Consider the following 288358-nt stretch of genomic DNA (forward strand, 5'->3'; position numbering starts at 1 on the left):
AAAGTGGGCAGAAGACCTAAATAGACATTTCTCCAAAGAAGATATACAGAGTGCCAACAAACACATGAAAGAATGCTCAACATCACTAATCATTAGAGAAATGCAAATCAAAACTACAATGAGATATCATCTCACACCAGTCAGACTGGCCATCATCAAAAAATCTAGAAACAATAAATGCTGGAGAGGGTGTGGAGAACAGGGAACCCTCTTACACTGTTGGTGGGAATGTAAATTGATATAGCCACTGTGGAGAACAGTATGGAGGTTCCTTAAAAAACTACAAATAGAACTACCATATGACTCAGCAATCCCACTACTGGGCATATACCCTGAGAAAACCATAATTCAAAAAGAGTCATGTACCAAAATGTTCATTGCAGCTCTATTTACAATAGCCCAGAGATGGAAACAACCTAAGTGTCCATCATCGGATGAATGGATAAAGAAGATGTGGCACATATATACAATGGAATATTACTCAGCCATAAAAAGAAACGAAATTGAGCTATTTGTAATGAGGTGGATAGACCTAGAGTCTGTCATACAGAGTGAAGTAAGTCAGAAAGAGAGAGACAAATACCGTATACTAACACATATATATGGAATTTAAGAAAAAAAATGTCATGAAAAACCTAGGCATGAAACAGGAATAAAGACACAGACTTACTAGAGAATGGACTTGAGGCTATGGGGAGGGGGAAGGGTAAACGGTGACAAAACGAGAGAGAGGCATGGACATATATACACTACCAAACGTTAGGTAGATAGCTAGTGGGAAGCAGCCGCATAGCACAGGGAGATCAGCTCGGTGCTTTGTGACCGCCTGGAGGGGTGGGATAGGGAGGGTGGGAGGGAGGGAGACGGAAGCGGGAAGAGATATGGGAACATATGTATATATATAACTGATTCATTTTGTTGTGAAGCTGAAACTAACATACCATTGTAAAGCAATTATACTCCAATAAAGATGTTAAAATGAAGAAAAAAAAAGAAAAAGCACCAAGAGGCAGTTTGTACTCTTTTGATACGGCAGAAGCCCCATGTGTCAACTCATACTAAAAAATGTATATACACACACACATATATATGTTTGTGTGTATTATATGTATATGTGACACACACACATAATTAATCCACAGTCTTAGGCTAATCACTCATTGTGGCAGAAACAAAAAAAAAAAAAAAAAAAAGAAGGGAGTGGTGGCAGGACATATTTAAAGTGATGAAAGGGAAAAACCTAGAACCAAGATTACTCTCCCCAGCAAGGATCTTATTCAGATTCGATGGAAAAATCAAAAGCTTTACAGACAAGCAAAAGCTATAAGAATTCAGCACCACCAAACCAGCTTTACAACAAGTGCTAAAGGAACTTCTCTAAGTGGGAAACACAAGAGTAGAAAAAGACCCACAAAAACAAACCCAAATCAATTAAGAAAATGGTAATAGGAACATACATATCGATAATCACCTTGAACATAAATGGATTAAATGCTCCAACCAAAAGACACAGACTGGCTGAATGGATACAAAAACAAGGCCTTTATATATGCTACAAGAAACCCACTTCAGACCTAGGCACACATACAGACTGAAAGTGAGGGGATGGAAAAAGCCATTCCATGCAAATGGAAATCACAAGAAAGTTGGAGTAGCAACACTCATATCAGATAAAATAGACTTAAAAATAAAGACTGTTACAAGAGATAAGGAAGGACACTACATATTGATCAAGGGATCAATCCAAGAAGAAAACATAACAATTGTAAATATTTATGCACCCAACATAGAAGCACCTCAACACATAAGGCAAATGCTAATAGCCATAAAAGGAGTAGACAGTAACACAGTAATAGTGGGGGACTCTAACACCCCACTTATACCAACAGACAGATAATCCATACAGAAAGTAAATAAGGAAACACAAGCTTTAAATGACACAATAGATCTGATAGACTTAATTGATATTTTTAGGACAATCCACCCAAAAGCGGAAAAATACGCTTTCTTCTCAAGTGCATAAGGAACTTTCTTGAGAATAGAGCACATCTTGGGTCACAGATCAAACCTTGGAAAATTTAAGAAAGTGAAATCGTATCAAGCATCTTTTCCAACCACAACGTTATGAGATTACAAATCAATTATAGGGAAAAAACCAGTAAAAATCACAAATACATAAAGGCTAAACAGTGCTCTGCTAAATAACCAAGAGACCACTGAAGAACTCAAAGAGGAAATTAAAAAATACTTAGAAACAAATGACAACAAAAGCACGATGATCCAAAACCTACAGGATGCAGCAAAAGCAGTTCTAAGAGGGACGTTCATAGCAATTCAAGCTCACCTCAAGAAACAAGAAAAATCTCAAATAAACAAACTAACCTTACACCTAAAGCAACTAGAAAAAGAACAAAGAAAACCCAAAATTAGTAGAAGGAAAGAAATAAAAAAGATCAGAGCAGAAATAAATGAAACAGAAACAAAGAAAACAATAGCAAAGATCAATAAAACTAAAAGCTGGTTCTTTGAGAAGATAAACAAAATTGATAAACCTTTAGCCAGATTCATCAAGAAAAAAAGGGAGAGGACTCATATCAATAAAATTAGCAATGAAAAAGGAGAGAATACAACTGACACCACAGAAATACAAAAGGCCATAAGAGACTACTACAAGCAACTGTATGCCAGTAAAATGGACAACCTGGAAGAAATGGACAAATTCTTGGAAAAGTACAAGTTTCCAAGATTAATCCAGGAAGAATTAGAAAATATAAACAAACAAATCACAGGTAATGAAATTGAAACTGTGATTAAAAATCTTCCAACATGGGACTTCCCTGGCAGCGCAGTGGTTGGGAATCCGCCTGCCAATGCAGGGAACACAGGTTTGAGCCCTGGTCCGGGAGGATCCCACATGCCACGGAGCGGCAGAGCCCATGTGACACAACTACTGAGCCCGCGAGCCACAGCTGCTGAGGCCCGTGCGCCTGGAGCCTGTGCTCAGCAGCGGGAGGCCACCGCGGTGAGAGGCCTGTGCACCACGGCAAAGGGTGGACCCCGCTCGCTGCAACTGGAGAAAGCCCATGCACACACAGCCACAAAGACCCAACACAGCCACAAATAAATAAAAAATAAGTAAATTTATAAAAAAAAAAAATCTTCCAACAAACAAAAGTCCAGGACCAGATGGCCTCACAGGCGAATTCTATCAAACATTTAGAGAAGAGTTAACACCTAACCTTCTCAAACTCTTCCAAAAAACTGTGGTTGGAGGAACACTCCCAAACTCGTTCTATGAGGCCACAATCACCCTGATACCAAAACCAGACAAAGATATCACAAAAAAAGAAAATTATAGACCAGTATCACTGATGAACATAGACACAAAAATCCTTACAAACTACTAGCAAACAGAATCCAACAACACATTAAAAGGATCATACACCATGATCAAGTGGGATTTATCCCAGGATGCAAGGATTCTTCAATATACACAAATCAATCAATGTGATACACCATATTAACAAATTTGTTATACAATTATTACACAATTAACAAAGTGAAGAATAAAAACCATATGATCATCTCACTAGATGCAGAAAAAGTTTTTGACAAAATTCAGCACCCATTTATGATAAGAACCTTCCAGCAAGTGGGCAGAGAGGGAAGCTACCTACCTAATAAAAGCCATATGTGACAAACCACAGCAAACAACATTCTCAATGGTGAAAAACTGAAAGCATTTCCTCTACGATCAGGAACAACAGAAGGATGTCCACTCTCACCACTATTATTCAACATAGTTTTGGAAGTCCTAGCCATAGCAATCAGAGAAGAAAAAGAAAGGGAATACAAATTGGAAAAGAAGAAGTAAAACTGTCACTGTTTGCAGATGATATGATATGATACATAGAAAATCCTAAAGATGCCACCAGAAAGCTACTAGAACTAATGAATGAATTTGGTAAGGTTGCAGGATACAAAATTAATGCACAGAAATCTCTTGCATTCTTATACACTAACAACTAAAGATCAGAAAGAGAAATTAAGGAAACACGCCCATTTACCAGTGCAACAAAAATAATAAAATACCTAGGAATAAACCTACCTAAGGAGGCAAAAGACCTGTATTCAGAAAACTATAAAACACTGATGAAAGAAATCAAAGGTAACATAAATAGATGGAGAGATATACCATGCTCCTGGATTGGAAGAATCAATATTGTGAAAATGACTATACTACCCAAAGCAATCTACAGGTTCAATGCAATCCCTATCAAATTACCAATGGAATTTTTCACAGAACTAGAACAATAAATTTTACAATTTGTATGGAAACACAAAAGATCCCGAATAGCCAAAGCAATCTTGAGAAAGAAAATTGGACCTGGAGGAATCAGACTCCCTGACTTCAGACTATACTACAAAGCTACAGTATGGTACTGGCACGAAAACAGAAATATAGATCAATGGAACAGGATAGAAAGCCCAGAGGTAAACTCACGCACCTATGGTCAACTAATGTATGACAAAGGAGGCAAGGATATACAATGGAGAAAGACAGTCTCTTCAATAAGTGGTGTGGGAAAAACTGGACAGCTACATGTAAAAGAATGAAATTAGAACACACCCTAACACCATACATAAAAATAAACTTAAAATGGATTAAAGACCTAAATGTAAGGCCAGACACTATAAAACTCTTAGAGGAAATCATAGTCAGGACACTCTATGACATAAATCACAGCAAGATCCTTTTTGACCCACCTCCTAGAGTAAGGGAAATAAAAACAAAAATAAACAAATGGAACCTAATGAAACTTAAAAGCTTTTGCACAGCAAAGGAAGCCATAAACAAGATGAAAAGAATGGGAGAAAATATTTGCAAATGAAGCAATGGACAAAGGATTAATCTCCAAAATATACAAGCAGCTCATGCATCTCAATATCACAAAAACAAACAACCCTAACCAAAAATGGGCAGAAGACCTAAATAGACATTTCTCCAAAGAAGATATACAGAGTGCCAACAAATGCATGAAAAGATGCTCAATATCACTATTTATTAGAGAAATGCAAATCAAAACCACAATGAGGTATCACCTCACACTGATCAGAATGGCCATCATCAAAAAATCTACAAACAATAAATGCTGGAGAGGGTGTGGAGAAAAGGGAACCCTCATGCACTGTTGGTGGGAATGTAAATTAATACAGCCACTATGGAGAACAGTATGGAGGTTCCTTAAAAAACTAAAAATAGAATTACCATATGATCCAGCAATCCCACTACTGGGAATATATCCTGAGAAAACCATAATTCAAAAAGAGTCATGTACCAAAATGTTCATTGCAGGTCTATTTACAATAGCCAGGAGATGAGTAACCTAAGTGTCCATCAACAGATGAAACAGATAAAGAAGATGTGGCACATGTATACAAGGGAATATTACTCAGCCATAAAAAGGAACGAAATTGAGTTATTTGTAGTGAGGTGGATGGACCTAGAATCTGTCACACAGAGTGAAGTAAGTCAGAAAGAGAAAAACAAATACTATATGCTAACGCATATATATGGAATTTTTAAAAGCGGTACTGATGAACCTAGTGGTGGGGCAAGAATAAAGACACAGACGTAGAGAACGGACTTGAAGGCATAGCGGGGAAGGGGAAGCTGGGATGAAGTGAGAAAGTAGCATTGATGTATATACACTACCAAATGTAAAACAGACAGCTAGTGGGAAGCTGCTGCATAGCACAGGGAGATCAGCTCGGTGCTTTGTGATGACCTAGAGGGATGGGATAGGGAGGGTGGGAGGGAGCCTAAAGAGGGAGGGGATATGGGGATATATGTATACATATAGCGGATTCACTTTGTTGTACAGTAGAAACTAACACAACATTTTAAGGCATTTATACTCCAATAAAGATGTGAAAAAAAAAAGAAAAAGAAAAACAGAGCCCTTACAAGTAATACAAGAGTGAGAGGTTCAATATATGAAACAAGGACTATACACGTGTGGGAAGACCTGGAGCAGTGAGGTGTGGAAGGCCATAGCTGGAGAACAAGAGGAATATCACTGCCTATGTTAGCCTGATGCACTATGAGTGGGGAAACCAGCACAAGATGCTGCACACATCTAACCGTCCCAAGTGGGACAAACATTGTGAGCTCATGGAGATTTCTGTGAAGCCATCACATCTGTAAAGTGAGAGTTTGTGAAGAGTTGCATGAAACTTTTGTGTCTGAGGAAGCTGCCATGTATGATACACACTTCTCAAGAATGACGGCCTTTTCTCCACTCCCACCTCCAAAATCTCAGATGAATTTTTTCACATTGGCAAACTATGACATGCTAACCCTCTCTGCAAAAGGGAAGCACAGAGTTCATTCCTTTTCCAGCTGAGTCATATTTTCCTTTGGTATCCTGTACAAGTTCACTCTTGCTATATAATAAACAATCACAAGATCTCAGTGACATAGGACAGCAAGCATTTGTTTAGGTCACGCATCTGCAGGTCAGCTGTGGGTAAGCTTCTGTGGGTTGCAGATGGCTGGGAAGCTTGGCTGGGAAGCTTGGTGACCAGAGGGCTAGTCCAGGCATGTTCTTGTGATGATGGCAGGAGTGAAAAAGAGCAAGCCAAATTGCACAAACCCTTCCCAAACCCTGAGCACATCATACCCACTAATATTCCACAGGTCAAAACAGTCACATGGCAAAGCTCAAAGTCAAGGGTCAAGGGAGTACATTTTGCCCACGGTGGTGGAACAGGATAGGGAGTAAATATTTCTGAACACTAATCTAATTGGCCACAACCTCTTAGGTACAGTCTCTTCTCTCAGCAGTAAGATTAGACACAAAGGAGAGTCTATTCCAATTTCAAAGAGGACATGACTCAGAACTAGAAATCAAAGAGTTTCTGGACATTCCTTAAAATGTTCTCTTCCAGCTCACTTTTCTTACTTTTTCTCATTTATCATGAGTTTATCCCCCCTTTTTCCAAAATCACAGGGTTGCTGAAACAGTGACAACTCTACCCCATCCTATCATTCACTCATTTGTTCATGAGCATTGAATGACTACTATATGCCAGGCACCATGCTGAGAGGTAAACAGCCCCTTCCCTCAAGGAGGTCACGTTCTTTTAAAGGAGACTGGCAGTAAAGAGACCACTATAACATAGCACGTGTGGTGGACAGACTCTAAGCTGGCCTGTCATGATCCCCACATTCTGCTGTTCACACCTTTGTGTAATCTCCTCCCTTTTGAGTATGGGTAGGACTTGCTACTTGCTTCTAATCAATCGAATATGACAAAGGTAATGGAACCTCACTCTCATGATTATGTTATATAAGTTTCTACCTTACTATCATACTTGTTCTAAAGAATTTCCTTGCTGGCTGGCTAAAGTAGGAGACTACGCTGGGAAAGCCCACAAGGCGATGAACTGCCGGAAGCCTTAAGAGCAGAGCGAGGCCTCCAGCATACAGCCGGCAAGAAGCTGGGCCCTCGGTCCTAAAGACAAAAGGAAGTGAATTTTGTCAGCAACTTCAGTGAGCTTACAGCAAGCAAATTCTTCCCTGTTCCAGCCGCCAGATGAGAATGCAGCCCAGCTGACGCCTTGATCACAGCCTTATGAGACCCCAAGCAGAGGATCCTGCTACATCGTGCCTTGACTGTGGGCACATATAAACTGTGAAATAACAAGTGTGTGCTGTTTTAAGCCATTAGTGTGTGGTAATTTATTACATAGCAATAGAAAACTAATAGAGCATGATAAGACATGATAGTGTGCTATGATGGCTTACAGGGAAAGTTTCCTAGAGAAGGTAATACCTGAGCTGAATCTCAGAATGAGTAGGTACTAGAAAGGAAGAAAAAGGAGGGAATGATGTTGGGAACTGGGGGGTGGGTATATGAGAAAACACAGAGCACCTCTCAAATTTTTTTGAAATGAAGGAGGGAATAAACAACCATGACCTACTAGGTCAGTGTGGTGTTTAGGGTGTAAGTAGGACAAATAATTTTAGATTCACTTAAAACATAAGCAGATTTGAGCTACAGAAAGCAGTCTGACAAAGCATGGACAGAAATTGTTGCAATCATCAACTTAACGAAATGATCTCTTCCACTGGTGAAGATGGGGGTGGGAGGATGTTGGAGGAGAGAGAGGAGTAGAGAATTCATGGAGGAGGCAGAGAGTAAGGCTGGAGAAAGCAACACTTCTTACCAATTCTTCCAGGCACCTTGAATCTGGAATAAGGCACAGTTGAATGGAGAAGACTGAGGCTGGTAATTTAGAGGATGAATCTGCATGACACACCAAAACAAGTAGGAGCAAGAGAAGTAGATACTGAGTGGGGAAAAGAAAGAGATGGGGGGCAGGACCTTGAACAATCACTGAATGAAGGTTGTTGCCTGTGTCTGGCGTTTGTAGGCTGTTGTGTTTCAAAGACAGGCAACAGCAAAAGCAGCAACGAATAGTTCAGAGGACTTCCCAGTTCACAAAGAATTTTTACCTCCATGGAGTCATTTAGTCACAAGAATCCTCTGACATAGGGAAGGATGTTAGAAACAAATATTTACTGAACATCTTCCATGTACCCAGTACTAGCTGAGGATGAAGAAACTGAAGCTCTGAGGTTAAGAGACTCTCCTATAATTACATAGATGTGGTATCTAAACCCAAGTTCTCTGACCCCGAATGTTTTGCTCTCCCTTCTATAGTAGCTGATTTCCATAAGTTACCAGCTCTCTCTTCCTGCTCAAGACCTACCCCCAATCTGTACCAAATGTTTCTTTGAAAAAATTTTAATTCTAAAAATAGTACCTGAAACATCTCAACTAATATTATTCCTTTCTTTTCAACCATGTTGCATGTATCTCTGAATTTAAAATGAGTTCTGGGAATCAGTTTATTTAGTGTTTTGCTTATTTTTGCTGCTTTTATACATTTGAAACTTAGCCTTAGATTTTCAAATTGTGTATTCACCTATCAAAGGCTACAAAACTTGAAAGTATAACTAATTCATTTTTTTCAAAGTTCCAATTCTTATGTAAGTAACTTACTGAATTTATTTTGTTAGAGAGAGTTAAAGCAGCTTTAAAAAGGGAACACAAGATTAGGCCTCACATATCTAAAACTTATTTGAACTGAATAAAAATTTAAATTTATTATTATGACTAGTATTTCACTTCTAAAAACAAAGTAAAACAAATAGATTGAACTCAGTTTACCCGGAGTTGTACAGAGATAACTTCTTTCAGTTGGATAACTGGTTTTGTGAGGCTTTTTATTTTCTCTAGCAATCCGAGCCATGGCAGCAGCATACCTAGAATAACAAAAAGAAGAAATTATCACCTATGGATATAAATGGAAATGCCAAACACAATTTTTAGAAAAATACTATAAAAAATCGCATCATTGTTAAGTTTTGATGTCAATGTGTTGAATGAGTTAGTGAGTTTTTCTCCCTGTTTTCTCAAAGAGTATGTATAAGGTTTGAAAGTTAGGTAGAAAACACCTATTAAAAACATTTGTACTTAGTAAAGAAGAAGAAGAAGAAGAACAAAAGGAAGAGGAAGAAGAAGGAGGAGAAGGAGAAGCGGAAGAAGAAGAATGAATTTTGGGAAGCGTATATTACTTTTGAGAAAAATAAGACAAATCAAACGAAACAGACAAGCAGAGCAATGGGCTTTGACAATGGTACCATGCTGAGTATTGACTAAGGCAATGGTAAACTGAAATGATTCCAGTATGTGTTTTCCAACAGACTAGTACTTAGAAAAGTAAACAAATATGGCGTTAGATTAATATTTTAAGAGTAATAAAAACACCATTTGGTAGAGCAAGGTATGTTAGCTTCCTGGGAGTGCCATAACCAATTACCACAAACATGGCGACTTAAAATAACAGAAATTTAATCTCTCCCAGTTTCGGAGGCTAAAGTCTAGACCCACGGTGTTGGCAGGACCATGCTTCCCCTGGAGGCTTTAGGAGAGAACCCTTCTTTGCCTCTTCCTGGCTTCTACTGGCTCCCAGCAACCCTTGGCTTGCAGCTTCGTCACTCGGATCTCGGCCTCCACTGCCACATGGCCTTCTTCCTGGTGTCTCCCTGCCCTCCTCTTCTTAGAAGGACACCAGTTACTGGACTTAGAGCCCAACTTAATCTGCTATAGATCATCTTAACTAATTACATCTCCAAAGATCCTATTTCAAAATAAGGTCATAATCTGAGGTTCTGGGTGGACACGAGTTTCGGGAGAACACTGCAACCCTTACACAAGGGAAAAATTCTACCAGAAAAATTCATGACATATCCTGGAAAAAACCCACCACCTGGTAGGAGATATCAAGGAGCCCAAGTCAAGCTACAACAGCATTTCCTTAGAGAAGGAGTTCATATATGGAAATGAAAATTTTTACAAAAATTTCTTTTGGGGCTGACTAAATTTTTTAATATATTATGACAAGAAAACTTTTGGTGAAAATATTGTTTATTGTAATTGAAATTAAAGTGGAATAGAAATGCTTTTGTCTCACAGGTGTACCTCACTTACACAATACTTTTGAAAAGTTCATTCATTTGAAAAATATTCATTGAGCACATACCTTGTGCCAGGCACTGTTCTAGGAGCTAATGATACAGGAAGAACAAGACAGACAAGGTCCCTGGCCCCATTGAGAGGAGAAAAAAAATAAGCAAATGTGAAAATCAAGATACATCAGCAGTGATATGTACTATGATGAAAATAAAACCTCCAATAACATGCTGTATGGAGGTGCTGAAAGCAGACGTCCTTGCATTGCTCCTGACATGAGGGTCAAAACATTCAGTATTTTACTATTACGCATGTTGGCTGTAGTATTTTCATAGATGTGCTTTAACAGGTTGAGGAAATTCTTTCCTATCTTAATTTACTGAGAGGTTTTTTTTTTTTAAAATCAGGATTTGGTGTTCAAATTTTCTTCACCAATTGAGATGATCATATGGTTCTTCTTTCTTATTCTATTTTACACTGTTTGAATTTTAAAAATATTAAACCAAGGTTACATTCCTAGCATAAACCTCACTTGGTCATGTATAATCATCATAAGTATTTATTATAATTAATTGTGACCAAGTGGGCTTACACCAGAAATGTAACCTTGATTTAACATTTTTAAAAAATCAATACTTAAAATGTTTAAACCATGTTTAAAATGTATATATTTACATTCAGTTTGCTAAACTGTTTTCATCTATGTATAGAGGGTGTACTGATTTGTAGTTTTCTTCATTTGTTTTTGCTTTTCTTATAGTGTCTTTGGTTTTGTTATTGAGGTAATGCTGACTTTATAACATGTATTGGGAAGTACTCCCTTCTCTTCCATTTTCTGAAACAGTTTGTGTACATTGGTATTATGTTTTCCTTAAATGTCTGGAAAATTCTCCAGTGAAGCCATCTGGCCTTGGACTTGTCTTTGTGTGAAGGCTTTTAGCTATCAATTCTATTTCCTTATTAGACATAGGATTAGTTAGGTTATCCATTTCTTTTTAAGTGAGCATTGGTAGATGTCAAGAAATTTGTTCATCTATGTGGTTGAATTTATTGGTATGAAAAAGTTTTTATCTTTGTTTTAGAGAGATTTTCACCGTGTATAAAACTCTAGGCTAACCATTTCTTTTATTTATTTATTTAACCATGGAAGAATGATGGCCTTTATTTTCTTCAGAAATAATTTCAAACTTACAAGCATGTTGCAAGAATACTACCAACTCCCATATACCCTACACCCAGATTCCCCAATTGTTCTTTCTTTTAAGCACTTTAAAGTTGCCATCCATTACCTCTTGGCTTCCAAGTTTTCTGACATGAAGCTATTGGTTGTTCTTATTTTTGTTCCTCTACATGTGTGCGTGTTTTTATCCTTTATTGCTTTTGAGATTTTTCTCTTTATCACTGAGTTACAGCAATTTGATTACAATGTGCCTTGGAATGGTTTCTTTGTACTTTTGCTTCTTGGGACTTATTGAGCTTCTTGGTCTCTGAGTTTACATTTTTTATCAAATTTGGAAAATTTTCAGCCATGATTATTTCTTCATATATTTTTTTCTGTCAGTTTCTTTGGAACACCAATTACATGTATCACACACCACTGAACTATGTCCCATAGCTCACTGAGGCTTTTTTTCTTAGTCTTTTTTCTCTCTACGCTTATTTTCAAGAGTTTATATTGCTACATTTTCAGGTTCATGAGTCATTTCTTCTTCAGTATCTAACTTGCTGTTCTTTCCATACACTGTGTATTTAAAACATTTTTTATTTATTTTATCTCTAGCTGTTCCATTGGTCTTTTGTATATCTTCCATTACTTTTCATCACATTCATGACTTTCTTTAGATCCTTGAGTATATTTTATAAGATGTATAAAAGATGCGTTAAGGTCCATATCTGCTAATTCTATCATCTCTATTATTTATGGATCTATTTATATTGATATATTTTCTTTTGGTTATAGATTATATTTTCCTGTTTTTTTGTATGACGTCATTTTTGATGGGGTGATGGACAATGTAAATTTTATGTTGCTGGGTGCTGAATTTTGTTATTTTCCTTTATATATAGTTGTCCATTGTTCTGGCATGAAGTTCAGTATCTTACAAATCAGTTTAGTACTGCAAGGTTTGTGTTTAGCCTTCCATATGGGTCTAAAATAGCCTTTATTTGGAGACAGATACAGCCCTACTCCCAAGGCATGACCCTTCTGAAGTCTCCATCCAACGCCCTTTGAATTAAGAGTTCTTGCCACTCTAACTAGCAGGAATGCAAACTATTTCTAGCCTCTGCGAGCCTTGTGTGAATTCCAAAACAAACAAAATCATTAGAATCTTATTTTCCTCGAGGCAAACATGACTTTAGTTAGGAAACAATATTACTTGATCTATATCTTTTCTCCAATGATAACTCTTTGTCCTCAAAACACTACATACTATTGATATTTCCTTTTTCATTCAAACATTTGTCTTTTTCTAACTGAAAACATAAATTATAAAAACAAAACTGTTTATTGTCACAATGTTTAAATTGCAATTAAAATGACTATAAGGGAAGGTGCCATAATTATTAAGTTAAAAGTAAAAGAGAAAACCCTAATGCTTGTTCATATTCAATTCTCATATCATTTTGGGGGCTCTGTAAACTGCTACACGTTCTTGAGAAGTCACTCTATGAACATAACAAGCATCATAAAACTTATTGCATCTAGTAACCAGACTTCTGGTAACATGTTCTAAGGGAACTTCTTGGCCTCCTTTTTATTCTTCCCTTCAGGTAAAATATAATCTAATATGCCTATAGGGAACCTTAGCTCTCCTCACTCTCAGCCCTGCTCAGACCAAGGCCTAAGCCCATCCATGTATCACATTTCTGTGGCCACGAGGAGTGGGAGGTGTCAGGGGAAATGGGGGGAATGGGGTAGGTTGTTGCAGGGGTGGGCAAAGGGGAGAGGGAGAGAGAGCAAGAGACAGAGAGACCCCTCCCTCAAAAGAGTATTCTACGTGGGAGCAGAGCCAAAGAAGAGATTCCCTTGGTGGGGGGAAGCCCAGTATGTGTTTTTGACTCAAAACCCCTCATTCTGAAGACAGATGTAAGCCTTAAGCCATGCTGTTGGTAATAAAGGAGGATCCAGCAGATTCTGTGCTACAACCAGAAATCCACGGTAAAATGTGAGGGCAACATTCTGAGAGAAAAATTGATTAAATGAATCATATCCATAAGAGGGAAACAGTAAAGAGTATTAAATTCATTGAAAAAAAATAGTTGAGAGAACTGGGTGTGTTTATTCTAAAAATAGAAAACTTAAGAGGAGGTGGGAGAAAGACATGATGGCTATTTTCTGAGACTTAAAGGGCAAGTCCACAAAACAGAAGAGCCTTATTTGTGTTGTTTCCCAGGACAAGAGGCAGTACTTTCTTTTCTGCCACAGCAGCACCCCTTGAATCATGTCTTCTACCCATATCCAAAGCCAAGCCTGGATCCTCAGTGTCTGAGCTGATTCTGGATCTAATCAAACAAAGCATTCACTGTAGCATCTGGTAGGCCTGGATTTGAATTTCAGCTCTGTCACTTACTGAGTGTGTGACCTTAGGGAGTTTGTTTTTTAATTTTTTCTGTTAAAATATTCTTTATCAAATGGAGGTAATTTCTCATTTTCTGGATGGTTTTGCAGACATCTGTAAAAGCACATGGTAGGTGTTCAAGAAAGTCTGTTAAATGAATGAAAGAAATGTGGAATGGTTGAATATCACAAGGTGCTGGATTTAAGCTAGAAATAAGGAAGATTAGAGCTATTTGAATGCTCCTGAAGTACTGAGCTTCCTGTCTCTAAAAACATCTAAGCAGAGATTAAGCAAAATTATTTTTTAAAAGGAATTTTCCTCTTTGTCTAATTTGTTCCATGTCTTTATTTTATTTAGTTATTTTTATTTTTTTAACATCTTTGAGTATAATTGCTTTACAATGGTGTGTTAGTTTCTGCTTTATAACAAAGTGAATCAGCTATACATATACATATATCCCCATATCCCCCTCCTCTTGCGTCTCCCTCCCACCCTCCCTATCCCGCCCCCCCTCAGGTAGTCACAAAGCACCGAGCTGATCTCCCTGTGCTCTGCGGCTGCTTCCCACTAGCTATCTATTTTACATTTGGTAGTGTATATACGTCCATGCCACTCTCACTTCATCCCAGCTTACCCTTCCCACTCCCCGTGTCCTCAATTCCATTCTCTACATCTGCGTCTTTATTCCTGTCCTGCCCCTAGGTTCTTCAGAACCATTTTTTTTTCTTAGATTCCATATATATGTGTTAGCATACGGTATTTGTTTTTCTCTTTCTGACTTCACTCTGTATGCATGTCTTTATTTTAAAAGGGACATTTCCCATGCTCATTCTAATGCCAATTCTCTCTTTAACCACTAGATGGCATTCAAGGTTTAATCTTTGGGGAATAAAAAACTAGCATTTCTCCTTAAAAATGCATTAACTATATAATTATGTAAACCTACAAAAACAATGTTTAACTTCAATAGCCCTGAAAGGATAGCATAAACATACATTAAGTTAATGTACTCATCATAAATATTTTCTATATAATTGGAGAAATTGGAATCAAACATAGCTATGCTAGAGGAAGATCACATATTTTTGTGAGTTAAAACACACACTGAAAAATCAGGCACTAAAAAAAAAAAAAGCAGACATTACAGGAACTTAGAAATAATATATATTAACTCCTTAATTTAAAACACAGTACAACTAAGAGTTTATTTTATAAATATAAAAATATTTTATGTTGGTATTTGATATAACACATGCTAATTATTTTATATAGAAGGAAAAGGGAAATAACATTGCTTAATAATAGAATTTAGGATTGAAAAACTGCAAAACTTTTCCACAAAAGCAGACTTTGTGCTAGCAACTGGGTGGGCAATATTTTTACATTTACCTGAAAAACTTAAGCTTTTAATAAGCACATATTAATGGCAGATAGGAAATAAAGTTTTAGTTTTCAAAAACAATATGTGTTTATCAATAACTGGGCAAGTTGGTTAATCTCTTTGTGCCTCATGTTTCTCTCATTAGTAAACTACAGATAGAGCTACCTCTAGTTTTCCACAATTTCTGTACAGAGACCTAGGGGTGACAATCCAGTTGAAAAGGGAGGCCAGGAACCTTCTCTTGAAGCTATGTCTGTATAATAAGGGAAGTGGTCTGACTTTGAGTGTAGGTTGATTTGTTGTGTCTTTGAAGGAGGCTGATAGATAGTCTCGTGGGTTACACTTAGAGGCGTGTGCTTACACTTAGAAGTACAACTGTCCACTCCACAGTGTGGCCAGTATTACGTTAGGAAATGAAGGGAGAATGCCTGGCACACAGTAGGTGCTTCGCCATATTAGTTCTGGTTTCCTTTGTATAGATACTTCAAAGTAGGGACAAGGGCAATATTCTTTCCTGAAGCTACATAGAATGTAAAACTTCTCCAGAATTGATAACTTTTATTTAGATAACTTGCTGCCTGACAAAGCTTGGACAACTGGCATAGTTCTTTCCACGACCATATTAGCAATCACTGGGTATACAGTATGATGTAAAAGTAGTGTTATATGTGCTTAAGTAAGGATAGTCAAAAGAATAGCCTCCACTGCTTTCTGACTTTGTATCTTTCACTTTCTCCTGAGAAAATAAATATGAACTATTGATTAGATTCTAGATTCATATTCTTTCCCATGTCTTGGTAGAAATAAAGTATTTGCATGAATAGCCAAAAGACCGGCAAGGCAATAGGAAAGAAAAAAAAGGCCTTAGAAATGAACGCCAAACCAAATGATCAGTCCATGAATATTTATGAGTTGCTTATAATGCCAATGAGTTCCTATTAATACTAACTAAAAACATGTGTAAAACTTAAGAATTTGCATAAAATATTCATGACAGTCATTTATATTTCCAGTTTTCAATCACTGTTCTATGACTATACCCAAAGTATAACCATAATCTCTACATTAAAATGGGCACCTTCATTTTACTGTTCCTAAAAGTAACTGCCTTCACATCTAGTCCTCCTATTAAGTGGGGAAACAGGGTAAGTATGCATCATTCAAGAAACACTAATTGAGTGCCAGGTACCAGGCTAAGTGCAGAGAATACAAAGCTAGAAGAACAGTCCTGCCCTGGTCACTCTGCATGAACAGATGAATCTCCCCACCACAGGCGCTAAAAGAGACAGGAACAGACTGCTACAGAAGGAGAGGATGGGGGGACATGGGAGCCCGAATCATGGACCATTCCACAAAACACAGTGGAGCTGGATCTTCATGCCCTCCTTGTGGAGCACTCTGCCTGGCTGAAAAGATGACAGGACGGAGAAGGGAAAAGAACCGAGGGCATAATGGGGCTAAAATAAATGTGGTTATGATAGGTGCTGTTTTCTAGACTGAGAAAATGTCACAATTGTTTACATTTCTATTTTTATTCTCTGAAAACATTGGGGGACATGGGCTTTTGTCACCCCCTCTCCTTGGGAAATAATATTTATTGAATGTCCATGCGCCAACACTATGTGGTTTTTATATATATATATATATATATATATATATATATATATATGATCTCATTCAAGAGATCCAATACAAAACAAGTTTGCAAGGTAGGTAATATCTCCTTTGAACAGATAAGGAGACAAGCTCAGAGAGGGTAAGAATTTCTCCAAGATCTATCTGACACTACAGCCCATGCTCTTTCCCATGCTGCCTCCAAAGAAAGATTTTCCATGTGAGAACTGAACTAGGGCCACAGTAGGAAAAGCATGAATAATAGTGAACCTCGAGTACTTCCTATGTACCAGATACTGTTTGAAGCAATTTATGTGTAGTGTAGTGTAATTATGTATAAAATAGTGTATTTAATTGTTACAATCTCCTTGGGAGGTGGGTAGAGTTATTACTGCCATTTAACAGATAAGGAAACTGAGGGACAAAGCAGTCAGATAACATGCCCGAGGTCACAGAGTTGGTAATTGGCAGAGCCAGGATTCAGATGCAAAGAGTCTTGCTCCTGTGTCCCTGCATTTAAGCGCCCCATGTTCCACCTTTTAACTCAGACTGAATCCTAACTTGAGACTCTGCTGGGAAAGATATCCCTGACAGAAAGCATAACGTGGTGAGAAGATCTTATGTTCCCAAACAATAGTGGGGGGAAAAAAAAGGAATTTAGGGTAGCTTAAGAATCGGGTCTTGATTGATGAGGGGATGGGAGGACAGTAGGAGGAGGGTTGTGAGGCAGGAGAGATATGTCTCTCTTTTTCCTGAAGGCTCTGCAGATGAAAGGCTCTCAATTTGCATTTTCTGGTTTTTTTTTAAAGGGGACATTTCAGCGCGAGGAAAGTTTTCTCTGTTTTCAAATATTAAAAACAGAGAGATGCAAAAGGTATTATATTGCATGTACACATAGACCAATTACTCACTTGCATAGATTCCCAAACATTTCCTACTTGAAACTCTGAATTGACCACTTTGCTATACCTCATGTATTTGATGAACATGAGACTTTTAATAATTATTTAAAAAGAAGTTGATTCCACCATACTTTATATTTTTGCATGCTCAAATATTTATGCTGTAATAAAATTATGTAGATAAATGTAATATCTTTTAGACACTTTATTTAAATAATGTTTAAATTAATGTTTTGTTATCATCTGATCTAAATATATTCTCATCAACCACCAGATGGCATAAGGTGTGAGAGTTTTAGTCTGACAGGGTCACCACGCACATGATAATTTGACCTATAACTTCAAAATAATGTATTTAGGAAAATGTTCTAGCATTCAAACAGTTCACAATTATTTCAGCCATATGGAGAAGTGGGTGGATAAGTTGAAAATGACATGGTCCTACTTTTTCTACATTTTGGGGTTCTGTGGGATGCTGGCCTTACATAATGAATCAATAATCAAACAAATAAAACAAAGCAGTTCTGTTAAAGGAAATCAAAAAGGAAGTCATGTCACAGCAAAATTAACCTTATATTCTAAGTAGGTTTCTTTAAATGAAACTTGAAACATGCCTTCAAGAAAAAACCATGCTGACACTTCAACTTCTGCTTCATAAAAACTTTTCTACTGCTTATAATTTACTCTGAAAGCAGAAAAGTTTCTAATGCAAAAGCTTTCCTCCCCTTTGGCTTGAAGGAAAGTTGCTGCAGAAATCAACTGAAAACAGAATATCTAACCAAAAAACCCAATCTGAACTATGATATTAAAGGATAGGAAAGTCTATTTTAAGAGCCTTGATTTCTACACAAATTCAAAATACAGCACATTGTTTTTATTAATCCTATTATTTTCACCTAGAAAAGAGGTCACAATGCTAACAAGGAGCTAATAAAAATGACGTAAATACAAAAAATAGGAACTTTAATTCCCCTAGCTTTGTGGTAGCACATTCACTGAATGCTTTGCAATAAGCCCTCCAGAATAAATGACGACTGCAACACAGCCAGTACCACAGAGCTGAGATGGAATCTGTGCTCTAACATGATGAAGCAGAAAAACTGCCTTTAGGAGTCAAGAGACTGAAGATGAGATTAAGGTCCCTTCCTTAATGTGGTCCAAGAGTCAATCATTCCAAAAGATATTGTAATAATTTACCTTTGTATCTAATTACAGACTTCCTCACTAGATTTAATATATTTGGTTCCTGAGTGAGAAATCCATCTGTGAAAAGAGGAAAAGGTGTTTGGAACCAGGAGAAGAAAGAAATACTAACTGGTGATATGTAAACAGGCTGGTTTTTCTTTTTTCCTGTTTCTAAGTTCTATTTTGATAAGGTTAAGAATGGAAATAAGAAGATTAATAGGAAAGGTATTGTGGGATTCCTTCACTGTGGCTCATGTTCTATCCCCACCTTTGGCAGCCGCGAGATAGCAAAGCTGTTTCCCACCTGGGTTCATGTGAAAGGACAAAATGATACCTCTTATTTTTGTTCTTATGTTTAAAAGAAATCCAATGGGTTTCTTCTGATAGTTCAGTTAGTAGAAAGTGAATAATAGATATTTCAAGTTCATAGGATAATATTCTAGACAGTTAAAATTACTTACTTTAAACCCCATTCTTTAGGTCGTCTTAGCTCATTTTTCTTCCATTTGTAATACTCTCCAATGAAATCTGGATCTTCAAGCACTGAAATTAGAATATTTTAAAAAGGAGCTATGCATACATTCTTTAATAATAGTTTAAAGTTTACAATAATTTATTTCTCCTTAAGTTAGTATGTGGCAATAACACATACTATTATCGTTCAAGTCACATTACGATCCTCAGACACTCTCCAAATTTCTTCTTTTAATTTAAACTTTGTGATACTGGATATTGTTTGAAACAAACAGATTGTGACTTTGTAACTTATCATGATATTTGTTTATATATCATTTATAGAAACGAGGATAGTTTTAAAATAACTCATACAGAAACTGATACCATAGTTTAACAAAATTCTAATGCAGCACTTCAAGGGAAAAAATAAAATCAGGGAGTTTGAAAGTGACATTACAGATCTTGATCTTCTACAAAGCAAGAATCTGCAACAGATGATCATCCAGCCTCTAAATGAATCCCTTGTCTTTTTTTTTTTTCTTTTTCTTTGCAGTACGCGGGCCTCTCACTGTTGTGGCCTCTTCTGTTGTGGAGCACAGGCTCCGGACCCGCAGGCCCAGTGGCCATGGCTCAGGGGCCCAGCCGCTCCGCGGCATGTGGGATCTTCCCGGACCGGGGCACGAACCCGTGTCCCCTGCATCGGCAGGCGGACTCTCAACCACTGTGCCACCAGGGAAGCCCCCTTGTCTCTTTGTTATTGGGAGACTGCCGGTTTCATTGACAGTTACCAAGGTCACAATGTCCTTCCTTAATCTGAGGGCTGAGTTTCCACTGCTCCTCCTTCTGACCTCCTCAGCAATTCTGAGTAAATTTATCCCTCCCCTATGGAAAGGATCCCTCTAATATTTGAAGATAGCTCTCAGGGCAGCCTCAGTTCCTTCAACTTTTTCTTAAGTCATGATTTTCTAGAGACCTAACCATCCTCATCCTGGTGGTGAACTTTGTTGATATTCCTATTAAAGTTTTCATCCCGAACTGGCTCAGAATCTTGATTTCATATCAATAGCAAGTTACAGGTGGGATTGCTACCTCCCTCGATCTGTGTGCTGGACTTCTCTCAATTTAGCTCAGATATGCATTAGTATTTTCTGGAAATCACATTATACCACCGGCTCATATGTTTGTGGTTAATTATAAGCCTTAGGCCTTCAATCAAATTCACATACAATTTACGGAAAACCTACTATGCTTAAGCACTGGTAGTTTTTACACAAAATGCTATTAATCCAGATCATTCACACAGGCACATCTATATCCTTCCTTTTCTCCCCGCTCCCTCCCCTGTTCACTTGTGTGCTTTCTCTCTCTCTTTCTCGCTCTCTCTTCTCCTTCTAATTGTCCTGGGTTTATAGTCCTGATCTATTTAACCAACCAGATGCTCCCCACCAGTCCTGTCTCTATCTGGAGCTTCTTTTTTTTTTTTTTTTGCGTTATGCGGGCCACAGGCTCCGGACGCGCAGGCCATGGCTCACGGGCCCAGCCGCTCCGTGGCATGTGGGATCTTCCCAGACCGGGGCACGAACCCGTGTCCCCTGCATCGGCAGGCGGACTCCCAATCACTGCGCCACCAGGGAAGCCCTGGAGCTTACTTCTTAACAATGATAAATTAACCCCTTCCAGCTTGGTGAAATTTGTCATTGATAGAGAAAACATTTAAACTGAATAATTCTCCTTTTCTTCTATTAATATTACATGATATTCACCAGCAATGTTCCAATCTATTCTTTACCTTCTTCAAACACACACAAACACACATACATACATATTCTTATAGACTTAATTAATACTCTTTATTATTATTTGGAATATATTCCTTCCTTCCTTTAAGGAAGCAAATCTTTACTCCCCAGAGTTCTTAGCAGGATTCATTATTTCCTTTAGATGATTATAATAATTAATATTAATAGAATTCTTACTATATATGGGGGTACTTGTAAAGTAGATATGCAGTGCTTACCATTATAATACCCACTTCACAGATGAACAGACAGACACAGAAAGGTTGAGTAATGTGTTCTCACATGTACTATTCATTACTACCTAAACAAAATTTAAAATTTATTTGATGTTAAGTTCCCTGACCAGGTATTGAACCCAGGCCATAGCAGTGAAAGAGCCAAATCCTAACCACTAGGCCACTAGGGAACTCCTGAAATTTACTCGATGTTTCTATTCAAGGATATTCCATGTCTTTCCTTAATTTTTTGGAATTGCTGTTCCTACATTTTCTATTTGAATAGGTATGGCAGTCTCTTCCTTATATATTATGAAACCCCAAATGGCATGATTATCTTTCCTGAATACAGTAAGTCCCCTACATACGAACCTTCAAGTTGGGAACTTTCAAAGATGCAAACATGCATTCCCATGTCCAATCATGTAAGTTAGTTCATGTGTCTGGTGTACACTGTCACATGCATGCATACTCTACAAGTGGTTGTGCTTTTGTGTACTTTTTTGTGTACTTTTGGCGTAGAGTACAGTAATACGGTATCTTTATTTCAAGCCCAGAATATCTGGAGGCAAGCATAAAAGCAGCAGTATGTAGCTGATTGTGTTAGTTGGGTACCTAGGCTAACTTTGTTGGACTTATGAACAAACTGGACTTACGAACACGCTCTTGGAACAGAACTCGTTTGTATGTAGGGGACTTACTGTATTCTCATTTCTTTTATATTATTGACTCATTTTCTCCAACGCTTCCTCTATTATCCAAGAGATGAAATATGCCACAGTATCTGTACAAACTTTTAACACTTCCTATTTTATCCCCATAATTTTTTCACTCGTCTCCTACTATCTGACTGTAAATGCCTCAAAAAGCTTATCATAATACTTACGTTCTTGTCTTCAACAAAGCCCACTGATAGACATAGAAGATGCTCAGTGGATGATGTTGATGGGAGGGAAATAATGAAGAAATGAGGACCAGTGAAATTTTGTCAGAACTTCTTGAAGTTAAAATCCCCCCCATCACTATCATACCTTGCCCTTGTGGCAGTTTTGTAATCTGTGTAGAAAAGCATCCTCTACTGCCTCCATAGTATATTTCTTCCTTCCTTTCCTTCTGAGGATGACTGGACATTGCCTCTACTCTGCTTTTTCTATGACACACCTATTGTCCAACATCTGTATAGGTTGATCTGAAAAATTTTCTTCCACTCTGGAACTGTCGTGTCCAAAGAAATATATAAGCACTAACTTACCTTGGCATGTTTTATTTTCACATATACTATCTTATGCTAACCATAGAGGAACTTAAAATAGAGTTGAATATTTTTGTCAATGAATAGAAATGAAAAATGAGGTACAAAGACTAAGCTAAATTAGGTTAAATGACTAACCTAAATTCACTTAACTGTGTCTGCAAAACTAGTATAAGGCTAGGAGTCTCTAATTTCTGATATCAGGTTCTTCCCACTAGGGCTTTTCCATTGGCTTGCACACTGTAACCACCTGGGCAGCCGTAAAAACTACTACCCCCTGGTCCTGCTCCCAAAGATCCTACCGTAATTGGTCTAGGGGTGCACCCTTTACACGGGGAATGTGCACGAGCTCCTCTGGTGGTTCTAAGGAGCAGTCAAGACTGAGACCACTGCATTAGAAGCCGATGATACTGCTTCTTGCATCTAAATGCATTTCTGGAGACATTTGCCCTCACTGCTGGCTCAAAGACTCAAGGAATGAAAGTATCCTAAGGTGAAAGCAAGCATTCCCATGATGCTTCAGGCTGGTTGGTCTGTCCTGATGACAGCAAAGAAACATCAGGAAGCCTCCGCTCACTATTACAGGGTACACTGGCCTGAAGGAATTCTTTTCGTATAACATAAACATTTCCTTATGGGGATCATATTCTGTCATTAAGGTGCTGTTGCCCCACAGCCAGATGTATTGGTTTGTTCTCTGCCAAACTTTTAATTTGCCATTCTGTAGTGATGGACAGAGAACAGTGGATCATCAGTACATTTTCCCATATGATTGTCTATGATTATGAGCAAATCATTGTAATTACTGAAAACGTACTGCACATACTTCAGAGTTTGAATTTAAATCTCAAGTTATACAGAAATTACAATTTTATATCATATTATGGAGGCAATATAATATAGAGGAAAGAACAAATATGGAGTCAGAGGACTTGGTTCAAGTCTTTGGGCCACAGCCCACTTGTACTAATAAATATTAGCCACACTTACTGAGCACTCACTATGCACTAGGCACCATTATAGCGCTTCAACGTTATGATGTACGTTCTGTGATTATTCTCATTTTACAGATGAGAGAACTGGGACATAGAGAGGTTAAGAAACTTATCCAAGGTCACACAGCTAGTAAATTGCAGAGCCAGGATTAAACCCTGGTAATATGTATCCAGAATTTACACTCTTACCAATATATGATATTCCATGTGTGACCTTAGGGTAAATTACTTAGCTTCCTTTGGTCTTGGTTTTCTCATGTGTAAAACAGAGTAATAACAATGCCGAGCTCATTGGGTTGATATACAACTCTGCATGACATATACTAGGTGTTCAATAAATATTGGTTGGTAAGTGAATGAAAGGACAATAATATTGGGATGATTTAAAAAATACAGATTAAGAGGTACAAACTACTATGCATAAAATAAATAAGCTACAAGGATATACTGTACAACACAGGGAATATAGCCAATATTTTATAATAACTATAAGCGGACCGTAACCTTTAAGAATTGTGAATCACTAAGTTGTATGCCTGAAACTTACATAAGATTGTACATCAACTATACCTCAATTAAAAATAAATAAGAAAAACAATACGGAGTATACTCTGTAAACTGTGTTATACAAGAATAAACTTACTAGTATTATGGCATACATGACTATGTACAGATTTGTGGCACAAAGATATGCAATAGAGTTAATACTCAAAAGCATAACATAGGGCTTCCCTGGTGGCGCAGTGGTTGAGAGTCCGCCTGCCGATGAAGGGGACACGGGTTTATGCCCCGGTCCGGGAAGATCCCACATGCCGCGGAGCGACTAGGCCCGTGAGCCATGGCCGCTGAGCCTGCGCATCCCGCAACGGGAGAGGCCACAACAGTGAAAGGCCCGCGTACCGAAAAAAAAAATCATAATATAACCTTACTCATCACTATTCGTAAAATAAAAAGCTTTTAAAAATATGCACAAGAGTTTAATAATCTTTCCAGTGATAAAAATATAACTGTAGAAAATGAAGTTATTAGAAGTTCCCCCTTTATTTTTGAGTAGTTAAAGAAGCATTCTATAATCTAACAGCTTCATCTTTCTTATTGCCAGGAAATTAAGCCATTAAAAAAGATAGTATTGGATCTCATCCAGTTGAACTATCCAAAGACAAAATTGGCCAGCAGCACATGTAAGGTTTACATTTAATTTTTTTTAATTAAGTGCTGGTTATTATTGAAGGAAAGCTTTTGAAATATTCTTACGACAAATCTCTGTAGGAAAGAGAGGCAGAGTGATTGTGAAATCTTGCACCAAGGGCTAGAATCAAAGTCTCTGAAATTCTTCTGGGCTAGAGGTAACCATTACCAGCTATTGCCTTCATAAAGAGAAATGAATTACATACTAGGTTAGTGACAGATGTAGAAACAAGAACCAACTTAAATATTTTGGTGTCAAACTCTTTTGAAGAAGAAACTGTAGCCAGTGATACTTCATTATTACTTCCATTTTAAAATTATTCTTTATTATAAGACAATCATTTTGGAATTTCTTTGTTTGGGCATGTGCTTCTGTTTTTTTCTTAGCAGTTTGGAGTTTCCAAGAGCCTTCATATATTTACACGTTATTCCATAAAGCACCAACCTATAACAATCTGTTTGCTTTTTGGTTGAAGGAGTTGGACGCTGAATCATTCCCTGCATGCCAACTGCCTCTTGACACCACATCTGTTAAGGGTTATCACCTCCTGGAACCCATCTGAGCTCCTCAGAGCCTCTTACATAGCAAGTACTCAAGATGTGTTTGCTGAATCGACTAAGAAGCGCTCAATCAAAATCTTTTAAATGAAGTAAACATCCATGTAATCTGGTATCAAAATCAATAAAACTCTTTTACACTGATAGTGTTGTTAAAGACTACTCCTTAAAGCACCTTGAACAAGTTATTTTTCTTAATCACTAATCTACGAGTCAGTGAGGAAGATAATATATAATCACAAAATAACTAATAACCAACATCCTGAAAGAACAAGTAATTTCTTAGAAATTATTGACCTCACATTTTTATATTTATTAAGCTTAGTACTCCTTTTTGCTCTAATTTGTGTCTTAAAACTAGATATGATTTTTTTTTTCTGGGTGATATTTTGTTCTCTTAAAACCAATTAGTAGACTATCACAATGATGAGATGAAACACAATGAGACCACAAATTAAGGCTGTGGTCATGGAGGTGGAGTAGAGGGGAAACATTGGTAATGTTGCAGGAGATAAAATCAATAAGGCTTAATAAGGGAGATAAAGAGGACTAGGAAGTGTCTATGATTCTGGCTTGGCAAGTAAATGCAAGAACGGTGACCTACCACTAACCAAGAGAGGTAATGAAGGAGGGAGAATAGGTTTTGGAGCAACATAATGAATTCACTTTGGGACATCTTGGGTATGAGGTGCCTTATTACACAACTGTAAATATGCATTCAGAATTCAGAAGAGAGCCTGGCTAGAGATGAGGCTTTAGGAATTACTGGCATGTGGGCTAACGAAAATCATAGTGATGGATGAGGTCTCTTTAAGAGAGCTGGGCAGAGAATACTGAATGAAGAAGTTATTGCTAAGGAAAGAGGCAGAGGAGCGCTTAGGAAGGTAAGAGGAAAACCATGGATACGTGGTGTCTTCTAACTCAAGGAGAGCATAGCCAATAGGATTTCAAGTAAGATAAAGACTAAAAAAATGTAATCACTGAATCTGGGAATTCGGAAGTCACTGATAACTTCAGAATGTACCATTTTGCAGGATAGCTGAAGCAAAGTCGTATTTCAGTAAATGTGTGCAGACTGGCTAACCTACTTTGATACAAATAATGAAACAGTACTCTAAAGATTAGATTAAATGGGACCAAAAAGTTGTCCAGCTCTCCTATTCCATCTTTCTAGTTATTAATGTACGATGGTAACAGATGATTTTTCCTTCGACTGATATAACTGAGCATCCCCAGGTTTTCTTGCTGTCTTTCTACTTAATAATATCTCTGGCTTTGGGGATAATTGTGTTTAGCACCAGAAAGTTTCCTCCTGCTATGAAGGTTTCCTTCTGGGGTAAAGGGCGTAAAGTAAAGCTCAAAAGACCGAGAACTTTGTCTTTTATTCGTCCAATTGCCTATCTTTCCTTTGGGCTTTTAATCAGACTTCAGTCCAGGACTCTTTACAAAAGAGGGACTAAATGAACAGTTGTTGAATGATTAGTATATAGAGCCAACAAAGAAGTTTATCACCCTCAGATTCCAAATATGTGTCAATTAGTCTTTGAAAGCAAGACAAGCTGAGAATGTTGAGATTAATATACCAACCCCCCTCCCCGCAAAAATAAGACAAGGTTAGATCACCTTACATGGAGTTCTGTAATATTCTGTGGCTTTTGATGTGGCTATTCTAGACCATGTCTTGTAGTAATCATAAAATGAGACTGATTTAATTGATCTGAAAATACAAAATAAGATCAGACAGTGAGTAGCATGAAAGTTTGCTTTTTAAAATTATTTTTATCAGAGCGGACTCTTTCAGATACCTTGTCACAAGACATTAGGCTGATCTGCAAATTCTCACATAGTTATTTCTAACAAATGAATCTAACATAATTTTCCACGAATACATGCAAATCACAAAAAAAGGTCCATCCAAACCAGTTTTCTATAATAAGTGTAAATGTGCATCCATGTATATATTATAAAAAGAAAAATATAGGTTTAAGATAACTGTGCCTTTCGTGACTAACATTGAAAAGAACTTTAAATAAAACATCATAGCTGTACATTTTCTCTTTCTACGATAAACAACTTTCTTAAATTTCTATGCCAAATTTTAGTAAAATCACCTTTATTTTCTTTTTATTATGATGAGAAATGAAACACCAGAATTGAGATTAGTTTAATCTTTACACAGAATCTGGCCACTTTCAATGAGGGAAAATAAACAACTCTTTTCTAATATTACTGCCAGCACATTTCCTTCCCAGTGCTAATATTACCAAATCCTAATGGGAGAGCAAAGACTGTTACAAAGTATTAAACGGGACCTATGAAACAGTCTCTTACTCTTAAATAACTGCATTTCCAATTTTTTTCTTACAATCTTCTTGAATGCAGAGATTCTCAACACTCCACAAACAAAACATTACTTTCAGATATTTTTCAGACATGTGAAATCATCTATTAACTGACTTAAACAGATGCTTAAACATCAAATATAAAAGACTTTATGTCTGTTTTAATTTTAAATTCCTAGCTCTTTGGAGGAAGAAGCAAATTTTCAGTTATAATAGGTTATTAGCATTAATTTTTATAGGTAAATCATAGGTACCTTAATATCTGACTCAATTTTGAAATTAATGGGGGCAATATCTAAATTTGTTAATGCATTCATTTATTTAAATGATAATTACGGACACCTAATTTTAAGACTAACATTTTTCAAGTGTGTTATTGCTTTTGTAATCACACTTAAGTAGAAATCTGAAACTTGGTAAAGATAAATTAATCACTACTATTATTGCTTCCAGAGCTACATGCGTGCTTTATACTACTAAATGATATACTAAACTAACATTAATTTGCCAATGAAATGTTTCAGCATTTGGCAACGGAGGTAACAAAATGAAAGGTTGCATTATATCTCCTGCATGAAAAAGCTTGTGATCAATTTGCTGTCACAGATCACTTAGCAGACAACAATGACCCAAGAGGAAGGAAACTGTCAACATACTGTCTCATGAAAAAAAAATACACCATCTTCAGGCACAATCGTCTCCATTGTTTTTTGTCTGTTTGACGATGACCCATGACCCTCTCCCTTCCCAATGGTGTCCTGTTCAATTTCAAGCTGTTAGCCTTCAGGGGCTTTCTTTTATTCCCCTAGAATAATTAAAAATATTACTCTAAAAGGTATAACTTTAGTATAGTTTGAATATACAAAACAGAATGCCTCAAACATTTGGGAGTATCTGCACTTTCAATTCTATAAAGGAAATAGCCTCTTAAAATAAGAGAACAGTAACTATTTACTATTATTCAGATAAAATATGAAGGGATGTGTACAGCATAAAAAAATACATGTGTTTATAGTTTCAACCAATAACAGGAATTTATTGAGTATTATTGTTGGCATTATGAATATGAAAAAGTAGAAGACATAATTTTAAACTGAACCTCACTGCTTATTATTATTCTGTTGGGAAAATAAGATATATATCTGAACTAGTAAATAGAATAGCTTTATATATTAACATAATAAACTGTTACATCATTTAACATAGACATTTGGAGACTACAATGACAGATACTTCTTTGGCAGTGGCAATAAGCAAAAAAAATTTGGAGGAGGGAGCTGTAACTTTGTTTTGGAGCCATTAGGGAAAGTGTCACCTGGATATGGACCTGGGACAAAGGAAGGAGGCATTTTAGGCCAGGGAATCAGTATTAGCAATAGCTTAGATGGCAAGGAGCATGGTGTGTGCATGCCTACGTACAGAGGATGTTGGGGGAAGAGGTGAGAGTAACAAGATAATTGACTAGAGTAGAGAGTTCCAATTTCAGGGGAATTGGAATTTGATAAAAATAGGTGAAACTAGGCAATGCTGGCTCTTCAAATTTAGGCAGAGAATGGATTAGACTCGATTCAGTAACCTTGATTTATTAGGTGATAGACAGTAATCAGAAGTTCTCAAATAAGGCAAGTAAACTATGAAATCAGTGATTGAGTAAGAGTTTTCTCTGGCATTAGCATGCAGAGAGGATTATGTGAGAGATTAAATGTAGGGGGACCAGTTAGGAAATAAATTCAGTAACGCAGGCAAGAGATTCTGAGAGCTAAAACTCGGGTGGGAGCAAAGATCAGGAAGGGGAGGAGATGAATCTACGAGAATGCTAAAGAATTGACTGAACCAGTTGCCTGATAGGGTGTGAAAAGTGAAGGAATTTGAGGGTCAAATATTCTCCTAAAACCCAGAAGACCACTTAGCTTTACTATTAATAGAAAGCGTCTAGAGAAACCGAAGTAAAATATGAGTTTAATTTTAAACATGGGTTGTAGGTGATGACCTTCAGGAGTGTGACTGAGAAATTGGGACTGGAAATAAGAAATGTAGGTCAAATCAACACAAAGGTTGATAGATGATGCCATTAGGGAAAACAAACTCCAAAAGAGTAAGTAAGTGTTTAGAAAAGAGTGAGCAGAAACCAATTCACAGTTTAGGGGGACCTGTGAAAGAAACCAAAAGGATCATTAAGGGAAGAAGAGAATCATGGCAGCGCTATTTCATGGAAGCAACATCCCAACCATCGCCAAAGCCTAATGACTAAATTCTTAAATATCTCTGGATATTTAGTCACGTATTCAACAGTATCATGACCAAGAGCACAGGCTCTGGAATCAGCTGGCCTGGGTTAAAACACTCTGGCACCATTTCTTATTAGCTGTGTAACTCCGGGCACGTAGCCTAACCTCTCCACGTTTCCAGAGATAGAACTTTCTCCAGTGGTGGTTGTGAACATGCATAAAAGCAGCCAAGTAAGGGTTTAGCATCCCTCAGCACTCAGTGTCAGCTGGTCTCCTCAACTGCCTTGGGTAAGTAGCTCATCATTTTTCTCCTGTAAATGCTAAACAGCTTCCTAATTGTTCATTTACCTCAGTCTCTCCCTATTCCAGGTTATCATGCCTCTGCTTGAAAGCCACAGTTGGTAAATAGTTCTATAGGATGACATATAAACAACTTTTAAATAGAACTTGAGGTTCTTCATCATCTGGCCATTTCCAGCCTTTTCTCCCGTCATTCATCTCCACATCCAGAGGCTCCGTCACATGGAACTTCCTGGTGATCCTGAGTGTACCAAAATATTACATTTCCATGTCTGTGCAAGCAGTTCTATTAGAGAGTCTTTTGCCCTCTGTGCCTGTCAAAGTCTTACTTATTAAAGTTCAGGTACAATAAAAATAATACAGACATGAAGATGGTCACAGTGGATATTGTGGTTGCCTCCCCGATAGCTGTTCCATTCTTCTCCCATTCTGTACATGCCCTGTGGTCTGATGGGACTGACCCCACCCCTGGCTCTAAGCCAGTTGAGTGATAACTAGTTTAGGGACAGGAACCTGACCTAAATAGCTCCAATCAGAGTGAAACTTATTCTAGCTTTCTAATACATCTTGATCTCTGAGAGTGTTGATCCCCTCTGTTCTTCTTCAAGATTGCCTTGTTATTCTAAACCCTTTGCATTTCTAGATACATTTTAGACCACTTGTCAGTTTTCAGAAAAAAATAAGGCTGCTGAGATTTTGACTGAGACTGAATTGAATCTATAATTTGGGAAGAGTTGACACTGTAAGAATATTGAGTCTTTCCCAAGCCATAAACTTTGTATATCTCTATTTCTTTATGTCTTTTAAAATTTCTCTCATATTTTGTGATTTTTCAGTATGGATACCTTATTCATCTTTTGTTACATTTTGATGCTGTTGTAATGGTATTTTTAAAATTTCATTTTCTATGTGTTGATTGCTAGTATATAAAAATATAGTTGATTTTTAAATATTCATCTTGTATCCAGGATCCCTGCTAAATTTACTGATTAATTTTCAAATTTTCAAGCTTTGTATATTTATTTGGATTTTACTATGTATATAGTTCTGTTGTCTGTGAATAAAGATGGTTTACTTTACCCTTTCCACATTTTATAACTTGTTTTTTTTTCCTTCCCTCATTGCACTGGCTAGGACTCCAGTACAATGTTGGATAGAAATGGTGATAATGGGCATATTTGCATTGTTCCTAAACTCAGGAGAAAAGCACTCAACATTTCACATTTAAGTGTGAAGTTAGCTGTTGGATTTCTGTAGACTCCTTTTATTGAAATAAGGAAATTCTCTTCTACTCTTAGTTTGCTGAGAATTTTTATCATGAATGGGTATTAAATGTGTCTCCTGGTTCACCTAGATAAGTCTATGGTTTTTTTCTCTTTATTTGGTTAACTAGGTGAGTTACAAGGATTGATTTTCAAATTTTAAACCAACCTGGCTTTCCTGAAATAAAGTCCACTTAGTCATGATGTACTATCCCTTTTTATATATCAGTGGGTTCAATTTGCTAATATTTTGGTTATGATTTATACATTTCAGATTTAAGAGGTATTGACCTATAATTTTCCTTTCTTGTAATGATCTCTGATTTTAGAATCAGAGTTTGGAAGTTTGGTAGCATACTCACTGTCTCTATTTATTGGAAGAGTTTGAATGCCTTTCTAAAAAAGATTTTATTTGAAGTAAATTTAGATTTCTAAAAGAGTTGTAAAGTTAGTTGAATACCTTCAAAATTCAACTTTATTAAAGTGTAATTTACATTCAATAAAATGCATAGGTTGAGTACAGATTGATGAGTTTTAATAAAAGCAGACCCCTGCATTACCATAAGCCCAAACAAGATATAGAATATTTTCATTAGTCCTGAAAGTTCCCTACTGCCCCTTCCCAGTCAATCTCCCTTGACACTTTGGGTAATCACTGATCCAATCTCTATCACCATAGATTAGTTTTGCCTGTCCTAGAACTTCATATACATTGAATTGTACAGCACGTACTCTTTTATAACTCTGTTTTTTTTTTTTTCTTAACATAATGTCTGCATTATTATTCCATGTTGTTGCATGTATCAACAGTTCTATTGCTGAGAGTATTCAATTCATAACTATAACACAATTTATTTATATATTCGACTGTTGAATATATAATGTTCAACTGTTGAATATATAATGTTGATTGTTGATGGACATTTTAGTTGTTTTCAGTTTGGGATATTACGAATAAAGCTCCTATGAACATTTGTGTGCAAGTCTTTTGGTGAATATATACTTTCATTTCTCTAAGATAAATACTTTAGGAGTGGGTTAGAGGGCAGGCGAATGTTTGACATTATAAGAAACTGCTAAACTGTTTTCCAGACTGTCTGTGGGCGTGTCAAATGGTACAACAATGTACACAGCAATGTAGGAGAGCTACAGTGCAATCACAGCCTCATCAATAACTGGGATTGTTAGTTTCAGCCAGTGGTGTGATCTTCCAATCTCTCCCATCTCAGTAAGTCACCGCAGTACCCATCCAGTTCAAACTACAATCTAGTAATAACCCTTGGTTCCACTTTCTCTCATTCCCCACATCAATCAAACTAAGTCTTGAATCCATCCAATTCATCCACTCATCTCCCTCTCCATATCTATGTCCTCAGCCCTAGCTCATACCACCCCACCTCTCCCCTGGTCTACTAAAATAACCCAATAATTCTTCTCCTTGCTTCCGCCTTAGATCCTTCACAATTGATTCCCCACATCGCAGTTAAAGTAGTCCTTTTAAAATGTAAATCTGATTATGTCTTTCCCCTTCTTAAAAGCTGTCCAGCTGTGTCCCAATTCCCACTGAAAGGTTAATGAAATGCAAATTCCTTACCTGGTTTATAAAGCTCTAGGTGATCTGGCCCTGTCTACATCTCTTACTCTATCTCCTACCCATCTCTTCTTTCCCCCTTGCTGTGTTCCAGCTGCATTGGCCTTCCTTCGGAGCCTCTAACACACCACTCTCACATCCAATTTAGAATCAATACCCTAGTTACTCCCTCTGCCCTGAATCTCACTGTACCTGTTAAAACATCACTCTCTCCCAACTTTTCACCCCCCTTTTTTTCCTTTCATTGTCACGAATCTCGATTTTTCAAGATAACACCATTTACAAGTTTATCTCACCATGGCTCTCGAGTTGTTTCTGACTAAAGTTATAGTTAAAGTCTTTCTCCCAGACCCTAGATTTTATAATCCTGTGATCAGTGCTGGATCCTTATGGTGCCGTATGGTTACCTTGCTGCCTGTCTGATGAGGGACTCATTGCCCCAGACAAAGAACCAAAGGGCCAAAGTTTTCTCCCTGTAATGGGATTTGCCCTTCCTCCTGCTCCTGCCTGAGACAGACCCCACCACTGCTACTGGCTGGTCTTCATCTGAGTGCTAGGGGACAGACAAGGTCAACGTTCTTCCTGTCAGGTCCCAATTAATCATTCTGTCGGTTTTTCTGGGTCTTCTAATTCTGAGCTTCTAACACGTCCAGGCACAGAGCCCCTTGACATAACATTGTCCCACATTCTGGGACAGAGCCCCGATCTGAGGGTTCCTTTTGATTTCAGTCCTTTGGGAACATTTTACTATTATTAATCCACTAAGAGGATCCTTGTTTTGGAGCATGTATAGTATAAAACCAAGATAGATCAAGTATTATGTCAACACTAGTAAGCTGGCTGTTTTCTGCATCTGATTAACTATCAAAATAAGGCTGATGGAAATGCTAGAGAAGCTGAATGCTGCAGAACCTACACCTTGTCCAGGTGTTCAAGGCTGAATTGATGTCACATTTTCAGGTGGTCTCCCAAGTGTACAATGGCTTTAGCCCTAACTCTCACCATTTTCCTCCAGGACTTTATTGTCTCCTAAATTGCTTGGATTTTTGTGATCTATAATGGTTGGATCTATAATGTAGACAACATTTTTTTTCCTTTTCAGAAATAAAAACTAAAAGAATAGGCAACTAACATAGTTACATCAAGTTTAATTCAATAGACTAGAAAGAATTCAAGATTCTCCATATTCTTCCTGAAAACATCATTTTTAAAAGGTATTGGGAGGGAAAATATATTTAAATGAAAAATAATTTTTCTAAGTTAAAAAAATGAAAATACAATTATGATAGAAAACACAGGTTAAATCAATAGTTCTTTTAGTGTATAAATTGGCCAAAAATTGTATAAAGAAAAACTTACCTGTTAAATTTATCTGGCTCTTTAGGTGACTCAGAACTGTCATCTTTTGCTGTAAAGAAAAATATGAAAAGATTCTGGTTTACTCAGAAGACTGAATATATGGCCTTATGTGCATTCTTTCCAAAGCCTCAATAAGATGGTAAGAAAGGAATAAAAATAAAGTATAAAACCTCAAGGAGTTCAAAAGAAAGATGGCAAGAAAAATTTTCAAGATGGAAAGCAGATGTCAAGTGGTAACTATCTTAACAGGCCATAGAAACTTGAAACCTAACGACCTGATGAGGGGAGGCCAATAAAAAGCAAGCAGATTTACACTTCGGAACTTGAGAAACACTCAGGAATTGGAGGTACCAGAGACCTCTGAAAACTGACAGGTATAGCATGAACCCCAAAGACATAGCCTTCATCCTATGCAACCAGAAGACCACCACTGCCCAGGCAGGAGGGAGTATGCCTAATTCTGGAGAAAGTGAACCAGAGAGATTCGGGAGATAGCAGAACAAGAGTATGGTAAGCGACTGAAGGCAGGGAATAAATCAAATAAATCGTATTGGATAAGAAAGGTTCCTTATTCTCACTCTCTGTCCAGCTCCTAGAGTGTAAGTAGTTAACACCTCTCTCTTCAGGCATAAGACTGGAGGATGTGTCTCAGAAAAAATAGTCAAGCCTAGCTAAAGGTAAGGTCAGGTCCCCACTGAATAACCCTATAATGAAACAAAACCATCAACAAGTCCAATCTGTATCCAAAATTTCCAACCTTTTCAATGAATGATTTTCATTCATCGTGTGTCCATCATACAGACACATAGTCAAAGATCAGTAGATATCTGAGTAAAGTCATTATCATGAAGGATGACAACCAAAACAAATAAGCAGGAAGAAAATAGGAACTAGGAACATACTTTTCTGGACATTTTCCAGAATACAGAACAGAAAAACAAAGAGATGGATAATAGGAGAAAATAGATTTTAAAAAATCAGAGTAACAGATCAGTAGATTCCACGTCTAAATCTTTGGAGATTTAGAAGAGAGAACAGGGAAACTGGAGGGGACAGGTATTATAAGAGAAATCATATAAGAAAAAAGTCCAGAACTAAAGAATTAGAGTTTGAGATTTAAACAGCCTATGAAATGCCCTACATGATGAATGAGGAGGAAAAACATTTTCAGACTAAAGTTTAACCAAATTATGAACATATGAGAGTGGAAAAAATACATTTTTAGGCATGTGAAGTAATAAAAGATTTAGCTTTCATGTACTTGGAAGCTCCTGGAGGAAGTGTTCCAACAAAATGAAGGAGCAAACCAACCAAGAGGAAAAGGAGGGATCAAGCAAGAGCTCCAATCCAAGAGGCAGACCAAAAGGTCACTCCAGGATCCCTACGAGAGAACTGCCAATTCAGAAAAGGAGGAGGCGCATGAGGGCCTCAGCAAAGACGTCTTCCAGGGGAAAAAATGAAACTGACTGAATACCTGGTGTGTGTGTTTTGTTTGTTTGTTTGTTTGTCTTTACAGCTCTGTCAGAAAGCTTAGGGGAAAAATAAATGGTAGATATTTTTAAAAAGAACAAATAAAAATCCAGAAAACACAAGCAAGGGAATGAAAAAACAGGCCATTTGTACAAGAAAAATAATCATTCGTGGCTCACCTATGACGAATATTTACTAAGTCATATCAATGTAAACGAACAATACTAGGAGAATGGGGGAGAGAAAACGTGAGTGGAAATGGCACATAAAAACTAAATCTTTATCTCTCAGAAGAAGCCCATAAGTAATATCTAAACTGAAAACCCCAGAAATTTAGTACAGAATAAATTTAGCAATATAGTGGTGAATTCCAAAAGAAACAGATAAACGTGTTGAAAGCTGTTGGTACCTTGTCGGGGTGGGGACGGCTCTCAGCCATGGAAGGTGTGGCTTCCAAGGTCTGCTGTATTTCCTTAAAAACCGATCGGTGTTACCTGTCCTTTAAAGCTATGCACAAATATTTCTTTGATAAAAAATAAATACTTAACATCTTTAGCAGAGACTTTGCTGAAAAGTTCCTGGAACATCTGGTGCAGTGAAATACAAAAAAGGACAAAAGAGGTCTGTAACTCCAGCAAACAGATCCATACAGGCCATCCTGTGAAAGTCAGGTTTTCCACATCTCCTGACATCTGTAGACAGCAGAATATCTGGAGTAATACTGTAATCATCAACAACAAAACTGGCTCTGAATGATGGTGCTAAAGCTCATGTTCTTTCATGAGAAGCTACTGGACTAAATTTCTCTTTCTCCTGACATCAAGAAAGAATCTTTTCCAAAGGAAAGGGTATTCCTACACCTAACAACCAGTACTCCCTTTAAGAGAAAAAAACCCAACACCTGAAATCCTACGAGACATCACCTGCTTCAATTGTAGAAACAAGTTCCTCTAAAATTGTTCTATTGTTAAGAGAATTTTAAAAAAAAAAGTGAACAAATTGAGAACTTAAATTGAAGAAGAATCAAATGCTTATCACAACATCTTCCTAACTGCAAGGAGGATGGGATGGATTTGCACAATCATCAGGGTTTTTTTAAAAGTACCCAATGTGAATTAGTTGTATAATCTCCCTAATATTTTTATAATTCTTCTCTATTCTTGTATTTTGACTGTCATAATATCTGTCAGTAATTATATTATAGTTGTTTTTTTTTTGCAGTACGCGGGCCTCTCACTGTTGTGGCCTCTCCCGTTGCAGAGCACAGGCTCCGGACGCTCAGGCTCAGCGGCCATGGCTCACGGGCCTAGCCTGTCCCAGGCAGTCTGGTATGTGTGAGCACCCAAACTATAAGTAAGGGAGTCAGGGTCCAGACCACAAGGAGAAGAGGCTTGCAGGACATGGGAAGGTCATCAGGACCTCCACCAATCGTTTTTTTTTTTTTTTTTTTTTGTCTGTGTCGGGTCTTCACTGCTGCACACAGGGTTCCTCTAGTTGTGGTGAGTGGGGGCTTATTCTTTTTTTTTTTTTTTTGGGGCTTATTCTTCATTGTGCTGCATGTGCTTCTCATTGCGATGGCTTCTCTTGTTGCGGAGCATGGGCTCTAGGAGTGTGGGCTTAAGTCGTTGTGGCACGTGGGCTCTAGAGCGCAGGCTCAGTAGTTGTGTCACATGGGCTTAGTTGCTCCGCCGCATGTGGGATCTTCCCGGACCAGGGATTGAACCCATGTCCCCTGCATTGGCTGGCGGATTCCTAACCACTGCGCCACCAGGGAAGTCCCCACCAATCGGGTTTGAACTCAGAGTTTGTGCATTCTTGTCAACACGCCAAGGAAAAGGCTGGTATTCCAGAGAAGGGCCCACCTAACCAGAGTCGGGCAAGTTATCATTTCGCACATGCTTGGTAGAAGGGCACTTGCTTTTCACATTAAGCTTGTGTTCAAATAGCTTCCTAAGAATTTTTCATAGACTAAAGGCCTGCTATGAAGTCAGGTCTCTTCTCTTCAGTACTTGGAAATTTTAATTCTTTGATCCCACATGAATGACTTTATGTTCACCTCATTAAATTGGAGGCACGGGGCGGAGGGTGGGGGGTGGGGAGGGCGGCAGGGGGAATGCCCAGGGTGGATCTCTGGCCCTGCAGCTTGCTGTGTGTGGCCTTGGGCTAATCCCTTCATCACCATCCTCAGCTGCCTCAGGGGAAGAGGCTAAGGATCAGATGAATAAATGTATGTGAAAGCATTCTGTAAACTATGAAGTAAAATCAGGATCTAAATTTATGGGGTTTTTTTTGCAGTAGGCGGGCCTCTCCCGCTGCGGAGCACAGGCTCCGGACACACAGGCTCAGCAGCCATGGCTCACGGGCCCAGCCGCTCCGCAGCATGTGGGATCCTCTCGGACCGGGGCACGAACCTGCGTCCCCTGCATCGGCAGGCGGACTCTCAACCACTGTGCCACCAGGGAAGCCCTTTATGTGTATTTTTTCATTCATTCAATCTACAAATTTTTATTCAATACTTATAGCCAGAGACTGCTACCTGGGCACTGAGGATATTGCTGTAGCCGAAAATTAATGCCTACGGATATGATACAATTACCTGCCTCTTGAGTTTCTCATGTATACAAGTAACTATCTGTTCCACTTTTGTGTTATCCAAAAATGGGATAATTTCTCCTCTGCATTTTCCAGACCTTCTTATTAATATATTAAACGTACATGAAAGCTGATTCTTGCAGCACTGTAGTGGAGACCTTTTCTTTTCAAAGTTGTTACAGGAAATTAATTCTCATTGGATGCAGTTTTTCACAGAAAACCACATGGTACTATGCTACCATCTAATTTAGAGTGAACGCATTTTTCTGCACTTCATTTCCCACCACAGCAGCTGCCTCTGCTGCATCACGGCACTCTTTCCCTATGAAGCACAGAAAATCATTTTCTTCCTGGCACTATAGGTACCACTCCAGTCCTGCTGTGATGGCAGGCAAGCTGAAAACGATTTGCTCTCTTGGATTCCCACATATTTCACCAACACAAATAAAGCATATAGTGAAAACCTACCAAAGCACTATTTGCTTTGTCACTCATTTGTTGGGTGATTTGGCAACGTGGACAGCTTTCCTGTCTGGTTTGTTGGCAAAGCAGGAGGACTGAAAGGAGTGAAGGGTGATGTCAGCCTGAGAGAAAAGAAGAAAAGGAAGGGCCAACTTGTCTTGCAGTTTCTTCTCATCCTTCCTCTGCAGGGCAAAACCAAAGTCATTTACCATAGAAAATTCTTTAAAACCAGTTTTAAAATTTGCATTCACTAGAATATGGACATAGATTTGTACAGAATATTTCTGGGTAATGACAGTATTGTAGTGCATGACAGAAGGGATACATGTCATTCATTTGCTCATTCCACAAACACTTCCTGAGTGCAGAGGACACAGGGGGGATGCTACAGTATTTTGGTTGGTCAGAAATATGATCAGAGTGAAGCGGTACCATTCCTCTGTGGACAAACCAGCCTCAAAACTGTGAGGAAATTTTGAGGAACTCCGCGACAATCATGACATATTTGAAGATACTGGAAAAGATGCCTGATCAATATTGCATCTGACCCAGATGCCCTGTGGAGGAGGACTTGAACTTAGCCACAAACTGTACAGACCTGACTAATGGGCTGGCAGGTCCTAGAAGAGGATGCAAGAAGAGATCGTGGACATCTAATGGAGAGAAAAAGCACAAGAGACATCAGTTTGGCAGAGTGAGTCTGAACAGTGAGTCCTGCTGATTGGGGAGCTAATAATGCCAGTTACTGTGTGAGGCTGCTGTGTACTGCTGAAAGGAGGGGCAGAATGTAAAGGAAAGAGCTATGTCACTAGGATCCCAACCTTCACGTGTGGCAAACACCCCTGGGCATAAGGAGCCAACAGCATTGCTCTGCTAACTCCAGAGAGAGCACAGGCGCAATAGAGGCGATGGAATTAAGAGTCAAGAAAAGGTTCCTGGCAGGATGAGAGGGAGCAGACCAACGGTATCAGGAAAACATTGGTCAATAGAGCAGAAAGGGGCTTCCCTGGTGGCGCAGTGGTTGGGAGTCCGCCTGCCGATGCAGGGGACACGAGTTCGTGCCCCGGTCCGGGAGGATCCCACATGCCGCGGAGTAGCTGGGCCCGTGAGCCATGGCCGCTGGGCCTGCGCGTCCGGAGCCTGTGCTCCGCAACGGGAGAGGCCACAGCAGTGAGAGGCCCACGTACCGCAAAAAAAAAAAAAAAAAATAGAGCAGAAAGACTGAAAAGGCTCAGATGTCATTTCCACATGGATTCTTTGAAGGAATACCTGGAGGAAGAACTCTCCAGAAAGAAAAATGCTGAAAGCTTTCCTAATCAAGGGGAAAGGAGTCCCAGATCAGTAAGATCTGGGGGGTGCTAAAGGTGAAGTCAGAAATATCCATTACAGATCAGAGAGTTAAAACTGATGTCATACCTTTATGATGGGTAGACTAGCTTTGATCAGCACCATTCACCCATATGACCATTACTTTTATTTATTTATTTATTTATTTATTTTTGCGGTACGCGGGCCTCTCACTGTTGTGGCCTTTCCCGTTGCGGAGCACAGGCTCCAGACGTGCAGGCTCAGCGGCCATGGCTCACGGGCCCAGCCGCTCCGCGGCATGTGGGATCCCCCACAGCACGAACCCGTGTCCCCCGCATTGGCAGGCAGACCCTCAACCATTGCACCACCAGGGAGGCCCGACCATTACTTTTAAAGATACTATGCCTATGATTTTTGGTAATCTTTTAAAAAGGACCACGCTAAACCAGCCAGAGAAAGACAAATATCTTATGATATTGCTTATATGTTGAATCTAAAAAAAATGATAGAAATGAACTTACATACAAAACAGAAATAGACCCACAGACATAGAAAATAAAACTTATGGTTACCAAAGGGGAAAGGGGGCGGGCAGGGGTAAATTAGGAGTTTGGGATTAATATGTACACACTACTATATATAAAACAGACAACAAGGACCTACTGTATAGCACAGGGAACTCTACTCAATATTTTGTAATAACCTATAAGGGAAAAGAATCTGAAAAAACAGATATATAAAATAGATATATATGTATGTATAACTGAATCACTTTGCTGTACACCTGAAACTAACACAACATTGTAAATCAACTATTCTTCAATTAGGAAAAAAAAGGGATCACACTAATGGATTTGAAAAAGAGGTACAGTAGGAGAGATCTTAGTATGACTTCATTACTGAAAATGGATACAGAAAATATTGCCGTATACAAGTTACTTGCTAGATCATTTACTTGGTATAATTAATAACTGGCAAATAACAATAAGTAGGCACTTCTTACATTGTAATGGCTGGTGGAAATGTCTTCGAATTATTTGCCTGTACAGAGTTTCATCTTTATTCAGTATATGGGCTGCTTCCAAATTCACTGGATTTTCTAGCACTGGATTAGAAAGCATAACCTATAGGAAAACATATAGAACATAGAGTTTTTAAAGTAACTTTTTTCTTAGAGCAAAAAGACAAACCAATACATACAACATTCAAGAAGCATTCATTAAATGCCTACAATGTATCCACCTGGAGATAGAGACAAAGACAAAAGAGACATGGTCCCTACTCTCAAGAAACACTTGATCTATCTTGGTTTTATACTGTACATTCATGAGCCAAACATTAGGATCAAAGCAAGTTACAAGTTCCTTCCTGTAACTTATTTCTTCCTATCACATAAATTTAAATTGATTTTTTTATGGAAAGGGAAGTAAACATTAGAAAACATTGAAACATTTCCATTAAAAATACATTACATTTTAACGAGATCATATTTAGATCGTGAATAAACAAACACATGTATTAAAAACTTGCATGCAATTCAATATCCCTCCAGATCACTGAATGCTTAACTTGGTATCTGTAGTAGTTTTCTATTGCTGCTATAACAAATTACCACAAATTTAGCAACTAAATCAACACAAATTTATTATCTCACATTTCTACAAGTAGGAAGTGAAGGTTGATTGGGCTGGTTTTTCTTTTCCAGACTGAACAAGACTGAAATCAAGTCGTCGATTGGCTGGGCTCTTACCAGAGGCTCTGGGAAGAACATGTCTCCCAACTCATTCAGGCTGTCTGTTAGCTGAATCCAGTTCCTGACTTCAGTATTTGTAAGACTGAGTTTCCCGTTTCTTTCCTGGTGATTAACTGGGGGCTACCCTCAACCCTGAGATGTCTCTCGCCAGTCCTTACACTTGGACCCCTACGTGTCAGAGGCAAAGGTGTGAAAAATCCTTCTCGTGTTTGCTCCCCTCCTGTCATATCCTTTCTCCGTCTTTACTGTATTTCTCTGAGTGACTCTTCTGTCTTCCTTTTCTGTTGTTAAGAGCTCATGGGATTACTTTGGGCCCCCTGCATATTTCAGGAATAACCTTTCTATTTTAAGGTGAGCTGATTAGTAACCATAGTTCCATCTGCAAAGTTCCTTCACACCTAGATTAGTGTTTGACTGAGTAACCAGAGAATGGGAGTCTTGGGGGACATCTTCAAAATTCTGCCTACAATAGTATTTGCACATCTGGATGAAATAGGTGACCAGTAGTAACTAAAACTTAATAGTTCTGCTAGACCATAATCTTGTTTATCTGGCATCTTAAAATTAATATTAGCCCAAATTTGAAAAATTTATTCAATAATTCAGTATACTGAATCTTACGTTATAACATACAAAATAGATAATAAAATATAGCCAAGAGAACAACTACCAGAATGTCTTAAGTGTAGCTACAGGTCAGAGTGGATTACTGTGGCTTAAGAGTCATGGAAATGATAGCAATCTTTCACTAATAAAAGCAGTAATCTGACATCTGATATTTCAAAACCAACAAGAATTTTCTGCTTTTTTTTTTTTTTTCTATTTGGAAAACACATTGGGCTATATTTCCCAGAATATTATAATTGCTTAAATAAGGATTGCACTATATCTTTCAAAGTGGGTGGGAAGCAGATGAAACTTTTCTTCAAGAGCGAGCTTTTGCTCTTTGGCTGGAGAGATAATCTTACTCAGAGAGGCACATCTGGTAAAGTTTATTCAATAGTCTTTGCATTGACCACTGTGCCTAAGACCTTTTCATATAATATATACACAAGCTATTAAGTATATTTAATGATTTTTTAAGAACTAGAATGTAAGGAATAATTAAAATATACAAATCAGACACCCTGCTAAAATAGTAAAAAAATAAAATAACAGTCCAACTTTTAAAGTCACCATGTGATTGTATGAAATAATATAAAAAGCCACCTGGAGGATAAATACAAACATCTGAAGCATCAATAAACAACTGTACCAGTGGGTGCATGTTGTAATATCCAATTAGTTATAGCCCATGAAACTGGAATTTCTTCTGTGGATGAGTGTTGGTACTTACTTTTTCATTGTATATGGAAGTACAAGTTTTCAAAGAAATCAAGATTATAAAAATTTTCGGAGGAGATGATTAGCATATTTAGACTTTAAAGTATTTTAAGCACCATTTCAAGTACCACCCCCTTGTATAACAATGTGATAATTATAAATGTGTCTCACCTGTTATTCAAAAGGTAGTAGTCAGAAAGCAATCTCAATTTAAATTACTTAAATAAAATGAAAAACTCAGTTCCTCAGTTACAGTGGCCACATTTCAAGTGCTCAGCAGAACATGAGACTAGAGGCTACTATATCGGACAGCACAGATATTGAACATTTCCGTAAGCACGGAAAGTTCTATTGGGCAGCACTGACCTTCAAAGTACTATTAAATAGCCATTAAAATATTAATTGTAGCAATCTGGAATTACTTGAGATAAAATGTGAAGTGAAAAAGAAATAGGCTATATAATTTGAACATATATACCATCATTGCAACGATGTAAAAATTCAGATTTGTTGCTTCAATCATGTTACTTAGTACCTATCACACAAATTAGACTTGTTTCCTGACCTCAGGGAGCTTACAGTCCAACAGGGGAAGACAGATAAGGAAACAGTATATGTATTAGAGCATTATAGCGCTCTCATAGAGATTTGCTTAGGGTACCACTTTGCAAAGAAAACCTCCTTCCCGCCAAAACCAAAGCCATCAATTTCACCTAGGAAAGGAAATCAGGAAAGGCATTGCAGAGGAGGGCTCTATTGACCCGACTCTTACAATGTGAGCAGCTGCTTGCTGAACAGACTGAGAAAGAGGGAATAAAATGGGCTGCTAGTCAGATGCGGAACTGGACTGAGCACTTTTTAAAGTGCAAGAATGACTTAGGTTTGTAACTTTAGAGTTTAGAACTCTATAAATGCTTTTTAACATGAATTGAACCAAGCACTGTGAGTGGGGAAAAAAAAAAAAAAGAAGATATCAATATATCAATAGGAGCGGGATCCCACAGTGTGTTTGGGAGAGTTAAGGCCGAGGTGTGAGAAGTAGATCATCGTTTGTCAGGCAACAGAATTTGGGCTTGACCCTGCAGGAAATGTGGAACTGAAGATTTAAAACCGAAACACAGGAGACAAAATTAGAAGAAAATGCTAATAACAATAGGGTAAGGAATTTTCTTTATGATTACCAGTGATTTTCTTTTCCTTTCCACTATCTTAAAAATCTTCTCTAATGTGGGCATATTTGTTTTATAAATCTATTTGAAAAATAAAAACAACTGTGTAATCTACTGGCTTTCCATGATGTATTTGGCAATACTTCGTTGTCATTTTGTATTACAGGTTAAAACTAAGAACAATCAAAATATTAACTAGATTTTATTGAATTCTTTGCTTGGACAACTCATGGTTCTAAGTACTTTACATGTTATTTATTCATTTAGTCCTCACAAGTTATATGAGGTAGCTACTAACAGCCCCATTTTACTGATGAAGAAACTGAGGCAATGAGAAGTGAAGAAACTTTTCCAACAGTGCAAAGGTATTAAGTGGCAGAACCAAGATGTGAAGCCAAGCTATCTAAACTTACAGCCCTCAATGTACCTTTTATTAAATTATTCTGCTATTCAAATTTTTCACCATTTCATTCTGGTTTGCCCTCACTCATTACATTCCTGAGAACATTCATTTTTACTATTTTTAAGGCCAATCCTATTTAGGTGGAAGAGACAGGATGACTCAGTTTGAAGGAATCCAGAAGATCAATCACAAATCTCTGCACAACACGCTCACTTACTTCCTCAAAGTTTTTGCTCCAATCTCTCTCCCAGAACATGGCCTGGCACTGCTATATATGCTCAACACGTATTTGTAGAATGAATGAATAAATAAATTGAACATTGAATTTTTAAAAATATTAAATTTTACTCAGCATACTAAGATGACTAGACAGAAAGTTAATGATTAGTTTTATTTTATTTTCAAAAACAAGAAATGGGAGAGATGAAATTTGTGTTATAATTCTATGTTACAGAGAAAATTCAATTAAGCCAGAATACTTTATTCTCCAGGTATTCCAGATGATCAAAATTTAATAGTTTATCTCCACATATTATCAATGATAAATAGATAGAATATCGTGGACAGACTCTAGCGGATAGAATCTCGCTGAGCCAGATGTAAGTGGTCAAAGCAAGTGCCACTCAAATCATTTATCTTAGCATTTCAGGATGAGAAGGGAGGCTCTTTGAGGGTGGGGAATAACGCAACACGGAGGCATACTTCTAAAGACCATGGATCTAGGAGGTGAAGGGTGCATTCTAGAAACAGGCATCTACTGAGGAGAGGAGGAAATTCCTGGTTTAATTGTTCACTGGGTTTGAAATGAAAGTTTATAAAAGCAGGTCTCTAGTACTGTCAGAAACAAAGGATAAAGCTGAACATTTTACGTTGTAGTCACTTGATTCACCTCTCGGAGGAAGGCAAGGTTCATGAATGTGGAAAGATCCAAAAGGCCTGTTCAACATTATAAAGTGAAGTTAGGAGCCAAAAGCAAACCTAAGACTGTATTTCCAGAGTTGAAACCATCCAAACAGTTCTTTTCTTCTTTTATAAAATACATATTCTTTGGCTGGGAAGGGCCTAATCTATCGATTTCACTTTAAAAATAATCGTCTTTATAATTCAAGTTCCATTTTACAGTCTTGACGTAGAAATGTTATTGATTTATATAAGCTTACTCAAATCCTTTAAACATTTAACTATGCATTGTACATTTTATTCGTTATATTTTTAGTAATTGGGGTAATTAAAAGTATTAAAGACAGCATTATATTAATCTGTTCTTACCTGGAGGGTAAGTAAGATGCTGCTCAATGTATAGCTTCTATTCCACTTATGAGTGTTGTCCAAAAAATCTATACAGGGACGGCCAGTATGTGGGTCTACTGTATTAAAATAATACATTAATATTAATACATAAAATTATTATTTAAAACTTATGAACATCAACAGGTCATAGCAAAGTTAGAAAGCAAATGACAAAGCAGGAAAATTATTTGCATTGCATGTGACAGACACTTAATACAGAGCAGCTGTTAGAGCATGGACTTTGGTGTCAGACACACAGATTTGACAGTTGACCCCTCCACTTATCAGCTGTGTGATGTTGAGCAATTAACTTTACCTCTCTAGGTCTCACTTGCTTAGTATATGAAATGGGGATATGATTGAAGTACCTACTTCCACTGAAAAGAATTTAAAAAATAAAGCCCTTAATAGAGTACCTGGCACATAGTGGATCCTCAAAAAATGATAGCTATCATTATTAATAATACTTTTATTAATGTATAAATAATTTTTGTAAATGAATAAGAAAAACATTTATATTCCAATAGAAAAATCTTGCAATAAAAAGGTAAGACCTGGGAAGAAAATTTTAAAAAGGTGAAAAGAGGGGTGTTTGATTTGGTACATTGTATTGTAAACTACAATAATAGTAACAGCGCAATGGACACAAGATTTGAGTGAACAATGCAATAAAAGAATTTAGAAACAAATCCTAGTTGGTATTAAAACTGTTGTAAGTTACAAGTGAAATTATGACTCAGTGGTGAAAGAAAAGATGATGGTATAGAAAGTTTTGTGCACACTATTCATGGTCCTCCAGTATTTGCTCTCCCTTTCCTCCATTTCTTCTCTCTATAATAAGAAACTTGATGCCTGCCCCATCCCCATTCCCCCATGCGGTTTTAGATGAATACACAGTTGCCCACATTTTCCCAGCCTTTCCTCTAACAAGATGTGGCCGTGTGACTAAGTCTTAATCATGAGACATTGGCAGAAGTAAAGTGTGCACCTTCTGGATCATATTTTCTTAAGGAAGTTGTTCTGCCCTCTTCTCTTTTTCTCTCCCTTTACCACTGGCTGGAAATAATGACAGAGTAAATGTCTTAGGTCCAGAAATTGAACACACACACTGAGGATGGCAAAACCTCCCTGCCAGCTTTGTTCCATTACATCAATATATAAATTGGAAAGATATATGAAAGGTTGGTCTATGCCCTAACACAGTTAATTAACTAAGTTAGTACTTGGAAAAAAATACACACACACACACACACACACACACGTGTGTGTGTAGTTTTTGGGTTTTTTAATTAAATAGAATTATATTTTACATTTTATTCTTCAAAGTATTTTTTCATTTAATAGTAAATTGTCAACATATTTCTGGACATGTTTATTCAAAAAATATTTGAGCACTAACAATATGCCAGGTAGTGAAGATTCCAGGGCACAAGAATGACCAAAGAGTAAAGTCTTCATATATCTTCCTTGCTATGTTTAAAAGCAATGTATATAGCTGTAAGATATTTTACTTAAAAATTCCTATATTAATGGACATTGGAGTTATTTCTCTTTTCCTTATTTCCAACATTGTTACTGGAAACAAAATCTTTATTAATTAAGTATTAATAAGAATATTAAGCATATTCTTTATACAGATCCCTAAAGTCTCCACCCCAAAACTATTAGAATTAGTAAATGAATTCGGCAAGGTTGCAGGATAAAAGATTAATATACAGAAATCTATTGCATTTCTATACACTGATGATGAAATATCAGAAAGAGAAAGTAAAAAAGAAAAAAAATCCCATTTAAAATAGCAGCAAGAAAAACCCTTAGAAATAAATTTAACCAAAGAGGTGAAGGACCAATACCCTGAAAACTATGAAACACTGATGAAGGAAAATGAAGATGATTCAAAGAAATGGAACAATATCCCATGCCCTTGGATTGGAAGAATTAATATTGTTAAAATGGCCATACTACCCAAAGCAATTTACAGATTTAATGCAATCCCTATCAAAATACCCTGGACATTTTTCACAGAACTAGAACAAATAATCATAAAATTCACATGGAGCCACAAAGCAATCTTGAGAAAAAAGAACAAAGCTGGAAGTATAACCCTCCCAGACTTTAGACTATACTAGAAAGCTACAGTAATCAAAACATCATGGTATTGACACAAAAACAGACACATAAATCAATGGAACAGAACAGAGAGCCCCAAAATAAATCCGTGCACTATGGTCAATTCATCTACAACAAAGGAGTCAAGAATATACAATGGAGAAAAGACAGTTTCTTCAACAAGTGGTGCTGGGAAAATTGGGTAGCCACATGCAAAACAATGAGATTAGAACATTCCCTCACACCACATACAAATTAAATTCAAGATGGTTTAAAGAGCTAAATGTAAGACCAGAAACCATAAAACTCCTAGAAGAGAACATAGGTGGAATACTCTTTGAAATAAATTATAGCAATATTTTCTTGGATCAGTCTCCTAAGGCAAAAGAAATAAGAGCAAAAATAAACAAATGGGACCTAATTAAACTTAAAAGCTTTTGCATAGCAAAGGAAACCACTGACAAAATGAAAAGACAACCTACGGAATCAGAGAAAGTATTTGCAAATGATGCTACCAACAAGGGGTTAACACCTACAATATACAAACAGTTCACACAGTTCAATATCAAAAACAAACAAACCAATCAAAAAATGGGCAGAAGACCTGAACAGACATCTTTTCAAAGAAGACATACAAATGGCTAACAGGCACATGAAAAGATGTTCAAATCACTAATTATTAGAGAAATGCAAATCAAAACAACGAGATATCACCTCACATCTGTCAGAATGGTTATCATCAAGTCTAAAAATCACAAATGTTGGCAAGGATGTGGAGAAAAGGGAACCCTTATACACTGTTGGTGGGAATGTAAATTGGTACAGCCACTATGGAAAACAGTATGAAGGCTCGTCACAAAACTAAAAGCAGAGCTACCATATGATCCAGCAATTCTACTCCTGGGTATATATCCAGAAAAAATGAAAACACTAATTTAAAAAGATACACGCACCCCAATATTCACAGCAGCACTATTTACAATAGCCAAGATACAGAAGCAATCCAAGTGTCCATCAACAGCCTCACCCACCAGGGAGTGGACACCAGAAACAAGAAAACAATGATCTGGCAGCCTGCGGAACTAAGTCCACAAATGCAAGTCAGAAACTACCCTGGGACCAGCTGGTCCCTGGCCCTTGGAAGACAAGAGGGGAGTGTACTTCTGGGACACAAAGGGCATCCCTTACAGAGGGCCACTTCTCCAAGGTTGAGAAACATAACCAACCTTCCACATACATAAAAATAGAAATAGAAATTTAGACAAAATGAGACAGCAGAGGAAGAGGTTCCAGATGAAAGCAAAAGATAAAACCCCAGAAGAAGAATTAAGTGACACGGAGATAGGCAATCTACACCAGGAAGAGTTCAGAGTAATGATCACAAAGACGATCCAAGAGCTCAGGAAAAGAATGGATGCACAGAGCGAGAAGTTACAGGAAGGTGTTAACAAAGAATTAGAAAATATAAAGAACAACCAAGAAGAATACAATATTGTATTGAAGAATACAATAACTGAAATGGAAAATACACTAGAAGGAGTCAATAGCAGAATAAATGAGGCAGAAGAACAGATAAGTGAGCTGGAAGACAGAGTGGTGGAAATCACTGCCGCAGAACAGAATAAAGAAAAAAGAATGAAAAGAAATGAGGACAGTTTAAGAGACCTCTAGGACAATGTCAAACGCACCAACATTCGCATTATAGGGGTCCCAGAAGAAGAGAGAGAATAAGGGACTGAGAAAATATTTGAAGAGGTAACAACTGAAAACTTCCCTAATATGGGAAAGGAAACAGCACCCAAGTCCAGGAAGCACAGAGGCCCATACAGGATTAACTCAAGGATAAATACACCAAAACACATAGTAATCAAACTGACCAAAATTAAAGATAAAGAGAAAATATTAAAAGCAACAAGGGAATCCCCATAAGGTTATGAGCTGACTTTTCAGCAGAAACTCTGCAGGCCAGAAGGGAGTGGCACAATACATTTAAAGTGATGAAAGGGGAAAACCTACAACCAAGAATACTCTACCCAGCAAGGCTCTTGTTCAGATTTGACTGAGAAATCAAAAGCTTTACAGACAAGCAAAAGCTAAAAGAATTCAGTACCACCAAACCAGGTTTAAAACAAATCCTAAAGAAACTTCTCTAGGTGGAAAAGAAAAGACCACAACTAGAAACAAGAAAATTACAAAATGGGAAAGCTCACCCATAAAGGCAAGCATACAGTAAAGATAGGAAATCATCCACACACACATATGATATCTAAACTAGTAATCATGAGAGAAGAAGAGTACAAATGCAAGACATTTGAATGCATTGAAATTAGGAGATCAGCAACTTAAAATAATCATGTATATGTATAGAATGCTATATCGAAACCTCATGGAACCACAAACCAAAAATCTATTTTATATATATATATATATATATATATATATATATACAAAAAATAAGATAACCAAACATAACACTAAAGATAATCAAATCACAAGAGAAGAGCACAAAAGAAGAATGAAAATAAAGAACAAGGTCCTATTGTATAGCACTGGGAACTATATTCAATATCCTGTGATAAACCATAATAGAAAACAGTAAGCAAAAGAATATATAAATGCATAACTGAATAACTTTGCTGTACAGCAGAAATTAACAACATTTAAATCAACTATATTTCAATAAAATATTAAAAAAAAAAGAGGAAAGGAAGAAAGAAGACCTATAAAAACAAATGCAAAACAATTAACAAAATGACAGTAAGAACATACATACTGATAATTACCTTAAATGTAAATAGATTAAATGCTCCAGCCAAAAGACACAGACTGGCTGAATGGGTACAAAAATTAAGACTCAAATATATGCTGTCTATAAGAGACTCACTTCAGATCTAGAGACGCATACAGACTGAAAATGAGGGGATGGAAAAAGGTATTCCATGCAAATGGAAATCAAAAGAAAGCTGGAGTTGCAATACTTATATCAGACAAAATACACTTTAAAATAAAGACTGTTATAAGAGACAAAGAAGGACAGTACCTAATGACCAAAGGAACAATCCAAGAAGAAGATATAACAATTGTATATATATATATATATATATATATATATGCATCCAACACAGGAGCACCTCAATATATAAGGCAAACGTTAACAGACATAAAAGGAGAACTTGACAGTAACATGATAATAGTGGGAGAGCTTAACACCCCACTTACATAAATGGACAGATCATCCAGATAGAAACTCAATAAGGAAACACAGGCCTTAAATGACAAATTAGACCGGATGGACTTAATTGATATTTATAGAGCATTCCATCTGAAAGCAGCAGAATACACAGTCTTTTCAAGTACACATGGAATCATCTCCAGGACAGATCACTTGCTGGGGCACAAATCAAGTCTCGGTAAATTTAAGAAAACTGGAATCATATCAAGCATCTTTTTCAACCACAAGACTATGAGATTAGAAATCAACTACAAGAAAATAACTTCAAAAAAACATAAACATGTGGAGGCTAAACAGTATTCTACTAAACAACCAATGGATCACTGAAGAAACCAAAGAGGAAATCAAAAAAGTACCTAGAGACAAATGAAAATGAAAACACAATGATCCAAAACCTATGGAATGTAGCAAAAACAGTTCTAAGAGGGAAATTTACAGTGATACAACCTGAGCTCAGGAAACAAGAAAAATCTCAAATAAACAACCTAACCTTACACCTAAAGCAACTAAAGAAAGAAGAACAAACAAAACCCGAAGTAGCAGAAGGAAAGAAATCATAAAGATCAGAGCAGAAATAAATGGAATAGTAACTAAGAAAACAATAGAAAATATCAATGAAGCTAAAATCTGCTTCTTTGAAAAGATAAACAAAATGGATAAACCTTTAGTCAGACTCATCAAGAAAAAAGGGAGAGGGCCCAAATCAGTAAAATCAGAAATGAAAAAGGAGAAGTTACAACCGACACCACAGCAATACAAAGGACCATAAGAGACTACTACAAGAAACACTACGCCAATAAAATGGACAACTTAGAAGAAATGAACAAACCTTAGAAAGGTACAATCTCCCAAGACTGAACCAGGAAGAAATAGAAAATATTAACAGACCAATTACAAGTACTGAAATTGAAACTGTGACTTAAAAACTCCCAACAAACAAGAGTCTAGGACCAGATGGCTTCACAGGCGAAGTCTATTAAACACTTACAGAAGAGATAACACCTTTCCTTTTGAAACTATTCCAAAAACTGCAGAGGAAGGAACACTTCCAAACTCATTCTATGAGGCCACCATCACTGTGACACCAAAACCAGGCAAAGATTTCACAAAAAAAGAAAATTACAGGCCGATATCACTGATGAACCTAGATGCAAAAATCCTTAATAAAATACTGGCAAATTGAATCCAACAATACTTTAAAAAGATCATACACCGGATCAAGTGGGATTTATCCCAGGGATGCAAGGATTTTTCAATATCCACAAATCATTCAGTGTGATACACCACATCAACAAATTGAAGAATAAAAACCATATAATCATATCAATAGATGCAGAAAAAGCTTTTGATAAAATTCCACATCGAATTGTGATAAAAACTCTCCATAAAGTGGGCATAGAGGGAACCTACCTCAACATAATAAAGGCCATATATAACAAACCCACAGCTAACAACATCATACTCAGCGGTGAAAAGCTGAAAGCATTTCCTCTAAGATCAGGAACAAGACAAGGATGTCCACTCTTGCCACTTTTAGTCAACGTAGTTTTGGAAGTTCTAGCCACGACAATCAGAGAAGAAAAAGAAATAAAAGGAATACAAATTGGATGGGCTTCCCTGGTGGCGCAGTGGTTGAGAGTCCGCCTGCCGATGCAGGGGACACGGGTTCGTGCCCCGGTCTAGGAAGATCCCACATGCCGCGGAGCAGCTGGGCCCATGAGCCATGGCCGCTGAGCCTGCGCTTCCGGAGCCTGTGCTCCGCAATGGGAGAGGCCACAACAGTGAGAGGCCCGCATACCGCAAAAAAAAAGGAATACAAATTGGAAAAGAAGAAGTAAAAGTTTCACTGTTTGCAGATGACATGATGCTATACATAAAAAGTTCTAAAGACACTACCAGAAAACTACTAGAGCTCATCAATGCATTCAGTAAAGTTGCAGGATACAAAATGTATACACAGAAATATGTTGCATTTCTATTCACTAACAATGAAAAATCAGAGAGAAACTGAGGAAATAATCCCATTTACCATCACATCAAAAAGGATAAAATACCTAGGAATAAACCTACCTAAGGAGGCAAAAGACCTGTACTCTGAAAACTATAAGACGCTGATGAAAGAAATTGAAGATGACACAAACAGATGTGTTCTTGGACTGGAAGAATCAATACTGTCAAAATGACTATAGTACCCAAGGCAGTCTACAGATTTAATGCAATCCCTATCAAATTACTAATGGCATTTTTCACAGAAGTAGAACAAAAAAATTTTTAAATTTGTATGGAAACACAAGAGACCCGAAATAGCCAAAGTAATCTTGAGAAAGAAAAACAGAGGTGGAGGAATCAGGCTCCCTGACTTCAGACTATACTACAAAGCTACAATCATCAAAACAGTATCAGACTGGCACAAAAACAGAAATACAGATCAGTGGAACAGGATAGAAAGCCCAGAAATAAACCCACACACATATGGTCAATTAATCTATGACAAAGGAGTCACGAATATACAATGGAGAAAAGATAGTCTCTTCGATAAGTGGTGCTTGGAAAACTGGACAGCTACATGTAAAAGAATCAGATTAGAACACTCTCTAACACCATACACAAAAATAAAGTCAAAATGGATTAAAGACCTAATGTAAAACTGGATACTCTTAAACTCCTAGAGGAAAACATAGGCGGAATACTCTGACATAAATCACAGCAATATCTTTTTGGATCTGTCTTCTAGAGTAATGGAAATAAAAACAAAAATAAACAAATGGGGGCTTCCCTGGTGGCGCAGTGGTTGAGAGTCCGCCTGCTGATGCAGGGGACATGGGTTCGTGCCCTGGTCTGGGAAGATCCCACATGCCACGGAGCGGCTAGGCCCATGAGCCATAGCCACTGAGCCTGCGCGTCCGGAGCCTGTGCTCCGCAACGGGAGAGGCCACAACAGTGAGAGGCCCGTGTACAGCAAAAAAAATAAAATAAAAAAAGTAAAAAAATGGGACCTAATTAAACTTAAAGGCAAAGGAAACCATAAGCAAAACAAAAAGAGAACCTACAGAATGGGAGAAAATTTTGCAAATGATGTGAGCAAAAAGGGATTAATCGTAAAAGTATACAAACAGCTATACAGTTCAACATCAAAAAAAAAAAAACAACCCAATCAAAAAATGGGCATGAGATCTAAATAGACAGTTCTCCAAAGAAGACTTATATATGGCCAACACGCACATGAAAACTGCTCCACATTGCTAATTATTAGAGAAATGCAAATCAAAGCTATGTTGAGGTATCACCTCACACCAGTCAGAATGATCATCATGAAAAAGTGTACAAACAATAAATGCTGGAGAAGGTGTGGAGAAAAAGGAACCCTCCTACACTGTTGTTGGGAATGTACATTGGTACAGCAACTATGGAGAAATGTATGCTGCTTCCTTTAAAAAACTAAAAATAGGGCTACCATATGATCCTGTAATCCCACTCCTGGGCATATACCCAGAGAAAACTATAATTCAAAAAGATACATGCACCCCAATGTTCACTGCAGCACTATTTACAATAGCCAAGACATGGAAGTAACTTAAATGTCCATCAAGAGATGAATGGATAGGGCTTCCCTGGTGGCGTAGTGGTTGAGAGTCCGCCTGCCGATGCAGGGGACACGGGTTCGTGGCCCGGTCCGGGAAGAACCCACATGCCGCGGAGCGGCTAGGCCCATGAGCAATGGCCGCTGAGCCTGCGCGTCCCGAGCCTGTGCTCTGCAACGGGAGAGGCCATAGCAGTGAGAGGCCCGTGTACCGCCAAAAAAAAAAAAAAAAGAGATGAATGGATAAAGAAGATGTGGCATACATATTCAATAGAATACTACTCAGCCATTAAAAAAGAATGAAATAATGCCATTTGCAGCAACATGGATGGACCTAGAGATTATCATACTAAGTGAAGTAAGCAAGACAGAGAAAGACAAATATCATATGATATCACTTATATGTGGAATCTTAAAAAAAAACAGTACAAATGAACTTATATTCAAAACAGAAATAGACCCATAGACATAGAAAACAAACTTACAGTTACCAAAAGGGAAAGCAGGGGGAGGGGCAAATTAGGCATTTGGGATTAACATATACACACTACTGTATATAAAACAGATAAGTAACAAGGACCTACCGTATAGTGCAGAGAACTATACTCGATATTTTGTAATAACATATAAGGGAAAAGAATCTTAAAAAGACTACATATATAACAGAATCACTTTATGGTACACCTGAAAATAACACAACATTGTAAATCAACTATACCTCAATATAAAACAAAAACACACTAAAAAAAAAAGCGCTTGTTTATAACCTTTGCCCATTTTTCTGTTGCTTTCTGTTTTTTCTTACTGATCCACAAGTGGTCTTTACATATTATAAATATTCTGTTTTATGCATTGCAAATATTTTCCCTCAGTTTGCAAAAGTCAGTGTATTTTTATCTCTGTTTATAATGTCGTTAGCTATAGAGAAGTCTTAAAAAGTTTATGTAGTTTAATGTGTTATGCTTTTCTCATGGTTTCTAGGATTTGTTGTTTTTAGAAAAGCCTTTCTCACCACACCCATAAAAGTTCTATTAGATTTTCTTTTTAGCATTAAAATTTTTTGCATTTGTAATCGATCAAGAATTTGCTTCGCATATGACTTGAGGTAGCAATCTAACTTACTTCTTTCTAAACTGTTAATTTGTCTGTGCATTATTTTTATAGTAAAAAATTAGGTCCAACTAAAATACTGAACAATACAGGAATTAAGTTTATCATTCAGTCATTAAAAATTATATTTTGAAGAATGTTTAATATTGCAGAAATAAATGTATTATGTCACTTTAAGTAAAAATATATAAAACTTTGTGTAATAACTCAACTATGTAGATAAAATGCATACATAGAAGAAGGAAATAAATTTGGTTAAATATAGAGAATAGTATCTCTCTGAATTAGGATTCAGGTGATAATTTTTTTCTGCCTTTTAATATTTTCCCCAATAAGCATGCTTACTTTTATAATCGTAACAAAGTGATTAAAAAGAAACATTATTAAACACTAACAAAGAACAAGGTTAATGGGGACAGAACTCGTGATGATAAAAATTTCATTTGTTCCTTACCATTTGGATGAAAAGGAATTGTTCTAAATTTCACAACTGGAGGGACAAAATTATACTCCGATGTAAAATTTATTCTCAGTTGGAAGAATGATCCTGTGATACAAAAAGAAACATTTTTACTAAAGTGTCATGTTGAACTGATTAACTGTAACCTAACACTGAAGTTTATTCCTACAGTTTAGCCTCCCCAAGGTCCCTAGAGTTTTATTATATTAATAAGTAAATTGGATTATAGGATGCCTAGACTCCTCTAGATGGTATAACAGACTCCTCACAATCTAATTCCATGTTTTCAGCCACATTCCCACTAGTCCTTTCTACCCACTGACCCTGTCCCCCTAACACCCGGCCCCTTCACTGTGTATCTCATCTTTACTGAACTCACTGCTCCAGAACCCTCTCTTGCCACCTCATGTCAGGCTGTTTACTCTGCCTGGATTTCCTTCTGATTCTAAACCTGGTGAATTCTCACACATTTTTTAGGACCCAACTCAAGGGTCACTTCCTTGGGAAGCCGTTCCTGACTCTCCAAGGCAAAATTAACTAATCACTGCCTCCTCGGTATTCCATTCAAAATCCATAATAGAACATGTTATATTTTATTGTAATTACCCACTTACATGCTTTTCTCCCCTACCTCACTAAACAAATGTATCTTGTTAATCCGCAACTGTAAGAGTGCGTGGTCATTAAAGCTTATAGTTGCCTAGTTTGCTTGAGAATTTGATTTATGGAAATTTATGGGAAAATCATAGAGGAAAAAAATGAGACATAATTGTGGGATTTTTCTGCCAACAGGCATTTTGTTAGCTATTCTCTGACTTCATAGAAGACTGTCAGATGATATTCTCAATTGATAATGCTTTCCTGTGTGTGCTTCTTAAAATCATGATAACATTAAGATTGGGCATAAAGAAAAATTCAAACCTGAAATTTCCATCCATGTTGACAAATGGCAAAAAATTAAATCATATAATAAAAAAATAACATGTAAATACTTTAAGAATTCTAGAAAATTTATACAATGCAACCTTAAAGAAAATAGGCTAATAATACAAAGACTTTTAAAAAAGTAAATTAGTTCTGAAAGCACAAACCATGCCAAACTGTATTCTGTAGACCTTCAATATCAGCTTCCCATTGCATCATATCTTCACTTACAGGAAAGCCAGTAATACCCTTTAATTAAGAAAAATTAAAGCAGAAAAAAGATTAAATATTTATTGCAGCTTGGAAAATCAGATATTAGATTACAATGAATTCCAAAAGCTCTACGTTTTCTTTTTCTGATAATTTTTTTTTGATTTTGGGAAGGTGTTATATATCGCCTTATTACAGAGAAGATAGATTCCAGAAAAACATGCGATAGCAAATTTTAAATAAATCAGTAGTGTAGTGTGCAAATCACAAGTGGGACAGTAAGGTCAAGACTAGAATGTGTGGCTTATGTAAGACAACAGACAATTTAAGACTCAAATTCAAAATGAAAGAAATAGTTGCAAAGCTTGCATTTCTTCAAAGATTTTAAAAACCATATGGATGCTATATAAGCCATGAAGTAAGAAAATTTTCATTAAGAAAAACACAACTCTAAAATTATGCTCATATATAAAAATAAAATTTTCCTACACTTGAGGCATTATTCCAATGGAGGGACAAGAATGTATTTCATAGAATAAGGTTATTGGTTATGCTGAGGAATACACTTAAATATAGTTGATAAATACTTCTGAGCAACCACATAGTTATTGGGTATGTTAAGTGCTGGTCTGGATAACCATTACATCTCTATTACCTACATTATCTATATTTACCTAACACTTCTCCCTTCAACAGATTTTCTTTCAACAGAAAGCCACAAAATTCAGGTGGAGCAGAAACAACATCAAATGTTACTTTCATACCTCTCGAATGTTTGTTGTTGAACTCAATAATTGTTCCCGACATCTCCTGTTAAGGCAATACTTCTATGGCAGGAGTGAAAAGAGAGCAATGCCATTGAACTACACCCTATGCAGCTGTTGGTAAGCATGCTACACCCTCTTTCTATGCACGGCTTTCTATTCTTTCTAAGTACACCCTCGCCCCTTCCATTTTTAAATTCTCCATATTGTATGTGATGAAACAGCCTATGGCAACCACTGAACAGCCTATGAACACTGAAACCTCATTGGTGGCATTCGGGGCAAAGTCTTGCTCTGTGTTAAAATTATACAGGAAAGGTGCTTCTGTATTATATGTGACAGAAGTTGGCAAAAAGTGCACTAGACAGGAAGTAGTAGAAAACCCTGTGATGGAATCCTGCGGCCAAATATTTACTGACCCTTTCTGAGGCTTAGGTTTCTGGTAGGTAAAACAAAATACTACGAACTTATTTTGTAGTATTGTAATTAATGAGTGCAACCCTGGACCTACTAGTCACTTACTACCTGATGGACCCTGATATTCAGGGCTTAAATGCCCATAAATTACTCAGCATAGTGTGCTCAATATTGTTAACTATTATCATGAAGTGCAAATTGTTGTTATTATTATGAAGTAGATAATTATACTGAAATAGGTTCATTAAACAAGTCTGTAGTGGCAAATTATGTTTAACTAAATTATGCCTTATAGAATAAACACAGATTAAACTGCTTTTAAAAATTGGTACTCCAATGAAACACACCCTCCAGGTCTCCAGTACTCACCTCATAATTGTTTTTCTTCAACTCTTGGAATTCTCTTTGCAGCAAGATGTAGGCTCTGCTGTACATGATAAGGCAGCAGAGTCTGGCACTTGTCCCCGCACTCCTAGGGTTCGCTCTGAGGCAGGTGTCTGAGGTTATGGGTCACCTTCCCGCACCTAGTTAACTGACATAAGTTACTCGCTTTCTCGACCGAGCCTCAGAACGCTGCGTGCTCCCAAGATAAGTGGCTCTAAGTTGGACATATAACAGTGACTTTTTTTCTCCTCTGACTCTTCCGAAGGAGGACTTCAGAAGGAAGACGTGAGCACTTTCTCAACTGCGGTGTGTCACTGCACGGCCAGCCCACAGCCCATCTGAAGGCAAACCTGGATGAGCTTCTGGGACCACCCGTGCTGCTTGTGCGTGAAGTGGGCGTGAAAGGCGTAAGCGTAGGGCGGTCGTAGCCGTTTGTTGTCTCCGCTTCACAGGTGTAACTAACTGGGTGCCGGCTCGGCCGGAGGATGCCAATCGGTTGCCAAGCAACTGGACCGAGGGGGATCTAGAGTGAAGGAGGTGGGAGCTTCTCCGCGCCTCATCCAATCAGCGACGTGGGACGGCCTCTGGAAACCTCCGCAGCCAATCGTCCAACCGGTTCAGTTTGAAAGGCCAATGAGAGCCGTTGTGAGGCCCCCTCCACCCCCGCTCCCCGTGCGCCAGAGAGCTCCACCAACTTTTTGACTCTACCCAGCTGGGGTAGGGGGAAGGAGGGGGAAGTTAGAGGATCTAGCATGTAAGTCTGTAAGTCAGAGAAGCGTCCACTCGAAGTCCTCCGAAATAATGTTTTCTTTTTCTTTGAATATCAGAAACCATCAGGTAATAAGTGACCAGTAGTACAGGTCTGCACTTATTTATAATAACTTATATGGCACGTTAGCGTTCACGATATGTTCGCATACCTTATTATGTCATCGAATCCTGCAGTTACTCTGGGAGAATGCTCCACAACAGGGAACTACTTAAAATTTCTCAGATTCCCATCTCTTGCCGGAGAGTTTTGCACCTGCTGTCCCTTCTGTCTAGACACTCACGACGTTCCTTCCATCCTTCCTTCCCACATTTTTCCTTCACTCATCGTTCACATTTACCTTTGCCTATGATTCCTTATGGAATCCCCTAAGACAAGATTAGGCTCCTTTCTTGTGATCCTAGAGGACCCTGTTAGTATTTATCAGGCTGTATCACAATTGCTCATGGCATTCTCCAGCCCACTGTGAGCTGCTTAAAGGCTTTAATCTGACGGTGTCAACTACAGAAACTGGCATCCTTGCTCAGAGTGCTTTTTTTCTTACTATTTATTTACTAATTTTATGGAAACAGGACATGAGTTCAATTAGTTCATTCATTCCACAAATATTTATTTAGCACTTCTCATATGCTATGGAACAATAAAGATGAAGTGACTGCCCTTTTGGCTCCACATTCAGTAAGTAAATACACAAAACCAAAACAAGTGTACAAAACAAAAATCATAATTTCAGATCACAAGTGTATATAGACAATAAAACAGTAATGTGATAGAGAGTAGGTAGTTAAGGGTTAGAAATGGTGGTCAGGGAAGGCCTTGGTCAGGAGTAGACTTTGAGATGATACATGAAAGGTAAGGTGAGAAGGAGCCAGCTATAAGAAATGTTGAGGGCAAAGAGTTCCGGGAAGAGGAAAACACAATTGTTCTCAGTCAAGAAAAAGCTAGGCTTCAAAAGGGAACCAGGGAGGGCCTGAGAGAACATGGCGGAGATGTGATTAGGATGGAGCCCTACACGGTGAGAAGTCTGGGTTTTATTTGAATAGAAATGGGAAACATTGAATGGCTTTAAGCATGAGAGTGTCATGCTCTGCTTTACATTTACAAAGTTACTCTGGCTGCCTTGTGGAGAATGGATTGTGCAGGAGACCATTTAGAAGGTTCCCATGGTCAATTTCATGTCCAGGTAGGGTAGCTTAGACATTCCCAACAACATCTTAACTTTACTGACATTTGGCACAATAAAATGATTTGATTCTGTGTTTCATAGAACTGAATACAAAGGGTTTTTTTCTATTAAAATATCAACTAGGACCTGAGATTGAATTTTGGGGGGCTCTCCTTCAGATGCCATCAGATTTTCACTTGGGTTTATGTAGGACTGGCAATGTATGGTGAAAGTGAAGAAAGGGCTGCTTCTGTGAGAAAGTAATGGACCCAATTTGGGGATATTGACTAGGTTTCTTGATGATACTGTGGTGGCCCTGTGGTCCCTCCTTCCCCTACTCTGATAGGGGAAAACTGTGATAATAAATGCAGACTCCTTTGTTTTTTTGTGTAAAATTTTACTCTAGGAGAAATTATGTTAAAGTAAGAGAGAAAGATAAAATTAAAGCATTCTTTGTTCTGAAGTTTTAGAAATTGTTATACATATGGTACTTTAGTGCAGTGAAAATCAAGCTGGTATATTCTCCTATGACCCCTCAAATCTATTGCTAGCCTTGCCCTCTCCTTGGGACTTCAGACTAGTATACCCAGCTGCCTGGTTCTCACCAGGCTGTCTCAAGGACATTTCAAACTCAAAATATCCAAAAATAAACTCATTACCTCCCATCCTCTCAAGCAGCCTTCTATCCTGTTTGTTTTACCCAGTTTCTCAAGCTGGAAACTTGGAGTTCGCTCTGACTCCTCCTCTTCCTTATGACTTACATTTAATCACTTACCAAGACCTGCTGCTTTTCTAGCTTCTTCTCACACCTTACCACCAGTGCCCAAGCGCACAGCCTTGCGATCTCTTGCTAGAACACAGAACATCTTTATACTATATTCCCTGTCTCCACACTTTCCTGTCATAAAACTTGACAGTAATTATTTAAACTAAACATGTGATCATGCAATTCTCTGCTTAAAATACTTCAAGGAATCCCCTTCATCTCTCCAGCTTATTCTGCCTCCATCTACAGAGTTTTAAATGTGGATTGACTTCTCAGGGTGTGGGTAGGGTGGCTGAAATTGTGGACAACTTTGTATGTGTCTGTATATCTATGTGTATGTGTGTGCACATAGACTTTTTTTTTTGGTAGAACAGGGGCCACGGAATTCATTCATTTTAATAATAGCCTGTGATGTAAAAAGCTTAAGAAACTATGCACTACAGTACAAAGGACTGAAAAGAGAAATGTTGCATTATATTTCTTATGGTAGGCAGAATTCTAAGATGACCTCCAAGAGCTCCACCCCCTGCATAATCCTCAGGACTGTGAATATGATAGATTTTTCTCCTGTGATTAAGTTGACTTATGTGGCATAGTTGACTTTAAGAAAGGGAGATTATCCTGGGTGAGCCTGACCTCATCTGGTGAGCCCTTAAATGGGACTGGGCTCTTCCTAAGGCGAGTAATTGAAAGCATGAGAGGGATTCCACGTGAGGGAGATCCTCTGTCGACACTTTTGAAAATGGAAGGGGCCAGGAGGCAAGGAATTTGGGCAGCCTCTAGGAGCTGAGAGTGGCTGCTGGCTGACAGCCAGCAAGAGAATCAGGGCCCCAGTCCTACAACCATAGCAACTGAATTGTGGGACAAACACATGAGCTTGGAAGAGGACCTGAACTTCAAATTAGAACATAACCTGGCCAATACTTGTGAGACCCTCAGTCATGCCATACCGAGGTCTGACCGAGAGAGTTGTGGGCTAATAAATGGTATTGTTTAAAGATATTAAGTCTGTGGTATTTTGTTATGCAGCAATAAGCTAACTTATACTACTTCTTACCCAGAGTGCACAGCTACTGACCAAGACAAGCTTTGTGGCACAAGGTCAGTCACTTACTGAGCTGGATTTACCTGATTCAGTGTGGAAAGAACTTGGGACCAGTTGATAGACATTAACATATGGCTTTAGACAGGGTTAGGGGATAACATGGGTATGGCATCCTGAAAAATGAAGTGAACCAAGGCTCATGCACAAGTTTTCATCATCCTCGGTGAGCAAGGCACCTGACAGTCTATTTTATTAAACATTTACAAAGTTACTGAGGCCATCTCCAGCTTTAACAACCAAGAATCCCCTCCCCCTCTTTTTAAAAACAATTCTTTCCCTCAGGAGTGGAACAGATGTTTTCGTTTTACTTAAACTAAAAGACTGTTTTTCTCATCCACCAGGAATATGTACCAGTACAAAGTGTTAACCTCATTTGGATTTGAACCCCCATCCTCAAGAGCAAAAGAAGGCTGAGGATCGCCAAATGTCAGCTCAGCTGTGAGAAGCGTTTTAAATCATATTTTGACGTATGTTACACTGTTAACTAGAAAATGAAGTGCAGCACACATGCTTCTAGTAACTCTGGTTTCAAATCATATGATCCCTTCTTTGTCTTGAAGACCTTTTGATGTGTGTTCCCAATATTGAGTTTCTCTGCTTTTAATAATCTTATATTCCTTCCTCAATATAAATGTCATGAAAAATACTGAATGCTAATCTTCAAAGATCAAACAGGAAGAAAGAGGTAGGCAGCATAGTTCAGTGACTTGAATTCCTGAAATTTCTCATTTAGAAATTTTATTTTAGCTTATAAAAGTCTAGGCTCAAAGAAACGCTTGGTTCCCCTTTGTAAAGTTGAAGTTGCAGGCTCCCCCAAACTACAGAATTCTGTTAGCTGTAAAATAATTTGGTCTCTCCCTGTCAGGTACCTGAGATGCAGGGGCCCATGGATCACTATTTATACCTATATTTGTGTCTACCTAACAGAGGGGGACACAAAATCAGTACATGCTGGCTTTTATTTCACCTTCTTTGCTTTAGCTAGGGCGACCCAGAGTCCAGGTTTGCCTGGGACTGGGGGAATTCGTAGGAAAAAGGACTTTCAGGGCTAAAACTGGCATAATCCCTGGTAAACTGGCACCCCTGGCTATCCTAGCTTGGGCTTCAAGAACCTTTTTAGGGTGGGAGTTGCATAGACAATTTGGTAACAGCTGTTCGTTTTTGGAGTTGGTGTTTAAAGGTTTGTGTCTGTTTGTTTTTCATGGCAGGCTGGTGCCCAGACCTCGTAATCATAGTTCTGAAACATCATGCCCAAAATTACATCAGGAGAGGATATTAGCAATGCCTATGATGAAGGAATGCAGTGCCTGCTTGGGTACTTTATTTGCGCTGAAGTGTTTTAGGAGAATCATGTCTCCTTTCACTTTGTTCCCAACATGGGAACACCAATCACTGAGAGATAATGCATTTCATAATATCTAAGTACGACTGTGACTGTTAAGTGTGTGTGTGTGTGTGTGTGTGTGTGTTGGGGGCAGGGGGACTAGTTAAAGGATATAATTATTCTAGGCTTCTTTCACATATATATCTACAAAGGCGGACCAAGCTTTTAATATACCTTTGCATAGCGCTCTCAGTTGCCCCCTGGGGAGTTCCAGAATTTCAACATGGGAGAAGCTTTGAGGTGGCAATCAGCTTGGAGGGGGTGTAAGGGATGACATATGGTTTACGGATAGCTTAGCGATGTGTCTTGAAGCTGTTTTTACTTAGTGTGTGTTTATTAGGGGTGGTTTGAAGGGAGATGATGAAACATTCATGGGTTAAGCCCACTCCCACTTCACTGGCACCAGTATGGAGTGTTCTACGTTATGGCATGTGCATGAATAATTAAGTAGGATATTTGTGCTCTAAATATTTTACCACATTAGAAAATAATGTATCGCTTTATAAAAATTGTTTAAAACACATTGAATAATGATAGCAACATTGTCACTTTTTGAGCACCTCCTATGTGGCAGATACTTCTCATATATTTGTATATGTTCTCATTAAATGCTTATATCAACTCTGAAAGACAGGTATTAGAGAAAACGGATAAAATTGTATATACTATGTTTTTGAGAACTTTTGTGTCAGGCAGTCTTCTCTGCAACTCATTTACGTTACTTAGCTTCAATCCTATGAAGTGGATACATTTTCAGATGAAGAAACAGCAGTTCAGTAACTTGTGTAAATTCACATGGTTACCAAAAGGTGAAGGGAAGATTTAAACCCAGGCTGTCTGACATTAGAACCTTTACTCTCAACCTCTGTGCTACATTTATACCATTTTACGGATAAGGAAGTAGAGATTGCTTTACTTACTCAAGGTCATCCGGATCACGGGCTGGAGCAGTTGAAAAGTACATGTGCCTGCGCCATTCTCCCCATCCAGGGTCCGTGAAGGGGGGGGCGGGCGGTGGACATATAGTGTCAGATGCTATGTCTGAGGAATTTATAGATTTTATGGTCACTTTTATGGCACATTCTGGGGTGGTCTTGAGAACTTAGCATTTTTAAAATCTCCCCAGACCATTGTGATAATGACCAGGTCTGGCAACTGTTGCCCTACTGTAGGGCTGGCTAATAAGTTTCATTCCTGGTGCCATTCTTGACTGATTAGTAGGTTATCTAGAGCGGTATGTTGAAACTCTTCAGGCTAAATCTGAGCTCAGCTGGGAAGAGCACCAGTGAGTGATTAGCCGCACACACAAGAGACAAGGGCGCTGGTGCCCTGGGTTTGCTATACTGACTCTATGTACTCAGGGCTTCAGCTGGGCTGGGGATTGTGTTATTGTTCCCAACTATTCACCCCCTTCCCTGGAAGAAGTTTCTGCCTCCTTGCCCCTGACTGTGACGGTGTGGCTTGCGGTGCCTCTCAGTAGGTCAAGATTCATCCATGTCCTACGGTCAGCTTTGGCCTCAGAATTTGTGTTGACCAAGAGAACGTGAGAAGTGGACGTGATATACAGCATGTCTGAGCGTGAGTTTTATGAGTGACTGTTTCAGTTCTGCCTCTTGCTCTTTTCCCTGTGCCATGAGAACAGTGTGTCCTGCAGGGACCTGGGAGCAGCTACAGCAGCTGACCCACCTCTGCTGACTGACATGAGTGAGAAATGAACATTGGCTCCTACAAGGCAAGCTGCTGAGATTTTGCAGTTATTATTGCAGCCAGGCTGACTAATACACTCCATTTCCAGAGTGAACTCTGGAAGTACAATTCAGTCCTAAACTGTCATTTGCCTTAATATTAGTTTTAGTCTTATCAGGTTGACTCTTAGTAAACTACCTAGATTATGCCATTGGGGAGTTGCAACTCCTTTCAAGAGATTCTAAGGGGCAGAGACTCAAAAGAAACCTTTCAGGGAACTGTGTTAGGATGGACCCCAATGATAACGAGTTACATCCCTAATGCCCAAGGGCTGCAATGGCTGAGGAGCACGTGTCATAGAATGGAGCCTGATCTCCACCTATTTCTGTTGCAAATTACATGTGCCTCTACGGCCATGGAGAGCTTGAGCATTAATCTATGTCTTTGTGCAGCCAGTTCTGTAGTTTCGTGTGTGTCTTTGAATTTACATTCAAGAACATAGGTCCATGAAGCTTGACCTTTAGAACCACTTTCCTGCAAATTGAATATCCCCTTATTTCAGCATGTTGAGCTCTTGAGATATTGACCTTTTAACAAGTGTAAGTACATGTAAGTACAGTAATGCCCTATCTGATCTTAGGAGTCATTCTCCTAATTTAACCATTTTGGGATAAGAACAGCTACTAACCTGGTCACTTGGGTGAGGATCAGTGTCATGTCGGGCCTGGTCAGCAAACGTCATATTCCTCGTGTGAATAACCAATTCATAGGTGCCTAGGATTCAAGTAGTCATAAATAGGTAAGCAGACCTTCTCCCTGTACGGCTCTGTTTTGAAGCGTTCCCAGCCTAATTTCCCAGAGGATTACGCTGACCTTGGGTGCTTTGATGGTTTGTAAGGCTCTCCTTCCTCTGTGTTAACAGCTTCCTAACACTCTTGGCATTTATGGTAACAAACTTCAGGTGCAGGCATCTTGTAGCAGCAAAACTTTTCCTCTTATGTGTGTGCTCCCTCGTTCCTTCTGCTCCTCTAATATAGCGTTTCCTCCTTAGCGTTTGAACTCTTGGTTGAAAAAAATGCTCTATAAATGAAGAGTCTGAGCTTCACCTCTCGTACCTCCCCCGGAGCTTTCCGCCTTCCAGAGGCAGAGGGGAGCACAGCGGAGCAGAGGAGTACTCAAGGCCAGCCAGTGGGGACTGACAGCCTGCAGCTGGCAAAGGAACACAGTGGGACCAGCCACAGGTGACTGCATGCAGCCAACTGGGTCAGGTTGTCACAGGAAGCTCAGGGGAGGCGGGCAGCCTCTGCAGCTGCTTCTGCTTGCTGTTTACTGGGAGCTGGGCCTTCCCCCCTCCCAAGAAGGACTAGCCTATCCTTGACCTCAAGTTGCAAAGCAGAGGAGAGTTCCTTTAGTTGTGTTAATCAGCAATGCAAGGAGTCAAAAAAAAAAAAAAGGTACACTAAGAGACCAACTCTTTTGTGCTTGTCCATATGAAAGAAAAAGCTTTTGGTCACCTTCCAAAAATGTGGTCTTGAGTGAACTAGACAAGGAGTATATTCTTGGCAAATCTAGGTGCTGTTACTCTTCTATCCAAGTGAACAACTACAGAAAATATAACCAATTGCCAAATGGTTAATGCAAAAGTTTTTAGTGTTGAATTTTTGATGAAGTAAAACCTGACTACCTTTAAGGGGACTAAAGTGGCTGAAATGTTCTTAAATGTTCATATAGACATTGCTAAGGATGTAAATGACCATCCTCCCACCTTCCACTCCCAGGCCTTTAGGCTGGCCTGTAATTCTCACTTATTGCTGGATCCCACCCCAGAATTTCTGATTCAGTACTTTGAAGTGAGAATCTGCATGTCTAACAAGTTCCAAATCTGCTGGTCTGAGGACCACACTTTGAGAACCCCTGAGATAGGTAACCGTCTTTGAAGGTGTGTAGATAGAGCCCGTCTTTAATCAGTATTGAGTGGTGTGTAGGAGGTATTATCGGAGGTGGTGCTGTGAGCCTGCAGATGTTGGTGATTAAGGAATTAAGGGTAAGGCCCCAATCACAGAGTTGAGTTAGGGATGGTGGGAGGGGAAGAGCCTGGAGACATAAGAAGGAAATGGGAGTGAAGGGCAGATTGAGGAATTCAAGTGAGAGGGAGAAACCCAGCCTGACACCGATCTCACTGCCATGTGAAGTGATTGCTTTATTGAGTTTGATCGCTGAGGCGGTGACAAGAGCTGTACCTAAAACAGATGGATAAGGCCCTGAAGGTTTTATTGTATCCCCTTCTGTATTAAATAGCAGAAATGGACAAGTTCTTTGAACTTTCATAATGATACTCATTTTCCTTGACAGTGTGTATTAATCGCCAGATGGGGAGCTCTTTCTTTTGGGCAAATAAGGTCATAAAGATAAGCTGTGACAATTAAATGGCCACATTTCTTTTATTTTATCAATATGGTTGGAGTCTAAGTTGAACATAAGATGTACACAGCTTTTTCTTCTTCAGAATTCTAAGATGATTTTTGATGTCTAAGTTCACATGGAAACATCAAGGCAGAAAAAGATGCAACTTTAAAAACCAATTTTCACATTACATTTGATTGTTAAGTAATTATTCAATATATTATTTTGATTTTAAAAATTAGAACCTTGCCATATATAGGTGGGTGATATATGGTCATAAAGTCACTGGGATTCTGCCTTCCACCTATGGTCACTAACAAAAGAATGTCCAAGTCTATTTTAAAAGCTTACTTAAAAATAATCATTTCAATGAAATAGCAGTAAATACGAATTATGATTCCTCTTTCTATGAAATGTCAAACATTAGGAGAGATAATATTAAAGTTCCCAAATACCTCCATGATAGCAATATTCAGGAAATAATATTTTATGGTAAACATTTTTAATAAACAGCAGCATAAAATAATCAGTGTTTAATATCATCTCTGGTGTGTGAAATACAAATGCATATATCCTCAATATAAAATAAGCTTCTTGTCATTACAATTCCATGCTTGTCTATTTGAAATGCCCATAATAACAAATCAAACATTAAGTAATACAGTGATTAAATGCATGCAGTGAAAATAAGGAAAGATATGATAGGGCGAGACATCTGAATACTGCCATTATATATTTGAAGAAAATCTATACCGAGTTAAAAACAAACAAAGGAAACAAGGAAACAGACCAGATATAAAAATGCAGAGATATATTTCACTTCTGTGATACAAACCATAAACATAGTTTTGTGCAAAAAAGAGAAAAGATCTGAAAATAAAGTCATCTTACAAAACATTGTCCACAAAGCAAAAGATATTTTTCAGTCTGTGAAAAAAATACTATTTTAATACAAAAGGGACTGTGTTATGTAGTATCACAGTGCTATTATAAAATACATTATTACAAGTGGTTTTGAAATTTAGTTTGCTCACCTTAATGACTTCAGTAATTATAAAATGTTTAAAATAAATGTTATAGTTCTTTATAAAAAACTAATTTGAATTTATTTTTTACCCATAGTAATGTTTTTCCAGAGTAGATATCTTACTGGCTCATGGAATGCTACTTTCCCTTTAAGGGACTCCTAGAAAAACTCAGGTTCACTGAAATTGTGTTTACTTAAAATAATAAATATTCTTGGAAAACAATTGATTGTCGTATGATATACAAAACTGTGGTTTGAATCTTCATCATTAAACAGTTGCATAGCAACAAAAGGATACAAATATTCTCCTCTACCTAAAGTTAAGAAATGTAACTTCTGAATCAGCTTATTTATGCCATAAAAATATGTCTTAATTTATTTCTGAATAAATCTGAATATAGCCAATTCTTTGTGTTCACAGTACCTATAAGTCCACATTTGTTGTCTGAAGATTCAGTGTTTGGGAAAAATTGCAACACATTTTGGTAAACATATTTCTTTGATTTCTCATCCTAATTGAATTTTTTGTTTTACAAAATTGAAATGTCAATGTGCTTCTAAGTCTCTTACATCCTCCTCATCAAATATCATTTCCAGGAATTACTTTATATCCTGTAAGTCTCTTTATAAGTCTCTTCAGCTGTAAAATAAAAAAATGAGACTTTGAGACATTGCTCTTAGAATAAATGAGTTATTCTTTTAACAGGAGAAAAATCAATCATAACATTCCTTTCTATATAGAACTTGAAACCCATAAGAATTCTAAAATTGGCAGAAGATGGCTAGCAGGTAAGGCATGAGGTGCACATTTGATACCTTCCTTCCTCTAACTAAGGCAAAAATGATCACGTTGCTTCTAGTTACCAGCTTAAAAATTTCAGTTCATGGTTATCTTTGAAGTGAGAACTCAGTACTTGTGTTTTTAAAAATACTGTAACATTTTGCAAATAGAATTCATAGTCTTTGGATTCCAACTAACACTATGAATACATTGTCATAACTCTTGGTGCTAGAATAAAATCTGTGAACATTTCCAGATCAGAAAAAAAAAAAAAAAGTGAGAGAAACTTTAAATTAACTAGATACTGGTGTCAGAGGGTTTCCTCCTTCCCCAGAGTCCACTGATCATGTGCACCCCCATACCTTAGACAGCGCATAAGCAGGAGGATGCAAGCATGGATGGGCTGGTCTGTAGCCACACCTCTATTCTTCAATGTTATTGGTCCAGGGAAGCTCCTGTGAGGCTGTCCCCATGGGAACCCTTGTTCCTTTCCCATGGATGCCGATCGAGGCCAAGGGGCCATTTTCCTGACTGTGCTGCCTTTGGTGCCTCATTTCTAATGCAACACAGTGAACTATCAACCGGCGGTCAATTTCAGCATCCACATCTAGCCTTATGATCTGATGCCCTATGTTATTTCAAGGGCTTGTGTAAACACACTGTGGAAAAAGCCTTCATGATCAACAGAGGAGACTCACAAAGAGGCACACTTTTCACGTTCCCAAAGAAGCCCCACTGTGCAGAAGGCTTCAGGGAAACTTACACTTATGGCTCGTTTCCATCTGGGATTTTAAATCTGGCCTAAAGTTTCCTCACTGATTCTGAACATCACTTCCATACAAACATGCATAGAGTCTAAATTGAATCAACATAATTCCTGAACATCTGTCCTGAAGAAAAGACAGCAGGTAGACAAAAGCTATGGTATATACATTTTGGGGAGAGAACAGTCATGGCAGCCAAAGGTGAATACACAAAGCACCGTTTGACTTTCCTTTTTGGTTTGATACTTAGTCATAAGGTTCGTTTCCTCTTCACTGGTTTGCAGTTTTCAGTACTTGAAACCAGATGTACCAATCCCAGTGGCATGGCCTACACCCTGATGGAGTGTTAATCCCACAATGTTTTTTTTCTGGCTGGTGTTTGCCCTGGTTGGTAAGACACAGTTAAACTTCACAGAAGATACTTGTTGCAATGTCTGCTAAATGAGAACCTTACTTTAATAAAAACATTTGAATATAAATCTTTTCTACGACTTTCTAGTTTTTCCTGTGTACCACATTTACAAAAGTTGTGCATTTTACAGTTCTGCAGAAATCATAGATTCGGTGTGTCCATGAATGTTGGAGTCTCCTAGCAAAGATGGTTGCTTTGAGTCTATTTTGTAGGGTTTTTGAGACTTGTTGCCAAAAACGGTGATACCCATTCCACCGGGATGATTCGGAATCGACATGTGTGGTAGTAAGGGAATATTTGCTTCCTGATTTGATCCTGATGAAGGTAGGCTGGTCACATGACCAGTGCTAGTCGACCCACTGGCACTGCTCGGGGACCGACTCTTGGGAGGTGGGCAGTGCTGAATCACTCTGGGAGGACCTGCTGGCTGATAGTGGGCAGCTGGAAACGCTGCATATCCAGGAGGTATTGGGTATCCATTGATGGGGATGAATCGCTGGTTCTGAGGTATTGGCGGGCTGATGAAACCAGCAATCTGGCCCTGTGGTGTAATACCCTGGCTCGGGAACATGTAATTGGGATATCTGGGGTTACTGAGATTACTCACTGGGCTGGCACTAAGGGAGGTTGTCTGCGTGGTGGCATTTCCGCCGGAAGGAGTAGTAGAGCTGGTATGACTTGAGAGTCCCTCCCAGGACCGAAGCCGGACGTGAATATCTTTAAATCTTGGTCTCCTGGAAGGAATCTCATTCCAACACTCTGTCATGAGGCTGTACATTCTTGGGGGGCAGTCTTCGGAGCATGGTAACAGCTGTCGTTTTCTCACCATCTCGATCACTTCCTGGTTACTAAATCCATAATATGGCTGGAGTCCAAAACTGAATATCTCCCACAAGACAACCCCAAAAGACCAGATATCTGAATCAGAAGAGAATTTACCATACATGATGGCTTCAGGGGGCATCCAGCGAATAGGCAGCAAAGACTTACTCTGCACCCTGTAGTAATCAGCGGAGTATATTTCTCTGGAAAGCCCAAGGTCTGAAATCTTTACGTGAAGTTGCTCTCCGATTAAAATATTGCGAGCTGCAAGGTCCTTATGGACAAAGAAGTGACTAGACAGGTATTCCATGCCGGCTGCGATCTGAATTGCAATGTGTAGAAAATCTCCGTGATCCAGGCTGGATTTTACAGTCCCATCTTCATCACTGCTACAGCCAACGTCTGAATGTGGGGACCGCATGATGAGGAACTCGTGGAGATCCCCCTGATTCATATACTCAAAAAGCATACACACAGGTTGTTCCTGAGTGACAGCCCCTAGAAGGCAGACAATATTGGGGTGGTGTAGTTCGGCCATCAGGGAGGCTTCTTGTTGAAATTCTGTCCATTGCTGGGGGTTGTTATAGTCTTTCAAGGTCTTTATAGCAACTAACTGAGCATGGTCCATGCCTGGGAGATAGAGATGGCCCTTATAGATCTTTCCAAAGGCACATTCACCCAATTCTTCCATAAAACGTACAGCAGAAAGAGGCAGCTCTTTAGCCTTGCTCTGTAGGAAAGAAAGGCAAAGTGTGGTTTAAAACATTTTCTAAGGCAAGACATCCTGGCATCTGAAAGGAGGGGTGAGGCATATTGAGAAAGCTTCTGTACATCAAATTAATCACAACATTGTACATCTAGAAGTCTTTAGAATTGTTGGCTACAACTTAGGCATAGGCAGAGTTTTGTCCACCACTCCCCTATCCCTCCATGCACACCCCCTGCTCCAACAATGGTTTCCTGCCGTTACCTAGAATCTTGCTACTCAAAGAGTGGTCTTGGGAAGAGCAACATTGAAGCTCACTACAAATGCAGACTCTTGGACCCACCTCGGACCTACTGAATCACGATGTGCATTTAACAAGACCCCAGGTGATTCTGGTGAATGTTAGAGTGTGAGAAGCACTGCTGCTGAGGATACAGCCTTAATCCTTAGCCTGGGACCTAAGAGTATTTGTGACCTGGTCTTACCCTTGCTACGCCTCCACATGATGGCATCACTTAGGCCGAATAGGTCTCCTCATTGTCCACATGCAAATGGCATGCATGTTCTTGCCTAATACCTTTGTTCTTCCAACGCTCTCCTATTTCTAAGGTATATATTGAGCTAAAAGCCAGAGAAACCAAAACAAAAGGCTGTTCTGAGGTGCTCATAGTAGAGGTGGGGAGGTTTGGAATGTGCTTCTCTCTACCTATCGAATCCTTGTTCTGAAACTCTCCCTGACCGCTCTGTTCTTTGCCTCCTGTGGAATCCCTCTGGCTTTACCGTCTGAATGCCACTATGTGCAGGATGCAGTGAGGTGACTGGCTACACGCTGACCTCCACAGCCACAGTTCAAATTGGAACCCTGCCCTCTCCACTTACCGGCCGTGTGACCCTGGGTACAATATTTAACCACTCTGTGCTTCAATTCCCTCATCTATAAAATGGGATGATAATCGTACTTATCTCGTAGGGTTCTTGTGAACTTTTAGTAAGTTAACATTTGTCAAGTGTTCAGCATGATGTCTGGCACATGGTAAGGGCTATTGAACTTTTAGCTATTATTACCTTGCTATTGCTGCTCTTTTTACGAATATACTTTGTCCTCTCAATCATATTTCAAGTTTTTTTTTTTTTTTTTTTTTGGCTGCACCGTGTGGCATGCGGTATCTTAGTTCCCCGACCAGGGATTGAACCCATGCCCCCTGCATTGGGAGCACGAAGTCTTAACCACTGGACCTCCAGGAAGTCCCCCAGATTTCAGTTTTTTGAAGGGAGCTATTGCCTTTCGAACCAACCGATTATCTCTATGGCTTTGCAAGTGGGTTATTTACTGATTGACCTGAAAACAGACAGGAGAAAGCATCTAGCTCACAATGAAAATAAATATTAAATTGTGACATTTGATCTTGACAGTAAACATCTATTATGTCATGTGTTTTTACTATTTTTGAAATTCACCTCTGATCTATCCTGACATTTAATCTAATTTGTTAGGGAAAAAGTCATAAAAGCAATGCATTTGTACCTAAACTGATTTTTTAAATAATCCCTTTAAATGCACTTTAAATCCTTATTTTTTTAAAAAAAAGTACTGCTGTGAGTATCCCAATTGAAGCTGATAATTTTGCAAATACATATGGAATTCAGAGCTCTCTGTACACAGTTTAAATCAACAGTTTAGAAAATTAACTAAAAATTTTCTCTAACCCAAACTCTACTAATCTAGAATTCATGATGATTAGCTCTGCTCTAGGCTAATTTTTGCAAGGCAAAATGCCCATTAACCTAATTATAAGTGTAAATAAACTTGTAGCAAAATACCCACTTAAGAGGACAAAATAGAACTGAGAATTTTGAAACATTAATTCCTCCATGCAAATAATATTTCTTATCATCTATAGGTCTCACTAATTTGTTAAAGCAGATTTTATGGGGTTTGTATTTATAAATGTCTTACAGTAAAGTTACTTCTGCTGAAAGTAATGGCAACTTCTTGCTTTAAACATTTAGGCAATTGAAGCTTATTAATACAGTCCTATTAATTATAGTATTGTTTGTAACAGATTAGAAATAACCTAAATGTCTACTTAGTGGAAACTGATTAAATTAATTGTGATGGAGCTAGTAAAAACAATATTATACATTTGTAAGAATATTATACAGTTGTAAGAACAAATGAGGACACTTTCTATGTACTGATATCCAAAATCCTACTACTAAGTTAAAAATAAAAAGCAAAAGAACAGTTAATGCTGTATGCTGCTTTTGTGTGAAAGAGGAGGAGAAAAAGAATGAATATATTCATATTTCTGCCCATAGGCATAAAGAAACTCTGAAAGGATACTCAAGAAACAGCAGTGGTTATTGGGAGGATATGGAGGTGGGAACTGGGGGGAGGGGGGCAGAGGTGGGAGATTTTTCACTTTATGCTTTTTTATACTTTTTTGTTTTTGTTTTTGCGGCACGCGGGCCTCTCGCCGTTGTGGCCTCTCCCGTTGCGGAGCACAGGCTCCGGACGCGCAGGCTCAGCGGTCATGGCTCACGGGCCCAGCCGCTCTGCGGCATGTGGGATCTTCCCCGACCAGGGGCACGAACCCGTGTCCCCTGCATCGGCAGGCGGACTCTCAACCACTGCGCCACCAGGGAAGCACTGCTTTTTTATACTTTTGAATTTATGAACCAGGTGAATATATTATCAATTCAAAAAAATGAATAATTTAAAAACATATGACCCATCTTTCTATCTGACTGAATCCAGGAAATTTATTCTGCAATCACAATTCCTTCACTGTTTTTCCTTTTGCTTCTAGGGTCAGGATTCTGTGGTTGCTACGAGTTCCTTTGGGAGAACAGAATGTAGGTGATGGGAAGAGTAACCAAGCCTACTTTGTAACTCTTGCAGCCCTCAGATTGATTGTGCTTTCGTGGCCAGAGTAATCCAAAGTGAATTTTTCCCACATGACATTACGACAGGGATTTCCATCAGAACTTTACCTAATGATGTAAATGAATCCAATTTATGTGAAAGTCCCTTGAATGGCATGGTAGGTATTACTTACTTTTTTAAAAAAATTATTTATTATTATTTTTTAATTTTTTTGTGGTACGTGGGCCTCTCACTGTTGTGGCCTCTTCCGTTGCGGAGCGCAGGCTCCAGACGCACAGGCCCAGTGGCCATGGCTCACGGGCCCAGCCGCTCTGCGGCATGTGGGATCTTCCCAGACCGGGGCACGAACCCGTGTCCCCTGCATCAGCAGGCGGACTCTCAACCACTGCGCCACCAGGGAAGTCCTTACTTTTTGATTTAAACAGGATCTCTCATGCTTTTGGTGAAAGAGAAGGGTATGGGACTGAGTAATAAACTACTTTCGAGGGAAAGTGGGAATGAGGAACTAAACCCAAGGAATATTAGACTGATCTAATGAGGCGTTAGGACTCTTCCCCCTTCCCCTGCTGAAGCTTAACCCATAGGCAGTGTGGGGTAATTCAAACCATGTAACCTTTGGACTCATACAAATCTGAATTTGCATCTTGGACCTGCCGCTTTCTATTATTAATAGTTAATATTTATATAGCACTTACTATGCGCCAGACACTGTTCTGAGCACTTGACAAATATTAACTCATTTACTATAACAACCCTGTGGGATAAGTCCTATATATTACGTGGCTGACCTTGGGTGAGTTTCCTAACTTTTCTGAACCTCTATTTCCATATCTATAAAATAATATAATATCTAGCTTCCATAATTACAGTAGGGATTAAATGCAACAATGTATGAAAGTAATTTCCACCTAATAAGTGCTCTTTAAATCAATTTTATTATCCTTCTTAGGGAAGTAATCCAGAAAGTGGAGTCAATGCAAATGATTTAGATCCATTTACAGCCTTAAATAGCTCTAGATAGTCATCTATAATTCTATGTTTAAAAAACGAATGTTTAAATTTCTTCTTGTTAATCTTTCTCTGTTCTCCTGTAGTTGCTGGTTTTTAAAAAAATTCTTTGGAAATGACAGAGACTCTGTTTTGGAACCCGAGGGCGGGTAAGAATTTGAGTGGACTGTGGTCTGCTCCTCTGAGGATTCTGGAAAATGCAGATGGAGGTGGAGGGAGCAAAGACCCACGTGGAAGAGTGGATGGTGGCAGATGGGAAAGGAAGCAAGCAGGCCAAACTGGTGGGGACTGGAAGAGAAGAGGAGGTGGACGGGACCTTGGCGCTGGCCTGACACATGGCCCCTGGGGCTTCACGGCTAAGAAAGCCGGCTGCATTCCCATACACTGAGGTAAGAAAATTAGTTCTCTGGTATTCACCTTTGGAAGAAGAACTCTTACTCTTGCCATTTTACAGATGGAGAAAGAGGCTTAGAAAAGTATCAAGAATTTTTAGGAGAGCCAATATTGCTGCCCTTGTGTGTACAAGGCCTTCTGTTTGAAACCAGAGAAGCTGGCTGGCTGGCAACCCCAGTTGGACACAGCATGTCTCTGGAGGCTCAGCCTGGGGCCTGACACCTTGCAGGGCTGTGAGGTCAGCCTTCAGTGTGTGGTCACTCTGTGGAATGATAATTGTTCTTCTTTCTCTCTGTTCAGACACATGAAAAAGTATGTTTTGACCCAAAGTGTGTCTTGTCATAGCTCACTAATACCTGGTGGGCCAGACGGCATAGAGTCCCAAATCATCTCCAGCCGACAGAAGGAAGGAATAGTTCATCAGAGCTAGTCAGAACCAAATTTGGGGATTTGCTTTGGAAAAAAAGCACGGAAAGTAACCAAAATGACCAATTTCACAAAACCTTTCCTCGGAACACCTGTGCATCAGCCAGCGTAGAAATACCCAGGAAAAAACTGCTCGGAGCTTGGTTTCAGGGGAACAATTTACACAGTGATTTGCAGTTTTTAAATGCTCAAGTTATTTGGTACAAATGAGTCTTAACTATAGACTCATTTTCAAATTTTACATAAATCCTGACCTAGTTAAAAAATCATAAAAACCCTTAAAGAAGCAGTCAGTAGACTGTATGGTGACGGCAGGAAATTAGCTGTATTGTTGAGGAACAGATGGTTTACATTATACAGACCCTTTAGGCTAAACTTGTTTAGGTCTGGCATATTGTAAATTATATTTTGGTAATGAAAGTGAAATGACCTCTGCTTGACCTCAAGTGGGGTTTGTCTGCTTGAACCAATGTAGTGGAAAACTATGAAAGAAAATGAAGTCATAAAGTTTTGGCAGTTCAATTTTGGCTCATTTCAAGTTAAGGGGTTATAAATCTGTTTAGTTTTTGTTTGACAAGTATTTGTCATACAGGGATGTACAAAATGTAAAGAAGTGTAAAATACACATGAGGCACGATGCCAAAGTAAACCAAGTACAAAGGAAAACTGGAATGAATAGGGTCCTGGGCTCCTATCTCTTTATCACTCCCTCCATTAGTTGAATGACAAGATGGGCTCCGTTTATTATATGCTGTAAGGCAATTAAGTACCTTAAAACTGAAACAGGCTTTCAGTTTAAATGTTAACATTTTTACTTCTCAAAGTAAACACACATCTGCCTCAGTGCGGTTTAAAAAATTATATAATTTTTTCGGGGGGGAGAAAAAGCAAAGTTGATGTAGAAGTTGATACATTATTCTAAAATCCAATTGTGCTTCTTCCCCTAGAAGTTTTTGAAGAACAACTGTGTTCAGGTTTAAATGAGCTCTTCACTGGAGGAAAATGAAGGGAGAATATTTTAGATGTGAGTCCTTAGATGTGAGTCGCTGTGAGTATTGCAGTCCTGTCCAAACAGCTGCTAGAGAGGCCAGGCGGATGTTGGTGGCTTCTCTCACCTGAGTGATGAATACTAAGTGGGGACATGTGCCCCTTTTAGATCCATTAACTTTAGGTATGAAAGCAATGAACCATGGGTAGTTTTTAAAAATTGTAATTATGTAGATGGCAGATGGATAAGGCGGACAGACTCAGTGACTTTATGTCTTTCCACCTCTGGGAAGTTACACCTTAGGTGATAATACACTTGAAATGACTCCTCTGGAGGACACTGCTTGCGACTAAGCTGCCATTTCCTGCTCACTTTTCCTAAGTGACTACCACAGGAAATGAGATGAGTATTCTGTGATGGCCATCAACATTGGCGTGCAGCACGGATCCCGCTCTGTGACTTTTCACCTCTAACCTGAACAGGGCATGACTGATGGCTCTACTTTTGAGTCCAATTTGAAGTAGACACACAGATGAAAAGCAGAGCCACATGAGGGTGGAGGGAACCAGAGCTCAGGGCAGTGCTCTGGGACAGGAAGTTGGCTCCAGCAGCAGGTGCTGGTAAAGGACTGAAGTTCATGTTCCTACAATGGACCCAAACCTCCTCCTATAGTCCTTGCAGCCCCTATACCAGTTCCTTTCCCATTCCTCATGTCCCAAGGCTGCTGCCCTTTTACAAATCTCTTTTGCTATACACATTTGCCGATTCTAGCTGTATACAAGTATCTGTAGGAGAAGAGTGGGTCCCACACAGTGACATTTGTCCTCACCCTATTAGAGGAATAATGAAGCAGGCCCTACTGAAGTTAGGGGGTAAGTTTGGGTAATAGGAGGACATGACCAGGTCTGTTTCTCTTTGAAAGCACAGTTTTCTCTGAGAACTGTATTCCTTGTGGACTTACTCTCTGCATCTCAAGTTGATCAGCAGAGTCTACACCAGAGCAGGCACTGGAATCCCCCAGAGGGCCTGTTAAAACACAGACTGCTAGGCCTCACTCCTAGAGTTTCTAATTCTGTAAGTCAGATTCTGCAGTTCTGACAACTTGCCAGGTGATAAGGATGCTCTGGGACTGGAATAAATGAGAGAACCACTGGAATAAATGAATATGACTTTCAAAAAAAAAAAAAAAAGAGAAAAGAATACAACTTTCTGGATCAGACAGTTACTGAGTGTCTGGTCCCTGCTCCCGGCATGATGAATGACCACAGTGTGTCTGCAGAACCTGATTGAATGATTCTGACTTACACGAGACAGAGACTATACACTGTGCTCCGGAAGATGCTTTGGAAATGCCAGCTAGAGAGAAATGTAAGAGCCGTCGACTGGTATTTCACTGGGTTATATTCTGCATGGCTACTGTCAGAGAGATTCAAGGTTTTGAAATAGAAATCACGTTGTAGCTTGGACCATGTCATCAGTTTATTATATTTTCATGTGCAGCCAACTGTGTGGGATATATTTTCATAGCTGGTTACCTCAGTCAGGCAATTGATACTATATATACTATGTACCAAAGAGTATACACACAGAATAGTATATGAGAGACCATTTAAGAACCATGAGGAGAGAGGACACAACTCCTATCCTAGATGTTTGTAATTTGAGCTTAGTAATAACTACCATGTATTGAATACTTGCCACGTACCAGACACTGAGATCATAATAATGGCTACGATTTGGGGAGGGGGGGCTGTTTATGTGTTAGGCTATAAGTGCTTTATACATATTAATTCTTTTCATCCTCACAATAACGCTATGAAATTGGTCACTGTGACTATTATCCCCATTTTACAGACAGAGAACCTGAGGAACAGTGGTTAAGTGATCCCACAACTAGAAGGTTGTAAATTCAGACTCCAGGGTCTGTCTTCCTCATGACTACACTACACTCCCTTGTGGGGTCTCTCAATGTTCAATGCATCAACTCATTTAACCCTCATCCCAAATCCGTGAGATTCATACTATGATTTCCCCACTTTATGGATCAAGAAATTAAGGCCTTCAATGGTTAAGTAGCTTGCCTATGGAAGCACAACTATTAGGTAGTGATGTCAAGATTCAGCTCCAGCTGTGTCTGGCTCCAAAGATGAAGCACTTTTCTGGGAAGAAGAGGTAGTTTTCATTTGACCATCAGAAGGCTCCACAATTTTAAAAGCATGAGGCCCACTGGTATAAAAGTGGAATGTCAAGGTGTAATTACTCTCTGGCCTCTGATGACCTAGACCTTACTCTGGCTGATCCTTTGTTGCTCCCATTAGTTGACTGGAGTAAGTGAACAAAACCATTCAACAGCAGGCTGTACCTGAGTTGGGCACAAGAGCCCTGGAGAGTACGTGAAATTGAGATGTTTTTAGTATCTGGCCTTGGCTGTTGACAGGAATCTGCTTGACTCTAAGGCCTATTTTCCTTTCCTGTGCATTTTACTGGTTCTTAGGTAAACAGTGTTAGAATTGTGAAACAACTGACTCCACTCATAAATGGAAATGATTACATTCTAAAAGCTTAAAGGCCACAACCATTTGATTTTGGGAGATTATGGACATTTTCAAAGACTACAGCTGAACTAAGTGCCTTCTGGTTTATGCAATCAAATTCTAGAGGGAGTTCCAACCAATAGTTCGCCATATTTGTTCAGAGTTCAGCTGCACTTCTCTGGAAGTGATTTAACTTCAGAAACAGTCCTTTTCTCTATAATGTTAACTTTGTGATAGTTAGTTTGAATGTTTGGTGGTGACCAGGATTGATTCTGTGGTGGAGTTACTTTATAATGTCAACAGGAGAAGTTCTATTCTGCCTGGAAACAGTAATTTTAATGTCAGCGTGAGCTACCATGTGCTCATAACTTGGGCTTGTGTGTTTCAGTCAGCCTGAAAATTAAGGCAGTAGAGTGAAACAGGGCAGGGGTCCCCAACCACTGGGCTGCGGACGGGTACTGGTCCGCGAGCAAGCGAAGCTTCATCTGCCACTTCCCATCGCTCACAGGAACGTCTGAACCATCCCCCCGCTCCCCGTTTGTGGAAAAATTGTCTTCCACGAAACCGGTCCCTGGCGCCAAAAAGGTTGGGGACTGCTGAAATAGGGAACATTTGGGCTCTGGACCTGGAGAGACCTGGCTTTGAGTTCTGGCTCTCCCACTCACTAACTGTGTGACTTTGGGCAGACTCTTAATCTCAAGCTCCAGTTTTCTGACCGCCCAAAATCAGGCTCAAATTAGTACCAACTTCAGAGGGTTACTGTAAAGACTGTATTGAGATAACGCGTGTGCAGTACTTCAGCTTATTCATAATATCCATTCATAATACTCATTCTCCCTAGAAGTAAAACTTCTAAAGACATAGCTGTAAGCTGATCTCTGTACTGGACAGTCCCCCAGTCTTCACTATCAGACCCTCTCTGCCCTGAGGGATTTTATCCAGGGTGTGAACAGGGTGTGGGGCAGAGGATTTATGCTCACTGGATGGGCACAGGAATACCAGAGCTATCTAAAGAGCTACCTCTATAATCTCTGCTCTAATTGCCTTGCCCTCACCCCAGTTAATGCTGTGGGTTGCTGAATCCTATAGCTTCCTCCCCAGCCCACAGTATCTGGTACACAGCATTTGGTGGTTGATTTAAAAGGTTTGTGATTGTTCATATCATCACTGTAACAAAAAAATAATAGTAACTTCTAGCTGTTGAGGACCTGTGAGGTGCCAGGCACACTATCTTGAAGTGTCAGAAACAGCTCGTTTAGAATAGATTGGTGGCTGCTAGTGGTAGAGAGTGGGGAGGGAAGGGGTAGGCAAAACAGGTAAAGGAGTCAAAAGGTACGAACTTCCAGTTATAAAATAAGTAAGTTATGGGGATGTGCAGCATGGCCAATATAGTTCGTAATACTGATTGTATATTTGAAAGTTGTTAAGAGAATAAATCTTAAACCTTCTCGTCACAAGAAAAAAAATTTTGTAATGATGTATGTTGGCAGATCATTTTGCACTATATAAAAATATTGAATCATTATGTTATACACCCGAAACTAATGTAATATGTGTGAATTATACTGCAATAAAAATACATTTAAAAATCTCTTTTAAGTACTATTTGTATCCTTGTTTTATAAATGAGAAAACAAAGATCTCATGGCCAGTAAACAATGGAGGCAAGATTTGTAATCATATCTCTCTGCCTCTAAATCCTTGATCTTTGAAGTATATTATACTACCTCTTAGAAATAAACTAAGAACAAATGTGGCTGGAAAGGTAACTTAGGCCCAGAGACTGTGGACTCCTATATACTGGGAGGAAGAATTTTATAACTTGAGATTTGGTCCTTCCAGATTGGGGAATCATTTTGTCAAGTGGGAGCTAAAGCAATGCCAGAGGATGAAATCAGCATGAGAGAGAGAAAGAGGAAAGAGAACTGACAAACATCAGAGGAGGCTCCCGTTTGGGGAGTTAAAAAGAAGAAGAGCTAGTGAAGAAAAGGGGAGGAGATAGTAGGAGAGCCAAGAGAAAGTGTTTCAACATGGTGGTTAAGAATATCGAATGCTCCAGAGAAATTAAAGAGGATGAAGGCTTGGGAAAGGCCATCGGATTAAATTACATTACTGGTGATTCCCCAGAGGCCATGTGAATAGAATGATAGCTCAGAAGCCTTGGAGACAATGGCTTTAAGGAGTGAGTGGAAACGTTATTGAGGACGTTTTAGCACTAAGTGTAGTGACAGTGGATAAGAACAGGGATTTCAAAGGGGTGGCTTGACCACAGCAGGGATTTTTACATGGAAGCATGTTGCTAGCAAAAGGGACAGGCCCAGGGAACATAATTGTCAGTACATTCAGCAATGGCTGAATACCTTGGCTGGAAAGGAAAAGGTGAGAGGAATAGCCTGGAAGTGGAGAAACAGAGAAGCGGGCAAGAGATGAGGGTTAGTTGAGAAATAAAATACAGCCACCAGTTTCAGAAAGCTATAGGCCAATTTTGCTTTCCCCCCAATCTTCCTTACATCAGCCAGGAGCTGCAGGAGTTTGACCCAAAGGCTTATTTAGGTTTCCTGACCCTCATTCTCAAATTCCTCCACCCTTAACCTCTTTGAGGGTCTAAATCCCACATAGGTGCGTCACATAGGGAAGGACAGAACTGGTCCTGTGCTTGACGGAGAGTCTCTGCTGCCCTTCTAAGTCCCCAGGAGGCAAGCTCCACAGCTTCCCTCCCTCAGCGAGACTGCTCAGTGTTTCCGATGTGACAGCTTGGGGCGGGGGGCGGGGCGGGAGGCAGAGGGAAAGAATCGGAGAGATGGCAAGTTAGAGTTTCCAGGCTTCTTGGAGAAGGTTCATTTTCCACAGTACTTAAAAAAAAAAAAACCCTTACTCAGATTGTAAAATTTGTAATGCAAGATAGAAAAACCCTACGTAGTTCCTGCATCACCAGAGTACTGTCAGAAGATTTTAAAGATGGAAAAGATAGGAGATTAACTAATCCAACTGAATGGCTTGAAATCTTTTGCTGAGCAAAATAAAAGAAAAATAAACAAACCGTCCTTTGCATGAACACAGTCGACCTCTTTCTCTGAACAGCCGAGAAAATTGAGACACAGAGGGGCTAAGTGGCTACTCGGGGTCACAGGGCAGTTAGAGGTGGAGCCAGGGGAGCATCTCCATTTCCTGACTGTTCAAGGCTCAGACGTAAGATGCCTGTCTGGTCCACTGGCTTCCTTTCCCCACAGATCAGAAGGAGACTCATGCCTCCTCAAAAGTTTTAACTTCCAACTGTACCGTTCACCTCTCTGGGGACTCAAGCCAGATCCCGTCAGCCAGTCTGTCTGCAGCTGCCTATTGTCACCTCTGAAGGGTATGGATTTCTAATCTCCCAGAGGAGCCTCTTCTTAATACAAACACTTGAGGTTGGTGGGGCAGCAGGGGGTGGGGACGGTGGGTAAAATCAGCTCAGCAAGTGGAGAGAGATGAACAGAGATAGTTTAAACCTTGAAGGGCACATTCATTTGAATAAATAAGAATGAGGCCAGGGCAGACCAGCTTCTACCCTTCATTCCTTTTTCATCCCAACCTCCAAATATCCTTTTGATTTTACTCTGGTAGGGTGTTTTTTTCCCAAGACTTTTTTTGTTTTGTTTTTTTCTCTTTCTTTCTTATGTGTGTCCCTTCCTTTTAGATTTTATAGGTACGGGTAATATTTATGTGTCAGTGACCTCTCAAAGCAGTTTTAGAGATTGACTGTTTACATTTGGGAATTTTCTTTAAGGTCTACAAAGTTCTTTGTGCTTTTTCCAGGAAAGGCACTCAGTAAGAACCAAAACAAACAGCTGAATAAGTCAAATTTGATTGGAGCCAAACTTCTTAGGAGAGTAAGAAAAAAAAGTTAGCATTTGTTTTTGTTGTTTCCTTTCCCCTCCTCAACCCAGTCACATATTCTTGAGCCATTCCTACTTCTAGTCTGATTCAGAATTGCTTGTGAGCTGTTTAAGGCTAAACTCTAAGCCCTGTGTTGGAGAAATCTTGACACTGGGAGATTTCGCAAGGCACATTTCGGAAACGGTCCAGAAATGATGAAAACAATGTTTTGCTTCACCAAGTCTTAGGAAAAATTTATCCCCGTATATTTTACATTTGTCTCCATGACCATGGAGGATGGAGGACTATTGTTGCTCTGGCCAAATTTCACATGTCCCTGGCAGGACCGGGGCTATGTAACTCAAGCTTACAACTGTTATCCAGGCCTCTTCAGGAGGTCTGTCAGAGCCAGGTGAATCCTGTGGTTAGTGTTCAGCCCAGACTGACAAATGGAGTGTCATATTTAATTATTTGCCTGCCCCCATACCCCCTTCCCAGCATGATTTGTCCTGTGAAAAAGTTATCATGGCATGGGCAAGTTCAAGGGCTCTCCCTAGAGCTGAAAAATCTCTATTCACATTTTATCTCTTCCAACTACTAGCTCTTTGACCTTAGGCAAGTTACTGAACTGGTTTGGAGTCTCAGTTACCCTGGTTGTATGAGAGTGATAATAATATCTACCTTATATAATAGGTGTGAGGATTAAATGAGATAATGAATGCAAAAGCTCCTGGAATAGTTCCTGATGATGTGTATCATTCAGTATATATTAGTTTTCTCTATTTGTGCCACGGAGCCCTCTGAGATCTTTATTTGAAAGACAACATAAATCCAAAACACCGTGCCTGTTGGACATACCATGTGTTGCAAAATAAACCTCCACTTAGAATGGAATTGAATTGCAGATTGAGGCTGACCTACAACACGCGTAATTTTTCCGAATGGAAATGATTCTTCCTATAATTCCTGCCACAGCAACGAGGAGCCCACCTCCCCAGGATGGTAGCTGCAGCACAGTGACTACTAGAACCAAACTGATCTGGCCCTCTCCCACCCAGAGCTCCAGCATTTGTAAGGCTTCTCAGAACTTAGTAACAGAAATGACAGGGAAAGATTCTCACAGAACAAAGACTATTGCACTAGAAGTTTGAAGTCATGGGATATGTAAACAGTCAACTAGGTGTGACTACATGAATGTGCAATAATGTTAACCCTTCTATTTTCTCCTATTACACTTATAAGGATTAACCATGCTATTATGTAGCACACTGTAATATATGTAAGTTGGCTAGCTAGCAGCTAGGATATCACAAGTTAAACCTCCACCGCCACCCATTCCCCAAGCCACCGAGTGAACTCAGTGGTTAAGAATCCACCTGCCAATGCAGGGGACACGGGTTCGAGCCCTGGTCCAGGAAGTTCCCATATACCGTGGAGCAACGAAGCCCATGCATCACAACTACTGAGCCCACGTGCCACAACTACTGAGCCTGCGCTCTAGAGCCTGTGAGCCACAACTACTGAAGCCCGTGTGCCTAGAGCCCATGCTCCGCAAGAAGAGAAGCCACCGCAATGAGAAGCCTGCGCACCGCAATGAAGAGTAGCCCCTGCTCGCCACAATTAGAAAAAGCCCGTGCACAGCAACGAAGACCCAACACAGCCAAAAATAAATAAATAAAATAAATAAATTTTTTTAAAAAGAGAGAGAACAGTGGTTTTGCTTGGTACAGAATACTTAAAAAATGAGTTCTTTTAGCATTTAAGAAACCCCAAAACCTTACCAACAAGTATGACTTTGCAATAGAAAAATATTTTAAGACTTTTTAAATTAAAAAAAAATTCAACAGCAAAGCAAAATAAAATCAAATGAGGACTATGTGTCAGGCCCAATTATGCTACTTTTTTTATTGGGTAAAAGGATTGATTTGAGTGTGAAGGCAATTTCTTTTCCTAAAATTGTATAAAAAGTGATGCATCTCCTCTTTATGAGGGTCAAAAGAATAATATGGTCACTAACCCACAGAGAAGATAAATATTTGTTGAATGAATGTTCCTATGGAGTTGGAACACAATGAAAAGGCAGGCTTCTGTGGATGCAAGAATCCTAAGTTATTTAAATGAAATCTCTTTCCCGAGAGGCCTGGGATTGGGGTGCTGGCTTTCCGGAGAGAAAACCTCTGTTGTATTTCAGCCTCAAGATGTGGTGTGTGCTCCATTTAAGGAAAGGGCCAGTGACCCTGGGTTCCTTGCCAGGACCCCGAGCAACCCAAATGTTGAAAGATGTTGAGGACAAACTAAAAGGAAGTGGATTGATTTAGCAAAGAGAGGAGAAGGCTAAGGTGGGCTATTATAAAACAGCATTCAAAGATTGTGGGAAGGACAACACTTCTCTTAAAATATGTTTAAACCAAAGAGAAAGGGATTTAGGTTAGGCATGAAAAGGATTTTTTAAATTGTGGTAAAAAACACATAACATAAAATCGACCATTTTAAGCGTACAGTACAGTAGTATTAATACCTGCGCACTGCTGTGCAAACAAAAGGACTTTTTGAAAGTGAAGTTAGTAAACAATGTCTGATTTCTCTCTCTCTGTTCATCTCTTTCAGTTTGATTGGAAGAGAATGGAATTTCCTTCTTTAAAATGTGGAAAAATAGTCCACATTCTGAGTCCCCAGGGGCTGGAAGAGATGATCTCATAAGAATTCCTTCCAGCCCAAACTCTACGTAAGGTAGTGCTAGGACGGGCCCAGCACCGAATTGGTCACACTGATGAAAGTATACTCAAGCTGCCTTGGACAAAGTTAGAAATGCATGGCTATGCTGAAAATGAACTCTAGCACTGATAAAATTTCTGATTCTATATCATTTGATTTCTAAGCTTGGGTGGGTTATAAATGTTGCTTTAACTTGAAGTCTATAGAATAAGCGCAGCTCAGGACTGCTAGTTTTACCTTGGGTTTATACGCATTCAACATTGACATCTCCACGTTTTGACCTCTGACGTGTTTTGGCTGCCTCTGGACAGGTGGTGACGATGACTTCTGGTTATTGCGACAGACACAAATAAAGAAGAAGAGCAAAGCAATGGCCAGGGGGATGGCAACACTAGGCACCAGTATGTACAGGATTTCCATTTTATTCTTCTCCTTGGAATCCTTTGAATCTGGGTGTAGAAAATGGAAAAGAGCAAAAGTTATACCAGTTCAAATAACATGGAATAATATTACATGGCAGAGCTTAAAATGTCCTCCTATTCTTCTATACACACAAATCTACTGTGAGAAAAAAGAACCCTTGCTTATTACAATTTGTTTCCATCAAACCTTCAGTGCAGTTTATCAAAGTTGAAAAGTTTAAAGTTCAAACGTTTAAAACTTGCAGAGGGACATTGTGAAGACTTCGCGTGTGTGTGGGTCCCCCCTCTGATGTTGCCTCTCTTCAGCAGCAGACCTGCATTTCTCCAACACCTTAAAAGTTAAACGCCACATGGATGGACTGTATACATCTAAGAGCATTAATGTGGACCCCAGGGGTCTTCTTCCATTGGCTGCCAGCCCAAATCAAACACTGCGTGGTGTTCCAGAAATCATGCCCTTGTCTTGGCTGGCTTGGACATATAGGGCCAGTCCTGCATCTTCCAGAAGCAATATCACCAAAGAATTCTGGCCCAGGGTCCACAAAGCCACTGGCCTGAGAATATGGGGACATGAAGCCAGGGCCAGCTCAGTCTCTGATGAGCTGTATGACTTTGAACAAATCATTCACCTCTTTGTGTCTCACTTTTTTTCATCCACAAAAGTGAAGTATCTGTTTTGGATGGTGTCTACAATTCCCTCTTGCACAGCATCACTGTATAACTTGACACTTTTTTGAAACTCAAGAATTCTTCTTAAATGGTTTCATATGAACTCAATAATTATGAGTGATAACCCTCTGAAGTATATTTTTGAAATCTTATACATCCACTGTTACCATTGCTTGGAAAAGAATATAACATGTATAGAAGGACACAAGGACACATACTTTTCTTTTTTTTGGCTTGAGTCTGACCATTAAACTAAATATCCTGGGCATAGACTAAAATGAATGAATTATTTGACTGGTAAAACAATGCAAGCATTATGGGACAGTAATTAGAGGGGATGCATAATGACATGTCCTGATCACCAGTAACCTCATCAGCTATCTAGCTTTAAGAAAATCCAAAGTGTGAAAATTCAGATTGACACAAAATTCAGAGATGATTATTTACTTAAAAGAATTAACCATGCATCCATTCCCTCATCCCCCCATTTGTTTCAGTCAGTCAATAAACAAACAGCTACTACTGCCAAGCACTCCACTAGGTACTGGGAATATAAAATGAATTAAGACATGTCCTTTGCCCTTAAGGACCTCGTGATCTGCTAAGGAAAACAGAGAAAAGGTAATTACAATATGCTATTGGAAATACTACAAGGGAAGTATGGATAGAGTGGTGAAGAGAGCCCAACAGTCCCTCTTCCCTGACACAGCATACAAAGTGGGGAGGTCAAAAGCCACATACCCAGCAAAGCTTGGTAAGTGAGAATATACTTGTACATAGTCTTTACTCGCACAACACCTTCTTCGGGAACCTGTTCAGTGAGATATGGCAGTAATTAATCACACTCCCCACAGAAACAGACTCAACACGAGAAATTAGGAAGGGGCACCAAAACCTGGGTGCTGGGACTGTGATTTGTGGGTTGACCCTCAGAGGGGCTGGGGAAGGGTAAAATCTGCTGACTGAGTATAATAAAAATGATCGTTTTAATATTTGTTGAGTGTTTTCTACCAGCAGAAAATCATGTTAGCTGTTATTATTAATATGGGCTAAGTATTATTCTAAGCACTTTTCAAAACTCATTCATTTTATCCTTACAAGCAACCCCATGAGGTAGGCGCCATCCTCATCCCCATTTTTACAGGTGAGGAAGCTGAGGGGCAGAGTGGTTAATTTACTTGCCCAAGGACCTGCAGCTAGTAATTCAACGCTTGGATTCCTCTCCTGTTGGTCCTGTTCCAGCTACTACACTAGACCACCAGTACTTTGAGAGTGGCTGTTGTTTTGCACCTATTTTCTCATGGTAGGATTTTTCTTGTTTCACACAGGTAGGAAGAATGAAGGAGGTCTGAAATGTGGGGAATAACACAAAAGCTTTGCCAGGTACCCTGCTTTTGAACTCCCCGCTTTGTACGCTGTGGCAGGTATACATATAACCCAGGCATCTCTGGAGGCTACTCTAGTCATTCTAGTCATTAGGAGCTGGGTCTCGGGTGCTTTAGTAACAATTGTGTCTGCATGTCTGTGGGTGGGTGGACAGACAGAGAGAGAGAGATTGCTATATCTATATAGACAATGTAGCAGAATAAAGGAAGATTACGTTTTAGAGTGAGAAACCTCTGAAGACTGCCTTTGACATTATCTATGTAACCTTGAGTAGGCACTAGGCCACTCTGAGCAAACTCATCTGTAAAATGGGATTATTTCATAGAACTGTTGTAAACCATAAGTGAAGTAACATAGAAACTATCTATTCTAGTACCTGTTACAACTCAATCACCCAATGTTTACCCCCCACCCTCGGAGTAGCAAAAGATTCAAGAAATAAAAGTTTGGGGCAGGAAATTCTAAATAACCTTAAGCAAGAGTCACCTCACTGACCTCCATCTCCTCAGTTATTTAAGCAGGATAATGGTACCTGCTCTGCCCATCTTGTTTAGTTCACGTGAGAGAGGATGTTCACAAAAGAACCTCGGAAAATCTAAAACTGCTGCATAGTTGTTGGATGTTATGCTTAGCGTTAACATTATAAAATACTTTCAAATTTCTCAGGACCCTAGGGGGGTAAGCTCTTCTTGTTATTCTTGGATTCTCAGTGAAATCATTATGAGGGTAAGATTACAAAAGGAACGAGGCTAATTTAGTACGAATGTAATGCTAGTCATTTTTCTGGCCGACGTTTTTAGCAACAAGAGAAAGTAGGGCTCTCACCTGTCTGGCAAACAAAGGAGTCTATTCTGTACTTAGTCCGTATCAGATTATTCACAGAACGCCTTTGACTGTAAACGGGAGGTCTGGGACAAATCCCCCTGTAGGTCTGCAGGAGAACAAACTTCAAGAAGCTAAATCCTTTAAACATCGTCAAACTTGGCTCCTTCTGATTGCAGTGAGGATATGCAAAACTAGCACAATGTCTTCTTGCCAAGTGAAATAATCAAGCAGAACACTACGTGGTCATGTTGGAAGTGACAGAAAACAAATTCAGGCCTATTGTAAGTCTTACTGATGACATGCTTCCTTTCCCACACAGCTCTCTGCATTTGGCCAGAAGGGGAGTCGGTGTCTGGCTCAAAAAACTTCATATAAAAACATTTCATAGCGGTTTCCCTGGTGGTGCTGTGGTTAAGAATCCACCTGCCAATGCAGGGGACACGGGTTCGAGCCCTGGTCCGGGAAGATCCCACATGCTGCAGAGCAACTAAGCCCGTGTGTCACAACTACTGAGCCTGAGCTCTAGAGCCCGTAAGCCACAACTACTGAGCCCACGTGCCACAACTACTGAAGCCCACGTGCCTAGAGCCTGTGCTCTGCAACGAGAGGCCACTGCAATGAGCAGCCCGCGCACTGCAATGAAGAGTAGCCCCTGCTCACCGCAACTAAAGAAAGCCTGCGCGCAGCAACAAAGACCCAATGCATCCAAAAATAAGGTAATTAATTAATTTAAAAAAATATTAAACCCCCCCCAAAAAAAAAACATTCCACAGAACAACTAAACCTTACTCATGGAAAATTAGAAAACTAACATTTGACCAACTCCTTTTTAATAGCCTAGCATTATTATTCTTCATTTTAACCCAGCACTTTGGGTTATCTTGATTTCACAAACAGAGAAACTGAGGCTGAGAAAGGATAAATTTGCCAAAGCTAGGAAGTGGTGGAGTCAGGGTTGGAATGCGAGTCTGTCTTCGATGCCTCTGTGCTTTTAAAATTATATGGCTAATAAAAATTAAAATACTATATGGAATTGTTTTTCATCATTCTCCTTAAGATTCCAAGATTCCTTCTCAGTAAGGACTAATATCTAGTGGGAACTATACTATTAAAAAGAATCACATAAGAACAATGGACATTATTCTTACTATTCACTTTAAAGGGTAATGGACACTTCCAAGGCACTGCAAAGAAAATTGGCTGAAAATTAAAATGCGGAAGATTTTTAATACTTTGGAATAACTGTTTAAAAGTTAAATGCACATATTAGTTACATCAAGTTAAATACTTGGGATTTTTGAAACCAACAATTTAGTCCAGACCACATGATTAATTTCCTTTTAAAAATCAACAATTTGGTATCACAGTTCACATCTGACATTCCTATTTTATTTTTACAATGATATTCAATACTTTGATTAGTAATTAAATATAATGGAGAAAAAATACTTCTTTCTTCTCCTGGGGCTTAAAGCAGGGTAAACACAATTTCTCATTCAAGAGGTACTTTTATGAAGTGAAACATATCTGGGATATTACTTTGAGTTAAAACACGAAAGCGCTCAGATCTTTAATCTGGTGGGAAGGAGTCTTATAGAACCTTAGAATTCAAATGAAATTAAACAAGTTGAATTATGATCTTGTCTGAAAAAAATTTTAAAACCATAGAAAACAAACAGGAATAGCCATTTATTATCTGAAAACTACAAAATAAGCAGGTCTGTGGCAGATAGGGGCCTGCATTGGTGATATTTAGGCGTATACCTGGAAGCCGAAGGAGAAAAGGTGGTAATTAGGCCTTCAGTTGGCATGCTGGGTCCAGCCATTCGCTCTCTTGACTTGATAATGGAAATACTAAGTAGATGATCTATTGCCTTATGTATTCTCAAACGAATTCTTTAAAAGACTCTGAATAGCCCATATACAGTGATTAACATTTTTCTCTTTGGAAGATGTTTTAACCACATTAAGTTAGGGGCAGTAACTCATTTGTGAGCACTTGAGAAAAAACCTTAGCAACTAGAATCCACACGAGTTCACTAAAAGTTTCTTTAAATCTCAGGGCCTCAGTTTTCTCCTCTATAAAAAGGAAAGAGTTGGGCTAAACTTTTCTTTTTAATCAAAAACAAATTTTTAATTATGGTAAAAAACACATGACAAAATTTACCATCCTAACCATTTTTAAGTGTACATTTCAGTAGTGTGAAGTATAGTCACACTGTTGTACAGAAGTTCTCCAGAACTTTTTCATTTTGCAAAACTGAAACTCCATACTCATTGAACAGCAACTCTCCATTTCCCCCTCCGCCAAGACCCTGGCAACCACCATTCAACTTTTTGTTTCTAGGAATTTGACTACTTTAGATACCTCATATAAGTGGAATCATAGTATTTGTCTTTTTGTTGGCTTGTTTCACTCAGTATAATCTCCTCAAGGTTCATCCACGTTGTTACATGTGACAAGACTTCCTTCTTTTTTAAGGCTGAATAATGCTCCATTGTATGTGTACACCACATTTTTTTTAATCCATTCGTCCACTGGTGGGCATGTGACTTGCTTCCTACTCTCGGCTATTGTGAATAATGCTGCAATGAACGTGGGTGTGCAAATATCTTTTTGAGATCCTGCTTTCAGTTCTTTTAGTTGTATACCCAGAAGTGGGATTGCTGGATCATATGGCAATTCTATTTTTTACTCTTTGAGAAATATCCGTACTGTTTTCTATAGTAGCTACAACATTTTGCCTTCCTACCTACAGTGCAAAATGGTTCTAATTTCTCCACATCTTTGCTAACATTTGCTATGTTCTATTTTTTGATAGTGGCCATCTTAATGGGTATGAGGTGAGATCTTATTGTAGCTTTGATTTCTTTAATTACTTTAATCTTTATAAGTGATGCTGAGCATATCCTTATATGCTTGTTGTCCATTTGTATATCATCTTTGGAGGAATGTCTATTTAAGTCCTTTGCCCACTTTTTAGTTGAGCTAATTTTTTAAGTTCCAAAATCCAATAAGTTTTATAAAATTAAATGTCTTTCATCTTTGATAGGATTATTTTGGAGTGGTAGACCAAGCACAGTTAAACATTAGCAAAGCATTTGATCAGGTGATGCATGATATCCTTATGGACAAAAGATGGGGGGCTAGATAATCATATCAATAGATGGTTTTGTACTTCACCACATGGCTGTACCCTAACAGTGTTAATCAGCAAAACAACATCAAATTATAGAAGGCTATCCTTGAGAGAACCTTCCTGTTCAACATTGTCATCAACTACTTGATGGTGATATGTTTATCAAACTTGAAAATGGCCTGAATCTAGGAAAGATACCTAATTGACTATAGAAATAAAATTTTAGAGATTCATACACAACAGGCTAAAATAATGACCCTTAAACCAACAGCTGAAATTTTACAAATAAATATGATAGCTTGGAGTTAGGTTAAAGACCTTGCTTAGAGAAGTCCATGATTCAGCAAATCTACTAAATAATTTTGGAGGTAACCAAATTAAAGACAAACGAACAAACAAAAGAAGACTAATAAGTTTTAGTGAAGACTTGAAGGCTCAGTTGGACCCAACAACAGCAATGATGAAATTGCTCAAAAAATTTTCATAGATGGCATTATATCAACGAAATACCCTTCATTGGCAGGACTGAGTCATGGTCAAGAACATCATGGTCCTCTTCTGGTCGGTTCTGGTTAAAAGACATCAAAAGTTTTCTACTCTAAGAGTCATGTTTTTAAGAAGGACTTTGAAGGAGCAGGAAACATCCAGAGGAGGAGAAAGAGGATGTGGAAGGAAAGGTGGGAAGAGCTACATGCTCTTTAGACCAAAGAAAAAAATCGAATGAAGGATGCAATAGATGTCTTCACATTTGGATGAGAAATGACACAAGAGGTTAAAAACCAGATCTAGTAAATACACTTGTTCCTTACTAGGCTTCCCCCCCACCCCCAGTTTGAATTAGTGGCTCACATTTTTAAAAAATATTCAGGAGATTTCACATACAAGTTTTAGTTTCTGGCATACAAAGGCAGATTTTGAGTGGGGGGAGCCACCCCATAATCACTTTGGTGTAGAGAGATATCCCTGTCTCTGGAGGTCTCTGGCATGTTCAAGCAGAGGCTGGTTGACTTCTACGCTCCTCTCAAGATTCTCTGATCTTATAAACTGAGTTGACTGACATACCTTATTTAGACCCCTACTGAACTTCAGACTCTCTTACAAAGGAACTGTTTTCAAGCCAGTGATGAATATTTTCCCTGAGTGTCCTCAGCTCACCAGATCCAGTCTTAGTCCTTTTCTATCCAGCTCTATGCTGAGGCTGACCTCTATGTACAGGAGTAATGGACTCTGGCTTCCAGTTATGTCCAGCTGATAGGAGGCATTGGTATGATAAGAAGAACCCCAGGGCAAGAAGAGAGAGTAGGGTTGGTGTGTTCTGCATCCCTCCACCAAAGGCCACAGCACACACTGGACAGCCCTCTCTTCAGCCTCAGCTGTACTCTATGGGGAGGGGTAACTGATCATTCCCTTGACTCTCCAGGCCTAGAATGGTAATGCTTCTCACTCCTGCTAGCCCCAGGTCCTGTACCTCATTGGTTTACCCCAACTCTGCCAACACCTTTAAAAACAATCTCTTTATAAAATTCTTAGTCTATTTGCCTGTGCCTTTTGTTTCCTGCCAGAATCTTGACTGATGCAAAGCCAATAACAACAATCATTGTGGTGTTATAGCAGAATTCTGTCACCAAAAGTCCAAGATGACGAGCAGCATTTCCTATTGGCGTGGTACTGGGCCCGAAGGGTTAAGGGCTTCCAAAAGCTTATTGCTAGAGTAGCTGACACACTGCGTAAATGACTCAATGCATACTGGGGACAATAAAAAAACTTTGGAGAGAAAATTATTTCCTGGTGAAAAATGTTTATATAACATGACTCAGTTATAAGTTTTCGGTAACTATTGTCCTTTACTTTGTCGAAAATATATAAAGACTGGAGACCAAAGTACATCTTGAAAATCTCTGTAGCACAAAAACAACTCTTCCGGAAAACTTCAGACTATAAAAAGCAGTACTCTATTCCTTCCTCCTACCTCCTCCCCCCCGCCCGCCCCCATTCACTGTAATGTTCAATTTTGGTTTGAAGAAATGGCTGAAAGACAAATTGCCTTACAACAGGTCTTCTGTGAAATATGGGAGAAGGCTGCTGACAGAGCGAGTTAAAAACTGCAATGTTCGCAATCTGGAAAGCATCTGCCTTGCCCCAAACTGTAAACCACCACGTTGGAGAAAATGGTTTGTGACAAAGCAGAACCCAGGGCGGGTGTTTGTAAGGTTATGGGACAAGTCAGGGCTATTCAGGCACAGAACTGGGCAACGTGCCCTTTGGCAAACCGTTGCAAGGCAAGGACTTAAAAGGAAATACAAAAGCAACAGGCCAGGTATGAAAACTCCAAATTGAGCCAAATGGTTCACTACTTTCTTATCAATGGGTACTCTTCAGTGAAGCTGGTTTAGGTGTAGAAACAACACAGTAAGTCCCCTACATGCGAACGTGTTCCGTTCTGAGAGCACGTTCGTAAGTCCAATTTGTACGTAAGTCCAACAAAGTTAGCTTAGGTACCCAACTAACCCAATCGGCTATATAGTACTGTACTGTAATAGGTTTATAATACTTTTCACACAAATAATATATTAAAAACAAACACAGAAAATAAAGAAAACATTTTTAATCTTACAGTACCTTGAAAAGTACAGTAGTACAGTTCAACAGCTGGCATCCAGGGGCTGGCATCGATTGAACAGGCAAGAAGAATTACTGACTGGAGGAGGGAGAGGAGGTGGGAGATGGTAGAGCTGAAGGATCGTCAGCGATAGGAGATGGAGGGCAAGCTGCAATTTCACTCACGCCTGACGCTGATGGAACGTGAGTTTGCATCTTTGAAAGTTTGCAACCTGAAGGTTCGTACGTAAGGGACTTAGACTACTGCTGTTTGGAAGTTCTGGTTGTTTGGTAGATGGAGAGACCTTTAATTAGAGGTGAATCGGACATGCTGACCTGGCTAGTGGAAGAACTGTGGCTCAGGACTTATCTAGAGTGAAATAAAGGGCCAAGGTTTGAATATGAAAACATGAATGTAATCAAGGTTCCGCCTCACCATACAATTCAAGAAAGAAAGAAATAGGGGATCTCAATTAGTTGGGGAGACAGAATATAAGCTCTGTGGTAGAATACGGACAAGGGCAAATGGCTAGGTCATTGCAAAAGGAGCTCCTAAAGAAACAGATATTTTCCACGGTTCACCACTCAGGGCTGCACAGAAAAGCAATGATAAGGGCTACAGTGAAGCTGTGAAGCTGGGAGGTGTGCCTAGGTGCCAGCTGGAAAGAACAGAGGCAAATGTTTCTTTTTCAACTTTGTTTCCACCCAGCCCACAGTATTTGGCTTGGAAGGTGGCCACAGTGACTAGAGGTGAGAGCGTAGTGAATGAAGGTTTGCAGGCAGGATCTCACAGAAGATGGCCAACTCTGAGGACTGGGGACCTGGGGCTGCGAGGAAGGGAGGAGATCTAGGGCTTAATGGGAAAAGGACAAACGCTGTGAGGCCTGGGTGGAGCTGCCGGGGGACCTAGTCCCTATCAGGCTGCGGCTAACTAGAGCACCGTGGGGTCTCAGAGTAGATGTCTTGTGGCTGGGGGCTCCATTCCTGCATCTGTGCAGCTTCAGCTAAGAAAATCAAAGACCTAGAGAGCTCATAAGGATCAAAGGGAAGAGGAAAGTTATAAAGGAATGTTTATTCCTCTGAATAAGCTAGAATGTGTCCTTTAAGTAGTTGTAGTATGGTGGACAGAGGCTGGACCTTGAGTCCCGTGGATCTGATCTTGGCTTTAGTAAAAATAACATTGTCTCAGCTTCTCCATCAGTAAAATGGAGGAGATACCTTTAACATGTGGTTATTATGAGGGTTAACTCAGCACATTTTATTGAGCATCAGCTAAGTCGTAGGCCAGATGCTGCTGTAAAGAACTTAGCACAGTGTTCAACCAACAGCAGACATCACGGCACAAACAGAAAAGCACATAACAGCACACATTAACGCTGGGAACTGTAAGACAGTGCTTAATGTGATTTGTATTTTTTTCATCTGATTCTTCCACTAGATTGTAAGCTACACGAGGGTGTGGCTTGTTAGCAAAATCTAAAGTGTAGTAGAAGTTCAACACATATTGGTTTTAGTAAGTGAATTAATAAATAATAACCATTCTAATTGCTGGATGCCTGGGATAGGAAAGAAAAGACAGGGAATATGAGAGGTCAAGTCTGGCTCAAACTATCTTTTGTTCTTTAGCTTTTCCCAGGCACTGCCTGGGCACACGCACACAGCCCTCGCGGAGCCAATTCCCAGAATTCACAGCAGACATATTTGGTTGTGTTTAATTTTATGTTCTGTCTTAGAGTAAAAGTTCACAGATAAAACAATCTGGGGCAGACTGTTCTCAAGTGCCTTTATTCTAGAAAGTACAACAAATGCTCACATTCTGCATTTAATTAGGTCTATACTTCTTTTAGCCTTACTTAGTTGAAATGAAAACAAAAGATATCAGTAGGAAAATGAGAAACCCCGTGGAGATTTTGAAACCTCCTTAACTTTGACTTAACAAAGAATGCAGGAACATTCCCATGAGACTCCATCCCATTTGAGAGGAAGGAGGAAAATAACTCATTTCAGATATGCCCCACAGCTTACACCTCATTATAAGATGCAAACTTATCCTCAGTATCTCTATCAATCTATTTATCATCTATCTATCCATCCATCTACCTACCTATCTGTATACATAAACACACAAATACACATATATATAAATCATAGAATTTACAAGACTGGCTATAGTTCTGAGTCCTGGGTCTACTTCTTATTAACCATGAGGGCTTGGACAAGTTATTTAACCTATGTCTCATTTTTCTCTTCTTGGGTAGAATAAAACTCAACTCATACAGTTATAGAACTATTATATATGAGATAATGCATAAAAAACTCTTTGCAGAGTGGCTTTTTGTAAGCACTCACTAAATGTTAACTGTTGCTTAATATTGTTATTCTATAGTCTAAATTGTATAATTTATACAGTATATACAATATGCTGTATTCTACAGTCTAAATTGTATAATTCTTATTCAGTCTCAGCGCTCCCCAAACCTGGCACTACTGGCGTTCTGGGCTGGATAATCCTTTGTGAGGGCTGTTCCGTGCACTCTGGGATGTTTAGTAGCATCCCTGGCCTCTACACAATAGATGCCAGTAGCATCCCCCAACCCCACCCAGCTGCGATGACCAAAACATCTCTAGATATTGCCAAATGCACCCTGGAAGGCAAAACTTGCCCTGTTTGAGAACCACTGGTACAGAACAAACAGCAGTGAGTGGCCCTAGGGATAGGAGACCTGGTTTCTGTTAACTAATTTGTGTTCTTGGGTCAGTCCTACCACTTCCCTGGGCCTTGGTTGTCTCATATGTTAAAGTAGGGCAGGAAATTCCTGCTTTATCTTTTATGATTTTTGTAAGGATGAAATGAGAAAAAAAATCATATGCTCTAATGAAATGTTATAGAAGTAGGATTCTACGGGCTTCCCTGGTGGTGCAGTGGTTGAGAGTTAAAGGACTAGTCCTTTAACCCTTCTGAACCTTGGTGGAATATGGTAATAACATCTATCCCATAGCGTGGTGATGAGTTTTAAATGGAGATGAAGACGTAAAGTACAAAGCACCGTGCAGGCACATGGTAGGTAGTATAGGTGGTCGTTCTTTCTGTGTCCACAGTCTGAAAGACTGTTCAAGGGTTTCTTTCATCTTTTGGAGAGTGTGTTTGTCTGACTGCTTTAGGAACACCGTTGAAATGGAAAGCAATACATGTTTTAGGTATCATTTCGAATCTTGACTTAAACTAATTGTAATAAAGCTTGAATCTGATTATCAACAAATCTTCCAGTTTATGAGCAAATTATCTCCCTACTTCTTTATTTTTATATTATTTTAAAAAATTGTTTTCAAGCATAGTTGATTTACAATGTGTTAATTTCTGCTCTATAGCAAAGTAACTCAGATATACATATCTTGGTATACATTCTTTTTCATAGGGTATTGAATATAGTTCCTGGTGCTACAGAGGAGGACCTTGTTGTTTATCCAACCCTATGTATACTAGTTTGCATCTGCTAATCCCAAACTCCCAATTCTTCCCTCCCCCCTCCCCCTCCCCCCTGGCAACCACAAGTATGTTCGCTATGTCTGATTATCTCCCTACTTCTGATGAGGATTATAGTTGGAAATTAAGGGTCAGAAGTCACCTAAAGGACAACGGTGTTCACCCAGAGTTGAGTAAACAATGTGTTTCCTCCTTAAAATAATTCATTTGGTTTCCTTAAGGACATACGTCAGTCTCCTGAGATAGCACAGTGAAGTAACAGGAAGATGAGTTTGGAGTCAGACTAGCGGGGTGACTCTGTTGCTCTCTGAGCCTCCGTTTCTTCCTTGGCAGCATAGGGTTAAGAATACCTGTCACAACGTGAGGGTATTCTTAACCCTCTTAACCTCCTTATCTTAAATAAAGCCTCTGAAACTCTAAGAATGACGCCTGGCACATGGGAAATGCCCAGTAAGTATTGCTTTTATACCTGGCTCTCTTGCAAATCTTCACACCTACCTGGTGTAGGAGAAGGGATGAGGCAACTAAGTAAATGATTATAAATCTACATTTTATTTTATTCCTTTCCTATTAATGTTGAATATAGCAACATTGGGAAAAGTCATAAATTTTAAGTGCAAACCATTTAAAAAATACAGGATAATTTGCTTTGATGTTTCCAATGGTGGCTCTGGAAGAGTTAACTTCATAATTTGTTCTTTATGCTGCATATGAAGGCATTTTAAAGCCCAGCGACACAAAAAGGGTCTGCTTACCTCTTTCTCAAACTGAGTATGTTTAACCATTTATAAAATCATTTTGCAGGAAAAGATACCGTGGTAACAGGTAACATGTAAGAATGAAACTGTAGTATAATAGTTTCCCAAATTTTTATCACTAAGGGTTCTTTTAATATTTTTATTACTTTTTCCTAATGACCTCTGTAGTATGTTTTAGCTTCCTCTTCTTTACTCCACAGCATTTGTGCTAACTTCTACTATATCACACACACTGCATTGCAATTGTAACATGAATCGTATTTTCTTCCTTTTTCACACTCCTGACTCCATAGTGGGCTCAAACAATATTTGCTAAACTGAGAGCAAGCATTCCTCTATATGTGAAGACTACATACTAATTATAATAAATTCCTCTTTATATATTGACTATATAATAATTACATTAGAAAATATTTATTAAACATTTATTATCTTCCAGACATTGTAGAGTTTTCCAGATATCAACTCATTTATTCTCTCAATAAACCCTGGATGTATATCATTATTAGCTCCATTTTACTTGGTGTGGCTTTCCTGTGACATCCTGACTCTCCCACTACGCCTGGGAAACCCAGATGACATTATCAGTAGAACTAGGATAAGGATGTTGAGTCAGTTCCAAAAAAGTCTGAGACTCCAGGTATCAGCAGCATTTCCATTCTCTTTCTCCTACCTTCCAAATATTTTCTAGAAAAAGGAACAAACTGATTCAGAGACTTCATTTTCTTTCTATACTTCTGCAGTATAAAAGGATGAGATGAAGGACACAGTTTATCCACAGGTTGCCTTGGATCACTGAGTAATGGCTATAGATTCATCCTCCCTTGTGGGTATTCTCAAGGACACAGGGAAAACAATTCTCTTTCTGCTTCCAGTACACCTGTTGTGCTAAAAAAGGTACACTTGGACACAGACCATCGTGGGTAACACATTTCACTACATGAATGATGGTGATAAGCTGTACTTCTGGGGAGACGGTGCCTGTTATACGCACTAACACAATGGCTGCAGGGATAAAAGCAGTTTCCTCCTTGAGAGTGTGCTTTGGTACCCTAAAACATGTTTTATGTCAAAGCAGCAAGGTTTATCTATCCTAGAAACAGTTTGAGATCAAACAAACACTATCAGTCTCCTTTGCCCCCTTACACGATTCTCCTAAGGGAAGGGGCATGGAGTGCGGATCTTTTAAAGTGACTGAATCCTTTAAAGGCAATGACGGTATTTACCACATGCTGGGATGTCGCACAGGTCAGACTTATAGTTTTCATCCAAGGTGAAGCACCAGGGAGCTTCCTTCTGATTCCCTGGGTTGCGGCAGTAGGAGTGCCCTCCGTTCAGCTCTGGGAAGCGGAGGGCGGTGAAGGTGTGTGTGTGTGGGTACTGGGAATTCCACGGCTGGCACTGGCGCCCTGATTTGGTCACACTGACAGTTCCCCGGTAGTCCACACCTGTGCTGTTATAGCACTTGTGATCTGAAAAACACAGAAGAAGAGCCCAAACTGTGAGAGAGAAGCAGAGGAGGTGCAGGAGCTCCCGGCCAGCAGTTTCTGGAGGGAGGACGTGCGATTACCCTCACGGCCGAGGCTTCCCTGATGGGACACAGAGCGGGCCTTGCAGTGACATTCCTGGGAGGATTTACAGCTTATGCTTCAGGAAGAGAACCAGTCCTCCACAAGTATTTTTGATATTGAACACAGAAAAGAATCAGAACTGGGGTGGGACCTGGGGGCACTGGAGTCATTTCCTAGTGAATGGTGCAGGGACTGTTTCTTCCATTTCTGCACATGAGTCCTGTAATAAAGAATCTAGTTCTCAGAAAATGTTAGTTAGCGGCAGGGCACTATGGGTTTCTGCCAGGGGTTAGGGCCATTGCCATGCCAGTGCACATGGGAAATGCACAGAAAAAGTCTTTTGTTTCATGGAGGTGAGACGAAGGAGGATGGAGGTAAGCCTCCATATACATATTTTTTAAATTGTGGCACAACACACATATCGTACAATTTACCATTAGTGCATTTAGAACATTCAAAATATTGTGCAACCTTCACCTCTATCTCATCCTAGAACACTTACATTATCCCCCAAAGAAACTCTATGCTCCTTAAGCAGTCACTGCCCACTCTCCCCTTCCCCCGGCCCCTGGCCACCATTAATCTGCTTTCTATCTCTATGGAGTTGTCTACTATGGATATTTCATATAAATGGACTCATACAATGGTGTCTGGCTTCTTTCTATGACAGTATCTTCAAGGTTCATGCCATGTTGTACCATGTAACAGGATTTTACTCCTTTTCATGGATGAATACTATTTCATTATGTGGATATACCACAATGTATTTATCTACTCACCTACTGATGGACATTTGGGCTGCTTCCACCTTTTAGCTGTGGTGAATAGAGCTGTCATGAACCTTTCTGTACAAGCTTTTGTCTGAACACCTGTTTTCAATTCTTTCGGGTATATAGCCAGGAGTGGCACTGCTGGGACGTATGGCAATTCTATTTTTAAGTTATTAAGGAACCAGAAACCATATTTTAAAATTATCATCGTCATGCAACTTCTTGAAGATAGGCACTGCCTCTCATCCACCGCTGAATGCTCAGCCCCACACGGTATTTGGCCCATCAGAAGGTAATCTATCAACACGAACCATCACTAGGGATCAAGATCCAGTTTTCAGGCAGCTGCCGGCCCCCGAGGCAGCACAGAAGGTCAGGGGCTACCACTTACTTTTATTTATAGGATCCGCCATGGGAATTCCAATCCGGATACAATTTGCAGCTTCGGGGCTCTCTGGCTGGGGGAGATCTTCACAGTTCGGCAGTTTCAGCCTCATCAGAATCATGGGATTTGATCTCGCAAAAATGTATTCTGTCTGACACAGGACATTTTCCAGGATTTCACATTCATCGCGACACAAGTCCCGGGGCTTTGGGACAGATGAGGTTTCGTCACAGTACGGGAAGGCGTAGTGGCACAGGGAAGGAATGGCGAACTGAGAACACTTATCAGACAAGTGACTGGAGGTGCCGATCATGGTGAAGGCAGCTGGAAAACAAACACAATTATTAACTCCCAGGGGCAGGGTTTATCTCTCCCGGTTATCTAGTCAACAGATATCAGATGTAAACACACATTGGAAAGAATCTGCTGTGCTCAAACAGACAAGGCCAAGAGAAGGAGATTCATTTCAGATGTCTAAGCAGCTTACTTTCACTGGCTTGAAAAAAATAATTTTGACTACAAAGTTAAAAAAACAGGATTAAGTTACATATGTACCGTTTCCTAATAAAAAGAATTAATTAGGTTAAAGTACAATATATTTTTCATTTTTACTACAAAGCAACAGAACTTTGCGTTTCATCCGGTACTTTTTATTAGTTTTGTGAGGCTTCTAAAACATGTGACAGCTGCAGGGCAGAACTTGCTTTATGCAGTGACTGAGCCCCATCACAGGATTTAGTTCTGTGTCTTGCCTCTGAGTTGCTGGATGACTCTGGGTAACTTGTTTAATTTCTTTGTGGCTTGAATACTTTCTATTCCATCTTCTGAAAATGAGGCAACTCATCTGGAAGTTCTCGAAGAGCACAACTCAGTTGTTTCAGTGTGTATTATAGAATATTAGTGGTCACTTAGCCTAACCTCTTATCCCTGTACAAAAAGGGCACTAGCCTTTGCATAACTCTACTGACAAGGAGCTTATACTCACAAGGCAGCCTAAGAGGTTGTTAGTACAGTTTCCCAAAGTATGTTCCTCAGAACATTAATTCTGTAGAATGTTAAAAGTGTTTGAGAAGTTGGGGTTCCATAAGCAAACAAGTTTGGGAAATGCTGTGTTAAAAAAGTTAAATGGATTTAAAAAAAATGTTAATACTTTCCAGTAAGCTGATATCCATTGAAAATGTCCAAGAGAGGATTAATATAATTGGGTGACCAAATATTTATATCAGAACTCCCATTTATTTTTGTGAATACTTAGTAAAAAGTATGTTCAAATGTTCTTTTACTAGGTTGAAAGGTTTCTTCAATAGCCCCTCCCCAACAGTCCTGCTTCCGCTCTGGAATTTCACAGAGTCTTTCCGCTTGAAAGCCTGAGGGCTTTCGCAATGGGCAAATACATCTTCCTACAGCTGCTTCTTCGGGTTAAATAGCTCCCCTGGCCCTCTCTCAGCTCCTTCAAAGTCCTCACGGGACATAGTTTCTGGACTGTTGGCTGTTCTGTGTGCCTGCCTTGGGTTTGTTCTTGCCTCTCTTAGATCCTAGAGTTGCCAGATAAACTACAAAGGACCCAGTTACACGTGAACTTCAGATAAACATTTGGGACATATACTAAAAAATTATCAAATATAACTGGGTGTCTTGTATTTTTCAGTGCTAAAGCTGGCAACCTTATTAGAATTTCAGAAAGGCCATTTTAATGTGTTGCCAGGGTACGGGGCACAGAGGCATAATAACTACACTAATGGGAGAGGCACAGGCGGCCGCAACCACCAGGACTAGGTGTACGAAATCGTGCAAGGTGGCCGACACTACGTACCTCACGCGTGCTAGGTAGTGCCTCACTATCAGATTTCCATGAAAAAGATACTTTCAATTCAGGAAAGTGAAGGGTAAAATAGAGAAAGCTAGAGCAGGAAGAGACCTATGATCATCCTGCCTCCTCGCTCACTTCACAGGGAAAGAAAGAGATTTCCATGGAGAGTAAGAGACTTTCCCCAAAGTCACAGTAATGGCAATATTGGGATTAGCATCCAGAATTATGGACTCTAAATTCATCTGCTTTCAGTCGACACAACGTTGCTTCCAAACAGTAAGCTCTGTGAGGGCAGAAACGTACCTGGCTTATTCCCCACAGCATCACATCCCCAGTGCCCAGCCCAGGTCCTGGTATGCCAAAGGCACCCAATAATATTTATTGAGTGTTTGAATGAATGTGAGACTTCTCAAAGCCTCCTTTTCCTCTAAGGGCAAACTCAATAAATTATTCTAATGTAAATTCCAGAGCAGAGATTGCATCTCCTGCTTTTTTATGGCCCTGCTCCTAACCCCTATGCTTAGCCTAATCCTTTGTCAAGAGAAGAGCTCTGTAAAACTTCTGGCGAGAAAAATTGTTATGCAAAGTATAAATATAATTTCATTGCTACCTACCTGTGATCTGATTTTCTATTTCCCCTTGCATATGCAGAGACTCCATATAGACAGTGCGGTTGCCAATAAATCTTGCACACGCAATCCCTCTGTACGGCTGACAGAATCCATCTTCTTCGTACTCATCTCTAAAAACAGAGCACAGACATTAGAGGGTGCAGTACACACTTGCAGTTGGCTCTGACCGCGCGATGCCCCAGACAGTCACTAGGGGGCGCAGTCGGGCGCAGTATCCTAAAGAGTGGGCTAAGGAATCCGACTTTTTCCTCAGTTCCCTCCATCGTTTAAAACATCTGTTGGTCACGTCGGTCAAGTTTCCTTCACCCCCAGAAAAATCATCCTGAAGCACAAAATCATCCTTAAATATGGGAGAAAACACTTTTATTTTCGCAGCTGGTGGTGGGCTGGAAGATGATGTAGTTGTAAGAGTAAAGAGGGAATGAGTTGGAAATCTGGGCACATGTTCTACAGTTTTTCGTTTTTTAAGCACAGATTATTTCCTCTTCATTTGCTAGAAAGGCGTGGGCGCGTTATCACCAAGGTACACTCGGACTGATATGTCAGTTAGGAGACCCCACGGGGTGAGAAGCTGGGGGCAGCTGGAAAGAAACCAGAGGGCAGTCCAGTTACATGGCTCCTGCTCGAGACCTATTCTCTCCACCCTGCAGAGAGAGGTCCATGGCAAACCACGGACCGGACAATTTCAAATGAGTCACTAAATCCCAGGAAATCCAGAGCAAATGCCAATGGATGCTTGCTTTCCTAATCCCCTAAAACTTAAAAAAAATGATCTTTAAAAAATTTTTGCTGCCTCAAATGACAGTAATAAAAGAGAGGGCAGAGATTTTATTCTGAAGACAAGGGGATACCAGAAAGTGATGTGATTAGTGACAGTCTGGCAAATGGCTGGAGATCTAAGGCTGGAGATTAGGACCCAAGATGGCAGGTTCAGCTTGAAAGGACAGAGGCCAAAACCTCCCACAAGGGCCTATGATAATCTCAAGACACCAGAGTACAGAATATCAATCTGCTTCTGAAAGGCAGACCACAGCCAAGCAGAAGGCTATCTGCCAGGTTTACGGGCGGACTTCTAGTCTGGATGCTCCTCCCCCATTAACCTGGCTGGAATCAACACATCATCTGAACAAACCATCATTTTTCCTCTTTAGCTTCTAAGTTAAAGTACTTTAGAGCAAAAATCAGGAGAACAAAATTCTCCTTCTACATTTAACATTTGCATATCCTTAGGCAACCTCCCAAGTCCTCTGAGCTATGGTTTTCTTATCTATAAGATGAAGCTAATAATTGACCTCTCGACCCTGTAAGTCACAGTCATGAGGATCCTATCAAGTTGTGTAAAAGCTTTTAAAAAGCGCTACACTGAGGTAACATACAATTATTATTAAAGCACTTACAGTAACCGAAGAAGACATTTATTTAAAGGAGAATTATTTACTAAGCCTCTACTTTGTAAAAGCGACTGTGGTCAGTGCTGTGACCCTGGACTTCCACACCTGAGGGTTCAGTGAGGGAGTCTAGAAAGCCCACTAGAATAGGAAACCAGGTGAAAAAATCTGATAGAGCTGATCCTTCAAAGACACTGGTTTTCAGTTGCTTTCTACTCCCTATTCACTAAAACAGTCATTCTGAAGGTGGAGATGGGAGCAGTATCTTCAGTGTAGTCCTCCAAATAGTTCGCAGTGCAAAGCTCTTAAAATCATAATCTTTAAGCACACGTACAAATGAATATATCATATACCTGACATAAAGACACTGAAATTTTAATGTTGCAAAATCCTGCAAGCACTCTAAATGTTTACTTTCATAAATCCTAATGTTGAAGCCTTTTTGGCTTAAATTTTACTTGGGTTGTAAAATTAGCCCCACTTTTATTGGGTAGCTAATCATAAACCTATGGGGAGAAAGAAGTTTCTCGATGACCCAGCCTTGGGATCTTGGAGACTGAAGTCCGGAGACCAGAATGCACCCCCCAACTCCCATCCCCACTATTACAGACGATGCTTTTCTATCCCTAGGCATTAGCAGAGCTCTGGATTTTTAAGGTGTCATTATGAGAACACTTCTTCCTCCCCCACATTAAACCCTCAAGGCCTCAATTTATATCTCTTGGGAGGACAAAACCCTGGAATTACCCCCAGATATAAATCCCTGAACTACTGGGAGTTTCCATATTTTATGTGTGAGGCTTAGGCTAAACTTCTTACCACCTTTCCAGTTCAAGATTCTAAACAGACCCTTTGAATACAGTTTCTCGGAATAAAATGGAATGCAATTCCTTGGCGGCATATCTCTTATCAAGGGCCTAGAGCTGCAGGTGTATTAAATTTTTGACTGTGCCCAGAATTCTTGATATTCTGGCTAGTCTCTTGGGGACAGATATAAAAAACAAAACAAACAAAATTAAAAAAAAACAGTATGTAATGTCACCTGCTAGGGAGTAGTTCTCAGTCCTGTTTGCTTATACAATCTCCTTAGGAAGCTTTCGAAAATACCAGTGCCCAAACCCCACCTCGGACCTATTGAGTCAGTCTCTGGGGATGCAGCTTAGGTATTCATGCGTTCTAAAAAGGTCTCAGGTGATTTGAATGTGGTGGAGAACCACAGCACTAGAAAAATAAACATGTATGAAGTGTCTGCCACTCTTTGTGCTGAGTACTGTGCTAAGTGCTTTCGTCAAAGTAGCCCCTTGTGCGGTGTTATTATCCTTATTTATCAGAGGGAGAAACTCAAGTTCAGAGAAGTTAAGTAACTGGCTCAGATTCACAAAGCCAGTAAGTTGTGGAGCTAGGATTTAAACTCAAAATTCAAACTGAAGCTTGAATACCAGGCTGTTGGATCTGTAATGATGTCCTACTTTTCAATACTACTTTAAATTAAATCAGCCTAATAATAAGAGGCTTTGTAATGAGCCTTTACTCTGTGCCAGGCACTGTTCAATTTCATTTATGTATAAAATCAATATTAAGTCATTTAATCCTGACAATAGTCTTATACAGAAGGTGAAGGTGTAATTATTCTCATTTTACAGATGAGAAAACTATAGGGTCAGAAAGAGCAAAGAACTTGTCTAATGTGACACAGCAAGCAGAAGAACTAGATTTGCCCCAGACTGTCACTTGTAACCATGGTACACAGCTTCCTTTCAAATGGCTGGCTATAGACATTTTTGCATTGCTTACAGGGGTCTTCTACTGTGAAGATGTTTTGGTATCTGCTGGGTAGCAAAAAGATTTTCTTTTAAACATCAAGTCGCAATCACCTTTCATCCTTTCCATTTTCCCAGCTGGCTGTGGCTGAAGGGGAACAAACGCTCCTCCAACATTAATCAGCTTTATGCTTTTCTCTTCTTTCATCGTTGATGCCCTCCATGCTCAGCAAATTGAAAACATGAAGCAGCAAGGCAGAAAGAGTGCAAGGGCACTTGCTGCGAGCGTGCCCGAGGCTGCGTTCTAGGGAGAAGAAAAGCGCACTAGGAGAGGGCAAACGGAATCCTGGCCATTTATCACAGCAGCTGGCACGTGTGCCAGCTACCTCATCGTGATGTCAGGATGCCCGGGAGCTTTGTGATGGGCACTCCTGCTTTTCATAAAGGTAATTTAGTGACTGTGTTACCAGCCCTTCAACCTTCCGAAGTCTCTGTCATGTGATAGGGAAAAGCAAACAGTTTGCCCTCCACCTCTGGGGTCTCCCCCTTCCCCAGAGCAAGGAGCTTATGAGGGATGGTCACGCGAGCTGACAGCAATGATGACCAATGTGGCAGCAGTAGGAGTATCTACTCAGGAAGCACCACGGATCGAGAATTGGGAAACACTGCCCACGGGAGTTTGACAGTGACAGTGGCAGTCAATAGCTACACATTCCTTGGCAAACCTCTTGGGCCTGGAACAAGGCTCTCGAGAGCTCTCCGAAAATGAAAACGACGCATTGTGTAGTGTGGGGTCTGGGAAGCCCATGATGTAGTTTTTTGAGAGCGAGGAGCAGGAAAGGAGGAGAAAGGATGGGCGGGTAGGTGGGGTACGGGGAGTAAAAGGACGCAGAATACCCAAATGGATGCCAGAATGGAGATGTGCCAAGTTTGGATCACCAGAGGCCTGCTGGCGCTCTCTTTAGTGTTTCCAGGGAGAGCAGGGTTTCTGAAGCGTGCCTCAATTTAAGGCAGACAAGAGAGCAAACTCAACTGTTGTCTTAGACACAGGATTTCCAAAGAAACCCTTAATATTCGTAGAAAAACTGGTGAAAACGGAATGAAGTCTGTAGATCAGTTAGTAGCGTTGTACCAATATTAATTTCTTACTCTTGATAACAGTACGATGTTGATGCAAGATATTAACATTAGGGGTATTGGGATAAGAGCATAGGGAAACTCTGGACTACTTGTGCCACTTTTCTTACATATAAATATTTCAAAAGAAAAAGTAAAAAAACAAAAGAAAAAGAAAGAAAGTGTTACAGGATGGCGGGGGGTGGGGGTGGCAACCTTACTGTATACAGATGAGCAGGAGGGGCTATGGCGTGAGGGTATCGGGAAGGCCCTTGAATGACCTCATTTAATCTTCCAAACAACTTTATCAGAATCTATCTGGGCCTATCCCTGCGTGGCTGAATTCCCGTCATGAACAGTTCACTCATTTGTTTGAGCTTGGCCTACTTCGAAATTCAAATACTTCCAGGAGAGAGGACATACTCGGTCAGGAAGAGCTCAGTATAGATGGATTTTTTATTAACTGCTGTTGGTACTTTCATCTTTGTTGAAAGTTGTATACAAGGAGGTGGGGCAATCGATGAGAGGTCCATGTGTGAAGAGGAAGGCAATCTTCCTGGCCTTGCACTTCAGTCCAGGGCCAGCCTACGGCCAGTGAGATGACAGAGAAGGCAGACCAGGAGGGAGGGTATGGGAGACTGGTTCATCAGTCACTTGTTACAAAGGGATCTTTTCAAAACACAGACTTGATCAGGTCATTTCCTGCCTAAAATTCATCCTAGTTTCTGACTCACCACAGTTTCTTGACTGTAGTACACAAGGCCTTTCCCTAGTTCCTGCCCATTTTTCCAGCCTGGTTCCTGGCCTGATGAGCCTGTGAACTCAATGAGACTAGCCATGCTATTGACCTTGGTAGTCTCCAAACAAGGAATGCACTTTGCTGCTCTCCTGGCTTTGCCTGTTCTCTTCCTGGGACCCAGCGCTCCCTCCATCCTCTTTCTCACCTTCTGGTTGCCTTTATGTCTTTAAGAACCCAGTGCTCCAACTCCCCCAGGAAAGTCAGTCACCGCCCACTCCACTCCCCCCCGCCCCCGTCCAGCACCTTTATCACACCACTCCCACACATTTCTGGCTTCATGTTATATAGTGCCCACTTCACCACCACTCTAAGGCAAGGACCATGTCTGATTTGGCTTCGTAAATGCAGGGCCTGGCACAGTGCACAGCTCAGTAAATAAGAGCTGAATGAGGGAGAGGTTGCTGCTGAGAGCTGTTTCTACCCCCACCCCACTGTGCACAGACTGACCAACAGAACTGTAATAGACATAACAGACATGGAGATGGCCTAGGCTAGCTCTCAGACATGGACCCTCTCCATACCAGAAGGACCCTCCAAACTGGAAACCACTTTCTTCTGCACCAGATTTTACGCTGGGGCCTGACAGGCTTAGTCAAGCCGAAGTGATTCTTACTGATGAGTGAGGCCCTCACATGTTCCCCTTTGGGGTAATACGACTAGTCAAAATGCATGCTCCTCCTTAATAGGAAGAGAATGGACATGAAGGGACTTTGCTAACTATAAAATCTCAAACAAAAGGATCTCAAGAGACTCAAACAAATACTTGTACACAAATGTTCATAGCAGCACTATTCACAATAGTAGAAACAACCCCAAAGGCTCACCAACAGTTGAATGGATAGACAAAATGTGGTAGGTCCATACGGTGGAGTATTATTCACCACGAAAAAGGGACGAAGTACTGAAACATGCTACACTGTGGAAGAATCTCCAAACCATTATGGTAAATGAAATGAACCAGATGAGAAAGGCCACATAGTATACGATTCCATTGACATGAATGAGTAAATCCATGAAGACAGGAAGCAGACTGGTGGTAACCAGGAGCTGTAGGAAGGAAGGAATAGGGAATAGCTACTCCATGGGTATAGAGTTTTATTTCGTTGTGATAAAAATGTTTCGGAACTAGAGAGAGATGGTGGTTGCACAGCATTGTAAATGTATTAACTGCTATGGGATCGCTCGCTTTTAAATAGTTAATTTTAAGTTATGTGAATGTCACCTCAATTTGTATGAAAAATCTCATTTATACACAAGGGACAAGGTAGAGGGAGCAACAGAGAGGAGCAGTAAGTGGGAATTTTAAGCTTCAGAGCTGGGGAGGGATTTTGGGACGTGTTTCCAAGCACACTCACTGGCCAAAAGCGCTGGCATTTTACACAGTCCCAGCAGGTTTTTTTGTTCTGATTCTCACGGTTCTTCAGCTGGAATGCCAGAGACAGTGCTCCGCAAGCCCACAACCTGGCAGCCTCATGGGGGACTGACCGCCTTGAGTGGCATCTTCCAACACTTCTGAATTTACCCCACTCGGTGTCTCTTACAAGCCCCATTTTGAGCCATGGAGATGAAATCCCATCAAGATGCCTGTCCCCAGAGCCCTGAATCTTGGTTTGAAGGAAATCCATCATGCAGTTCAAAGAGCTGTAGTATCCCTAGGTGTGCTCCAGTTAGCAATTTAGCAAAGTTCGGGTTATTTCCTCTCATGTGGGAGGTAATTTCATTTTACCAATGCAAATATAACTGGTAAGTTACATTTGCTTCTCCAAAGACCATCATGGACATAAATGACGGAAGGTATCCCTTTTTAAATTTGCAAATCAGGCCACATATTACCCTGATCTGGTTAGAGCACAGCCATGGCAGATCCACACCCACGGTGCTTCCCAGGGCTGGCACTAGTAAGCTTGGGGCTGGGTGCAAAGCTCCCCACCTCATAGGCAGGTTCTCCCTTGGGAGGTGCAGTCAGATCTCTTAAAGGTGAAAATCAGCTCTGTCTTTTCATTAAAAAGGGGGATACATGATAAAATTAAGAATTTGCATAAAGGATGCAGAATTACCCAATATGGATAAACACTCAGAGACACAGAAATTTTAAGAACAGAATATAATCCGGTGTGGTCTAAAAAGTTACCACTTCTTCAAAGCCACCTCCTTCCTTTTCCTGAAACAGCTTTGTGCCCTGAAGCATCCTTGGTTAACTGCCAACCAGGAGGAGGGAAAATAGTTTAAGTCATACCAGCTTGGAAGAAAAGGCCCTTGGAGAAGAGGTATCAGGATAAACATAGGTGGAGACATGGAAAGAGCTGGCTGGAGTGAAAGAGAGAAGGTGGGCATCTTGGAAGGAGAGCTGTCCGGCCACCGAAAGTATACTTTGCCTCAGGCTGCCTGCGGTGGAGAGATTACAGGTCAAATGCGGGATCCCAACGTTATCGTCCAAACTCTGTTTTTAAAGACCATCCTGAAAGTGGGCATCAAAGAGGGTAACGTGTCAACACACTTGACCTTTAAGATCCGCTTTCAAAGTGACCCAGTCAAGGTACATCAACCCAGAGAGGTGATGACTCCCAGAGAAGACTTCAAACTACAAGGCTGAGAAATCAGCCCATCCTAATAGCCCTTCTCTTCCTGGAATGCCTTTGTGAGCACGAGCAATTGTGAGGCAACTGTGTCAAGTATCACGTGCTGTTTCCCACACCTGGACCCTGACAATTGTTAACTTTTATTTCCTCAGCAAAAGAGTCCGCTCTCTCACACCACTTTTTTGCTTTGAAAAATTAAATTAAATTTTTAAAGTTTTTTTTCCCCTTGGCTGTGAACCATGAAAACAAACAGATGAATAACGTTCTGTCATAGTTTCCAGAGCAGCACGTAATAGTTACTTGTGTCTAACTTAGAAATGAGAAGGTACTGGCTTTGCTTCATAGCGATGTTTAGGAACACAAGGGTTTTATTTCACTTTGGAAAAGGAGAATTACCCAGGCTTGTATCTCACAAATGTAACTTAAGGGGAAATTATGTGTGTGACAGATTTTATTCCTATTCAGACATGCATTTGGAATGATAGGACTGTACATGACAGTATTTGTAAGAATATGGAAGGTCACTAATAAAAAGGATGAGTGACTTTTGCTCCCTCCTATTTACTGAGGTTTCCGTGGTGGAGTAGCCTTGTACCTTCTGAGAAGCCCTGGGGTGTTTTGACTTTTCCTCCTCTGAAGGGCCTACTTTGCTCCTAAGCTTAGGCTGTCACTGGGAGTGTACAGATGGGTCTTGGGGCCCCAAGTTCTCATTAGAAACCCTTTGGATGTTCTTTGGCAGTTCTTCAAATATCAGGCATTCCAATTACCCCCTCAATTTGCCCATTGAGAATAATGGAAGTTTAGAATAATATGACATGCACACATACCAATCTGGCCAGATTTTTTACCACAAGTGTTACTAGGATTGCTTTGATATTGTTTTCACTTTCCTTTTATGCCTATGGCCGTGGATTGAAAAAAGGGGGTTTGTGGAAAGAGTGGTAAAGGGAACTTAGGGACTTCTTAGGAGGGTTTTGATTTCATCTTACTACTCAGAAATGGGGTGAAACCCAATCCCCCATTTTGCTTTTCTGTTTCATCTCAGCTTTGTTTCCCGTTCCTTCTGCTGAGGGCAGTTAGGAAAGACGACTAGCCTCCATAAAAAGCAGTGGCGAGTACAATGCCTCTCCCAACCCCCAGCCCCAAATAAGGCAACACAGAGGTGCCCACGTCAAACATCAAAAAGATGTCCACATTCGTAAAGAGGCAGAAATTCCCAGTAAAATAAGGTTTGATTTGCAAGGCACCAAATGGGAATATTGTAACTGGACAAGCGGTATCTGTTAGACAAGGGGGTCTCTGGGAAAGAGCTGTGAAACCCAGTGGACTCTTTCAGGAGAAATGAGGAATGAGGGTGGATTTGTGGGGCTGCTTTAACTAGAACGGGAAAGCGCAGAGCAGAGAAAGGGGAGGCCTTATGTTCTCGGCATTGGGATACCAACGATATGATCCCTGTTCACTACGACTTTACATTCTATGGGGGAGAAATGTGAGTGTGATAAACATCACCTCTGTTACCCTTTCCCTCCTTCTCTCCTTCTCCCCATTCCTCTTTCTTTTCAACCAAGTTTGCTGAAACCTTGTGCTGAGAATAAAAGAAAGCACATCCAACTGAGGCTGGGAAGGCTTCTGGAGGAGGTGACAGCTTCAAAAAGGAATAATTCCACAGATCGTGGATTAAATGGGATGCTACCAAGATAAGTGGAGTCGAAGACAGAGTGAGGGTTCATGGAGTAGTGGGGGAAGTGGGGTGGGACAGGCCCAAGGGGACTTCTCTGTGGACTCAAATCCTACTTTCATGTTCCTTTAAAGTCTTTTTAACGTAGTCTTATTTCAATCTGCTACCTCAAAATTATAAGAGTAGGAAAAAAATGGGAAGGGATTTTATAGTGAAGACAAGGGGACACCAGAAAGTGATGTGATTAGTGACAGTCTGGCAAATGGCTGGAGAGCTAAGGCTGGGGATTAGGGCCCAAGATGGCAGGTTCAACTTGTCTACAACCTGGCCCAAGGGCAATACATGCAAGACACAGAGTACAGAACATCCAGCTGTTTCATGGAGAGAGCTGAGTCTATGTCAGAGCTGGCAGAAAATGGTAAGGGGCCCGCTGGCAGAACTGGTGTGTGTGGAGGGGGACTGTGAACTCAGGGCAGGCACCAAGCCTCGTGGCTGTCCCCTGGGTCTGTTTATTGTCTAATGGAGTCATTCCTTTGGAACGGGACTTTTCCGACCTCTGGTCCAACCCCTTCTAAGGCTGAAAGAACCAAGAGTGAGTGGCTATATGACTTGACCAAGTTCACCAAGTAGTTGGATGGTCAAAGTGCAGTGTCCGGGCAAGACCTGGGCTTTGGAGACCCACAGAACTGGGTGCAGTCCTGACAGCTGCCTTCCAGCTGTGCGTGGCCTGGGGCTAGGTGTGTAATCTCCTCATCTGTAAAACTGGTGTGTTAAATAAGATCGTGTATACAAAGTATTCAATCATCGTAGTTGTTTATGAAGTATAAGTTCCTTTTTTGCTCTATTTATTCTAGAAATAGGTGTACCGATTTACCAGGTACTATTGTAGGCACTGGAGAGAAGAAAGCAGACAAAAATCCCCACCCTTGTAGTGCTGACATTCGCTTAGATTTCTAGCTGGAAGCTCTTTCTCTCACTCCGTTTTTTATAATTTGCATCTTGCAGTTCCTTCTCATTGGACCAAAGATAAGTCATACATAAAATCATGCATGTGTGTGAACTCTGAACGTGTTGGGGACAGAAGTAGGTATGGCTTATGAATCAGAAAGGGCAAGACTTAGGCGTTAGCCTTTAAGAAGAGAAGTTTGATTAAACCACCCCTCCTTGGTCTGCTCCATAGACTCTGCCTCCTTTCCCATTACTGTGGGTAGACGTTCTGTGCTCCACTTTAAGGCCCAACAACCATTGAGCGCGTGGACCCCACCCCCTCTCACCTATCCATGGATATTGCTCTGGTAATTGTCCCTTTTCTCTTCTATATTGCCATTTCCCCCCATCTCTACTGGATCATTCCCATCAATACATCAATGTACTATAATACCTCCCACCGTAAATTCTCTTCAGACTGTGTCCCCATTCAGCTACCTCCACGTTTCTGTACTCCCTTTTATAGGAATACTCCTCTCAAGGATGTCTGTACCTGCTTTCTCCAGTTCCCTCATTGGCTCTTGGACCCACCCCAATCAGGCCTTTGCCTTGCCATTCCATTGAAAGAGCTCATGTCAAGGTCAGTGGTCTCCATTACTAAATCCAACAGTGAACGTCCAGTCTTTATCGTTATTGACCCAGCAGCAGCATCTGACACAGCTCCTGAAATACCTTTTTCACTCAGCTTCCAGGACAGGGTTTCTCTCTTGGTTTTCCTTTTACATCTTTGGCTGTGCTTTCTTGGTCTCCTGTGCTAGTTCAAAATTTTAGTCACTGAGAGCCCTAAGTCTCAGTCCTCAGACCTCTTCCTTGTACTCTCTCTCCCTACCTGATCTTCCTGCCTCCTAAGCTTTAAATGACCATTTCTGTACTGAAGACTGCCACACTCTTATCTCCAGCTGAGACAACTCTCTGAACTTCAGCCTTCCTATCTCCACTTGGGTATGTAAAAGGAATTCAAACTCAACATGTCTAAAACTGAAATCTTTATTTCCCTCCAAGACCACTCTGGAACTCTTCCACCATCCCAGTAGATAACGATTCCTTCATCCGCTCACAACGAAAACTTTGTGTTCTCCTTGATTTTACACTTTCTCTCACAACCATATGCAAACCAGCAGCCCATGCTTCCACCTCTTCCTTCAAAACCGATCCCAAACCTACCTTTACTGCTACCCTCTGGTTCAGGCCGCCATTATCTCTGCATGACTTTTTTTCCAGTGGCCTCACAACTGGTCTTGCCACTCCCACTCTTGGCCACCTTCCCCAGTCTATTCTCAGCGCAGCAGCTGGAAGAATCCTTGTTTATGTCCCTCCTCTGCTCAAACTCCTCCAAAGACTTCCCTTCTTGTGTTAAGGAAACACTGGAGTCCTTACAATGTCCCTACATAATCTTCTGCTGCTCCCACCACCTCTTTGACCTCATGCCTACCACTGTTCCCTTGCCCTTATCTAACTGATTATTACCTATTCCATTTAGTATCATCAGATATATGCTCTGTATTGATACATTTAATTGTTTATTGTTTATATACAAACTTCATGGGGACAGGAACTTTGGTTTGGTCACAGCTGTGTCCCCATTGCCTAGAACAGTGCCTAGTGAGTATCAAGCTGTTGACACTTAGTACATACATACATACATGTTTAGTGAGTGAATTAAATCTCTCCCACTTTTTACTTTAACTTCTGTGTGGTGGCAGCAAAGAGGGAAACTGAGTTCATCTCACAGCCTGAAATTGACAATTTCTCCCCTTGCTCAGCCCAGACACTCAAGCTCCCCATGCACTTAGTTCCACTGAATGGAAGAATCGAAGATGGGAAGGAGAGGAGAAGAAGGGAAGGAAGGAGATGGGAAGGAGAGGGGCGACCTTTAAGAGGAGCAACAGTTTAACTTGAAAACTAAATTGGCTTCCAAAGCACTGCTTGAATTTGACCCCTCTCCTCCCTCCAGGCTCAGCCCATCACCCCCCTCAGCTGATGACTCCCCTAACTGGGAGACCAGCCTCCAGTCTTCTTTTCTTCCAAACCCACCCTTCGTGAAGCTGCCAAAGGGCCATCTAAAATGGAAATCTGTGTCATCGCTGTGGCTGGCGCGTTCCATAAGCCACGCTGCCATCGTCAGGTGCACAATAAATACTGGTTCCTTCAATGTTTATAAGATGAGAAGGCCACAAACTTTCGTTAATTTAATTTTCAAGTTCAAGTGGTTTCCTCTTCTCTTCCTCATTTCTTCCACTTACCTTCACAAGTTATCAAGATTGTACTCTTTCCTCAACAAGATTCTCAGCATTGAGGTAGATTAAAAAAGGAAGCATGACCTTTGACTTTTAGCTATGGGTATGATTTGTAACCATACCCAGATGTTTATGAACATAGTATATTGCCCCAGAAACAACCCCCAAAAAGGCAGGAAGGGAGGATGGATGCTTTCTGTACACTGACTATGTGCCAGGAACCGTCAAGGTAGTAGAATTACCTGCATTTTCTAGTTGAAGAAACTGAGGTTCAGAGACTAAGTCTCTTGCCCAAAGCCTTGGGCCTCACTCCAAATTTCCTGCTGTTTCCACTATAAGAAATACTATAAAGCTAATATAAATATATGAAAATATGTACACACATGATTTAATGAAAAAGAAACACCGAAGAGTATTTGCACATATGACGCTGCTATGTGGGGTTAGGGTTATGTAAAATGATGCTGCTATGTAAAACGGTTATATGTACATAGACAAGGAAGGAGTTTAGATGGAAATAGTCAGTCTTGATTTTATTGAACCACGTGTCCTCCAAATTGTCCCAGTGCTTAGCAGTGATATAGTAGTTAGAGTAATACTGAGAAAACAAGCTCGAGAAAAAGTGCTCAATTGTGTGTATACTTCCTAGACTTAGCAAAGCCGAGAGAATTTCATCAGCAGTATTCGGTTTTCTGGAGGAGGAGAGGAAGGAGGCAAATATTAAGGAGATGTCTAAAGCCAGAGAGGAGGAAGATGAACAGAAAAGATCCCTCCCAGGTGCTCTGGCTTGACACAGGTTATCTCTTTTCAGCAAGGACTGTTCCCACTTTCCAGAAATTGATAGGAAAAATGCTGGCCAAGTAAGTTTCAAATTTCTCTAGGGCATTACCTAACAAGCAGGATGCTGGGACTGATCTTGGCACTGCTGAGTGGAAAAGTCACTGGGATGGAAATCAGAGGACCAGGGTCCTTGGTGCTGATTTGGCTGCCAACAAGCTTATTTCTATGTAACTTGGAGAGGTCACTTACCCTCTTTTTTCCTCAGTTATTCCATTTGTATAATATAGAAGTTGAACTATCTGATATGTTCTTTCCAATTCTAACCTTTTATGGTTGTTCTAGTCTTAGCTCTCATCCTGTCCCACCAAGACAATTGCAGTATCCTCCTAACTGGTCTCTTGACCTCCATTCTTGATGCTGTAAATTGATATTTCACACTTCTGCAGAATGAGCTATCTGAGAGCTAGATCAGATCATCTCTTTCTTACAACTGCAGTTACTCTCCACTGCATAAAGTCTCCTGGTGACAGTCCTATCACATTAACAGAGGTCACAAGGCCCCTGAATGTCCAGTCCCATACATCTCTTCAGCCCCATCTCCTACCATTGCCCTTCTCAAACTCCAGGCCCTAGTAATAATGAACAGCTGGTAGTTTCTGAACACATCACGCTATTACTGACATTTATGCCTTGGCTATTTCCTTCCAAGAAATCCATTCTTACCTTTCTCCACCTGGCTCACCGTCCTTTATCCTTCCAGTTCTAGTTCAGTCTTAGCTCTATTAAGATGCTTTCCTGAAACCCCCAGATTAGTCCATGAGTAGGTTTGCTCTCTCCACCCTCCTGCACTTACTTCATTAGTCTAGGATTCTTTATTGAGATATCTGTTCCTCTACCAGGCAGAAGGTTCCTAAAGTGCAGCAGCTTTTCTTAGTTTTCTTTGTAGTCTCTGAGTGAGGTCCCCAATCTCACTCCCAGCAGAGCCCAGTCCATTTAACCTGGTTTGCAGAAGGTGCCCAAGAAATGTTTACGGAATTGCAGAGACTTCCTTCAGCCTTCAACCAGCAGCCTTCCTCAAGTACTCCTTGGAATACAATCCCAAAGGGGGACCAAGGCAGGTTCCATCCCTATTTCTTAAGTGCATTTAGCTATAGCTCCTCTAGAGCCCTGCCCAGATCCGTGAGTTTCAGAGTTGGCAGTCAAAGGCAGGCTCACCATTCCCCACCCACCCCCACCAATTTCTCTAAGCAGAAACAAAAAGACGTCCAGGTACCAGGCATCCGGGTTGCTGTTCCACAGGGCTCACAGGACAGAATCGTATCTGCTGCCATGAGGGTATTATTTTAAGCATTACTAAACACCCCTAACCTATCAACTCCTGGCTTTGTAGTCACTTCCAGTTGGAATGTCTTTAGGCTGAAAAAAGACAGGTTTGTGAGAAGACATAAACATCTTTGGTGAGAGGTGACATATGTTTTCTCCTAGTGAAGGCAAGCCACTCCCGTAGACTCTGCAGTTTTCTAGACACTGCATAAAATACATCTCTTAGGCAATTAATTTCCTGGCAGGCTTCGAGTGAAGCAATTACTCCCTGTTTTTCTTTGTCATTGTTCAAAAGTCTAACAGTGCATCTATCTACTTTATTCGTGTCTGGAAGGCCAAAGACTGCCTTGAAACCTCTGCGGCAAACATATGTAAAAACACTTAGTGTTCACACGTTTGATTTAAATATTGACAAATTTTTTCATTAGTACATTAAACCCTCAGCTTTATTCATCTTAAATGCTTTCCGGGAGAGTGACTCCCCCCATTAGCATGACTCCCAGTAACTCAACACAAACTTTGCAAATGGGCGAACCATGGAACCTGGTAGTCTACTGTGCTCCTACTCTGTGGTGAGGCAGCTGGAACTGGTTATGAACCAGTACTGGAAATAGTATTGGGAGATTTCTTGGCAGATTTCTTACATCGTTATTCAATATGAACTGCCAATCATATGCTCGTAGTTATGAAAATGTCAGGAAACTCCTCGTGTTCATGCTTTGCTTGACAAAGCTATTTTCGAGTCGTGTTGGAAGGCAGGGGCATCCAACATTTGGGATGGAGAAGAAAAGAGCAACCCTGCCCCCAACCTTCCCAGCAGTGTTTGAGAAGTTGGTAATTCAGTCCTAGATGACAAGAGCTCAACTCTGAACTGTGAGACGTCCGTTTCATACAGTCTCAATTAGTCCAGGATGTGTGTCAGGGCTACTAGAGTTCTGAAAGGAAATGCAAGAAACGTGTTCACTTCTTGCTCGGTTTGGATCAACTGAGCTTCAGATCAGGGTCAGCAAGTGTTTGACCCTTGCTCCTAGAGGCAGTGGAGCAATGCCCACGAGACAGGAAAGTGAGTAAGGCAGAGCCTAGAGAGAAGGGAGAGAGTGAAAGGGAAGGAAAGTAAAGGCTTTGGCAGAGAGATGGACGGAGGACAAAAAAGAAGTGTGAAAGAAATGCAAAATAGGGGATTAATACAACATCTCATGATGATGAAATAAATTCACATGACCTTTCAACACACATAACTTAAGTTTAGAGTCTGATCACATTCTTGTAAGATATGTAAGGGCATTCTTAATCTACCCTTGAAAAAGCAATGGCTGTTGTGGAAATTTTGAAAAATAGAAGCACGAAGAAGAAAATTAAAATCACCATACATCCAGGACCTACCGATAATCACTCTTAACAAATATATGCATGCATACATATAAACACACGAAGGAATTCTTTTTACAACTTGGAATTATACTAGACATAATTTCTTGTTTTGAATGGAATATGTATTTTCCCCATCATTATTCTTCTAAAACATGGTTTTTAGTGGTTGCAGTGAAACATTCAGGTTGTATCCAACTTTCTGTTATTTATAAAATGTTGAGATGAATATCCTTGCGTATGAATCTTCACACACATCTATGATATTGCTCTAGGCTACAAACAATGAGTGGAATTATTTTCTAAGTCAAAGGTATGCAGCTCTTTAAGGCTTTTTACATATATTTCCAAATAATCTTCTAAGAAAATTGTTCTAATGAATATTTCTACCATCAGTACAGAATGGTGTCTATTTCTCTGCACTTGCTGCTAACAAATACCTGCTAAGGTACCTACGAGGTATTATCGCTTTTTAAGATCATACCTCATTTTTATCCATAGTGAAGTTAAACATATTTTTCATATGCTCACATGTTTTATGCATTTTCTCTGTCCATTCTACTGTTGGTATTAGTATTCTTATTAGATGAAGAGATTGAGATTTTGAGAGACAACTTGTTCAAGATCACATAGTAAAGTGGCAAATTTGGTTTTTAAGTCTGCTTCATGTCATGCTAGGCACAGTGTTCTTTTATAAATCCCAAGGATGATAATATCCTAAGTCCAACACAGCAAAACAAAATCCACTGAAACCACAATAAATAAAATCAAGAAAATCCACAATAGTACACAAGGTGCAGAGCCCCTCATGAGGAGTATCGAATATCTCTTTGGTCTTTAATTACAGTCACTGAGTTGTGTGCTTATTAGAATATTTGCAGAGAAATGGCAATAGCCTAAGAACCATGTTTCTAATGTGTTTTATTTGAATGAGCTCTTCCCTCCAGATTGGTAGACTTAAAGTAAACCTGTAGGCAGAGATGTGAGGAGAGATGCTGAGGAAGGTGACAGTGTATTGGTGTGTATGGTGTGTATGGGGATGGTGTACTGGTTGATGGTCTATGCCACTGGTCACAGGAGGGAGGGAAGGTAGCTACCAAAAAAGCTGGTTGATGGTAGGGGCATTTGTGACTAGGAGCATGCTCTCTGAAATCAGGGAGGGACGTGCAAGTGGCTGAGTGCAGGCTAGGGCAGCCCAGGGGGGCAGCCTTCAATGAACGTTATCGGTTCCTTCAACCAACCAGCACCAGCTGAGCGTCAGCCACGGTGTGGCAGTGGGTGCAGGTCCTGGTGCTCGAGGAGCTCACAGTGTAAAGAAACTGTGGGGACACGTCATAAGGGCTACGACCTGGTGAGGAGGAAATGGCAGGAATGGAGGCAGCAGTACTTCTTCTATTCATTCATTCTGCAGATACTGAGTGTCCGCTGCATGCCCGCCACTATTCTAGGTGCCAGGGCTCAGTGGTGAACCAAGGGCAGGGCAGGGGAGCAGTCTACTCGGTGCGGCCAATACAGGGTTTAGGGTCTGCGGAGAATTTTAAAACAATCATGAAACCAACTCTCTGTTAGTCTGCTGTGATTACCATATTGTGTCTGCGATTCACACAACCTCCTATGAAACACTCCTATCCACCAGGGAGATGCTCCCACTGCCCTGCCCTTCGTACACCATTGCTGGGGCTACGATCGTGAACAAAACTTCCCCCAGTCACTGCCCTCATGGAGCTGACATGCCAGTAGGGGAGGGTGATGGCTCCTCTCTCCTTTAGTAATAGAGCTGTGCCCATATCAGCTGGCCACCGGCTCACTTAGCAGGAGACCTCAGCTAGAGGTGGCATGTGGCTATGTTCCGGCTAAAGAGATGTGAGCAGAAGTGAAGTGTACTACCTCTGGGTCAGGCCCTGCAGAGAGAAAGAAAGGGACAGAGAGGGAGGGAGAGAAGGCAGAAGGAAAGAAGGAAGGAAGGAAGGAAGGGAGGAAAGGAGGAAGGAAGGGATGAAGAAAGGAAGAAGAGAGGGCTCTGTCCTTATAAAAGAAAAGATAGAATGTGCTTGCTATATTTAAAAAGAATAACCAACAAGGACCTACTGTATAGCACAGGGAACTCTGCTCAATGTTATGCGGCAGTTTGGATGGGAGGGGAGTCTGGGGGAGAGTGGATACATGTATATGTATGGCTGAGTTGCTTTGCTGTGCACCTGAAACTATCACAACATTGTTAATTGGCTATACTCCAATATAAAATAAAAAGTAAAAAAAAAAAATAAAGATTGTTGTTTCTTCAGATTAAAAAAAAAAAAAGAAAGAATGTGTTCCTGACTGGAGTGTGGCCATGAAGATGCTGAAGAAGCCATCTAGAACAAGACAGATGACACATGTTGGGGCTGGCAGGAGAGTAATACAGACTGAGCCTGGGTCTCAGGGTGAGCATGGGGAACAGAGCTACCTTTCCAGCTCTCAGCAGCCTCCTCAGGACTGAGGAGGAATCAGTTTCTATCTTGTCTAAGCCACTGTATCTTCAGCTATCTAGCTATCTATCTATTCATTTATTACACCAGCCTAGACTGTATCCTAATGAATACCGAGAGATAGACTATAAACAAAGAAAGGGAATGCATAGTCTGTCCAGTGATAACTGGTACGCAGAAAAATAAAGCAGGGGTGGGGGAGAGTGAGGCCTGGCAGGTGAGGGAGGCTGCAACGTCAGTGTTGCTGTTAAGACCCCCACGCTCCAAGACAATTGTCACTAGCCACACGTGCTTGTTTTGAGCACTTGAATGTGGACAGCTGAGATGTGTAAAATATACTCTGGGTTTCAAAGACTTAAAACAAACAAACAAAAATACATGTAAAATATCTCATTAATATTTGTATATTGATTACATGTCAAAATGATAATATTTTAGATCTACTGGGTTAAATAAAACATATCGTTAAAGTATAATACACTAAAATGTAAACAGTTGAGATTAATTTCGGTGTTCTTACTTTTTAAAATGTGGCCCCTGGAAAATTTAAAATTACACATGTGGCTCGTAGTCGTGGCTCACGTGATATTTCTACTGGCTGGTGCTGCTTTACCACCTACCAGTTACCCCTCATATTCCTCCCACTCAGTTCTCCCCTGGCCTGCTGACTCTGCCGTGTCATTGCTTCCCCAGGCCCCCCAGTCCCAGCTCTCCAGGGTCCTGTTCATGGGGGAGAGTCCTGCTCTCGGGTGTTAGGATTCATCAAGAATTATCGTGATTATTCAGTGGGATCCTTTAAAGACCCAGGAATGGAGGTCCCTACATGTGGGCAGAGTACCCCGCATCCTCTTTGGAGAGCAGTCGAGAAGGCCCAAAAGGCTTTCTTGTGCCTTTCAAAAGAACACACCCTTTCCCAACTGGACTGCCAGAGTACACAAACTTCCCCCGTGAAAGGCTGGCCTTGAAGTTCAAAGTGTTTGTTTCTAGAAGGCCCTTGTTAAAGAAAGTGGCATTTGAAAAACTCTAAAGCTGTAATATACAAGAGCAAGGGCTTTGGAGTCAGATAAACCAGGTTCACATCCTAGCTCTGCCCTTCCCTAGCCGTGTGGCCTTTGAATAATTATTGAACCATTTCACGCATCCATTTCTTCATCTCTGAAGCCAGGATACCATTACCCACACCTCACACCATGGTTCCACCTATAACACACGTGCCATGGATGCAGGCCAACTCATGGGTGATAGACCCCAGCCCCCTAGCCATCCCTTTTAAGGAGCTGTTCAGAATTAGGAAGAAAGGTAAAAAAAAATATGACTACAGGGGTATGAATCACCTTTGCTTCATTGCCTCACGGAAAAATTCTGCCATTGGGGGGAGGGCTGGGAAAGGCAGTAAAGGAGAACCACGTTCCCACTGAGTGCACACAATATACGTCAAAATTCCCATCATGCACGTACAGGGTTCTACCTGGAGGCTAAGGGGTCAGGCCTATGCATGAAAAAAATTAATTGAAATAGTTCTTAAAGAAGGAAGAGAAACAAAGGAACCTGGTTTGTCCTTGGTGAAATGTCCTTTTCACATTGGCCCTCGGGTTACGTCAGCCAGAGATTGCCTGTCAAGGTGATGCTGCCTGATGCACGATGAAGTGTTTCATTAACACTGTCAAAGCATGACAGCATTTACGGGTTCAAATGCTGCGCCTTTCGCGTGTTGCTCAGACGTAAACCTGACCTTACTTCACAGAGCTGGGAGCAGCTGAAATCCCAGCGGCTTTCCTCCCTGAGTCACACGGGGGAGTAAGGGCTTTATGTGCGTCCTCACCGCAACGCTGGGAGCTGGGTATTAACCCGAATTCACCGAGGTCCAGACAGGCTTCTCAATATCCCCCTGACCCGGCGAGTATCAGAACGAGCGCTAGAATCAGCTCCAGCTAATTCTTAACAAGGCTGCCATGGTGCTACCAATACAGAAAGGCCAGGAGCACGATGTTTACATTCATTATGCAATACCAAAGACTTATAAATTGGATGGAATTCTAGCTTGAATGTCTTAATTATTTTGTTTTATTTATCTATTTTTTTTAGCTGCGTCGGGTCTTAGTTGCGGCACGCGGAATCTTCGTTGAGGCGTGCGGGATCTTTCACCGTGGTGTAGGCTCTTCGTTGCGGCGCTTGGGCTTCTCTCTAGTTGTGGCACACAGGCTTAGTTGCCCCGCGGCATGTGGGATCCCAGCTCCCCCGACCAGGGATGGAACCTGCGTCCACTGCGTTGGAAGGTGGATTCTTTAGCGCTGGACCACTACGGAAGCCCCTTAATTATTTTTATGGAGACAAATGCTAGGGAACCAGTCTCCCTGGCTACGATGCACATGTAACCATGCTGGTGATTGAAAAGGCCTTGGGTAGGATGTGTGCACCGCAGAGCCGAGGTGGTATCATGGGAAGAGGGCAGAACTGGGAGGAAGGCAAGCCTTCAAGACCCCTCTGGTGACGTGGGGGAATTTTGTAAGGCTCCTGGAGTCTCACTTTGCTTATTAAACGGGAAGACTTACCTCCGAATGGCCTGGATCACAGGATTTTTGTATGACAATGCATGTGAAAATGCTTTTGTGAGCTACAAAACCCTACATGAATGTACCAGACTAATCAATGGATGCAGTGGGTGGCTTGGTGTGACACAAAGGCAAAGATTAGGGAGATCTGACTTTTCTGTAAGACTTCTCTGTAATTTCGGAAAATGTGATTTTTATCACTTCTTCCCTCCCTCATTGGTTTGAGGAAAGAAAGTTATCCATTTTAAAAAACCCAAACCAAATTGTAAATTGAATTAAAAAATAACATTGCAAAGTGGGTTCCTGCTTACAAAGCATTTTCCATGCATTGTCTCGTTTGATCATCAAAGTGACTCTATGAGGTGGATGTTTTAAAGTTGAGGAATATGAGATTGAAGAGATCGAGTAGCTTCTGTCTGATCCTTGGTTATTAACTGGCAAGATGGGACTTGATACCAGGTCTTGATGTTGAATCGAATGCCCTTTCTTCTTCATTCAGTATCCTCTGAGCCCAACCTCCATCCTACTGTCTCCCTCTATTCCCTGCCAAGAAATGTTTAGCAGAATAGAATTTAACCTCACTGATCAGTCACTGGTCTTGGTTAATCAGGTGTTAGTTGAGGAGAATATTTACTTTCCAGCACTGTCCTTTATCTCAGAGAGTTCAAAAGACGTGGCCTCTACCCCCAGGGAGCACGTAAACTTTCTAGACAGATAAGATATCAAATGTTGAAACAACTAGGGAGAAAGTGTATTAAATCTTATAGTACAGAATCTAAGTGTAATAGTTTCAGTGCAGGAAAATGCCCCCAGAAGCTGGGTGGTCAGGGAAGACTTCCTGGAGTAGGTAGAACCTGAGCTTCTTCTCGTAGTCATGACAGAATGGAGGCTAGAGGCCAGATCCTGAGTCTCAGACAAGTATTCTTCTTACTATGAAGATTGGCACCGAAGGGAAGAGTAGATCTTACTTGTTTTTTAGATCTTACATTAAAAATGCCCTTTGACTTTAAACACACACACATATGCAAACACACTCATGTGTTACTTGTTTGGGGGACATAAGCTGTGGCAAGCAGCTCGTCTATTTGTGAATGTTTGCGGTCTAAGATGTTGATTCATATGTTAGTCGAAATGACCATCACAATATCAGTAAAATCAATTGAGGGCAGTGCTCAGAATGGCATACTGCTTTTGTGAAAGAGCTATACCTTCCGAGGTAATACTCATTAAAAAAAAAAAAAATTGCATTCTTTCCTGTGGCTTTCGCAAAAATGCAGCCTGGCAATGTAAAAGCCCAAGTAGTAAAGCTTCCCTCTTTGAAACCTCCTTTATATCTACCACGTGCAGATCCACCAGGCATGGCATTTAAAAAATTGTGACACAAAACACGAAATGGCTGCACTATCAAGTTTGATGTAGCCAGTTTTAATATGAGACATCACTGCTCATAGAAATACTTTTTGATCTGAGGAGATATGAAACCCAGCCATCCCGTAGCTGGAATGTAAGGATTCTGCAGAAGAGTGTGGATTAGCTTGAAAGTGCGAGGGGAATGGGACGGCCTTGTTTCCTTTGTGACCGAGAGTTCACGAGAAACTCCCTACTAGTTCCGACACATTGTAAATCTGTGTCCCCAGTGCCAAACTCTGTGTTTGGCACAGAGTAAGTACGTAAGAAATAAATGGTGAATGGATGAAGAGATGCTTTCTTTGATGATTTCGTACTTTATAGCGCTTTGAGAGTCCTTGTTAAAAACATCGTCACATCGACCATTTGCAGGCACGTGGACGGCTCAGCACTTTAGAAAGATGACCTTATTCGCACCATATAACAAACAAGAGAGGCAGATGTTTCTACTCTCATTTAATAGACAGGAGACTGAGGCTTAGGGAAATGAAGTAGTTTGGCCAAGTTCATAGCCAGGCCCACATGATACCAGCCTCTGTTTACAAAGCCACTCAACCTTGATGTGTGTATCAGGTGGGAATAGAGAGATAGCAAAAGCAGAGAACAAAAGCAGTATTATTAAAACTAGCTAATATTTATCAAGTATGTACACTTTGTAAGTGATCAGGCTCTATCTCTTCTAATTATCATTACAACTCTTAAGAGGTCAGTTCTATTTATCCCCTCATACAGATGAGTAAAATGAGACAGATTCCAGAATTTAAGAAACTTATCCAAGGTCACCTAGTTAGTAAGTAGTGGCGCAAAGCCCCAGACAGGAAACTGTACATAACTTAAAATTACTTTTCTCAAAAAAAAAAAAAAAATCCCAACCATCTTATTTTTGCCTAATTTACCCTTACTTAACAAAAGCTGGACCATCACAAAATAAAAGGCAAACAATTCTTTTTAAAAATTCGTTTAGCTTTTTGCTGAAATGTTCCTGTGAATGGAGAGTTTATCACCTATCTAATGATGTCTCACTCGTGCAAAGAGATGGATCTAAATAAAGATGGTTCACGGTCCCAGCCAGGAATTCCCTGGAATGGCTCTCCGATCCCCTCATCGCTCACCACTTCTCAATGGGACTGAAAGGTAGTTGATGCCTTTTTGAATCTTGTCAATCAGAAAAGGCAATGTGCCAGTGTTGTTAATGCCACCTTAAACCACTTCTCAGTTGATCTGTCAACACCGTTGATATCCTGGGCCCTTGTTGTACAGCAGAAAAGACTACCCAAGCTTGTCTCTCCCACCCTTTCTTTAAAGGAGCTGCAAGGCCATGGGGCCAGGCTTTCTTTCAGTACTAACCTCCCAAGGAAGCCAGCTTTGTGTTCACACCTGCCACAGGCACCTTTGCTCTCTCAATGGCCGGGCCCCTCCCCACTTCAGTCACTCCTCTGGAAACCACTCTCTCCCCTTTTGCTTCTCAACGTTTCACAGGCAGTATCCAACGGGCGCTAACTGTCTTAACAAGTGGACTACCAGGCTGAGGAATTCTGCTGGTCTGACTCAGCTGTGTGTCAGTCATTTGCAAGTTGCAGATGGTCTCGAGCTGCTAAAACACTGTGACAAATGAGCGAGCAAGAAGCAGCTGACATTTCCCAGTTCCATCTTGTGCTTCAGTCCTTAGTTTGTTCTCTTCTTCTCTTTCCTCCCAGTAGGTGAGACTCATCTTGGGCCCAAGTTCACTGGTTAGGGTCGCACATGTAGAAAGAATTAAAGGCACAGAGGCATAATTCGGGGAACGAAGAAGAGGATGGGTTGGGTTCCCCATGCCAGGAGCCATGCCAAGCACTTTAAAACTTCCCCCTTTGAATCTGCACATGTCCCACGAGCCAGAGTGTCATTATCTTCATTTTATAGATGGGTGGGGGAGGGTAAGGATGAAGAGAAAGTTGTTAAATGTTCAAGCTGGATCTCCAATCCAGATCTGTCTGATTTCAAAAGAAAAATCCTTGGATATTTTTAACTTCATGCTTTTCTTATCAGAGACTAAATCCTGGAACTCCCCAGAATTACTTGTACTTGGGTCTCCTCTGAAGTGAGCTACTCTTAGGAGCTTTAAATGGGGGTTCTTGAAAGACATATGGAACTTGGGTAAGTGGCTGTGACATCTCAGGTACCAAGCTGGACAAATGTGTAAGTCCAAACTTGTCCGCAGTGCAAGTTTTCCCCCCAAACTTCTCTTTTCCTTGTCCCTCATTTTTCCTGATTACATGGAGGAGAAAGTCATGATGAGGGGTTAATCCGTCTTCCAGTTTAGACCAGCTTGGTGCCTTCTGACCAGTGAGCTCCTGGGCCAGTAATACTACATTGACCTTTAGCGTCTTCATCTGTAAAATGGGGCCTGTGACTCAACCACCTACCTTCTTAACATACTGTGGAATTTTCAAAAAGGTATATGTGAAAGCCCTCTGTCAACTGCAAAGCGCTAGATCCACTTTTACTAACTGATTCATTCTTTCGATAAATATTAAGTGCTTCTTTGTGAAAAGCACATTGTCAGGCTATTTGGTGGATACAAATGAATAAAATATGATTTCTGCCCTTAAAGTATGTACATTCTTGAAAAGATGTTTACATGAATAACTATAACAGAATGTAGGGGAAAAAAATAGGCACCAGAACAAAGAGAAACATAAGATGCTAGGAGCCTGAGAGAAGGATACTCGAGGGGGCTTTAGGAAAATGGAGGAAGCCAGCATATTAAGAGCAATCTGGGAGATAAAATCTATGAAACTCGTCTCATTAACTTATGCATTTATTCATCCACTAAACATTTAGCACATGCTTATCATGTGCTGGTTACCATGGAAGTTACTGGGGCAACGTAGACAGGCTGAATGAGAAATGCTGGCAGGCTGTCTATGGGGAAACGTCCAATGGGAAGTTGGAAATGCAGGTCTTCAGTTCAGCAGAGTCGGGGTTGATTGACAAACTTCAGTCATCCTTCTAGAGCTGGCAACTGAAGCTGTAGGAACTGGTGAGCTCATCCAGGTATACAGGTGAGATTAGATGGTGGAGGAAGGAGGAAGGGCAGGGAGAGAAACTTGGGTGATGGTCCACAAATACGGGGTTGAAAGGAAAAGAGGAATTAGCAGAGCTGACTAAAAAGACAGTCTCGGAGAGTGGAGAGGAGGGTGAAAAAAATACTAGAGAAGAAAGCGGAATCAGCCGCAGCCGCAGACCGTTCCACGAAGATGATGTACGTTGGCAACTGAGACGGAACCACTGGACTTTTCAATTAGGAGATTTTTGGTGCCCCTGGGTCAGCACACAGGTCTCCCACGTCCAGGACAAGTTACTGTAATCATCTGATTCCTGGCCACTAGCAACCACGACGGAGTGCCTGGATTTGAATCCCAGCTCTGCCACTTATTAGCTGTGTGATTTGGACAACTTAATCTTTCTTTCTGTGCCTGGGTTGGGGCCAACACCTTTCCTCGATTCCTGTGATTATTATGAGGACTCAATAAACACAATAGCGTTTAGAACAATTCTTGCCACACGGTAAGCCATCAGTGGGTGTTTGCTACTACACACAGGCCAATCCACCTAGAGAGGCCCATTTCTCAAAAGCTCATGGCTTCTGAATTGAGAGACCACAGATCGGATCAACCTCTCCATCCCCCTGGTAGGCCCCCACTCATGCAGGACACACACTGCTTTGTGATGGAACCCAAGGCTCTGGGGTGGAATTCTTGGGAAGGCACGTTATGTTAACTATGCCGTTTTCTGGGACTGTTGCTGTCAAGCTGACCAGGATTTGGAAATGTGAAGACTTTCTATGGATGAGCTTTGGGTAAACCACTGTAAACAAGTCTGAAAAACCATCACATTTGACTGGCTTGTAAGTTGTGGAAAGTGAACCCAGATCTAACACGTGGTAACAAGGAAAAAAAAATAGGGAGATTTTGTTACTTTTTTTGGGGGGGGGGTACGCGGGCCTCTAACCGCTGCGGCCTCTCCCATTGCGGAGCATAGGCTCCGGACGCGCAGGCTCAGCGGCCATGGCTCACGGGCCCAGCCGCTCCGCGGCATGTGGGATCCTCCCAGACCGGGGCACTGAACCCGTGTCCCCTGCATCGGCAGGCGGACTCTCAACCACTGCGCCACCAGGGAAGCCCGATTTTGTTACTTTTAATCATAGGTTTTTATTCCATAGGTTTCCTGTTAATGGGTTCAAAGAATGTGATCTGCTTTTTCCCTTCTGTGTGGCACCTCATCTGTCACCAGTGTTTCACAGAAATGTGAAATGACTAAGCTGAAAGCTATCTTCTCTCAGCCCACTCCCAGGCCCACCCTGCAGTGTGTAATTGTGGGGTCATGGATGTGTGCCACGGCTGTGAGTGTCACCAGCTTAAAGAACATCTCCCCAAGGCTTCGCAACGGACCAGGAGACAGTGGCCGGCATGCTGGGGACCTGTGCTCCTGTGTGTTCTTGAGAAATGTGGGAAGACTACTAAAGCTGCCTTTGCAATCAGTTTAGATGGTGGAAATAGGAATCTGGGGAGGCTAAATTTACTTACAAGTCAACTGGATTAGCACTAAAGTAATTTTCCTTGTGTAAACCCAATTTTAGGGTAATGCATGAGCTAAATTTGGAGCAGGGGGCCAAGACACAGATTTCCCGTGCTGTAGAGCTCTTGCAGATCTCAGCAGATAACAAAGCTATTATCCCGGCAGAGATGGAAGCATCCTCAAATCCTGTCAGATGGCAGCACTGACAAAAATTACAACCAAATGTATTTTTACACCGATTTGCTTTCTTAAGTCTGGCTCTTAAAAGCAAAACATTCTCTTATAGGAGGAGTTTAGTAAGAACACAAGAATGCCACTGTGAAAGAAATCTCCTGGGAATGCCAGGGACTAACAACAGAGGATTTCTGATAGAAGAAAGAGACAAGGATTTGGAACAAGTTTCTGAATGGCATCATTGTCCTTTCTTTTCTTTCTCCCCGCCCCCCGCCCCCCCCACCGAGTCCCCACCTCGAGTTTCCTAGCACTCATTTTGTGGAAAAGGATTTGGATCAGAGACTCAGATACTACCTGGGCTTATAAACATATGGTGTGAAAGTATATATATATTTAATGGTGTCAAGTTAAAGGTCTTTATCCCACTTCTCCTGACATATTCCCTTAATCCTTATCTACTCTTGGTCCCTCTAATGCTACTCTGTATTCTGCTTCCAAGATACATAAGCCTCTGAGGAGCTTGTGAGAGTGTTAAACTTCCTTGCCTTCATTTCTCATCTGGTAAAATAAGGGGGACCAGAGCTTAACCCTTGCAAGGAGATGAAGGAATATGTAGCCAATGAGTACCATATGATTTTCCATTAAGATATCCTTGAACTATATTGAGTACTAACCTAGAAATCATTAAAACAAAAACAACCCTCATTAGTTATTATTTTTTTCATGCAGGAATCAAGTAGAATAAAGAGAATGGGAATCAGAAGACCTGAGTTCTAATCCCAGCTGTGATACTAGTTATCTGTCCTTGGGGTGGTTTGAAATGAGACAGATTTGGATTCAAATCCCAGCTCTATACCTGATAGGCTGTGTGACCTTGGGAAAGTCACTTGCTGTCTCTGACCTTCAGTTTCCTCAATGTCAAATGCAGGAAGTAGTACTTGCCTCTAGTAGTCTCTCTTCCCACATTACCATGTATTTACGCACACAAAATCTGACAATATGGATAAGAGAAGGATGGTTGGATTTTAGAACAGGCATAGGAGGAAAGTGAGTTGCCTTCATGATCTTGGACATTAGAAGGATTTACCCACTGGTTCTAATTACACTTACTCAGTCATTCTTTCATTCCACAAATACTTAGTTAAGTGTTTGTGGGTGCCTGTTGTGTATATGGAGAATACTTAGCCTCAGAAGACAGTCAGACAGTCCCATATGGAGGACATAAAGACAGGGAGCCTGGGGAGTACAGAGGAGGGCATGTGACCTTGGACTGGGGGCTGTAGGGAAGGCTCCCCAGAGGAATTGATGTCTAAACAGAGCTGAAGGGAAAGAGCAGGAGTGAGAAAGTTCCCCATGGAAAGAACAGCACATGCAAACACTGTTGAGCGAGAAAGAGCTAGAGTAGTTCAGGATTAGTGTAGAGAGAGATTAGGGTTGGGGATTAGGGCAGAAGAGGCTAGAGTGGTGGAGAAGGACAGAACAGATTAGGAATGGCTTTCTAAATCAAGGAAAGGAGTCTGTACTTCATCCTGAGTGCAAAAGAAAAACGCAGAAAGATTTTAAACACGATCATTTTGCAGCTGGGAGTGACTTTAAGGTCTAGAGCTCATGGCAACTGGTTTGGTCTCTCCTCTTAACCCAAGGGCAACCCATAGAATGCAGGTCTGTAATGATTATGATTCAATCTTATGATCCAATAACATGAGGGAAATAGGTGTCTTAGTACAGTATGCCTCACACCTACAAGTGATAAGTAAGTGCTTACGATAATTACTTCCAGTGTTTAAAATTGAACAAATCCTTTTGAGCCTTTGGCCCTGCCCAGCTCAAAGGCACTAATGATTTGCTAACTGCAGCCCATATTCTAAATGCCATTCAGAGATATTATTTAGTGGTAGCAGATGGAAACATGTTTCAAGTATGTACATGTGAGAGATCTGTTGGGTTATCTCTGGTCTGAGTTATATTGGCTCAAAGGCCAGAGTAAGACCCTTGGATGTCAGAAGCCCAAAAAAGACAATGTATTCCTTGCCCATCCCACCCCACTATAGAATGAATGAATGAATGAATGAATGAAAGGGAGGGAGGAATAAAGGAAGGAAGGGAGGGAGGGAGGGAGGGAGGGAGAAATGCCAGCAAGTTCCACAAAAGTCTACTTTCTCCCATAATGATCACTGCAATGTTTTAAAAATATCACATTCTTTCCCAATGATTATCTTTAATGCTCCTCCTGTACTGCTATTTCCCTAAGGAAGTACTTTGTCTACTGGGAAATCTGGGACCAGCTGCAGAGATTCTGGATGGGAAGAAGTTTCCCTCTTTAGAAATTACTTTCATTAGGTACCACACATCCCCAAAGCTTAAACAGTTGGTCTCTTCTTGGGTGTAGTGACAGTTCTAGTGACCTTTGTATGCCTGGGGTTTACTACAGTGCTTGGCACACAGGGGGTGTTGCAAACTATTGGTTGTCAACTGAATGGAATATTCTAGTTTATTATATTTGCTAGTAGGAAGTGAAAGTTATATTGAATCCTTTAGGTTGAATTTTTTCTAAAATGTTTAAGTCTACTTTCCCCTTGACTGTGACCTCCTTGAGGAAAGGAAATAATGTCTTTTCATCAATGTTGGGACCCTTCCTGAACCTCTTCTTCCCACTGGGCTGTAGTACAATGAGTGGCATAAAGTGAAGAATGAAATTTGTTGCTCTATCAATGGGCTTTTCTTCTTGCTTTGGTAATAGGGTCATTGAATATAACAGAATCATCTTTGCTAGCTGTGGACCTTATACAACCTATGAGTGTGTTTCTGCATGGGAAGTAAGAACCAGATGTCAGTGCCAATATCAGATTTATCAATGGTGCACCATACAACCCTGAATAAAGAACTTAATCTCTTAGTGATAGCACTTTACTATTTTAAGTGGAGATAATACCTGCTTTGCCTATCTTGCAGGGGTCTTCTATAGCTCAAAGGAGGTCTTGTGTGTGAAAGTATAGTTATAAGCACTGTGTACACAATCATTAATGTAGGGAATGGAGCTTAGGACTTGAGTCAAAAAGATGTATAGGGCCACTGCTCAGAGTGTGTGATGATGAGCCTGGAGAAGTCACTTATCTTCTCTGAACCTCATTTTCTTCGTATAATTCCAGGTACAGCAGCCCGTTCGGACTTTGAGTACCAAAAGAAATAGCAAATGTGGGGCTTCCCTGGTGGCGCAGTGGTTGAGAGTCCGCCTGCTGATGCAGGGGACACGGGTTCGTGCCCCGGTCCGGGAAGATCCCACATGCCGCAGAGCGGCTGGGCCCGTGAGCCATGGCCGCTGAGCCTGCGCGTCCAGAGCCTGTGCTCTGCAATGGGAGAGGCCACAACAGTGAGAGGCCCGCGTACCACAAAAAAAAAAAGAAAAAAGGAAATGTGTAAGTGCTGTGTAGACTGTAATAAAGGCTGTTTTCACATCAGTGCTGTTCATTGGAGCCGACCTACAAAGTGTAGGAGTTTAGGCTGCCCCTGTTCTGATAAAAGTCAGAACAATCCTTGGTGCAGTGCTACTAAAACTGGGGTGTCCATAAGATTCACCTAAGAGGATACGCTAAAGATGCAGACGGCCAGGAGCCACCCCCAGAGGTCTGATTCAAAAGAGATCCAGGAATGTACACTTTTAACAAACTGCATGTGGACTGCCCACCAGACCTTGAGAAACATTAGGGAGGAAGGTGCCACCCTCCCACACAGAGTTCAGGAAGAGAGGGACCCCGAGGTTGCTGTAAAGCAGGGGTTTATATCAGAACCATCCGCGGAGCTTCATCCACAGTCCTGTACCCTGGCCTCAGCCTTAGAGTCTGATTCAGTAGGTCTGGAGTGGGTCCCAGATTCCTGAGGCCCTTTAAAAACTTCATTTCCCCTAGTGCTTCTAGAGATTTGGATTTAGTATGACTCCTAAACATTATTTTTAACAGTTCCCCCAAGGGGTACTCATGATCTCGTAATGGTGACCCGTATAACAGAAGCTTATTGAAAGTAGTTGCCAAACAACTTCCTCCCATGCTTCTCTGTGCATAAACCCCGGGACACAGGACATCCCCGGGAGACTTCTTCTCCTTGGTTCTTTCCTTCAAAACTGTCATTAGTGATCAGCATCACTAATATCACTAATATTCACTTTTTTATTTTAAAATGTTATATTGGGGTGTGTGTGTGTGTGTGTGTGTGTGTGTGTGTATGTGTGTGGTGGGTACAGTGGAGGCTCACACAACATAACTTGCCCAGGGTTCAGGAGCCCCATAGCAATTCCCATTGCCAGCTTCTGCCCACGTCGCTTACCTCTTTAGCTTAGAAGCGGAGAGCTACAAACATGGGGTTATTTGAAAGTTCCGGTTATTTGAGATTTTGCTAGCCTGCAGTGACCTCATGTTTTATGGCTTAGAACTAAAAAGTGGTTAAAAAAGAAAAACAGATGGCAAAAATGTGATGCTCAAATCAAACCCCCAATTTATACAACTGTATAATACAATGAAACATGTCATTTATTTGCCATTAAAATGATTATGATTTAGCACAGGGCCAAACTTTGGCCACCGATGCTGAATATTTATGGCTGGCTCCCTCAGGACACAGAGGGGGCTACAGAAATATGCTTTTTCTCTACCCTACCTCCACTTGATGAATGATTATTTTACTTAGTAATATAGTGAGTGAGACCAAATTTGAAAATACATCAGAGGTGAGGCCCAGCACAATTACATTTATGAATAAGGGTTATTGTAATCAGCTCTAAGTGGAGGGCTTAAAATAGAAATCTAAAAAGTGAATTGATGAAAAAAATTTGTACAAATCAAGAACAGCATTTAATTTGCTGGCACTTTAAAATGTGCTTTGAAAACTTATTAAAAAAGCCAGATTTGTTTTTTAAAAAGGCCCCTAGTTTCCCTATTTAAAGTTGGGAAAACACAAAAGTGAAATATAATAGGCATCTTACAAAGATCATCTCAGTGATAAAACTAGAAGAGGAATTGGTTATGATTGCTCCGTGGAGAGGCTCTGGCACCCACAACGGCTTTCTAATCACCTAAACTAGTTATCATTACCCCTAATGATTCTCACATCTGTGTAATCCTCGACAGACGGCTTTGTGGTTAAGAGAGCCTGGGCCTTACAACTAGACATCCCAAGTTCAAATGCTGGCTGTGCTATTGACTCACGGTGTGTGCTCGGGCAAACTACATAACCTCTCTGTGCTTCAGCTCTACTTGTAAAGGTTATTCTAAAAATTAAATGAGATAATACATGTAAAGCACCTAATATAATATCGAGTACATACACGCATGTAATAAATGGCTCCTCTATTATTATTCTCACATCATTTCAACGACCGCATGAAGAAAAAGTGTCATTGTCCCTGTTTCAAATGAGAAAACTGGAGTTCATTAGGCAGCATGATTTGTCACCTGCCTACTCCACCTCCGTGGCAGCGGGGAGGCTCTGGGAAGATGGACTGGTGGAGGGCAAAGCCTTCCAGACTTTTGGCACATGCACAAAGGCGAGAGGCAGAACAAAAACGGCACATTTAGGAAACAGAAGAAAACAGAGTGGAACAAAGGACCACAACTGTGCACCAAGAACTGATTATCTGGGAGGGAATAAGACATATGGAGCTATGCTGCCTAGTACAGCACTGGGCACAAGATCTGTGACTTTTCTTTTCTGACTTATCAGCATCCTCCTTGCAAAGTCCCACCACACGTGGCTTTAAGTAAAAATAATAACCATAATAAATTAAATCCTACCTTCAGGAGGGCAGCTGGCTATAGTAGAGATGACTGACCACAGGATCCAGGTGGAGATGAACCCTGACTCCTGCATTTACTAGTTTTAGGATCTTGACCAAGTTATATCACCCCTCTGAGCCTCCGTTTCTTCATCTAGGTTAATAATTCAAAGGATGTTGTAAGGAATGTTAGAAGGATTATATGAGATAACATAGATAACTAGTCCAGGATTTCTCAATGTCAGCGCTATTGATATTCTGGGCTGGATAATTCTTTGCTGTCGGGGGCTGCCCTGTGCATTGTGAGATGTTAAGTGGCATCCCTGGCCTCTGCCCACTGGATGCCTGCAGTACCCCTCCAGGTGTGATAACCAAAAATATCTCTAGACATTGACAAATGTTCCCTGGAGGGCAAAAATCGCCCCTGGTTGAGAACCACTGGCCTAGTCCAGTGCCTGGAATATAATAGGTGCTCAATAAATGTTAATTCTTTCCCTCCTTTTGGATAAAGACTCATAATTTTTTGGTGAGATGAGACCCAACTAATTTGGAAGCTGTGTTCATTTAAATAATGGCAGAACTGAAGCCCATAGTTTCAGTAACATGAAAAAAGTAAGCAGTGTCCATAATAATCCAGAGGACACTGAATTCACTCATGAAAACATACTGTTTATAAACACTCACGGGAAAGTCATTTACATTCAATTTCTATATTAAATACAAACAATTCTTAAACATTTATCAAAAAACCCCACATCTACTGCCAACAATTTTCAAGCAAATTTAAACTGATAACTACACTTAAAAGAACTGAAATGGGAATATTTTTTAAAACAACTTGTTTTCTGACTGTCCTCTAATGCAGATTAATCTTCCCTTTTAATAAGCAGGTTAATGATGTTTTGTTTCACTCACATACCTAAAGTCAAGGATATTTTATAACTATTCCATTGAGGTTTTCTAAGTTCTTACTGACTTTTAAAGCAGGGAATTCTTTTGCATAGCTAGCCTAACATCTTCCTGCTGCCTCTTTAAGCCTGTTTTCCATTGTTCAAGCTTCAGTGGAACATGAGACCAGCTGTTTATCAGAAGAGATTCATTCCTTTATACCTAGAGATTCTAAGTAACTTCAGGCCTGGCCTGGGACTTCCACTTCCGGACCCGTGTTTCTCAATAGGGGCCAAGTTTGTACCCCGGGGGACATCTGGCAATGTCTGGAGATATTTTTGGTTTTCGTTGCAACTGGGGGCTAAGGGGCTACTGGCATCTAGTGGACAGAGGCCAGAGTCACTGCTAAACATCCTACAATGTCCAGGGCAGCCAACCCACAGCAAAGAACTATCTAGCCCCAAATGTCAGTAGTGTCGAGGCTGAGAAATCCCATTCTATACCACAGCTCTGAGATGATTTTAGCAGATGAACAATGAATAAACTGTTAAAAAAAAAAGAAACAAAGTCAATCAAATCCTGATTGTCTGGCTTTGAGATACATGTTGCCTTCTTCAGGGAGCCTTTTCTAATCTGATATTTGGAAGTCCCCCCTCTGGACACTATGGGCCTGTGTACATTCCCCATCATAGCACTTAGCACAATGCTGGCTGATGGTGGACATGTAATAAAAGATGGCTGCATACATGCACAGCTATGGGATCCAACAATGGGTCCTTGAGTTCTTGGGGCTCTCAGAGTTCACCTGACATCCCCTCTGGACACATCTACTGTAAGCTCTGAGAGCCTCTGAGGGGCTGCTCTTGGTAACATGAAGGGGGAGAGGGTGTAAAGGAGCTGGGTTTGCTTGTGTCACTCTTCCCTTGTCTACACCAGGAGTTGGAATTTATTTTCCTTCTCTGCCTCACACTGACAGGAATATAGATTTGGTTTCATTTAACATTTCACTTAATCGTCTGAAATGTAAAAACTGAACAAACAGATCTGATTCCACACTTTCCACACTCCTTCGTGTGGTGCTGCTAAGCAGAGCTGTTAAAACAAACAGGAGGAATGTGGGAGTCAGGGCTCTGCTACTTGAAGTCTTGTTAGCCATTTATGCCTCAGCCTCCCGTTCTCCCCAACCTCTCCCCAGCCCCACTCTGCGCTTCTCGAGGGCACTGTCTTCTTCTCCTCATTGCCTGAATATCGGAGGTGCTACAGTTATTGATGGGCTCCCGCTTTTCATGTCTGACCGATAACTATGCAGCATACAGAAGTTTCCAAAAGGTTGATAAAAAGATGACAGTTGATCTTCAAGTTGTATTCAATCAACTTCTAAGGTTCTTTGCTACTTCTTGATTAGGCCAAGCACACTTCTGTCAAGAAGCCTTTACACCGGCTGTCCCCTTTGTCTGGAATACTCTTCTTTCAGACAGGCTAGTGGCTCACTCCTTCATTCAGGCATTTGCCCAAATGTCACCTGATTAGAAAGGCCTTCGCTAGCCAACCTAAGTAAGGTAGCAGCCCTCGACCACATCACTTGATTTCCTCTACTCTGCTTTCGATTTCTTCTTCTTTTTTTTTTTTTTTTTTTTCCAGTACGCGGGCCTCTCACTGTGTGGCCTCTCCCGTTGCGGAGCACAGGCTCCGGACGCGCAGGCTCAGCGGCCATGGCTCACGGGCCCAGCCGCTCCGCGGCATGTGGGATCTTCCCGGACCGGGGCACGAACCCGTGTCCCCTGCATCGGCAGGCGGACTCTCAACCACTGCGCCACCAGGGAAGCCCTCTATTTCTTCTTAAGCAGTCATTCCTTCCTCGCGTCGTTGGCTCCCCCGTCAAGAATGTAAGCACGCTCCATAAGAGAAAGAGCAGAATCTCTGCCTATTTCTTCCGCTGTTTTATCCGTAGTTCTTAGAGCAGTCACTGGCTCCTACAGCTGCTCGGTGAATATCTGTGGAGTATGGGAAAGTCTCCTGGCCATGACCACTTCCACCTTTCCCCCACTCCACCAGCATGTGAGGGGTTATTTAGTGCATTAGTTAAACCCTCGTCTCTAAATCAATTCCACACACTCCAGCTGGTTATTATTTAGTTTTTATCAAAACAGCTTAACTAAGGGCTCCCGAAGACTCCTTAGGAAGGAGACAGGCTCACGGTGAGCAGAGACTCCCTATCCCCTGTCCCTCCCCACCCGCCATGGCACTGACACCCTCTCCACACCCTCAGGCACAGAGTCCCTTGAAGTCCTGGTTTTAAGGTCTTTATCATACTCTGGGCATAACTTAAAACTCTTTCCTACTTTACTTTTCATAAAGTTCAGCTGAACTGTTTTTCTCAGAACCACCACAGAAGGTAAAAATAAAGGAGACTTTCTACCCATAAAACTGTAAAACACTCTCATGGTTTCATCTGTGACCCCAAACCTTTCTTTTTTTCAATCCCCTTTTATTTTTGTAAAAGAATGCACTATGTGCAGGCATCTGGCTTGTAAAAATAAATACAGCGACTGGTTTTCCCAAATAACTTGGCCTAATCACTGAGCGCCCCTGAAAAGACTTGTCTCTTGAGATGTGGCAATCTTATGAAGCGATCTATTCCACGGTCCAGGCACAGAGAGGGCACCTACCTAGGTTGAATTACAGGCCCCAGGGTGTCTGGATTTTGACTCTGGGCTAACTCTGGACTCCACAGAATTAGATGTTTTCTTGTGGAGGGTGGATCACTAGTGTTCAGGGTACCCTTAAAACAGATTTGTTTTGACTCAGATATGTGTAGCCTTGATCACTGGAGGGCACGCACCCGCAGGGGTTTTGATATTTGTCCAGCTTTATTTTACAACTGGACTTAAAAACAGAATGGATGTTTGGAGTATTTATTTATTAAAATTAAGTGATGCTGATATGAAATCACTGGAAGGCAGCTATCTCTAAATCAAGGTATCGATGTTAGTATTTTGGGACATTACTGATAGACGTTTTAAAAAATCACTTTTAATTATTTTTAAACATCAAAAGATTCAATCGAATTCAATTGAGTTCAAGATACAATTATTAAGTATCTACTGTGGTAACATTTTAAAACTTTTTTCAGAAATCTTTTTCCAATTTTTAAAATATTCGGTTCAGTAAACACCTAATTTATTTGCAACAATAAACCCACAAACTTCTTTTAGCAAAAATGAGCATGTGTTGCTTGAAATTCTAATTATCTTAATTATTTAATTCAGGGAAAAAATATTAGCCTATATGCAAACTTTAAAACATTGGGTCAGGCAATTAATTTGTTTTTAATCATTATTTCTCGATTTACGATCCACTAGAAAATATAAACACTATATTTCTGCTTTTACAGTTTTCGGTTAGAATGCAAATGCTCCAGGGCAGAATGTTCCTTCAGTGGCCTCTGATGGGTTCAGATGCTCAAATGAGTTTCCTCATCCTTCTCATGCTACAATAACAATTATAACGGCCACTGACATTGAGCACTTAGTAGCCATGAACATTTACAGAGAGCTTCCTAAGGGCCAAGCACTGTGCGTCACAACAAACCAATGCACTGGAAGGACCACTGGAGTTTAAGGCAGATCTAACACACAAATGTGTGGGGCTCTGGCAAGACTCTTAACCACACCGAGATTTAGTTTCTTCATCCTTGTGATGGATGTAAAAGACTCTGCCTGCCTCATGGAATTATAGCTTAAGGCTGGAGGTATACTCTGATATTCAGGATCATAGGTCCATTCCTCAGCAAACTCACCGGATAATTCCAGAAGTGTATAAGTCTCCTGTGAGCATAAACTATGCCTCACTTCCTGATGTATCCATAGCCCTGGGGCCCCACCCATAAACATTTCTTGAGTAAGTGGATAATATATGTGAAAGTGCTTTAGGAACGGTAAAACATGCAAGATTCCTTTATTATTATTTATAACGTTAATTCTCTTCCGCAACCTATTTCACCCAGAGCCCTAATATTTATTTCTCATGGTTCTTGAGGAAATGATTTACTTACGACTAAGAGAAAACTATTCTAGGCTGATGAAATCCTGAAGTCAAACGGGGTCTGCTTTAGCTCTGTAACAACCTTACAAAACTTATTCTGCCCCACATACAGCTGGGATGAAAGAATCAGGCACATAGCACATTTGTGAACAGAGATCCCCTCTGGCTGGACCCTGCAGGAGGGGTGCTGAAGGATCACGGAAACCGAGATCGCATCGTCAAAAACATTGAGGGGCGATCCCTGGGAAGAAACCTGAACAAGTTACAGAGAGTGATGATAAAGCCAGGCCTGCACTAATAAAGTTTTTTCACCTCCAGTTGTGCTGTTTTTGTTTAGCCTGGAGTCCCAGTTTGTCCCACGGCTCAGCACACCTGAGAATACTGGCCTGAGGAGGAATGGTAGAGGTGAGCCAGCCGCATCGCTGTAAGAGCTAAGGGAAGGGTCAGGAACATCACTTTTCTATTTACCCCTGAGAGAGTGAAGACGTTGAGCTGCTTGAATTGCACAACCTGACCCCTTCTCCCACCATTTCAGAGGGGGTCTGGGGAATGAGCTTGCAGGGTGGCTGCCTCTGCACAGAAGCACAGCACATCTAAAAACCTAAGTGCTTGTGATAAGCGTCTTTCTCCCTGACCACACTGTGTGGACTTCTCACCCACCGTGCATGCCTTTGGGTCCAGTCAATTGGCAGCTTTCACTCAATTTCAACACTGCCTTGGGGCCTCCGCCAATTACCTGGAACAAACCTGCAAGGGCTGAAGTTTTCCTAGAGCCAGAGAAATATTGCTTTGGGATCAGCACGTGACTTGGGCTGAGAGTTAAATATAAGAAACAGTGAGGCAGATGTTAAGCCTTGTAGATGAGTAGCAATTGTGTATAGATTGAATGAGAATGCCCTATTTTTCCAAAAATTTGTCCATCAAGTAGCAATTACTATGCAGCCTTCACAACTCAAATGCTTCAAACTGTCCACCATGGCTCAAGAGGTTCTGGAGCTTGAAGGAACCAAGAGATGGATTCAGAGTACCACTTGTCACTGAATAAGGACACAGGTAATGAGTTTGGGAATCTGGCTTCTTCTAGTACTGATTTTGCCTTAACCAGCTGCAGAAATGTAGGCAATTCACTTCGATTCTCTCTCTCTCTCTTTTTTTTCTTGATAAAATCAGGATAATCGGGGACTTCCCTGGTGGTGCAGTGGTTAAGAATCCACCTGCCAATGCAGGGGACACGGGCTCAATCCCTGGTCTGGGAAGATCCCACATGCCGCGGAGCAACTAAGCCCGTGCGCCACAACTACTGAGCCTGTGTTCTACAGCCCGTGAGCCACAATTACTGAGCCTGCGTGCCATAACTACTGAAGCCTGTGCACCTAGAGCCCATGCTCTGCAACAAGAGAAGCCATCGCAACGAGAAGCCCGCTCACCGCAACGAAGAGTAGCCCCCGCTCACCGCAACTAGAGAGAAAAAAAAAAAAGCCCCCGCGCAGCAACGAAGACCCAACACACCCAAAAATAAAGGAGAAGAAAAAGAGAATAATTGTACCCAGAGCAGAATAACTTTGTTGTAGGCAAGGCATTGTTTTGAGGCTTAAAAAAGAAAAAAGATGTAAAACTGTTTGGAAAATGCACAAATACAATCCTACCTGTGGTAGACAGAATAATGCCCTCCTCTCCCCCCAGCCCCACCTTGTCAAATATTCATATCCTAATCCCCAGAACTTTTGAATACATTACATTACATGGCAAGGAGAAACTAAGGTTGCAGATGGAATTAAGATCAGTAATCAACTGACCTTAAAGAGATTATCCTGGATTATCTGGGTGGGTCCAATGTAATCAGAAGCATCCTTTAAATGTGTGAGAAGGAGGCAGAAAAGTCAATGTCAGGGTAATGCAGTGTAAGAAAGATTCTACTGCCTGTTGCTGGGTTTGGAGATACAAGGGGCCAGGAGCCAAGGAAGGCAGGCAGCCTCTAAAAGCTGGAAAAGGCAAAGAAATGCATTCTCCTTTGGAGCCTCTAGAAGGAACCCTGATTTTAGCCCGATGAGACTTACTTCAGACTTCTGACCTCCAGAACTGCAAGGTAATACATTTATGTTGTTTTAAGCCAACAAGTTTGTGGTCATTTGTCACAGCAGCAATTAGGAAAGTGAGCAAATTAGAAAACGGATCATTGTTGACATTGTCATCATCAAGGCTTTATTTCAAGTATGAGCCTGGGAATGAGATTTCTAGCAATATATAATTTTGGCAAAATTCTCAGAAACGAAACCAGATGGCTCTCTCATGAGGGGGTTGCAGAAGGATTTTATCTTTAGGAATGCTATCGTATTGTTTCTATGCAAACACTGATAGCATTTTTCACATTATTTATTTATTTTACAAACACTTTGTTGTCAATACAAAAGTACACTTCAGAGTGAAGTGATTTTAGCATATTATTCTTTAAGAAGTTTATCTGGAATATCTTTGTTAACATAGCTAAAAGATCTAAGCCTTAAATTTAGCTTCGTGAATTAGAAGCTGTAAAATTTATAGCATATCACTTCACTTCTTTGGCCCTGGTCTCTCTTCTGGTAAAATACTTGATGAGTGAACTAGATAACTCTTTCTTAGATCTCTTGCAGGTTTAAGAATGCTGAGTCTAATTTCTGTTTTATATAATGTGAGACCAAGACCGAATAGAAGTAAGTTTTGTGCCTGTATTCTAATAATTCAGACTTTGGGGGGAATAAGCTTTTAAAATTGAAGTATAATATACATACAGAAATCTACACAAATCATAAATATAGAGACCAGTGAATTTTCACAAAGTGAATACACCCACATAACTACCATCTGAGTAAGATATAGAACTTTACAGAAACCAGAAACTTCCCCTACGGCTCTCTTGGTCATTTCCCACAAAAGTAACCATTGTTCTGACTTCTATCACCTTATGTTAGTTTTTCATCTTTTTGAACTTTAGAGCAACTTAATTATATAATTTCTACTTCTTTGCACTCGACTTTCTTTCAACATGTCTGTGGGATTCATCCATGTTGTTGCCTGTAGCTATAACTCATTATGTCTTGCTGCTACGCAGTAATTTTCTTTTTGCTGTTATCCAATATGCTATGACTATATCATACCATAATTTATTTATCTATTCTATTGTTCATGGAAATTTGGGCTATTTCCATTTGGACACTATAATAATTTTGATTTTGCTTCTCAAGTTAATCTGTTTGTAAAACAGAAAGCATTTTATTCTACTTTTAATTTATTTTGAACATATGTATTTTCCATGTTCTGTCCGGCAGAGAGACATCTAAGAGACAAAGTCAACTGGGCCAGAGCAAGGTCAACTTTCTCTGCATATTACACCTTATCTCTCTGAAAAGGGATTTTTACAGACTCACTGGATTCTCTGTAGACAAAGAGGAATGAAACAGCTGATTGCCGAGGCCTCTAATAATGCCAGCACTGGATGGTTTGCATGTACAATAAGCATGACTGCAATAGGAAGGTAGTCTGAACCCACCTGAAGAATTTTCAGACGGCTGGATTTGATATAGTCAATAGGACTGCTTTGTTTTGTGTAATAGAAACCGCAGCTTCAGAGAGGAATGACAGACTGCATTACATGGTGAGAAGGGTGTCTCACTGAACTGAAGGACAGAAATAGAACCAAGATATAAGCCACCACAGGATGTCTTTCCATTTCTATCTCTGGTTTTCTTTCCAACGTTCAATACACATGGCAAGTAAGCCTCTTGATTTTCCATGCTGACTCTCTCTTGGTCCTCGTTCTTAGCTTGGCCCACTCAAGACCTGACTTGAATCAAACGTTAAAATTATGGCTTCTGGAAGCCCCAATTTCTGGATGGTGTGAGTTCGAGGAATGACAGGGAATGGTTCCTAGAGTAGGGGTGTTGTTGGCTAAGGTTTGGGAAAACACCCTCCAAGGTGCTAACAATAGACACAAAAACTTTGGAGAGGGGCAGCCGACAGTAGTCATTTAAGAAGAGCTACAGGGACTTCCCTGGAGGCCCAGTGGTTGGGACCTTCGCCTTCCAACGCAGGGGTTGTGGGTTGGATCCCTGGTTGGGGAGCTAAGGTCCCACATGCCTCGAGGGCAAAAAGTCAAAACAAAAAACAGAAGCAATATTGTAACAAATTCAATAAAAACTTTAAAAATGGTCCACATCAAAAAAAAAAAAAAAGAAGAGCTACAAAGTAGCTCATGAAATTGAGTCCGGCTTTATTACCTAAACTTGCCATATTAAGAAAGGGCTTTATTCCGGCCAAGCCCTAGTCTGCATTCTTTATCCTGTGGTGTAGGATAAAGAGCAGCTTTTGAAATCAGATAGGACTAGCTTCAATTCAAGTTCACCACTTCTGGCTGAGTTTCATTGGATAAATTACTTAACCTCTATTTGTCCATGTCCCCCATCGGTAAAATGGGAATAATAATAATGCCCACCTCATAAAGTTACTCTGAGAATTAAAGACAGATGTATAAGTATCAAGCACGCTGCCTGGTCCATAAATCTTTTTCCCCACTCTTTTCCAGTGTTAAAGGTCAGGTGGCATATAGTAAAGTCGAGGCACTGGTAGGAATTGGGGTGGGGAGATTGAACTAGAATCAGAAGCATTGTAATCTGACTCTGGCATCTATAGCTGTGGGGTCTTAGACAAGTCACTAAAACTCACTGGGTCTCATTTTCTTGACAAATGAAAAAGGGGTTTAGGACAGGGCTATATAAGTGAAGTTATAACTGCTTCTAGAGGTTGGAGGGTTCCCCAAGTGCTTAGGTGTTGCTGAGTGTGGGAGAGGGCAAATAGCAAGGGAAGTGCAGTTTGGTAGAACTCCCCTACTTCCATCTCCTTCTTTTATCTGTTTTATAAATTGAGGTTTTGCATCAGATTTGTTTAGGGGGGGAAAAGTGAGCTGCTTAAAAAATTTAAAAGCATCTTGAAAAACACCAGATGACATGCCCTCTGGAGTCTTTCCTGTTCGAAAACATAGAGGCTCTGCTAAATGCCTTCCACTGTTGGAGCCCAGCTACCTCCAGAGCCAGAAGCAGCCTGGACATTTTCAGCAACCCATTAAGGTGTCTGTCTTGGGACAGCAGGAAAAACAAACCGTACAAAGGGCCATGGCTGAAATAGAGAGAGACTCATCCAACTTGTCCAGAAAACAAACCAAACACCCCCTCTCAAAATGCATTATTAATATAGTAAAGGAAATGTCAGCAGGACCATAAAGATGTCTCTTTCAAAGTGGATGAACAACCTGGGCTCTGCTTTGATGATGGCTTGTGACTTCCCAGCTAACAGAGGACAGCTCAAGAGTGCAAAGCTGTCCTACGTGGTCATTCTTACCTAAACAGTTGGCCCCGTGTGGCAACTGTGAAAACACGTCTTTCACAAAGCCACCATTGATAAATGTGTCTACATAGAAGGTATTCCACAGGGGATAATGGATCTAGCTGGTGCATTTTGTGCTGTATTGAGCCAGGTAGGAAGCAGGATGAAAAGGAGATTATTCTTGTGATAAGAAATTCATTCTTAGAGCAACAATCACAGGAGGAAAAGTTTCCATTCTTTCTGTAAATGAAGACCATAAGCAGATAATTTATATATTGAAATCAGATATTAATCTATGGCAGTAGTTTTCAAACTCTTTTGGAATAGATTTTCTAGCAGAAGCTCAAAAATGTGATGGAGTGGGCTTCCCTGGTGGCGCAGTGGTTGAGAGTCCGCCTGCCGATGCAGGGGACACGGGTTCGTGACCCGGTCCGGGAAGATCCCACGTGCCGCGGAGTGGCTAGGCCCGTGAGCCATGGCCGCTAAGCCTGCGCGTCCAGAGCCTGTGCTCCGCGACGGGAGAGGCCACAACGGTGAGAGGCCCGCGTACCGAGAAGAAAAAAAAAAAAAAAGTAATGGAGTTGAAAACAAGAAGGTTTATTCTGATTGAAGTAGAGATGAGGGGTAGGGAGGGATAAGCCTGCCTATTCTCTACAACCTTCTGCTTCTCTATGCCAGTATCCCTCTTGAGTCAGACCCCAAGGCACCTCCGTGAATACCTGAGGGCTCCCAGGAACAGTTTGAAAATCACTCACTAGTCCTACCTTCCCTATTTATCGATGACGAAACTAGGCACAGAGAGGCCAAATGACTTGCTCAGAATTCAGGGCATAATGAAAGGGAAGACCAGGGCTAAATCCAGGCCTCTTGATATCCAGCCCAGTGTTCTTGCCATTATATAACATGGAGTCATTCTAACAAGGTGTCTGAAACCATCTGCAGTTCACTTCATAGGAGTCACACAGTCAGATACAAACTGTTTAAATTCTCAATGAAGTTTTTTTTCTTCGCTTGTCTAAAGGATACTTGGCAGGAAAGAAGGGAGAGAGGAAAGGAGGGAGGTAGGGAAAGAGGAAGGGAGGGAAGAGAGAATTAAATTTCAACATTAAAAGCACGGGCAACTACCCCACCCTTCCTAGAGTCCCAATCAAAACTATGGATAAGTAATTTGCAAGGGGAGAAAATATGATATCAAAATGATTCTTTGCTTACTAAATTCAATGACTTCAATGAGCCTTGAAGGAACTAAATGGTCCAAGGCTCCATCCCTCCATCGTCTCATCCATCCAACTCACAGACTCTTTACAGAGATATCACTTGCGGCTGGGATATGGGGAGTGAATGACCCCAGACTTCAAGAAACTCAGTTTTGAGGAGAAAAGGCATGGCTTGATGCTAAATCTTATGATGGGAATAGGATGGGGAAAAGAAAGAGACAGAGAGGAAGGGAGAGAGAGGCAGGGGAAGAGAGAAGAGGAGAGGCAAGAATATTATGGTGGTCAGTGGTTGGGGATGAGAAGGAAGAATCCCAGGTAGGCATTGCATGTGGGAGGACAGAGCTTAAAAGAGAGTATTTCTGGGGCTTCCCTGGTGGTGCAGTGGTTGAGAGTCCGCCTGCCGATGCAGGGGACACGGGTTCGTGCCCCGGTCCGGGAGGATCCCACATGCCGCGGAGCGGCTGGGCCCGTGAGCCATGTCCACTGAGCCTGCGCGTCCGGAGCCTGTGCTCCGCAATGGGAGAGGCCACAACAGTGAGAGGCCCGCGTACCGCATCCCAGGACACAAAGGGATCAAAGTTTGTCATTTTCCTTTCCTCCCAGTGACCTCATCTATAAAATGCGATTATAAATATGCTGGAATTTAATACATTAAAAGGAGTTTATTGATCTCTTCAGTCTATAATGCTAGTATTATGGTCTCTGGTCAGCTGTCTAGGTGTGCTAACGCAAAATGTGAAAGAAACACGCTTCCGGGTTTGTTTGGTGGCAGGGCCCAACCTGTATTTCATACTCTAGTCAGACCTTGCACAAACTTATACCACTATGCTAATGTGTGCCTGTCTGGCGTGTGGAGGACGCACCCCCTAGCTCATCCCTGATAACTTTTGAAGCATTCATGAGTCAGAAGCAGCAACCCTGCATACATGGGAGTGAACTGCATATTTCAATAGGTTTAGTGTTAAGACATGGGCTTCAGACTCAGACAGACGGGTATTCAAATCCTAGCTGCCTCTAACCATCTACAGGATCTCTGGACAAGTATTTAACTTTTCTGAGTCCCAGTGGGGATGAGAACAAATGTATCAAACTGATAGGGTTGCTCTGAAAATTGCTTGAATACGTGAAATGGCCATTATTACAACAGGCCCATATAAGTGAGAAATTCATGTTAGAGCCCCTGGATAGAACTAAGCTATGCAATCAGAAAAAGGATGTTCAGCAGGGAAAAAACAGAACTTTAATGATATTGGTGAGCTAAATAGCATGCCTTCTCCCACTCCCTCACCTTTTTCTAGGCCTGGGAGTAAGATTTCAGGTTGATTTTCACTGAGGAAAACCATCCAACTGTTTGCTTCTCACCAGGACAACATATTTTTTCCTTCCTCCTCTGTGTAGTCAAGTGCAAACAAAATCCAGATTCTAGTCTGTAACAATCGCCATATGGGGTAGGAACTGATTTCCTCTTGGAAAACAATTCTAGAACATCGAGGTTTTGGGTCATTTCCTTGCACTCTGATGACATCATATCCCAACTTGTTTATTTATTCATCTTTAATTATTGCTCTATGTACATTCAACAACTATTGGAGGTACTTATGTACTGACTAAACAGAACATCAGAGAGTTTTTACTAAGGCAGCTTAAGGTGCATGAGATATTTGACATAATTAATGTTTCAATGAATCAACTAAAGTTCATCCAAATGTGACTTCTGAGATCCTCTGCTCTTTTGAATAGATACTTATGAACATGGTTCTGTTTCTCCCCAAAGGCCTGTAATGTGACCCACCATGGGTGTTCCTTGAATGAGCCATGAGACATACCTAAATGTGGGATAAATGCAATTGATCTGGACGTGGAGAATACAACAAGCACTTTCTCTTCAATGTGCAGAAGAGTTGTTACATTTCCCTTATTCCACTGTGAATATCAAATATTTTCCTGCCTCCAAAAACTATAAGTTGTGGCCAGATTTTCACATATTTTTTTCTCATTTATGAAAAGTATAGCTATAGACATAGAAATGTACCCCTCATTGTTAACATTTTCAAAGAAGAAAAATGAGTTTGATGTGTACATTCCAGTCTGTTTATTCTCTGGTTAATATCCCTCAACAGAGCCTGTCCATACTCATACTTCTTAACCTACTGGTTTGATTGTTTAGTTATTATTATCAAGGCCAGCTAAAATGGTAAGCATTAACTTGGGAAATAAAACAGTGTACCAAAGGTGAAAGGTATCATAATTTTTTTTTTTTTTTTTTTTCTGTACGCGGGCCTCTCACTGTTGTGGCCTCTCCCGTTGCGGAGCACAGGCTCTGGACGTGCAGGCTCAGCGGCCATGGCTCACGGGCCTACCCGCTCCGCGGGCATGTGGGATCTTCCTGGACCGGGGCACGAACCCGTGTCCCCTGCATTGGCAGGCGGACTCTCAACCACTGCGCTACCAGGGAAGCCCTGTATCATAATTTTGAGTACAATAATTTCTTTTCACTTATGGAGTAATCCTCCTGAAAAATACCAGTAACAGTTATTTAGTCACAATGGAAATATATTTTAAGACACAGTAAAAAATGTTCTTGAAAACCTGTATCCAGAACAAATGAGATCTGTCACTTTTTTTTTTTTTTTTTGAGATCTGTCATTTTTAAGCTCTGTTCTCTCAGTTTTACAGAAAACATTGTAGAGATTGGTTCTCTTGACAAGATATATATTCTGCAGCCTGTATGTCTCCTCAAAGGTTTCAAACTGCCCTTAATGTCTTAAAGTGTACTGTCTTTTGCATATGCATTCTCCTTATTTCATTTAATGTAAGGCTTGCCTGAATGCTTTTCCCAATTATCAGGTTACTAAAGATCATATTTCTCTGGGGCTGATCTTTCTAGTCATTTGTATCTCTCAGGACTCTTGGTTGAAAATGACAGAAGCCCAACCTGATCTACTTTAAGCAATAAAAGAATATTTATTGGCTCACTAGCCAATGTCTAGGAAGAGCAGGGGTGCAGCTGGCTCAGGAAAGACTGGATCCAAGGAATCAGATACTCCTACCTGTCTCTCATCTTAACCTTCTGGTTTTATAGCCACAGGCAAATCCAGATTTATACTGCAGTAACACATCTAGAAACACAAGAGAGCTATTTTTGTCTGCTCCATATTAGAAAAGTTTTGTGGAAGGATGAGGATCGGCCTGGCTCGTGTCATCTGCCCATCCTTGGACCAGTCTCTGTGGTCTGAGTGTGAAGCACTCTGGTGAGCATGCTCATAAGACTCATATAGTTAGTGAGAAGGGACATATTTCCTCCAAATTAAGAGGAGCGATTTTGGACATACAAAACAATGCATGCCCATGATCCTTTCATGCGAGGGCATACTACTAAGAGATCACTCCTTTCTGCATCATTCCTTATATTATCTTATGCTCAATAATATTGAGAAGCAATAATTACTGTCATATTCTTTTAAGGAGACTGAATTGAATTGTGTCTACATGAAAAAGACCGTGGATTTTAAGTTGGGCGCACAATTTTAAATCATTATCTCAAAACCACAACTAGCAAAAATGCAGCTTGGCCAGGTATCACTCTTGCAGCAAGCCCCAGTGTAAACAGTAGCCTTTCATTAAATAAACACAGAATTCACAGGAGACCCAGTCTCCTAGCCTGCCGATCTCTGACTGTCCTCACCAATGGAGTCATTATCCGCATGCAAAAACCAAACAAAACCTAGTTACACATGTAACTCATTTGTTATCCAAATCTTCACATTCAGCAATTATCAGTTACTTGTTGACAGACTGATTGATAAAAGTTCCAAAAGGATTAGCATTCATTTCTTTCAGGTTGTTTTGTTTTGTTTTTATTTTAATAAACTCTGTCATGCAGCAGGGCTCTCTCCTCACTACATTTTTGTGTCTTTATGTCCAGATCCTGGAAACTGCAGGCAGTTTCAGGGAGCCCTGCTTTACATCATTACTGCTTATCACAAAACAATAACGAATACATTTCTGTGCAGATCAGAGAATGTAAATGAACATTAAGCCCACATTACTTAAGGTGGAAACTATGCCATCAAAACTGAAAAGCAAGGGTCAGCCTTCACGTAGTGTCCAGGATCCCAGTAGTATTAGCACAACGAATGGGGTCTGAACCACCATAGTACATCAGCAGTCAACATCCATTCAGAGAAAAGATGATGGGACAAAGCCAGGGCATGAGCCAACTGCTATGAAACAGAACCCAGCTGGAGCCACCGGAGATCCCAGGTCTGCTTCTTATTGATAGTGAAATCTTGAGTAAGTTTCTTAGCCTTCATAAGCCACAATTTCCTCAGTTGAAAATGGTACTTATAGTTGGATTGTTCCAGCATTAATATGACAATGTAAGTATCACATTTAGCAAAGTGCTCAATCACCGAAGTGGCAATAGTTAAGCCCTAAATAAAGCCCTAAATGATATTAAGATCAGAGTAATAAGGATTTTCTGCAGCAGAGAACAAGCCACATGCCCTTTATCTAATGGTCTGTACAGGATGGAGTGTGGAAAAGAGAAGCATTAGATAATAGCCCTGCCCTCAGACGGTTTATTGTCTAGCTGGGGGGGAGCCAAAGGGAATACACACACATGAAATAACAACAGAACAATACTCAACAGCAAAAAATATAAAATTACAGATGCTGACTGTGCATATGAAAGTAGTTTAGAACAGAGGGTGGGTCTTGAAAGCTGGGATAATGGCTTCGAAAATATAGACACTGCAATGGCACAGATGCTGTCAGTCTTGTCCGTTGTTCTATCCATAGCACCTAGACCAGTGCCTGGCTCTTAGTGGGTGGTCAATAAATATCTAGTGAATAGATGAATGAATTGTTTAAATAGTTAGTGGGAACGCTCTGGACTTGGCATACGAAGACCTGATTGGGATCCCTGCTCAATAGCTCTGTATTACTGGAGAACTTCCTTAACCTCTCTGAACCTCAGTTGCCTTATCTGTAAAATGGCTATCTAATCCCCATCCACTACGTGGGTTTGTACAGATAAATAACACATTTTCTGTGAAAGGCACTGATCCACAGAGAGCACTTGACAAATGGCAGTACAAATGTAGTTGTAAGGAGGAACTGGAACCATAAAGATGGGGCACAAATTCGGATAGGTAGAAAGAAAGCAATTTTAATGCTGCATTTACCCCTATGTCCCTTAACTTGGGCTCCAAAACCAGTGAGGGTGTCCACAGAATAACAGGATGGAAGACTGTTTTTCTTTCCCTCCATGGTAACCAACAGCACATGCTTCATTGCTGTTAACAAGATCAATAAACTTGGCACATTCAGAAATCGACAATTAACCCCTTTTACAACAACACTTAAAGTCACAGGCCTCTCTATTTTATATGGCTAAGCAGGCTGCTGAGCACGTGGTTTTTATTATTGCCCTCCCCACCTTAAAAAGAAACAAAATGACTACTAATAATTTAACACCTTATAGAACCTGTCCCTCTCTTAATGATTTTGCAGGGAAGCTTGTGCACTGCAGCTGTCTTTGCAAGGCCCACCTCCACGTCCATGCTGCTTGGGGGAACTATATTATCTTTGGTCCTGCTTACCTTTCTAAATGTTTTATGGTTTACAGCTGTGGTGAAAAGCATTCTGGGGTCAGCAGAGATTTATTCTCTTTTTTAATGTTTTTACTAGGCTGAATAAACACATTCTCGAGGAATGAAACCTCTGGCCATGTTGGGAATATGGAAACCTGGGCTCCACTCCGTAATGGCAGCTCTTTTGTGACTGACACTTGCTTGCAACAACGGGTGCTATTGTCAGCTTTGAATGGGATGGCGGTCAGGAGCCCTCAGCGGGTTCCAGAGCACCCACCGCATGAGCGTCTGTGTCACAACCCTACCGGAAGTCGCCTTTCTTTTTGCAGGATCCCATTAACACCTGTAGGAAAACGCTGCTCTTTAAGGGCTCTGGAGAGTCTGGAAGGTTGAGAATGCAGAACTGATACTATTTCTTTGGCGATTTTATATCCAGCATGTGCTCATTTAAATATTTTTGGCAAATGAACCTAGATAAAGTGAGTCTTCCCCAAATTCAAATGAACCCTTAATTTTTATGAGGTTTGTAAAACTTCAGCAAAACAATTCCTTTAAAAGGAAAAAGAAAGTATTTCCTTAAGCTTGCTCATTCCGTTGATTTTGGCTAAGACTGTTCAAAGAATTACTCATATGCTCTGAGAAAGATTATTCATATAGTGATTTGGAGCTGGGTGGAATCAGAAAGTATTATAAATCTCTTCACATGACATTCCTGTAAACTTTGCCAGGCTGGGACTAAAATAGGCTTGGAAGCCAACAGGCAGCACCTGCACAGCCCACTACAAGGCAAACACTGGCCTATCATTTGACCTTCTCAAGGTGTCTCCAACTTTGGCTTCAAAGTCAGACGAATCAAGAGCTTTGTCTTGGTGCAGGGCTTTGGGGGTAATTAGCAAGCATAAGTCATCCTTGCAGACATACCAGTTGGCAGCTTTGGAGAAACTGACATGCCTGGCTCGTTTCTTTGTTTTGCATTGCTTTTCTCTTCGTAAGAACAGTGTAGAGGCCTCTCCATGAACTGGCTCTTAGAGCCACATCTGGCTCATACGAATGACAGTTGCTGTGGATGCTGCCACTCAGATGATTTCAGGCTACTGTTCTGGGCTCTGCTCTGCTCTAAATGTATAGTCATGTTCCTAAGATATCACAAGTTTGCAGATATTATGTTATTGAAACAATTATTTCAACAGAAAAAATACTTGGGAGTTAGGCACTTTCACACTTAACAACAGTGATTTTTTTCCTTGTAGGAATATCAATAATAAAGGTTTCCTTTATAGCCCAAGGAGTTGAGGGACCAGGATAAAGATATAAAGCCTAAACACCATGCAAATCCAGACTGATGATATACAGCTTTTGCTCAGGAGACCAACATTTCTTCTCTGATCATACTAGGTCTCACATAGAGCACGGTGATTCTCAGTCATTCTCATCATCTTTATCATCCATCGTTATGAAGAATAAAGTACAATGCCACCCAAACAAAGCAAATGGGTAACTACGGACCAGTTCTTTTTCTATGCATGTCGATAATTACAATAGTAGATCTCACAGTGTGAGTCCCTTTCCCTGAACACTCAAGTTCCATCTGAGCTGGGAACACTCAAACTCTAAGAGAAATGTCAGTACTTCTTTGTCCTTTCTTGCCAATTAGAGTCACAGTCCTTTGGTCCAGTACTTTTACAGAGACCAAGCTTCATGCATCTAAGGCAAGAATTTCCCTTGGGAATTCCCTGGCAGTCCAGGGGTTAGGACTCTGTGCTTTCACTGCCAAGGGCACAGGTTCGATCCCTGGTCAGGGAGCTAAGATTCTACAAGCCGTGTGGGGCGGCCAAAAAACAAGAATTTTCTTCACCCCATCACATTTCTCGAGGGATAACTTAGTGAGTGTGCACATTAGCTGTTCCTGACTTTTCCCACCTTTAAATAGTTTCCCCAACCGATTCCCTTAATTTCAGAGGCTTTCCTGGTCATTTCAATTATTGGAAGACATAGTGAGTATGACGTTCCTCATTCTCACCCATTATTCTCATCCGTCTCTCTGTCATTCCAGCCATGTTCTCTTTCTTCCCTCCAAGTTCCAGAGAAGAAGCTTCTCTCTCCCTATTGACATCTAACCCCTCTACCTGTCCTGGGTAGCTTTTCTCTTCCCATTACCTCCAGGATTTTAACCCCACAATGGTTGTTTTTCCCCCTTAGTGTCTTCAAAGACCTCTTCCAGAAATGGTCAGATCTTCTTAAAGACACACGCAGTCTTACTTCTCCTGAGTCCAATTTTCCTCCTTTCACTCACAGACATTTTAAATGTGAGGTCTACTGTCATTACCTCCAGTAACTTCTCGCTGTGTTTCTTTCTTTCTTTTTCTTTTATTTTAATTTTGGCCACATCACACAGTTTGCAGGATCTCAGCTCCCATCAGGGATTGAACCCGGGCTACGGCAGTGAAAGCGCTGAGTCTTAACCACTAGACCACCAGGGAACTCCCGGTGTTTCTTCCTGATTACTGTACATAAGGCACCATTCTTTCTCTGAAGTGATCTCTCGATGGCCAACCACAATTTTGGCTTCTAAATGCACAATCTTAGGCCCCACTCATTTTCCTTTGAAACACTCTGTTTATCCCCTACTCCCCAAAAGCTCTCTCTCTCCTCCATGGTTTCTATGATCTTGTACTTCCTGGTTTTTCTTCTAAATCTCTAATAACTTTTCCGCTCCCATAATGATCTCCTATACCCCCTCCCAAAGGTGAGTGTCACTTAACGCTCAAACCTTGCTTTTCCATTCCTCCTTCTGGTCATGCTCTTGGGAAGGCCCTTGGAATTCACTTATCTCTCCAATCTGATTGTCTTCAAGACCCATCCTATTTTCCCTCCAGCATAATTGCATTTGGATGTACAAACCATCACGTGGTTCAGTTCCAGTCCTCAGGAAGCAGATGCTAAGATGGAGTTAAAAGTACAAGAGATTTATTGGGGGTGTTGTTTGTGGATGAAAAAGGGGAAAAAGAGTAAAACACACAGAGAGAGCCTTCAGACTGTGATGCAGTCCTGACATCTTAGTAAAGAGAGGGGGAGGGAAGGAGGATTTAGGAAGGTGCAGCTCAGAGTCTGGGCCAGCCCAGTGGAGAGCCCCAGAGCACTGACTGCCTATGGGAGGAGGCCAACGTGGGACAGAAAGGCTCACCCCTTCGGAGCTTAGTCACTGGTTGATTGTGAGCTGCCTGGGGAGAGTGTGACCTTGCTTGCGTGCTATGGAAGATGCCCAAGGCGCTAGAGCCGGAGGCTGTCAGCTAACTGCAATTCTTACGGCAGGTTCTGCATTTCTTACAGCAGGATCTCTCTCAAAAGGAGATCTCAAACACAATCCATGCAAAACTAAGCTTTTCCTTCCTCCTCTCCCACCTTATACGCTTTCAAATGATCCCATCTCTGCCTTTGGTATCAGCGTTCTTCCATCTTCCAAACCAGATAACTTCAAGTGATCTTTGGGTTCTCCAATACCCTTATTGCTTATATCCAATTTGGAACTCTGAAATTCTTCTAAAATGCTTCTCAGCATTACCATTCCATCTTTCTTCTCAGTGCCACTATTCCGTAAAGACTGCATATTGCATATTGATTAAACTTGCTTATTACTCTCCCTGGCTCATCTTTCTCACTCACTCCCTAAATGTTGTGGTTTCCCAGGATTCAGCCCTTAACTCTTGTCTCCTATCACACAACAGGCTCATCCTCGATGACTTTATCCATTAATCAACCTCTACTGAAATACCCATGACTCCAAAATTTTTTATCTCCAGGCCCAGTTCTGTCCAGAACTCTAAATCAATGTTTCTCAGACTCGAGTGTTATACGCTCGCATCCAAAAGGAAAAAAAAAATTATTGTATACCCTAGCATTAAATTTTATTAAACATGTGATATATGTGCTAACATAAAACTAAGTATAAACTTTTGGTAATAGTTTGGTTTCCTTCCAGACTTTTTTCTATACATATTTTACATGGCTGAGATCATATTATATGTGCCTATGTGTATATTGTATCTTGTTTCTGATTCTTGACATTAGAGCACAAGCATTTTCTTAGTCAATAAAACTCTTCATGCACATTATTTTTTCATTGGCACATTTCATTCTGTAGATGTGTCACAATTAATCTATTTTATGATGATGTCTGATGTTAAATAATAAAGCAATAAATCACTCTGTACATAAAGTTTCATCCAAATTAAAGAGTATTTCCTCAGAATGGATTTCCAGAAATGGGAAAGTATATATATCTTCATTTCAATGAGGAGAAAACCTAGGTTCTAGGAATTTGAATAATTTCCCCAAGGCCATCCAGCCTGTAAAAGGTAAGGGATGAAAAGGGAAATCTCAGCCCTAAGTTATTTGTATTGGGTCAGGCTACCCCTGCAGGGTCATGAAGGGATGCTGTCCTAGGATTCTTTAGGGGGTAGAAGGTCTGGGAGCTACAAAGGGATAACTTACAATCTAATTCCCTTAAAACTTCAGCGTGATCTGGGATTCAGATGTGTAGGTACAGGTAGCATGAGAATCAGAAGATTAGGAGTAACCTACTATTTTCTCAGGGTGTATTTGTGCTGTAGTTACATTTGCATCAGTATTGCTGTCTTGGTCTTGTCTGGGCTTGGAAAGGCTGCAGGGGTCCTTCATGACTGAGCTCTAATATCCAGTCTTCTAAAAAGGATATGAGCTCTTACTTAAAGTTAAACAAATGGTGCCATGCAGCTGTATCTGTAGCTTGCCCTCCATCCGTACCCTTGGCCCAGAGCTGCTGCAGTTAGGAGATACCTGATGCTCTTACCCCAAAAGTCATGGCATCCCTGCCTTTATCCAGGGTGAGATCTGTTTCTTGTTTGGACCCTAACCAAGAAGTGACTTTTCCGGCCAAAGAGAGTTAAAAATGCCCCTCTTTTTGCTACAACATGAAGAAAGGAATGGGTGGGGTGTGCAGTTCACAGAGACAGAACATTCAGCCATGCAACAATTCTTAAATTAGAAGATAAAAGGAGGCATCTAGGGTTTTACAGAAGGTGATGATAGCAAGTGATTTAGAAGAAAATTTAAAAATAGACCAGGGTTTCTCAGCCTCCGCACTACTGACATTTTGAGCTGGACAATTCTTTATTGTGGGGCTGTCCTGTGCATTGTAGTGGTTTAGCAGCATTCCTGCACTCTACCCACCAGATGCCACTAGCACCCCTCTCCAGTCATCACAATCAAAACTGTCTCCGGATAATGTCAATGTCTTCTGAAGGTCAAAATCACCCCTGCTGAGAATCACTGAAATAAACTAATAGTTTCCAAAAAAGAAAGCAGCCAATCCCAATGTGGGGGGCAAATAAAAAGAAAGTTATTTGACATGGAAGATATACAAAACATCTTTTGAGCAGAAGACTTCAAATCAGATAAGAACAGAAGGTCCTCCTTTAGTCACCCCAGCTAAGGGTCTTCTCCAGAGCACGGCTTCTGCCAATCTTAACAAAAATCCTCCTGGAATTAACAAAAGTTCCAAGATTGTTTCTATAATTTTTGAACTGCATAAACCCTACTGAACATCACAATCAAGATTCTCATGCTCAGAAAGTGAGACAACCTGCAAGGATGCTAGACTGGCTTCCCTCTATTTTAATACTTTACTTGCTACATAACCATAAAATCGTAGTATTGAAAGTATCTATGAAGCTATTTAATTAAGCTTACCAAATTTCCTGCACAAGATCCTTGACAGATGATGGAAACCTTTCACAAGGTAGGTTATTCCATCATTGGACAGCACTACTTACTTACCAGTTTTCATGTTGGGGGTTACAATCTGCCTCTGAGAAATGACCGTTTGTTGCAATAAGTCCACTCCCTCATTTAGATGTTTGAAAGTAGACCCTGAAGTCACCTATTAGGTCTTTTCTTCAAAATCTCTTCTCCACTGCAGTCAACCATTCCCAGTACGTTCAACTGTTTTTCACATGCCATCATCACCTGTCTCACCACCAGTCACTCTCTTCTTCCTCCTCTGACCACTGATTCCTTCCTCAGGATCCAAAGGGGTCTCACCAGCACCTCATAATTGCAGTCAACAATGATGCTAAACTCTCACTCCCGTCATCAAGGCCCTAACATACTCCTTTACCTCTCATTCCCCTCAGAAGACTTGTCTTTGGTCTCACAGACAGAACAGGCATCGTATGGATACAACTCTCAAGATCATATATCCTTTCCTTCTGCCTCCTACCTGGGTCCTCCCTCCCAGACTTATTCTTACCAACTTACCTATGTCTTTAGGTCTCTTCTTATTTCTCCTCCAATCTGAGGATAAAGATCTGTCTGCACCAATCATTCTTCCTATTCTGTGTTTTTAGTTTTTCCCTCTCATTCTCCCCTTCTCACAGCCTACCTATATGTGGAGGCTTTCCCTTTCAAAACCAACCAACAAACATGGCCATTCCTCCCTGTAACTAGAGCACCACAGTACAGAGCCACCTCCCTCTACATCTTGGCCTTGCTAAGGGTCATCCATATCTGAAGCCTTATCTCATTTATTTCTTACTTCACTACAATTAGCATCCTCATATCAGAATACTCCCTTTGCTCCACACATACCAAGGGATCTGAAAACCATTTTGTTTTCTGTGCCTGGAATGATATCTCCCTTGTCCAGTTAGCAAACTCATTTTTTTTTTAAGACCCTCAGATGCCATCTCCTTTGCATGGCCTTCCCTAGAGAGGTAGAAAGATAATCAGACCACCACATAGTCAGTTTTATAGGTGTGTTTTAAGAATTAAATAAAATAGAGCTTCCCTGGTGGTGCAGTGGTTAAGAATACGCCTGCCAATGCAGGGGACATGGGTTCGATCCCTGGTCTGGGAAGATCCCACACGCCGCGGAGAAACTAAGCCTGTGTGCCACAACTACTAAGCCTGTGCTCTAGAGCCCACGAGCCACAACTACTGAAGCCCGTGTGCCTAGAGCCCGTGTTCAGCAACAAGAGAAGCCACTGTAATGAGAAGCCCACGTACCACAATGAAGAGTAGCCCCCACTCACCACAACTAGAGAAAGCCCGTGCACAGCAACGAAGACCCAATGCAGCCAAAAATAAATAAATTTAAAAAAAAGAATTAAAATAATATATACCAAGTGCTTGGTACAGTGATTGGCACAGGATACATGCTTGATAAATTGCAGCTATTATTATTAGCCTCTTAGGCAGGTTCCGTTTCTTTTTCTCTAGGTATCCCTTATCTTCTCCAGGACATTATGTTGTATTTGTCTAAGCAGGTGACAAATTCTCCACCAGTCTGCAAATCTAAGGGCAGGGACACCAGTTTTTCATCTATATGTACCTAACACTGAGCATAATGCTTAGTACCTGGTAGGAACTCATATCTGATGAATGAGTGAATGAAAATTCACTTGCATGAGTACAAGGCAATTATCATGTCTTATGACTAACAAGGGTATACCGGTTTTGGGCTAATGGTTCTGGCCTTTTCAGCAGTGATATCACATTTCAAAACTCCAATTTACGTCCATGAAGCTTGGAATGGATTTGAATGCCAAAGAGCAGGTTAGCGTTCCCTGAGACTGATTCCCTAGTGGGGGGAACCACCGTGCTGGATCTTGGGGGCCGAATGAATTCTTGGTCCTGGCTGGCGCTGTCTGCCCTTGGAGAGTCATGGTTGCCCTAACGGCCAGCCTCTCCAGGTTCAGCTGTGGGCAAAACACTGAAGGCGGAACAAAAGTGGCATTGCTGGGACAAAGTGAGAGAGTGGCATGGACATATATACACTACCAAATGTAAAATAGATAGCTAGTGGGAAGCAGCTGCATAGCACAGGGAGATCAGCTCGGTGCTTTGTGACCACCTAGACGGGTGGCATAGGGAGGGTGGGAGGGAGGCGCAAGAGGGCGGATATACGGGGATATATGTATATGTATAGCTGATTCACTTTGTTATACAGCAGAAACTAACACGACATTGTAAAGCAATTATACTCCAATAATGATGTTAAAAAAAAAAAAAGTGGCATTGTTGCCACCGCTCAAAGCGGGCTCTTGGGCAATGATCAGAGGACTTGTTTGTCAGCTTCACTCTTCCAGACACAGCACTCGGTTCCACCTCTGCCTTCAAGAACTGGGGTAATGGCAGCCACCAAGTACAGGGAGAAAAGGTATGTTTATGCCAGGTGTGAAAGCGCTTGAAGGAATGTTGCTTGGTAGCTACCAAGTGGAGATGAATTTTTCTGGACGTTTCATTCTGGTCATGGTGTGGCTAGTTGTTTTATTTAAGTATACACTAGTCAGAGCCAAAGAGCTGTCCTCTAACTTTTTCACCATCATAAAAAGGAGTCTTACATCCACCTGCCGCCAAAGACCTATGCTTTACATATTTTTTTCGAATATAAAAATTTGAAGTTTTGATGGGGAAAATATTTATATATTGAACCCTTAGTGTATGCCAGGTACTTTGCCTCTGTACTATGTGCATATTGTCTTTTATTCCTTATAATAACCCTATGGGGAGAGTCTATTATTTCTATTTTATAAATGAGGAAACTGAGGCTCAGGTAGTTTAAGTAACTTGTTCAGGGCCACACACCTTATAAAAGATCTTACTTGTAGTCAGTTTGTCTAAGGACACACAGTTTTTTAAAGGATCTCAATTAACGAACAGCTAATTAAGTAAAAAAGTAACTGTTCCCCTTACTCTTACAAAAATAATTATCTTTGTAAAATACAAAAATAATTAACCAAAACGTATTAAAATACAACATATAAATACACTAGGTATATAAAAATACTACTTCCAATTAAAGCCTCTAATTAGCATGAGAATGCAAATGTTTTTTCATTTAATTGCTCTAATTTGAGACGAATAAACTTCTGGCTCTAGTTATCCTGTGCTGTTTAAAAAAGTAATAATAATAATACACAACAGTAGGACTTTTGAAATTTCACAAATAGTTCTTGGAGTTTTACTACTCACTCCAAGTGTCTGTGGGGTCTGAGACTTATAGGATGTCACTTCTAAGTGTCACTGCTCTAGGGTATTATTCTCTGCTGCTTGCCCTTTGAAAACGATTTCTCAATGTACTGCATAAATGCTGAATGCCATTTTTGTTCTTGGTGGCCTTTTCTAAACTTAGGCAAGATTCTGTCCAACGGGAAGGCATGCAAAGGTCTTTCCTTTGACCTCAATGCTTATCTGGAGAAAACACAATTTTAGGATTTCCTCAAGCTGTTTGCATGATCCCTGGAGGTACAGATCATAAAGATTTCAAAGGAATTTTAGGACCTGGGGAAGAAATGAAAAGCTCACCTTTGCCCTTAACTTTGTGTGTCCATCAGCCAGGGGATCTGGGGGCCAGGCTTACTGGTGACTCCAGGTGTAAGCAGGAGGGTCCGATTTCAAAGTCCTTAGGAAATTCTTACTCCAGGACCCAAATAAGGGGTTGAGGCTTTGATTTGCAACAGAAAGACAGCTTTGAATTGTTTTGCAGAGTCCATTCTACTCCAAGAAACAAGATTCAGAGAGACCAGGGTAATAACTTCCAGCTAAAAGATGCTGGGATTCCTTTTGCTCTGTCAGCAAGAAAGGCAGAGACTGAGCTGACACTCAGACCCATAATAAAACCTCCTTAAAGATGAGGCACAGAATATCACACTGCAGGGAATTCACTGATGGAAAAATAATGACAATCCTGTCTTCTGGTGGCAGTCCATCAAACCAGCATAATCCACAATTTGTCAAAGGTCGTTGCTAACATGGGTGTGACACTTACTCACCACTTTCTGAAAAGGTATGGACAGACTCATGGTCTGAGCTCAAAGAAACAGTGGATTGAGACTTAAACCTTTACAAAGCGCCACTTGTATAAAGATGTGAGGTGCAGCATTATTTATAAATAAATGTTTAAAAAGGGGAACAAGTTGACAAATGACAGTGATTTTAGTTAGAAGAACATACACGTTAGTGATGAGAGATAGGGAGATCAAGTCACTACGTGGAAAATATCTAAGGTACAATGTTAAGTGGGAAAAAAAAGATAGAAGCAATTGTACATACGTGGCTATTGCAATCATATGAAAGACATATGGGGGAAATGACCCAAAGGTACTGATAACATTGATTGAGTGTGTATTATGTGCCAGGTGCCCAATAAAGCATGAATAATCTCATTTCATCCTTACCAAAAAATTCTATGAGGAAGCTTCTATCAAGATGCTTCTTGATAGGATGAGAAAACAGGCTGAGAGAAGTTAAAGTAACTCGCCTAAGATCTCACTGCGGTTAATTGTTGGAAGCAGATACTCAACCTCTCTCTATTAGGAAATTACGGTTTTATTGTAGGTACGGGAGCTATGTATACATTTTTTTCTTTTAACCTATTTTCCAAATGTTCTGTAGTGTGATTATATTAAATTTAAAACATTTAAAAATGTGTATTAAATTAGAACTCATAACTTCCGAGAATGTTCAGATAATATACTCATTTCCCATTGGACAGTGAATTTGAACTCTGGTAAGTCTTATTGCTTGATGAAGCACAGAAATGAAAATGTTACCCCGAATCAGATTCAGCAGACATTCTTTGAGCCCTGGCTATAGAGAGGAGTACACGAAATAAAGCAGGTGCTTAGCATAGTGTCGGGGGGACAATAGTAAACACTCAACAGATATTATCTGCTGTTATTATCATGTGCCAGGTACTGTCCTAAGTGCCCCTCACAAACACCCTGAGTGTTTAGTTATTATTATCTCCATTTTGCAGATGAGGAAACTGAGATTCAGAAAGGTTAAGGAACTCACCCATTGTTCCTCAGTTACTAAGTGGTAGAGCCAAGCCCAGTGGTGCTTCCCCTCCCCTGTACCAGCTTCTCTCCAGCACAGGTGAAACATATATGGTGCCATACACTTGCCTAAACCGGAAGCCCAAACCCGTGTGGATCCCCCTACTTGTACGTAAGTCCACAACGGAGAAATATCCAGGGATTCCAAGTCCTCTGGTATCTGCCCTGACGCTGTGTCAAAATCCATTTCCATTTCTTATCTGCAAAGGAACTTCCTTCTGAGTTCTCCCAGCACCTCCTGCAGAGCACTGCATTCTCATGGTCTCACCTAATCCTCTTCATCCTTTAGGACCCAGTTCAAATTCAGCCTCTGCCAGGAAGCCCACATGCCCACATCAATTTCTCCCTCTCTTGACTTCCCACAGAACATATTTTTTGGTCATTTAATTATATTCCACGCTGTTCAATCCTTTAAATAGTTAATGTATCTAAGACTTGACTCTTTGAAGTTGGTGGTTCCTAAGAGTAAGACAGTTTTATATATGTTTCTTTTTCTGTCCCTTCAGAGTGCCTAGTATAGTACAAATTCCTTTAGTATTTGTATTATTCAGGACTCTCAGTTGCAAATAACAGAAAACTTAACTCCACTTGGCAGAAGTTAAAAACAAAAAAAGTGAGCGTAGAGGGAAGAGGTGTTTATAGGTTCATGTAACTGACAAGTCCCACGGCTTGGTGCACGGTTGGGTTCTCCAATATACCAATTGATCTGGCTTGGGCACGTGGTTACCCCACTTGGAGACTGGGCCAGTTCCATCCAGACGGATAGTGGACATGAGACAGTCTTCCCCAAAGGAAAAACAAGCTGCTCTTGTCCAAAAGGATGAAGGGATACCGGGCAGGCAAGAACAGCAGATGTCCCTTACCTTACTGAATCAAATTCCTCGGCACTTTAATACCAATAATAATAACTGTTCTTCTCTGGTCAGGCACCAGACTGGAACCCCATTTGGAACTGCTAGGCAGCGACAGAGGTCTTATTAACCTGATCTCAACTGAAGTGAGCCAGGCCTAGGGGCAGAGCTACAAAGGAGAGCTTACAAATCTCTGACACAGCATTTTAATACCACAGGGGATTTTTTTCCTTTCCCACAAATTGTTTTAACCCTTCGGGAACAGGGGGGAAACTCTGTGTAGAGCTCATTAGTGGCTTTCCTTCAGAGCTCTTCAAAGAGGCTCCGTCATTTGCCAACGTGATTTTTCTTAATATTGTGCAGACGGCAGGCTAATCCATCTTCAGATGATCTAATTGACTCTAACTTTCTCTTAAGAAACGCTGCACGGAGTTGCAAAGTCTTAATTGCGGGGTGTATGCTGAATGTCTCCAAGATTACAGAGCCAAGTACTCAAACCAAAGCTGGGGAATGTCCGGTGGAAACTTTCAGGGGAAGAAAATGGAAGGTACAGAGTGGCCAAGTGGGGAGCTTCAAGTCCACTTCTTGGGCCCTAGTGTTCCTAAAATTGAAGAGATTCCTCAACTGACAGCCTAAGAATTTCCACTCACGGAGGTTCCCCTTGTGGCGTCAAAGCCTCACGCTTCCATTTATGATGGAGGAAACGGGGCAGGAATAAAGGGGCAGGCAGAGCAGTAGCTGGCATCTTCCCACTGGCTGGGCAAGAATAAGGACCCCAAGTGGCCAATCTTTTCTTAGAGGTTTCCTGGGCCTTCTGCTTTCTTAGCCCGGCAACATTTATACATCTTGCAACGGGTCTAATGAAATAAAACAGATTTATAGAGAGGAGATAAGCTAAGCAGAGTGGGGGAAGGGTGGGGAGGGAAGGCTGGAGACAGAGCCTGGAATTGCGATGCTTCCTGTGGTGGCGGGAGACAGGCAGACAGGGCCGGTGAGGTTAACGCAAATACCAGAGGCTCTCTTTAATTTAGCATTTCTCTTAAACTTTGTGGACCTTATTTATCTTGTTTATTCATCACAACTACTCTGTGAGGGTTCAACCGTTCTCTGAATTTCTATCAGGGTGAACCGAGGCTCCCAGCTGAAGCCTTGGCTGTAGCTGGTGCCCTGCAGAGCTGGGATCCAGACTTCTGATTCCAAGGTGAGTACCATTTGCTGAGCCCCTGCCCCAGACATGCCAAGAGGGTTGCTGGGGGGATGGGTCAGGGTCATATGCAGGTTGCCGCACCCCCCCCTCCAAGGTTCCTGGCATATGTAGGTACAGATAACCCAGCTCTCCCATTCCCTGGCAGGCCTGGGGGAGCTATCATTTTTACTAGGATGAAGTCATATTAACAATAACATGGTCTCTGTCAACATCAGGCCCTCAGGCCTTTGTTCTGCCCTCCCCCACAAATATATTTATATTGGCCCCAGCTAAAAATATCCCACTTTCCATTTGCATTTGCAATCCCTTATGTTTCATCTGGTAGACAACACGCAGGAAGTCAGGCTGTGAAGGAACCGGCAGTAAACCTACGGCACTTTATTAATTCCACTTTCACGCCTCCCGGGGCCAGTGAGCATAGGAGAGCACGGTCAGACTCCTGCACCAGAGCCCTGCTTTCCTAGAGACTGGCTCATATTCCCCACTTAATCCAGGGCCCCAAAGAGAGTCTCCATGGGCCATTTACATTCAACAACCCTAATGAAGAATCCACAGGAAGCAAACCCTTAATAACTGGGATAATAGCAAACTTCCATTGAGGGTTTGTTACGGGCCAAGCACTGTGTGCAATGATTCACACACATTATCACACTTAATCTGCAAAATCCCTTGAGTAGATGCTATGACGATCCCCATTTTTACGGAAGAGAAAACCTCACAGGTTAGTCTGCATCCCCAGAAGTTTCTCTGCTCTGAGCCAGGCAGTGTCGGAGTGTCCATGACTCCCCAGTTGATTGTTTAGATATTCATCAAATGCCCTCTCTGTGCCAGTGGTAGAGGACACGAAGATGATTTTCCCATGAAAGCCAGAGACACATCCATGCCACTCTCCCTGCAGTCACCACTCATCACTGATGACGGAAAAATCCAGGTGAGGATGAGGCCCATAGTATACTTCATCAAAGAGCCACCAAGGTTGGGTTTCCCTGGTGGCGCAGTTGTTAAGAATCCGCCTGCCAATGCAGGGGATATGGGTTCGAGCCCTGGTGCGGAAAGATCCCACATGCTGTGGAACAACTAAGGCCGTGTGCCACAACTACTGAGCCTGTGCTCTAGAGCCTGCTTGTCACAACTACTGAAGCCCGCGCACTTAGAGCCCGTGCTCCGCAACAAGAGAAGCCACCGCAATGAGAAGCCTGTACACCTCAACGAAGAGTAGCCCCGGCTTGCCACAAGTAGAGAAAGCCCGCATGCAGCATCGAAGACTCAATGCAGCCAAAAATAAATAAATAAATTTTAAAAAGCCACCAAAGTTTATGAGTATGTGCATGGGGGGTGTGAAGGTGGGGTGGGGTGGGTTGGGGTAGGGTGGGGAAGGGGGCATGAGTTAAATACCAGCTCTGTCCTAGGCACTGTTTGGCATTTTGCATGCATTTTCTCATTTGATTTCATTCAGTTTACTTTTATTTATTGAACTTAATCTTTTACACTTCCCTCTTCTCTAGGCCATCTCAGATCTTTTTAGTTCTTTACAACCTATCTACTTCCATCCTAGACCAAGTCACCAAACCACCGATTTTTCCCATAGGGACTAATACAGCAGCCTCCTTACTAGCCTTCCAGCTCCTGCTTGTACTGCCTCAGCCTCCACACAGCTGCCAGGGTACTCCTCTGGTTATAAGTTAGAACATGCCACTCCTTCAGCTAAAGCCTCCCACGGCTTCAGTCACTCTTGGATTTAGATGTCCACGTCGCACCGCAAGACTCAGCTCCTACTTACCTTTCCAACCTCACGTCACTCCTTCCACCCCTACTCACCCAATTTCAGCCACATTGACCTTCTTTCCGTTCCATGATTGTGCCAAATCCTTTCCCACTCCAGGGCCTTTCCTCTTGCTGTGCTTTTGCTTAGGATAGTCTCTCTTTCCCCAGCTCTTCTCAAGGCTGGCTCGTCCCATTCATTAGATGTCAGCTCAAATGCCAACTCCTTGGGGGAAAACTTTTGCTCACCAAGCTGTGAAAGCAGCCCCTTTCCTACCCCCAGAGAATTGCACATCACTCAATATTCTTCCTATTTAACTTATTTGTTTCTGTGTTTGTTGTCAGTCTTCTACTAGAACCAAGCTTCATTAGGACAAAGAACTTGCCTGGTACTGCTTGCCAATGTGTTCCCAAAGCCTTGGCCTGGCACACCGTAGTTGCCCCATTAATATTTGCTGAATTAGCAATATTAACAAACGAACCCTCCCAAGGACTCCCAAGGCGGACATCTCAGGACATTCTTATTCTGTAGCTCAAGAAACCGAAGCTTAGGGCAGGCCTGGGATTCAAACCCAGTCTGCACAGCTCCTATGCCAGGCCTCTCGTAACTATGCCAGGTAGTCTCCCAAGGCCATTAAAATACAAGAGGCAGGCTACACCATGGATGAACCTTGAAAACATGCTTAAATGAAAGAAGGCAGACAGAAAAGGCTTCATCCTGCATGATTCCATTTATATAAAATGTCCAGAAGAGGCAAACCCAGGGAGACAGAAAGCGGACTAGTGGTTGTCAGAGGCTGAGGGCAGGGGGAGACGGAGAGTGAGTGCTTAATGGGTACAGAGTTTCCCTTTGGGGTGATGAAAATGTTCTGCAATTAGATAGCAGCGATGATTGCGCAACACTGTGAATATACTAAGTGCCACTGAACTGTACACTTAAAAATGGTTAAAATGGTAAATTTAGTGTTACGTATATTTTGTAATGGTAATAATAATAAAAGCAAGGAATGGGCTTCTCTGGTGGCGCAGTGGTTGAGAGTCCGCCTGCCGATGCAGGGAACGCAGGTTCGTGCCCCGGTCTGAGAAGATCCCACATGCCGCAGAGTGGCTGGGCCTGTGAGCCATGGCCGCTGAGCCTGCACGTCCAGAGCCTGTGCTCCGCAACGGGAGAGGCCACAACAGTGAGATGTCCGAGTACCGCAAAAAAACAAAAACAAAAACAAGGAAGATTCCCCAGGAGAGCCAGGTACCCACAGCCATTTGGAAGTTGAGCCAGGAACCCACTCCAAGCCGTGGTCCCCTCGACCCCCACGTGGTGCTGGCTGCAGATGTCATTGTCCTGACCTTCTGCAGGATCTGCCTGACAGGGAGGTGGACTGTTTCACAATTAACCCTAATCTAAAAGAATAACATTTTACTCTGCGACTTCGTAGTGCTTCTCTTTGTAATTTACCCTTTCTCTTTAATCAGGATGATCACCCAAACAATCATATATACATATAATTTGTTTTTAATCCAAGAGACAATGTAGCCTGCCGAATGCTGATCTGAAATCCTGTCCGACTGCCGCTCTCAATATTTGAGTTTCTATTTTTAGCCCTAAACAGAAAACTGACTCAAACAAATATTATTCTGGAGAAGTGGTGAGTTCTGTAGTGTTTTTACCAAGGAAAGTCTCTCTCAAACAGAACTGAGAGGGGATGCAGTGGGGACTGGGGTGGTGCTCCGTGCTGGAAGATGCCTGAAACATCTTTCTAACCCCAAGGCTGGAACATTATCCAGTCCCCAAGTTTAACTGAACGCTTCTCATTTTGCTCCCAAATATCAGATCTCCCCATGCTCTAACCATCAGAGTGGTTTATCAGGGTTAGAAATGCTAACTTCTTGGTTTTTCCCCTGAATTCAATGACATAAATAGGCTGGACAACACTAGTAAGATGGTGTTTTCTGTTTGGAATGAGGCCACGGTGTGACTGTTCACTGCCTTTTTGGGTCACCTGGGCAGAGTAGGCTTAGAGAGACTGCCTGGGTCCAGGTCACTGGTAAATGAATGAGTGAAGGGCACATCATTTATTCAATCAGCACTTCAACAAATGCCTACTAAGTGCCAGTCACTGTGCTAAACCCATTATTTCATTTTAATGGAACAAGTTATTACTCAACTCCTACTGTGCACTGGGAATAAAGAGTGAACAAGGTAAACAAGTTCGCTGCTGCCAGAGGTGATGATCTGTGTAGACTCTAGAGCTGCCCTGTCCAAGATGGTGGCCACAAAACACATGTGGCCATTGAACAGTTAAAATATGGCTAATGCAGTTGAGAAAATGGAATTTTAATTGCATTCAATTTTAATTAATTTTAATTAAAAACTGAAGCAGTGTAAAATATTTTTCTGTTCAACACAACTTTATTTGTTCTGGTAGGACTACATGTTACTTTAACTGCTGTATCACCTAAGATTTTATTCTTTTACTATGTTTCATGTGTCAAGCAAGTACATTGCTTCCAACATTCCATATTAACACATCACCAATCTATAAGGTAAAAACAGAGTAATTTCAGATGATTTTTTTCTGTACACTATGTAACAATGTAATTTGCTTGTTTTGAGTATTTTATGCAGAGAGCATGAATTATGGTGAAACCTATGTAAATCATAGTTGGTGACTAATTTCAAATACTATTATTTTCATTATAATATAGTTAATTTATTTTTCTAGTTAAAAAATAACTACAGACAAATTTTGAAGTTTAAAATGAAGGCATACTACTGATGCAGAATTGAGTAGTGATTTGGAAGATAGGACTAAGACCAGAACAGTAATGGGGAAAAGAGACTGGAATAAAGGATGTTGCAAATTTCATGATGAATGCCAACTGTGCAAAGCCAAATAAAAAAAGTTGTTTATTGTGTTAAAAAATTAAAGATAATAAAGTAGACAATATTAATGTGGCATTTTCAGCAATTACACAGTGATTTTGATTTTAAAATAGGTCCCTCTCAATAGTCAAAAAAGAATCAATGAAACTGGTCACCTGAAGTCAGAATTAAATGTTGTACAAAAGTTTTTTTTACAGTTTTTTTTTTTTTTTTTTTTTTTTTTTGCGGTACGCGGGCCTCTCACTGCTGCGGCCTCTCCCGTTGCAGAGCACAGGCTCCGGACGCGCAGGCTCAGTGGCCATGGCTCACGGGCCCAGCCGCTCCGCGGCATGTGGGATTTTCGCGGACCGGGACTCGAACCCGTGTCCCCTGCATCGGCAGGCGGACTCTCAACCACTGCGCCACCAGGGAAGCCCTTTTACACAGTTTTAACAGAATCTGAGTTGTGACTTTGGCCAAATTATGAAACCACTTTGAGGTGGAGAGAGTATAAAACCACTTTGTTTTAGTTATGGGTAGGCTGTAGAATGTAAAACTTTTCTAACAAAGTCAAAGACAAATTGACTCATAACCTGAAAAATAGTAGGAACTTTTCTTTTGCTTTAGATGAGTCGAAAGTTATAAAACTGGCCAATTAATACTTTGGGTGCATTTTACTTTAAATGACTTCCATATTCACAAAGAAATGTCAATTTGTAGCCCATAAAATGGAACTCCTGGAGTAGGTAGTTTTTAATCTTTTACATTTGTCAAAGAATTTTAGCTATGTATGAAGAAATTAGTTTCTCCCACGATGGACGGTATTCCAGCTGTTAGGTCAAAAATTTAGACTTAGTGGAATCTTAAAATGACTGATGGTTTCCTTATTGCTTAGTTCTGTTTGAAACATATTGAAAATATCTGTGCTCAGTTTTGTTAAGCAGACTCTATGAAAAGCATCATCATACAATTGTTAAAATTGTTTCATATATACATGCAAATGGAATCATTGCCAGTTTACAGAAATGGTGAAAGAAGTTAAAGGCAATCAATGTAATGATCTTGTGTTCATTGCCAGTGCTTGTTGATTGAATTTTGGAAGAATTTTACAAAGATTTACTTTGCTGTTAACTCCAATTCAAGACTTTCTTGAAATTTAAGGGATGCTTGCCAAATACTCAATAATCAAAGACAAGAAAATGGCAGAATGATTTACATTTTTTGCCGATACCACATTGGATGTGAACAAGCTAAACTTGCATCTCCAAGGAAAGGAAAAGCTTATTGCAACCTAAGTAGTCAAGTATGAGAATGCATGTTATAAACGAGACTTTTCATAATACAAGTCAACAGTCATGATTTTTATATATTTAACATGAATTGATATGCAGAAGGTTTTAACTGTAATTGACAGAGTTTTATAAATTTACTGCAAAAACTACAAGAAAAATTTGAAGAATGCTTTGTTGGTATTGATAAATTTAGAGTTGCATAACTACACCTTTGAATTCAATATTATTAATACTGAGCTGATATAAGATTTAGTGAATTTACTTAATGTGGATAGACATAGTTTAGAAACTGATATCCTTATGGTTCAAAGTCAAATCATTTCTTCTAAAAATGATAAACCAGTTTTTTAATGTGGATGTGCATATTAAGGAAAAATGATTTTTTTGGTTATTGGATTTGATTTGGTTATTGGTTATTAAATTTGGTTATTGGAAAACTGAGCATATTTGGAACAACTTGGGAATGTGAATCTATGGTTTTAATTGTTAATTTTAGAAAGCATAAACTTGCAGGATCTTAGTTCCTCAACCAGGGATTGAACCCGTGCCCCTGGCAGTGAAAGCGTGGAGTCCTAACCACTGGACAGCAGGGAATTCCCCAGATCAAGTATTTCTGATGAAAATTTAGTATCCAAATTAAGATGGGTTGCAAATATAAGTTACACACTAGATTTTGAAAATTTAGAAAAAAGAATGCAAAATGTTTCATTAATGATTTTTATACTGATTTCATGTTGAAATTACAATATTTTGGACATGTTGGATGAATAACTTATTTATTCAATTTAATTTCATTTGTTTCTTTTAAACATTCTTTTAAATGTGGCTACTAGTAAGTTTAAAATTACATATATAACTTGCATTATGTTTCTGATGGGCAGCATTGCTCTAGAGACACAGATAAATATCACAGCACTCATCATATTATATTCTAATGGCCTTGAGACAAAGCTAGGGTTTCATGCAAGCACACAGAACGGCTACCTGGTACAGTCTTGGAATACTCAGCAAAGGGTAGGGACATTAGAAGTTGGCTACAGAAATACTAGGCCATCTGCTGAAGTAACAGATGTTTGTAAGCACTGACCAATGATGGCTTTTCCATTCTCTATAGAATAATTCCCATCCCAATGGCAAGCATTCACATTTAGGTTACTTCACCATTGTCCAAGTTGTAGCAGTAGGTTTCTGACTTATGCACTAAGCAAAGCCAAGAGGGTTGGAGAGCATGGGTTAATCTCAGCTGGTCTGAATTGACCCCGGCTAATCTTCTAAAGCTACCAACCACTGGCAATCACTATGGAATGTATTTACTAAAGATAAATGATGGTCTGTAACCATGAGTTCAACTTAGGGCAGGGTATATTGGCCTGTCAGCATCATTTAGTAAAAATAATTGGATTTATGATTTGCACCTGGTTTCAGTGGAGTCTTGGGGTTTCATTGGTTGAGTTGTGTCACGTGGCTGGAATGTGCCTATGTGACCAGCTCACTAAGAAAGGACCTCTACGATGAGCTGACTTTGGGCTTCTTGGTACCCAGGTGCTTCACATGCAGGCCAGTAGAGGTTTGAGACCTTGAGACAAAGGGTGTCCTGTGCAACCAGTTGTAAGACAAAACTTACGCCTGAGATCTCTGGACCCCCTGCATTGCATATCCACGTCCTGCTGTTGTTGTGCTGTATCCCTTGCCTGTAATAAGACTGTTTCATGAGGGTAAACTGAGTGCCGGGAGTCCTTTTAGCAGTCAGACATGTCAGGTAGCTAATGTGTGATTCATGTAAGAGTTCATCAAAGGATTGTCTCCCCACAGAGGAGGTATATAGTTGACTGGCTAAAGCCTGAGCCCTGGGGTCCACTTGCCTGGGCTCAGAGTGAGGCTTCAACCTGTGCTAGCTGTATCTCCTTGAGTGAGTGCATTGCCTAAATGTTTGCGTCCTGGCAAAATTCATGTGTTGGAATCTAACCTCCAAAGGGATGTTATTAGAAGGTAAGGCTTTGGGGAGGTAATTAAGCCATGAGAGTGAAGCCCTCATGAATAGAATTAGTGCCCTTACAAAAGGGACTCCAGAGAGCTCTCTTGCTCTCTTTCCACCATAGGAGGATACAACAAGAAGACAGCAGTCTTCAACCTGCAAAAGAGCTCTCACCGGAACCCGACCATGTTAGCAACTATCAATAGATCTCGGACTTCCAGCCTCCAGAGCTGTAAGAAATAGACTTCTGTTGCTTAAAGACCACCCAGTCTATGGTACTTTGTTACATCAGCCTGGACTGACTAAGACACAGTGAGTTACTTAATCTGTATAATGGGGAACTAATAATGCCTACACCAAAGGATTTGATGAGTGCATCCTCATGCAAGGTTTTAGAAAGATGCCTGGCACAGGATAGCACACTTTTTTTTTTTTTTGCTGTGGTTGGTTTTGTTTTGTTTTTGTTTAACTGAAAACAATTCTTTATACCCTCTTCAGAGACCTAAGTGTCAATGTTCAGAAGTCAGTAAATCATGAGAAGGATGTTGTAAGTTCAGAGAAAGTTCAGTCAGAGCAATAGTTTCTTCAACAGAATAGCACTCAGTACGTGTTTACCCCAGTTATTAGCAAATTCTGTCTGTAGAGTCCCAAGAAGCAAATTTCTAGAAGTTTTCCGTCTCTGTTTTTAGCCTCCAAGAGTTCATAAACATTGAGGTCTAGACGCTGAGCACCTCTCTACACAATTTAAAAGAACTTACTATGATAAGAAAAAGCACAGACGTGATCATTTTTCAATTTGTCTATATTTCTAGGCAGGAAAGTAGAGCACCAGGCTATGCTGTCAAAGCTATTGGATGGCTGTAAGGTCAAAAGACATAGGAAAAAAGGTTCTGAAAATTACAGTCATACAAATGTAAGGTGTCTTCTTATTCTTGTTCGTTTTTACAATCTCTCTTGGGAATTTCACCTCCTGCAAAGCTTTGCACATCAGCTTAGGCAAAATGACTACCATGCCTACCCCTTCAGTACTGATTTCTATCCCAGGTCCCAGTTCCACAACCCAAACTGTCCACTGGATGGTTCTACCCAAAGATCAGGCAGGGACAGCAACTTTGGATATGCTATCTTTGACTCAGAGTTGCCTCCTAGCCTGCCTCCACCCCAGCTTTCCAGTGGCATAGAAATCAATCTGGGGTATTAATGTTGGTGCTATGTGCCCTCAGATTCATTCCTTGCCCTTCCCCTGCTCAGCTCAGCATGCACAAGGGAGGCGACCTCTGCAGGCTGCAATTCTCAGGCTTCCTGTGTCAGCTGGCTTCTTGTAGAGTTCCCCTAATGGGAGGCACTGGCTGGCATTTGGAAGTGGGGAGGAAGAGAGAAGCCAAGTTGCCTTCCCCCTTCTTTCTGCCCTGGGAGATCAGGGGGAGCCCCAGTGCCCACGGGACAGGCTTGCCAGTATCTCGACCTTCACAGATGACCCTATTCCCAGGCTCCGGTAAAACTGCCTCTACCCTTTGTCCTGCCAGTCTAGGCATGGCTGCAGCTTCTATCTGTTGCTGATCTTTGAGTAGCATCATCAACCTTTAGCAGAGTCAAGATTATTCATCACATTTCATTTATTGTGTTTGTTGTAACATTTGGTTGTTTCTCTTGTAAAGCTCTATGAGTATATGAATCAGTAATGACCCTGTATTCACAAGTCACACATGCAAACCAGTGTCCTTATTTTCCTATGAGCCTTCAGGGCCTGCCAGTCAGGCAACAAGGTCATCTGATCAGTGCTTTAAAAATGCCCACGTGGGGCTTCCCTGGTGGCGCAGTGGTTGAGAGTCCGCCTGCCGATGCAGGGGACACAGGTTCGTGCCCCGGTCCGGGAAGATCCCACATGCCGCAGAGTGGCTGGGCCCGTGAGCCATGGCCGATGAGCCTGCGCGTCCGGAGCCTGTGCTCCGCAACGGGAGAGACCACAACAGTGAGAGGCCCGCGTACCGCAAAAAAAAAAAAATGCCCGCGTGAAGACACCAGAGGGCTGTCTCCAATACTACATCACACTGTTTCCTGCTGTGATCCCCTTGCTTAACTTTAAGCAGAGGAACTCAGCCCTCAAGGCAGGAGCCTAGTGAAGAAATATGGCAGGAAAATGCTGCTCTATTTAACCGAGGCGAGCAGAGCCTGATACTGACCAGCAGAACGAATAGTTATTTCCTCTTCACCCAGAAGGGCACAGTATCACACCACTGCAGAATCTGGTGGTGGTGATGGTGAGGGTTCCTATGTGGAAGTTCTCTGCAAAATCATTCTCACTGATTGATCTAACTATACACCATCATGCTTGGAATGGGCAGGATGGATGTACATGTCAGATAAAAAGAGGACAATTAACATCTCAAAGCAGAGAAAGAGAACGCAAGAGCAAACTGCATGACATTCAGAACTCGAAGAGATCTTACTATAATAAAGGAAACAGCAAATTGAGCCAATGAGCCATAAAATTAAGAGTTAGAAGAACTCTTGGATCACACTGAACTCAGGTTCTTCAGTTTGCAAATAAAGAAACTGAGGCCCAAAGGAGGTAAGCATTCTTTCTAGGGTCACTGGTTAGTGAATGACACAGAAAGGACTAGAATCCAGAGAGCTGCCTTTTCTCTAGACCCTTGCTTCTCTCAAAGTTTGTGGACCAGCAGCACCAGAACCTGTACCTGCTAGAAGCCTGCTAGCAATGCAGAACCTCAGGCCGCACCCCAGACCTACACCTTTTTTATTTTTTGCGGTACGCGGGCCTCTCACTGTTGTGGCCTCTCCCGTTGCGGAGCACAGGCTCCGGACGCACAGGCTCAGCGGCCATGGCTCACGGGCCCAGCCGCTCTGCGGCATGTGGGATCTTCCCGGACCAGGGCACGAACCCTTGTCCCCTGCATCGGCAGGCGGACTCTCAACCACTGCGCCACCAGGGAAGCCCCTGGACCTACACCTTTTGAATCTATATTTTAACAAGACCCCAGGTGACTTACATCTACATTACATTAATTTAAGAAGTAAATTAATTTAAGAATTTACATTAAATTAAAGTACATTAATTTAAGAAGTAGTGCTCGAAACCACACTCTGATTCCTCTGGGGCTTCCTGTTCACCCACAGCCAGAATTGGGGTAGAGATGTTTACTATTTCTTGAGAAAAGTACTTGCTCTGTAACTTATAGCAGAAGCTGATATTAGAGCTCATAAATACAGGAAAGGAAAGTATAAATCATGTTGAATGAGGACTTTTAGATTGGTTTTGTTGCCTGGCATCCACTTGTATGACTTAAAAACAGCTTCTAAGAATCAGAAGACTGGAACATAGAAGGAACTAGATAAAAATGTGTCAAGCAAATTAATAAAACCTTGCCATATGTGGAGAAAGTATTTCAGAACAGAGACTCTTAGATATTCAATTTAATACACATTTGTTGAGCACCTACTATGTGCTAGGTGCTGTGTTAGGTGTGGGGATACACTTATGACTAACACATAGACTGAGAAGCTCATTTCAGAGCATGTGCTCCTAGAAAGCAAGGACTTATCTTCCCTCTTCTTCCTTTAAATGTGCCCTGCACACACAGATACACTTTGCCAATGTTCACAAGTATCGTTCTAATTGGAAGCTTTCCACACCTTAGTCATACAGTGGAATTGTTGAGTGATGGGGGTGGATTGGGATATAAGAGCTTGGCTTCTCAACCTTCTGTACTTTTGGATCCATCCCCCAGTGGGATTGGTAAATCCTTCTTATCTAATCTCTCCACATTCCCTCCCTCTGGCCCTTCTCTGCAGAGCACTGTGTCTCAAGCGGTTTGATGAAGAGATGGAGGTTAGCTACTTCACTTGGAGCCGTGGCCCCCTGTGTCCTGGGCCAGCTGCTGAGGGACTTCCCTGTCTCCCCTCTGCAGGGCACCTCCACCTTTGAACTGCCTGAGTAACTGTGTTGAAAGTTAGCCTTAAGTTTATCTTGAATTGAAAAATTACATTAACACTTCCTGGGCTGGGCCGGCACCCAGCTACACTTCTTCACTGTGGCTGAGATAAGAGAAGGAAAAAATTCATCAAAAGCTGGTCACTTTGTCTTTCTGCAGAAAGGAACTTAAGCCAAAGGCCAACGAGAGGAAAGGGGATAAAGGTTTCAAGGTACCTGGTTGGTGTTCACAGCAAGATATACCGTCCAGAGGGACTCTAGCTGGAAAGAAGACATAGCCTCTTTGCTAAAATAGCAGTGATGATGATGGTGACATCAGTCAATATTATGAAGCTTCTAATATGCGCCAGGTACAGTGCTACCTACGTTACACACATCATCTTATTATTTAACCTTTACAACAACTCTATGAGATACTTTTTTTAAAATCATGATCTTTCTACAGACTTATTCTGCAGGAGACCTGACAGGATTAAAGAAAAGAAATACAACTTAAATTCATTGCACTTTAATTATCTACCAGGCCCCATGCTGGGATTTTTCATGTGTCAGAAGATAGTGGAACAGTATAGTCAGTCAGTCAACAAATATTATCTCACTCATTGGAGGAATATTTACTGAGTTCTACTAGGTGTTAAGTACTCCATAGTCATAGTCTCATTACTGCCAATGATAATCCTATAGGATAGGTACTGTTATCGCCACCTTGTAGAAAAGGATGCTTACATCCTGTTTTTCTCCCCACCCCCCCCCTTTTTTTTTTAGTGACTATTTACTGAATGCTGGCTATGTTCTAGGACTGGGATAGACTGGTACATGAAGCAGCCAGTGCCCTGACCTCATGAAGCTTAGTCTGTAGACAAACAAATAAATAAAAAAGGAAAATGTTAGGTAGTGATAAAAACTCTGATATAAATGAAGCAGGGTTATATGATAGAAAATGCCGGGGGCTACTTCAGATTCAGGGGTCATTTCTGAGGAGGTGACATTTTAGATGAGCACTGAATGACAAGAAGGAGCGAGTCACGCCAAGATCTTGGAACAAAGCCTTCCAGGTAGAGAGAAGGGGTAACACAGAAATCCTAAGGCCTGCAGAACACACCTGGAGAGTCCAAGGAACAGAACCACAGCCAGCGTAGCTGGAGTTGAATGTCAGAGGTGGGAGGCCACAGAGGGAGGCAGGGAGCCTTACACATCAGGGCAAGAAGTTGGGAATCAATCCAAATGGGGAGTCCTGGGGGGTGAGGGGCCTAACAGGGCAGAAGTTATTTTTAAAAGCTACTCTGGTTTCTGTGATGAGAAATCGCCTGTAGGAGACAAGGGCGGAAGAAGGTTAAGCGGCCTTAGTACGAAATTCAAATGGGATATGAGAGTGGCGGAGAGGAGGGTGGCAGGGGAGATGGGGAAGAGGGGTTGGAGGGGTCAGAAGCACTTGCTGAGGCAGCGGAAGGCCCCAGCACACTGGCTAAGCAGTTGCAGGGAAAAGCTTGGTCTTTGTAGTTTCCACAGAGCTTGGACAAGAGCCTGGCATTTTGTGGGTGACTGATAACTATTTGTTGGACTGAACTGATGCTTAGTGTTTGCTGTTTTGGATCTGTTTGCCTGTTAGAAGGCTCAAGATATATACCAGGAGACCTCAGGCAAACATGAGTGATACAGGATTGGTGCTCCCCAGCCCTCACTGGGGTCAACTAATAAATATAATGATCCCAAAAGATTAAAACTGAAGAAGTCGAATATGAACTAAGTCGAAATAAAGTCATTTTACTTTTTTGAGTCTTTTCAATAATACGGGGCTCAAAACATGTTCCCTGGAGAGCTGTTTTGGGGCAGAGAGGTGATGCATGTAAAAAAATCCCATCCGTTGCCTTACTGGGGGAAGAAATTCAACAAAGGGAAGCTGTCATCAAATGGAACATACCCTGGGGCCTCACTGGCCTCCTGAGACAGCACCCACCCTGTACTGTCTGTGACATCAATAAGATGCCCAGGTGAAGGCAGAAATATGGAATGACAGAGTAAGGACCTCCAAAACTCTGTTCCTCCATAAAAGCATCAATAGTGGCAAAAAAAATTGTGAAAATCAACATTTTCATAACTCTGGAAATTAGCCAAAGGCTTGTAATACTCTGAGGAGCATTTATTCAAGAAAAAACACTTAAATTTGGTAAGATCAGAGCCCTATGGAATTTTAACTTGCCCTATTCTCATCTCCCTCTTCTGAGTTCCGCAGTAGCCTTGAAAAGCAGCAGCTTCCCCCCAACAGCAGCTGTGAATGCCAGCAGCCTAGCGATCACTGGAGGAGGCAGACGGGTTGGAGCGCCTCAAAAGCCACATCTCCAGAGAACCGGCATGACTTGCCTTGTCCAGCAGCATTGTGGAAAAGCCCCATTCACAGGGCTTGATTATTTCTTTTGACTGGACTCAGAACTTCTTGGTGGAAAAGCCCTAGCTCCAGGACATTTGCTGAAAAAAACTCATAGTTGTCTGGGGTAACAATACCAGTTGGGGAAAAGAAGAGTCTGGCCAAAAAGCTCAAAAGCTCAAAGGGAGGATCTAAGGAATGAGATGTTTATAGGCAGGCTTTGAAAACCTCTGACATACTCCTGGGGATGTAGAAGGATGCACTCATGTGAGGGGTTGTGTGCATGCCCAGGAAAGACCTGAGAAAGCCCTGGCTAACTTTGAGGCCATGCTCAAAAAGGAAATGAAAGCAAAGGCAGAATTATAAACTGCTGGAGTGCTAAGGGTAATCCCCCCAAACACATATGGGGCCCCTCGGCAAAGGATGGGAGACATGGGTTTAAAGAAATCTCTGTCCAATTGTTAGCTGATCACTGAGCTAACTGAGCAGAGACTTCAGTAGCCACACATGATGAGGTAATATAGACTATTCAGAATTATTCCAGGAAAGTCACTAAACAAACAGGAACAACAACAACACACAGCAACATCAGAAGGGAGGTGATCTGATTTCTAGAGTTGCCACATTACATTATTTAAATGCCCAGCTTTCAACAAAAGGCAGTTCTTTGAAAAGATTGATAACATTGACAAACCTTTAGCTAGACTAGTTAGTTTCACCAAGAAAATAAAGAAAAAGAAAATACAAGTTACTAAAATTAGGTATGAAAGGAGCAAAATCACAACTGATATTACAGAAATTTTAAAAAACATAAGAGAAACTATAAACAACTATATGCCAACAACTTAGATAATCTAGATGAAATGGACAAATTCCTAGAAAGACACAAACCACTAAAACTGACTCATAAAGAAATAGAAAACCTGAATAGACCTATAACAAGTAAAGAAGTCGAATCAGTAATTTTGAAACTTCCCACAAAGAAAAGTTCAGGCCCAAATGGTTTTACTGGTAAATTTTAACCAAACACTTAAGGAAGAATTTTCACAAACTCTTCCTCAAAAATAGAAGAGAATACTTCTCATTCTAAGAGGTCAGTATTATCCTGACATCAGAATTAGACAAAGACATCATACAAAAAGAAAACTACAGACCAATACCTTTTATAAACATAGATGCAAATATTCTCAAAAACATTACTAGCAAACTCAATCCAGCAACATATAAAAAGGAATTATACATCATGACGAACTGGAAATCATTCCAGGAATGTAAGCTTGGTTTAACTTTAAAAATTAATCGATGTAGTACACCACACTAATATATAATAAAGGACCAAAAAATTGTGATCATCTCAATAGACACAGAAAAAGCATTTGACAAAATCCAACACCCTTTCATAATAAAAAATAGTCAACAAAATAGGAAAAGGACAGAACTTCCTCAGCCTGATAAAAGTTATCTACAAAAAACCCACTGCTAGCATCATGAAAGATTTTCCCTTCAGATCAGGGAAAAGACAATATCTGTTCTCACAAATTCTATTTAACATTGTACAGGAGGCTCTAGTCACAGCAATTAGACAAGAAAAAGAAAAAAAAGGCATCTAGATTGAAAAGAAAGAACTAAAACAGTTTCTATTTGCAGATGACATGATCGTATGATAGAAAATACTAAGGAAGTTACACACACACACACACACACACACACACATACACAGAGAGCTAATAAATGAGTTTAGTAAGGGTATAAGATATAAAATCGACTTACAAAAATCAGTTGTATCTTTACAGAGTAGCAATGAATAATCTGAAAACTAAATTAAGAAAACAATTCCATATACAATAGCAATAAAAATAATAAAATATTTAGGAATAAATTTAACATAAAAGAGTAAAACTTGTACACTGAAATCTACAAAACATTATTGAAAGAAATTAAGTAGAAAGACACCTCATGTTCATGCACTGGAAGATTCAATATTCTTTAGATGACAATACTCTCCGAATTGATCTATAGAGTCAATGCTATCTGTATCAAAAACCCAGCTGGCCTCTTGGCAGAAATTAACAAGCTGTCCCTAAAATTCATATGGAAATGCAAGGGAACTCAGAATAGGGGAAAAAAATCTTCAAAAAGAAGAACAATTTTGGAGGATGTGATGGTCAGTTTTATGTGTCAACTTGGCAAGGTACAGTTCCCAGTTATTCAAACACTAGTCTAGGTGTTGCTGTGAAGGTACTTGGTAGATGTGATTAACATCTACAGTCAGCTGACTAACTGTAGGAAATCATCCTCCATAAATGAGTGAGCTCGAGCCAATCAGTTGAAAGGTCTTTAGCACAGAAGTAAGGCTTCCTTGATGAAGAGGAAATTATATCTATAGATTGCAGCATGAGTACCTGGCGAGGAGAGTCTAGCCTGCTCCTCCTGACACCCTACCCTACCCTATGGATTTCAGACCTGGCTAGCAAGCCCACACAATCACAAGCCAACTCCTTGCAATAAATCTCTGGCTCTGTTTTTCCAGTAGAACACTGACAGAAAGAGAGGACTCACATTTCCTGATTTCAAAACCTACTACAAAACTGCAGTAATCAAGACTGTGTGGAACTGGCATAAAGAATATTGACATTGATCAATGGAGTAGAATTGAGAGTCCAGAAGTAAACACATACGTTTATGGTCAATTGGTTCTTAACAGGGTGCCAAGACAACTCAATAGGTAAAGAATAGTCTTTTCCACAAATGGTGTTGAGAAGACTGGATTTCCATGTGCAAAAGAATGAATCTGGATTCCTACCTCATACCATAGACAAAATTTAACTCAAAGTGAACCAAAAACCTAAATATAAGAATAAAACTATAAAAGTAAGAAGAAAAGATAGGAATAAATCTTTGTGCTCTCGTATCAGGCAATGGTTTCTCAAAAGCACAAGCAACCAAATGAAAATAATAATAAATTGAACTTCATCAAAATTTAAAACTTTTTTGTTTCAAAGAACATTATTAAGAAAATGAAAAGACACCCACAGAGTGGGAGAAAATACTGGCAAGTCATATATGTGATAAGGGTACAGTAGCCACAATATGTGAAGAACTCTTACAACTCAAGAATAAAAAGGCAAAAACCCCAATTTAAAAATGGGCAAAGACTTTGAACAGCCATTTCTCCAAAGAAGTCATACAAATGGCTAATGAGCATATAAAAAGATGATCAACATCATTAGGCATTACAAAAATGCAAATCAAAATCACAATGAAAAAAAAATAACAGCTGCACATCCACTAGGATGGTTATAATAATTAAAAATAAATAGAAGGAACATAGGAGAAATTGGAACCTTCATACATTCTTTGTAGGAGGATAAAAGGGTACATAAAATGGTAGAGCCCTTTAAAAAAGAGTTTTGTAGTTCTTCAGAAAGTTAAACATAGAAATATGCCCCTGGAATTCCATTCCTAGGTATACATTCAAGAGAACAGAAAACACACACTCCACAAAAACTTGTACATGAACATTGCAGCATTACTCAGAATAGGCAAAAAGTGGCAGTAACCCCAAAGTCCACCAAGAGATGAATGGATAAACAAAACATGGAATACAATGGAACATTATTCAGCCATAAAAAAGGATGGAGTACCGACACATGCTATAATGTGGATGAACCCTGGAACCAGTATGCTAGATAAAAGAAGCCAGACACAAAGGGACAAATATTGTATGATTCTACTTATATGAACTATCTAGACCAGGTAAATTCATAGAGACAGAAAGCACACTAGAGGTTATCAGGGACTGGGAGGAGATTCTTTATGAGACGGTGAAAATATCCTCAAATAAGATAGTAGTGAAGGTTACACCACACTGTGAATATATTAGAAACACTGAATTTTATAGTTTAAAATTGTGAATTTTATGGCATGTGAACTATATCTCAGTAAAATTGTTATTAAAAAAAACAGAAAAAGAAGGCCCCTGTCCCGGGCCCACATACCAAAAGTACATGGAAAATAAACTGAATAAGTGTAGAGTACACATGGGACTCTCTGGGATCTGGCACTAAGTGCTGGCACAGTGATCCAAGCCTTAAACATCCACTCCCGTGACCGACTAACACTGTTCTGGTCCTAGGGACCCCTTCTCTAACATCTCTTACCCTATGTCCTTGAAACAGAAGACAACCATGATTGTATACTGTGAAGGTTTGTGAGTTGTGCCACTGCCAGTGGAAGTGATGGACACTGCTTGGAGAGCAGGAAGGGTTGTGGTGGCAAAAGCACTTCAGGTCACCTTATCTTTGATAAAGGAGGCAAGAATATACAGTGGAGAAAAGACGGCCTCTTCAATAAGTGGTGCTGGGAAAACTGGACAGCTACATGTAAAAGAATGAAATTAGAACACTCCCTAACACCATACACAAAAATAAGCTCAAAATGGATTAAAGACCTAAATGTAAGGCCAGACACTATCAAACTCTTAGAGGAAAACATAGGCAGAACGCTCTATGACATAAATCACAGCAAGATCCTTTTTGACCCACCTCCTAAAGAAATGGAAATAAAACCAAAAATAAACAAATGGGACCTAATGAAACTTAAAAGCTTTTGCACAGCAAAGGAAACCATAAACAAGACCAGAAGACAACCCTCAGAATGGGAGAAAATATTTGCAAATGAAGCAACTGACAAAGGATTAATATCCAAAATTTACAAGCAGCTCATACAGCTCAATAACAAAAAAACAAACAACCCAATCCAAACATGGGCAGAAGACCTAAACAGACATTTCTCCACAGCAGATATGCAGATTGCCAACAAACACATGAAAGGATGCTCAACATCACTACTCATTAGAGAAATGCAAATCAAAACTACAATGAGATATCATCTCACACTGGTCAGAATGGCCATCATCAAAAACTCTCCAAACAATAAATGCTGGAGAGGGTGTGGAGAAAAGGGAACCCTCTTGCACTGTTGGTGGGAATGTAAATTGATACAGCCACTGTGGAGAACAGTATGGAGGTTCCATAAAAAACTAAAAATAGAACTACCATATGATCCAGCAATCCCACTAGTGGACATATACCCTGAGAAAACCATAATTCAAAAAGAGTCATGTATTGCAATGTTCATTGCAGCACTATTTACAATAGCCAGGACATGGAAGCAACCTAAGTGTCCATCATCGGATGAATGGATAAAGAAGATGTGGCACATATATACAATGGAATATTATTCAGCCATTAAAAGAAACGAAATTGAGTTATTTGTAGTGAGGTGGATGGACCTAGAATCTGTCATACAGAGTGAAGTAAGTCAGAAAGAGAAAAACAAATACCGTATGCTAACACATATATATGGAATCTAAGAAAAAAAAAAGGTCATGAAGAAACTAGGGGCAAGACGGGAATAAAGACACAGACCTACTAGAGAATGGACTTGAGGATATGGGGAGGGGGAAGGGGGAAGGGTAAGCTGTGACAAAGTGAGAGAGTGGCATGGACATATATACAGTACCAAACATGAAATAGATAGCTAGTGGGAAGCAGCCGCATAGCACAGGGAGATCAGCTCGGTGCTTTGTGACCACCTAGAGGGATGGGATAGGGAGGGTGGGAGGGAGGGGCATGCAAGAGGGAGGGGATATGGGGACATATGTATATGTATAACTGATACACTTTGTTATAAAGCAGAAACTAACACACCATTGTAAAGCAATCATACTCCAATAAAGATGTTAAAAAAAATAGTAGCTTAAATGAAAAAAAAAAGCACTTCAGTAAGAAAAATGATAAGTTAATCAACTTGTCAAATTCTTCTTCCCAGTCTGAATGCAATAGATTCTTGTACAACAAACTATCATTCCCAGTATAACCGAGCATCCATTTGCCTGTTTTGCTTTGTATTCCAATCAGTGCTTCTGAAAGTTCTCACAAATGAGAGTATATTTGCAACAGTTTCACATGGCTAAGAAAAATTTTGCAATATTACTTGTTATGAGTCAAATTGTGTGCCCTTAAATTCACATGTTGAAGTCATAATCCCCAACAGCTCAGAATGTGATCTTATTTGGAAACAGGGTAACTTGATTACAGAGGTAATCTGTTACCCCTGTAATCATGCTTAAAAGGGGTCATTGGGATGGGTCCAAATACAATATGACTGGTGTCCTTATGGAAAGAGGAAATTTGGAGACACACACAGGGAGAATGCCATGCGAGTATCAAAGCAGAAAATGGGTGATGCACCTACAAGCCAAAGAATGTCAGAAGAATACACACTATGTGAAAATCTTGTTTAGAACAACATTAGGCATTCATTCTGCTGAAATGAAGGCAATAAAAAAAGTTTTAATGGAACTAATATATAACAATCTATGAATGACATATAATATCTCTGGCCCCCTTTACCGAATATCCAGGCATGAAGAAGAATGATTTAAGTAGTCATTTTTGATAGCACCTGGCTGCCAGTCATATACAAACCATAATTTTGCATATATTTTTAACTTTTGTCATTATGAAGGTATATGTGTCAATGTGGGAGGACAGAACATATTTCACTGAGCAGTTTGCTAGCTTGATTTACAACATTTAAATATGTACATGTGTGGTATGTGGGCCTCCACTTGTGCTCATGCCCCAGGTCCGATAATTGTTAGAGGTGGGCAGGGCCCAGCAATGACAGAAGAAAGCTAGCCTGCAGCTATGAACAGAAGCCAAACCAACAGCTCTAACCTGCTCCTACTACAAACTAAAATGCCATCCTGGAAGCTTCATGTGAGGACCTGATGCAGTCCCTAGAGGGAGTGGTGAGTGCCTCACATACTTTGCCTTCCTGGGCCATAGTCCCCAGGGCCCTACAAGCCCATCCCAGTCCAGGGGTATATAGCCCTGTGGCCTCAGTGGGCACTCAGCTCTCACCAGGTTTCATACACCTAATATATTTCACTGTTCCAAATGTCAGCGTGCGTCATGAACTTGCATTTGGTTTCCTTGCAGTAATTCTTGCGGTGCTGCCTTTAAGTAAACAGAGCAATCTTACAACTGCACTTCACTCCTGCATTGGGAAAGGACGGTGCAGTTTGACGAAAGGCTTTCAGAGCACTCCTCAATGCGGTGATATTCCCCATGGCTATTATGTTGTTACGTCCTGCCTGTCCCCTTGTAGGGAGGTTTGGCTGCTGGTTGAGGGCTATGAGGATACAGAAGGGAACTAGCATTCCATCTGGGAGTAAGCCTTAGGAAGAAAGGAACTCTTAGAGATAGGGTAAGTGGTGGCAGCTGAGAAAGGAGAAAAAAGCAGGATACATCGCCAGTTTCTAAGGGAATGAGAGAAAAGGGTATCAAAATGCCAAACTGAGGATAAAGATTGAGCTGCAGAAGGCCCTGCAGGATTTCCAACTTTGATTGTATTTTTTTTGCAGCTCCCTCCAAGAAAACATGGCAAGTGTACATTTCATGCTATTGCCGATTAACATGATGGATAAATGGACAGCTAACATAAAACAGAGTTCCTGACATCAAAGGATACTTTTAGCTACGGTTGAGCATCCTTAAGGAACTTCAATACCCTTTCCATAGATAGCAGCTCAGAAAAGCAGAATGCTATCTTTGTATGAAATTAAAAACCATGGAAGATAGACTGGGTTCATCAGAAAGGTAGCAGCAAAGAAAGAATGAAAACTTCAAGTAAGGACATAAAAGGGTTTAAAAATAATTCTGATACTAAAAAAAGGAACTCTGATACAAATACAACAGGTAGAAAGTCAACAGCCCAGTGCTTAATAGCAAAGGCAGACTAGTGAACCACATTAATCAACCTAGGATACAGATTATCAACAACATTTGAAACTCAGATTAACAGGAACAAATAAGGTACCGGAGTGGGAAGCATTTTTACAGCCAGTAACAAAAGTTTTCATCTTTGCTTAAATAAGACTTCAAAAGGATTCCACATATCAACCAATAAGTGAGTTCACCAAAAAAAAAAAAAAGATTAACTTTAAGAAATGCAAGGCAGGGCTTCCCTGGTGGAGCAGCGGTTAGGAGTCTGCCGCCAAGGCAGGGGACACGGGTGAGTGCCCTGGTCCAGGAAGATCCCACATGCCGCGGAGCAACTGGGCCCTCGTGCCACGACTACTGAGCTTGCGCTCTAGAGCCCACGAGCCACAACTACTGAGCCCACGTGCCACAACTACTGAGCCCACGTGCCACAACTACTGAAGCCCGCGAAACTAGAGCCTGTGCTCCGCAACAAGAGAAGCCACCGTAATGAGAGGACTGTGCACCGCAACGAAGAGTAGCCCCCGCTCGCCGCAACTAAAAAGAAAGCCCGCGCACAGCAACGAAGACCCAACGCAGCCAAAAATAAATAAATAAATTTATTTTAAAAAAAGGAGAAAGAAATGCAAGGCACAGTGACCACACTTCTGATCTGTTTTTAAGATGAATCAGCATTTTCTACCTGAGCAAGTAGAATGCAGTTAGCACTTGGGTGATTTTAAAGACTCTCTAACAGTTGCCTTTAATTGGCTGATGAAATAGCAGAACCGTGTGGCTGAAAGCCAATGTTTATTTTTACCCGTTACCTGTTTTATTAATGGGATTGTGGGCCACTGGGCCTCCAGGAACACACAAATATATTTAAACATCCCACACTGTAATTAAGAGGCGCAGAGAGGATTAGAGCAAATTAAGCTGCTGTTGTACTTGCCATTGGTTTAGTCAAGGCCAGGCATTTTGATGCTCTCATGGCAGAACCCGGCAAGTTTTACTTCAGAAATCTACAAAATATGGAATATATTTTCTTGCAGAGCAAGGGTTTTAATAAATGGGTCTCCCCCCCAAAATAAAAATTATACATAAATAAAAATAACCCAAGTGAATGCTCCTACAATGAAAGAAGAGATTCCCTTAGCCAGAAAAGGAAAAATGTATCAACAATAGTGTCAGTTAAAGAAACTGAATCTTGAGACTCTATTAATAAGGGACTCAAAATGAATCAAACTTCCATGTAACTCTCATCCAGACACAGGGCTTTCTTCTCCTAGGTGAGTCAGAACTTCTGCCTGAGTTTTTTAAAGGGAATAAAAATAAAGTGATCACCCAACAGATGACCTGTTCAATAACTAAAGCATCAGAAATATTTGCAGAAACGGAGAACAGAGCCTTTTAAGCAAAGACTAGAGTATAGGTTCCTAAGCCAGCAGTGTTTCATTTTTTTTGTTTGATTTTACCAAACCCATTGTAACTAAATGTTAGCTTAATTTTAAAATAGTACATGTAAGTAGACTTTTTGCTTTGATTGCTCAGAATCAACATTACCATGCTTGAGGTTACTGCCAGTGCTGGTCTCCTATGAATCTTCATATCAAAGAAAAAGCAAAATGGAATGAGGGCAGGGCAAAATGGAATGAAATCTGGAAACACAGTGTTTTGACCCAAGCAGAGGACAACATTGCCTTTGCCCTAGCAACTCTGGAGAAGCGCTTTAAAAAGACAAGAAAGAAGATCTAAGTACTTACGAGGACCCTGGACTTGCAGTGGGAGGGGGGCCTGAAGAAATGAAAGAAAAACAAAAGAAACAGTCAGTCTGGGTTATTGGAGGGTGAACATCAGGACAGTCAAACCATTACGGACCAAAGTTCTCAGCCACCCCGAGGTGATATTTATTTTTCTGGAATTTATTATTTTGCTCCAGCTCCCCCAACCACCTCTATGAAAAAACATACCAGTGAGACTGTGTCTATATCCCACAGTTCAGAGCCTGAAAAATGCTAAGACAAGGGCTAAAAAATGAGTCAGAGTAGGCATCCTCTCGAGATGCAGCGAGTTTCAGTGGGAGGCTGAATGAGCATGAGGACGTTCATTGCAACAGCAGGCAGGGGTCTGTGATGGCAGCTGGACAGAAAAGGAGCCTGTGTGCTGGAAATCTTCCCAACTTCTCTGGACAAGGAACATTCTTGTTGAGAATTCACTGATGCGGTGACTTAGAATTGGGGCTGAGGTCAGCCCTATCTGGACCCTGCTGCTCTGCAGTTTACTGGCTGGGTGACCGTGAACATAGTACTTAAATGCTGGGCCTTGGTTTACTTATTTCTAAAATGGGTACAAGAGGACCAGCTTCTGTGTTGCTGGGCACACCCAGGACCTCCTCACCCCCGCGGAGGCTGAGGGCCAAAGGCCATCCCCAGTAGGAAGCCGCTTACCGAACTTGACAAACAAGACTCCAGTGGTAGAAACCACCTTCTTGCCGTTCGTCGCCACGCACTGGAAGTAGCCCGTGTCTGTGGTGTCGAGGTTTCTAATCCGTAGCCGAGAGCCATAGTTGGTTGCCCGAAAGGAGATCCTCCGGGGCTCCTGGACCACAGGTGCATCATTTTTGAACCAGCGGATAGTGGGAGGCGGATTCCCAGAGACTTTGCAGTGCAGTTCTGCCGTCTGCCCCAGGGACGTGGTGATGTTATTCATCGGTTCATCGAGGGCCAGGTAAGACTCTGTGCACAGGGAGAAGCAGGCAGGTGAGAGGGGCAGACTGCTGGAGAGTACCTCCAAGCAACCCAAACTCACTCTGTGTGCCCCAGACCACAGAGAGACTGAACAGGAGCGGCATGGTGGAGACAGACAAGGGATGGTTGAAATCATCCCTTTACCGAGACCCTGTGACTACTAAACAATCACCCATAGAGTCTGCTGCTTGGAAGGAAATTTGTTACTAACCATGGTATAAAACCCAAAGTTTTCAAATGACAATGTGGTACCCATGGATAAATTTCTCGGCCAAGACAAGATGAGCTTTTGTGTTTCGGAGTATAAAAAAAAAATGCATGCTTCTTGTTACAAACTCAAACAACACAGTGAAAAAGAAAAAGAAGTAAAATTTACATCATCCTGAAATGACATCCCTCTTAACATTCTGGCAAAGATCCTACCAGTTTGTTCACTTTTGATAAGAGAGAAAGTATGAAAAACTGGAAAGGTAGGAGTAATATATTTATATCCACATGGCCCAAGACTGGGAAGGGTGCTGAAAATCTTCCTGTCAGTGATGATATAATAAGGGTTATGAAGGCCAGGCTGCTGGCAGACAAAGTGGTGAGAGGCAATGAAATTATTTCCATAATGTTACTCATGTCAACCGCAACACATTACAATATATTATTCTATGCATTCAATTTTTAACTGAGATATAATTTATATTCTATGAAATGTATCAGTCTTAATTGCACAGTCCCACGAGCCTTGACAAATGCATGTACCCATGTAACCGATGCCCCTATCAAGATATAGAACAACAGAACATCATCAGTATCCCAGAAAGTACCCCCAAGATCCTTAGTAGTGAATCCCTGCTCCACCCCCTCTACCTGGCAAAACTGTGAGAGGATTAAAATTAAATCAGATGAAAAGCAAAAAAAAAAAAAAAATTAAAATTAGATCAGGCAAGGCATGGGAAGCATTTAAACTAGTATATGGCGCAAAGTAAGCACTCATATATATTAATCAGTGTTCTATTATTTTTATAATAATAACAACTTCTGTGCAATGCCTTTTACTCTGTCTCCTGTTATCCTCTAATAACCCCGTGAGGTAGGAAAGGCACAGGAAGTATCATGATGCCCAGCTGCAGGGGAGATGTCTCAGAGATTAGCTGACTTGCCCTGTGGTCACACAGTAAGATGTACATTGTGCCCAAAGCTTCTAGCACTAACGACTTTGTGTCCTCAGGCTCAGCCTAGCACCTAAACAAAGTTCAACTGAGCCAAGCTGGTTAGTACAGTAGTAAGAACAGATAGACTCTAAGTCCTGCCATATGCCAGGGGCTTTACTTTAGTATTTACCTGCCCTATAACCCCACAAGGGAGGAGGAATTGTCATCGCTGCTCAACAATGAGGAGACCTAGGATCAGAGAGGTTAAGTGACTTGCCCAAGGCCACACAGCTGAGCCAAGGGCTGGTTCAGCTCTCTCTGGCTCAAAAACCTAGCTCTTTCCACCCCATCCGATTGCTTTGGTAGCCTGAGTCACACTGAGGAGGGGAGACAGAATTCAAACTTCTTCCTTAAAGAAGAGCTGGGGTTTACACATATCCACAAACCCACAGGGCTGTGATCTTCCCCTAACTCCAGCCAGGATTGTCTGGTTCATGGGTCTAACCTTTAGCTATGTGTTCTGGCTGGTGTTATGGTTTCCCTCCAGAAGCCAGGTACCTCACTGACCTGATATCCTCTGATAGGCCCTTCTCCTTGAGGCTACCTCCCGTTTCCTGTCCTTTCTGTAGCATGGGTCCAGCTTTGAGTTGGAGGTGAAACAGGAGGGAAGGGGGCAGGGCACAGCCTTTAAAAGAATGACATAGCCATAGGACATGACAAAAACTGGTTAGAAACAACTAGGTCCAAGATGGCAGAAGATTCGACTTCCAGTGGACCTAGAGCCTCATTATACGCTCGTTGTAATATATTACCATCTAAATGACACACCCACCAGTGCCATGACAGTTCTGAGGCTAACCGTAAAAGGCCAAAAAATGGGCGGTGGCCCAATTCCTGGAAATCCCTGCCCCTTCTCCGAAAATAGTTGGAATAATCCTCCCGCTCATTAGCATATAAAATTACCCAGCCCATAAAAACTAACCACCCCATGTATCGGGTCCTCTCACCTTCTGAGATGGCCCACACTCTGTCTGTGAAGTCTGTTTCTCTCTAAATAAATCCACTTCTCACCTATCACTTTGTCTCTCACTGAAGTCTTTCTGCGACAAGACATCAAGAACCTGAGCTTCATTAAGTCCTGGGACCAGGTGTGTGATCTCAATTAAAAGACTGTATTTCAAGTCCTAACCTGGGTTTGGCAGGGTTCGAGTCCTGGTGCGTGGGTTCGAGTCCCAATCTGAGTTGCACGGTTTCAGAGAGGTCTCCACAGTGGCAAGAGGTGCCGTCACTCAGGTACTCCCACAGCCTGGCTCCCTCTCCCAGATTTCTACCTCCTTTAAATATCAAAGCCAGCCAACATCAACCACACTCCCCAGAGGCCAGGATGACAGTGTCTACCTGTGCATCTCAGGGGTTGACATGACTGTCGAGTTTTCGTCAAGAAAACAAAAGTCAATTCTACTTTATTTCTTTGGTTCTTCCCCCATAGGAAGTTGCTACTGAAATCCCAGCAAGCTTTTTGGCCAAGCCCTCATAGCGTAAAATATAAAAGGATGAGCTGGAACTTTAAACTGTTTCCTTTGCCTCCAAACCCCAGTTACTTTGCATGATACTACAATCACAGACACACAGTTCTTCAAATTTTTTCTTCTAGGATCATAAATTAGCCCAGAGACAGAGAGCTCTATAACTGGGTGGAGTATTTCAAGTATTCTCTGAAGGTGTACTCAAATTTCTTGAAAACAAATTAGTACGGGTTGATCCACCAGATGAAATCAACCCTCACAAACTCTGAAGCTAGAATGTCTGAATTCGCATCCTGGTTCTGCTACTTATCAGCTGTGTGACCTTGGGCAAGTTATTCAACCTCTCTGTGTCTCAAATTTTGTTACCTGTGAAATTAGTACGATAATTATATCTCCCTCATAGGGCTACTGTGAGGATTATATTAATTAATACATGGAAAGTACTTTGAATAGGGTCTGGCACGGAGCAAACAGCATGTGAAAGTTTCTGCTATTATATTAGCTATTTTTTTCTTTTCTTTTTCCTCACAAATAACTTATGCCTAAAAATGGGGAATGATTATCCATCGAACTGATTGGTTTCCTGGCCATGTCCAGTCCTGACTTTACAGAACAGATCCGAGGGATGAGGCCACCTGCCCAAGATCACATAACTAACACACTGCAGGACAGAGTGGTTAATTTGTCCGTGAAGTTCTATATCATATCTACCTAAAACAAAAACAAGGGGGCTTCCCTGGTGGTGCAGTGGTTGCGAGTCCGTCTGCCGATGCAGGGGACATGGCTTCATGCCCCGGTCCGGGAAGATCCCGCATGCTGCAGAGCGGCTAGGCCCGTGAGCCATGGCCACTGAGCCTGCGCATCCGGAGCCTGTGCTCTGCAACGGGAGAGGCCACAACAGTGAGAGGCCCGCATACCGCAAAAAAAAAAAAAAAACAAAAAAACAAGGGTTACAGGGCATCTTGAAATCAGTGTAATAGCTGGCTCAGGCAGTATGTTTCCAGGGAGAACAAAGGAAATGTAAACAAATCTTTGTGTCTACTGAACAAAGGAGCCTTGCCATAAACACAGGGAATTTGGTTCTAACTTTTTAGTGATAAAGAATAATGTTCAATTTATTTGCCATCTGTAGCTGCTCACTTAATAAGTAAAACAAGCAAATGATCTGGTCCTCAGTTTGGCAAAGACTGGAAGCATCAGAAACACATTTGGCCTAAACAACACGAAAGCATTTTGTGACTGGAATAAAATAAAATAAAAACGCATGTCTGAATCATTGCTATCAGCCTTGCTGTTAACAAGCCTCTGGCCGTGATCCATTCTCTTCCCAGAACTATCTGGATCCTCCTGGAGCAGCCTCATGGGCCAAACTAGGGGACCCACTCTCTGTTCTACACCCAGCACTGGCGTGACCATTGCAGGTTATGGACTAGTCATTTCTTTCAGAGAACACCTGGGCATCCCAGCGAAGCAGCCCAGGGCAGAGGAAATCTGTAAACTGGACCTGATACCAGTTTGCCACCACCTAGCTGCAACTGGGCTTTGGAGTCATGATCTATTAGATGGGCCTGTGCGGTCTGCACCTCCTGAAATAGTGTAAATTTCCATATGGGCCTCAGCTACAGAAGCACTGGATGGCAGTGTGGACTAAGAATGCCGCCTGCCATATCAGTAAACAAGATGTGGCGGCCATTGAGCCGTCAGCCACTACAGCTGAATTCCTCTACCACCCCCCCAACCCCAATGGTACATCCTGAAAGGATTCAGGATGGAGAAAAAAAAGAGATTACTGGCCCTAGATAGTTAAGCTGCATAGCAAAGGAATAATTTCATTAAGTCCAGGCTCTTGCATCTTCCCCTATAGAAAAGCACTAAATTCATTCATTAACTTGAGATATCTGGTTTTTCTTTAATTAGCAGTAATCTTTTGATGTTCTGACTATCTGGTTTTGTTGTTGTTGTTCATTTGGTTTTGGGGGGCTTTTTTTTTTTTTTGGGGGGGAAAGTTCCTATATGTCCTGGCTCCTCCCATACCTCTGAAACTGTCCCTGAGAGCTACCTAAGAGGCTGTATCCCGGGCTTAAGTCTTCAGTAAGTCTGCCAAATAAAACAATTGTCAGCTTTTAGGTTGTGCAGTTTTTTCAGTCGACAGCAGACAGCAGGTACTGACTGAGTCTGAATGCCAGAAAAAGCATTTTGGCCTGTACGTTTAAGCCTGGCTATTCATACTGTTAAAAAAGGCCCAGGGCTTCCCTGGTGGTGCAGTGGTTGAGAGTCCACCTGCTGATGCAGGGGACGTGGGTTCATGCCCTGGTCTGGGAAGATCCCACATGCCGCGGAGCGGCTGGGCCCGTGAGCCATGGCCGCTGAGCCTGCGCATCCGCAGCCTGTGCTCTGCAACGGGAGAGGCCACAGCGGTGAGAGGCCCACGTACTGCAAGAAAAAAAAAAAAAAAAAGGCCCAAAGTGGAGTCACTTGTGCTAAGTCCACATCACCAAACCGGGACTTAATACCTAACTTAATTACACTTTCAACCTCTCCCAGGAATGGACTCTTAAACCAATCAATCTGGAATTACCTAGTCAGCACTAGTGAGGTGATCTGCCTGATAGACCCCTGCTGTGCCCTAAAAGTGACCTTGCCACAAACAATCTACTCTTTGCTAGGAACAACCCTGTTCTGCCCCTTTCTGCCTATACAAGTCTTTCATTTTGTACAGCTCTTCAGAACTCCTTTCTATCTGCTAGATGGGATGCTGCCTGATTCATGAATTGTTGAATAAAACCAATAAGATTTAAAAAATTTGTTCACTTGAATTTTGTTTCTTAACAATATTTTTTTCAGTGGCTTTATTCAATACCTCTGACAATGTGTGCTTGAGCTGTGGAAGCTTTCTCATCCTTCTTTCCCTGCTTTTGTGGACCACAAATGTTGAGATGGCAGACTGGTGAGTGGGAGGTGGGATATAATCTGGCTGGAGAGAGAAAAAATTCCAATTCTGCTGACTCCACCTCTAGCTCTGTGTCTCTGAATGAACTATGTCTCCCAGTGGGGGTACTAGTAATAATGATGATGGTGACAATGACAATGATGATGATACAATATAATGATGATAATAGTTAACATCTAAAGGGTACTTATTACCACGGCAGGTGTTGTTACAAACCATTATTATTGTCCTCATTTTATACATGAGATATCTAAGGCACAGGGATGGTAAAAAAGCCATCCAAGATCACATAGTAAGTAGAAGTGAGACAAAACAATTATTGATTCAGATTTAGATTGATTTAGATTTCAGTCTAAATCCCAGCAAATTATTTTGTGAATATCGACAAACTGATTCTAAAGTTTATATGAGAGGCAAAAGAGCCAGAATAGCCAACATAATACTGAAGGAGAAGAACAAAGCTGGAGGACTGACACTACCCAACTTCAAGACTTGCTATAAAGCTACAGTAATCAAGACAGTGTGATACTGGTGAAAGAATAGACAAATAGACCAATGAAAGAGAACAGACAGCCCAGAAATAGAGTCCAGTGGACTACCTATATATAATCAACTGATCTTTGACAAAGAAGCAAAGTCACCACAAAGGAGCAAAGACAGTCTTCTCAACAAATAGTGCTGAAACAACTGTACATCCACATGCAAAAATGAAGCTAGACACAGCCCTTACACCCGTCACAAAAATTAACTCAAAATGGATCACGGACCTAAACATAAGATGCAAAATTACAAAATTCCTGGAAGATAACATAGGAGAAAACCCAGATGATCTTGAGTATGGAAATGACTTTTTAGATATGACAACAAAGACATGATCTATGAAATAAATAAATGATAAACTGGACTTTATTAAAATTTAACATGTCTGTTCTGCAAAAGACAATATCAACAGAATGAGAAGACAAGCCACAGACTGGGAGAAAACATTTGCAAAAGACACATCTGGTAAAGTACCAAAATATACAAAGAACTCTTAAAACTCAACCATAAGAAAGCAACCCCAATAAAAAATGGGCCAATACTTGAACAGATACCTCACCAAAGAAGAAAAATGTCAAAGAGACATATGAAAAGATGTTCCACATCATATGTCATCAGGGAAACGCAAATTAAAACAATGAGTTACACTAAACACCCATTAGAATGATCAAAATCCAGAACATTGACATTACCAAATGCTGATGAAGACATGGAGCAACAGGAACTCTCTCTCATTGCTGGTGGGAATGCAAAATGTTACAGCTACTTTGGAATATAGTTTGGCAGTTTCTTACAAAAATAAAAATACTCTTACCATATGATCCAGCAATCTCACTCCTTGGTATTTACCCAAAGTAGTTGAAAACATGTCCACACAAAACCCTACACATGGATGTTTGTAGCTTTATTCACAATTGCCAAAAGCTGGAAGCAAACAAGCTGTCCTTCAGTAGATAAATGGATAAACTGTAGTACATCTAGACTATGGAATATTATTCAGTGTTAAAAGGAAATGAGCTATCAAGCCATGAAAACACATAAAGGAAGCATAAATACATATTACTAAGTGAAAGAAGCCAATCTTAAAAGGCTACATATGGCATGATTCCAATTATAGGACATTCTGGAAAAGGTAAAACTTTAGACAGTAGAATTATCAATGGTTACCAGAGACTGGGGTGGGGGGAATGAATGGGCAGAGCACAGAGGATTTTTAGGGCAGTGAAAATACTCTCTCTGATTCTATAATGGTGGATACATGTCATTATACATTTGTATAAATCCATGGAACGTACAACACAAGAGTGAGCTATAATGTAAACTATGAACTTTGGGTGATTATGATGTGTCAATGTAATTTCACCAGTTTTAACAGATGTACGACTCTGGTGGGGAATGTTGATAACGGGAGAGATTATGCATGTAAAGGGGCAGGGTGTATACAAAAAAATCTCTGTATCTTCCCTTCAATTTTGCTGTGAACCTAAAACTTCTCTAAAAGAAAATCTTTAGGGCTTCCCTGGTGGCGCAGTGGTTAAGAATCCATCTGCCAACGCAGGGGACACGGTTTCAAGCCCTGGTCCGGGAAGATCCCACCTGCCGCGGAGCAACTAAGCCCGTGCGCCACAACTACTGAGCCTGCGCTCTAGATCCCGTGTGCCACAACTACGGAGTCCACATGCCACAACTACTGAAGCCCACACGCCTAGAGCCCGTGCTCCGCAACAAGAGAAGCCACCGCAATGAGAAGCCCGTGCACCGCAACGAAGAGTAGCCCCCGCTCAATGCAGCTAAAAGAAAGCCCGCGTGCAGTAATGAAAACCTAATGCAGCCAAAAATAAATTTTAATTACTTAATTAATTAATTTGAAAAACAGTAATTCTTTAAAAAAAATCTTTAAAAAATTATTTTGGCTCCAGAGTCCTTGTTCCAGGACAGAAGTTCTCAAACCCCTTGGATTCAGAACCCCCTATACACTCTTTAAAATATTGAGGACCCCTAAGAGAAAATTTTAAAATATTTGTTTACTAATTTATTTGAAAATAATCTCATTACTTAACAAATATTGTCATGAAAAATAACTATATTCCCCCCTGCACCTCCTGATACACATGCAAATAGTGAGAAGAGTGGCACTGTTTTCTATTGTCATTGATCTATCATTTGGCTTAAGACCAGACAGCTGGACTCTCCTCTTTCTGCATTCAATCTTTTGAGATATGTTGTTTTGGTTGAAGTATACGAAGAAAATCTGGCTTCATACAGTTGGAAAACAGAGGGGTATTTTTATAGCCTTCTCAGATAATTTAGGATAGTATTCTTTGATACTAAACCAAAATTTGACAAATGGTAGTTTCTTTTTTTTTTGACATTTTTAAATTGAAGTATAGTTGATTTACAATGTTTCAGGTGTACAGCAAAGTGATTCAGTTATATATATATATATTCTTTTTCAGTTTTTTCCATTATAAGTTATTACAAAATATTGAATATAGTATGCTGTGTTATACAGTAAGTCCTTGTTGTTTATTTTATATACAGTAGTGTGTATATGTTAATCCCAAACTCCTAATTTATCCCTCCCCTCCTTCCCTTTTGGTAACCATAAGTTTGTTTTCTATGTTTGTGAGTCTATTTCTGTTTTGTAAATAAGTTCATTTGTATCATTTTTTTAGATTCCACATATAAGTGACATCATATGATATTTACCTTTCTCTGTTTGGTTTACTTCACTTAGTATGATAATCTCTAGGTTCATCCATGTTGTTGCAGATGGCATTCTTTCTTTCTTTTTTAATGGCTGAGTAATATTCCATTGTACGTATATTCCACATCTTTATCCATCATCTGTCAGTGTATATTTAGGTTGCTTCCATGTCTTGGTTATTGTAAACAGTGCTGCTATGAACATTGAGGTGCATGTATCTTTTCCGGATATAGGCCCAGGAGTGGGATTGCTGGATCATATGGTAACTCTATTTTTTGTTTTTTAAGGAACTTCCACACTGTTTTCCATAGCGGTTGCACCAACCAATACATTCCCATCAACAGTGCAGGAGGGTTCCCTTTTCTCCACACCCTCTCCAGCAGACAAATGGTAGTTTCTTAAAGAATAGTTGTGATGTGAAATCTGAAACCATACTAGTGAATTTTTCATAATCTGTTATATTAAAATGGATTGATGTATCTTGCACGTTGAACAGATCTTTTATCCATGTATGATTTTTTAACACCATGCCCTGTTCATTTAGAAAACATTGGTTCAGAGTTACATAGATCTTCCAGATATGAACACATTTAATCATGTAATATAGAAAAATCACATTCATTAGTATCACCATCTATCTCATTAGTAAAGATTGGGAAACTGTCAAGCTCTTGGTGGTGGCTAAAAGTTTTCCAAATTTTAAATTTTTGCTGGAAAGCTCAAATTTTATTATTGGCAACTAATACTATCTCCTGTTTCCTTCAAGTGTCAGGCTCGTTTTGTTTATTTTAGAGAATAATTAACCATAGTTTGATTGTCAATCATTCTTTCAAGTAATAAAATGCTTTTCTTTGTGACAACCATAGTGTTTCACCAGTCAGCACGACTGCTTATGTATACTTCCCATTTTGCCATACAAAATATTAAAAAAGACATGTACCTCATGGGTCAAGATTTAGTTAATAATTTTTGCTGCTTCATCAAAGATATTCTTAAGTGCAATTGGCTTTTCTTTTTTTTAAATTGAAGTATAGTTGATGTACAACATTATATAAGTTACAGGTGTACAATACAGTGATTCACAATTTTGGCTTTTTTTTCTAAACTATAAGTGTGTGGTGGTGGAGAATACAGTAATTTCTAGTACAGTTTAGTACAGTTTGTTACCACTGTTTTGACTCATGCTTAGGCCCCAGAATTTTTACCATTGCTTTTACACAATCAGGATGGGTAAACTGAAGTTCAGAGAACTTAAAGACCTATCCTAGACCTGTCCCAACTAATCAAAGCTAAATCCAGGATTTGGACTCCAAGCTCAATGCTCTTTCCTTCACACTCCACAGCTGCCCTCTGCCACCCCTATGGGTATTGGACCAGTGTGAGGTTCTCAGAACAAAATGATTTAGCTCAAGTCCTGAATACCATAAGCTAGGCTTGCATGGTCTGTTTTCTATTTCTGAATAAGCAACTTGGGATTTGGGGGCAATCTTAAGTGATTTTTGTAGGTCTGGGCAAAAGTTTGGGACTCTGAATAAAAAAAAAAGATATTTATGCTTTTTAAAATGTATGAAAAGAAAATGCCAGGATTCTTTCAGTACCACCATTTCCTCCATTACCCACAGAAAGTGATGATCATAGCTAACATTTTTCTGAGCATTTACAAGGTTCCAGGCACCATTTTAAGCACCTTGTACACATTAACTTATTTAATCTTGAAAATAATCCTGAGGTAGACACTATTCTTACCCTTTTTTCAGAGATAAGGAAATGAGACACAGAGAGGTTAAGTAATTGCCCAAAGTCATGCAGTTAGAAAGTGGCAGAGCCAGGACCCAAACCCAGACCTTTGGACACAAGAGACCGTAATATTAGCCAATGCACCGTTTCCCAGTAAAGCCACACTTTAGTCTTTCATTGTTTCCTATTACCCCTGACCAGGACTATGGAATAGTCTTGCCCTTTTTAATGAGTCCATCCAGCAGGAGACAATACCCACTGGTACGGAGAACAACTCATCACTACCAGTTTCTTATGTTGTAAGTGGAAGCCATCATGGAGAGGGAGCTTTTTAAATACACCACAGGCATTGTTCATCCTGACGCTTAATCAACTTAAGAAGTGAACTGCGAGAAAAAAGAAGTTAGTTTATGAGCTCTCTGGGAATTGAGACTCTATTTCCTCCTTTTCGTAGTCCCCCCAGCACTCCACGTGTTAGATGGTGAACTTCGTAGGCATTTAATAAATGCTGGTTGATTAAGTAAATGGAAGGCTCAAGTGTGTTTCAGGCAAATGAGCTTTGGAGACACGCCATTTATTACTCACCCATTTGACAAGACGTCACATTCACAAATCCCTCCCAACATTTATTACTTAATTTTCAAAGTACCCTCCCCTTCCCCCCCACTCCCCGGGAGGGAGGCGGGGCCAAGACTTATATTGCCATTCTGACAGGTGAGAGAAACCCAGATATAAAAAGTTTAACAGTCCTTTGCCATGGCAACCCAGCCAGTCAGCCAGGGAGCCAGTCACAATTAGGCTCAGGGCCTGCATCTCAGTATCAAAGAGGCACATGCCAAATGCTAGTCCCCTTCAGGACTGATCCTATTCAGAAGAGGGAGGGGGTTCCCGACATGAAATAAAATGCTTAGCTAAACATAAAGGAAGGCTGCCAAACATGGTTAGGTCATCGCATTTGACTTTGAGAGAACATTCTGTTCATGCTATCAACCTGCATTCACTTTCAGCACACTTCACCATAAATATTTCTGACTATCTCAGGAAATATTTTTTATCTTAATAAACTCAATGCAAAACATAATCTAAATCGGCTTGCACATTCTTGACTCACAGCCACAAGCTGCATTTAATAAAAATCAGTAGAAATAGCAGGGGACTTCTGAATAACCGCAGTTCGTTATCTGACAGGAGGCTGCTGGGAAGTTCCGAACACACGGAGAGCAGGAGGTCGGTAAGCTGAAGGTATGCAGAGAGCCAGAGACCACCGGATGACCCCACTTGGTGGATCTTAATTTCCACTGATGAGCTTCACTCGAGGCGCTATTCGGGACAATGAAATGCGGCATGGTAATTAAGAACATGGCTCTGGAGTTGGACTGCTTGGCCCCACATCTGAGTACCACCTCTCACTTGCTGTTTTTTTTAACCTCCCTTAGCCTCAGTTTCCTCAACTGTAAAATGGGGCTAATAACTCTCTAGTTACCCTAAAGTGTTGCTGAGGTTAAATGAGATCATCCTTCTCTGAAACATCAAAAACATTCACTACAGGGAGCTAGAGCCAGAGATTCTCAACCCTCATGGAACATCGCTATCACCTAAGGAATAATAATAAAAAAAACTCCACTGACACCTGGGTCTGACCCCTAGAAGTTCACATTTAATTGATCCTGGGTGGAGTTCAGGTATTAGCATTTTCTTAGATGCTCCCCAAATGATTCTCCTCAGCAGGCAATGCCAATGTAGAACACTTGGCTAGAGCAATTATAGCTACCACTTTCTGACCACTGATTCTTACCTGGCTTCCTGCTAAGCCCTGTTTTTACTGCTCAAAACCTCCAGGAAGATTCTCTACTACATTCCTCATTGTCCAGAAGAAGAAACCAGCGCTGAGACATTAAGCACGTTGCCTAAGGTCACATGACTGATCAAGAGTGAAACCACATCTCCAACCAAGACTTTTGCCTTGAACTGGCCAGTCTTCAAGCCTACGTCTTCAGTCAGGGAAAGAGATGGCTCGATGAAGATAAACATCTTCTGGCTGAACAAAGCTGCTGTAGACCAGGGGGCATGATGGTTAAAAGTCAAAAAAAAAAAAAAAAAAAAAACCCCAGCAAAGCCAACACTCACATTTTCTTAAAAGTTCAAGTACTAAAGCATCAAGCTGAGCTCAGCCTTGTGACCTCTATGTAACACGGGCAGGTTTAAAGAGTGTCCATAGCTACAGTGAACCAGGTACCTTTAAAAAGCAAAAGCAGTAGGTGGGGGCATTATCTCAGAATAAAGAAGAGGACTCTAAGGGGAATAAATTAAGCTTATGACAAACAAACAAACAAAAAGCATGTCCATAGCACCAAAGAGAACAAATGGTCAACGAAGCAGCTCCTTCTGGGGGAGGAAACTCACATACATCAGAAATGGTTCTGCAAATGTGCACTTAGAGCAAACCTGTAAATCTGGACTAACGAAAAAGGAGCCACCTTTACAGGTTCTTCCTTAGGAAGCACAGAAACTACACCTACTATTTAGAGACTTGTTTTAAAGAATAGGTCATTTTTACAAGTAGGTCAATTGTATGTAAATAGACCCTTAAAAGCTCAGGGAAACTACATTTTCCTCTTAAGTAGTTAAGATTTACAAAGAATGAGAGTGGCTGGCCTCCAGGCTTTACATTACTTTGTGTCCCAGCTATAATTAATAAAGGTAGGAGGAGAGGGGAATAAACATTTGCTGAACACTGATTCTATCAGGCACTTTACATATATTACTGTATTTTATCCTTTCCAAAACCCTGTCATGTCTGTAGGTTTTTCTAGCCTCGCCTAAAGAAGACACCAAGGCTTATAGAGGTTTTAACATAACTAGGTCAGGGCTGGGATTGGACCCCGTTCTCCCCAACATCCTCCTTCTGTTCCCACTCCCAACTTGTCCCATCTCAATTTACTGTTTTATACCCTAGTATCAGTAAGAACTTCTTCCACCATCAACTCACCTGAATCCATCAGGATGATACCTCCTTGTCATGCAAAGATGCTGTGATCATTACCTTCCCTCATTTTTACTCCTGGAGCAGGTTATCTGATGGGATCGTTGGCAACTGCCAACGAAGGTACTCTAGCGACTTTTTTTTTTTGGTTATAAACTTTTGTGGACTTTGGTGGTTCATCTGAGTATCCATTCTTCTTGACCGTGATGTTTGAACCATTTTTATTATTTGGGGGTATCACTTTATTACTTCATGTTGATCCTGTGTTTAAATTTCATTTAAATTTGGAAATAATACGAATACTTAGAAATGATGAGCAGAAACACACTTAACCATAAGAACAATGACTTGATTTTGATATGATTATCCTCTTCTAACTGAAATTCACAAGGATACAAGGTTTCTGGCTTGAGAACTGGTCCCTGCATCTTAGAGAAATAGTCCCAGTCTTGTTTCTGACTCCCTAGGTCTTCATCCATTTCAACTGTAACATGGTCATTTTTTTTTAACTAACCCGCCTCTCCTGTCCTTCCTCCCCCGCCACCCATTTTCAGCTGAATGCTACAACGGTAAGTAATTCACAGGCCTAAGAATTCCTCAGGTACAGGATAGATCTACATCCCAAGGCATCCCTAGCAGCTTCTCCCAGCCCTCCAAAACCAAACCAAATAATACCAGCAAAACCACCAGCTATTACCTCATTTCACTATAACTTAGTAAGGCTCTAACTTAAAAACAACAAAAAGAAAAACTCTTGACTCTTGGGCTCGGGCCCGTTGCAAAGGCAACAGATGCACTTTCAGCCCTGCTAGGGAGCCCTGTGTGAGGAAGAACCAAGCCACATTCAGGGCCTTCCGAGACCGAGTCACTGTATGTCCACTGTCGTGCTGTGAAGAGCAGCTTGGCCAGTCAGAACAAATTCTCAAGCATTCAATGGCTCTAAGTAGAGCCTGAGCGGTTTTCCAAAAAATAGGTTGCCATTCTGGCCAAGGAGTTTCTCTTCCTATGGGGACCACACAGCTATACCCTCTCAGTTTCCTAAAGTCACATCTTAACTGAACAGGACCCGAGTCCCTTTGTGTGCCAGTCAGCCTTCCAACTCCATTCCACGAAGGCCAATATCCCAGTCTCAGGTTTCCCCAGAAAATAAACTTGGGGGAACATGAAAGGGCACACAAACCACTCTTTCCTCCCCTCTCCATTCACTGTCCAGGATTTATGTTTCAAATTTTGAAAGCATCTGCTGACCTAACCACATCTCAGATCTCCTGTTAGTAGGGCAGTGCCTCAGAGAAGTTCTTGTCACCCGAATGTCCTCTGTTCTGAATGGAGTGGTTTTGCCCTCAAATTTGGAACCAAATTCCTCAAACATTAGAGATTATTGGCTCTCTGGCTTTTTCCAGAAACCAGAAAAGTACTAAGCCATCTGGAATGAAAACTGAAGTGGGTAATATTTTCTTAGTAGCAAGTGGCAACAATCAAACACACAAGACTGAACACTGGGGATCAGATCAGGCTTTTTTCATTGTTATAAGCACCTTAAATCAAGCACAGGTTTGCTCTGGAGAGATGTAGAAAATGTTTGATGACTAAATGAACCAATGGATTTAAGCGCCTATGCTCAAATATGTCTCCGCCCGGCTATAGAATCAAACAGTGAAAGTAACAATCATGATCCAGTGTGATCCGAGTACATTTAGCATGACAGAGGACCACAAGAGAGGGAAACTTAACCTGCTTTCTGGGACAGAGGTGTCAGAGAAGAGTTTCCAAAGGAGGTGATGCTTAGCAATAGGTAAGATTTTTTAAAAGGAAGAGATATGGTCCCTGTCCTTCAGGAGCCCCTAAGATCCTGAAGGAAGGAAGAGGGATCTAATTTGAAAGTACAAGTCAGAGTGAGCGTAAAAGCTAAGTGTGTGGGGCTTCCCTGGTGGCGCAGTGGTTGGGAGTCCGCCTGTCGGTGCAGGGGACGCGGGTTCGTGCCCCGGTCTGGGAGGATCCCGCGTGCCGCGGAGCGGCTGGGCCCGTGAGCCATGGCCGCTGAGCCTGCGCGTCCGGAGCCTGTGCTCCGCAGCGGGAGAGCCCACAGCAGTCGGGGGCCCGCGTACCGCAAAAAAAAAAAAAAAAAAAATCTAAGTGTGTGGTCAAGACAGTGGCGTTGAAGGCGTTCGGGAGAAGGGAGGTGAGTTTAAAATGGGCTGGCTGTGGGAACTGTGTGACTGTGGCAGAGGGGCACGATGGTCCCCTGTGTTTTGTCAGGCAGAATGGGCAAGAGCCAGAGCACAGTGGATGGGGAGAGAAACCCCAGATTTCCTGTCCTCTTGCTGGGAATCTGCAAGCATTTGGGGGAGGGAAGGAGTCCAGAGAAGGGGAAAACAGAAGAAAAATAAGCAAATACTTATGAAACACCTGTGTAGGTACTAGGGCGGTACCCGTCCCACCTCTCCTGGACTTCACAGAGTATTGATGGCAAAGAGACTGATAAAAATAAGTGGAACAAGGGAAGATGCCAGAAAAAATGCTGTGATCTGCTCCGGAGGGAGGCGAGCACATCCAGCTGTAGAAATCACAATGAAAGGATTACCCCAAAAGATGAGTATTTAGCTCCCCCTTCTATTTCTTTGCTTTTAAAAAATAATGCTTCAGTGTACACCTTTATGTTTAACTCTTTTCCCCCTTTGTACGATTTCCATAAGTTACACTGCTGTAAATGTACACTCTTTCTTGGCAGGGCCCAAATGTGAGCCTTGTCTATTCTCCCAGAGTGCCTAACATATTTCCCAGCACATAAAAATGTCATGACAAAATGACACCCTGACCCTCCCTGCCGACTTAGACTAACTCCTAGGCCACCAGTCCATGATTAGCAAACCCTGTGAGTGACTGTGGCTAGGAGTGGGAAAATAGTTGGAAAGGATGTAGCTGTCAGTGGGGTCAGAAACTAGCAGTTGCCAGAAAACCATGGCTCCAGACTCAAATGCAAGCTCCTTGAGGCCAGGGATAAAGCATCCTTTCACATCTCCAATATGTGAAGAAGTAGAAAGCAGAGATGCAGAAACGTCTGCAAATCCACTGACACTCCTCTCATCAAAAGGTAGAGTCTGTGTCTCCATTCCTTGTCCCTGGTGGGGCCTCTGTGACACGTGTGAGTGACTTCTGAGGCCAGGTTAGAAAAGGCTACTTAGTTTCTGCTAGTCTCTCTTGGGGTAGTTCCTCTGGGAGCCTTCAGCTGCCATGTAAGAAGTCCAGTTACTCTGAGGCCACCATGTGGAGAGTCCGTGGAGAGAGAGAAAGAGCCCCTTGGAGCCCCAGCTGTTCCAACCACCAGCTGTTTAAATCCTCTCAGTCCAGACACCAGATATGAGAATGACAAAGCCTTCAAGGTAACCCCAGCCCCAGGTACCATCTGACTGTGACCACTAGAGAGACCCTGAACAAGAACCAGCTACGGAGCCCAGTCAACTCCCAGAACCATGAGAGATATTAAAAATAAGTGATGGCTGTGGAAGGCATCAATTTTTAGATCGTTTTTTTACCCAGCAATAGATAACTGATACACAGTCCCCACTTGAGATTCTAAGGAGTGAAATAAATTCTCCAGGATAGCAGATGTCTGTTGTAGACATGCCTTGTGACAGAGTCTGTGCTAGGAAGTGAAGGTAATGATTCATACACAGCTCCTGCTTTCAAGGGGCTTCCAAGGGAGATAGGAGATGAACACAGATTATTACAGATATTTAAAAAGAGAGGCAGAGAATACATGGCAGGAGTATACTCTGAGAGAGTCCTGGATGAATTTGCTCTGATGATAGGCTGGCAAAGGTAGCCAGGTGCCCTTCAGATGGGAAACCCCATGGAATGAAGTGAAAATAAGTGTATAGAATTTTGATCCTACCACACAGTCAGTTCGTTGAACACAGAAAGCATGATCCCATGACCTGCCATATAGTAGGAGCTTGTGCATTACGTATTTGTTGGATGGATAGACGGATGGCACCAGGGGACCAGCCTAGAAAGAGCACTGGCCTATCTGAGAAATGGAGGTCCAGGCTCCAGTCTTGGCTGTGTGATCCTGGGTAAATCACTTCACATCTATAGTCTTCAGTTTCCCCATCTGTCTAATGAGAGGATAGGACTGAGAGATCTCTGAGATTCATTTCCAATTCAAACCTTCAAGATCATGAAAGAGAAAGTATCAACATTCACCTAGTTGTTCACTTGGCCATCTCTGTAATCAAACAAACACATGCTTGAGAGAGTCAAACCATCTTTGTTAAGACTCTGCATGTAGCAGAAGCTAGCTCAAGCTAGTTTAAGAGGGTGAGGAGGGACTGGTGAGGTGGACAGGGAATTTAACATAGGATGCAAGGGTTTTTTGTGGAATTATGACAAGGAGTCCAGAGGAACAGGAACCAGGACTGGAAAGCTGCTGGAAACCAGGTGAACACTCTCCCTCCCACCACCAGTCTCTGGTTTTCTCTATGAACGTGCTTAAATCTCCTCTCTTTTGCAAACTGGCTTTCTTGGCTTCTCTACAAACAGAGCAGAAGGTCATTTCATGGCCCCCAAGTTAATCTCATGGCCCTACTACCAGCAACTCACAAACACTGATTGGTTGTCTCTGAATCCCAATTCCAAACTCTCTGGAAAGAGACTCTGTTGGCCTAACCTGGGTCAAGTGTCTTCTCCCTGATCCAATCAACTCTCCCCAGAGAGGTGGGTTACATAATATAAACATGGCTGCCAAAGGCCCATCACAGTGGGTCCAGGGGGCAGTTTTCACACAATGGGGGAGCTATTGTAAAGCAGACAGTCTCCTTCAGAGGTGTCTATTACAAAGTCCAAAAAAATGAAAGAACCATTGTATAGATTATCAATAAGGATGAAAATTCTCTAACTTAAGCTCCCTCATCATATGCACTGAAATCCTTTCCAAAGCCACTTCAGAAACTCTGACGAATTTCATGAATAAACAGTTACTTTTCACCCTCACCTAGGCCCTGCATAATTATCATTATTTTCTAGCGCCTTTAGGATGATCCTGTGAACATTATGGCAATGCCAGCTCATGAGACCTTCAGACTCGGGGTTGCCAGGGCCTCCTTTCTCACCATTTTATCAAAAGATGTGATTTGAACAACATAAACAAATATCTCCTCTGAACTTCCACGCCAATTACTGCAAGCTACTGAGGATCTGAGTATCACTTTAGGGGTGGAGTCAAGATGGTGGACTAGGAGGACACGGAATTCGCACCTTCGCACAACTAGTGCACCTACCAGGCACCAGTGGGGTACCACGGACACCTAAGGGGATGGGAGGAACCCCCAGTGACTGGTAGGACATGGGGTGTGGGGGGAGTGAGGGGGGAGGAGAAGTGGAGGCAGGAAAGGACCGGCGCCCCTGAGGGGCGGCTGGGGGAGGGGAAGGGATCCTGCGCCCCGAGGGGGAAAGGGGGGGCCACTGGGAGGGCAGAGGATCAAAAGGGAGTGTGGCCAGGTTTCCCGTGCCCACTTGGGCCCCCAGGAGCCTGCTGACATCCTGGGCCTGATCCTCTGCCCACTGAGGCCCCTCTAGCTGCGTGGGGCCTCAGGGAGTGGGAGGGTGGGACGGGGGAGCAAAAGTAAAGGCCGGACTTATGGGACTAGCACCCCTGAGGGGCGGTTGGGGGAGGGGAGGAGTTCCTACACCCAGCAGGACCCACCCACGGTTAAGGGTCCAGTGGCAAGGGGGGGAGACCCCCGGGGGGGGGTGCGGAGGAACAGAAGGGAACGCAGCCAGCACTTTCCCTGCCCACTTGGGCACCAGGGAGCCTGTTGGGCTCCCGGGCCTAAGCCTCTGCCCTCAGAGCCTCCCTCCTGCTGTGCAGAGCTCAAGCCCCGCCCCTATACCCCAACCCAGGGCCCTACCTCTACACTCGGAGACCCCCTCTGAGACCCCCTGCAACCGCGATGGGCCTAAACCCCACCCACACACCCTCACCCAGGGCCCTACCTCCAAACTCCTGGAACTCCACACCCTCAGAGGCCCCCCTCTGGACATACTGCCTCTCCCCTTGCAGGTCCTAAGCCCAGGCTATGCCCCACACTTGAACCTCACCCTGCCTAGATCCCACCCCCAAGGACTCTTCCGGTTGCCTGGGTCCTGTGCCTAGGCCCCGCCCCATGCTTAAACATCACCCCTAGACCCCGCCCCACACTAAACCCCGCCCCTGCCTAAGTCTCACGCCCCCCAAGCTCTGCCCCCCATAGCCAAGGCCTTTTCTGGCCTTTTTTTTCTTTTTCTTTTTTTTCTTCTTCTTTTAGGTTGGGGCTCTGTTTTACCTTGTTGATTCATTTATATATTTTTTTCTAATAAATCTTTTATTTTTCTAATTTCATTTTATTCTTTATACTTTGTTATTGTTCTGCTCCTTTTGACTTGTTCCCCCCCCCCACTTTTTTTTCTTTTTTCTGTTGTGGTTTTGTTTTACCTTGTTGCAGTTGTTTCAATTATATTTTTATTTTTCCTAATATATTTTTTATCTTTCTAATTTTACTTTATTTTATTTTTTATTCTTTGTTATTGTACTGATCCTTTTTTTCTTGTTTTTACCACACTGCACAGCTTGCAAGATCTTGATTCCCAGGCTGGAGGTCAGGACTAAGCTCCTGTAGTGGGAGCACCGAGTCCAAACTGCTGGACTAACAGAGAACCTCAGACCCCCGGTGAGGCCCCCTGGAGGTCCTCATCTCAGCACCAAGACCCAGATCAACCCAACCACATGCAAATTCCAGTGGTCTCAGTCCAAACAACCAGTAAGACAGGAATACAAATACCGCCCCAACCATCAAAAAAAAAAAAAAAAGAAACGACAAAAAAATATGTTACAGATGAATGAGCAAGGTAAAAACCTATAAGACCAAATAAATGAAGATGAAATAGGCAACCTACCTGAAAAAGAATTCAGAGTAATGATAGTAAAGATGAACCAAAATCTTGGAAATAGAATGGAGAAAATACAAAAAACATTTAACAAGGATCTAGAAGAACTAAAGAGCAAACAAACAATGATGAACAACACAATAAATGAAATTAAAAATTCTCTAGAAGGAATCAATATCAGAATAACTGAGGCAGAAGAATGGATAAGTGACCTGGAAGATAAAATAGTGGAAATAACTACCACAGAGCAGAATAAAGAAAAAAGAATGAAAAGAATTGAGGACAGGACAGTCTCAGAGACCTCTGGAACAACATTAAATGCACCAACATTCAACTTATAGGGGCCCCAGAAGAAGAAGAGAAAAAGTTCTGAGAAAATATTTGAAGAGATTATAGTTGAAAGCTTCCCTAACATGGGAAAGGAAATAGCCACTCAAGTCCAGGAAGCACAGAGAGTCCCATACAGGATAAACCCTAGGACACACATTAATCAAACCCTAAACTCCAAGACACACATTAATCAAACTATCAAAAATTAAATTCAAAGAAAAAATATTAAAAGCAGCAAGGGAAAAGCAAAATATAACAAGCAAGGGAATCCCCATAAGGTTATCAGCTGATTTCTCAGCAGAAACTCTACAGGTCAGAGGGAGTGGCAGGATATATTTAAAGTGATGAAAGGGAAAAACCTACAACCAAGATTACTCTACCCAGCAAGGATCTCATTCAGATTCCCAGAGAAATCAAAAGCTTTACAGACAAGCAAAAGCTAAGAGAATTCAGCACCACCAAACCAGCTTTACAACAAATGCTAAAGGAACTTCTCTAAGCAGGAAACACAAGAGAAGAAAAAGACCCACAAAAACAAACCCAAATCAATTAAGAAAATGGTAATAGGAATATACATATTGATAATCACCTTGAATGTAAATGGATTAAATGCTCCAACCAAAAGACACAGACTGGCTGAATGGATACAAAAACAAGACCCATATATATGCCATCTACAAGAAACCCACTTCAGACCTAGGGACACATACAGACTGAAAGTGAGGGGATGGAAAAAGATATTCCATGCAAATGGAAATCACAAAAATGCTGGAGTAGCAGTACTCGTATCAGATAAAATACACTTTAAAATAAAGAATGTTACAAGAGATAAGGAAGGACACTACATAATGATCAAGGGATCAGTCAAAGAAGAAAACATAGCAATTATAAATATTTATGCACCCAACATAGGAGCACCTCAATACATAGGCAAATGCTAACAGCCATGAAAGGAGAAATCGACAGTAATACAATAATAGTGGGGGACTGTAACACCCCACTTATACCAATAGACAGATCATCTAGACAGAAAATAAATAAGGAAACACAAGCTTTAAATGACACAACAGACCAGATAGACTTAATTTATATTTTTAGGACATTCCACCCGAAAGTGAAGAATACACTTTCTTCTCAAGTGCACATGGAACATTCTCCAGAATAGATAACATCTTGTGTCACAAATCAAGCCTTGGAAAATTTAAGAAAATTGAAATCATATCAAGCATCTTTTCCGACCACAATGCTATGAGATTAGAAATCAGTTACAGGAAAAAACCCACAAAAAACACAAATACATGGAGGCTAAACAGTGTGCTGCTAAATAACCAAGAAATCAAAGACGAAATTTAAAAATACCTAGAGTATCACTTTAGAAACCACTCTATTTGTGGATGGCCCAGCAAGAGAATTAAGTCAAACCATTAGAGTCTACGGAAAGGTAGGTGCCTGAAGATTAATGCTATTGCAAAAAGGAAAAGCAGTTATTTTTGACAATCACTTTCAGGTCTGGTTCTTATTAGCCCCATTTTTGCCTTTAAAAGGTTTTCTTCTCTTTTTTCTTTCTTTTTTTTTTCCTTACTGAAAATATCAGGAAATTTAGAACAGAAACTTACAATAAAACATGTCTCCTGGCCCTCTGATCTATCGATCTTTTATATAAACAAAAATATTTAGAGAAGCCTGGAAGAAGGCATTTCTTGGTAGTTACCTGATATTAGTCACTATATTGGTCATAACCTCACAATTGCTTTGGGTGAAATGTAGAGTGGAGAGAACAGGAGAAGGCAGAGAATGAGTGTCTATGAGTGTATGTATGCGTGCGCGTGCACACGCGCGCACGTGTGTGTGTGTGTGTGTGTGTGAAAGAGAGAAAAAGAGAACTCGATAACACATTTTAGCTATAAATGCTTTAAAATCTTACAGATGCCAACAGGACGCCCTCTTGCATAGTTTTTCTCCAATCCTTCCATTTTGCAAGCTACATTATTCACAAATGAGACATTCAAGAGACACCAATTCTGAAATCAAAACGTACACACCACCAGTGGAAAAGCAAACAAAAGCAGCTAATGTACTGTGGCTAAAAAAATTTTCAAACAAAGTGGCAGTAATTTACTGCCCTTGCTCTTAGCTGGACCCCATGAATATAATCAGAACCTCCAGGACTGATGGGAAAGTGTGATTTACAGTAAGTCTCAGGATAATAATGGAAAATGAAAAAGCAAATTGTGCATGAACATGAAAGCTGTATTTCTTACACTTTCAGGAACGGAATCAAATTTCCAGCCAGAATTTCAGGGTTAAACTTAGAAGTCCCTCAAGAAGCAAATGATGAGCCAGCCAGCATCCCCACTCAGACATTGCCCCAGCATGCCTGAGTGACATAATTAATATTTGGAGATGACAGTGATTGGAAAGATGCACACCACACCATGGGTTTGAGTGGCAGTAAAGAGGTAGGCAGACCTGGGTTTGAGTCCTGCCTGTGTCAATTGCTATCAGGTGCCCTCAGGCAAATTATTTAACACCTCCAGGCTCTAGTAATACCTGCTGCCTCAGATTGCTCTGTGGATTAAATGATATAAAGTATATAAAGCACTTGGGAGGGTGTTCAGCACAAGTTAGTCTCAATAAATTCTGTTATAAATTATAAATAATACACTTTGTTCCATGCATTTGTATAGTTAAAGCACTTAGAATAGTACCTGGTACATAGTAAAATCTATGTAAGTGTCAATATTATTAGTATACAGTAAAACTTCAGTTAATCAGAATGTTTAGACAATGGGGTGACGAAGTTAATTTATTCTCATCTTAAAACCCTCCTCCAAACCTCTTCAGTGTTCCAAGTTGTTGAAAATCCTTTTAAAATATATTAAGCTACTTTCCAGGGTTAGTGAGTATAATAGGTAAAGTATCAATTTAAAACTTTTTACACTGGACCTTGCATGACTCCAGGAACACACATCAGAAGCCCTGGATTCTAATACCAACTCTTAGGTCTGTCAGCTGTGTAACTTTGGGCCTCAGTTTACTCATCTGTAAATAAGGATGAGGATACCTGTCATGCTTTTCCCGTGATAGTTTTGGTGACTATAAAATTTAATTAAGTAAAATTACTTTGAAAACAAAAAATGCAAGGCCAATAAAGATAGTATAAATTTGTTATTACTGTTCTTTAGGACACCATAGCCTGTTTCTGGGGATGCATACACACAGCGTATAAAGATTCTAGATTGGGGCTTCCCTGGTGGCGCAGTGGTTGAGAATCTGCCTGCCAATGCAGGGGACACGGGTTCGAGCCCTGGTCCGGGAAGATCCCACATGCCATGGAGCAACTAGGCCCATGAGCCACAACTACTGAGCCTGCCCGTCTGGAGCCTGTGCTCCGCAACAAGAGAGGCCGCGATAGTGAAAGGGCCGCACACCGCGATCAAGAGTGGCCCCCTCTTGCTGCAACTAGAGAAAGCCCTCGCACAGAAACATAGGCCCAACACGGCCAAAAGTAAATAAAAATAAATTTAAAAAAAAAGATTCTAGATTGTACCAAGGATGTTGCTGTTGTTTTAATTGTGGTAAAATATATGTAACATAAAATTGACCATTTTAAGTGTACATTTCAGTGACATTAAGTACATTCATAGTATGTGCAGCCATCACTCCCATCCACCCACAGAACTTTTTTCATATTCCCCAACTAAGAGTTAGTACCCATTATACGACAGTTCCCCATTCTCCCTTCCTCCCAGTCTCTGGCAACCCCCATTCTACTTTCTGTTGCTATCAATTTGACTACTCAAGGTCCCTCATATAAGTGGAGACATAACAGGATATTGCCTTTTCAATAAATCCCTTATCTATTTTCTTACCTTTTCCATCTTTGTCTTTAAACGTTGCATGCAGAGAACAACGGCAGTTAATTGAGGATTTCATTTTGTGGGTTCCAAATCCTTGAGATTTGCAACCCAACTGTGATTTAGGAACAAAGACACACTGCCCAGATAGCATCCTTCAAGCCTGATGGGGCTGATGACTCAGTCTGGTCTCAACTGCAATTTTGGGAGACTTCTTGGAAGCTATGATATTTTAAGGCTACGCAATGAGGACCAGGGAATGGGGTCTGGTCCCACTTCCACCACAAAAGTACTGTTTGATATTGATTGAATCATACTCCTCTCTGAGTCATATCTGTTTAACTTGAGGCTGACTTGGTTAAATGATTCCAAAGTAGTGTAAACCTCATATTTAAATATTTTGATGACATTCTTGCCTTGCCAGTTACTACAACATATCATTCTCTCTCTCCACCTCCATCAAGGAACACCATATTTTGTACAATAAAAGTGGAAGAAGAGGAGGATACCTGTGATATTTTTCCTGGGAAAATAAAGCAGGGGCAAAGAAAAACTAAATAAACAACAACAAAAAATTGAACTGCTTTTAGATGTTCCTGGCAGTTCATTCAGTGTTGTCATTCCTCCTCTGACCAGGGTGAGATGGAGGGGTTGGGGAAAAAAAACAGAGTAGAGAGGATTTTCATAGCACATGCCAAAATATTATTTAAAACATGCATACATACACACACACACACACAGGAGCAAAGCCTTTGCTCAAATTCAAGACGATGACTTCATACAGGAAAGAGAAACACTGAGTTAAACCATCTGAATTGAGAAGATAGAGATATATGATCATTTAAAAATTATCTCTAACGTCACAACAAAATGTACACCATCACCAGGATTCTAAGACCTAATACTGTTGACTACAGAAACAGTGTAGCCAAATATAAGATGTCATAGACCAAAAGAGCTACATATTTGGAGTGAACGACTATCCTTATCATTTGTAAACTTCCCAACTTGGATGTGTTTGTATGAGGAGACACTTCTGGTCTGATAAGAGCCTGGTTCTGGGAAGAACAAGATGACCCAAATTCTTATGGAGGAGGCACTTTCACACATGAATCACCCTGCAAACGTGGCAGCTGCTTCAGAACATTGGCTGCCTGCCCCAGAAGCTGACTATGGAGGGGTTCAGCCTACAGGAACCCACCTTCAGCATGGAATGTAATCAGGAGAGCAAAACTAAGTACCTCATGCATCTGACTTCTAGAGTCAGGTGACAACTTATGTATAGGATCATTCTTTCCTCGATGGAACAGACCTTGTTTGAAACTGTAGCCACTAATGGCTTGGATCAAGTCAATTTTATTAGCATGGATATTTCCAAATCTGTGTCCTCCAAACAGCTTCATAAATATGAACTAATGGGACCAATGACACATGCAATACTGAAATGATAATTTGTAATAATCTTAATAAGAGTTTTATAATGTATCTTTTCAAAAAAAGTATGACACAAGATAGGTTTTGTGGGTCTATTCCCATTAAACCAATGTCAGAGACTGAGAATTCCTGAGCCATAGGATTTCAGAGATGGAAGAAAACTGAAATATTAATTATATCAACTCCCCCAGAGCATTTCTGATACAACATTCCTGAAAAAAATGGTCATACAGTCTGCTTCAATACCTTTAGGGAGAGGGAGACCGATTCTTCATGAAGAATCGGTAAAGGAGATAGACTAATTACATGAAATTACGCTAGGACTTTAGCCTATTGGAACTTTGGTTTTATCATGTATAAAAGAAGGGAACTATTTTATAAGGCTGTGGGGGAGGAGGAATAATGTGTGTAGAGCAACAGTTTAGCTCTTGGTTATCAGTTAATGTTAGCTTTCTTCCCCTTTCCATTTATTACTAAAAAGGTCTTCCATGTATTAGGCTGAAATCTGTTTCTTTGTAACTTTCACCTGGTAGCCTCAATTCAAACCTCTCAGGGAACATAAAACCATTTCCTCTCTCCACTGTAAGACATCACTCCAACATCTGAAGACAGTCATGAGGCTTCCTGCAGTCTTCTCTTCTCCAGCCTAAACCTACCTGATGGTCTCTGCCATTCCTTAGAATTGATGAATAACTTAAGTCATACCTTTAGGGAGTACCAATAGAATTAGGGGCAGGTCAATTGGGAGCATGTCAGGTCAATTGGGAGCATATTAAGGCAGGGTCACTGCTTTTAAGGAGCCTGAATATATAACATAATCTGGGTAAAACAGGGGCTAAATCAATGTATTACTATTATTGTGTAGAAGAAGAAGCAACTAAATTTAATGGGAAAACCAGAGAAGCCTTCATGGGAAGTGATATTTGAGTTGGATACTCAAAAACTAGAAGGATTTTGAAAGGCAGAAAGCTTATGCTGGGGAATAGCATAAACAAAAGCATGGAGAATTAAAAATGTATAAAATGTTTAAAGAAGGGTGCTATGGAATGACTTGGGTCCTCCTAAAATTCATATGTTGAAGCTTTAACTCCCAGTGTGACTGTATTTAGAGATAGGGCTTTTAGGAAGTAATTAAGGTTAAATGAAGTCTTAAGGATGGGGCCTTCATCAAAAAGGACTGGCGAACTTATAAGAAGAGGAACCTCTGTCCTCTGTCTCCCTCCTTCTCCCTCTCCCTCTCTCTCATTCTCTTTCCCTCTCTCTGACATTTGATGGCAGGGTGAGAAGGCTACCATCTGCAAACCAAGAGGAGCACTGTCACCGGGAGCTGATCCCTCTCGGACCTTGCTCTTAGACTTTCCAGCCTCTAGAACTGTGAGGAAATAACTTTCTTTTGTTCAAGCACACAGTCTATGGAATTTGTTATAGCAGCCCTATAGTAGACTTAAACAAAGGGCAGCTACTGAGGAGAAAAATCAATGAGTAAAGACCTAAGGGGAGAGTGGATGGGTATATTGACCAAATGACCAGAATGAGGAAATGTAAATGGTCAGGCTTTGGAGACAGAGAGACCAATGTTCAAGTCTCAGTTTTGCTGCTTTATTAGTTGTGTGACCTTAGGCTAGTTACTCAACCTCTCTGAGCTTAAAACTCTTCTTTGTTAAAGGCAGAAAGAGATAATATATGTAAGTACCACTGAACATGCCTGGCATACGGCAGGTACTTTATAAATGTTAGCAATTATCATTACATTATTGTAATAATTGCTGATCACAACACTGGTACTGAGGTAAGACATTAGAGAGATATAGGATGTTCAATGATCTGAATACTTCTTAAAAGTATCCACCAGCTAAAAGATGGTACATATTCTCTATTCTTAGCAATCCTGGAGAGCAGTTGCATCTCCTAGAATGCCAGTAATAGAAATCTAATTCTGAACAAGGAAATACTGTTTGCAGAAGAACAGCAGGAACCATGAGAGAAAATGAACATGCAATTTTGGCATTCATGTGGTCTAAGGAAAGGGGATTTGGGGCACGGCCAGATGTGTCCTTGATCTACTTTCTGCTATGCAAACTTCTATATATTGTGTAATACCCAGCTCAAATGTCACCGCCTCCATAAATCTTTATCTACAACTCCCCCATTTCTTCTATTATACACCCTCTCCTTTCAGTCTGTTTCCCCCATGAGACTGTGAGCATCTTGAAGACAGGCACATACTACTTGCCACAGTGTCTGGTACATAGTTCAACAAATGCTTTTGAAAGGCATTAATGGGACAAAATAGGAATGCTGACTTTAAAAAGTTCAGAGAAACAGAAAGATGCTAAAATAAGTCTGTAGACTCTCAAAAACAAGACCTGAATTATATACACTTGTAAGAGAGACGGTTCTCTATACTGGCAACAAGACAAGATATAATCATAATGGGGACTCTGTCTATATCCTTTCCCAGCCAACAGTCATATCAATGTCTTAGATGAGGACCAAATTAATAAGATACAAAGTTGGAAGGTTTTAAGTATGCTAAGTGATAGCATCAAATAATATGATAAATTAAACATGTTGAAATATAATAGGAATAGCTTATAGCAAGTACTGGGATGTAAAATACTGACCATACAAGTACGAGAAAGGAGAGATGCAGGTAAATGGCAAAAATTATGAGAAACTCATAGGAGATTTAGCTAACTGCAAGTTTTTCAAAAGTTAACAACAAGATGATGCTACCCAGAGACTTAGAATTTTGGTTGCAAGAATAAAAATGCAAAAGAAGCAGGAGATGGTCCTGCTGCATCTTACGTGGTCCAGGTCTACCTGGAGTATTGTGTGCTCACTCCAGAAGGCTACCTCTTATGGGGGAAGGATCTAGAAAACAAGTTAGGAGGAAAAATAATGAAAAGAATGGTACCTGTTTATCCCAAGAAAGGGAAGATTCTGTGGTCAATAATATGATAATGATAATGTACTACCACAGTCATGTATGAACTCCCCTAATCCTTAAGATCATCTCATGAGGTCCAGGTGTCCATATGCCAGGTCCTCTATCTAACAACAGAAAAGACTCCCAGAGGCTATCTGTCATTTTATTCCAAAGTTCAAAGCAATACTGAAAGTAATGAAGACATCTATGTAACAATAAGTTTCATAACAGATTACTGGCATTAATATATTATGACATTGATTCTGACTCTTGCCTCTTTTCAATGTACTTACAAATTTACCTGGAGATGTATTTTGGCTTTCTTTATTAATCATAGGCTATAAAACACTGCTTCAAACACTGCATACACATCTTAGAAGCTTAGAACTAAAGAAAACCTTGAGTCATAATCAAGTCTGAAATGACGGTACACAGCTGCTAAGCTTGTTAAGTGCTCCAGCATTTAACTCTGTCTTAAAGTTAGAATGTGTAATAATACGAATTTTTGAATCCTCATTTTATAGATGATGAAACTGGGGCTCAAAGAGGTTAAGTAATTTACTGAAGACCATACAGCTCCTGAACACCAGGGCAGGAACCAGGCCAATATGACTACGAAGTCCCAAGAACAGCTTTCATCCACTTTCTGAGAAGGAGTAGACATGGCAGAAAGAGTGAAAACAAAGACCAATTGGCTCAGCATAAGAAAGACCATCCTAACCTTAGGATTCTCAAAAGGAAGAGTAGGGTAGACTTCTATAATGTCACTAAAGAAAGTGTTCATGTAAAAGCTTTCTAATCAGAGAGAAACCGTTCATATAAAAGGTTAGTGTAGAATGACATATGAGGCTTTTAGAAGGAGAGAGTCACGAATCAGCTAGAAGGTTGGATTATATTACCTTCTAAGGGTCATTCATCTGGGAGATACTCTGCGTATAGGTTGTGGAGATATAGCTGACTCTGGCATCAGATTAATTTGCTGCCCTCTCTAGGGCTGGAAATACTGCTCAACTTGATCCAGATTTTGAAAAGGAAGTCTTTACTTAATAATATCTTCAAGATTCTATCATCCTGGGGAAGGGAAGGCTTTCCTAACCATGACACCAAAGTACAAAATCATAAAAGAAAATGATTGATAGATTTGATTTCGTAAAATTAAAAGTTATCTATATGAAAACATACACATTCCATAAGCAAAGTTAAAAGCTAAGCTAGTTTTAAAAATGCGGATTTCAAAGCAGTAAAAAAAGATATATACACTAATTGAATGAGAATAAGGAATGAATATTCATCAGAGAAAAAAATGGCCACTGAACATAGAAAAAAATTCAGCCTTACTTAGTTATCAAAGAAATGAAAGTTAAAATAAAAATGACATACCATTTTTGCTTTTAAAATTGACAATGACTAAGAAAATGATAATACTTAGTACTAGTGAAAATAAGTAGAATGGCGCCTTCTCCTACACTGTTGCTAGGGACTGTAAACATGCAGATGGATTTCTTTAAATTGAAGTATAGTTGATTTACAATGTTGAGTTAGTTTCAGGTGTAGAGCAAAGTGATTCAGCTACACACACACACACACACACACACATTCTTTTTCAGATTCTTTTCCCTTATAGGCTATTACAAAGTATTGAGTTATAGTGCCTTGCGATATACAGTAGGTCCTTGTTCATTATCTATTTTATACATAGCAGTATGTATATGTTAATCCCAAACTCCTAATTTATATCTCCCCCACCCCTTTCCCCTTTGGTAACCATAAATTTGTTTTCTATGTCTGTGAGTCTGTTTCTGCTTTGTACGTAAGTTCATTTGTATCAGTTTTTTAGATTCCACATATAAGTGATATCATATATTTGCCTTTCTCTGACTTACTTCACTTAGTATGATAATCTCTAGGTCCATCCTTGTTGCTGTAAATGGCATTATTTCATTCTTTTTTATGGCTGAGTAATATTCCATGGTATATATGTACCACATCCTCTGTTGGTGGACGTTTAGGTTGCTTCCATGTCTTGGTTATTGTAAATAGTGCTGCTATGAACACTGGGGTCCATGTATCTCATTATCCCAACCTATTCTCCTCCCCATCCCCAGCCCAAACATCCTTTGTTATCGGAATAGACTTTGTCATAAAGGCAAAAACAAAACACCCGCAAATAAAAAAAACAACGTCAGCAACAACAAAAAGCATGGTCTTTGAATACACACATTATCAAGATTTCACCACTTACTTTTAATGGTTCTTTTAACACACACACTTGGTAAGCAGCTGGAGATGACTTCTGATTACTTAGTGGTTCTTGATATAAAAATAAAGACTGGAAAAATATATGCAAGTCACTTTATAGTTTACAGAGCACCACATTATCATATTAGGATCTGATAATGACCTCAGTGGACATTATTAATTCTGTGTGACAGCTGAGAGCACTGAAGTTCTAAGACATTAAGTGACCGGCCCAAGGTTATTTTAGTTAGTGGCCAGGCCAGGGCTCATACTTGGGTTAGGGGCTGAGGCACTAAGTAAAAATAGTCCTGGTGTGGAGATGTCAAATCCATTTTTATAGTCCTCACATCACTAGCAGTAAAGAAGAGTAGCAGGATAAAAGCTTATCAATGTGCCTATTTTATTTATTTTGAGTCTTCTTACTTTTATTTAGGTGAAATTCACATAATGTGAAATGAACTATTTTAAAGTGAATTACAAAATTCAGTGTCATTTAGTACATTCACAATGTTACACAACCACCACTTCTATCTAGTTTCAAAATGTGCACCCCATCCCAAAGAGAACCCCAGACTCACTAAGCAGTTGCTCCTTATTCCCCCTCATGCCAGCCCCTGGCAATCATCTATTCGCTTTCTATCTCTAGGCACTGAACTATTCTGGAATTTTTTACATGAATGCAACATGGAACTTTTTGTATCTGACTTCTTTCACTTAGTATAACATTTTCGAGGTTCATCCACTTTGTCGCATGTATCAGTATTCCATTCCTTCTTATGGCTGAATAATATTCCACTGTATGTGTACCCCACAATATGTCAGTGTAGTCATCCACTAATGGACATTTGGGCTGTTTCCACCTTCTGGCTATCATAAATACTGCTACTAAGAACATGCAAGTAGGGCTTCCCTGGTGGCACAGTGGTTGAGAATCTGCATGCCAATGCAGGGGACACGGAGCCCTGATCTGGGAAAATCCCACATGCCACGGAGCAACTGGGCCCGTGAGCCACAGCTACTGAGCCTGCGCGTCTGGAGCTTGTGCTCCACAACAAGAGAGGACTTTGCAATAAGGCCTTCAGCAGGCAGTGAATATGGACTTTGAGAATATGGACTTTGTAGTCAGAAAAATCCGGATCTGAATCCTAGTTCTGCCATTTACTAGCTGAGTCACTTTACGTCTCTCAGCTTGTTTTCATGGCTGGAAAATGGGCATAATAGTACCTACCTCACAGGGTTTTGATGGTACATTAAATGGGATGGCATTGTGAGCAAAATGTCTCATACAATGCCTAGAACAGAACAGGCATCCAGGAAGGATTGGCCGGAATAGTACTTCCCACACAGGGATTTGCTAATACCACCAGGAAGTGAGGCTCGTGAGAGAGGAGCTTCGTGTTTTCACCACTCCGTCTTTAGCACAGTGCCTGGTGCACAGTTGGCACTCTATAAGAACCTGTTGAATGAATAAGTGTATATAGGTGATGGGAAAAGGATTAGAGACCTGGGAAGGATCTCCAGGAAAACACAGCTCTCTGAGTTCAGAAGACAAGTAAAGGCCATGGATAGAGAGAATTCTTGCGAGTCAGCTGCAATGCTACACAACCATATTCCAATGACTGGAGTGGATCAGGACTGACTTAGGGCCCCCCAAATGAAATCATTTGCAGAAAATAAGTTAGTCTTAGTTGCAGCAACTGGGGTCAAAGCTAGGAGCCCTCTGAGGCATGTGGTGAGTTGAACTTCCTAAGCGGCTGGACCCAGCTAAGGGTCAGAGCAGTTTTTCAAAGCAAATGAAGCATTTGATGGAATAAACCCAAGCAAAGAGATATTTAAGCATGGGGCCCTGACGGGAACTGCCCTGAAGTAATATCGCTTGGAACTAAGGAGATGATTAGTGAGCTTCTCAGGGCCCTACAGGAAATCTTGTCTGGCACAGGAATGCACAAATTTCCAACCTTGTCTAAGAGCAGTTTCCCCACACGCCACTGCCTCAGAATGATGTTCATAATAGGTTGCAGAGCTCACTGCCTGCTGAAGGCCTTATTGCCCTCCTCCTACTGTGGGTCCTTATCCCAAGCAAGGGATTTGCCCTGTTTCTAGACTGACTTCTCTTAAAGTGCAGGAGGGCTCAAGTGGAGTTGTAGACATGTAACCTCCCAAGAAACTGGCCAGAAAAAACTGCAGTGCTGACCCCTACTTCAGGTGGCTATTAGCTGGGCCTAGTGAGGGAGGGTGTGAGAACCTGTTGTTCTAGGGTAACTGTCTGTTTTTATACAGCTGTGTTGTCATACTTCTCCTTTAAAGCACCTATCACTGCTGCAATTAAATGATTTTTAGTACATGTGCCTGTGTAAAATTAATTGTTAAAGTCTCTCTCTTCCACTGAATTTAGGGTATCTGAAGGCAGGACTGTTTCTGTTTTGTTCACTATTACATCTTCAGATCCTAGAAGAGGCCTTCTCCACGGTAGGATGTAATATACATTTGTTGAGTAAATGAATCTGAGATATTTTATTACAAATTTCAATTCCGTTTGGAGGCCATAGACTATATTGGGTAAGGACATGTGTTTGAATTCTGGTTTCACAGCTTCGTGACTTTGGGCAAATTGTTGAAACTGCTTTTATTAGTTTCCTGGTGTTGCTGTAGCAAATTACTACAAACTCGGTGGCTTAAAACAACAGAAATTTATTTTGACCCAATTCTGGAGGCTACAGTCCAAGAGCAGGCAGAACCCTGCTCCCTCTGGGGACTCTAGGCAAGAATCCACTCCCTGCCTCTTCCACTTTCTGGGGGCTGCCCTGGCATTGCTGGGCTTGTGGCTCCATCACTCCTGTCTCTGTCTCCATCTTCACATCACTGGCTCCTCTGTGGGTCTGTATGAAATCTCCCTCTGCCACTATCTTCTAAGGATACCTGTAGACAGTTAGGGTCCACCCGGATATGTAGGGTGATCTCATCTCAAGATCCTTACCGTCATTTAATTACACGTGCAACCAACCTTTTTCTAAATAAGATAAAGTTCACAGGATCTGGGGATTAGGACACGGACAGCCCATTACATTTGTCTAAGGCTTGGTCTTTTCATCCATAAAATAGATGTACTATCTCTTAGAATTGTTATGAGGATTAAATACAACAACGCATGTAAATCACTTTATGTGTTCATGGCACATTAAAAAACTCTCAATATTTGGCAACTGGTAATAGCTGATATCACTTCATAAGGCAGGAAAGTATTACTCCTCATGGCCGCATAAAAAAAGTGATGGAGTTACACCAACTCATTCAGACATTTTCAGAATGGGACCTAGCTCAGCCCTCTTACCTATGTCATTACATTCATATTCATGACAACCCTGGCAGATGAAAAAAAAACAAGAAAAAACCCCAAAAAAGTAAAGCTCAATTTTTGAGAACCAGAATTAGCCACAGCGCTCAAATATAAACCAAGGACTCCAACCCCCGTTCTTTTTTCTATATTACCTCAGAAAATTAAGGACAGAAATGGAGAAAGTTCCAACCATCTGTACCTGGATAAATCACTTGTTAGAACACCATGGTAAGACTACAGGGTAGATTAGCCTAGAACTCTGTAGTAGTGGCTCTCAAACTTTGCTGCACATGAGAATCACCTGGAGAGCTTTTAAAGCCCTCAAATCCCAGATTGTATAGAAGAACAGTGAAATGAGAATGGGGGGGGGGGGGGGGCGCGCAGAATGGGGAATAGACCCAGGCATTAGTAATTTTTAAAACTCCACAGGTGATTCCAATCACAGCTGAGGTTAAGACCTACTGCTCTATCAGTGGGTCTCAAACTTTGGTGAGAATCAGAATCATCTGGGAAGTCAGTAAAAATACAGAGGCTTAGAGTCTAGTCTGCTTCAACGAGCCTGGGTCTCTTCAGGTGATTCTGAGACCAGCAGTGTTAGAGGACTGTGACTCTAAAGTACCTTTCAACTCTGATGTTCTGATTTTTACCACTCACTCATTTATTTATTTATTCAAATACCTGTTACTAGAGCTACAGGGATACAGAAAAAAGACCTAATTCCTGATCTCAAGACGTTCACAGCCTGGCAAGCTGTTCTCGTGGCTCTCAAAGCACTCTCCACAGTGCCCTTCCAGGTTGACCCTCCTGCTAGAGTGGGTGAGCCGTGAGGGCTTTGCTTGACATGAAGAAGATGCTTAATGCATATTTCTTGCAAGAGAGAAGAAGAAGGGGAGAGAGAAAGAAAATATACACAGAAATCAGCATCCCCTAGCAGTGTGGTGGGCAGAACCACTTCCTCCACAGAGTAAGATGTGATTTCCTATAGGGGCAGGTGGGGTCAGGAAAGGTTTCCTCCAAGTGATCAATCTGTACAGGGCCTTTAAGGATGACAAAAGGGTGGGGAGGGTACTCTCATCATAGCAAACAGCAAAGTTTGCAGAGCGGCCTGAAATAGGATGGGGAACAATGAGCAGCTGGTTCTCGTGCACAGCAAGCAAGAGTGGAGGGGGCAGAGTGGTGGACGCTAAGGCAGGAGCCAGACGGCACTTGGTATAATCTCTTCTCCCTCCCTTGTCAAGAGGCCTCTAGGTCCAAAAGTCCCTGTGTGTCTTTGAGCAACGGTTGACCAGAGCCATAGGCCCAGGACTACAAAGACCTCCTATAATCCCTGTGAGCAGGACTTTAGTCCACAAGTTTCTAGAAGCACCTTGAGGCCAAACTCCAAAGCCATTTCTGAAGTGGGTACTCAGGGAGGTTCTCTTGGCAGGCAGGTTTAAATCGAAACTAAGATACCAGGCAAGGACAAAGCTTGCCTGGGAGCATCGAGAAATGCCCTTTCTGCTGCTTCCTGATTATTTATGAGTCCAAGATTGTGCCTTGTCTTGCCAGGAATTAGTGAAGATGGTACCAAGGGAGTAAGGAATCTGAGACCCATGATGGGAGGTAGATAAATCTCTATCCTGATTCTAAATGGTAAAAACAGGAGCGTAAACATTTCCAAGCTTGTTCGATTGCCCCTCTGTCTCAACTGGGTGGTGCTTGCTGGGAAGGGGGAGCTCTGTGCTCCCCACTCAGCTAAGCTTGGCCATTTGCAGAACACCCTTGGGCCCCAGGCCTCTACGTTGAAGGCCCCACTGACAGCAGCACACAGGGGAGGGGAGGGAGGGCTGCTGGGAGGGACTGGTGGTACCAAGAGCTGGAGCTAGAGCTGGAATGATGGGCTGGATGGAGTACTGAGTGGGGAGGCTGACCCTCTCTGCCCCAGTGGTGGTGCCCAATGGCCAACTCCTCCCCTTGGAGCAGGCTCTGAAGGATCAAGATTGACCATGAAGGTTCGTTTCCCCTCCATTTTATGACAAAATTGCGTAGTTCTCATCTTGGTGGTTCCCTTCCCTAAAGTGAATGGACTTGTCAGGTAAAGAGGATTAACAAGAGTGCTGGAGAGAGCAGCTTGGTTGAAGAGAAAATGATTTCCATGTCACGTGCTTCCACGCTGGGTTCCAGGCAAAGGGACTGAAAACTTGTTGTGAGTTAGTGAGGGATAAAGTGGACACAGCAGAGCTGGCAAGAAGCTTCCCCACTTTCTTATCAAGAAGGGATTTTTCTCACTGCTTCCAGGCCTAGACCAGATTTTTTTCTTTCTTTTTAAAATCACTATAAAGGAAAAGGAAACTAACTTTGGATGATCAGGAAAAGCTTCTCTGAGGAGATGACCATTACATCAAGATCTGAAGGAGGGGAAAAGCAAGAGAAGGGGATTCTGGGTAGTGCCCTTGGTCAGGAAAGCACTTGGCTTGCTAGAGGAACATAAAGGAAGCCAGTGTGGCTGGTGGAGCATAGCCAGCAGGAAAGAATAGTGCAAGGTGAAGTCTGAGAGATAGAGGCAACACTGGATCATCAGGGCCCTGTTTGAATATACCCAAATACTGCCCCGAAGCTGGGGTTTCCTGACTTGTTCTGGGGTCCCATTGCTGTCATTTATGTAACCATTATCGAAGTATAAACCTTCTGTGCTTTGGACTTCTAACCTACAAAGTTTTTCTCCAAAGGAGGGAGATTACTTGAGATATTGCCTTTCTCTGAGAGTTAATGATCAGCTTAGAATCAATAATGTCTATCCCTTACACATAAGGTACTTGATATATTTTTCAGCATCACACACACACAAAAAATCAGTTTTCAAAAAATTTCTTTCAATAAAAAGCAGTTCCTAGAATGTTAAACCTCACATAGATATGAGAACATGGCCTCATGTTGCAGGTAGGAAACACAGGTTAGATTTACCTGAAGTTCTAGCTGTTGTTTCATTAGAGAAATACCTTTGAATAGAATTATAATGCAAGTGACATGTGTAATTTTTAATTGTTTAGTAGCCACATTAAAAGGATCAAGTAAAATTAATTTTAATAATATATTTCACTTAATTCAATATATGAAAAATTATCTTTTAACATATAATCCATATAAAAATTACTAATAAGATATTTTAAATCCTTTTTCAATAGAATAAGCCATTGAAATCTGGTTTGGGTTTCACAGTCACACTAATCTCACTTTGGACTGGCCACATTTTAAGTACTCAACAGCTACAGGTGGCTACCATAACGGACCTGCAGCACTGAAGCCTCACAGAACAAGAATCGATAACTCCCTTCTTACAGATGAGAACACTGAGGCCCAGAGCTTAAATGACAGGTCACTGACCTGGTTGTGCACTTGAGCTGGGACTAGAATCTAGGTTCTTTGTCAAGTGCTCATTCACTGGACCATACTACCCTCCCCTTGGGAATAAGAAGGGGTGGGGGTAAGAGAATTACCTGAAATGAGCAACTATCTGTTCTAGAGACTGTGGTGGGACTTTAGACTCTATTTTATGCTTTGGAGTGATACCACTTCTCCCATTTTCCATATAAGGTTACAGAGGCTCCAAGTGCTTTTGCGATTAATAGTGGCAGTATGATATCAGTCCTTTAAAGAAAATGATGCTATCAATATTAAGAAGACATTGCAAAAGGCCAAAGGCTGCTGAACTTGGGCTGTTTCAAACACCACAAAACTACCCCCAGCAATTCCCCCCAGAAATTCCTCCAACCAGCTACCAGTCCCAGGAGGACTACTCTTTAGCTTGCCAAGTACCAAGTCTCCTGATCTAGTCCATCCCCCTCTTACCCCTACACCCACTGTCCCTGCTCCTGATACATACTATTAGGACTACAAAGAAAGGACTCAGCTGTCCCATGAGGACTAGCTGTGACCCAAGCTCCAAGGTATAGACCAGTCAATGCTATTTAAATAGCCTCTTTATGTACCAAAGACAAATCAAGTAACAGAGAGGGGGGACAAGAGGAAGCAACCACTCCTGAACTAGAAAACCTGGTCACAACCCTTGATGGTGAGCTAAGGGGTAGAGGCCAGCACGTATCTGTCTATTGCGACCACGCAAGCAGCTGTCCTAGGGCACAGCACAAATGCAACCCACAGATGTGTTTGTTGGCCAGGAAAACAATCTTAGTGATAGAGAAGAAGGCCTCTGCTCCACAGGTGAGCAAAAGGAAGCTCAGAGTCATAGTAACTCCAGAGTTTATGCTCATAAGAACCTTGCTACATGCTTCCCTACCATGTGTAAAGCTCTGAGCTGGTAGAGGAAGCCAGCTCTTAGAAAAGCAGAGCAGGACGAAAATACCCCCAAATCTAGCCTGTCAGCACAGAGAACTGTTTGCAGTTGAAATGAGGCCTCAGTATTTTTTTAAGTTGTAGGCTCCCTCCCTTTCTGCTACCTACGGGTGCAATTTCCAGTGCTTTCTCCAAAAGAAACATTTGGCTTTCTATAGAGAACCTCTGAGACCTCATGTGACTGAAAATGGAAGAGGGGGAAAGAGGCCCTCATCATGCCCCACCCCGAAACCTCCACAGGGAAGCTGAGGTTGGGCCCCTGTAGATCGATTTATTTTAGGAGGCTCTTGCTTCTGAAGCATTTGTTTCAGAAATTACCCCCATGCCCTGTCAATAGTAGCTTTCAACGGCTCTTCCCGGGTGGCCTTGTCTCTTTTAAATTTCATTTCCTGTTGGAAAGGATAAACAGGTAACTGTTTAATGCCACTGACTGGACTCATTTAACAGAAAACCAGGACCAGCGTGAGGCTGGGGAGCCAGAATGGGATTGATGGGTGGAACAGAGCAGGTCGGTGAAGAGAAAGGCATTAAAGGATACCAAGTGACGGACTTTTATTTTACTGTTTCTCCATGTGAGGGAAATGGTCCCACTGGAGGAGGGATATGAAGGCAGGGGAGACAGTGCAGTCAACTGCCATGTTGGACATGGATCCCTGGACTTGGTGTGGAGGCCTTGGTGGGAATCCTGGCACCGCCACTCACCAGCTATGCCCTTCCTTTAACCCTCATGAGCCTCAGCTGCCTATCTGTTCTGCTGCCCACGGTGGTGCAAATTCAAATGATGCCTTCACATGCTCAGCAGGTGCCTCACACCTAGCAGGAATTCACACTAGTTGGCACAGATGGCATTGGAACCCCTACCATTTAACACATTTTCCACTACACACCAGGCACTTGGTTGGGCAATAAGAGCAGCCAATGGATAAGAGAGACCTGACTTTAAAGCGACGGGCACAGAATCGATGATGTCAATACAGTCTGGTAAGGATTCTGAGCAAGACAGACATGGGGTCATATGGTACCCCACATATTAAATGTTTCGGGGCACTGTGGATGGCATGGTCAATGGGGTTGATGAAAGGATTTGTAATTATCTGCCTCTCCCTCCAGAATGCAAGGTCCACCAAAACGGGAACCCTGGTGGTCTTATTCAGCACTATGCTCATTAGAAGCACTGCGGGGAGAAGGGGGTGAGGCAATGGTTAAGGTGATGCTTAAATAAAGGAGTCAGCCAAGTGAAGAATAAGGTTAAGGACAATACAATCAAAAGGAACTGTATGAACAAAGGCAGAGAGACTGGAAGTATAGAAGGATATACTTAGGGAATTAGAGAGGCAGGTTGTTGAAACAAAGAGTACAAAGTATGGAGTGTAGGGGTGAGGTGAGAGGACCTGGCAAGGGTAAGACCATAGAGAACCTTGTTTACCAAACTAAATATGGTGCTGGTGTGGGTGAACAGCCATGTGGGGGAGGCCAGAGTGGGTGGCTGCTGACATGGGCTGATTTAACAGGATCTGAAACATTCACTCCAACCCTAATATACGCTTTCCTTACAAGCCTGCCAAAATACCAATGATTTTTTTTTTTAACTACCAAGCCCAAAGTAATAATTGTATTAACCAAAAACAGCTGTTACTTCTTAACTAATGAGTTTATCAGATTTGTTAGCCAGATCAATTTTCACAACCACCATGTGAGGTAGGTAGTATTATTATCTCATCTTACAAATGAGAAGACCAAAGCACTGAGAGGTGGAGTGGCTTGCCCAAAGTCACACAGCATGCAGGTAGCAGAGTCAGGATTCAAACTTAGTCACCTTGGCTCCAGGGTCCATTCTCTGAACTACCGTATTATCTTCAATCTGTCTTCTAGTTCGCCATTTCTCTCTTCAGCTGAGTACAGCCACCGTTTAACCCACTTGATGAATTTTTAATTTCTATAATTCTATTTTTCAATTATAGAATTTCTATTTAGTTCTTGTAAAATGTCTACTTTTTGGTCATATTATCCTGTACTTGGCCTATGGTTTCTATTTCCTCTTTCACCAGGAAACATTTTAAACATATCTACTCTCTCAAATTGGTCTATTGCTTTTAGTTCCTAAGATATGAACTTCTCCATGTGTTTTGTCTGACTCTCACTAATGGTGGCTTTTTTTCCCTCTCTTGAACACACTATAATATTTAAAATTACTTAACATCAGGAGTTCTGTTGTTTTGTGGTTTTGAGTTTTTAAATTTTGTTTTTGGTGGGAGACCCATACGTGCTGGGCTGTTGAGACGTTTTTTGACGATGATTTTTGGCTTTAGGCTGTCCCCTGTCAGGATCTCATAGTTTAATCAATTCCAGACCAAGTTTTTACATTATCTTCTTGGTTTGTGGCTTGTGCACTATAAAAGAAGTATACCAACCCCATACCCATGGAGAACACAGGTTGGGGTTTTGATTTCTTGTGGGTGATCCCAGTGGCCCAGGGTGGTTGATAGACTTCCATACCAGATCCTTGGCAGAATTTTCCTTATTTCATGCTCAGGTCTGTCATTCTTCATTGACAGCCTTGGAAAGGAGTTTGTTTCCTATGGCCTCAGCTCTCATCCCTATAGGATTCTGAAACTCCAGCCCCTAAGAACCATACATACTTCCCATGTTTTTATAGGACCTTTTGTTTCATTCCTTCCCACTGAACACTGCTTGTTCTTCAATTCGGGCACCTGGAGATTTCTCCTTTCTGCATACCAGACTGGTGATGGATTTTTTTTTCCCTTGTGTATTTACACTAGCATCTCTCTGTGATTGGGAGGAATGTCCCTTGACAACTCAATCTGACCAGAAAGTTTTTCTTATGCCTTTAGATATCAGTCCTTCTCTCTTGGCTCTGAGTTCAAGGAGGACAGAGACCCTGGTCTGACTCATCTTTTTTTGTTTTGTTTTCTTGGCTGCGTTGGGTCTTCATTGCTGCACGTGGGCTTTCTCTCTAGTTGCGGCGAGCAGGGGTTACGCTTGGTTGCGGTGCGTGGGCTTCTCATTGTGGTGGCTTTTCTTGTTGTGGAGCATGGGCTCTAGGCGCGTGGGCTTCAATAGTTGTGGCATGTGGGCTCAGTAGTTGTAGCTTATGGGCTTAGTTGCTCTGCGGCATGTGGGATCTTCCCGGACCAGGGCTTGAACCCGTGTACCCTGCATTGGCAGGTGGATTACCACTGCGCCACCAGGGAAGTCCCTGATTCATCTTTTGATTCTGAGTCTTCAGACTGTGCCCAGATCAGAGTCAGAAGCAATAAAGAATTGATCAAAATGAGTGAATAAATGAATCAATCAGCTTTCGCTTTCATTCTAAGTGGGAAGTTAAGACCACATACTAATTACCTTCTAGAGAAAGAAGACACCAAGAACCCCTGGAAAGCCATCCATGCTCTCTGGAAGGCCATGCTAAACAATAAAAGGAGTTTGGGGACTGCCTTAGTTCCACCCTTTGGCCAGTAGGTTCCACCCTTTGGCCAGTAGGTTCTACTACTTGACACTACTTTCTTGAAGGGCAACAGCTGCTAATTACAGTGCTGGTCTGCTAGAAATTCAAAGTCTGGCAGGCTAGGTAGTTGACTGGTGGCTCTGCTGCCTTTTCAGCACATGATGTGCTTTTCAGACTGATGTCCTTCTAGAGCCGTAATTGGAACTTGATCAGTAACAAGTAGTGTGCAATGATATATTTTTTTCTGTTGGTGCTATAAGGAGCTTGCCAAGTAAGTTCACATACTTGAAAGCCCCTGGCACACTGCATGGCACAGAGTAGGCACTGCTTTAACATTTAGTATGCTTTATTTCTTCTTTTCCATTAAAAAAAAAATCCACGAAGATTTGTTGAGAAACTACTGCCTCCGCAGCATTGTGCTTGGTGCTGGAGATGCAGAGGCATAACGTGCAGTCCCTGTTTTAATCCTTAATTAGAAAAAGAATGTCCAGATCAAATTTGACGATAACAAATGATCCTAAATGTCCTTTGATTTAAGGTGAAAAGACATCTCACCTCATCCCGCCACCCTAAAATGCCTGAAGAGCATAACCAACAAAGTAAATCGTCCCATTCCTGTTTTATAAAGTAACATTCTCATTCCTCTGAGAGGAACTCTAACTCCCAGTGAATACACGAGCAGACAAAAGACAGCGGATCATAAAAGGCAATTTTTGACAATGATTTTTGAGCTCCTTTTATCACTATAATCCCAGAACCTAAAATCATGCCTGAACTAAAGTAGAAACTCAGTAAGATTGTTGAAGGTATCTGTATATATATATATATATATATATATATATATATATATATATATATATATGGATGTGGCCCATCCATCTATATGACTACAGTGTGACTCACCTGTCATTCCATACATATTTATTGAGGATTTCCTATGAATGAGAGTCTCTACTAGATTTTTTAATAGAGACAGGAAAAAAAAAAAAAAGAACAAAATAGATATCCTACCTACAAGGAACTTCCAGGTTTAAGGGCGGGATAGACAAATATGTAAATCACCATGATATAACATAGAAAATGCTAAGAGAAGAACAGAGAAAAAGACTATGGGGGTTCCAAATACAGAAGGGCCACTTCCTGCTGAGGGATTAGATAAGACTGTGGCTAATATAGACTATATGCTCACACTTAAAGGAGAAGTAATTTGTTGCCCTGTAGAGGGGAGAGAATGGAGACTGGCAAGGAAGGAAGGGCAGTTCAGATGGAAAGAACAGCTAAGACAAAAGTAGAGAAGCAAAAAAGCACAGGACATATAAGATGAAATAAAAATAGGGCTGGAGATGCATAAAAGGGCATAAAGGGGACTAAAGAGAAATAAGCCTGAAGGGTAGGATGAGCCAATTTCAGGGATTCTGAATGTGTCCTGATTTATCTTCCAGGACATAGGATCTCTACAGAGTAGCCAGTGCTTAGCATACGGCAGGACTTAATTAATACTACAACAGACTCATAGCAGGAACCTGTCCTCCACGTGCACACAGGAAGCTGCCATCTGTACACACAGGCAATTACAAACATTCCAAATACTCTGCCCTGAACCCTGCAAGCACATCAAATACTCACTGTAAAAGGTCACCCAGCAAACAGCTCTGATCAGTCCTGGCTCAGGCAGAATCAAATCCTCTAAATAAGATCCACTAGATGCAGTGTCAGGAAGGTCAGAAGCTACCCTTTTCCACATCTTGAAGCATTTTTAGCATGTGGAACATTTTAGGGGAAGAAGGGAAAGGAAAGAGAGAGAGAGAGACAGAGAGAGAGAGAGAGAGAGGAAAAAACAACAACAACAAACCTTTCCAGAAATAATAGAATTCCAAGTAATTAAATGTTAAATGATCACAGTAAGCAGGGAATTTATTTTGGCCCCCGCCTCCTTCTAGTGATCTAAAAAGCAGTTGATTTCAAAGACAGCCATGCCAGGAGTAAACCTGGCATTTCATGCCTCCCCTCTTCCACCTCCACCCCTACGTGTCCCCACTGTGTACCTCTGTCGAGCTCACTTGAAATGTTCCACGATGAGGTAGGCACTAAGTCAGCAGTGACTGACAACTCTGTTTCTGAAAAGACAAAGAAGGGAGGGGAAAAAGACGAGGGCAATATTAAATATAGTAACGTATGGGCTGTTAGAAGCATCACAGGAGATTTCCAAAGGCCCTGCCTTCCAAGAGAAACCACGCGGTCCCACAGCTTAGTAAACTTGAATGTCTGCTCTACTTGCCTGGCAGGGGTGCCTGCACCATAGAGGCCATCCAGACAAACACACTGGAGGCCAGATTCCAAGTTGTTTTTCTTTAAAGCACAGGCTTGAAAATTAAAATACAAATATTTCATTGATGAAAAACCAAACCTACAGAAATGACCAAATACCATCCAACACAAACTCTTCCTTTTCTTGTTAGAAGACAAGTCTTAGATTAATACAGTCAATAGTCTTCCCATGAAACATGAGAACAGCATTGTTCCTGCTGCTGGCTTCATTTGTGTTTGTGAATTGATAGCATTTCTATTAATAGAGAAATCGATTTCTCTATATTGAAACCTTAAGTCAAGACAAATGAAAGCTAAGTATTTGAATATGGAGAGTCATTCATGGTAACCTAAATTCAAAGATAATTTTCAAAACCACTATAAATTAAAGTAAACGTGCAAATCAATAGTCTAAGGGACATGATACACTATTAAAATTTTAAAACTCTTCAGTGATATACTGTAATATACAAATGATGTCTTTGTTTTTGAAAATTTAACCCATGACACCATCCTACTAGCACATTCTAATAGGACTGCACTAACCAATTGTTAGGTTACACACATACACACACGCGCACACACACACACACGCGCGCACACACACACTCACTGCATTACAGAACTTTAGTGCTAGGCAGGATCTCAGAGAGCCCAGAGCCTGGGTCGTTAGATCTGTGGCACCCATGCCATCACTTCCCCTTCCTTCAGACATCATTAGTCAATTATGGCCCTTTTTGCTTATTAAACCTGGGGTCTGCCTTACAGCCTTTTCAACACAGTACTCTAGGTAGTCACTGAAAATGGATCTGTGTCAGAATGCAAGATAAACTTTAGTAAGTGGAAGAACTGTATTCACATCCAGGTCCGCTTGACTCCACCAGGCACATACCTCCTGGCAGCCCATGCTGCCCAGTCCTCAAGTCTGTGAAACCTGACTTGTTTTTCACCTTACCTCTCTCTGGCTTCACCTTTTCACCTAGATAAGCACACTCTCTACATTTCCTTATTTACTGATGGGGACCATCTGCCACGTGGCCATAGAAGCCACAACCCGTCAGCAGTGAGCTTTGCCGAGGACAGGATGTTTACCCACTGAGACCCTGCAGAGGCCACTTCTAGCTTGTCTCCTGGGTCTCCAATCAACCTGCCACGTACAGCAGAGACAAAAGGTTGTTTGGTCTGTGCAGGCCTCCTTGGCTTGTCGCTTCCCCTGTTCAGGTGGGAAAAGAAAGCAGGTGGGAAAGAAAGTACACAAGCCACACGTACCCTTCCCACCCCAAACAGCCCCCGTCACCTGCTCCATCCTGAGCCGACAACAGCATAGACTCTTTTAAGGGGAACTGAAGTCAGATGGGCAGTATGGCAGGGACCTTACAGCACAGAGAATTCCAAACTATGAAGCCAAAAAGGAAAATCTGCCCAGGTAAGAAAAATGCTTAGCGCAAAACCACAGTGGAAGACAGTGCTTCTGTCATCAACCACTTGTCCTCGGAACGGGTATTTCATGCAGGTGATTTCACCAGGAAGTGCTAATTGTCTACGTTTTGGAGCCTTCCATGTGTGATTCCAACTGCAGCTCCACGCTGACCCCCATCCTGCTGCCACCCACTTTGGCTCTTTGAATAAAGGCCCCTTGTCGGCAGTATTTTGGATTGCTGTGGTTCCCCTTATAAAAAGGCTCATCAAGCACTCCAATACTCAGAACTTCGGGGAGCTTGGGAATAGAAGCATGGCAGCCACGGCGGCAATTCAGGCAAGGAAGCAAAGAGTGGGGAAGTGGTGGGATTAAGACAGATTTTGACAGCATTTACATTCAATATTTTCATAGCTTCATCTTACTGCTGCTCACAGCTAAATTGCCAGAAACATAGGTTTCACTTTACAGTGTTAATTTTATAGAAAGTTAGCTACATGTCACTTGGTTTTTCTAGCCTGAATTTGAATTGCTGATTGAATATAATTTGAGACTGATGACAAATGAATGGATTCTTGGCACTGTTAACAGTTGAAATTGTTCCCCATGTGTCCCTGGACACTAATTACCACTGGGTTCTTAGGCTACAGCAAAGATAATTTCAATTCACAAGCTCATTAAGTGATTGTGATGCTTCTGAGGAATTTTGTTCTCAGACTCCAGATCTATTCCTCGAGATAACCACATGTTCAACCTTTCAGATAAAATGATAATAAAAACAGATAAAATAGATAAAATATCTTAAAATATGAATAATGTCCCTGAAAAATATTGTCTTCTGAGGCCACTTTTTTTTGAAAGAAAGGCTGATTATTTAATGTGAAAAGTTTAATGTTAGTAGTTTAATGTAGCCCCTCACAAAAATGATGTTTAATAAGGTTCCCCCCTCACCTCCCGAAAAGCAGGCTGAATTTTAAGCAAGAAAAATTGAGCACATCTCAATTTGAGAGCCCTCGATTCCAGGGTCAGCAGCAGCGTTAGAGAGATGCGACTGCCAGTCTTGACCCTGCAGGATCTCCACTAATGGATTCAGCTCCTCTCTTATTTTCTTCACCGTGGCAAAAGGATGAGATATTTAATACCAGACTAGCAGCCTCTCTGTGTGTAAAATTTATTGTGGTAATGGCAAATTTGTATGTGCCAACTGGGAGACAGTAGAATATTTAATGGAAATACACACCTACATTAAGATACTAATTTCTGCCACTTACTAATTTTGTGATCAGGACCAAGTTACTTAACATCCTTTGACCACTATTTTCTCATCTGTAAAATGGGGACAATAAAAGCCATCTCACAGGAATGTGGTAAGGACTAAATCACATTATGGACCAAAAGGGTCCCACACCAAAAGGGTGCCCAGCATAGAGTGGATACTCAAGATCTTTCATGCCTCCCCTTCTGTCTAGCAAGGCAAACGGGCATATGCCGTGTGGACATACTCCAGTTAGCAGCTATGTCACTGTCTAGGTTTGAAATGACGCATTTGCTGTGCTTTTAGAAAGACCCTGTTTTGCATGCCTTACTAATCCAAGCCAATCTTTTCATTTTGTGAGGTTTTCCTGAATCGGTCACCAGTTCTCTTAGAACATCAGTGTTTTTATGTGGTTTTATCCAATTTAAGCAAATCCAGCATGTTTGAGAAAACTCCAGCTCTTATCTTTCCTGACCTCCGCAGGAGGGCAAGACATTCTTCTCCCAAGTTGATCAATAGGAGCTATTATCTTTGCAGTTTCACTGATGAGTGACTTTTTGGCACTGATTCTGCAAACATAAGGTTTTGGTATTTAAGCCTGAACAGTGGGAGTGTCACTTGGAGGGAGGGGAAAAAATAATAAGCCTTGAATCCTCCTCATTGATAAAAGCCTGTGCTCTCCACGAGGATCACTGGTTTGTCTCAGCAGTTGGCAGGGAACAGCCCCATGTTCACAGGATGCAGAGGCTCTTCCAAGAAGCCCCTGGCCATGCCACATCCTGTATTCTCATCCAGTAACAAGCTGAGGTTACACAGGCACAAACCAGCATTCTCACGAGACTGGTGGCCAGCCCAGTGGTCACAAAGGCCAAGGGTGAGGGACAAGTGGCTGCCCCAATGCCCTTCATGACCAGTGACACTGAGTCCTGCAGTGTTATATCTGAGTGGGCCGTAGAGGCCCAGGACTTATTTAGCAAACTATGTTGTTTGTTAGTGGGTTTTTTTGCTGCTTGTGAGTCAAACTTTAATAACCACTGTGGGGCGTTTTCCCCACAGAGTTAACAAATTTATAACTTTTTAAAAAAGGGGTGCATGTTTTAATGTGGCAATCGTATGTGGATCCTTCTCTCCTTAGATATAAAGTAGAAGTGTCATGTGATGTTATATGCAGTATTTAAATTTCTTACAAGTTCAAGTAGCTCATGACTCAAGCCTAAGGATTTCTGGAGGCGTCCTCATAGGGGACCTTGGAGCATCTGGGGGTACAGAGGACAAGGGGCCCAGGCTATAGCTCCTCCTTCAACAGGAACAACTCTACATTTCTCTGTGTTACATATTCAGGTGTCGTGGGAAAATGCGCCGACGCTTTAAACAAAAAAATTTTAAGCCTCTTATCTGGTACAGTCTCCTCATCTGACAGATGAAGAAAGTGAGGCCCACAGCAGTCAAGTGACTTGGCCAAAATCACAGTCCTAAGATAGAGCCAGGCCTTAGAGACGGCTTAGAAATAAATGCACGCTTCAATAAAATAAATTTAAAAGAAAAGAAATAAATGCATGCTGCCTTCTCATTGCCCTTAATCTTCCTCTGTCTGTGCCCGTAAGAGATGATATGTCTCCTTAGAAGCTGAGTTCAGAGAGACGCACAAGAAGTATCTAAACAGCTGGCGTCAGTCACACAAAAGGGGCACACTTTCTTCTGTGGTAAAAGAAGGTCTCTGCTCGTGATCATCTGGGGAAAGAGGGTGGGAAGGAGGCGAGGGTGCAATGGCTTCAAGTTCTCTGGTAGACAGCGTTACTTTAGACACAAGGATCTCAGACTTGGTTCCTTCCTCTCCCCAGCGCCTCGGTGGAGGAGAAGCCCATAGCCAGGTACGACACCTTCACCAAAAGCACCTGTTTGGGAAAGTCAGAGCCTGCTCTCCTTAGAAGGGCAGGCAGGCCACATTCCCCAACAGCGCCAGGGGTTAGTCAGCCTGGGCATTGCTCTGGCCCTGGGTTCACAATCACCCCACATCTAGGGTCCTGAATGAGGGGGCCCCTCCACTCTGGGACTCAGTTTATTTACTGAGGAGAGGGAAGTGAGAGCCTCCCTTACCCCCTGTGGGAAAATCAGGAGTGGAGAATTACTATGCTCAGTGTCTACAACGACCTAATCCTCAGTGACCTCAGATTTGGATGTCTGATGTAATCTTCAAAATAAGTTTTCAGTACAATCACCAAGAAAGAAGACAGCACAGTCCTGCAACCTTAAACTGTTCAAATACCCAATCACACCACCTACACCGCACTATGAAATGATATCTTTTTATAAAACCTATAATGACTTCGTAAGTAGCACCATTACTGTTCATGTGACAAAGCCACTAATTTGTTGAAGAGAAATTTAAAATATACCAAAATTTGTGGTATTATTCATATTTTTATAGAGAGAGAATTGCAAAAAAGACAAAAACAAAAAACAAAATCTGTCCAGGTTTTCCCAATGTCTGAGAGGATAACACTCAGAGATCTTCTCAACAATTCCATAAAGTAGGTACCATTATTAACTCCATTCTAAGATTGGACAGCCTGAGGCAGAGATATTAAGGCACTTGCCTACTCAGCTTGTTGGGGGGGGATGGGAATTATGGTCAAACCCAGGAGGTCTGACAGCAGAGCCAGTGTCTCCAATTGTGCCAAAATGGGAGTGGGAGGGAGGCAATGCCAAAAGACGTACCCACTGCTCTCCAGCTTAAGCCCCCTTCAGCCCCAGAGGACCCCAGTGAACCCTAAGTTCAGCAAAACATCGCTTGAGAACCAGTACCAGAGGCCACACTCCTCTCCCATCAATGCTTGGTTCCCTAATTCTAAAACCCCCAAAAGATGGTGAGAGACACAAAGGGAGGAGAGGAAATACTTCTTGAAACACACTTAAATGTCTTTTTTCCTTTGGAAATATTATTTCCTTCTTTAAATCTGTTGAATTAATATTATGGATCATACACAGTTCTTGTATTTAAAGGAATTATGTTACACAAAGCACCTAATGACACATATCTTCTTTAAAATGAATAGAAATATTCTTGAAAACTATCTTACTTAAAAGCCACCATAGTTGGGCTCCTTACCATGGAACTCTGGAGATTCACTCACTCATTTACCCATTCATTCATTCAATACACGTGTATATTAGCACTTTCTATGCATAAAAACTGGGATGAAGAAGCTTGACCTGATCGCTAACATTTTTTGAGAACTTACAGTCTAGTGGGAGAGGAGTACAGGAACACAATTATAAACAGTGTCCCAGGGCAACTACAGAAATGGACAGAAATGGTCTCCCCTTCCCACAAGTCATTCCTCCCATCTCGCCCCCATCAGGCTACAAACACCAAGAGTATTGAATAAAATACCACAAGAAAAGAATATAATGCAGAGCTGAGACTGAAAGAAAAGGACATTCTCAGGTGTCAGAAAGGAAGAGAACAGTAAGTAGAAGCTGATGCGGAAGATACCTGTAAATACAGGTCCTCCAGGCTGGGGGCTGAAATAGCAATGCTCACTGGAAAACCAACATGTGGCCAGAGGGAGATCTGGGTTCTCGCCTAAAGCCTTTATGAGAGCCTGGGAGCGCTCCCCCATCTGTGGGAAGGGGCTGGAAATACTTCCCCCAAAGTCCGGAGAAGCTGCTAGAACCCTTGAGTCCACCCAGGACATGGGTAGGGTGGGGGGAAACGTCCCCACAAAAAATCAAAAGGGCATGTAAAGACCAGAGACGTCGCATGTGCCCTTCCCCCAGTTTCTCTCCAATTAAGCTTATGTAATTACGGTATTCAAACCTGGAATTCAACATTGTTATAATGTATGTGTACAGTTCTCCGTCATTTCATTACAGGTGTAGATTCGTATAACCATCACTGCAATCAAGATGAAGAACTATGTCATCACCACAAAGATATCCCTCATACCACCCCTTTAGGGTCACACCCATCCCTCTCCTCCAAACCGTTCCTAACCCCGGCAACCACTAATCTGTTCTCCATCTCTATAATTTTGTTGTTTCAAGAATGTGATATAAATGAACTCATACAATGCCCTTGAGATCCACCCAATTTGTTGTGTGTATCAATGGCGTGTTCTTTTTTACTGCTGAGTAGTATTGCATAGTATAGATGTACTATCACACTGAAACCATTCACCTCAGACATTTGGTTGTTTCCATTTTCTGTGTATTAAAAATAAAACTGTTTTAAATGCACTCATAGCCTTTTTTTTTTTTTTTTTTTGCGGTACGTGGGCCTCTCACTGTTGTGGCCTCTCCCATTGTGGAGCACAGGCTCCAGACGCGCAGGCCCAGCGGCCATGGCTCACGGGCCCAGCCGCTGCGCGGCATGTGGGATCTTCCCGGAGCGGGGCACAAACTCGTGTCCCCTGCATCGGCAGGCGGACTCTCAACCACTGCGCCACCAGGGAAGCCCAACTCATAGCCTTTTGTGCTAAATACATTCTTTATTTCAGTAAGAGGGAAGCTGGATCTAGAAGGAAGGGGCAATAACGCAAGGAAGCAACAATAATCAAAAAGTTAGAAAATACGTTAAATAAGCCTTGACTCTAAACATAAATCTGTGATAAGAGGTACAACAGAAGTAAACAGAAGGTTCCAAGGCAGCACTGAGGCAGAGTACAACATCCAGTTTGGAGAGGGGAAACCTAAAGGATCAGAGAGTGGGAAAGACTGCTCCAATGTGAGAGGAGGCCTGTGTATTAGAAATACTATGGTACACTAAGGGAAGCGCACACAAATCAATAATGGTCATACTCAACTATACAGGAGCAGCTTTTTCCAAGAGGGAAACTAACAGTAATTTCAAAATCCAGGGACTTCTAGTTTTTTTGGTTCCCCCCCCCCCTTAAAGAGAAAAGGAAACACCTCAGCTAATTACTGGGGAGGAATGATCTTCTTAGGGTCAGTGCAAAGTCCTAAGAGAAATTTCCAGATGACTCTAACCTTGATCTTCCCCAAGGAGAAGTTCAAATGAATGGACCCAAAGTTAGCTCCCTCATTCATCCATGGAGGCTTAGTGCAACAAAACAACTAGTTTATTTCTGGCTTCAGAATAAGTGGGCAAAGACAGAGTAAAGAAAGGAGAAAGCCTGCTGAAAAATGCTTAGCCCAGAAATTGGTCTTATCTCCCTACACGGGTTTTATTTCATTTCCTTTCGGGTGTTGCAGACACTTCAGATTTCCAATGACATCAACAAACTTCCCTCTTTTCTTCTGGTCTCCACTTGACTGATCTTTCTTATATGATTTTCCCCTCAAAAGTGCCTCCTGGCAATTTTTCCTTCTTACTCATCCTGCTGCGTCGTTTGTCTTTGTGTTCTGGGGTTTGCCATTTAGTTTCCCCCTTTGTATGGCCCACGCACACTTTCATATTCTATAATCCATTTTGCAATAAAGGTCTATTACTCTGTAATTGCCCCTGGTCAATTCAAAGTCACCTGCCTCTCAAAAGAAACACGAGATCCAAAAAAGATGCTTTCCTCGCTGCAGTTCAATGACAGCTGAGAGTTTATTCTTGAGTCTTGCAAAACAAATGAAGCCTTGGTTAAGTCCTATATACAGTGGGAAGGAAGTTAAGGTGTGCTGGGTGCTTCCTAAAGCCATAGTGTATTAGTATACAGTTTGGAAAACTAGATGGCCAAAAAGGATTTCTTTAAAAACTCCTTACTTTCACCTGGATTTTAATGTGATCATATTCACTTGTTTGTTCATTAATTCATCCATCCATCCATTCATTCAACAAATATTTATGAAGTACTTACTCTGTTCCAGACTAGCTAAGTGCTAGCTAGGTGCTGGGATATACTGGTGAACAAAAGACCATTCCTTACTTCATGGAGCTCACTGTGTGGTAGGGACACAGAGAAGTAAATAAAGAATTAAAGTACAGTATGATAAATGCTGTGATGGGGTGGAGGCTGGGGAGGTGGGGAAGTAAAGGGACTCAGCACGGTCTTGGAAGATCCTGTCCTGGCCAAAGATTTTGGTGATGAAATTCATGTGCTTTATGGAGAGCCACATGCTTAGATAGACACGAGGAGCCCGCATAATCTAATTTTTTTCTTTGAATAGAACAGAATTTATTTATGCAAAAAGTGAACAAAGACTGAGACCTCTACAGTGGGTATGTCTTCGCTCGCCGTAATCACATAACTGCCCTTACGTGCAGAGCTTGGCTACTAAAATGAGTCTTCTACTAGAAACGGGGAATGTCTCTCCCAGCTTGAGTGATTTAGCTCCAGCCCTGTATACTTCCTAAATTGATTCTTCGACCAGGACTGGATCTTTTGTGCCTTTGTCTCCTTAGCAACGTATATATCTGCTGGGAATGGAGGGTTAGTGTAACCTGTCTAAGAGTTTCTAAGTTCCTTTTACCTTTCTAATTTACACTTGGCTCTGGAATGAGAGAAAATAACTGTCCATTCAACACGATACTACGCATGAGCTGAATGACTTCTGCTCTAGCCAGATCAGTGAAAAAATGGAATATATCAAACAAAATATTTGATGCACAAATTTCATCTCCTTGAAATAGCGTAATACTGACATCAATAAAATTTTTCTCGTGTTCGAACCTCAAATAGGATACCTCTGTTTCCTACTTCAAGCTATGTTTAAATCAAAACAACTGCAGTTCAATAGGAAAATATAATAAATCTGCTAACTCAGTGATATTCTGTTTTCTACTGAAAAGACAGAAAGACTAGAATTACTCTAATTTTCTACTTTACAGTTTGCACTCAATGCTATGGTCCACATATTCTTTGGCCATCAGTGAGTAAGGGTTCTTCCTTTCACTCTGCTTGCATAGTAAACTTCTTGAGGGAAAGGATCATGTCTTATGCTTCCTTTGTGTCCTACCTGGTTCCTACACGATCCTGGAACACGCCAGATGAGAAACAGCATAGCAGAGGGATGAAAGGGTCAAACTGAATTTAGAACCAGACATGTTCAAATCCTGGGTCTGTCACATACTAGCTTATGACCTCGGACAAAGTACTTCATACCTCTAAACCTCAGTTCCTCATTCGTAAAATGGGAACAATAGTAATGAGCTTGCAGGACTGCAATGAGGATTACTAGAAAAATATTTGAAGATGAGTACAGTGCCCAGCAAAGTAGCAACTATAACTAATTGGTAAAGACTTTTTTACTTACTATAGATACAACTTCAGGGGTATTTAATGCAGTGATTCCCAAACCCAGCTGGGGAGTATGTTAGACAAATACAGATCCTTGGAGCCCCTATCTCTAAACTACCAAATCTCCCGAGGTGGGTCTTACATAACTAGCCTAGTACTGGTTCTCTACAACCCACTAGTTTAGGGAAACTCATATAATGATATGCCTGCCAAAAAACCCAAACAACACAAAAAGGTTTAAATGAACTGAGAAGTTTAATGTAATTTAAGAATCTAGGGGAGAGGGAGTTGGCAGACTAAAACTTAACTCTTGTTTTTGTCATAAAATCCCAAAGCAGCCAGCAATCTCAATATTGAGACAGCCCAGTGAATACTAACCAAGGGCAAAATTGATACCACTTGAATATCTTTCAAAGCGAAGTATTTATGTTTAACTAGAAGGTCCTCTTAATTGGTTGACCAACAATTTAGTCAATTAGACTCTTAGGAGGAAAATTATTATCCTGTAAAGAGCAGGGCAGTTTTGTCGCCACCAGTATCTCCATTACATAGGATCTCAGTGGCTGGGAATTTTATGTTTGTGGAGCTTTCCACCCAATGGGCAAATTGGGCACACTCTAAAAATATGTAGTCCTCCTACTTTAGGCAGGACTCCCTACAAGGAGGAAGAAACAAAACCCTTTTCAGTTTTGAGTCTCAGCCACTTAAAGCATTTACAAAGAGGAGGCCACTTTGGATGCAGTTGAAAAAGCTATTAAGATTCCAAGCACCTCACAGTAATACAAGTACCTTGTATTTAGGTAGCACTTTTCCTTTCAAGAAAGCCTGTACACAGAACAGACATTAGCTCATGACTCCACATGTGAAGGATCAAGGCCTGAGATAATCATACCCTGGTTGGAATTGAAGAAACCCAGATTCAGCCAGAGGACTTGCCTAAAGTCCCCTGGCATGTCATGAAGTGGCAGGAGAACGTAAGCACCGTCTTCCCTCACCCAAACCTGGCTCCACACAGGCTCTCTGTTACACCGCTGGTGAAATCTCTTTTCCAGTATTAAGGTTTGTTTTTTTTCTAAGCCCTTCTAGCACACTGTTAATTCAATCATTTCAAAGTTCCAAAGACTGTGGAGCAAACATTTTTTTAAACTATTTTCAGAAAAAAATCTATTGAAAGTATAATTTGTGTTTTCTGCCTGTCCCTGGAAACCAAGTGTTTAAGTTAATGAGATTGAGGGATGCCTGGGTTAGTGGAAATTATCTTAATCAGAGAGGTAAATTTAGGAGGATTACTATTATCCTGCAAGATAGTAAGATGGTTTTGCTCCAGCCATGTTAGCCTACGCGTGTAGGATCCAGATGGCTGGCAATTTTCAAATACTTAATTTGCCTCAAATTGCTCCACTTTAAAATGCTTTGCCCGTCTGGACTGGGTTTCCTGCACCATGTCATTATTGATAGCCTGGGAGATCAATAATTAAAATTAAATAGAGGGAAACATTAAGCAGAGCATAAGCTGGGGCCAGAATCCCTTCCCAGAGCCTCTTAGTTTAATCTCTCCCTCTTCTGAGATCCCACAGTGTTTTATCAATTCCTCTCTTACAACACTTTACAATTGTAAGGTGACCTATAATTGCTTCAGTGTCCTTGACTAAAATTGCACACTTCTCAAGGCTGGAGATGAGGTCTGACTTATTTATCTCTACATTACGCACAGCAGCAGCTGCTGAATTGTACACACAGTAGGCACTCAACAAATGTTTTCTGAATGTACAGGTGATATAATAGCTGCACACTCTCCATATTTTACCACATTTATTTGTATAAGGTAGTGGGGTAGATTGCAAAATGCCACAATTCATTCCACCCCGTACCCACAACTTTTTGCAGCTTTTCCCACGAAGAGATACAGTCTACTTCCCCAACTTGAATCTGGTCTGGCCTTTGTGACTTGCTTTGGCTAACAGAATGTGCTGAGACCAGCTTGGCCTGGTCCAGACCAAAGAACCACACAGCCAACACACTGACTCACGAGTTAAATAAATGTTTATTGTTTCTGGTCACCATATTTTGGGGTAGTGTGTTATGTGCATTATTTGTGGGTAACAGATACCCATTTACAGATGAGAACACTAAGGCTCAATTAGGTTAGGAACTAGCCTAATGCCATAGAGTGAAAAAGCCAGGATTTGAATCCAGTCTTTCTATTTCCAAAGCCCACAGTCTTTCCACTAAATAAACTGACCAAATCTGAAATATTCTTGGGCATTCAGAAATAAGTTTGAGAAACTAAAGGCAAGAGACAAATGGGGGAGGAGCTTCCTTTCCTTGCTGTGAACCAGGATGGAGAACCGCCCACCAGAGTGAGCTACCTCTGTCAGACAGGGTCCCGTGTGCGCAGCTCATCTGATCAGATTAAAGAGATGCAAAAGTACAGTATCCTTTTACACAATGATCTGGAAGGAATGATATTCATGCATCCATAAACACAGACTCAACTTATAGCGATTGCTACTCAGACTTGGTGATTTGGTCATTCCCTCTTGCAATATACTTTTTCTTCATCCTCTTAACAGAAAGAAAGGTAATTTTGCACGTAGTTAATTTTGTGACTATTCTCTTCCACCATCAATCTGCCACGTCTGTTTCGGTTTTCAAATCTGATGGAAACTGTTTGAGTTGGTTCCCAGGTGTCAACATCTGCATCTGAAATGTAGTTCTACCTGCAGCCTTTAAACAGCCTGGGTATTTGTGGCTGCAGGCATGGGAACCTTTCACAACAATGCAAGAGCATGCTTTGGATTTGCCAAAGAGCCTCTCTTAGGTGGAAAGGGAGGGTTCTTCCTTCTCCCAGAGCCGACAAGCAGCAGCATTTCAGGAGGCCTTTCTAATCACCAGCAATGAACAGGAACGACCAGTGCTACTGTGCACATGATGGATGGGGTGGCCTGTTCGCTCATGTGTGTCACCTACCACGATGGGCTCCTTGATCTCCGGCTGATAAGAGAACGTTCTTAACAGCTGCTTTGCTCAGAAAAGGTGTATACTTCCCCTGTATGGAATGTGGGCATCCATTTTCAGTCAGGGATGACCAAGGTATTTGGGAGAATTTGTTGCAGCTGGTGGAGCAGCTTGAGAGAAGGAAGTAAGCTGACAGGTCCTGTTTCACTGTCTCCCCCTTGAGGTCACAGTTGAGGTTCCATGGCTGTGCCATCAGCCACCAGAAGGCCTTCCTCTTCTGTAGGCCTCCCCATAAGGCCTTGTTTTTCCTCACCTGCTGCCTCAAGGTCCCCATCAAGCAAGTGTAGCCTCAGCACACAGGATTATTTTATTTAGCAATCTTGGGTAAAAAAGGTTTTTCAAAGTTGGACACAAAATCTAAAAGCCATAAAAAGATGATACATTTGATTGCATTAAAAATTCTACATGGAAAAAAAGCAGAAACTGGGAAGAAAAAATTATTGCAACTCAAAAGGCAAAGGCTAACTGCCATAATGTAGTAAGCAAAACCTCCTACAAATAAGCAAGGAAGAAAAGCAAGAATGCAATAGATAAGTGGGCAAAGGGAATAGACAATTTTTTTTTTTTTTTTTTTTTTTTGCTGTACGCGGGCCTCTCACTGTTGGGGCCCCTCCCGCTGCGGAGCACAGGCTCCGGACGCGCAGGCTCAGCGGCCATGGCTCACGGGCCCAGCCGCTCCGCGGCATGTGGGATCTTCCCGGACCGGGGCACGAAGCCATGTCCCCTGCATCGGCAGACGGACTCGCAACCACTGCGCCACCAGGGAAGCCCTAGACAACTTATAAATAAGGAAACGTGGTTCTTAAACACATGAAACCATACTAAGCTCACGGATAATATAAAAAATGCAAATTAAAATGTCAATGTGATGTCATTTCCCTCCAATCAGATTAGGAATTTAAAAAGAGCTTGATATCTCTCTATATTAAGAAGGATATGAAGAAACAGGGACCCTTATATTGATAGGTATGAACGTAAACTGGTACAACTTGGCAACATCTATGAAAAGTTTAAATACAAATACCCTGTCAATAGCAATTCCACTTTTAGGAATTTATCTTACAGATGTCCTCAAACATGTATGAAATGCTACTTACACAAGATTCTCAATGTAGTATTGTTTATAACAGAAAAAGATTGGAAACAACCTACTTGTCCAGCTACAGGGTTACTAGCAAAATAAATTATGGCCTATCCAAAATTTGCAATGGAACACAATGCACCTGTTGAAAAGAATAAAGAAGCTCTGTATGTACTGATTTGGAAAGAAATCACCAAAATATATCTTTAAGTTATATTTAAAAAGGAAGGTACTGATTGTGTATATAGAAAAATATCATTTGTATAAAAAGAAAAAAATGCTTGTGCTTTTATATTTGTGGATATATGCAATATATATAAAAGTTACAATGTTAAAATACAAGGTCAGGGAAATTGGATCACACTGAGCAGCCATCATCTTTTACATTCTCCTTTCTTATTGTCATACCATGTTCTCCACACTGGAATGGGAACTGTGAGAGGTAGAGTTAGTCAAGCGAGACAAGCGATCCAGAGGAGAGAAGGGTCATCACATTTCATGACAACCGTGTTGATAGTGGTGGACTGACTTCCTTAATATGCTTAGATGTTAACAGCTACCAATAGGGTGTTCCTTTTATGTGCAAAGATACTTCTAAGTCTTCCTTTCTTTACCTTAAAGAAACTCAAAAGCATTAATTCGTGATGTCTGCCGACATCTTCAGGTAGCAGATTTCAATGGATATAGCAACTAAATCACAAACAAAGCAACGAAAGTAAAATCTGCTGCACCGGATACACAACCCAAATTAGATGTAGGAAAAAATGGTGACCCCAAAGGGTGAAGAAGAGCTGTTTCTCCCTGCTGTTCACTGGTGATTGGCAGACACACTGCCTGGTGTGGAATGCCTGTGTTGGGATGCTCACCACCAGGCATGGATGACATCATTCCAAATGCATATATGGCAAACAGGCTAACTAAGAAGTGACCACATGGATGTGACTTTGCAAAATAAGATCTTATTTAGCTGCATGTCAGCAATCTGGCAACCCCAAATATTTGAAAAATAGCCATAACTATAGATAAATATTTTTTTAATGTTTTGAGTGGTTAAAGTAGAATTTATAAAACCTATACCATAAAGCTCATGTATGTCCATTGTAAGTGAATCTACTAGTCCTATACCAAAGCCAGGGTTTTTAGTTTACACATAGTTTTAACATGCCTTTCAACTAGGATAGTGACTTATGTTGGGAATATTCTGGGTACTCTATTAAAATGCCAAGAAAGTGAGTCGTTCTCCCTTCCCCTTCACTGTTTTTGTTTTTATAGAAAGGAAGAGACTCTGGCTTTTACCTTTTTAAAATATAAACATATGACATGTGCTTGGGAGGATGATACATGAGGAATTAGGTTTTCAAACACACAGCTGAGTTTCTGAGAGAGAATGCCATTCAACTGTTTTATCCTCTGTAAAAATACAATTTCCCTTCTCTTGAAAAGGGGTTTAGAATTTTGTCTGTAAGCGTATAAAAGTTCGAAATAAAACTGAAAAGTCTTCTTGTATGGCAAAGAGCTCATAATGAAAAGATATTTAGATGAGTTAGGCCTGTAAATCAGAAATACGCAGGGTATATCCGACTCCTTGGGAACTTTCAAAAACAGCACCAGTATTTCCAAGGTACTCCATTCACCCTCCCAAGGGCAAATTTGGAAACTGACAATTTAGCTGGGCAATGGAGAGTCAGTGCATTACAGAACACGGTGGGGTGGGGCAAGCAAGCCTTCTCTAGGCTTTCATATTTGAAGACCCAAGTTCAAAGTGCTTCTTGGAGTTTCAGCCAAAATATCCTCCCACCCCAGACTTCTCTTCCTGAGCAAGTCTTTGGGTTTTCAGCTTAATAACGAAAAGGCCTATACTTCAGTCCATGCCCTCAATGGATCCTGTGACTGTGTCAGAAGACACAGCTCCATATCTAAGAGTACAATTAAATTTTATTTCAAAAGTACAGCCCGAGAACCCTCTGGGTGCTGGTGTGACCATGAAGAAGGTATATGGAAGCAGGGACTACCTGCTCCCTCTTAAGGAGCTGACAGCCAGGAGAGGAAAAACAAATGGGGAATATGTGAAACGATGCAAGACTGATCCTAAACTGAATAAAAGTAAATGCTACAGGGCTTCCCTGGTGGCGCAGTGGTTGAGAGTCTGCCTGCCAATGCAGGGGACACGGGTTCGAGCCCTGGTCTGGGAAGATCCCACATGCTGCGGAGCAACTGGGCCCATGAGCCACAATTACTGAGCCTGCGCGTCTGGAGCCTGTGCTCTGCAACAACAGAGGCCGTGATAGTGAGAGGCCTGCACACGGCAATGAAGAGTGGCCCCCGCTTGCCACAACTAGAGAAAGCCCATGCACAGAAACGAAGACCCAACACAGCCATAAATAAATAAATAAATACATTAAAAAAAAAAAAAAAAGTAAGTGCTACAGACTCAGGCATTCTAAGCAATGAAGAAGAAACACTGGGAAGGAATGAGTGGTAGCTTAATCTATTGAACTGATTCCAGTATCCACAGACCCATTCTTCCATATGGACGTCACTGTTAGGGAGTAAACTCAAAAGAATGGGGGGTGATGAAATTTCTAGTCACTCTATTCTACCAGATAAACTGTGGTCCAGAATTGGTTGAGACACATGATGAGAGATCTAGAAACCACATCACTTAAGAAACAGTAGAAGAAACCCAGAATGCTTGGCCAAAGCAGACTAGTGAATGACTGATGGCTGTTTTCAAATATCAGAGAAGGGATACATAAAGGAAGATATGATCTATTCTGTAAGGCTATAAAGAGCAGAATCAGGACCAATGGATTGAAGGCAACCATTATAAAAGTCACAGAAGTTACACCAAAGCAGGTTTTAACTGAAAATAAAGAAGATAAGCTAACAATCAGAGTGGCCCCAAATAGAATGAACTAATCAACTTCCACCAAAAATCCAAAAGCAAACGTTCACTCATAGTCTACTATTTTCAGACACTGAAAAAAGTTTTAAATGAATTGTCTCATTTTCTCCTCATAATTTTATAAGGTTATTATTATCATCTCCCTTACTATTCATATTTCACAAAAAAATAGACAGAATACAAAAATAAATAAGAGAGATTAAATAATTTGTCCAAACTCACACAACAAGTATGTGGCTGAGGCAGGTTTCAAAACCAGAGTCCAAGCGATTACAATTATATTATATTGTTTAAAAAGGAGTTAAAAAATCAGAAAATAACAAGTGTTGGTGAGAATGTAGAGAAATTGGAACCCTTGTGCATTGTTAGTGGGAATGTAAAATGGTCCAGTTGTTGTGGAAAATGGTATGGCAGTTCCTCAAAAAATTAAACATAGAATTACCATATGATCCAGAAATTCTATTTCCGGGTATATACCCAAAAGAATTGAAAGCAAGAACTTAAACATATATTCTGGAAATAGATTGTGGTAATGGTTGCACAACATTATGAATGTACTTAATGTCACTGAATTGTACACTTAATGATTAATTTTATGTTATGTGTATTTTACCACAATAAAAAAAAAGAAAAAAGAAAAGAACTGAAACATGTATTTGTACACACATGTTCATAGCAGCATTATTCACAATAGCTAAAAGGTGGATGCAACCCAAGTGCCCATCTTCAGATAAATGGATAAATAAAATGTGGTACATATATACAATGGAATATTATTAAACCTTAAAAAGGAAGGAGGGCTTCCCTGGTGGCGCAGTGGTTCACCTGCCGATGCAGGGGACACAGGTTTGTGTCCCGGTCCGGGAAGATCCCACACGCCACGGAAAGGCTGGGCCTGTGAGCCATGGCCGCTGGGCCTGTGAGCCATGGCTGCTGAGCCTGCACGTCCAGAGCCTATGGTCCGCAACGGGAGAGGCCACAACAGTGAGAGGCCCGTGTACCGCAAAAAAAAAAGGAAGGAAATTCTGACACATACTACAACATGGGTGAACTCTGAAGTCATTATGCTAAGTAAAACAAGCCAGACCACAAAGGACAAATACTGTATGATTCCAATTACATGAAGTACCTAGAGCAGTCAAATTCATGGAGACAGAAAGTAGAATGGTGGTTGCCACAGGCTGAGGGGTGGAAGGGATGGAGCATTCTTGTTTAATGGGTACAGAGTTTCAGTGTGGAAAGATGAAAAAGTTCTGCAGATGAAGGGTGGTGATGGTCACCAAACAAGTGAATTTAACGCCACTGAACTGTACACATAAGGATGGTTAAAATGGCTAATTTTGTGTTATGTATATTTAACCACAATATTTTTTAAAAGGAGTGAGATGTTCATGGCTAGAAGTGTTCAAGTGGAGACAAGATGTCCATATGTCAGAGATGCTGAGGAAGGGATTATTATTGCAGGAAGGGGCTGGGTTAAGAGAACTCTGAGATTCCTTCCAACTCTAAAATTCTCTGACAAGATAAGCACTTCATCAATGACAGAAGTAAAAACCTGTTTTATTTTTCCCCCAAAAGACAGACTACTTTTTATCCTGGAGCTTCCCAGCCTGGACCCTGAGACAGCTGGGTCCTAGAGTTGGTTTACAATCAGATTCTCTCATTTTCGTAAAGCATATTACCAGCAAACCATTTCCAGCTCCATTTTAATGAGGACCAGTTTGTTATTTTTTTGGAAACCCCTGACTTCCATTGTTATAGAAAAGATACAAGAAAAGAAAACCTAGGTCTTGCAGTTCAAGAATTAATGAAGGCCCTGAAACAATTACGCCTTAAATATACAAGGGTCTCCTTAATGTAAATAGACTGTATTTCACTGCAAATCTTCTTAGAACAAGGGATCCATTTCAGCATGACAGAGTGGGCGATGTAGCAGGACTACAGTGTGCACTTAGTTTTCAATTTTACTTCCGTTGCCGTTGAGTACTGTACAAATAGCCTGGCTTAAAGGATCTGGGAAACACTAGGTCACAGTGTGAAATATATGCTAATATAGCACAATTTATATAAAAATAGAGGAATGTAAAGAGCTAACTGAAGCCAGAGGTAGTGGCTCCAGCCAAGTGGGGTCTGAGGAACATTGATAATGCAAAGAGAATGTTGTTCTCATTAAAACCTCCAGGAATACTACCCTCAGGTTTTCTTCCAGTTTAAATGCCATGATAAATTAAAACTGAATTTCTGCTGCTCTCTGAAAGCAGGCGTATGTCTCTGCATTACTGAATCAGGGTATGACAGGTTAAATATAAATTAAAAGTCAGTATGACACAAAGATTAACATTCCCAGTCCCCACGGCTGAAGAGCTAATAGAATAGTGGGGAAAAGCTGAAAGTGTGTTAAACAGGCAGCCAGCTTGAAAAGTGAAATAAGCATGGTTAAAAACAACTGTTGTTTAGTTACCGTTTATGGGTCAGACATGAGAGTTTCACACTCATTGTCTCATTTAGTCCTCATGATGTAAGTTAAAAACCAGAATAACATTTATTTATATAGTAAATTCCGCTGAAATCATTCCACAGCAAACCCATGGTGGACTCAGCTCATTTCCAGAGGCAGGCAGGCTCTCGGACCTCTGACACGCTCTGATTACTTGGGTCTATGTAACAGCATTCAAGGGGTAAAAAGAGCCAAGGCAGGGACAACAGAAAAGCCATTGATGGATTCTAGGTAATTGAGGCAGAAAACCTGGAATTTAAGGCCTAAAGGTGAAGTTCAAAAGTATATATAATTTATTAGATGGTATGGGTTTGGTTCTCCTCTGCTACTGTCCATCTTCCATGCCATAATCCCCACACCATATGGCCATACTTTTCTAAGAACCCCCTGGTTAGAACCTTCACTGGGCATCTATTTCACATGAGATGAAGTCTAAAGCCCTCAGCAGAGCATGCAAAGTCCTTTATAATCTAGTCTGCCATTATTCCAGCCATGCTAAACCATAGCTCACCATTCCAAAGACACTTCACCCTTTCATGCCCTGATTCTCCTTACTGGGATGCTCATTTCCATCCCTCTGCCCTCCCCCAATTCATTCTTCGATATTCAAATCAGGACAGGGATTATATCTTTCTTATTTACTACTGTAATCTCAGTGCAAGGAATAGAGTTGGTGCTAAGTAAATGTTTATTGAATGTAAGAGTGAGGGAGATAAAGAAAGACATAAATAAAGGAGGGAGGGAGAGAGGGAGCAAATTGTCTCTTGTCTTTCATCCTTCCAAGCCATTCCCTCCTCTAAGCTATACAGAACGTAGTCATACACCCCTTTACACTGTTCTCCAAGCTTATCTATTGCTATGCTTTTTCCCCATCTAGACTCTCAGCAACCCAAAGGCACGGACTGTGTTTTTCTAGATAGCCAATGCTTAACTCAGTGCCCGGCAGTAAACGAGAAATGACTGAATGAATCTTTTTGAAGTTCTTATAAATCCCACTTAAAGGAATTACTTTAGCTGGTAGTAACGTGGAAGTCTCAGGCAACATTTTTTTGTTTGCTTTGTTTTTGGTTTTTTTGCGCTACGCGGGCCTCTCACTGTTGTGGCCTCTCCCGTTGCGGAGCACAGGCTCCGGACGCGCAGGCTCAGCGGCCATGGCTCACGGGCCCAGCCACTCCGCGGCATGTGGGATCTTCCCGGACCGGGGCACGAACCCGGGTCCCCTGCATCGGCAGGCGGACTCTCAACCACTGCGCCACCAGGGAAGCCCTCAGGCAACATCTGGATCGGGTCCCTGTGATTCAAGTTTGGCAGACCGGGTAAACAACCATCTGACAAAATATGGTCCAAGTAAGGACTCTTTCTGTTTTCAAGAGCCAACCTAGATTTACGCACTGAAGCTCTTCCTCCTTAGAAAGCTCTAAAGGTCTTCCCTCAGAAGCTGTTTATACACACTTTTCACAAGCTTAGTTATCAGATTTCCCAGTCCAGAGTTGACTAGACACAACGAATGGACAGCAGGAAAGGAGATGGAGGCAGATAAACTAGAAAGCACTCTGAGGAGAAAGAGAGGGGACCCAAGGACAGCTTGGGGCAATCAGTCTAAACTCCAACAGACCCTGGGTCTGTACTATACGGCAGCACCATCCAATAGCTCACAATGGTGACCGTGCATTATTGTGAAAAGGTATCCCTTTTTACGAAGACAGAGGTGTATGGGCAATCCCTTAAGGAAGATTTCCACTAAACAGCAAAGCATTTGGCATTCAATGGGGAATGCTTTGATTAGCTGGAAAATTCACTTAGGTAGAACAGCTAATGAGCTGACAATGCCAGACATAAAATGTGCTCCTATAGAAACCAAAGAGACTTCATATCGTGTAATCTGTCCATTTCCAGATACTCGACACATGGAAATGGACCAAGGGAAACATCAGCATGAAAATACACTTTAAGTTAGGGTCCTAAATGCAATTCCAGGAGAGGCTGTATTCCCAGGCAATCCCAAACCAACTGCATGGCCTTAAATGGCCCTCTGCACAGAAACTCTTTCAGGAGCTTACGTCTGATACAAAGAAAGTCAACATGAAGTCAACAGGAGCAGCTAACTTGAACACCCTACTGACATTTACAGGACTAGTCATGAATGCAGATTTAGCCGGGGACAATTCTCTGCACAAAGCAATCACTATGCACTGACTTTAATCCTGTGCCATGCAGCACCCTTTCCAGGATGGACAAATAGCAAACTTTAAATGTGATGGGCTGTGGTCTGGCTTCGCGGAGAGAGAGGGGGGCAAATACTGTGGTGGATGGGGGAGTGGGCAGCAGTATACAGGTCCCAAAGCTCTGTCTTTCATTGACCATTTTCCCTTCCCCCCATTCCCCTCTCCCCCTTAGAGACTTCCCTGAGTTTGAGGTTCAGTCTGGGGACCCCTTGAAAGAAAACATTCCCAATACCCCTACTTCCTCCTATTCGGCCACCCTCATTCATTCCACCTTATTTAGAACCCACACCTTGCCCAGGCATTAAGCTAGGCAGTTCCACATAAATGAACTCATTTATGTGACAGATTTGAAAACGACATGTTTCAACTTCGTCTTCATGAACTATAGAGCACATAGAGAGAGAGTATATTAATTCATAGACTGAGGTCTGTTTAGAAAGGCTTACGTGTCCCTTGCTAAAAGACAGAGCGGGAACTATTATTTAGTAATCACCTACAGTAAGCCACACGGGGTGGGGTACTTAGTATCCCTTTGTTTCTTATTTGATCTTTACAATAACCTGGCAAGGAAGATGAGGAAACTGTGGCTCTGAGAAATTAATCTCAGCTCAAAATCATGCAGCTGGTTGATGTCTCTAGCTAGAGCCTGGATTCAGACTTGGGTCTGTTGGACCTTGAAGGCCTAACTTACTCCACTCTACCATTTTTATTAAAGAATCAGGACATTTGCCCTTTCAACAATGGGGAGCTAAAGGAAGTTTTAGAGCTGTGATCTGATGTGATAATATCCTAAATCAACCCATTTGGAAATCCTGAGGGACTACAAGGTACCAGCCCCACATGCCTGCCTTACTGAATATTTCTAAAACCTTAAAACCTTGTTCGAAGAAGCTTCAAGAACAGTCCTAACTGGGGAATGTAATCATAGCTCCAGAACCCTGAAAGGTGTGGAAAGGCCAACTTCAACTTTCTTAGCCATCACTTCTAGAGGGGTCTTCCTTCCCCTTGTTGCCCATTTCTCAGCAGTGTGGGCAGAGAGGTTAGGATACTGGACAGTCTTTCTCCCCAATCTCAGTATCAACCAATATCATCAATATCAAGCAGAGGACTTGCTACCAGCGACCAGGCTTTGGTAGTCTGGGAAGTAGCAAAGAATAAAGAAATTTTAGAGAGCAATTCAGACTATCACACAGTATCCCCTGGACCTTAGTTTCCATATCTGTAAGATGGGGGAGGGTGGTAAAATTTCTTTCTGGTGGTTGTTATAGCAATCAAAGAGATAATGCATATAAATTATAGAGCATAATGCCTGGCACACTGGAGGCTCTTAATCATCAGTCAGCTGAACTTAGTATCTTTAACATTCTCTTCTTGTGCTGTTCATAAATATTTTGTGAGCTTAAGAAATCACAATAATGGCATGAGGCAACATTTACTGAGTGCCTACTACGTGCCAGGCACTGTTTCAATTACTATTTAATCATCGCAATAATGTTAAAAGGTAGGTACTACTTTTATTCCCGTTTTACCAGTAAGAACACTAAGGCACAGATGAATTTGCCCAGGTTATATATCAAGTTAACTAGGGAGTCTGGTTGGATGTCCCGCTACTCCACGTGTTGTAACTACTTTTGCTATTATTTTGTACAATTATCATAGCTCCCTTTAGTCCCAAAGGAATTCTCATCTAACCCCTTGAAAGCAGTTCCTAGGAATACTCTAATTTATCAATAGCATATATCTTAAACTCCCAGAGTCTGAAAGGGCATTCAATTCTCTGACACTTAATGCAGTCTCTTCAGTTTAACTTCCTGGCTATTTAAAGATGTCTTGAGTTTGCTCCAAGTTTACTGAGTCTACCCAGAAAACAAAACCTTCTTAATGGCTTTGGTTTTGTAGACTTCGTAAACATTCTTAGAATGATAAAAGGATCACATGTGGTGTTATCTTATTGAATAATGGTCTGGTGTGTCTTCTCCTAAATGAAATGTTGGAGCAGTGTTTTTGTAGGCCAGTGATACATTAGAATAATAATGTAATTTTCGAAGTGCTTTCCCAATGACTGTCTCATTTGATCCTCACCGCAGGCTCGCAAAGCAAGCAGGGCTACTATTATAACCAGCCCCATTTTATAGTCAATGTGCTCAAGCAGAAAGTATCCCGGGCTTTGAAGGAAAACAGAATAGGGTTCTGTTCCTTGCTCCTCAATATTCTAGCTGTGTGACCTTGAACTAGTTTCCTAACCCTTCCAAGCTTCAGTTTCTTCATCTGCCAATTGGGCAGAAGAATTTACAAGGTCATGCAGAGGATCAAATGAGGTCGTCAGTGTAAAACAATTAGAACAGTGCCTGTCACCAATTATTTTATTATCATTATTATTAATTATTTAATTCTTTAGTTTTAGTATTATTTGTTACTAGGCAAAACATCATTAAAAAAAAGAAAACCAAAAAGGAGGCAGCGAGAACAAAGTCCTGAAAACGAATTGGGCAAAGTGGGCTTTTATCCCCTTTCGGGCACTGGTTGCCAAGGAAGGGAGCATGTGACAGCAGTCATGTGATCCATGAAGAGGACCAGAGGAAGGGAAATGAACACTAGCTCACTTTGACAGCCCAGGAACAGCCCAGGAGCCCTCACTTTGGTGCCAGGGACCTTGGCTTGCTCAGAGCAAACCTGAAGCCCTGGGCCAGGCCCACCCTCCCCTGCCTTCCACCCATTTTCCCAGTGGCCGGGACCAGGCTGAGCCTTCCAGCCCAGCCAGAGGATCCCAGGACCCCAGGCTCTCAAGACACCACGAGGGAGCCATGCATCAGCCCAGTCTGGCAAGTTCTATATCCTGATTGTGCCATTGGATGAACTCCCTTCTTATCAGAGTGGTCCTTTCCGAAGGTAAAAAGGAATACTCTCTAGGTGGGGAGAGGAAAAACAACCCCAAGAATCAGACCCTGCCTTAAAGGCAAGCATCAATCCTAGCCTCTGGGAGGTCTCCCTTAGCCCCACATGGGAAGGTTTAACCTTCTCTGGGCTTCCAGCCTTAGCCCACCCCAGCCTATCCCAGGACAGACTAGACTACTGGGGTTGGAGCTGAACCTCTGTGAGGAAGGAGCAGAGATGGAGGAGCCTGTGGGAACTGAATCCTCTTCTGGCTCCATTCTGGGCTCAGGAGGCTACTTAACCTGTTTGACTTCGGTCTCCCCGTCAGGAAAAAACGATTGTCACGAGAATGAAATGTGACCATGGATGTCAGCCCTGAGCACCGTGCCTCCTGCAGAGTAGACGAAAACATAAATGATGGTGGTCGATTTTATAATTACTGTCTCCACTGTTATCGTTACTAATTACACCAAAGTGATGCAGGTTTCTCTGACCCGGCAACGTGAGTGATCCAGACAAGTGTGTATTTGTTCTTCTAATAACTCCAGAATCCAAAGCCTGTCTGTCTTCCTCTCACAATCTGCTAATGTGATCACTACAGCTTCCTGGGGCCATGCCCATGATTGCCCTTTCCTGAAAACCCAGACTGGGGAGCTCTCCAGTGGAGAGGATTTTGTTTGTGGGCAGATAACACTCTGGCTCCTGCAACAAGCATCCTTTGAGGGGCAAGTGCTGGTTGGCCCCCTTACACAGAGCCCCAGGGTGGCTAAAACCATCCCCACCTCCTTCCCTCCCAGAGCCAGGTGGCTGAGGCCATCTATGCCTTCTGGCTAAACCCAAACCCCATTTTCTAAGCTTAACATAAACCAAGTGAGACGCCTGTTGACAGATGGAAAAGGGCAAGAGATTGAAAGCGACCTTGTAGATAACAGCTGAGGTCTGTGTCTGCCCAGGCCCAACCTGACAGTTACCTTGCCGCGAAAATGATGCCATTTACAGAAGATTTGGTTAATGATAGGTATAAGGCCGATGGTGGTACTTTTCTAAAGTAAGTTCTCAAACTCTGAAAGTGGGACCTTAGTATTTGGAGAAGCATTAATATTCTTCGCTGGTTGCCAGGCAGGAGCCCAAAAAACGTACAGCAGCGATATGAGTTCACACAGGTCAATCACTGTATTACAGGGATTAAATGTCTCACGAAGGTAGGGTCCTGGCAGTGTAACTTAAGAGAAGGGTCTGCATCAAGGATGTTCCTGGCCTCTCGTTTCCTGGAGGGACCTCCCACCACCTTCACAACCTCGGGCTGTTTCATCAAAATCCTCAGGTCTTAGCTGCCACATTCTTATATCAGAGAAACTAATACCAACTAGATTTTTTCTTTTTGTAAAAAAGTTGGACGTTTGATGCAAAGGGTTGAGTTAATTAATCCCTTTCCTCATTCATGGTTCATTATCAACACTGGTCCAGGAAAAATCCCTCTTTTATTTATTTTTCTGTTTATTCCCTTTAATCCACATTCCTCTCCCCTACCACAGGTACACACCCCACAGACTTCATGTGTATGCTTTTGTTCCCAAACATTCTTGCAAATGTGCATTGCCATTTTGTGTGTATGCATTTTTAATTTTTTAATTGGAATTGAGTTTTAGATCTGTTTCTTATCATTTTTACCCAGCATTGTACTTTCAGATTCATCCATGTCATTATCAGCGTATCTACTTCATTACTTCTAAGTGCTGCAACCTATTTATGCTGGTCTTTTGTCCTTGGTCCTTTCTGGGCTGTTTGGTCATTTTTCCCTAGCCCTGTGCCCCTGAGGCTGACCTCTTCTACCTTGAATTGCAGCGCCAGCTCTTCCCTGGTCTCCAGCCTGCCATCCCACTCTGCAGATCTGAGACTGGTCAGCCTCCAGAATCCCATGAGTCAATTTCTTAACTCCTTATATATATATTGATATATGTCCAACTGGTTCTGTTTCTCTGGAGAACCCTGACTAATAAAGATGTGCACCCAAATTGTCTCCAATTCCCAGCTACCACCAACAGTGCTGTGATGAAGACTCTTTACATGTTCCCTTACAGAAGTGTATGAGAGTTTCTTTGGTTTATATACCCAGAGGTAAAATTTCGGGGTCATGGAATGATATCAACTGTATGGTGTTATAAACCATAATGCTATAACAAAATTAAAACATTTCACAATTATTTAGAGAGTGTTTACCATGTGCCAGACACAATGTGTGGGAACTAGCAACAGAATAATCTACAAAATCATCCTTGCCCATACTGAACTTTCAGCAAAAAAGTATATAAATGATCTGGCAGACTGTTGGTGCCTAAGAAATGTGTCATTATCACTGAGGCCAAAATTATCTACACCACAGCTTTTTGTCTGTATGACTTTATTGTTCCATTAATCTTCATCAACTTGATTTTACTATTCCAGGAAATTCTTGGCCAGGAAGATAAAGGTTGCAAATAACTTCCTGAAAACCCCATTTAATAAACATCAAATTGATCAACTTTTCCATAGATAGCATAAAATGACTGTTCATTCTCCAACATTCTCACTGATAGTTGTGTTCACTAATTCTGAACAATTATATCTTGATCCTTACACAATCCGCCCAAGTCCCTGCATTCAAAGAACTGTCTTAACCCAAATCCCCAAACATAATAAATATCACAGCTTTTCCCTTTCTCCTCTTTCAAGGTAGTGTTCTCCCTTATCACAATAATAACTGCAGCTTTGGGCTTTCAACAGGTCATTAGGGTGGTTCTTTCAGGAAGCCAACATCAACTATCTCTAAAAATCATGTCTTGTATTTCCTCTTCCCCTCCCTGAATGCAGAAATAAAAGCGGTGGTTTGGGATTAAAATCAAGATCCCCTAATTCTAATCTTACTGGGCTGATCACAACCCCCAGTGTACATCCACCACAGATGGACATAATTTCTACAACATCTGTAAATGAAAGGGCAATGGTTGACGATTGCTAACGCACTCCAACACAAACTGGTATGAAAATCTGTTCAGGGAAATTATCAGCAACAAAAATGGCAGTTTCTTAGGAGGTTGAATTTAAGCACTCTTGCTAAGATCTTAGATGGGGAAGAGAGGATATGAATATTTTCCTTCTACAAAAGAGGTGAGCATTTTGGAACAGTGTGCATACCACAGCGGTATAGCTTGTGGGGAGCATGTGTCAGAGACAAGGACAAGCAAGGTAGAGACACATAGGGATGATGGTGGAGATGATAATATAGTGGAGAGTGCCTCTGCCATGTTCTGGACACTGTTCTAAGTCGTATGAACTCATTTGATTCTTAGAACAATTCTACGAGGTCAATGCTGTTACCGTCTCCTTTACTGATGAGGAAATTCAGTGATGACGGGCAATCTTCCAGAGCTTCAGAATGACAGCCAACTTACTAGGTTCATTTTCTTATATACCTTTGAAGGTGCTAATGAATAAAGCCAAATAGCTGATGGAAGGAAGAGGGGAAAAAAAAACAAGACATTGAGAAACCAGGGATCTAGATTCTCCTCAGGCTGGAACTCTCTCCTAAATGGTGAAAAGTCAATGATGGTGTTACAGTACCACAGTTTGACAACAGTGTGTATCTAGTTAATGGCATGATGTTGCCATTGGACTAGAGAGTATGTGCATCGTATTAAATCAAATTGTATGTCTCTGTAACTTCCTGAAGTAATACTGGAAGTTTGATTTTTAAAGTGGGCCACTTTTCCCCCTCTGAGCATCTATAGCTTTCTGAAATCCCTAATTTCATGCTTAAACAGTCTTAGAAGAGCAGAAAACAGAGTCAGAGGGCGTTAGAAGATCTGCATTCAAGCCCCAATTCAATCCTTTCCTGGCTGTTTCCTAAGGGCTATATTTTTTACTTCTCTGCACTTCAGTTTCCTTATCAGGAACATAAAAGGATTAGACAAGGTCACCCAACCAGCATTCACATTCCATGACATTACCTTTTGTCAGCTCTACCAGGAGTGCATTGCAGGGGTATCTAGTTTTCCTGCGTGTTGCTGTTTAACTTATGAACGCATGTCTTGGCTCTCCAAAGGACTGTTAATTCCTTGAGGGCAAAACCTCTACCATATACTTTGTTCTTGAAACCATATAAAATACATTTTTTTCAAATTCCACAGCACTATTAGCCCAGTGGATGACAAAAACAGTTTCCAAATGAATGAATGCACCCTGGCAAGTCATGATTTATGCTGCAGCCAATTAAATGTTATCCTTTTTAGCAATCCTCAGCATGAATTCTGGAAGGTGGCAAGCTGCTGCATGTGGCTGAAACAATGGAAGCCTCTTTCCCAATCCCATTCACAGGTCCCTAAGGTGGACGAGGTACCAACCACCAAGGAAGTGCCTAATGGAATACTGTCTCAGCGGATTACACAGCATCAACCTCAGACGGGACTGTGGGATCTCAAAGCCAGGGAGAAATTATAAAACACTCAGAAATGTGCTTTGGCACAAAGTGGGGGCACTGTGGCACCGCTTCGTGTGTGTTCAGCAATTTCAGCATCCCATGATTTTTCTGTTTCATACTTCTGGGCATGAAATAGAAAGAATTCTGTGTAACTGCTTAACTGGTAGATAGCTGACCCCCAAAGAGTTCATTTCAGAGAACTCACCCAGGCAGCTAATTATACCATCACAGCTAATTATTGATTCACTTTTTAAAGACTAATCTTCCACTTTAAAAATCCATATTATCACTATTTCTAATGCAGGAAGAAACAGAGAGACACAATTTAATGATGGGTCACTCACTAGTCGAATGCTAGCATGATTCATTAACAAGCTATACCATATTGTCAAAATACAGTACTGTAAACTTATAATCAATTTTTATTCATTTGGGAGATATTTCTAGCTTGTGGGGAATCCAGAGTCCTTGCTCCAGTATCGTCTTTTTTCCTCTTCCTCTGCCAACCATTTGATTTTAATGTTCATTAGCCCCTCCAAAGGAATGTGAGAAAAAAACCAGGAAGTCAGGCCACTGGACAGCAGTTCTGGCCGATAAGCTACTGGGCTAAAATGACATTTAATCTGTGCTTTGACTGTTCTTCTTTTGTTGCAGATAATAAAGAAACAGCTCTGATGCGAATAGAATGTTGGTGCTGGGAGAAACTTTGGAAGCCTTCTACTGCAAACACGCTTTATAGATTATAAAACTGAGGTACAATGAGGCAAAATGCCTTGTTGGAGGTCACATAGGTAGCCAGAGGCAAAGCTGAAATAAGAACCCAAATCTTTAGACTCTCAGTTCAGTGCTTTCCCCTTAAACGTTTTAGTAAGTGTGGTAAAGACACAGGCTCAGAAAAAGACATGAGAAAATAAGAGTTTATGTATCTAACACATTCTTAGGAAGATTCAAGTAATGTCCACATGAAAGACATATTCAATTAGTATTTTAGGAAAATTCAACTAATACTGATATTCAGTATTTCTTGACCGCCTACTATGTGCTCTTTTATTTTACGTTTTCTCATTTACTCTTCAGCACAGCCCAGTAAAGTTGATTTTAATGTTTCCTTTTTGCTGAGAAGGAAGCTAAGGCTCAGAGAGGCAAAGAGATTTGCTCAAGGGCACACGGCTAGTAAGGATTTAATTCTAGATTTAAATCCAAGTTTTCTGGCTCAGTACAGAGCTTTTTCACTCATTTCAGTACTTCACAAACTTCAAATATTCATATTCCACTTTCCCAGTATTTTGTTACCAGAACTATTGCTGATTTATATTTCCTTAGTTGATACACTGTTTTTACTCAAATAAATTTAGCCTTCACTTAAGATGTAGTACCCATGATATCATGAGTTTAGTGGATTAAATACATGAGTTATACACATAAGTTAAACATAAAACTTAAAAAAATTTTTTAAAAATTCATCTTTATGGCATCTGAAATTTCAACTGCAAACGGCCAACTACTTCACACTTTGAGAAACAGGGACCTCATAGGCATGTTGTAAGGAATAAATATATAGCACTTAGAACACTTAGGGCGCTGTGGCCATCGTTATATTATCATCATTAGTCAAAGCTTCCTAATCCTCGCTCCCATGAGAATCTCCTGAGATACTTTTTGTTTAAAGTTTCTAATTTTTTAAATTTTCATTTATTTTTGGCTGGATTTTGGGTCTTTGCAGGCTTTCTCTAGTTGCGGCGAGCGGGGGCTACCCTTCACTGCGGTGCGCGGGCTTCTCATTGCGGTGGCTTCTCTTATTGCGGAGCACGGGCTCTAGGCACGCGGGCTTCAGTAGCTGTGGCACGTGGGCTCAGTAGTTGTGGCTCGCGGGCTCTAGAGCGCAGGCTCAGTAGTTGTGGCACATGGGCTTAGTTGCTCTGCAGCATGTGGGATCTTCCCCGACCAGGGATCGAACCCATGTCCCCTGCACTGGCAGGCGGATTCTTAATCACTGCACCACCAGGGAAGCCCCCAGAGATACCTTTTAAAATGCATATTCTCAGACCCTGTTTCTGGATCTGGGATGAAGGCCAGGAACTGACTTTATAAACAAACATCCAGAATGTCTGCTTCTGATGCTTAAGTCATATTCCTAGAAACCCCGTGACACGATATTGGGGACTATACCATTGACTGAAGCAGGAGTCACTTAGCATAACGACCTCCATCAACACTTTAAACAAGCCTTGATATTATTTTGGAGTCACCAGATCACAAAGCTGAAGTGACTCCACAGGTGCCTTAATTTGGACCCTATTTCTATGAAGTGCTCCAGCCACAAAAAATCCCAAACGGGTTGTCATCAGCTTTGTTTTCAGAGGTCCTCCTTTGGCAGCCCCTGTGCGAATCTCTCTTTTCCCACTGGGACAGAGTAGAGGTATCTGGGGGATAGAAGTTCACTCTCTTCAGGCCTCGCATTTTCATGGGTGGAATATCCCAAAGCAGTGAAGTCATAAATATGCCCCGGGCAGCCCAGGGGGAGCGTTTGATCTTCTGCCCAGTGATCTCTGCTTGTCATCTGCTCAGCCTCATTCATCACAATAAAGACAAGGAGCTAAATTAGAGAGCAAGATCCAGTGTTGGGGATCTCTGCGGAGGAGACAGGACAGCCGTCACCGTGGGACAGGCTAAGAGGGCAGGGGGCAAGGAGGTGGAGTGATTGTGGCAAAGCCAGGTGGGCCAGCAGGTGAGCGAGACCAGGAGAAGAGGAGAGACCCCGCCCATCCTCAGCACGGGCTCCCTGACCACGAATGTGGGCACTGTCAGCTGCACGGTTAGCTCAATACTCAGCATTTCAAGGCAGAAAGTGGTAACAACCAGCTATGTGTTGTTTAGATCTTCAGTCTTTAAAAAAAAATTAATTAGCCGCCAACATTGAATAAAAGCAAATTGTACAAGTCTGGATTTCTGGTTTTTCTGAAAAAATGGACAATCTCATAACACTAGGTCCATAATCCAATGTGTCAACAATTGGCTAGAGTTACATAGTGACCATTTCCATTAGACAAAGTACTGATATCCAGTTGTGATGTCCACATCACTCTTCAACGGATTATATCCAACCTTCTTCACCCAAACACCTACCTGCCCTGTTGGCAATGGAGTTGGTAAACCACATGAATCCCACTTTACTGAGTGAAATACAGATGCCACTACCACATTATCTTCTTTCCTTTCCCAAACCTCTATATTTGTAAAATGCCAGGGCCCAAGACCTAACTAATACCTCATATGTTCAATAAACATGAGTTGATGAATAAAGAAATTTATTGAGCCTAAAGCTGTGCTAGGCATCTCAGGGGATGATACAAAAGTGAGCACGACATGCACAGGACTTCAAAGAGGGAGTCTGGGGCAGAAAAAAGGGCACCAGAGTGGGTCTGACTTGGCTGGTGTCTTTGGGCAAATCACTTAACCTCTCTGAGCCTTGGGTTCCTCATCAGGGAAGTAAGGATATTAGACCTCACAAGGTTGTTTGAAGGGTTAAATGAAAGAATGTATTTGAGAGCCCAGGTTAAAGGGAAATTCCCTGTAAGTACACCAAAGTTAAGAAGGTGAAAATATGCAACAGAGAGGGAAGCATAGGGCAAAGAAGGAAACGTACACAGTAGGTTGAGGGGTTCAGAAAAAGCTCCAGGAAGGAAATGGGTTGTAATCTGGGCCTTGAGATACACACAGGATCAGGTCTTCCTGAGAGATGAGTGAGAAAATTCTAGGCAGAAAAAAGGGTAAGAGTGGAAGGGTACAGAGTAGAAAGATGGGTTTGATCAGGACATCGAGGGTAGCCCATGAATGCCATGCAAAGGCCCGCAAACCCGATTCACACAGGCTACTACCCACCCATTGTGGGCGTGAGCGTGACTGAGAATAAGGTTTTATCATCTGCAGACTCTCCTTGCGCCTGAGCTAACTCCTCTTACTCACACCCATCAGGTAGATAAAAGGTCATGATTCCAGTGACCCCCCCACACACACACATGCACACACACACGCGCACACACACACAGGCACACATGTACCGTTAGTCAGGCCGTTCCAGATCCTCCTTTTATAAGCACTGCCATTAGAATGTTCACAATGAAGGGCTTTAAATCAATCTAAGTGGTGAACTTTAAACTTGGCCCAACTTTTACAAGATTTATGAAAACCTTTCATGTGAGGTTTTGCAGATGATTTATTTTTATCTTGCTGGGTGATATATATTTTTAAAACCCAAAATGAGACGAAAGAACTGGTAGGTTTCTACATCTTGAACGGTAGTAGAACTACCCTGGTACTTAATAATCAAAGCATCCTACTACCAGTTGGAGTAAATATTAACAAGATTATTTCAATTATGAAAATGCTAATGCAAACATATGGCTTATTATGTGCCAAGCCCTGTTCTAAGTGCATTACACATATTAACTCCCTTAATCTTTACAACAGCCTATAGGTTATGCAAGATTATAATTATCCTCATTTTATAGATGAGGAAAGTAAGGCATAGAAGGGTTAAATAATTTGTCCAAGGTCATGTACCTAATAGATGACAGAGCTGTGGTTTGGGCCCAGAATCTACTCCTTAACCAATATGCTACTCTGCCTCTCATGAAGAATATGAAGATCTCTGCAGGAAGTAAGGAAGGAGTCACAGAGGGCTTTGAGAGAAGGATTGACTCCATCTGGATTGCCTGCACCCAAGGGCAACAACGGATAGTGCTTGAGAGAGAAGAAGACCCCTTAATAGTGAATGCCTTATTGCCCACAGACACAGAAGGTCAGAGCTAAAGTCCTTTAGACCTCAGCTAGGGAAGCAGTAAGTGCAGTGGCTAAGCGTGAGGGCCCTGGAATCATACTGCCCGAGTTGGTTCCATCACTCTCTGCTCTGTGCCCTGAGGCAGGTTACTTAACTTCTCAAGACCTCAGTTTTCTCATCTGTTCAATGGAAATAATCATATTTACCTCATAGAGCTGTTGAGAAGATCAAACTAATTCATAAAAGCAGTTAGAATGGCGTCCGGCATATAAGAAGCTCTCAACCAAGGTTAGCTATTGTTCTTATTGCGGCATTTCCCTCTTTCTGATCAGAATCTAACAAAGCGGCTCCACGTGGGGCTAGTTTTATTCCAGTTCTAAGTGTGGCTGAGCTTAGAGTTTAGTCACCCCCAGGCAGGGCCTATGAGCTCATGGAGTGGACCACCCGGGGGCAGTTTGCCAGAGAGATTGGAGCACCTCTTAAGGGAAGAAAGAGTTAACAACCAGGGTTTGAGCCAAGGAAGGACCAAGAGAACAAAACAATCGTTCTGTTATCATTATTATTTTGATCTTCTCTTTATGCCCATATTAATGTGATCTGAAGAAATAAAAAAATGCCTTTTTTTTAATCAATTTATTAAGTACCTACCATTACCTATTATTGCACTAGATTCTAGAAACACAAAAGGTAATGGTCCCTGCCCTCACAGAGCCCATGGTCTTCTGGTAAGAGAGGAGCCAGGCAATGTCCTAACAGCAATGAAGGGGAGCAATGGATGGGGGGCTATGGGAACAGGCAGCAGGAGTGCCCAACCCACACTTGGGAATTTGGGGAAGATTTCCTGGAGGAAGTAATATCTGACTCAAGATCTAAGGAATAAAATGGAATGGTCCAAACAAGTGAGGGAAGGGGTGGCTGGCGCTTTAAGATTTAAGGAAAAAGGGGGCAGGCAATGAGACTGGAGAAGTCAGCAGGGCCATGGCAAAGAGACTAGATTTTATTCTGTATTCTAAGGGCAGGGGGGAGCCACGAAGGAGGTGCTATGCAGGGGAATGATGTAATCAGAGTTACACAAAGAAAGATTAAGTGTCTGGAATGTGAAGAAGTGACTGGGGGCTGGAAAACCTGAGGAAAGTAGCAGGGATTAGGGTAAAGAGAAGGGGACTGAAATGAACAATGTCTCCATAGGAGGGGTAATCAACAGACCTGGGTGGTTCAACAGATGTGGACTGGACAGCAGGAAAGGAAATGGAGGAAGAGAGATTTCTGGCTCGGACACTGGGTGGACAAGAGGACTCTTCATGGAGAGAGAGGAAACACAGGAGAGAAGCTGGTTTGGGTGGGGATCGGGGGAGAAGATGACACCAAACTCGGTCTTGGACAAGCTGAGTTTTAGGTGGCTCTTAGACTCCCAATGGGAGCTAACAATCGGCTCTGAGTCTGTAGCTCAGAAGAGCAACCCAGACTGGAAATACAGATGGGAAGCCGTCACTCAACAGGTATTGTCTAGAATGATGGGAGGGGATGAAACTCTCAAGTGAGACCATGGAATGTGAGAGAAGACCAAACCTGGTACCAAACCATGAGAAGCAGCAGAATTTAATGGAAACGTAAAGAAGGCAGGAGTTGCTAAAGAAGTGAAATAGCTTGTCTGTATCTTCCTCCACCCCCGAGGGCATTAAACTTCATAAGGGCAGGTTCTCCACCTTGTTCAGTATTTTATTCCCGGCACCAGGCACGGAGCCTGGCGCAAAGCAACAACTCAGTAAATATTTCTTGAATGAATGAGTAAATTGTCTAAGTTCACACAACCAGAAAGCCACAGTAGTTGGGATGACTCCAAACAGGATTTCTCCCACTGTGTGCTGAGAAAGTCCAGAATCTGGAGTAAAGAGAAAAGTGATATGTAAGGTTCCCCGATAGCTCTATAATTCTAGGATTCCAAGGATGCTCTTGTCTAATGCTCCTTGTCACAAAACACTTAATGGGAAATTATTCATTCATTTTATTATTTCCTGGGTCTGCACCACCTTCTGTAAACACTGAACTTTGTGAGTGAATTCCTGCAGACTTGATGGCTATGCTATCATGGTCACTGGCAGAACGGTTTACATGGGACCTTCTCTTTCTGCCTGTGCAACGGACATGGATCCCAGCCAGGCAGGTCACCGGATGCTACGGTCAGGACCTTTTAGAGAACTAGTGGATGTGTACAATAAACTTGAGGGTGGGATAGTTTGATTCATCTCACTCTTTTCTGTTATGGTATTTCCCACACAGCAAAGAAACTGGCACTGTTATTTTTAGCGTTCATTACAGAAATATCTATATTTTAGATAAGGTTCTATATTTAGAAGTTTATCTAAATATATAAACATTTAAATTAGGTTTATGGAAATATTTAAATACCTAAATAAATATATAAGTATCTAGATATTTAGACATTTGGATAGGTTTCTATATTTTAGATTTCTCATAAGAAAAATAATAGGCATTGCTAAAAAAAAAACAGAAAGAGAAATGTTAATGAGAGAATAAAAATATTTCATAATCCTACTGTCCAGAAATAATCATTATTGTCATTTAGGGTTACCTCCACTCCTTTTCTATACACTGCTTTAAATAGCTGAGATTGAATAAAATAACTATGTACATTTCTTCTTAATATAATATTCTATTTTATGTATATACCAAATTTATAAAATTATTCTCTTATTGCTAAGCATTTACTTTGTATTTGTCTTTTCAGTACTGTAAGTTTGTTATTAATAACTTTGTCTATAAATTATCTGTATTCTAGGCCATTTCTCTAGAACAGATTCCTAAAAATGAATTACTAGGTCAAATACAATGTAATTATCATATAACCTTCTTTGACAGAAAAACTTCTTACCATCTACCTGTAAATTATTAACAGATGCAGACGTATATTATACATAGACATACACTCATGCAGTCATACACACATATACCCTTACCAATTTCTAAAGGCCTAAAGAGTACAAAATGTAATATGGAATTATGCGTCAGTTGTAAGAGGAGCTTCCTAAGCAGACTTTGGCCTAATTCATTTTCCAGGATTTAAAAAAAAAAAAACTTGTGTTAAAAAACTTGTGTAGGGCTTCCTTGGTGGCGCAGTGGTTGAGAGTCCGCCTGCCGGTGCAGGGGACACGGGTTCGTGCCCCGGTCTGGGAAGATCCCACATGCCGTGGAGCGGCTAGGCCCGTAAGCCATGGCCGCTGAGGCTGTGCGTCCGGAGCCTGTGTTCCGCAACGGGAGAGGCCACAACAGTGAGAGGCCCGTGTACCAAAAAAAAAAAAAAAAAAAAACTTGTGTAAAACGACCTCACCCTCACATAGATGTTCACTCATAACTTGTCATAGCACACCACCAGCCACAGGAACCCAAATGCCACAGAGTATCATGAAGTGTCAGGGTCAGGAGGGACCAGAACATCCTCTAGTCCAAACTCCCATCGTATGAATGAGGAAGCTGAGGACCAGACAGAAAGGATGATTTCATCATCCACTTTAGTGATAAAGTCACACAAATAAAATAGTAAATGACAGAATTAGCATGAGGGCAGGTGGCTTTAGGTCACTTCAATGCTTACTGAACTTCTTGCACATGCCAGGTACTGTATTAAGTGTGGAAATACAGAGGTGCCTACAGCAGGGTCGATAAAGATGGTAGAAGATAGAAAGAGGAGAACTAACAGGAGGAGTTATGAAAGGGAACTGTGTTTATTTTCCCCTGTAGGGTAGTATCTTTACTACCCTATCTTCCATTTTATGCAGGTATTGTTTCTTCTCAACTTGGGTTCTAATGATGTTATTTCTTAAGAAGGAATCGAAACTTATTCCAAAAATTGGAGACAGGACATAAATAATTATATCCGCCAGGTTTTATAAAATATTAGACTAATAACAACCACCTCCACAACTGCTTTGTTTATTGAATAGTTACTATGTGCCGAGCACTATTCTAAGCCCTTCACTTATAATACAGTTGACTGTTGAACTACGTGGGTGTTAGGGGCACCGACATTCCAAACAGTCGAAAATCCACTTATAATTTATAGTCAGCCAAGCCCTCTATGTTCACAGTTCCTCTGTATCTAAGGTTCCACATCCTCAGATTCAACCAACCATGGATCATGGAGTACTGTACTATTTTTTTTTTTTTCTTTGCGGTACGCGGGCCTCTCACTGTTGTGGCCTCTCCCGTTGCGGAGCACAGGCTCCGGACGCGCAGGCTCAGCGGCCATGGCTCACGGGCCCAGCCGCTCCGCGGCACGTGGGATCCTCCCGGACCGGGGCACGAACCCGTGTCCCCTGCATCAGCAGGTGGACTCTCAACCACTGCACCACCAGGGAAGCCCAGTACTGTACTATTTAATACTGACAGAGATCAGCGTCGAAGTGGACCCACACAGCTCAAACCCTTGTTCAAGGGTCAGCTGTAATTCGTTTAGGCTGAGCCTCTACTAAATCATAGCAAGTCCCCTTAAGAACTCATTTGAGAAAATCCCAAACCTGATGAGGCCAAATAAATTAAATCCCATAGAGCTTAGAGAATCCCTTCTGATAAGGCAGCACCGAATCAAAGTGGAATGTAAGCAGGTAAGTTGGAAAACAAGGTCACTGAGAAACAAGGTGTGAAGGCCTCCTGGAAAGCTGCTATCTGCTAGCCCAGGAATTGATCTGAAGTAAGAAGCTTTTAGACCAATTGGTTCAATGCTTGTTCATGCTCCAGTTAAGGAGATTAGCCCCACAATACGTAATGCCAGTTCCCTCAGTCAAAGTGGAAACTAAAATTTGACTAACCTGAAACAATACTTAGTTCTCAATTACTGAGAGGTTTTCAGAGGCAGGAAAATAATTAGAAAAAGTAACTAATTACAAAAAAGAAAAAAAGAGGCTCTTAATCAGGACTGCTTGGTTGAGATGGGCAGGAAGTGTCACTTAGAGGGAAGAGTGCAAGGTGAGGGTATGCGGCTTGGGCAGGACACCAACAGGGACTCATTCAGCCTTTCCTTAGCTCACCTCAGACTAGGTAAGTTTTTTTGTTTTTTGTTTTTTTACATCTTTATTGGAGTATAATTGCTTTACAATGGTGTGTTAGTTTCTGCTTTATAATAAAGTGAATCAGTTATACATATACATATGTTCCCATATCCCCTCCCTCTTGCGTCTCCCTCCCTCCCACCCTCCCTATCCCACCCCTCTAGGTGGTCACAAAGCACGGAGCTGATCTCCCTGTGCTATGCGGCTGCTTCCCACTAGCTATCTATTTTACGCAGCGTCTCCAGTGTGCTTTATGGCTACTTACTTGTTTGGCAACTTCCAAAGAAGCTAACTGGCTTTTACCACATCTGAGACATTACATGACATAGCACGAGGATCAGAATGATAACTGGTTGTGGGTGGCAGGTATCCAGCGTTTATCCTGTGTCAGGCACTGCACTCAAGCTTTACTGACAATATAGGATTTAGTCCCCCCTAGCAATCCTGAGGGGGGTTACTGTCAGTAATGGTCATGTCCCCACTTTAAAGAGGAATAAACTGAGGCTGAGAAGTTTAGCGACTTGCCCAAGGTCACAGAGCTGGTTAATAAGGAAGATGGAATTAGAGTCCAGGTCTGTCTGTGGTATTCACTGGGGTGACCACTGCCTCCCATGCTTCGTTTAGGAGCACCTCAAGCTTAATTTAGTATTTTGTCAATTAATTTGAAACCCAAGTCTCCAAAAAGGACCTATCCTCTTAATATGCAAATGATATAATAAAAGCTTAGAACTCTCTGTGCTGTGGACTGGATATTTGTGTCCCCCCCAAATTCCTATGGTAAAACCTAATGTCCAATGTGATGGTATTAGGAGGGGGGGCCTTTGGGGGTGATTAGGTCATGAAGGTGGAGTCCTCATGATTGGAATCAGTGCCCTTATAAAGGAGACCCCAGAGAGCTAGCTAGCCCCCTCTGCAATGAAAAGTTACAGCGAAAAGACGGTCACCTGTGAATCCCTCCCGAAGGAGGCCCTCCAGAACCTGCCAGTGCCTTGATCTTGGACTTTCAGTCCCCAGACACCCAGGTTATGGTATTTTGTTATAGCCACCCTAACAGACTAACACTGGGATTACACTGAATGAGGCAACAACAGCACATTAGTATAAAATAATCTCTCGAAACACTTGTGATTCTCAGCAGCTGTGACTTACAACTGTGCAAGCCCCTGGGGAAAGGGTCCTCGCATTGCCCTGATGGGCTTTTGGAAACTCAGGGTTCAGTTTTTCTTCTTTTAAAGAAAATATTACAAGCTGTGGTCAGTTTGCTCAGATAGGTTTAACACATTGGGTGTTTTCCTAAACAAATGAAATGTCTGGGAAAATGTTATGTGGAGAAACACTGTTATTGAAGTTTCCAATGGCAACACTATTTATGCTAATCAGCAGCCAGTATAGCCACTCTTTCCATGAGTAAGTGCTGAGAAACCAGGTGGTCTAAGCCTTCCTGTCCAGCTTCACCAGGGAAAGAGTGTAAGTGTACACACCTAAAGTCACCAAGGGAGGCAGGAGAGTGCAGTGGGGAGCTCTGGATGCATTTAGACCTGGGCTTTCTTAACTTCTCCAAACCTCAGCTTCTTTATCTGTAAAATATAGAGAATGATTCTTCTTCATGGAGTTGTTAGAATGAGATAACTCATGGTACATAAAGCGCATGGCATACTAAAAAGTGCTCAATAAATGGTAGCAATTAATACTAGATAACTTTCGATTTCCTGGTACCTATGGGGGCAGAAAGACCATGGGGAAATTTGAACACAAAGTTAACCCCTAAGGGAACCCTTAATAAACCCGTTCCCTAGGTTTTCAACTGTAAGCCTCTTCATGTCCAGCTGAGAAACTCATCTTGTTTTAAAAAGAGCTTCAGGTCATGCCTCTAGCCCATACATAGAGGTGCTCAGACTCAGGAGGTGAAGTGCACGACCACACATTCAGAAACCAGGAATCAATCACAACCGAAATCAGACCACCATGTGTTACTGACACTGCACGGGTGAACAATCAAAAGTGCCCCACTGCTGAGGGTCCAAGCTTTCTGTGAATTAGCACAACTAATTTCACACAAACTGATGAAATCCACAAGTCGATTTACATCACCTCAGAAATTAGGAAGGGAAGGAAATGTTTCCTTCAGAATCCTCAAAGATCAACTGTAAGTTCCTTATGGGACAAGAAGTGTGATTTAATTATTTTATTCCCCTGCTCCCGGCATAGCACTAACATCTAATAAAACTCAAATATGTGATAAAGAATGGGTGAAATGAAAAACTGAATTCAGGCTGTAATGTCAGTTTTTACAGAAGGGACCCAGATTCCATCCATCTTACTGCTCTACCATCCTTAGAAAGATGGATACTGGTACTCCAGGCACTGAATCTGCATTCTAGATAACTGGATGGAAAAAGCAGATAGTGGAAGGGAAGGAATCAAGGGTGCTTCCTCCTCTTAGAAGTCTTCCTTTAAGTTCCAAGTAGCACTTACACTTGGATCTCATTGGCTAGGAATTAGTCACACGACCACACCTAGCTGTAAAGGCAACTGGGAAATGTATATATTTTTACCTGGGAGGCAACGTATGCAGTTACAAATCAGAGTTCTTTTTCTAAAAGAGGAAAAGATACTGGGAGGCAACTAGCACTCTTTGACACATACGGTATGTAGGTTACTATAATTAGATAATTAATTAATTAAAGCATTCATTACACAAACATTATTGAAATTTAAACTTTACTAGGCAACCAGATACTGATCTAGGCATTAAGGGTATAAAGATAATACGTGGCACCTATTATTAAGAAACTCACTGTGTAGTATGCAAGGCACTATTATCTAACCAGTCAGCCAATGTGATTAGGCAACAAGTCCCAATATTTCTCAAATCCATCCCCTCCCTCCATCCTCTACCATATCCAAGTTTGGGCCTTCACCTGGTTTTATTGAACCATCTTATTCTGGTCTAATGAACAACTTCTGAATTTTCTTTTTCTCCTCAAAGACACCCTTGAGCTTCCTGCTTTAAATCCATCACGTGTCCCATCACATCCAGACAGAACCTGCATTCTTTCACTTGCCATATATCGTATGGTCCCACTGACCTCTCCGAGCACCATGACCCACCACCCCTGCCCTGCACCTGCCCACAGACAGCACAGAGATAGTTTGGGATCACAGCCTATGTCACGATACTCTCACCTCCACGTCTTTCCTCCTGCTTGGTCCTACCTAAGGCACTCTCTCCACGCACCTATCTGAACGTCACTTGATCATTATTCAAGACACAGTTAGGTCATCACCAACTCTAGGAGGCTTTTCTGCCCCCATCTCCTTCCCCCTTCCACAGCTAGGAGTGGATGCCACACTCTCCTTCTGCTCCCTTAGCAGCCCCTGTGTGTACATCTCCATGTGCTTATGTCTCTACGTAGAAGTGAACTGTGTTACCTTTCCCTTCTCCTTTATGTCTTTCATTTGAGTATTCCCAGTGCTTGGCACATTTGAGCAGCCATTCCTTCCTTCCTTCATTCAAGAGGACCTCTATGAACAAGTGAGATCCATCTCCTACTCTCACAGACCTTAGAATCTTAAAGGCACCTAATAGGAACTGAATTCAGACTGTAATGTCAATGTTTTAAAAGGAAAGAAGAAAAGGAGGGAAGGATTGAAGGAAGGAGGGAGGGAGGAAGGAAAGTAAAGGAAGAAAGGAAAAGGAGAGAGGAAGAAAGATGAAAGGGAAGAAAGAAGAGGGAGGTAATTAAATGCTAACTCGGCCCTCTGGTGCATCAAATTGCTTTGCCTGCAGACAGTCACTAAAATATTTGAAAGCTGTTGTCACATTCACATTAATTCTTCTCTTTTCCTAACTTAAAAAAGTGTTTTTAGGCTTTTTTCCCCCAACACATTCTCTAATACCACTTTTAGGCTAACCTCTTCATTTTGAAATGCCCCACTTTCTAAGCTTGCTTCTCCTAATAATAAACATTTCTCCTAGAAGATCTAATCCTTTTTTGTATTTTTTAGAAAAATGAAACTTAAGCATATCAGTAATTGGCAATAAACGGAAAGGCTAGAAGTTCAAAGGTTTAAACCAGTCTTTTGAGGGGCTCTCTAACACAAGCCCCTTTAAGAAGCCTTGACAGGAATGTTAATTACTTAAGCAAAGTCAAGCATGACAAACACTTACACCAAGTGTCTGGTCAAACTTTAACAACAAATGTAACTTGAGGTCTCCAGCTCATCTTTCTGCTAAACAGAGCCCCAGGATTCAAACAGGATTAGTGCTACAGACCTGTTCCTATTCAAAAATAAACCATTATAGAAAGCCCAGCATTTTATTCAAGCGGCTGATGGAGTTTCACGAATCCTTTCAGCTGCACAAACTAAGACCTTCTCCCTTGACAATCTTGACCACAGAGACACCATTAAGAAGTTCAATATCGCAGCAATTCCAGGCATGCTTTGTGCTTTGATGAAGCAGGAAGATGCCATCATCATGATATGGTTGTGTGACGATCTCCCATCAACAAAAGATCTCTCCATCGAGGAAATTCATACTTACTCTCTCTGGATCAAAGCACTGAACGTTGTCATTCATTCATTCGACAAACAGTAAAAAGGATCCTTCTAGACATAAGAGGTGAGTGGTAAATTCACTGCCCTGCCCTCAAGGAGCTCAGCATTTGGTGGGGGAAGGCACCCCATACATCAACACTGATGACTCAGTGTGATAAACTCTGACAGCAGGGCACTTCAGGGACTCTGTGAGCTCAGACAGGAGGATATCAATGCCAAGGAATTAGAAGAGGCTTCTTGCAGGAGTGATGTTTGAATTGGGTCATTTAAAATGAGCAGTATTTGCTAGGGACGGGGCTAGAGAAGGGATACAGGGATGAGGAGGACACTTGAGGCAGAAGAGGCTGTTGTGCAAATGTCTGGACTCATTAAAGGATACAAGGAAGGGGATTCAGCACAGTTGGAGGTTAAGAATTTGGAAATGTAAGGAAGGCATTGGGAACTGGAATTGGAACGTTAAACTACTGATTCCTAGCTCCTCAGCGCATACTGTTTCAGTGAATAAACCCGCTGCCTAATTGTGCCCAGCAAAGAGGAGACACAGAACATGTAAGTTTTGAAGGGAAGGTTGGGGAAAAGAAATTTTGAACGTGATACGCTTTACCAGAGTTCCCTGCTCATTCAGGAAGGAACAGTTTGTGATGAGATCCTTAGGAGGAACAAGGCAGAAACTCAGATGATGGCAAAGAGCAAAGAAACTTAAGCTACTTCACATCTCTGCTGTGAGCAGCAACTACTATTCCATGTGTCAGCACTTGGTGAAATGAGAAATCCAAGCCATGGATCAAACCACATGAGACAGAGACAGCGAGCTGCCTATCCAGTATCAACTCTTTCCTTGTTCCTTACTAACAGAACCCCAGTGTGGCTAGGTATAGCCATATGACAAATTTTGGCCAATGAGATATAAATATAAGTGTTATGTGGGATGTAAAGGAAGCTCCTACAAAGGTAGACAACTGAAACATGCCTCATTTGTCCTATACCTTCTACTTTTCCCTGCCTGGAACATGATGTGATGCAGGAAGCTCCAGCAGCCATCTTGAGGACCTGAGGATAGAACCTGAGGATAGAAACTACATGCTGTGGGTGTAACATACAGAGATGGAGCAGAAAGTCCGGATAACTTCATGGAGCCACCATATGAGCCTTGGATCACCACCTACTTTCAGACCTTTTCTATATAAGAGAATAAAACTTCAAATTGTAAAAGCTACTATACTCAGGTTTATCCTAACTGATCAGCCATATAATTCTACTCTCCTCCCTTGTCTCTGGGCAAAGAAGAAGAAATGCTTATCCTTTCTGAAAATGTGCTTCTCCTACTTGGGACACCGAATATGCACTTACTGAAAAAATATGCACCTGGGGATTTGAACACTCATATGACATTGCTGCCGCTCCTTCCCCTGAAACCACAATCCCATGTTTCTGTTGTCAAAATAGTCAAGCAAAGGATAACAAGTACTATAAAGGAAGAATGGACAGCAGCTAGCAGCCGGAGGACTCACAAGGAAAGAGAAGCTCTTGACAGGCAGACTGTTGCTTATGTACTAGGTGACAAGTAAAGGAATTTGCAAAGGAAGAGGAAAGAAAATGTGAGCAGAGAGCATGAAGTGTTTTTCAGACATAGTTACACAATCATAAATCTATTCAATCAATAAGAAAATGAGTAAATAAATCTTGATAGAGCCATACAACAGAATTAGAAGGGATGAGGTAGATACTCTTGTAAGTGCTACAATAGAAAGATTATCAAGGGCCATTGATCAGTGAAAAAGCAAGTTGCAAAACACTTCGTAAAGTTAAATGAATGAATGAGTGGCCAGAATGACTGACAGACAAACTGACTTATGCCGTGGATACAATGTTCTGAGAATATGCTTTCCATTTCCTTCCCGGCAGCCATTCCACTACTCTGACCTCAGGTGATGGGAAGGGTAGGGCATGAGGAGAAGAGGATGTAAGAGGAGCCCCACCCACCCTGCTGCCTTTGGGGAAGTACGAGAAGGAGAAGGAAGATGCTTGTTGGCATCGTGGACCCTCATCCTCCACACTGGGCTGAAATTCCACAAAGATGAAGGACGACAGAGTTCTGCACTTTAGGGGGAAAGCAAAAGCCGCTCAGAACAGGCACTACACTTCCCGCCAGGAACTCTTGGAGGGCAGGGGGACATCTACACCCAGAGGCTCTGTCGTGACCTGAAATTGCGACAGCACAGTAACACTGGCACACCTGAGCTGCAGGAGGGCACTCCAAGCTGTCCTTGACTCTCAGGAAGATGTTGCAAGAAGCAGTCGTGACAGTAGACAGGCGACAGTAGACGGGTGTCGTGATTTATAATCTGGACCACGTTTCCACCAAGAGAACTGCCTACAAGTTCACCAGCCACAGACTTCGTCAATAAACACCAGCCCACAACTGGCCCAGCCAAACCCAAAGCAGAGAACGTGAAGAAGCCAGGGCTTGAATCCAAGTCTATTTCCCCCTCCAGGAAGGAGGCAAGGTGGAACAAGACTAGCTAATTAATAAAAAAGACATTACATTTTCTAGCACATCGCAGAGGTAGTGCTTTCAACTCCCTTACATTTGCATATGCATTTTTTAAAGTTCTGGAAGGATAGCCAAGAAAATGGTAACCATTTTGACCTTTAAGAGATGGGACTGGGGGGGCTTCCCTGGTGGCGCAGTGGTTGAGAGTCCGCCTGCCGATGCAGGGGGACACGGGTTCGTGCCCGGTCCGGGAAGATCCCACATGCCGCGGAGCGGCTGGGCCCATGAGCCATGGCCGCTGAGCCTGCGCGTCCGGAGCCTGTGCTCCGCAACGGGAGAGGCCACAACAGTGAGAGGCCCGCGTACCGCGAAAAAAAAAAAGAAAAAAAGAAATGGGACTGGGAATTCTGGGGAGAGTGGGAGGAAGCCTTACTTCTTAGCTTTATACTTTTCAGTCAGGTTTGAATTCTTTCACTACAGCCTTCTATTAATTTTTAAATGTTTGAAATTAGTTTTAAAACTATTTCTCAGTGGAGTGGGTTCCACAAGCTTTCTCCACAAAGTATCAGGATGTTGATGAGTGACTCATACAGTACATACTTGATAATGATACAGGACCCCTCACATACACTGAGTCGGTGGGAGTTAAGGGAACTGGGGTGGAATCTGGGCCATTGCCTTGGGCCCATCTAATAATAAATAGCAGCCAATGATACCGAATCCTTACTAACGTGTTAAGCACCACGTCAAGCATTTCACCTGTATTGATGCATCTACTCTTCAACAACCCTATGAATAAGATTCAGGGACTCTGGGTAAAAATCTGGGACTCTTTGTTCTTGGGGCCCCTGTTTACATCCACCTTCCTCTTCAGCTTTCTGAGAGCTATGCTCTGTTGATCAGTGATCCCCTGGCCTCTTTAGGAATGAGCTTTGCCTATCTGATGCTGGCAGTGATCAAACTGGAGGACCAGCCATCCCGCCAGAGTGATGCAGAAAGAACTTATCCAGAGACAGGGACTGATTCTGCGCCTTGGTCTAGATGCCCTCTTCATGCCTTCAGAATATTGGTGACAGTTCCTTTTCCTAAGGTCCAGAGTATGCTAGAGCTTGAAGAGGCTTCAGGTATCATCTCATCCAAGCTCGACACCACACATGCCCTAGGATGGCTGGCATCACCAGTCCTAAAACCGTCATCAGGAGCCACGGTGCCCATGGGGCCAGGACAGCAGAGCATTTCGCAAGAATACTGGGACAGCTGGAGCTGCCCCTATGCCTTCTCTTACAGCACAAGTACTCAATGACCAAAGCACACAGGCCTAGGACTCAGATGGGCTTCAAGACCAGGTTCAGCTGCCTTTCTAGCTGAAAGCGCCTCTGAGCCACAGTTTCCTTATTGTTGAACTTGAGATAACAGCAAGAAGTGAGGCTGCTGTGAGAAAGTATGTAAGCCCACAACACACTGTAATGCACATAGTAGCATGCAGGCAAGAGGAACTACAATTACTATAGCTATTAAAAGTATGTATGACCAGCTTATCTCAGAGTCCTGAACACCAAGCTGTGCCTCTAAATCAGATATGGCGGAGGGAAGGGAGGCAGAGGTGGAGGAAAGAGCATGAGAAGACCACACCATTCCCCACTTTATTCCAGGTCTGTTAAGGATGTAAGCTGTGCGAAGCTCTCTTCTAGTCCTGAGGGAAGGATGGAATTTTGGCATTTTTACTTTCCCTCCAAAAAAAAGAAAAAGAAACACAAAAACAGGAAGTCAGCTGAATTTCTTCCTCCTCCTTTGATTTACGCCCCCTTTTAGCTCACAATCATTGTTTCTCAATTAATAATTTAACTGTCTCTCTCGAGAAAAAGGAGGGATAACTTATCTGTTTTTAAAAAGAAAATAAGTCCAAAGGGTAAAGAATCTGCCCTCATTGAAATAATTCTCTTTAGAAATGCTATAAATAAGATTTCTGACTCTAAATTGAGATAAGATTATCTGACGGAGATGCGAGGAAGAAGAAAAAAAGAACTGCCAAAGAAAAAAAATGTATGCCTACATTAGCAAACTCCCTAAAAGGATTAGTCCTTTTCAGTTAAGAGAATTTTTTCTTTCTTTAAAAGGCCACTTCTCAATTCAAAAAAAAAAAAAAAGTAAAAGTATATCTGTAAACTCTTTCAGACATGTGAACTTCATTTCACTTAACCTGGCTGGCCCCTGGGGTTCCACCTTCTTCCGAGGTCCTTCTAGCTGCCTGCCAAACCTCTCCAGGGGGACCCACACCCACTGCTCCCGCTCGTCCAAGCCTTACCCCCTCTGCAGGCTGGCCTCTGCTTGCCCTCACCCCTCACCACTGAGAACCTTCCCTAGTGAGTTACTAATCACCAATCCAATTCCCTTGGACCCTGCAGGATCTGACACAGCTGTCCATTGTCCCATCCCTCAACCGACACCAGCCTCCTTTGCCTGCTGGTCTAACCTCTATGTTGTTTTGTTAACTTCTTAAGCCCTCCCATTGCCATAACAGAGGGTCTTCCTAAAGTCCACCTCCTAACTCCTATCTCACTCCTTTTCTCCATGATCTCACACATCCTCAGGTCTTTATTTAATACTGCTTTGGCAGAGATTGCTAGCCACCCTGAACACCTCTTCCAAAATAATAGAATTGTAGCTAGGAATCTGGATTCCCAGAAGAAGGCTGCATCTCCCAGCCTCCTTTGCAGCTAGGTGTGACTCTATGACAAAGTTTGGCCAATGAAATGTGAGAAGTGGGTACGCCCACTTTTACCCCCATTTCTCTGTCCTTCTGGATGGAATGCAGGCATGCAGATAAGCCATCTTGGACCATAAGAATGAAGACAACAAATTAGTAAAGATGGAGCAACAAGATAAGAGACTGGAAAGCCCCGAATGACTTCTGCTCTGACTTCTCTCTTACACAAGCCACTGTTCCTTGGGGTCTTTGTTATAGCAACCCAATTTATATCCTGACTAGTACTTTGTCACAGCGATGATTATACTAAATGCATTTGCTTAGCTCAGGTCTCACTCTTGAAATCCACTGTAACTCCCCAAGTTTAGAGACTATCTCTACTTGGCTACTACCACAGATTCAACCTAAACTGTGACTTGTTATCCAGTCTACTTTCTTCCCAGTTACTGCTGTGGGTGTGTGTGTGTGTGTGTGTGTGTGTGTGTGTGTGTGTGTGTGTGTCTGTTGGGGGTGCTGAAAACCTTCACGTTATCTTTGAATGCACCCTGTCCTTCCGGTCCCAAGTTCTATTTAAGGTGGTCTTCGAAGCCTCTCAAAACTATCCCCTGCTCTACAGTCCCCACCCTCACCCTAATGGAGGCCCTTGTGGCAAATCTCTGCCGCCATAGT

General features: G+C 41.2%; 2 protein-coding genes across 2 annotated transcripts; both read right to left on the bottom strand.

Moving 5' to 3' along the window:
• Nucleotides 1-19643: 19643 nt before the first annotated feature.
• On the bottom strand, nucleotides 19644-59742 carry UBE2U (ubiquitin conjugating enzyme E2 U). Its single transcript, XM_030866169.2, has 8 exons — nucleotides 59677-59742; nucleotides 58084-58165; nucleotides 56987-57079; nucleotides 46481-46578; nucleotides 41567-41687; nucleotides 34732-34780; nucleotides 27278-27366; nucleotides 19644-19729 (listed from the first exon to the last, which is right to left on the bottom strand). The coding sequence occupies exons 1-8, from the start codon at nucleotides 59740-59742 to the stop codon at nucleotides 19644-19646; spliced, it is 684 nt and encodes a 227-aa protein (XP_030722029.2).
• Nucleotides 59743-69032: 9290 nt separating this feature from the next.
• ROR1 (receptor tyrosine kinase like orphan receptor 1) lies at nucleotides 69033-238965 on the bottom strand. Its single transcript, XM_060294681.2, has 8 exons — nucleotides 238906-238965; nucleotides 194129-194416; nucleotides 193445-193475; nucleotides 106720-106847; nucleotides 104302-104619; nucleotides 102796-103041; nucleotides 88525-88736; nucleotides 69033-73505 (listed from the first exon to the last, which is right to left on the bottom strand). Exons 2-8 carry the CDS (start codon nucleotides 194388-194390, stop codon nucleotides 72078-72080), a joined length of 2625 nt encoding a protein of 874 aa, XP_060150664.2. The 5' UTR covers nucleotides 194391-194416; nucleotides 238906-238965; the 3' UTR covers nucleotides 69033-72077.
• Nucleotides 238966-288358: the final 49393 nt, after the last annotated feature.

Source organism: Globicephala melas, chromosome 1, assembly GCF_963455315.2.
Source record: "Globicephala melas chromosome 1, mGloMel1.2, whole genome shotgun sequence".
Taxonomy (NCBI): domain Eukaryota; kingdom Metazoa; phylum Chordata; class Mammalia; order Artiodactyla; family Delphinidae; genus Globicephala; species Globicephala melas.

Coding starts and splice junctions, on each gene's coding strand:
- UBE2U (XM_030866169.2), bottom strand. CDS start 59,742: ATGTACAGCAGAGCCTACATCTTGCTGCAAAGAGAATTCCAAGAGTTG. Junction 34,781..41,566: donor TTTCCACCAGCCATTACAAT/GTAAGAAGTGCC, acceptor TTTTCTTTACAG/CAAAAGATGACAGTTCTGAG. Junction 27,367..34,731: donor GAGCCAGATAAATTTAACAG/GTAAGTTTTTCT, acceptor TTGTATTTTCAG/ATCAATTAAATCAGTCTCAT.
- ROR1 (XM_060294681.2), bottom strand. CDS start 194,390: ATGAATAACATCACCACGTCCCTGGGGCAGACGGCAGAACTGCACTGC. Junction 104,620..106,719: donor AATAGAAAATCAGATCACAG/GTAGGTAGCAAT, acceptor TTTGTTTTCCAG/CTGCCTTCACCATGATCGGC. Junction 103,042..104,301: donor GGCGGATCCTATAAATAAAA/GTAAGTGGTAGC, acceptor TGTGTTTTTCAG/ATCACAAGTGCTATAACAGC.